General features: G+C 37.8%; 3 protein-coding genes and 1 pseudogene across 10 annotated transcripts in view; 2 read left to right on the plus strand and 2 right to left on the minus strand.

The window, feature by feature from the left end:
- LOC111140881 (Rap guanine nucleotide exchange factor 6) overlaps positions 1-91,337 on the plus strand; it is a 196,384-nt gene extending 105,047 nt beyond the window's left edge. The window contains exons 8-29 of one of the 5 annotated variants that reach the window (XM_022493125.1): positions 6,943-7,120; positions 9,118-9,254; positions 11,576-11,734; positions 12,332-12,484; positions 17,094-17,258; positions 20,306-20,413; positions 22,502-22,705; positions 25,526-25,634; positions 34,776-35,016; positions 42,227-42,384; positions 45,004-45,018; positions 49,526-49,766; positions 51,691-52,074; positions 59,483-59,694; positions 64,352-64,475; positions 66,826-66,849; positions 70,622-70,842; positions 75,221-75,412; positions 78,269-78,400; positions 83,846-84,074; positions 86,181-86,683; positions 89,736-91,337. In XM_022493125.1, coding sequence (XP_022348833.1) covers positions 6,943-7,120; positions 9,118-9,254; positions 11,576-11,734; positions 12,332-12,484; positions 17,094-17,258; positions 20,306-20,413; positions 22,502-22,705; positions 25,526-25,634; positions 34,776-35,016; positions 42,227-42,384; positions 45,004-45,018; positions 49,526-49,766; positions 51,691-52,074; positions 59,483-59,694; positions 64,352-64,475; positions 66,826-66,849; positions 70,622-70,842; positions 75,221-75,412; positions 78,269-78,400; positions 83,846-84,074; positions 86,181-86,683; positions 89,736-89,761 — 3,915 coding nt within the window. In that variant the 3' untranslated portion in view covers positions 89,762-91,337. Of the gene's footprint in view, positions 1-6,942; positions 7,121-9,117; positions 9,255-11,575; positions 11,735-12,331; positions 12,485-17,093; positions 17,259-20,305; positions 20,414-22,501; positions 22,706-25,525; positions 25,635-34,775; positions 35,017-42,226; positions 42,385-45,003; positions 45,019-49,525; positions 49,767-51,690; positions 52,075-59,482; positions 59,695-64,351; positions 64,476-66,825; positions 66,850-70,621; positions 70,843-75,220; positions 75,413-78,268; positions 78,401-81,024; positions 81,933-83,845; positions 84,075-86,180; positions 86,684-88,728; positions 89,044-89,735 lie in introns of those variants that run through there. The other 4 variants (XM_022493123.1, XM_022493124.1, XM_022493122.1 and 1 more) reach the window with 4 other exon arrangements.
- An 18,907-nt stretch (positions 91,338-110,244) lies between these two features.
- LOC111140903 (CDC42 small effector 2) lies at positions 110,245-227,044 on the minus strand. 4 transcript variants are annotated; one of them, XM_022493157.1, is made up of 6 exons: positions 226,949-227,044; positions 186,393-186,561; positions 146,451-146,790; positions 116,981-117,082; positions 113,007-113,123; positions 110,245-112,685 (listed from the first exon to the last, which is right to left on the minus strand). In XM_022493157.1, exons 3-5 carry the CDS (start codon positions 146,502-146,504, stop codon positions 113,025-113,027), a joined length of 255 nt encoding a protein of 84 aa, XP_022348865.1. In that variant the 5' UTR covers positions 146,505-146,790; positions 186,393-186,561; positions 226,949-227,044; the 3' UTR covers positions 110,245-112,685; positions 113,007-113,024. The 4 variants fall into 4 exon arrangements, with proteins under 4 accessions (XP_022348865.1, XP_022348863.1, XP_022348862.1 ...); XM_022493155.1 differs by having other exon boundaries at positions 110,245-112,609; positions 186,478-186,561; positions 226,949-227,041; XM_022493154.1 differs by having other exon boundaries at positions 110,245-112,609; positions 226,949-227,041.
- Positions 170,021-182,476, plus strand: LOC111141064 (annotated as a pseudogene).
- Positions 227,045-287,246: 60,202 nt separating the features above from the next.
- Positions 287,247-288,358, minus strand: part of LOC111141236 (LYR motif containing 7) — a 29,927-nt gene continuing 28,815 nt past the window's right edge. Inside the window, exon 5 of the mRNA XM_022493659.1 lies at positions 287,247-287,764. Coding sequence (XP_022349367.1) covers positions 287,694-287,764 — 71 coding nt within the window. The 3' untranslated portion in view covers positions 287,247-287,693. The remainder of the gene's footprint in view (positions 287,765-288,358) is intronic.

The raw sequence follows: 288,358 nt of genomic DNA on the forward strand, positions 1-288,358 counted from the left end.
TTTTAGAGAAGATTGGTCCTGGATTAATGAAGTGCAGGGTTGAGACTATAGATTTCTCATAGTGTGAATGTCTAGACGTTGCTAGGAGAAAACATGCAGCAGAGATGAGGTTATGTTAAGTTCTAGGTATCTCATCTCGTTAGTATATCCATTTCTAAACCAGATGTTACCACCTTTTTGAAGCAAGGAACAGAGCCTTAGGTGGTTGTAAGAGAAAAGACAAAAGGTTAGTGCACAAATTGAGATCAGGGTCACATGGAAAGGCCAGTGCTTTACTCTGCACCAGAAGATGGGCTATACACAGCAGGGTCCGGTGTCTTTGCAAGATCCTGGAGAAGCTTCTGAAGCACTGTACTTAATACAATATCTATAGCATGTCTGTATAACGTATAGTATGTCTTCCTACTGGTTTGTCCACCTGAGGCTGAGGCTGGAGCACATTTACTGGTAGTTGGAAGTCTTCTGCTATAGAATTATGGCCTTGTATATGGGAGCCCTGCTCCAACCTTCCGCATGTTTTCTTGCCTTACTAACACTTTGTACAGCTCATTTTACCTTTTTATTTATTTATTTGTTTGACAGAAATCACAAGCAGGCAGAGGGGCAGGCAGAGAGAGAGAGGGAAGCAGACTCCCTGCTGAACAAGGAGTCTGATGTGGTACTTGATCCCAGGACCCTGAGATTGTGACCTGAGCCGAAGGCAGAGGCTTAACCCACTGAGCCACGCAGGCGCCCCTCATTCTACCTTTAAAGAGTCCTTTTAACGTTGGATAAACTGTGGATAAGTAAGCTTGCCAGCTGTCCTACATGTTACAGGACTGCCTCCATTACAAAGTGAAGAAGGCAACATGTCATATCCCAGAAACCTGAAAGTTACTTTTGACTCTTCTCCCTTGAGCATAACTTCTAGTACCAAGTTATGTTCATTCTGTTTCCTACATCATTAGTTGTTTGTTATTATATTTTTTATGTTAACTGAGGTATAATTGACATAGAATAAAATTCATCCTCAGCAGTATAGCCTACATGAAAACAGAACATTTCCATGACCTCAGAAAGTACTGTATGCCCCCTTATAGTCAGTATCTTCTGATCCTCAGACCCTGGCAACCACTAATCTGTTTTCTACTTTTACAATTTTGCATTTTCCAGAAGGCCACATAAATGCAGTTTGGGGTTTTTGCAGGGAGGGTGGTTTGGGAGCCATATAGTTTAAACATGACATAATTAAAAAGTAATCAGTAAGATAAAAGTTGGTGTTAATTAGTTTAGGAGGACCTAATAGATAAAAGAAGCAAAAATAATGAAATCTAGAACGAAAACAGGAATTCAGAAATTTAAAGGAGATAGTTATAATACTAAAGTCAAAATGTGAAAAGGTAAGATAAAAATTTTAAGGGTGGCCAAAGAAGGTAAAAATCCTCAAACTTGGGCTTAGGTTAAGCTTAGGTGAATAGCCAATGGATAGAAACCATTTATGTGGAAACAGAAGAAACCAATATCTTAAATAAATACACATACATACATAATTACATGTATTTTATACTTGTATACGTGGAATGTAAATGTGAATTAAAGAGGACCAAATGATAGTAATGTTTTCTATTAGTAGTAAGTTTGTGGGTAGTTTTTATTATGTTACCTAAGCTTTTCTTATTTTTTTTCCTCAGTGAACATTAGTATTTCTGTATTTAACACATTTTATTTTTTTTTTAAAGATTTTATTTATTTATTTGACAGAGAGAAATCACAAGTAGTCAGAGAGGCAGGCAGAGAGAGAGGAGGAAGCAGGCTCCCCGCTGAGCAGAAAGCCCGATGTGGGGCTTGAACCCAGGACCTGGGATCATGATGTATTTAACACATTTTAAAGAGGATGTAAATAGAGTGTACTGTTAAAAATAAAAGTTGAATAAAATTGTGGGAAAAGATTAAAGTTAAAATTACTAGATTGTAAAAGAAATAAGAACAGAATAAAAACAGATTGAAAAAATATATCCCCCCAAATGCAGAATATCAAGATTTACAATTAAAACACAGATAAGGGGGTATCTGTGTGGCTTAGTAGGTTAAGCATCTGCCTTCAGCTCAAGTCATGATCTCAGGATCCTGGGATGGAGCCCTCCATTGCACTTCCTGCTCAGCGCCGAGCCTGCTTCTCCCTCCACCTCTCCCTCTGCTGTACCCCCTGCTATACTCCCTGCTTGTTCTCTCTCTCTCTCTCTCTCTCCCTCTCTCAAATAAACAAATTAAAAACTCTTAAAAAAAAAACAGATAGAGTAAATAACACCAACCAAATAGTGTGTGTCTATCCAGTCACATCCTCAGGCTGTAACAAAAGGGAAGAGGAATATCAATACTGGACCTTAGTCTTTCTCTTGACCTCCCGCCTCCTTTGGAGTACTTACTCAAGCTATGAATACACCGTTTAGTTACAGGTGGACATTGCCTGTGTATGTATACCTTGACCAGTGACAGATGAGGTAGTTTGTCTGGTCATCCAAATTTTGGCACTTCATAGATTTTAAAAGCGAACACCTAATCTGGTCATGGCTTCTAACACCATAAGCAAAGCCTTGTGAAATAATGCAAGTATTTTTAATTTGGAGGTTTGAGGGGAAGAGAGAAGAGAGTTGAACAGCAGTTCTTAACAAGAAAATTATTGACACCATTTTATATGGCCAAATGAGTGGCTGTGCTATGCATTTCCTCCTTGAGAGTTTTCATGTTTAAAAATAAAAGTCCTTGGCTCTCAAGGAAACTTAAAAAAAAAAAAAAAAGGCCAAAAAAAAAAAAATCCACTTACCACCGTCTGGATAAAATGCAAGTAATCTTTTGGTATGAATATGTTTCTAATCAGATTAGCTTAAAATTTAGCTAAATTTATACATTAAGATGTTAGATTGTTCTTGGATCATTTTATGTATCCTCAAAGAGTACTCAAATAAGGAGTGCTTCTTTCTGAGTACTTCTTCTATATATTTCAGTCCGTTTATCCAGCAAGAGCTGGAATATTATGAAGTAAAGCATTTATCTTTTCATTAACTTGTATTTTATATATTCATCCCCTGTCATCTTTTTTAGTTTCTATGTGGGAAGTAAAACATGCTAAAAAATCCCATCGCTTCTGTTACTATCTCTATGGCAGCATGAATCCTTAATTCATACCTCTACTGCCAGTCTCTCTATAACTGGGGCCGCATCTCCACTAGGTTGTTCATTTCACACCTCAGCTAGCTTTGTCATACCACGTTTCCTTCTACTTTAATATTTCTGTCAGAAGTATCTGTGTCCAGGTCAGAATTTCACTTACATTTTGGCTACTCCCATTTTAACATAGGGCTGGATCTCATGACCCTGAGATGATGAGCTGAGCTGAAAGTAAGAGTCAGTCGCTTAATGGACAGAGCTACCCAGGTGCCCTTACTCCCATTTTTTAAACTCCCACGTGAGATAAATTACAAGAATGGTGTGACCTTACTCAGACATTTTAAAAGTTTCAGTGCTTCACTGTTCCCCACTTGAACATTCTAGATTCTGGTCCATGACAAAATACATGAGTTATTCCCTGAACATGTTTGCTTTGTCCTAGCCTTGTGTTTTGGTTGTGCTCTTCTATCTGCAGTTTCACCTTGATGACATTTTCATATCATTTCTCTATGTCTTGGAACCCCACAGCAGTTTTTCTGTGGATTGTGAATAAAAAATTTGTACAGGCAGGGTTTGTTTCTTATTTATGTATTCCATGCTGAGTTAAGCACACTCTTGGCATTTAGGAGGTAATTTAGAATTTTTTTTTTTTTTTTTTTTTTTAGTTACACTTGAAAGTAGAAACCAATATTTTTCCTCAGGAAAGTGCAGAGGATCACTAATAATTAAAGCTTGATTATATCCAGGGCAAAGAAGACTTTATAAGGCTTTAATTAAACTGCATGACCTATTGCAGAGAATATGGAATGGACTGTTCTGGATAGTATTACTGTGAAGGATTAATTTTTCAGCCTTCTTGCCCCGGCCAAAGAGATAGAGAGGAAACATAAGGCCTAAGTGGTACATGTAAAAGGTTGAATGAAGTACTCAAAATAGGAACGCAAAAAAGAGAAGCACTGAAAGTTAAAGGTTAATATTAGGCTTAATATATTTGCTCTAAACTTGAAATTGTGGTTTTTGTAAGTTTGTATAACTTTTCATTCCAACCTGTAGTTCCCCTCATTCTTTATCTTGATGCAAACAGGAAAAGGATATCCTCTGGTGCTTTATTTGGGGAAGGCAGAGTCATCAGAAAAATCACCTCGGACTGTCTGCCTCACCAAATTATAGTTACACATAAACGCAGAGATACATTATCCTGCAGGAAAGGAAAAACACAAGTTTAATGAACTTGCCTTATTAACTGCTTCACCAAGATACCTTTTTTCCCCACCCCGAACTTAATTTATTATAATCTTTCTGAGGGTCTGCTGTAATCCAAGTGCTGGGATAAAGTATTAATTAAAAGACCAGGAATGATCTTCTCTGTACCATGTCTTAACAAATGTGACATATCTCTTGATTTACATTTTTTTTTGGTAACAACAGTTGATGTTATCTTATTATCTTATCTCAGACTCCCTTAAATTTTCTTTATGGCCTTACTCTTTCTTTGCTTCAATTGGGGTACTTTTTATTGCCCTTCTTCACATTTTCTCTTATTGCTTACATTTCTTTACTTAGATTTCCCATTTTCACTCTGCTTATGTTTGTATTTTCTTTTAAATCTTAGAACTTATTTATAACGTTGGGAGTTCATGTCTCCTAATTCCATTCTTTCATTCCTGGGTCTCTTTATATTGATTGATTTTTCTCCTGGTTATGTATCACATTTCCCTCTTTCATCTATCTAGTAAGTTTTTATTGTATGCTGGACATTGTGAATACTACATTAAAAAAAGAAATTCTTATACGGTTAGAGAATTAAACTCTGCCAGCAAACTGCATCCTCAGAAATATCATGCAGTGACTTGTCGTCTTGATGGTTGTTATATCTACCTTCACCTTAAAAGACCTGACTTGCCTTTGCTCAGTCAAGGAATTAGACCTTGGATTCTACATAGCTTGTTTTATTTACTTATTTTTTAATTACAAAATCCTTTTTAAATTCCTAGCATGTTTTTGGCTACTCTTTCTTCACTATTTTTAATTCTTATTTTGCCACCTTATACATCTTGTATACTTTTAACATTTTAATAGTTTAATATGTTCCCTTAAATGATATTCATCCGTTTTCTTTTTATTGTACTTTGACAAAAGTATAGTTAAAGATGATATTTATAAGGATAGACTCTAGTCTTTCCTTTGCAGATGTCCTTAAAAGATCTCTAGGGCGCCTGGGTGGCCCATTCCTTAAACATCTGCCTGAGGTCATGATCCCAACATCCTAAGTTCGAGCTCTGTGTCAGGCTCCCCGCTCAGTGGGGATCCAACTTCTCCCTCTTCCTCTGCCTGCTGCTACTCCTTCTTGTGCTCTCTCTCTGTCAAATGAAAAAATAAAACCTTAAAAAAAAGAAAAAGATTTCTAAAAGAGTTCCTTTAGTATCCTTCTCACAATCCCTACCCATGATTTCCATTCTCTCTAAAGAATTTTCCTCTTAAGTGTCTTCACTTCTCACACAGATCACAATAAACCTTGCCTGTTGTTCTCGTAACTGACTTGAATCTTGCTTATTTTTGCTGTAAGCCATCTTATTATCAGATACAATCTAAAAGGTTTGGAGACTGTTGAAATAGTCTGGGTCATGGTATGAAAACCTGAAATCATGTTGAAGACATTGGTTTAAGAACCCACATATATAAAATAGATTGTCCTTAAATTTTTGATAAAGTGGATAAAGGCTACTCTGGGGGTGAGCTTCTCTATTCTGAAAAATTAAACTATAGAGGAAGTTGCAGAGAGTATTCCTTTTTTGTTTTTAACACTAGTTTCTTGGATTAAAATCCATGTATGTAAATAAATGAGGTTTTTGAAAGTCATTTTAGCATGTGTACATTTAAATATAAACTATTCTTTTAAAAGAAATAATAACCTGCTATAGCAAGTTTGTGGTTCTAAGGATGTATTATTCAGAAGTGACTCCACTTAAACCCTAAAGTTCTGTAGCCAGAAAGCAAACGCAGTTTTGGCCTCAAGGAACCTAGTTGCTTGCAGGTGTGTGCCCCTGTCTTACTTGTCTGCGTAGTCCTCTGGCACCTTAGAGCTTACTTCAGTATGTCCCAATTATTTATTATTTCATTATTTTCTATTATTGACATTTAAATTTGTAGTTTCTGAAAAATCTGCTAGTTCCTTTACAGATATATGAGACCAATGTATTTCCAAAGTTGAGGTTGCAAGTATAAGCTTATTTTAGACATTGGCTATAATAATCTCAGCTCTTCTTTACATAGTTAGATTCAACAAAAAGGTATTGGGGTGTTATGATTATGTTTTCATTACTTCACAATTGGTCTGTTTTAGTCCTTTTCATTTTTATACTTTTGTTCTTAATTTACATGGTTGCCTACCTTACTGAACTCTAAATCTTTGTAGTGAAAGAATATCTTATTTGCAACACCCAGCACAGACTAATAGATATTCATAAAATGAATGTTGCTAAACTGCCTCCTGCACTTCATGTTTTAGGAGCTGTTACACTTCTAAAAAATAAATGTGTTATTTGGAAAACTGGTATTAATCCAGGTGTTTACATCTCTTGACCATTTTGTGAACTTACTGGCTCAGATTTATCATCTGGATTTTACCATGAGCCTGTATTTTGGGGCAGAGAGAAGCCTTTTATAAATACTGTTTTGTTTCTGATAGAACATAGTGTTGGCTGTCTTTGTAGTGTTAGGAAGGAGTAGTTTTGATTAATTCAGGCTGTGTCATACAATTTTTATTACATAATCGATCAAGATTTCTTTTTGTAGGCTACGGAAAGTGAAGTAGGAGATGTAGATTTAACACGTCTTCCAGAAGGACCTGTTGATTCTGAAGATGAAGAAGAGGAAGATGAAGAGATAGATCGAACAGATCCATTGCAGGGACGAGATCTTGTTCGAGAATGTCTTGAGAAAGAACCTGCAGACAAAACTGATGATGATATTGGTAAAAAAATATATATCTGTTCACAATAAGAATTTTATAGTTTAATTTATATATAGTTAATCTCTTGCTGCATAACAAAATACCTGAAGCTTAGTGGCTTAAAATAACATGTTTATTTTCTCATAGCTTTTGTGGGTCAAGTATTCACAAGCACCCTAGCCGAGTGGTTCTGGCTCAGTTTCTCATGAAGTTTTAGTCAGAATGTGAGCAGGAGTTAGAGTTATCTGAGGCTTCACTGGGCTGAGTTAGAGGATATGTTTCCAAGGTGGCTACTTATATGGCTTTTAGTAGAAGACCTCAGTTCCTGCTTTGTGGGCCTTTCCATAGGCTCTTTAATAATCTCACAACATGGCAGTTGGTTTCCCCCAAATCAAGTAATAAGGGAGAGTAAGGCATATGCCACATTATCTTTTATGATTTGGTCTCAGGAGTGTCACACAGAATAACCGTGATATAATGTGGGAGGGAATTGTACAGGATCATGAATAACGAGATTTGGAGCCATTTTGGAGGCTAGCTACCCCAATTTGAGGGTTTGGAAGATACAGCAGGGGAGTACAGCTATTGGTATACTGTTGACCAAATAACAGTTGTCCTTTGTAGGGAAAGTTCATCTTAAACTGACTGCACAGCTTGCATAGGGATGCACATGAAACAGTCGGGGGAAGGGGACACCTGCTTAGCCAGGCAGATCATCTGAATCAACACTGGTGATTACTGGGGTGATAGATGTCACAAGCAGATAGCCCTCATATTCTGGCTGCTCCCAGTTATAAAACAAAAGCTTGACTACAGTAAAGTAGTTTCCCTCTTCATGTCCATAAGATATTTAAGATCCAATACAACAGTGTCTGATGTCTAACTTTTTAAAAATTTTCCAGATGTTATCAAAAGTCATCTTTTTACTTGTCTAGCTTGAGGGGAAGAAAAAATAAATTTTGTGTGTGTGTGTGTGTGTATAATTTTTTGATAAAAGTTTATGAATTTTCCCTTTTTGTATTTCTTACAGAACTCATCACTTTGGGGAGGTTGAATAATACTAAAGATGCTAATGTTTTCTTTAAGAACAGGATTACTTAGTGTCATTATATATTGTTATGATTCAATTAAGATTTTATCCTAGATTTCCCTTTCATAATAGCCATATAGCTGTCATTCAAATCAGAAGATGCTACTACCAAAAATCATAATCTCTGTGAGTAAAGATGAGTATATTTGAACATTCCTTGCCATTCTAATGACATAATATAGTTCATTAACTTACATTTTAGACTCATGAATAGTATCGGGACAGAAACTGAAAGTGCATTTACTTTTTAAAGATTTTATTTATTTATTTGACAGAGATCACAAGTAGGCAGAGAGGCAGGCAGAGAGAGAGGAGGAAGCAGGTTCCCTGCTGAACAGAGAGCCCGATGCGGGGTTCGATCCCAGGACCCTGGGATCACGACCTGAGCCAAAGGCAGAGGCTTAACCCATTGAGCTGCCTAGGCACCCCTGAAAGTGCATTTTTAATGATAAAGAATTGTATACTGTGTTCTTTTCACAGTTTTTAAAAAATTGAAATATAATTATGTCCCAGTTATCTGGGTAGATAGCACCTTAGAGTTAATTCTTTTACATCTTTTAGCTTAGATCTGTTAGATGGAAAGATGTCACTAACTTAACTACCATGGAGTGATATCACAGAGTAGGAAAATTAGCCTCGTTTCAGTCTCTGGGTTTCTGATATTCTCTGGAGGTTGTGAATTCTTGGTATCTTCCAATATGCCTATTTTTGTGTGTGTGATTCTGAAATATCTATTAAATCATTGTGTGTGTGTGTGTGTGTGTTTCTTTAACCAATAGTCATCTTGTACCTTGTTTGCGCAGTGTTAGCAACATAAATTCATAGGTTGATTAGGAAATTGGGTATTCAATTCTAGATTTTATTGGATCTTTAAAGTGTAGCCTTTAATGGTGTCTATACCAAAATTTTTTTTTTTTTTTTTTGATAGAACAATTAATGGAGTTTATGCACCAGCTCCCTGCTTTTGCAAACATGACCATGTCTGTAAGGAGAGAACTCTGCACAGTGATGATTTTTGAAGTGGTCGATCAGGCTGGAGCTATTATTCTTGAAGATGGGCAAGAGGTAGGCTCGCATATTAATGTATATTATTTAGTGTGGCAGCTAATTTTTAGAATGATTTAATTTCCATAAACTTATGTAAATCTTTACTTTTTTTTACATGAATGCTGAGTTTGGGTTTGTTACAGTTTCTGAAGATGCAGGTTTTTATTTTTGTTTTTGCTTTGCTTTGTCTTAATTTTTATTTCCCAGCAGTGAACTAGTATAGAACAGATGTTCAATAAATAATGTCCATTGAACCAGAGTTGTTTCTCTCAAGTTGTAATACTTTAAAAAAAAAAAAAGATTCTTTGTATATTTATGTCATTATTTAAAATATTTGTTATTTACTTACTCTCCTTATCCATTTTTTATGTTATACATTAAAAGAAGTAAAATGTATTGATATCTATGCCTCTTGGTGGAGTCCTGTCACTTGAGACATTTATGTGGTGGCAGTTCTATATTAAGAAATGTTTGGCTGGTAACTTTGTGTGGGTGAAGGGAGGATGCAGAGGAATTACTGCTATTAGGAATTACTTCAGTTTTTCTTATCAAACTATTATTAATTAATAAAAATTAATGCTGACATATCAGCCAATGAGAATTGTCATATACTGCTAAAAGGAATATAAGTAGCACTTCTGGAAAGTCATTTAGAAATTTTTAACATGGGCCTTGAAGAATTAACAGTCTATCCTGTTTCACTCATCATGAGTGTCTTGGTTCAGTACATAATATAAAACTCAGGGACGCCTGGATGGCTCAGTTGGTTAAGCAGCTGCCTTCGGCTCAGGTCATGATCCCAGCGTCCTGGGATCGAGTCCCACATCGGGCTCCTTGCTCATCAGGGAGCCTGCTTCTCCCTCTGCCTACCATTCTTTCTGCCTGTGCTTGCTCTCTCTCCCTCTCTCTCTCTCTGACAAATAAATAAATAAAATCTTAAAAAAAAAAAAAAAAAAACTCAGTTATGCCAAAAGATGTTCATTGCAACATATTTATAATAAAAATTGGAAATGACTAAAATGTAATTCAGTAATCAATGGTTAAGTAATTATTATATGCCTGCAAAAGTAATATGTAGGCATTCAAGTTATTTTAAAATTTGATGGCATCTCTTTGAAGGCAGGGGCCTTATCTTTAGCTTTATTTACATGTTTTTCCCCATATCCTAAACATCTGGCACATAGGATATACTCAAGAAAAAAGTTTCATGAACAATTGAATTTACTATTAAGTTTTCTTAAAAGGCAAGACAGTCTACTAACTGTTTCAGCAGTTTAAAGTAATATAAACATGGAGAAACTAAACTTCTAACAACTGTATAAACAGTGGCATTTTGAAGAACTTTTCCACAAATTTTTATATTCTCTTAATTTTCCACAGTTCTGTCAGCAAAAATTTATTGTTTGCCTACTTTGTGCTGGGTACTGTTCTAGACACAGGGAGTGTAGTGGTGGAAAAACTAGACACAGTCCCTGTTCGCAAGCAATTTTATGTTATCCACAAATTGCACAGTGAGTGAATTTCATATTTGAAATAACAAAAAAAAAACAACCCACGCTTTTGGAAAAAAAAATGTTTGCTACTGATTCTCCTTCAGAACTGATAATCCAGATTTCCCTTGAATCACCTTTAAACTGTTGAGACTGTAGGCTGATAAGAAGCATACTAAAGGAGAGTAAGTGGTCTTTCCCTCATACACATTGAGTTAACTTCTAGGAGCATCATATGTTGCTATATAAGTGAAGGCAATATTTTCTTAACATTAAGAGAAATTTTCAGTACTTTGTCAACTATGCCTTAAAATTCAGGGTTTTAGTAATCTTTCTGAATTAATTACTAGCTATCTTTTTGTTTTTTCTTTTGAATGTTTACCATGTCCTAGGCACTGTTCTAAGCACTCAGTATGTATCTTAGTATGTTTAAACTCATTAAGACAAAGGTCCTATGATAGGTATTCTTGTTAAGCCCACTTAGAAATCAAGAGATTGGGGCACTGAGAGGTTAAATAACTTGCCCAGAGTCTCTCACCCAATTAGTGGCAGGGTCTGGATGCAGATTTCAGGAGCTTATAGTTTTAACCATTGCATCATTTTACTCTGATTTTCTCATTTGGTCAATTATGAAAGTCCTTCTGATGTCATTTCATGACTAAAAGAAGAAAGAATAAAATAAGCTTTATTAGTTTGCATAGACAGGCATAGGATGTTTTCTGACAGAGTATAAAGCAATATAACCAGATCTTTTTCTTTTTTAAAATACAAGTTCCATGATTATATTTCAAAGATAATGTATAACTATCTTTTTGAGAATATTCTTAAAACCTGTCTTTTTCTCTGTAGCTTGACTCATGGTATGTTATTTTAAACGGCACTGTAGAAATCACTCATCCAGATGGAAAAGTTGAAAATCTCTTTATGGGAAATAGTTTTGGAATTACTCCCACTCTGGATAAGCAATACATGCATGGAGTTGTTAGAACTAAAGTAGATGATTGTCAGGTAAGTTTATCTCTTTGCTCTTGTATTCTTGGTTGTTGATTTAAAATGGCCGAGCCTGTTTTTTCTTCCTCAAAATAAAATAGCTTGATTTGAAAATTGGGAGTTTTCAGAAGCTCACAGTTAATAAAAGGAAACTAAATTTTATGTCTGATTCAAACATTTGTGGAATTGAACAAAGTACAAATTTTTAGAAGAGATTATATGAAATGTTGGTTTGTTAAATCTCTATTGGGTAATAGCCAGCTTAGTCCTTTTTTTTTTTTTCTTTTTTTTTTACATAAAGGAAAAAAATAGGAACTTCAAAGTTCTGTTTGTTTCTAACTTACTCCTGCTTCATGTTTTCTTTGCTTAGTGTCCGTTTTGAGAGAAGTAGAAGCTCACTTCTCCTTTTAGAGCAGAATTCAAAAGGATTTAACCTCTTTTGTGTCTTTGTACGTGAATTATTTATTTCACCTTGATTTTTGTTAAGGGTTAAAGGGATTGTATAAAAAAGAACTGATGCCACTCGATTTCTTACCTTTGTGTTCGGCCTTGGTGCACAGTGATATATTTATGTACTACAGGTTCATTAACTGTCCCCATGTTATTCTCGGACAGTTTGTCTGCATAGCCCAGCAGGATTATTGGAGAATTTTAAATCATGTGGAGAAAAATACCCATAAAGTTGAGGAAGAGGGAGAAATTGTTATGGTACATGAGCACCGTGAACTAGATCGGAGTGGAACCAGGAAAGGACACATTGTAATCAAGGTGGGTGTTTTTATTTATTATTCTAGTCACTGATAGAATAAAACTTTCTTATTTATAAGGCTTTGAACCACTTTTTGTGCAGTGCAAGATAATTGTGTTAATTCTGTTAATTCTGTTAGTTCTTTTCCTTTTTTCTACATTGGTTTTTACACATTTTAATAAGCATGACATTGGCATTTAATATTAGTATGGGTAGGATATTATTTTAGAATACAATGGTTAAAGTGTTCCTTTTCAAATTTATTTTATGATCCATTGATAATGGGAGTTGATTTCATCAAACACAGCAATAAGTCAATCAGAGAAAAAAATACCATATGGTTTCACTCCTATATGAATTTAAGAAAGAAAACAAATGGACATTGGGTGGGACGGAAACCAAGAAACAGACTCTTAACTGTAGAGAACAAACTGAGGTTGCTACATGGAAGGTGGTGGGGGAGATGGGTTAAATGAGGAGATGGGTATTAAGGAGGGCACTTGTTGACAGTGCACGCTGGGTTTTGTATATAAGTGATGAATCACTGAATTGTACACCTGAAACTAATATTACACTGTATGTTAACTAACTGGAATTTAAATTAAAACTTTTGAAACTTAAAAAATAGTAGCAGTATTTAGAAACAAAACAGAAAATGAAAGGACTAATCACAAAAGTATGAAGAATGGTAGATGAAGATGCAGAATGGTTACTGGATATTTATGGCATTGAAATAGGCATTATCTTCTCTGAACCTCAGTTTTCTAATCTGAAAATGATATGTCAAGGTTTTATTAGGGCTAAATGAGGTAAATCAAAAACCTTAGCACATTGTAGAGTCTGAATACTAATCCCCATACTGTTTTCTCTAGCTCCCTCTCCCCTACCCTTTATCCACTTGCCCCCTTGTCTCCCTCCTCCCCCCTCCCCCAATACCCTGTCTCCTGGAAGATCTCTAGATTGTAAGATAGAGAAATTATAGTTGAAATAGAGGAAATAAAAACATATAACCATTTCTCTTTTCAACCTAGTCTTGGTTGCAAAGTAAGTAAATGTGTTGTTATTCATTACAAATGCATGAACTAACTTACTTAATAGTGTGAAGGACTAATGTCAGATCCATTTTCCCTCAGGAGTCAGGCTATTCTGCAACACTTTTTCTTTTCCTAAACTGATAAGAATAAGCTTTGTATGTAGAAAAGATAAACATATGGGTGGATTGCACAGACTGTTTTTTTATGGGAGCTCATGTTTTTTTGACTCTCTGTTTTTAAGTAATTACAACCTTAGAGAATAGTTGCAAGAACAGTGCTGAGCTCCCTCACTCTGAATCCCTAACTGCTTGTTGGCATTTCACTGCAGTTTCTCCACTGTCGCGGTCTTTCTCTGAATCATTTGAGAACAGTCTGCAAGTGTGATGCATCACTCCTGAATATTCCATTGCGTATTTCCTAAAAACAACACTGTCCTACAGAAACACCATGGAACCCTTCAAGTTGGGAAATAAAAATTGATACAGTACAACCATTCAGCCCACAGACCTTACTTAGATTTTCACCAACTATCTCAGCAATGGCTTTTGTCCTTTCTCATCCAGCATCTCACCAGGAACACAGTAGCATTTAGTTGTCATATGTCACTTGAGTCTGCTCTAGGAACAGTTTTTTTCTGTTCATATTCTCAGCAGTTTTAAAGAACACACCTTTTATTCTGTAGTGTCATTGGATCTTTCCAATGTTTCCTCATGAGCAGACACAACTCATGCTTTTCTGGTAGGAATTCCACAGAAATGATGTCCTGTTCTTCTCTGTGCATTGTATTAGGGAATATGTAATGTCAGCCTGTCCCTCCCACCATTGGTAAAATCTGCTGTAAACATCTGGTCATGTTGATGTCTGTCAGATTTCTTCACTATCAAGTCACCACCATACCATTTGTAATTGTTAAGTGGTTAGAGGAGAGATGTTTTGGCATAGTGTCTGTATGTTCTGCTAACTTCTGTCCTCCAGTCTTCCATTGACTCCTGCCTGAAATGGTGATTTTTTGTCCCTCCCACCTTTTTTTTTTTTTTTTTTTTTTTACATTTATTATCTTTTTCTCTAAGGATGAAAATTTCCTTTTCTCCCATTAGTTCAGCTATACTGGCATGGATTTTTGTGTTATACTCTCTATCGTCGTTCCAGTGGTCAAGTTGTCCCAAATTTGGCTAAGGAGACCTTCATAAGGCTGTCTCCTGTATCCTTTTGATATGTCCCCATTCTTTCTTGAGAGCTTGCTTATTATCTGGCAAAACATGATGTTCAGGCTCATCTTGTGCTTTTCCTGTTCCAGCTTTGGAATCAGCCATTTCTCCAGAGAGCCCTAGATCCTCCTAATGGAGAATAGCATTTAAAAACTAAGATCTGTGGGGGGGTGCTCTGGCTGGCTGAGTTGGTGGACCATGCTACTCTTGATCTTAGCTTTGTGGGTTTGAGCCTCAATTTGGTGGAGAGATTACATAAAAATAAAATCTTTTAGGGGTGCCTGGGTGGTTCATTTGGCTAAGCATCTGCTTTTGGCTCAGGTCCTGATCCTAGGATGCTGGGATCGAGCCCTAAGTCAGGCTCCCTGCTCAGTGGGTAGTCTGTTTCTCTCCCTCCTGTTGCCCCCCGCCCCCACCACTGGTGTCTCTCGTGCTCTCTTTCTCTCTTGCTCTCTCGCTCACTCAAATGAATAAAATCTTACAGCGACCACCACCACCACCACCCAAGATCTGACACTTAGTCTTTCATTCTACTTGGGTGTTATTTCTTTTAGAGCCTTTGATCAGACACTGCAAGGAAAGATGTATATGTATTTACTGTACTATATAGTATATTTATATTAAATGTATATTTATATTAAATGTATATTCACAGTAAATGCATATGCACCTATAACTTTGTATGTGATTCCATCCACTTGTAATACTCAGGAGTTCATACCAGCATTCCCAGTTCCAGTGCTATACCACAGTTTTTCCTGTCTTTTCTCTTTTCATATTTGTAACTGCCTTCTCCAGGAGTGGCTCATGTTAGGCTCTCTGTATTTACTTGCTTGCTCATTGTAACTAGTCTCTATCATGCCAGTGTCACCATTCCATTCATCTCCTTTGCCTACCAGCTCTGCTCACCCTGTCTCCCAGAATCCCACCTTGTTGGATACTAGTGAGCCCTTTGGTGACATGCTGCTGCTGCTTTTTTTTTTTTTTTTTAAGATTTTATTTATTTGAAAGAGTGAGAGAGAGAGAGAGAGAGCATGAGAAGGGGAAGGGTCAGAGGGAGAAGCAGACTCCCTGCCCAGCAGGGAGCCTGATGCAGGCCTGGATCCCAGGACTCCAGGATCACAACCTCTGAGGCAATTGCTTAACCAACTGAGCCACCCCGATACTCTGGTGACATGCTTCTGCACGACTGTGGGGCTCACCTTTAAATATAGTTTTGAATATATGGCTTAGTCTCTCCAGGTATACTGCCCTAGTGATTTAGCCAGTCAGAATAATGGCCTTTCTTTAAAATGTTGATGAGTTCTTCCCCCAGCTTAACTATACATGATTTAAGAACCAGATTTAAAGACCTCAACTCAAGATTGGCTTGTGAAAGTTAAGCCCAACTTCGTACTATTTGACTTAGATTGTTTTAGAGGGTGGAAAAAGAATAGGAATGCACCTGTGGTTGCCTCATCCCTTAAATGTTATATGAAAAACCTTACTTTGACTTCATTCTAGAGAAATGATTTATATACCTTTCTTTAAATTCTTAGATAACATTGTTAGTATTGATGTATGTTTACCATATAGTTATTCTCATCAGTGAAATTGGGTGAATTGAAATTTGATGTTATGGACAGCAGTTGCTTTTTATATTTGGTTTAGCATATGGTTTATCTCCACACTTTTGAAAAGGCTGCAAAGGTAATAAATTTTAACACTGATTCAGAAGCTTAAAGCAGAGCAGTAGATAAATGTTGTTTACATTTCTTTTTATAAATCTGGAGACAGGCAAGGAGTTAAAACTCTGAATTAATGTAAAAACTATATATAGAACTTCTGGTTCCTCTCAGAATGGTGAACTAGCATGGAGAAACCATAGAAAAAGAAACTTCTTTTCTAGGAAGTAAGAACAGCAAAACATACTGTCTTAAACTGGTGCGCTGCTCCTATAGCCTGGCGCAGAAGAGATTTGAAGATGATTAAATTTGGAGGGAAGGTTTTGTTTTGTTTTGTTTTTTAAGTTTAACTTCTTCTATCTGGTGGCTTAAGACGTCATCTCCCTGCCTCTACCAACTGTGGAAAAATGACAGAAAAAGCCCCAATAGGGGTAAATCACTGAATTTCAAAAGCCCTGCCAGGATGAAATGACAATTAAACAGATAAAACTGAGTAAATGCTTTTGGGTATTTTCATTCCTCTGCCTTTTCTCTTTTTCAACTTCTGGGTGCTGATGGACTGCAATCTGTAAAGGACTACCTTCTCCCATTGCTAAGTATTTTAACAGTGAAACTCTGCTTTGAGGAATTGTGTAATAGAGTGACTACAAAGGAAAGTAATTAGTAGAGTTTTTTGTTTCTTCAGCTATTTGTTTATCATCTTTTCTGTCCTTGGATTTTTAGGCAACACCTGAGCGTCTCATCATGCATTTAATAGAAGAACATTCTATTGTGGACCCAACTTATATAGAAGATTTCCTACTAACTTACAGGACATTTCTTCAAAGTCCTTTGGATGTTGGGATCAAACTATTGGAATGGTTTAAAATTGACAACTTACGGGATAAGGTTGGTTTTATAAATATGAAGGGCATGGAAGTGATTTTAACCTATAAATTATATTCATAAAACCTTACACTTGATAAATATTTATTTTGATAACAAAATTTACTTACCTAAAAAACATAGATCTACTTAGTTACTTTTGAGGAAAGAAGCATGTTAAAAAGTTGATACAAGCCTTTAAAGCTAAAAACTGAAATAAGCTGTGGTATAGCTATAAACTCAGAAAACATGATAGCTGCATAAGAGTATTTTTGAACTTCATCAAAATGTTTGTTTCTGAAAGAGATCAGTAAAACATTTAAAACTTAATAGTTTAGAAAGAATATTCACCAAGTAAATTATTTTTAGGGGAGCTTAAGATTGTTTGTAAGCCCCAAAATAGAAATATGTTGATTTTTGAATTAAAGACTTTATAATAATTTTGAAACAGTCTTTTTGACCTTAATATTTCTCTGTTGCGACTTATTTTAAATCTACATTTGAGTTTTGTTTTTTATTTTTGGGTGTTGTTGTTTTTTTTTACATTAAACATTGCTAATTTAAATTATCTTACCTTATTTCATGGGATATTTGTACATCGGTGGAAAGACTAGCAATACCTCAGCAAAAAACTTGAGGAAGTTATTTATTTTAAGAAAAATAAAAGTAGGATCATAATTGCTTGGTATGTCTTTCTGAGTTGTACCTTTTTTTTTATTATTAACATATAATGTATTATTTGTTTCAGGGGTACAGATCTGTGATTCATCAGTCTTATATAGTACATAGCAGTCACCAAGACACATACCCTCCCCAATATCCATCATCTGAGTTATATCTTTTTTTTTTTTTTTAAGATTTTATTTATTTATTTGACAGACAGAGATCACAAGTAGGCAGAGAAGCAGGCAGAGAGAGAGGAGGAAGCAGGCTCCCTGTTGCACAGAGAGCCCAATGCGGGGCTTGATCCCAAGACCCTGGGATCATGACCTGAGCTGAAGGCAGAGGCCTCAACCCACTGAGCCACCCAGGCGGCCCCCTGAGTTAAATCTTAAGAGAAATAAATTAGATGTACCTGGACTTGGGAATTCCATTATTAAGGAAACTAAAGTGTTTAAACCAAAGGCTTGCCTCCCCACCCCCTTTGGAGTTATATGTAGTTAACTCAGTTGCTGAGGAGATAAAGGCATGCTGAAGAATGAGCAAAACTATGAGTGAAAGACAACTAGATATTCACATGCAAAAGAATGAAATTGGACCCTTACCTTATCCCATACACAAAATTAACTCAAAATGAGTGAGAGACCCTAAATACAGGAGCTAAGACTATAAAACTCTTAAAAGAAGAGGTTAAAAATCATGACCTTATTAAACTTTTTTGTATTCATATGTATTGTTTAAATCTTTTACAATGATATGTGCTGTTTTTACTAAAATAAAACCTCTTCTTTTAAAACTTAAAAAAAAAAAAAAGACCTTGGATTTGGCAGTCGTTTCTTAGATATGTTATCCAAAGCACAAACAACAAAGGAAAAAAAATTAAAAACAGATAAACTTCATCAAAATTAAAGCCTTACATTGAAAGAAAAGGCCACATATCGAATAGGTGAAATATATTTGTAAATATATTATATCTGATAAGGGTCTAGTATCCAGAATGTATAAAGAATCCTTATAGTTCAACAGCAAAAAGACAACGTAAAAATGGGCAAAAGACTTGAATAGACTATTTTTCCAAAGAAGATACATAAATGGCTAGCAAACACATGAAAAAGATGTTCAACACCATTATTCATAGGAAAATGCAAATCAAGACCACAGTGAGATTCTACTTCACACCTACTAGGATGGCTTTTTAAAAGGAAAGGAAGTAACAACCATCACCAAAGATGTGGATGTGGAGAAAATGACATTCCCATACATTGTTGGTAGTAACATAAAATGTTACTGGTGCTCTGGAAAAAAGTTCGGCATTTCTTCAAAAAGTAAAACATAGAATTATCAGATAGCCCAGCACTTCTCCTCCTAGGTATTTATCCATAAGAACTGAAAACAGGTATACAAACAGAAACTTAGATATAGATGTTCCTAGCACTATTGACAATAGCCAAAAGGTAGAGACAACCCTTATGTCCATAAACTGATGAATGGGGAGCAAAGTGTGGTATAGCCATGTAATGAAATGTCTTTGAGCCATAAAAGGGAAAGTAGTACATGCCGCAACATGGATGAACCTTGAACACGTAATGCTAAGTGAAAGAAGCCAGACATGAAAGGTCACATTTTATGTGAAATATCCCACAGACATAATACAGAGAGACAGAAAAGCATATTAGTGGCTGCTGGGAGAAAGGGCAGAAGGTGAGATGACTCCATAATCAGAATGGGGTTTCCTTTTGGGGTGATAAAAGTGTTCTGGAACCTAGGTAGTGATGATAGTTGCACACCATTGTGAAGGTGCTAAATGCCACTGAGCTGTACACCTAAAAGTGGTTTAAATGTTGGCTTTTATGTGTATTCTACCTCAGTTTATATATAAATTAAATTACTTCCATTGCTAGGTGTATGATTCAGTTTAGCTTCCATTAACTTTTCTGTTAATCTGTGACATGAAGTAAGCAAATCACTTTACAACTTTGAAAAGTCACGGTATTTATAATACGGCAAGTTCAGGTGTGCTTATGTTAAGACTTATAGTTAAACATGTGCTCGACTATATAAACACTTTTGATATGATTGCCTACCCTTAGAAGCTCACATTTTAGGATACTTTCTGGGGTATACATCCTATGTATTTCTTACAGCTTAGCATGCAGGTTTGTGGGGTTTTTTTTTCCACTGAGGGTATACTCTTGGCCCTCTCTGCTTGCTTGTGTCCTCTAGGAAACAAAAGGTCAAACTAAACCATGCCTCTCTGTTAGGATGAACCTTTTGCATGCAGGATAGGGAGTGGGTAAAGGGATTAGCCATAAAACTCTGTTCCCCCTTGGTTTTTGGACATGCTTTTGGAATATACTCAGCAGAAGGAAAGCCTCTCATAACTGTATGCTGCCTCCTTCATGTTTCCACAGGTAACACGGATTGTGTTATTATGGGTAAATAATCATTTTAATGATTTTGAAGGTGATCCTGCTATGACTCAATTTCTGGAGGAATTTGAAAAAAATCTGGAAGATACAGTAAGACTTAAAAGAATTTATCTTCTTCAAGGTTTAGGGATTTTCCTCATTCCCAAATAAGAGCAATTCACAACTTTTATCTGTTTCTGTGTCTTGAATGTCTGCTCTGAGAACTTATAAATTTATATTTTAGATTCTGCTCATTTTCTGGCACTAACCCAAGCAAAAATCAGGCTTCCTTCTCACTCTTCTGTTTTCATATTAAGACTCATGAGAATGCTATCTCCAGTCACCCAAGCTTGTGAACTGTGGTGTTTATGTGGGCTCCCTCTTTTCCTTGAATTCCCTGATCAAGATGTCCATTCATTGCTGAAGTCACCTAGGTCACTAATTGTGGCAGTACACATATTTCCTATAGCCCCTCTCTCTCCGCCATTCCTTTGTCACTCCCCATTTAAAAATGGCCTCATTTAATCATGCCTCATCTGTTGTAATAGCTAGGTAATTTTAGTTCTAGTATTTTTTTCTAGTCCATTTTGTGTGGCCAAAGATTGTTTTTAAACTATAAATGAGACGAATATTTCTCTTTTTGTCAATGAACTAAAGTATTTCCTATCAAAGTAATTCCTCATATGTTCAGGCTCCTCACCTACATTTTAAGTCTTTTTATCTCTGCACCCTTGATTTTACCCAGCCAGATTATTTTATATTCTTTACCAGTTCTCAGGTTTAAATTCTTTTCTTCTAATGTTGCTATTTGAACTCTGTGCAACTTTAAAGGCCTATTTTATGTATCAGCTCTACATTAGACATTCTGAGTCTCCCTTCTGCATGTGATTTTACTTGTTCTAAATATACAACACCTAAGATAACCCCCTCAAGGTCCTTTTAACTTACACAGTAGCTATTTATAATTCCATTTACTCTGACAGATACAAACTTTGAACTGCAACTGGATTTATATCCTCCAAGCAACTTGAAATTTTAGGAAGTAAATTAGTAATGCAGTTCAGGAGTTAGTTTGCCTGAATTAACATTCAGACTGTACCACTTGTTAGACATGTAAACTTGGGCAAGTAGCCCAGCCTTTTCTGTAGTTGTCTTTATAAGTAGTAGCCCCTAGTTTCTGGGAATTGTTATAAGGATTATAATGAGCTAATAATAACAATCTGGGGGCCCAAGAACCATTGCTGTTACTCAGAATGTAAGTGGATTGAGTTGAAAAAGGGACAAATAGGCAGGTTTCTGTCCATTCCCTTACCTCTTAGTTCCTGTAGCTTTCTCAGCAGCCCTTCAGCTCTATGCAAACAAAATGGGAAGAATGAACAGATACAGGGAACTTGATTAAGAGGTGATAAGAAGCTTATCACCATCATTTGGGTTTTCTAGTGCCAGCTGTGTAGATATTTATGGGCTAATGGAAAATAGAAATTGCCTTACAGTCATGGGATTTCTTTTTTGGTAATCATTCAGTTATCAGGTATTTATTCAGTTCTACTTGATACTCCCAAGGTGTTAGGAGAATAGGATCAGAACAGGTGTAAGGCGGGGCCTCTGTCCGGAAGAAACTTTAGCTGCTTTTTATGAGCATGAGTTATGAGGTTTACACATACTATGCTATTTGAGAATAGTTGAGTATTAAATTGATATTAAAATCTGAAATTAGAATATTACTAAAGTTAGGAAAGATCTAAAATAATATGGGAATAATATACCCAGAAGAGGTAGGAACTTGAATGTGTCTTTCAGTATGACTGTATTTGGAAAGGTGGTTCAGGTCCTTTAAGGTTTTAAATGAAGGTTTATAAAGATTCTGGATTTATGTAACGGCCTGGAGATTAGCAAGATAGTAGTGGAGATGTATTAGGAAATTTTAGGCCACGAGAAGTAACGTTTTGTCTTCCATGAAGAGATATCATTTTGGAATCCTTTTGAGCCATTTTTAAAAATTGTATTGTGAGATCGTTTTCTTGACAGCGCTCTGGGTTGAAAGTTTGCCCTCCTTCAGCTTTATTTACCCTGTCTTCCATGTTCTTTACTCTCTATTTCAAGGTAACTCTAATTCTAATAATTTTAGGTGATTTTTAAAAGACTTTAAGGGATACAGACATAAATTTATGTACATTATACCCTTTTTTATGTTTTTAGAAAATGAATGGTCATCTCCGGTTATTAAATATTGCCTGTGCTGCAAAGGCCAAGTGGAGACAGGTGGTATTGCAGAAGGCTTCCCGAGAGTCCCCTCTGCATTTTAGCCTTAATGGAGGGAGTGAGAAGGGGTTTGGTATTTTCGTTGAAGGAGTAGAACCTAGTAGCAAAGCTGCTGATGCTGGACTGAAACGTGGTGATCAGGTAAGTAAATAACCAACCACATGAATTAAAGCCTTTTGGGAAGTATTTGTCTGCTGCTTTTTTTTCACATGTGATATTTCTACAAGTAAGCATGATCCATTTAAGGAAATTCAATTAGAAATTAAAATGAGGGGTTCCTGGCTGGCTCAGTCGGGTAAGTATCTTTCATCAGCTCAGATTGTGATCCTGGGGTCCTAGGATTGAGCCTCACGTGGGGTTCCTTGCTCAGTGGGGAGTCTGCTTCTCCCTCTGCCCTCCACTCATGCTTGCTTGTATGAGTACTCTCTTTCTCAAATAAATGAAATCTTTAAATATTAAAAAAAGTGTAAGTGGCCAAAGATTACCATAAATGATGGTTTCAGCTTAAATAGTGTTCATATAAGTAACAGAACTACATGCATAAGCAGAGGAAGCCAGGTGAGGGACCAGGAAAAAGACACTAGGAGGAAGTTAGTGAGGATTTATTTTCTCCATTAAGACTTTAGGTAGCTGTAGACCAAGCAGTGTGTTCCCAGATGTGATTCCTGACAACCTTGTTACTAAGAAATGTAATTCCTAAGCTCGCCTCAGTTCTGTTAATCATACTAGTCACATTCTACAGAGATGAGCTCTAGGAATCTGTATTTTAACACAGGTCTCTGTGCACACCAAAGAGTCATTTTTCAAATTAACGTGAATCACTTGGGAAGGTTATGTTTTCCCATTTTAAAATTCTGCTAGTTAATTTAACTCATTTAGAATATAGCTTTATTTTACTTTTAACTAAATCATACTAATGTACTTTCCTTTTAAAATAGGGGCGCCTGGGTGGCTCAGTGGGTTAAAGCCTCCGCCTTCAGCTCAGGTCGTGATCCCAGGGTCCTGGGATCGAGCCCTGCATCGGGCTCTCTGCTTAGCAGGGAGCCTGCTTCCTCGTCTCTCTCTGCCTGCCTCTCTGCCTACTGTTGCTCTCTGTCAAATAAATAAATAAAATCTTAAGAAAAAACACAATAAAATAAAATAAAATAATGAATACATTAACATTATTAAAAGTTTTACACTGCAGAACAGGGGTTCTCAACCAGGAGTGATTTCTCCCTCAGAAAACATTTGGCATGTCTGGAGGTATTGATGAGTCTCATGACCTGGGGGCTGCTACCATCATCTAGTGGGTAGAGGCCAAGGATGCTACTAAGCAACTTCCAACACGCTGCAGCAGTGCATCCCCCATAATAAGGAGTTACCCAGCCCAAATATCAAAGGGTTAAGAAGCTGATTTAGAGTTATAATGATCCCCTTCTTCCCCTGAGGGAACTTTTTAAAAATAGAGATTTCTGGGCCTAACTCCTCCACTCCAGTCATTAAGAATATCTAGTGCTAGAATTCTAGACTAGGTGTATTTATTGTTCTAGTATTTTAAACACATTTAAGCATCTCATTCTTCACAGAAAAAATAAAACAATGAAATCAAATGATTTCATTCTTGAGAGAAAATTTATCAGGTTTTACTTCTCTCGGTATCCCCGATTATTATTAAAATTACCTGAAATTTTAGGTCTAGCTATTAAGTCATTTTTAATGTTGTTTATCTTCTTTTAAGAATACTCTTGACATTTACATTAACTTTTGTGAGTTTATCACTAACAGCCATGTACAAATTTATACCTGTCTTACTGATTTCATTGATCACCTCCATTTCATATGCCCTGTGTCTCCATTGTTGTGTTTCATTTCACAGTTGTCTTCTAGTACTACCAGTACCTTTTCTAGTACTTTTCTCAAAAAGGGCCAGTAGGTACTATAGTTTTGTGTGTCCTTGCATGTCTGATGCTCTTGTTCAGTGGAGTATAATATTCGTTGGTCGTAGTTCTTTTTCCCTGAGAACTTTGATGTTACAGAAAAGTTTCACATCTTAGTATGCCCAGGAGAAGTCCAAACCAATCTTTATTTTTCTTTTCTAGCTTTCTTTGTCTCACTGCACAGTACTGCAAGTGATGCTTACAGATTCTTTGTTCTCTGTCCTTGGAATTTAGGATTTTCATTGGGATGTATTAAGTCTCTTCATTATCCTTACAGGTTACTATTTGAGACAGTTCAGTATGTAGACTCAAGACTTCTTTCAACTCTGAATTTTATTTCTGTGATTTTTTTTTCTTCTTATAATATTTTGCTTCTCAGTCTTTATTTTAATCTCGATGGGAGCGTTGCTCTATGCTCTCCCCCTTTTTTTCTCATTATGGTTATCTCTTTATCCTTTTTTGTTAGAATTAGTATTTTTTAAGAAAGCTTTCTATATGATTTTGAGGTACAGCCAAATTTGGGGAAGCCCTGCTTTGAAGGCTGAGCCATGTCATGTGGAAGGACTCATCACAGTGGTACTTTTTGCTTGACTTGTTGGTTCATTCATTGTCAGAAAATGATACTAGATGTATTTGGTGTATCACTTTTGAATGAGTTATCTCTCTTAAATGCAGTAAATTTGCATTTAGAAAATTTCAATAAAATTTGCACATATATACACTGGCACTAATTTTTATCATCTGATCTGACATGATTAAAATTTTTCCTTCATATATAAACTATACTGTGCTTTTTTTTTTTTTTTAAATGTCTTTAATCTTAGAGGGAGTGAACTTTCAAAAAAAATGTTTTTAGTAGATATTTGGGGAAACAAAATATAGAGAAAAAGAATTAAGTAGTAACCCCACTTCTCACAGAGATAACCATTATTCACATATGGGTGTATTTTGTTCAAGTTTTTTTTTTTCCCACCGTTAAACTTAAGGATGCAGAAGTAACAGTTTTTGTCTTAATTTATATTTTACAAATGCTTTTTTCAAGATAATGGAAGTAAATGGACAAAACTTTGAAAATATTACATTTGTGAAGGCCCTTGAAATTCTAAGGAATAATACTCATCTTGCACTTACTGTGAAGACCAACATTTTTGGTGAGTTTTGTTGTGAAAACTGAGGCTTTTTGTTTTTTGATTTTGTTTGTTAATAAAAAGTAAAGTATTACAATGAAAAGACTAGTAAAATATAAACATGTTCTCTCTGAGCTCTTAGAACATTTTTAGGATCCTTAGTGTTAAGATATGGTATTATGTATTCTAGAATTTCATTTTTTATTATTTGTATTATTTTGGTATCCTGGAAATAAGATTTAAAATAAGTATACAAGTACTTTCTATTAGTCATTTATGAAATATCTGCTGAGGAGGCACTATGTACTTTGCTGGGAGGCACTGAGTGAATCTTAGAATGATCTGAATGAAGCATAAAAGTCATGGTTAGGCATTTATTCCCCCTGCTAATGTGCACATCATAGTACTGCTAAAGTTTTAACTGCCTCTCTGATATAATAATATGAATGCCAGATTAGCTGTTCTGTGAAAATAAATTGAGTAAAACAATCAATGAATTCCAGATTTTGAATAATGGTATACTTTACCTTTCTATGTAATAATGCTGTGTTGGTGGTGTTTTGATCACGCTTCTGTTAGAATGAAGCAAAGAGTAAGCTTGTAGTTGTATTTTTTTTTTTTTTCTTTTAGGGAAGACTTACTGTAACTTGGTTTCTTTAGATACCAAAGGATATTCTCTGAAATTTCGAGAAGTGCAACAATAAAAACAGTATAATAATTTGAAAATTATCAAAGAAAATTTAACAGTCTTAATGAAGTAAGGAGGAAAAATTCATCTAGGTCATTTGGGTTGCAATTTGAAAACTAGGAGTTGAATTTAAAAGCTGTGCCTATGGAAGAGGAAGTGTGTTTTATTTTTTCACTTTGACTCTTCCTTATACTGCACTTAGTCATAGTGAAAAATGAAACATTTGATATTTTTCCTCTTTTCACTTGCATCCATTCTACTGAATTATGTCCTGTTAAATCTGATACATAACCATCTATTCACAATTTCCTAATACTATATAATTTAGTGTAAAATAAGTAAGCCTTCACAGTTTCTGTATTTCCTGAGCTTGTGAACTAGTAATCTAGAAACAAAACTTGTGGGTTAAATTAAAAAGATTCTGATTTTGTAAAATAAAGCAGAGCTTGCTCTGACACTGAGAGCAAATGATTCTCCATGCTTGACTTTCTTCAGCTGTATTTCATAAGATTCTTATATAGATCAAACACCTTTAACTTTTTGTGCCAGCACATAATAGTTACTAACTGATACCAAACTATTACGTATAAAGATATTGAGATAGTAAATTTGGTGGTTAATAGCAATGACCCCTGAGAGACAGAAAAAGGAGATCTGAAGGATATAAGAGGCAGGGAAGCCACAACCTTAAAACTCCTTGAGTCGTGAGAAACAATTGCCCATCAGAACTCTAGACTGGATGTGGCAAAGGGTAGGCAGTATGTGGTAGTGCAAAGGGGGCCTGTGTCCTCAACACCTCGTTCCTTATCCTAGGCAGAATATGGTCAGCGACTTTTACCCCAAACAAACACCTAAGAGTATCTTGAAGGAATATTAATAAAGCATTTGTAGAAATGGAGCATTTATGTCGTACCTGGAATAAAGCCCTAGTAACTCTGGCATTACAGTGAAGAAAATTTGCACAGTTAGGGCATCCTGTATAGAACACACAATGAGACCACCCACAAATAGGAGGGGTGGCTCGGTCAGTTAAGCATCTATCTTCAGCCCAGGTTATGATCCCAGGGTCTTGGAATCAAGCCCCATATCAGGCTCCCTGCTTATTGGGGAGTGCTCTTGTTGCTTTCCTCTGCTATTTCCTCTACTTGTATGTGTGTGTGTGTGTGTGTGTGTGTGTGTGCGTGCGCGCCCTCTTTCTCTCTCAAATAAAATCTTTAGAAGAAAGAAAGGAAGAAAGAAACAACCTATAGTTAGGAAAACTGACCAGAAGATAGATATGTTTAGATGATACCAGAGCAAACCATATTTAGTCTTTTTATGTTAATTAAAACTGATGGCCAGGCATAGGAGAACCAGGGTCATTGAGGAAGCATGGTGGAGAGCCTAATGAGTAAGCTTATAGATTCTGGAGAAAATAGTTAAAGAGAAGAAAAACATTTCCAGAGCTGTGCTCAGAGAGATTTAAAAATTCATCTCTTAAAACAAGAACAGGATATTAGCGAAAAAGGAACAGTCACTGAGAAAGAAATACCTCAGAGTGACTTAAAACATGGCAGCAAAGACAAAAACATACAGTAGAGGGGAGTAGGTAATAAAGTTGAGGAAATCTCCCAGACTATAGAACAACAATAAATAACATTGAGCATTATTTCAGGAAATGTAAAAGAAAATGTGGAAAATAAAGTATTCATGTAACAGTAATAGAGACTATACCAGAGTGAAAGAAGGATGTGACTCTTCTAATTTAAAAGTCCACCTAAAATCTGTGCAAAATGAATTAAACTTGTTTTAACATTCTGTTTCCAGTATTGACTAAGAACAGTCAGAAAAGTTAGACTAAATATAAAAAGTAGCTACAAAGAAGTATAAAAATTCAAAAAGAGAGCTAGGAACTATCTGACACAGAACAGAGAGAGAAGCAGACCACAAAGAGGTGAACTGAAGCCGTATATCTCTGGGACATTGCCAGTATAGTAAAGCACCCGAGAGACAGCTTTTTTGGGCAATAGACTCCCAGGAAAAGGCTATGGAGTTGAAATCCTGCAGTTGCTAGGAGCGTAAAGTCTGCATGTGTCAAATCTCTACCCCTCCCCACTGAAACTGTATCCCAAAAAGGTGTCTTTTTTTCCATGGACATTTTTAGTCCATAGATTGTAGCTGAGAAAAACGAACTGCTAGATAAAAATCACAGGATTCTAGTTTAGAGAGTCCACCAGGGCTCAGACCACTCTCACATAAATGTCTATATTGAGCATTGGGACCTTGAACAGCTAACTTTGAGGTGGATGTGGGCTGTTGTTAAGCAAACTCAGAAGGACCTCAAGATTTGGCTCTGGCTCTAGCCCTAGACTTCAGGTGCCTAGCAAAAGAATAAAAAAAATCCTCTTTTAAGGATTTAAGCAGTGACCTCTTATTTGTAAAATTTACAATTTTCCAAGTACAGAGTCAAAGACTGTGAGGCTCTCTTAGAAGTCAGTGTAATCTACAACCAAATCAAATACATACTATGATGTACCTATCTTATATCTGTGAAGATAAAAATCAAATTAAAGGTTACATTTGCAGGTGAGATGGGATAAACACATGCCACCCTTTATTTCCCACTAAGCTCAATAATAAAACCTGGCCAGAATCGTGATCACCCATTGAAGAACTTGGAAACTTCGAAGTCTCACTACCAGCAGTGGATTAATCTTTTTTTTTTTTTTTCTCCAGCATCCCCTGAGCTGGCAAGCTGAAACCTGGATGTGTGCAAACTAATAAAGGTTCAGGAAAAAGCTAATTTGAGGAGTGAGAAAGGGAATTCCCACTTTTTTTTTTTTCTCCTTTCTGTCAGGCCTCAGCTCCAAATAATCCAGTAGCCTTGACCGCAGCCTTCAACATAAGGCTACTTGAAACAGAATTCTGAGGGTGGAGCTGTGGCTCCAAGAAGGCAAGGCCAGCTTCATTGTTTTCCCACACTCTCACTGTCCTTCTCTTACTTGACCCCTAAAGTGCTAGAGTGGGCAGTTTATTAGTTTATATCTAGAGGACTGAAAAGGTTAAACTAAGGATAGTAGGTTAACTGAGATGGAGGAGACAACCCCATAAAGTTGTTTATGAGATCCTGGGCTCAGTGCGTGCGCATGCGTGTGTGTGTGTGTGTGTGTGTGTGTGTGTGTGTGTGTGTGTTCGTGTTCGTACTTAGCATACCAAAGACTTGGAAGTAGACCTCTTCCCAGGTCCCGGACTGACTGGTGGCACAAAGCACTCCAGAGCTTTTAAAACTGAACATGGGAACCATAGCCCACAGAAGGGTAAACAAAGATAAAGCAACATTTTCCATAACTTATAAACAGGACTCAGAGCAATTTTAAATATAAAAAGGATCTCTTAGTACAAATCTCTTTATTTTGTTTGGGCTTTGCGGAACTTTTGATTTTGTGCATTGATGTCTCATCACTTTAGAAATTTTGTGGCTATTATGACTTGAGATACTGCCTTTGCTACTTTGTCTTTTTTCCATGTGAGATCATTTCCATATGTGATAAAAGATCTCTGTCCCATGCATCACTTAGAGTCTGTTCTGTTCTTTCCATTTTTTCTCATACTTGTGCTTCAGTTTGGATATTTTCTAATGACCTGTGTTTAAGCAAAGTTTTCCTGTTTTCTTACGTATCCAGTCTGCTGTTGAACACATGCAGTGAGCTTAATTTTAGATAATTTTTTAGTTCTAGAATTCCCATTTGAATCTCTTTTATAAATTCTAGTTCTCTATTGCACCATGTTTACATCTATTTTATCTCTTCCCTATATTTTCTTATTATATTTCTTATTATTTCTTATTATAAAACTCTTGTGTCTTAATTCCAAAATTTGGGTTTTTATTCTCCACATACCACCCCTCCTTCGGTGGTTATCATTGTGTCTTATTTTGTGTGTCTTACAAATGTTTTCTTCGTATGCTATACTTAGTATATAACAAGTAGGGAAATTAATATTTTTTTCATGGAAAGGGTTTGCCATTTCCTCTGGTTAAGCATATAAGGTGAGGGCTGGGTAAGGTTGGGTTACAAAATTACTTAAAATGTATCCAGGTTTCAAACTGAGAGTGAGATTTGTCTTGTGCTTGTTGCAGGTCCCTTCTCTTAATGGAAAGTTTTGTCTCTGAGCATGGAGAGATTGTGGGAAATTGTACTCTGCTTTTGTTAGCCTTGTCCTTGTACCCTCACCCCCAATCTCTAGCTGAGGCATGGCTTTTGGTTCAGAGTGTGGTGGCTTTCTTTTTTTTTTTTTTAAAGTTCAGCCCTTCAGAGGTTTTGAGATTTGCTCTTGAACCTCCCTCCCCAAGCAGATAAATACATCATGTGTTTGTTGCACATCCATCCCTGTTGTATGACTTTGTCTCCTAAGTACCATAAAACTGTATGAAATTTCCAACCAGTCCCCAGCCTCCTGCCTTGTCTTACAAGTAGATATGTCCCATGGAGGAAGGCAGCACTACTTTGGGTCTCTTTGTATTCCAGTTTTTAGGCCAGTGCTTGAAGCTGTTAAAAATTATTTTTCCTCTAGTAGAGTCCCTCTACCTCATTGCCATTTCATGTTTAGAGGAGAAAACGGCAGGCAATCTCAATTTACCATCTTTGTGCCGTGGAATTTTAGCTCATCTGTTCCTCTTAGCTTTCACAGTTTTCTAACATCTTTGAAAATCACACCACTCAGATAATTAATTATTAGCATTTTCATTTTTTTTAAAAAGTCATACATGTGTATGTTTTAAAAATTAAAACATTAAAGAAAGTATACAGATGGACCCCACTGTGTACAGTTCTGGAACTTTGCACATGAGTTGGTACAGATTTATTTCTTGTGAGATTGTTGAATAGGAATCTATTGACGTGCTACTGTAATCTGTAATGTGTTGAGCTGATGTCATATTGATGGGTATTTTCAGTTATTGCCAGTTTTTGCTGTTTATAGTGTTGAAATAAAAATCCTTTGTACTTTTATGCTTATGTAGATATACCTGTAAGATAAATTTCTCATAGTGGAATTAATTTTGACAGTACTGCACTTGGACTTTCCAAAAGTTTATCCCGATCTGCATACACTTCTATTTAAGAATGCCTCTGCAGTGGGTTTGATCAACTTTATGGTTATTAATGCACATCATTTAATTATGAGGGAAGATGAACACTTTTTTTACATATTACCATTTCTTTTTCAAAGTCTTTTCATTTTCCATGTTTATATTGAGTTTCTTATTTTTCATTGATTTGTTTGAATGTGTTACTAAAAAAAAGGACAGTATCTTTTTAGTCTTAAAGGTTGCAGATATTTCCCCAAGTGGTCCTTTTGACTTTGCTTGTGATGTGTTGCGGGTGTGTGTGTGTGTGTGTGTGTGTGTGAATATACATACATATAGGTAGGGACTGAGAAATTTTTCATCTTTATGTAATCAAATTTATGATTCTCAGGCACCTTCATTTCTGATTCATATGTTCAACATTGTTCTTTATTGGCATTGTAATTACATTTACTCACCTATTAATTTTTATCCGGATCTTTAACTAATTTTTAAAATTCACTATTTTTCTCTTCATCTGCAAATTAAAATATTTACAGTTTTATTTATAACTGTATACACAAGTCCAGTGAGGATACAGACTTCGTACACTCTTAAGTTGCCTTATGTACACATCACAGGCAGGAATATCTACAGCCCATTTAAAAATTTCCTGTGGCTTTTCACAGAAAATTCAGACACCTCACCGTAGCATTTTTAGGCCCCTTATCTACCTTGTTCCCCAGTCATCTTATTTTTCCTTAAGTTTCCTTTTGTGACAGGAACTTGGAACTTGGGATTTCCTCTACCTAGTGTCATTCTGTTTTCCCTTCTCACCTTACTGAACTTTTCTTACACAGTGACTTAATTAGGGAGGATTTTCCCTTTCCTGTTGTCTTAATCCCTTGGCTTATGTTTTTTCTGTACCATGTATCTTAGACTTACTGTTCTACAATGGGGAATCTGCAGGCATTTGGTATAGTGCCTGACAAGTGTCCTTAGGTCAGTAAAAAAAAATTTTTTTTTTGCATGAGTACATATTGATTTTAGCTCAAAAAGGCATTTTTGCCTTTACCGCATGCTTAAAATAAAGCATAATTTTCAAAGGAAACTAAAAGGAATTTATTGCCTTTTTTTTTTTTAAGATTTTTATTTATTTGACAGAGATAACAAGTAGGCAGAGAGGCAGGCAGTGGGGGGGGGGGCGGGAAGCAGGCTCCCTGCGGAGCAGAGAGCCCGACGCGGGGCTCGATCCCAGGACCCTGGGATCATGACCCGAGCCGAAGGCAGAGGCTTTAACCCACTGAGCCACCCAGGCGCCCCAATTTATTGCTTTTTAATCAAGCAAAATATCTTGAGAAGGTGACTCCTAAAGATTCCCCATTATTTTGAAGGCAGAAAATATGCTTTTCATAAACTTCGAATATGCTTTGGTAATACATTATCCTGGTTGAAACTTTCAAGAGTGGTCCACTTCTACAACTGAATGCCAAGCTATTTTATGTTGTAATGCATCAATTTTTTAAGTCTTTGTCTTTCGGAATCTTACTTGTAACTCTTTTGATGTTGAAGGAAACTGTTCAGTCACCCCCAAAACAACAAAAAAGTTCACAGTTTTCTGTTTTCAGTGGGCACATTTATACTATTTACAGTTTTTCTTTTATAAAGGTACTAAGTAGTACTACTCAAAGCTATACCTTCTGAAGACCTGCATATTCTAGAATATGTAGCTTCATTTTGCTTTGATTCAGACCCTCCCAGACACCATGAGTTTTTAGGAAGGTTACCTTCTATGTTAGCTTTTATCTTTTCAGTTTTTTTCCCCCCTCTAGTAGTTGATCTGTCTTATTTCAGAAAGCATATTTAAAACAACAAAAAGGGGCACCTGGGTGGCTCAGTGGGTTAAAGCCTCTGCCTTCAGCTCAGGTCATGATCTCAGGGTCCTGGGATCTAGGCCCGCATCGGGCTCTCTGCTCATCAGGGAGCCTGCTTCCTCCTCTCTCTCTGCCTGCCTCTCTGCCTGCTTGTGATCTCTGTCAAATAAATAAAATCTTTAAAAAATAAAAAAATTTTAAAAAATAAAAAAATTTCTATGACGTTAGTTAATGAAACGTAGGTAATATAGGTTATCCTAACTGGAAAAGGCGACACTAATTACTAATTATACTAGTTATTAGAAGTACCTAGTATGGGGGCACCTGGGTGGCTCATTGAGTTGAGCCTCTGCTTTCAGCTCAGGTCATGATCTCAGGGTCCTAGGATTGAGCCCTGCCTCGGCCTCTCTGCTCGGCAGAGAGCCTGCTTCTCCCCCTCTCTCTGACTGCCGCTCTGCCTACTTGTGATCTCTATCAAATAAATAAATAAAATCTTTAAAAAAAGAAAAAAGAAGTACTTAGTATGTAGTTACTAAATCCATAGTCTTACACAGATTAGTCTTTTTTTCACCTGATCCCAAGGAGGTATAGCCCTTCTCACAAGGTGAAAAATCTGATCTAGGCTAAGAGATTGTGAGACAGGCAGTTCTTCCAGTGTGCTTTCACTTTCCTTAAGAATGAAATAACTCATCAGACTTCGCGTTAATAGGAAGTTACCTAAGAATGATTGGTTGTTTACTTCACACCACTGTAGTGAATGTTTCTTAGCTGAATAACAAGTGACAGAATTGTCAGAAATGTCGTCTTGAGGAAATTGTCATTTATTTTTACATTTGGTATTGTTTATTTCTCGTGAAAACAGGTCCAGCCAAACTTTTTTTTTTTTTTTAATTGGCTAAATTTTACAAAACTGAGCCTGACTGCAGTACTTGTATCTCATCTCAGGTGATATAGATTATGATAAGAAATAACATGTAAATAATAAGGTCTAAATACTTGTTTCTATAAAATCTGAGTTGATTAGCAGTTATATCGCTTATTGTTATTATATAGCAATTATTACTAAATAGGAAGCCCTGGACTTTCAAACATGCTACCTGCCCACTTCCATTCCATTCTTGCCAGTAACTTTCTTTTACCACTTTGGGAAAATATCAGAAGTATGGTTAGTTATAAAAACTGAAGAGAGGGGTGCCTCGCTGGCTCACTTGGTAGAGCATGCAACTCTTGATCTCAGGGTCATGAGTTTGAACCCCAAGCTGGACATGAAGCCTACTTTAAAAAAAATTGGAATATATTCTTAGGGGTACCTGGGTGACTCGATCTCAGGGTCATGGGTTTGAACACCAAGTTGGGTATAGAAATTACTTAAAATCTTAAAAAACTGAAGAGATAAGTGGATATGGCTGATGAAGGATGGGTATAAATTTCATAATGTCTAATGAATGAGACTGAAAGGCCAAGTAATAGAAAGTGATTGTTTATCTTTCAAATTTGTTGTTCCTATAAAATCTTGCTAATGAGAAGAAAAGAAATGACAATTTTTTTTATTTCCACAGTGTTCAAAGAGTTACTTAGTAGGACTGAACAAGAAAAATCTGGTATTCCTCATATTCCTAAAATTGCTGAAAAAAAAAGTAATCGCCATTCAATCCAGGATGTACCAGGAGATATTGAACACACATCACAGGAGAAAGGAAATAAGAAAATAAAAGCAAACACTGTTTCAGGTGGAAGAAACAAAATCAGGAAAATTTTGGATAAAACACGGTTTAGTATCTTACCTCCAAAACTGTTTAGGTAGGTAATGCTAATCTCTGTCATGGTAGGCCTTTTCTTATTGACTAAAATTTTATTGGGGGGTTTAGGGAATTTGAGGTCAGTTTTGGTTTTTATACAACCAGTGCATCATAAAATCTGTAAGTAACCCATAAATAAGAAATTCTCAGTATTTTTCCATTGCTTCTATGATGTTACCACTGCTAGATTATATGTTCTTCCAGTAGCTGTTTTGAATTTTAGGGAGGACTGCAGTTTTATCTTATGAAATCTTTTCTTGTGTATTTTTGGTCTAATTTCAGTCCTTTGATCTATAAATTTGGACATCTTGGGAATACATTTGCTGATACTGGTTTTTGTCTTCTAAGTCATCTTTCTCTTATTGCACTATTTTTTCCTTCCTGAATAATAGGAAATTACCTTCTTCTTAATCAAATCTAAATGACCTTCTTAATCAAATCTGTTTCTATTTCTAAATTGAGATGTCACCAAAACAGAATGAAACTTTGAGACTTTAAATGTAAATTGAGGTATGTAAAATACTTAGAAAATCAGTTCACTAAAGTGTCACGACTGGGAAAGAGTCTAGCATATATTATGTCTATTTATTTTACGTTATCTACTTCTTAAAGCAATCACACAAGTTCTAATCAAGCTCAATACTTAGCACATAGTGGTCACTCAATATCTGTTGAATAAGACAGTGAATGAAAAAAAGAAAGAATATTTAAGCAAAATATACTCAAAGAAAATACTTATTTGGCTCATGATAGTGCCTAGCACTATGCCCATTGATAATTTTATAGAGCTGAAAAGAGGTAGTTGCAACCTCTAAGGAATTCATACTACAAACCCTTGATTTTCCCACACACTTATCATACACTAGGCACAGTGTCCAAATAATAGAACTGTACAAAGATAGAGCAAGTTTCTTGTTCTCCAAGAGTTGATGATCTAACTAGGGAAGCAGACATTACAGAGTGAAAAATGTTTCAATACATTAAAAGGCAGGAACAAGCTTGGTAGGTTAGTTAGAGTGTATCAGTGTGTGTACATCTAGGGATAAAGCAGGAGAGTTAGGTAAGTGCTGTGTTATGAAGGACTTTGAATATTATGCTAAAGATAGGGACTTCATTGTGTCATAGGAGGAGGGAGCCATAGAAGCTCTGTTCGTCGTACTTGGTGGTTTGGGGTTGAAAGTGCAGCACAGCGTAGTAGTAACAGCAAGGACACTAATTAGGGGGCAACTTAGAAATAGGTAAATGTCAACTCTCAATTTTTTTAGAGTTCAGGATCTCAAAGATTGCCTGATCAGAAAATGCTCTTCTTTTTGAGTTCTTATTTCCAGTGAGGGAACACATTTGTTCTTCTTTTAATTGGGGGCTCACAGAGAATTGACACATCCTGAGCTCTGTTCTTAATGTCACTGATTTCTACAAAGTCTATTTATTACTCATTGTTTCTTAGTGACTGCTCTCCTTGAGGCAAGTACTTTATAAAAATGATAACTTTAATATAGCTGAAGTTCTTTTAATACTGAGCATACCGTAGTATGACAGCAGGACAGCGAACACTGTAAGAAAAATCTTATTCTCATATATGAGAATTACGGAGTTATAAGTGGGGCTAGCTCACAGTGTAAAGATGGCTTGGCAGTTTTGGATGAGCAGAAGTCTGCAGGAAGGCAATGAGTAAAAGGGGATGAATGGAGGACCAGAAACCAGAGAAGAGTTCTCAAAGGAAGTTCTCAGGAGGTAATGCCCTGGGTTCTGTTGCTGGAAACCTGGGTGGATTTGGTGTGGAATACATACATCTCCTTTAACTGGTTTTCATTTTGAACAGTGGCATTGTGACGTGTGTTCTCTAGAATGAGAGAACAATGATTGTAACTGACTTTAGCTTTTTAGTGTTAGATTCCAACCAGCTATATTAATGTGTCACACAGCTAACTCATCTCCATAGTATGTCCTTCAGGGATAGGAATTGGTTTTATGCTTGGATTCTCTTTGGAATGTAGCCAGGAGCAGTCATTTGAGTATTTTCAAGCATGATTTCTTTATATTGGTACCCCCTATAATGAAAGATCTAATAGAAATAGATAACTTAGAAGGAAATACTTTTTCATTTAGTGATGTATGGAGTTTTTTTGTGCCAGTAGGAGACTGTTGTTGGCTATGAATGCAAACATTAATACTGTACTTCAGAAGTTAATATTAAACTATCACCTCTAAACATGTTTCAGAGTAGTAAAATGCTAATAATTTCAGCCATATAAATGAAAAAAGAAAAAGCCAGTTTATTTTAGTAGAAATAATAAAGGTTTTCTGCTGGAGCCTGTTTTACAAAAAGAACTGGTTTGTCAAACTGGTTGCTTAGCATTTTTGAGAATGAATGTGTGTCCTATTTCTTGGCACTTTCAGGTAACTTTTAATAGATAAACAAAAGATCACTAAAACTTCAATGGGAAAATAAGCAGAGAACATGAATCATGTGTGCTGCATCATTAGTAATCAAGGATATTCAATTTATTTTGAAAACAGGGAACCATTTGTTTCATCACAAATTGACAAGAGAATAGTCAGGGCCAGGAATTGATAACATCAGATAAATGGCTCAGACTGCTGTTGAAATACGAAATTATGCAACTTTCCATAAAGCCTTTGGGTATTTTTTCTTGAGGGTTTCAAAAATGTTCATACCTTTTAGTCAGTAATTCCATTTCTAATAATTAGGTGAGGAGTTTTATACAGATGCTCTTAGTAGTATTGTCTGTAATTAAACAAAAAAGGAAGTACCCTAGATAGATGTCCAGCTAGAAGGGATTGGTTAAATAGATTGTGCTATATTCTGTAAAAGTAACTAGAAGGAAAAATGTTGATTGTGATTTTTTTTTCCTAGGGTGTGGTGTTATATATAATTTTCTCTACCTTGCTTGTTCACTGTATTTTTAAAATTTTCTCCTTTAAATATTTTTTAAGTGGGGAAAAAAAAAAACTTCAATGAATTTAATTCCACAATCCTGAGCATCTCCTGTGTGTCAGGCTCTTTGGAAGGGCACTTAGTCTCTGCCCATTGCAGCATTCATCTCTAAGAGTTATCAGAGAAATACTGGAAGAAAGAGTAATCTACATCTGTCACATAGGCAAAAGAATATGAAAGGAAGGAAAGAGGGAGCAAATAGTTGAGATAAGAATAGATAATTCCCTGTATCCCTAACCATTACATGATTTTAAAATGAAAGAATTATTCTGAAAAAATTTACTCATTTTCAGTAACCTCTGTGAAAGGACATAGCAATGGGTATTTATTGACTTGAGAATATTTTATGATTTAGGAAATCTGATGTTCTGTTTTTTTTTAATCACTTAGCTTTTAGGTTTTTTTCTTTTAATTACAAATTGCGTAGTAAGAGCTTCATATTATTCTTTGTAGTAGTCCCAGAAGTAGACTGTCTTGTTTGCTTATCAGAAATTATTTTTTCTGGGCGCCTGGGTGGCTCAGTGGGTTAAGCCGCTGCCTTCGGCTCAGGTCATGATCTCAGGGTCTTGGGATCGAGTCCCGCATCGGGCTCTCTGCTCAGCAGGGAGCCTGCTTCCCTTCCTCTCTCTCTGCCTGCCTCTCTGCCTACTTGTGATCTCTGTCTGTCAAATAAATAAATAAAGTCTTTAAAAAAAAAAAAAAAAGAAATTATTTTTTCTCACCATCTTTTTGTCAGCATACTTTGTTTGCTTTTAATATTGGAATTATTTTTCATTTGCATATTGATATTTACATAGCCTCTTTAGTTTCATAATATGAAACTAAAATACAGTTTTATTCTAAGTAAATTTAGTGCTGGGGAATTATTGAGGAATTTTTCAAAACTATCTTGTTTCTGTTACTGCATCATCTCAGGAGACTGTTTTGGTAAGAAATGACATAATTACTTGCAAATGGGCTTTATCAATTCAGCTTCCAAAAAAGCATGAATATTTTGCTAATCAGATACTGTTTCATTCATGTCATGGCATGAGTTGTACATAACATTAGAATAATTTTCATTTATACATGCTTACACCTTAATTACCATGAGTTTGTAACCAGCTTTACATTATTGTATCTGTACGGTGTACTGTCTTTGCTTATTAAAAAAGCAGAGGTAAGGTTAAATAATATCAGTAAGAGAGATGAGGACTTCTGGTGTTTCATGCACTTTTCTTAGTCTCCATAGTGAATTACTTCTTACTGCAACTAATAGAGCCAGTTTCCTTTAATAGAAAATTAAAACTTTTTAACATTGTGAAACTTGCTTCTACTGTAATTATTAATAGGACCAGCTAACCTTTTAACAGTTTGCTCCTTTAGATTCAGTTACTTGGACCTCTGTGTTAAAAAATAAGCAGATTTGTTTTCAAAAGTCAGTTAAATTAGAAAGCCTATTATATTTAAAAATATTTATTTTCCATATAATTTAAGTTGTTGCAAATTACTTCAAAGCTATAAGTACAGCTTCTGTGGAAGCCACCTTGCTTTTGTTCTCATACCTAAACTTAAAACATTTAGCTCCGATCTTTAGCAACACACACCAAATTATAAGGAACCAATTTAACATAAGCACTAATTTCCTTTCAGATATTATATTTCCTTAGCCTTAGTTCTGTCAGATGAGACTGCCTTCTCTCCCAGGTAAACACTTCCTATTTCTCTAATGTTTGTTATATCCATGCTGCCTTCTCTGTTTTTTAGTACAAATGCTTAAAATCCTTTCTAGGTTTGTACTGTTCTAATTTTAGTAAAAGTACTTTACTACTTCTTAAAAATTGGAATTGTATTTTCCTCTGTGCCAAAATATTCACCTACATAACCTAATTTAATCCTTAAGGCAGTCCTGGGGGAGAAGTAGTCACATTTTTAGATGAGGAAACCAAAGGTCCAGAAACAGAAAGAAATTTCCTTGAGGTCACATAGCTAATAACCCAAGTTTACATGCATAGCTGGCTCTTAAAACACTTACTTTTGCTCCTTTCCATGTCTTCATGCTTTTCCCTGACTCCTGTGCAGTCTTGCTTGTCCTAGCTCTCTCTTCCTTCTGTGGCTGTTAGCAATCCTTTAGCGATTTATTTAACTGTCCTCCGCTCTTCATCTGGCATAGTTCCCTAATCTGCCTAAGTCCTATTTTCTACTCCTAACATATTCTGGATGTATCCCCTACCACTCATTTAATCCATTCCATGGTAACAGGTAAGTGTTCTTCGATACCTCTGTTTGTGTGGCAGGTACTGGGTAGAATACTACATTGAATAAAACATAGTTGAGAATTAATGTTAACCTAAAGGATTGGTTTAACCTTTAGAAAAAAATGGTATTTTGCTCATTATTCTAATGGAAATCTTTTTCATTGCTGTCCTGTGTTTGTATAGGACTGTTTCATTAATCCTTTGTTTTGTAGGACTTTCTGGGATATGTATGTAAAGTTTAAATGACAGAATTAGGTTTCTTTTAATTTTTTCTCTTAAATGGATTAGAGCTGCCTGTGTAACACCTTTAAAGTATTTTTCTTGTTAAGTATAACTTAAGTATAACAAATGTCATTAAAAGCAGCAATTCAAAACCATAAATCTTTTCAAAGGTGCACAGGGTTATTATAAGGTCATTTGATAGTAATGTAGTTATTATCTGTAATGAATGAAATGCTGGGGTGTGGAGTCAGGGTGGCGTTGCTAGGCCTTATATTGACTTCCCAAGTGAGGAAGATACTCTCTCTCCACTTTGCTGGTCTTCAGGCCGAGAGTTCTCTGGAGCTTGAGAAGGTACAGGTGCGCTGTGGCAGGCCTTGCCCGTTCTGTGCTTCCTCAGAGGCCTAGAAAACAGGCCTAGGAGGTTGCTATACCCTCTGGAGCCCGGCAGGAATATTGGATTCTAGGTCCCAAAGCCAGGGGGCGCTAACTTCTCAACCTTTAAACTATCTTATTTTTAAGATTTTATTTATTTATTTGAGAGAGAGAGAATGAGACAGAGTACAAGAAGTGGGAGAGTCAGAAGGAGAAGCAGACTTCCTGCTGAGCTGAGAGCTGGATGTGGGTCTTGATCCTGGGACTTCAGGATCATGACCTGAAGTGAAGGCAGTTGCTTAACCAACTGAGCCACATGGGTGGCTTTAAAATACTTTATAAAGTATTTGGGGGCACCTAGGTGATTCAGTGGGTTAAATCCTCTGCCTTGGGCTCAGGTCATGATCCTGAAGTCCTGGGATCAAGCCCCAAGTCGGGCTCTCTGCTCATCAGGGAGCCTACTTCCCTTCCTCTCTCTCTGCCTGCCGCTCTGCCTACTTGTGATCTCTGTCTGTCAAATGAATAAATAAAATCTTTTAAAAAATAAAAATTAAAAAAAAATATCTTATAAAGTATTTTAAAAGAGGGATGTTTTATTTGCTTAAATATGACCATTTAATTGATATTTCTGAAACCTTTGAAGGGAATTAACTTTAAATGACTTGCTTTCTGCTGTGGTTGTGATGCTCTCATCTAGGGAATAGCCAAAAAATTAGACTTGAGATAGGAGATATCACACAAGAAATCATATGTCCTTAGAATAAATTTAAAAGACTATAAAACTCCTTTTCTTCTGTTTTGATTTCTGATCCTCTTTTTTCGTCTTTCTACTTGCCACATGTACCCAGTGTTCACTGTTCTTCTGTGTTCCATCTTCCTGTTATCTTTTCCACATTATCACTGGTTTGGGCAGTTCTTAGGTTGTTCATATGTTTAAAGACTCTCTTATTTTGTCACTTGGGCCTGGTCCCTTTGTTTTCTACAACCTGCTGGGTTTTTTGGTTTAAATTTAGACCCAACTTCGTGCTTTGCTTAGAAGATCACCAACCTATTATTTGGGAGTACAAACTTTGCTGTGGTGTGGTTATACGTTGTTAGATATATTAGTGTCCACCAAAACTGGATGATCTTAAAAGCTCCCCAAACATTCAGGTTTAATTTCTCTACCAAAACCAGTAGAAACTCAGCATGACTGTTTCTTTATAATGTAAAACTACTTAGATGTGTAAGTTAAATTTTTAGTGTAAGTAAATTTTGAGTGTCTTCATTAATACAGTTATCCCATTTTTTAATTGCTGTAATATACTTATATAATATTTTAAGTCACCACTTCGAATTGGTCTTATGCCTCAGTGTGTACAGAGAAAAGAAACGTTTACCATTAAGAATTCTTAAATACTTTATGTGCCATTATTTTGAAGTGACGGAGGCCTGAGCCAATCACAAGACGACAGCATTGTGGGAACAAGACACTGCAGGCACAGTCTGGCTATAATGCCTATTCCTGGAACACTCTCATCTAGCAGCCCTGATCTCCTGCAACCGACCACCAGCATGTTGGATTTTTCTAATCCTTCAGGTAATTTTTAGTTGTGGTTTCATATAGCCTTATTGGTGCCAAAGGGACAAACTAGGTGGTTGTGCCTTGTGTATCAAATGGTAGATTTGCTTAAATCTGTCTTCTCTTAAGGTTATGACTTACTGCAAAAATCTAAAGAGAACTTTGTGTCTTTCTGCATAAGCCAGAATGGTGTTTGTTCCAATATGAAATAGAAGTACATAGAAAAGAGATTACATTTAGGTGTCTTTTGGTAACCCTTAGAGCAGTGGGATGAAAGAAGGGATGCTGCTTCTCAGTTAGGAAGCAGGTTGTCCAGGATGTGAAAGAGAATAAGGGAATTTATTGTAGTTTTGGTGGTCTCACTTAACTTCCTCTGTGACATACTGAAATGTGTTAGTAATTTTTTGTAAACACTGATTTTTTTCCCACAGCATCTGAAGCTAAAGCTGTTTTATTGTCATGTATTGTTAATTAAATATACTATAGCATCTTTTCATTTGTGTTCATATTTGGGGTTTAAACCTCATGTGGGACATTAAGTTAATTTTTCTGCGTCTATTCATGCCCAGCGGCAGAAATTGTCACTTAACAGTATAATATAAAATTTCATTACTAAGAAGAAAAACTTTGAGAATTATTTGCATATCTGTCACTTGAAAGGATTTGACTTTCATTTCAAATGAAATGTAAAATGGTATGTAAAAGACACATACAACTAAAACTGAGATGTGTAATTTGGTCCAAGGAGAGGAGATAAAAAAGGTAGCTCTACAAAGATTGATGACATTGTGATTCGGCTTCAGTTTTCATGCTGAAGCTCCTAATAGCTTGTGTCAAAAGGGAGGAAACTCAATTACATGAATCTCAGTATTCGAAAGGAAAGAATGTAAGTGTAATAGTAAAGTTTATGTTTCATTTTAGCAACTTGAATAAAAATTGGACATAACATAAAAATACAGTTCAATGAAATTCATTCTGTACATTTTTTTTTAATTTCGATTGCCTCTTAACTGTTAGCGAGGACTAACCCCAATTATCTGTCTTTGACACATCTTTCTCTCTATATGACTACCAATATTCTTTCTAGAACAAAGATTTTAATGAGTCATTACTTTGCTTTAGGAATTTCTAGTGATTTTTGTATTAGTTGAGGTTTAGTCATAAGATAGAAACCTCTCCAGATACTTATTCAGAATTTAGTAAAAGGGATTGTTGTCAAGGTATAAAGTTAACTATTTACCTACAATGGTAAAGAAGCAAGCACTAAGGTATCACAAAGGTAGGAAGCGCAAACTGGATTTTTCCTCTGGTACGTGAAAGAAGGGCCACCATAGGGTGAAGTGTTCCTGGGGTGGTACAGGAAGAAAAAGCCCACAAGAAACATAAAGCAGCAAGTCTTTTCTTTAACCTAACACTTGTTTTTGGTGCTGGTTTTTGGCATAACCTAAAAAGTGTCCAGTTAGCAGAGAAGAATATGGTTTGCAGAGTCTCAGCCCCGGATTTGTAACGTTACGACAATAACATAATATTTGTTAATGTCCAGTTTTCACAGCATGATTTTAAACCCCTTTCTAGCCTGCTGTTCTGCCATTCTCTCCACTCTCACCACCTGTCTTTCCTGAGTGGGACATGTACCTTCATAACTGTGATTTCTTTTCCTGTGCTTTTTGCCACCTTTGGTGTTCTCTCCCTGCATATCCTGCGAACTTTTTCTTGTTCTGTGATACTGAATTCAAATGTTACCTTATGTGGGAAGGCAGTCCCTCCTTTCCTAGAAATCTTTAGCACATTTTCATTGTCTGTCTTATATTGCTTTCCAGTAGGAGCTTGGGAATTTATTTTCATGTCTGTGTGTGTGTCCTGCAGCAGTATGTTCACAAATGAAATATTTTTACACTACCAAAACACAAACTAAGCATGCATACTTTCATAAGATGGTATGTTATAAAATAAATGATGTTCCTGGCTGCCTTTTTGTCAGTGGCATATCTAGAAATGGGGGTAAGGAAATGAGGGATGGTTGTAGGGAAAGGACAGTAGTCATTTGGGGATTTGGCTGGGGCAACAAAGGGAAGAAGTTGGAATTTATGAAAATTTAGAAACTTTAGGCACCATTGCACTGAAATTCAAATTTCTGAGGAGGAAGTGCTAGTCAACTCAACTGATTGCATAGTTCACTCATTGAAAACTTTAGAGGCTCTTATGACTTCTATTCAAAGAAGGTCCATCCGCAGACTCAGTCTGCAGCCTTTGTCCGTACCAGGAATATTAAAAAAACACCTATAAGATCGGTATTTGACTTACAAATTATATTTTTAAACCCCCAAATGTACACCTTTATGAAAGCACTTTTACGGTGCTGTTGATGTTGAATAAAATACATATTACCAATTGATTCCAAAATCAGTTCCTTAAATTATATATGACAGTGACAAATTTTAGGTTAGCTGTGCATGTCATGTGTATATATTGCAGCACATGTGTGACATGAGTCAAGTCTGATGTGATCTCAGCTATGTTTATGCTGCTTGAGTAAAATTGTTAGAAAGTAGGGTCAAAGCTACAGAACTATTAAAAATTAGTTTGCTTTTGATTGCTGACTCTTCTGTGATTTTGCTTTGTTTTTGCTGCCTACAGCTGTTGGTTTTTACTGTAAGTATCTTGAAGACTGTGGTATTCCATTGCTAAACTTCTTTGTAGTATTTTATTATTTTTAAAAAGTCATGTGATACAGAATTAAGTAAGAGTCAGAACTTTTCTGTCCAATCTACAAGCCTACCAGTGTAAACTGGTGTGTATTCTTTTCAACATTTTCTTTGAATACATAATTTTTTATAGTTATAGAATCAGCGTATACATGCTGCTCTATAACTTACAAATGTTTTGGAGGAATTTTTGATCTAAATACTAGACTAGGCAAAAAAGATCTCAGAGTATGGCCAAAAGGATTATAAAACTGGAATTTTTTTTTTCAAGTCTACTTATGGAACTTCTTGCTTCTTTTTCATTAGTAGCACATACCTTTTATTTGATTTCTTTAATACTTAATACTTTTTCAGATTCAGTATTATAAGTCTGAGTTATTTTAACTAATTTTTTATTTTAAAAGAACATAAAATTTTTAAAAATCTGAGAAAGGGTAGAATATAAGTCTCCACTCCCTAGAATTAATGGTTGTTTATTCATATATCTTTCCAGAAATTTCAGTGCACATAAAATGTGTCTACCACTCTATTCACCACAAATTATATGCTATGCTTTTCTTCTACTTAGCCCATCTCACCTGCAATATACCTTGAATACTTTTCTGCCTCAGAATGTGTTGTTCTTCCACAGTTTACTAAACAGCTGGTAGCATTTTGTTTAACCAGTCCCCTTTTGGTGAGTGTTTACAGTGTTGCCTAAATCTCTGTTTATCGTTCCACGTTTTATGTTTGCACTATTGTCGAATACCGAATTTTTGTCAAAGAGTTTGTGGAAATTTTTTTTCTCCTTTACTATATATGTACCTACAAAATATCATCTATTTTTGCCTCTTATCCAGCAAAGCTTCAAATATTTACTGTCTGGCCCTTTATAGAACAAATGTGCTAATCCTTGATCTCTACCATTGTACCACTACCTTGTGTTTTCTTAGTGAAACTTCTCACCATGTGGATTGTCTTTCCGTGAACCACCACTTTGTCTAATATAAGCAAGTCCCCGAGAGCGGAGACTTTGTCCCATCTCCTGTATTTCTGTATCTTCATCACTTAAATACTGTTGACACGTAACAGGCACTCCATAAGTACTTACTTGGCAGTTAACAACTTAAAGTATGATTAAGAGGCAGTCTTTGTTTTTGTTTTTATCATAATCTTACTTAAGAAGTCCCTTCTTTATTACTGGGGTGAATACATGCATCCTTCAAGTATGTTATTTCTTTATTTTAATCAGGAGGATTATAGTTAGTATTCTAGAAATTCTGCTTTTGAGTTGAAAGTGCAGATATTGGAGATTCTCTTAAATCATTTACCTATTACCTAAGATTTTTTTAATGAAATAGGAATAATAAGATTAATAAATGCTTTAGTCCTCCAAGATTCTTTTTAAATGTCTCTTTTTTCCTTATGGGGTTTTATTTTTAGGTGCATTTTAGTTTCATGCCTAAAATTTGAAATCATCATTTTCCCTTGATTCAGTTTTATTCTAACGTCATGTCTACCATTCATCTGATCATTTAACATTTGCTATCTTACCTGTGTTAAGTATTACATTTGACACATACGCCCTTCTAACAACAAACATGGTGGCGAAGAATAGGTATGTTTTATATGTCACAATTTTAAAACAAAGTTTTACCATGACGCCGATAACAGTGCAAAGAAATGTTTACCTCCAGTGTTTTTCGAAATCATTTTCCAGATTGGTATTTATTATTACCTTGGCAAATTAATCAGCGTTTAGGTAATAGGGTGCTCTTTGAATAATCCCTTTTATGGACCTATTCTAGGGGTACCCATTCATGATGTCCAGATCCCTCTTACATGATGTGATTATGTAACAGTTTGGCCTTCTCATGGGAAACAAATGGCTTTAACAGTATGACTTTCTTTTACACTGTTTTGCAAGATATGCAAGTCTGAGTTCCTTCCCAGATGTTATTAGTATTTGAAAGTAAAAGAAGAGAAAATGAAATATGTGCAAATTCCCAATCTGTCTTTGTGAATAAATTTCTCTGGAGAAATTAATAAAAGAGATCAGAGCATCTCCCCTTTCCCTCAAGGTTAGCCAATCCTGCTGGCAAAAACCTAGTAAACTGACCCAGTACTAGAGCCCCAGATAACTGAGGCCTTTTTTGGTAAAGAGGATAAGGACAGTACAGGTAACAGTAGTTAGTCGTTTGACCTCTCTATACAGAGTTCAAGGGGATAATGAAACCCTTTTGTCCACTATCTTTCTCTTGACAAACTGGAATTTCCCTCTGCTTGAAAACATTTTCTAGCCAAGAGTAGAGAAACATCTCTGATTTGAGTGGATCATAAAACAGTCTAAACTTAAGCCTTGTAGGTTTAGAGACCTGATGTCATCAGCACCCTAAGGATTGACTCACTGCAAGGAAATAATGAACAAGAAGCTTTTGGTGACTCAAATATTTGCATACATCAAAAAAGGCCATTTGGTGCATACATCTTACGAAAGGGACTTGACTGAATATATGAAGACTTCTGCTTCCAGCTTGACAGTGGGCCTAGAACTCTTAAGACTGTGTTTTCCAGGCATTCATATATGTTTAGTTGAATCTTCCAGTCTTGGGGGTCTCTTTTTGTCCCATGAGCCTCAGAGTAGTACCTTATTCTCTGAAATTATCTTCTGCCACATCTCTTTCATTATTCTTTCCTTTAGCCAGAATTGTACTTGAGATGGCTTTGAGACAAATTTGTCATTTTTCTTCATCTCTAAAAGTTAATATATGTAGTGCTAATGAGATAATACTAGACAAACCATATATAATTACTTGAGCCACCAAAATCACCCAGTCCAATTACAGTCCTTACCAAAAAACTCACAAATAATACATTTTTCCTAATTTAAAGAACAAAATTTTTGTAACAGTGATTTATTATCAAGAAATTATTAATATTAAGAAATATTAGGGGGAAAATATACTCTGTTCAAATTAGTCCAGGGTCATCGTATTGAACATTGTTTTTAAAGTTTTAGCCGATGCAGTATAACAAAATAAAACAAGGTAGAATGAGGGAAGGAGATAATCATTACTTACTTGTGCATACCTTGAATTAGGATTTGTCTGCTAATAGCAGAAATCCCAAAGAAAAAAACTGATGTTTAACCAAATCAGTTTTCCTGTGTTAAATAAATATAAAAATAGGAAGACATGTGCCACTGTATAGTAGACTGAGTGTTGGTATCTACTATAAATAATTCAGTAAGAAAAAGCATAAAGAATATAAAAAGTATTTAAAAAGAAGGAATATTAGTTGCTCATTAAACAAGTGACTCTCACCCATAATCAAAGAAATGAAATGTAAGATAATGACATATTTTTAGAGGGAAGAAAAGCATAGTGATTTCAAAATGAAAAAAAAATTGTAATGAACAGTTGGGTAAGGATGTGATTAAAATTGCTCTCTTTATATTCTAGCATTATAAAATATTATAACTTCTCTGGGGAGCATTTTGGCAGTATATTTCAAAAACCTTAAAAATATGCCTGCCCTCCTCCTAACTCAGCAAATCCTCTCTCTCTCTTTCTCCCCCCCACCATCTCCCGTACCCTACTGGATTTTCTCTGAGGAAATAATCATATTGACTGCAAAGGTTAATCTACCAGCGAAAGGGAGTATTAGTCATCACAGTGTTGTTATAAAAGATGTGCAACCTAAATGTCTGTCATTAAAGGTTTGGATAATTTAATAAGGGGCTCCTGGGTGGCTCAGTGGATTAAAGCCTCTGCCTTCAGCTCAGGTCATGATCCTGGGGTCCCGGGATCAAGCCCTGCGTCGGGCTCTCTGTTCAGTGGGGAGCCTCCTTCCCTTCTCTCTCTGCCTGCCTCTCTGCCTACTTGTGATCTCTGTCAAATAAATAAATAAATAAATAATCTTAAAAATAATAAAATACACATTATGGAGTCCTGTGCCTCTTCTAAAAATTGTTTTGTTGGGATGCCTGGGTGGCTCAGTCAGTTAAGCGGCTGAGGCTGCCTTCGGCTCAGGTCATGATCCCAGTGTCCCGGGATTGAGCTCTTCTTCGGGCTCCTTGCTCAGCGGAGAGCCTACTTCTCCCTCTCCCTCTGCCTGCTGCTCTGCCTACTTGTGCTTTCTCTCTAGCTCTCCCAAATAAATAAAATCTATTAAAAAATTGTTTTGTTGAAGAGTATTTAATGACCTAAAAATGTTTGTAATAAATAAAAAGATTGTGGCTTCCAAATCATAATGTTTATCATTTTGTGTATGTTTTTCTGTGAACATATATTAGTATTTTGTCACCTGAAAAGGTAGATACATTCATTTACCAATAAATGCAACAGTGATTTCTGTTAACCTCCTGAAATAGATAGGTATGTATCACTATCCAGAGGTATCTTTTTGTTCTAAATTGCTTTATGAAGAGTTGAATTATCTTGAAACTAACAAGGCACACTTTTGTATTTACATAGATATTCCTGATCAAGTTATAAGAGTTTTCAAAGCAGATCAACAGAGTTGCTACATTATCATCAGTAAAGACACTACAGCTAAAGAAGTTGTTTGTCATGCTGTTCATGAATTTGGTTTGACGGGTGCGTCCGACACATATTCTCTCTGTGAAGTTTCTGTTACTCCTGAGGGTGTCATAAAACAGAGAAGACTTCCAGACCAGTTCTCCAAATTAGCTGATAGAATTCAGCTCAATGGAAGGTGAATGTGCTTATTAGTGAATGTACTTACTTCTAGAATTTTTTTTAATTGTACAATTAACTTACAGTGGTTTTAGTTTCAGGTGTACAATATGTTCGATAGTTCTGTTACTCAGTCAGCATGAAAACTGTAGTCACCATACAGTGTTATTACAATATTATTGACTATATTTGCTATGCTGTAGTTTTCATTTCCATTAGTTATTATATTACTGAAAATTTTTATACCCTTTAATCCCCTTTTTATATAGATGTGTTTTTGAAGATTGTGTGTAAAAACAGGTATATTAAGTAGAAATATCATGTCTTAGGATCATTGAAATTTCTCTAAAATTAGGATTTTTTTTCCAGCTTTGTCTCCATAATTATGTAAATGGAATCTCAGAGCGTAAGCACTCATAAGGACTACTCGAAAGTAGGAGAAGGAAGGGAAGGATAATTTGCTAAAATATTTTAGCCCTCTTGCTAAAACAGATTCTTAGAACCACTGGTGTAGTCCATTTTTTAGAGAGGAAACCAAATGATACTTATCTTTGTATGTATCTGAGTATGTATGTGTTAAGTTACAAATTTGTTTTTAGTATTACTAAAATGTACTCTGGGCAAAAGAGGGCATAATTTTTACAGTTCTTTTTCTAAGCAGTTTTCCAACTGTGACTATGGAATAACTTTTTTAAATTTTTAAAAATTTGCTTTGAATATTATTTGATCAACTAGAAGATTGTTTCTGTAGTACATTTGTTGTTAACTCTGGTGATTTTGTCTGAGAATAATGTTCTTTTTAGTGAGCCTAAATTCTGTATATAGAGTTAAGATCCTTAGAAACCTTAGGATTACTACCCCTCATGGTTACTGGTAAGAGAGAATGGATGAACTCAGCCTTGCTAGCTATACATAGTGGAGCCAGAGTGCTCAGCAGTCTGGGAAAGTCCCAGCTCTGGCTGTGTGACCAGAGTGAGTCATTTGGTTTCTCTCTGCTTGAGTTTTCTCACTAAAAAATGGGAATGATAATAGTAGAACCTACCACATAGGAATGTTAATTGAATGAATGAGTTAGCCCCCACTATAAAGGTTAGATACAATTTTATTAACTAGGATCTCAACACATTTAAAGTGTTCTTTTAGGTATGTGAATAGTATACACACAGAAGAAAACAAGATACAGTTCCTTGATAGTCAAAAATAGATGGTCACAAACTGAGGCTGGGATCAAATTGTATATTAGAAAAGAATGAACTAAAAGACACATGACCTTTTTTATCCCCAGCACCAGCCCTAAACAAGATACTTCCAACTGTGAAACTTGTCTTTAACTTTTAAGTGTTACAGAATTGTTAATGTAAAAAGAAAATGATGGTCTCTTTTATGATAGCCGATCGGTGCCATTTGCTGGAACGAAGTTTTGTATTTAAGAAGGGCGAACTCATTAGTGGAGAGGTTTTTCCTCTTTACTGGTTTTATTCTTTGCTTCTCTCGGGAATTGAGAAAGAAGAAAATGAGTGTAAGAACGACTTCTGAGTAGAAGTGTAAACAATCTTGATTCAGATGTTCATTCATGCTGTCCATGAACAAATACTGACGTAGTACCTACCCTGCATCAGCTTCCTTCATATATGCCTTGTAGAGCTTTATCCTCAAGAACACACACACAGTTGTTGATGCATCATGTGAGTAGTTTCATAAAATGGTTAGGTTCGCAGCATTGTGAACATTATTTTTACTTTCTAATAGATGTCAAATGGTGGAATAACAGGGTAACTTCTTTGTCTTCTCATTTACAATGTTAATTTTCCTGAATATTCTGATGTTTTTGACAAACATCTGATGTTTTTGACAAACCGTATAATCACATTTTGACAACAGTCCAAAAGAAAGTGCTCTTTATAAATGTGAAATCAGTTATAAAGATAGTTTTTTTCTTTTAGGTATTATTTAAAGAATAACATGGAAACAGAAACCTTATGTTCAGATGAAGATGCTCAAGAACTAGTTAAGGAAAGCCAGCTCTCCATGCTGCAGCTCAGTACCATTGAGGTGGCCACTCAGCTGTCAATGAGGGACTTCGATTTGTTTCGTAATATTGAGCCTACTGAATACATTGATGACCTTTTTAAATTAGATTCCAAAACAGGAAATACTCACTTGAAAGAGTTTGAGGACATTGTTAACCAGGAGACATTCTGGGTTGCCTCAGAGATTTTAACTGAATCCAATCAGCTGAAACGAATGAAGATTATTAAGCATTTTATTAAAATTGCTCTTCATTGTCGAGAATGTAAGAACTTCAATTCCATGTTTGCCATAATAAGGTAAGTATGTATGAATATTTGTGTATAGTTTAGACATGAAGCTGATTTTTTGCGTAGGTGTTAAGTGACTAGAAGAAAAGTCCAATTAATAGGCTTTCAAAGTATTGTTAGATTTAATGTATTTTCCATTCTGGTGATAGTGGCTTTTTCACTTTCTTTTTCTGCCATCTTTCATTTAAACATTTCTTTTGCTGAAGAGGGTTAAGTACCTTCCCATTTTTTTTCCTTCTCCCCCTTTGATGGATTATACTCTCTTGGGATATATGGCCAACAGGTGATCTTTATCATCAGATTCCTGTATTGGGCATCTTTCCCTATCTGCCTCACTGCGATTTGGCACTGAAAAATCAGTGTGGCGTCACTGCTCCAACCTGAAATTGCAATTTTGAAACAATAAAAACAACAATAAATAATGATGATAATGGTAACCATTTGGTGAGCACTGATTTATCAAACACTGCATGAGGTATCTGGTTGTATTGTTGCTGAAGCCTTAGAATTCTACTTAGAACAGTAGGCCTTAGAATTTAAAAATTCACGGTCTCTAAGCCCAGGAAGTATGGATGGTTATATGTCCTGGGAGCCTTTCTTCCCCTGACTCACTATGACTGGCTAGATTGGCTAACTGAGGTAATAATGTATCTTCTGACCCTCCCCTAGTATAGTGATAAGGGGTTCCTCTTAAAGGAAGTCAAGTTTTAAAGGTGGAGGGTAGTTACAGTTTTGCCCATTTATAAGATCCTGTGCTTATATATTGCAGCATAATTACCTCCTAATCCCAGCTATATGTGACTCCCACAGAATTTAATTATGACCTGCTCTAGTCTCACATGAGATAGAATTGGAATCTTTATAATCATAAATCTGTCATGGTGATGAGAAACTCCTTTATGAAGGTAACTAGTGGGTGTGCTTAAATTAGACACTTTAGGAGGAATTTTTGTTGGTGTGGTTTTGTTTATTTGATTTTAGGAGTATTGAACAGATATGAGCCTTAACCTTTAGAACAGCTGAAACTGTGTCTGAGTCCTGCCTCTCCAGTGTAGTAGCACTGTGTCAGTAGAAAATTGAAGACTTTTTTTTTCACCTATAAAATGCAGGAATCATGCCACTTACTTCAGATTTTTAACAGCTGAGTCTAAAACAGGAACCAAGATTCCATTGATGCATACTTGGAAGGCTAGAAACTGAAACTGTGTAGGAGGCATAAAGTTAGAATGTGAGAGTTAGAGGCTCAGTTTTGGAGTAGTCTGTGGAAAAAAGCTGATTAACACCGAGAGAGATCTCTATGTAAAAAGAGAATATAAAAAATAAATAGTAGAGGGTTTAAGAGCCATAACTAGTGACCATCCAGAGTGTAGGGGTAAAGAAGAGAGTTGAGCCAAAGAGATAGGGGACAATTTCAAGAAATAATAGAACAGCACAGTTAAGGCCACCTGGGTGGCTCAGTGGGTTAAAGCTTCTGCCTTCAGCTCAGGTCATGATCCCAGGGTCCTGGGATCGAGCCCCACATCGGGCTCTGCTCAGCGGGGAGCCTGCTTCCCTTCCTCTCTCTCTGCCTGCCTCTCTGCCTACTTGTGATCTCTCTCCCTCTGTCAAATAAAATCTTTAAAAAAAAAAAAAACAGCACAGTTATGATAGTGTCTTTACAGCCAAGGAAAGCAATTCGAAAGAAGGAAAGACAGCTCCAAGGTGGGTATTTGGTTAAAGGTTTGTTTTGTTTTAAAGACTGTTTTATTATACACATTATTCATATTCAGTAGTTCCTGTAAAATTAATTGCTTTGTTTTCCCATATTTTATATTAAAGTATATCAAAGAAACTAACTTTATAGCATAGATGACACAAGTGAATCAACCAGTTCTCCCTGGAATTAGGTAGTAATATTTTATTTATTTCCGTTATTTTTCTTAGCTAAAGGTTTGTCAATTTTGTTTATCATTTCAGAGAAACACTTCTTGATTCCATTGATCTTTTTTATTTTTCTGGCCTCTATTTGATATCTTCCTGTTCTGATCTTTATTTTTTTCCTTTTCCTAGCTTTGGGCTGAGTTTCTTCTTTTGCTAGTTCTTTGATATGAAAAGCCAGGTAATTTCCATTGCTTAATAAAGAAAATTATTGCTAAACTTCTGTCTTGGAAATAGTTTTTGCGGCATCCCATAGGTTTTGTTATGTTATGTATCCATTTTAGTTTGTTGTGAGATAGTTATTTCCCTTCTGATTTTTTTTTCCCCCGACCCATTGGTTGTTCAAGGGAGTGTTGTTCAGTTTCTCTTTATTGTAGATTTTTTCCCATTTTCATCTTGTTAATTCCTAGTTTTACACCTTATGGTCAGAAAAAAATACTTGACATTATTTCAGTCTTCCTATATTTTCCAAGACTTTTGTGGTTTATTTTATAATCTCTCCTGGAGAATGTTCCATTTACACTTGAGAAGAGTGTATATTCTGCTAATGGTGAAAAGACTGTCCTGTGTATATATATGTTAGGTCCATTTGGTCTAAAGTATGGTTCAAGTCCATTTATTGATTTCCTATCTAGGTAATTGATCCATTGCTGAAAGTGGTATAGTATAGTCCCTTACTAATGCATTGTTGTCTTTCTCCCTTCAGATCTGTTACTGTTTGCTTAATATAGTTACATGCTGAAATGTTGGGCGCACACACATTCATGATTTTTATGTTTTCTGGATGAGTTGGCCCTTTATCATTATATCATGACCTCCTTTGTCTTTTGTTACCATTTTTGGCTTGAAGTCCATTTGGTCTGATACAAATAAAGCATCCTCTGCTTTCTTCTGGTTTCTATTTGCATGGTTTATCTTTTCCATCCTTTTACTTTGAGCTTATTTGTGTCCTTTAAGCCAAAGTGAGTCTTCTATAGGCAGTATATAGTTGGGTCTTGTTTTTCTTATTCATCCACCCATTCTGTGCCTTTTGATGGGAGAATTCAGTCCATTTACATGTAGAATGTTTGCTGGTAAGGACTTTTATTACTGCTGTGTTACAGTTCTAGCTGTTTTGTAGTTCCCCTTTTTTCCTTTTTACTCTCTTGCTATGTGCTTTTGTGAATTGATGATCATCTGTGCTGAAATGCTCTGATTCCCTTTTCCTTGTCTTTTGTGAGTCTACAATAGGTATTTGCTCTGAGGTTACCATGAGACTTACATGAAACATAACTATTTCATGCTGATATCAACTTCAGTCACATGCAAAACTCTACCCTTTTACTCCCTGCTCTTATGTTTTCAGTGTCAGAATTTGCCTTTTTATATTGTGTATTCCTTAATACCTTATAGTAGCTGTTGTCATTTTGTTGTTCCTTAAGCTTTATTCTCTAAGTGGTTAAGAAATGATCATACTGCACTATTAAGCATTATCTGAATTTGGGGCACCTGGGTGGCTCAGCTGATTAAGCTCTGCCTTCAGCTCAACTCATGATCTCAGGGTCTTGGGATCGAGCCCCACATTGGGCTCCTTGCTCTGTGGGGAGCCTGTTTCTCCCTCTCTCTGCCACTCCCCACTGCTTGTGCTCTGTCAAAGAAATCAATAACATCTTTTTTTTTTTTTAAGTTATCTGAATTTAACTATGTATTTAACTTTATCACAGTGGCATATATTTGTATATCTTTTCATGTTACTGTTTAACATCATTTCATTTCAGTTCAAAGAACTCCTTTCAGTGTTTCTTATAAGGCTGGTGTAATGGTGATAAATACCCTCAGCTTTTGTTTTCCTGGGAAGGTACTTCATTTCTCAGCATAATGTTGCCAGATAGTGTCCTCGGTTGACAATTTTTTTCTTTCAGCATTTTGAATGTATTATCCCACTCTCTACTGGCCTGTAAGTTTTCTGCCGAGAAAATCGGCTGACAGTCTAATGGATGTTCCTTTGCGGGTTATCATCTTTTTTTCTTTTGCTGCCTCTTTGTCTTTAATTTTTGACAGTTTTATTACAATGAGTCTTAGAGAAAGTTGTTTTGAATTGAAGTAATGGGGTAATCAGTTAGCCTCATAAACTTGAATTTCCAGATCTCTTCTCATGTTTGGGGAGTTCTCAGCCATATTTCTTTAAATAGGCTTTCTTCCTCCTTCTGTCTCTTCCCCTGTCTGGAATTCCACTAATTCAGATGGTTGGGCCCATGGACCATGTAGGCTTGTTTCACTCTTGTTCATTCTCCCCACTCCCACCCCCAACTGGGTTACTTCAAAGTTGCTATTCTTTTTCTCACTGATTCTTCTCTTTCATCTACTCTGATTCTGATGCTCTCTGTGACATTTTATTTTATTCATTGAATTCTTCCATTCTAAAAAAATCTGATTCTTTTTTATGATTTCTATATCTTTGTTGACTTTCTCATTTTGATTATGTATTATTTTCCTGTTTTCATTGAATTACCTTTTTGAATTTTCTTGTAGCTCATTGAATTTCATTAAAATAGCTATTTTGAATTCTTTATCAGGTAAATTTGTAGCTCTCCATGTCTTTGGGTTTGGCAACTAGAGGATTATTGTGAACTTCAGTGATGTCATGGCTCCCTGATTTGTTTTTTTCTTTTGAAGTAGCATTAACCCTCTCCCAGTTTTTACTAGCAGTCTTTAGAGTGAGGGGAGGGAAAAAAACATTAGCAGTCTTCCTATAGATTCTAAGACTTTCTCAGACATTACATGGATGTATCTGCTCCGTGCTTTCTCTCTCTCTTTTTTTTTAAGATTTTATTTATTTGACACAGAGAGAATGTGTGCACACAAGCAAGGGGAGCTGCCAGCAGAGGGAGAGGGAGAAGCAAGCCTCTCTGCCTGACATGGTCCTGGAACTTGCTGGGACTCAATCCCAAGACCCTGGGATCATGACCTGAGCTGAGGGCGGACACCTAACTGACTGAGTCACCCAGGCACCCCTCCCTCTTGTGAGAGAATTCTAAAGTTTATCTTCTCTGTATCCTCCAGTATACCCTGTCATCTGCTAATAGATTCTATTCTCTTTTTTAAAGATGGTGCTCCAGTTCAAGTTTGTGGTTTCTCCTTTGCCCTTAGACTTTGGCCTATTTTCTCTGCTCCTTCTTTACCAGAGCTTGTTCTCAGGACCTTGGACAGGGAGCCAGCAGCAGAGGGAAGAAGGATGTAGGGGTATGAGTTGGGTGTATGGAGCAGGGCAGGTGCCAGTAGGTCATTTGGGGCCATCTGCAGGTGAGAGGTGAGATGTTCCCTGTGGATCCTGGTCTGACTCCTGTTGGAGTCCAGAAGCAGTCAGCAGGACCTGTGTTCCTTTAATGTCCTCCAGGAATCTTCCATACTACTCTCTAGTTCTGCTCCCTCACCCCTTGTTGTGGAGCTCCCACTTTATTGGATGTTCTGGAGCTAAGTGAAACGAAGTTAGTGTCTTTGATGGCATCCTGCACAATTAGGGAAACCAGATATGTACTTAACCAGTTCACCCCTCCCCACAGGGACACAGCTGAAAGCTAAACTAGACAGCTGGTGATTTCTCCCACAGGGGAGAGGGTGAAGCCAGCAAAATCAAACTATTCATTTTACCTACTTAAGCGCATCCAGACTCCATTTTTTTGTCGTTGTTGTTTCTGTTTTACTCCAGCCGAGTGCTAGAACTTTTCTACTGGAAACGTGGACTTCCAGTTCTGTCCACTTCCATTAACTGCTTTTGTTAATCCTCCCCTCAACATTACTTGCACCAGGTTGTAGCAGTGTCTTTTTTTTTTTCCCCTCCTCTGTAGGTTCCAGGGTGGCCTTCATTTCTGTATTGGTTTTGTGTTCCATTTCTTTTCTGAACTTTACTAGTTAACTTCTTTTTACCAATTCCTTCTACCATATTTTCCTTAAGCTCTTTATATCTCTCCATTAAGCTCTTTATTTATTTTACTAATTCATTTGAAATCATGGCTAGGTCATTGATTAGTCCCAGTTTTTATTTGATTGGTGGCAGCATTTTTCTTTGTGTTGTTTTTCCTTGTAGCAGCTCGTTATAGATTCTGTGTTTATTGTTTTCTTTTTGAATGATGTGAGTTTTCCTGTACCAAGTATTTGCAGGAGATTCATATGAGAGAGGATCTAAGGCATTATTCCAGGCTAGCAGGAATTGAGCTTGAATGTGAATTGTTTACCCTTTATTTCTTTCCACCACATGGAGATTGGTGGCTTTAGTGCTGCCGACCAATCAGAGTTTTTACCTTCTATCCGGTCTCACCGCTAAACTGCTTCTTATCGAGGTACTGTAGCTATATACTTTATCCGGCATTCCCTGTTAAGGAACATGGTCCAGCCTCCACCTAATTCTATAAGTCTATAGATTCCTTTGTGTTATTTCAAAAAGGAGGGTGGTGTTCTTGCCTTCAGGGTGAGTTACCTGCTTTGGAGAACTTTACCAGCTTTCATTGAGAACTTCACCTACAGAAGTTCTTTTCAAGCATTTGCCATTCTCCTATTTAACTTTGACTGTTTGGGGTCAACCTTTTAATGTGTTTGGGAGTTACAGATAATTCCTAGTTGAAGTGGAGATGAAATTTGTATTTCTGATACTCATTCGGTCATTTGGGATGATTTCTCAGAGGCAAAGGGAACAAATATCTTGATGTCACACCTTAAAATGAGAAGTCAACAGAACATTTTAAGTACAGTGGTGTCCCTAAAAGTCAGGTGGCTAAGTATAAAAGAGGGATTAACTGGTAAGAAAATTGAGGCATTATATATGCACGATTCATTTGGCAGCCTACCTGGGGGGTGGGGGTGGTAGTAGAGACAAAAATGGATAGGGAAGAGCTGCAGCCTAATGGATATGCATGCTTTTCAACCTGGGGCTATCTGAGTTTAAAATCCTGTAGAAAAGAAGACACTGAATATATGGAGGCCTTGGGGGAACAGGATTAGAACCGAGAGATAGGGAAGTATTTGAATCGGATGTGAGAGAACAAAATCTCTGGAAAAGAAGGCTGCCTCTGCCCTAGAACTTGCCTCAATTATTATAGCATTTGTGTTTAGCATTACTTAAATCTCTTTCAAATAGATAATGTCTCCATAAAGTTATTTCTTGGTAAAACAAACAGAAACATTGTGATATTAGAGGGTTTTTTTTTTTTATGTTAAGTGTGTCTTTTATGGAAATACTATGTTTGTCCATACATGCAAGCTGGAAAATAAAGGCTACAGGAATACAACCATAGACAAGTAATATATATAGTTCCTCTGAAAGCAGTTTTCCTTGTTGTCAGATTAGAGAGTCCCTTGTATTTTTTTCTCCCACGGTTATACTCTGTTCATTTCAACATACTAAAAATATGTCCCTACTTATTTTAGCTTTGTTAGAGAAACTTGGTGTATATGCTTTACTGCCCTGAGTCTTTCCTCACTCCTCCAAGTCCCTTATTAATGTTTTTATTCTCATCTTTGGCAGTGGCCTGAACCTGGCATCTGTAGCACGACTCAGAGGTACTTGGGAAAAATTACCAAGCAAGTATGAGAAACACCTCCAAGATCTACAAGACCTTTTTGATCCATCTAGAAACATGGCAAAATACAGAAATATTCTTAGTAGTCAAAGCATGCAGCCTCCAATTATTCCACTCTTCCCTGTTGTCAAGAAAGATATGACATTTCTCCATGAAGGTATTTAAAAGTTATTTGAAAATTAGCATGTTAAACTTCAACTAATTCCACAGAATTGTGCTTTATTATATTTCATATATTTTGCAGCCTTTTATGTCACTAAAGCTTTATGTAATTATAAATGCAGCAACTTTTATAAATCAAAATCCACATTATTGACAAAAAGAAATTTAGGTGTTTATCCTATGCATTCAAACATAAATTTCACTTACACCCAGATCAGACTGTTGGAATCATATTTGTTATTTTGCTAAGTAATACTTTTCCTTCCAACTTTTTTTTAAATTGAATTACTCAACACATGCAATACATAAAAATTCCCAAAATCATTGAGCAACTAAATGAATTATGACAGAGAGAACACCCATGTAACCAGTACCCTGGCCAAAACCAAAATGTCCCTTTCTAATTAATTACCACCCTCATTCTCTTCCCCAATAGTAATGACTGTCCTGACTCCTAATACTACGGTTTAGTTTTATCTGTTGTTGAACTTTATATAAATAGAATTACAGAACGTATTTGTTATGCTTTGGTTTTGGTTTCTGGTTTATATTGTTCAACCTTAGATTTGTGAGATTTTTCCATGTTTTTGACTATAGCTGTACTTTTCAAAATTACTGTTCCATTACCTGAATGCAGTACAGTGGGTTTTTCCATTCTTCTGATAAGCATTTGACAGTTTTCCACTGTTCACCTATTATGAATAATGCTGCCTTGAATATTCATAGCAGTCAAGGTGGCATTTATGGATCTGATACTCATATAATCAACTTTAGAAAAGAGTTGGCATTATGTACTGAAATGCAACACTGGCATTGTTATTAAGAGTCGTCATTGTTCCTCATCAATACCTGGTAAATTCAGTCTTCTTATTTTTACCCATTTCAGTAATGGTATGGTTTAATTTGCATTTTCCTAATTACTAATGAGATTGAGTACCCTTTTATATATTTATGTGGGTTTTTTTTTTTTTAAGATTTTATTTATTTATTTGACAGACAGAGATTACAAGTAGGCAGAGAGAGAGGAGGAAGCAGGCTCCCTGCTGAGCAGAGAGCCCGATGTGGGGCTCGATCCCAGGACTCTGAGATCATGACCTGAGCCAAAGGCAGAGGCTTTAACCCACTGAGCCACCCAGGCGCCCCTATGTGGGGTTTTTTTTGGTCAATTATGAGTTCAGGTTTCTTATGTATTCTTTTTATCAGGTTTTCTCTTTTGTTTATTACATTTTTAAGTATTTCTTATAAATCCTAGGTGTAATATGACCTACTTTTTGAGTCTCTTAAGATTATCTTTTGTTGAACAGCAGGTTCTTAGCCTTAAAAGCCTAACTTAGTGATCTTTTACCTTATTTTATCTGCAAACTTCCTGAGTTAATTTTTGTGTATGGTATTCGTTCTAGTACAGTAACTTACTAACTATATACTGTTTTACTCTTTTTCTCATGATACAATAGACATTATAATATTTATACTCAATTAGTTGATGTTAGGTTAATATTCATCAGTACTTTTCTATGTATTGGGCAGTACAAGGAACTTAGGTTATTTAAATTCCATTTACTAACCTCCCAGTTTATATGCAGTTGTTGTTAATGCTTTGAACTCCCACATACTATCATCTAGTAGAGTCAATATTTGTATGTTTTTGTTTTTATTTCTTTCTGCATTTCAACGCTCTGTGTGGTTGGGGTTTTTTTCTTTCTATAGAACACTATTATTTAAGTGCAAGTCTGCTGCTGATGAAATATCTTAATTTTATTTATCTAAAAATATCTTTACTTCATATTCATTTTTAAGGCATAATTTTGGTTGGCAGTTGTCGTCTTTAAACATTTCAAGAGACCATTCCATTGTATCCTGGCTTTCATTGTTGATGTTGGGACATCATTTGTCAGTCTTACTCGCTGTGCCTGTGACTATATTTTGTTCTTTTCCAATAGCTGCCTTATAATTTTCTCTTTGTCTCTTTTTTTCATCTGGTTTGGCTGTGATGTAACTAGGTGTGGCATAGTCCTGATTTATTTGTAAGATGTCTTGAAAGCTGTATTTTGATTTTTTTTTTTGAGTTCTGAAAATTCTCATTTTGTCTTCAAATTTTTTACCTTTCCTCTTCTAACCTCTAGGAATTTTGATTTCACCTCTGTTAGACCTTATGACTTCCTCTGTTGCCTCATACCCTCTTTTCTCTGTTTCTCATCTTTTTATCTAACCGTGTTTCGTTCTGGATAATCTCTTCCAGTTTATCAGTTCTTTCTTCAACTGTGTGTAATTTACTATTAAATATATCAGTGAGTTCCTACTACCAGTTTTTGTGTTATATGAGGCTTTTTTTTTTCTTTTTGGTCAGGTTTATAATTTACATTTTTTTTTTATCTTTATTATGTTCTCCATAATAGTTCTGTGTTGTTTTCTGTATCTTTGCACATATTCAGCTTGGTTATTTTAAAGTCTGTGTCTAATAACTCCCATCCTTTGTGGGTCCCTTTCTGTCATTTTTTTCTCCTGCATTTAATTCATGTTGTCTCTTTTCCTGATAGCCCTGGTTATTTTTGATCAAATGTATGTTGTTAATAAAAAATTAGAGAAATAATCTGAGATTTCGGATAATGCCCCATTCCTCCAGAGAAATTAAAGCTTGCTTTTGCCAGACAGCTAGGTGTGCTAACAATCCAAAATCACCTTAATCCATTTTCATATCTTGAGATAATTTAACACTGAACTTGTATCCTGGTCACATTTAGTTCATCCTTAATGCCAAGATAGCCCTTCAGGATCCCAACCCAAAGCATTGGAAGTTTGCCAGAACTTAAGTTGTTTCCTTCTAATCTCATAGGTTGTGATGGTACCACTTAGTTCTTTAAGCTCATCATCTGCCTTTTCTGAATCAGTAAATACCCCTAGGATCAAGCACTGTGAAATAGTAAACCTTCCCCAGATCTTCATTCCTCTTCAGAATCTTCACTGCTTTGGTAGCTTTTTGATGACTTAAATTATTTGCTTTTTCTGTTTTTGCTCAAATTTTCTAGTTATTCTCAGTACAAGGTGGTTGTGATTATCTGATCTTATTACTACCCCTTCTCTCCTTACTCTTCTTTCATAAGGAAATACTGTGATAGACTTCACATATATTTTTCTGACTTGCTACCTCAAAACATGTTTATGTGACTAGAAAAGTATTTTTGATTATTATTTTGTTACCACCTCACATGTTGAGGCACTGAACAACTCATATCTTTAATGTATAGGTTCTGTTTACTATGAGGAGATAGAACATGCTGTGTGTTTCAGACCCATTAGGTTCTTAAAGTTGTCTTTGGGACTTAGGATTTCCACAGAGGCATCTCAGGGGCCTACCACATTAGATAAATGCAGCCACACTAAGTATTGAAGACAGGCATGAAAAAGAAACACTATGATAGACAGTCACATTGCCTTTTGAACATTTTTTTTTTTCTTTTTGCCTTGTACTCTGAACTTTTAGTAAGCCATCAGATTGGCTAAGTTTGGTTTCATACCTACTCTCTTCAAAGAAAAGCAGACCATTTTGAAAGTTGTGTGAATTTTTCCTCAGAGCCCAGTTATCAGAATAGAAATAATAATTACAGAACTTTTAAGTAAGCATCATATTTGCATCAGTTGATGAAAGTAAGAATTGTAAATTAAAACTTTGGGTAAAAGAAGGTGAATGGCAAACTAGAAAGTGTTTCTTCTGTGAGCCAGCCACCTCTTAATTTTAACTAATAATTGTGATTTAAGAAAACATACCTATTCTTCCTTAATCCCCCACCAGAACCCTCCCTTTTTTTAAGAATAGTCAGAAGTCGGGACGCCTGGGTGGCTCAGTTGGTTGGACAACTGCCTTCGGCTCAGGTCATGATCCTGGAGTCCCGGGATCGAGTCCCGCATCGGACTCCCGGCTCCACGGGGAGTCTGCTTCTCTCTCTGACCTTCTCCTCGCTCATGCTCTCTCTCACTCTCTCTCAAATAAATAAATAAAATCTTAAAAAAAAAAAAAAAAAAAAGAATAGTCAGAAGTTTTCAGGGGATATCTTCCACTTGTTAAATGTTGACAACTCATTTAACAATTTCTAAAAGTATTTTAAATCAAAGAAAACTTACTGGATTAATTAAGCTCATAGGTCACTCTTTGTGACCCCTGGCTAAAGCCTAAGTTTTCAGGTGCTATACCCTGCTGTCTAAAAGAGCAGAGACAGGTCCCCGCCTGAGAGGGAGCTGAGCATCTGGAGAGTAAGACTTAAGGAGGTGCACATTTTACAGGTGTTCCTGTAACAACACTGTGAAATTGGTTTCAGAAGCTATGTAGCTTATCACCTTCCAGTATTGATAATCACTGCTGCCATAGGAATAGAATTCCTTCCAATAGCTCAGTACCTAGGAGCAGAGTTGAAAATAGAACTTTTAAGCCCACATCAGGCTTAGTACTGGGCATGGAGCCTGTTCAAGATTCTCTCTCCCTCTGCCCCTCGCCCACCTCCTTTTCTATCTCCTCCTCTAAGGAAACAAAACAAAAAATAAGAAATAAGAAAACGGAAGTGGCAATTTGAATTGTGCTCCCAAGAGAAACTTGACTTCTGCTACCTTTATATAGGTATTTTAATTTTGAGAACCAAAGAATTGCTTTTATTTCATAGGCAATGACTCCAAAGTAGATGGTTTAGTGAATTTTGAGAAGCTAAGAATGATTGCCAAAGAAATCCGCCAAGTTGTTCGAATGACTTCTGCTAACATGGACCCAGCTATGATGTTTCGGCAGAGGTAAGACATTGAAGTGTGTAAAAGTGTTAGAGTGACATCAAGTGATACAGCAATAATATTTATTAACCATCTCCCATTTGTTATATACACTGCATGACATGCTTACACAGGTCAGTCATAAGTAATCATTTGTCCTGGTACCCCTTAAAGGTAGGTGGTATAGGGTTTCCTTTTACATTGGAAAAAACCAATGTTGAGAGCAGTTAGGTTATTTGCCCAGTATTACGTAGTTTGCTGAGATTTGAACACGTGTTCTGTACTACTTTTTTGAGTAGGTGGATAATTCTGTATTGTTATTGTTATGTTAAGTAACTAATATAAGAAAATTGCTGACCTTTACTGAAGTTATCACAGAGGACAAATGCTTTTATCTGGTTTTCAGCCTAATTTGTATAGTATTATTTATTAGTCTGCACATGTCTTCTATTTTTACTGAATATTTTTAAGTTGTTTTTCTGATTAAGTCATACTTTATTCTTTTAAAACATAATTTTTTCCTCAAGCCATAGTACTACTGTTTATTTGTATGTAAGTACTTTAACAGAATTGAGAAAGTGCAGATTTAAGCATGTTCCATCATTAATAGAAATGGCAGATGTTATTTGTATTCCATATTCACTTCTAAGAATGCTTTTTTAAAATTCATTTTTAATATAATAAAGTCTTTCTCAGACTATATAAAACTTATAGAACGTTTGTTATCAAGATGTTCTCAGTAATTTTCATAATTTTCAGGGTAAATAGGTAACTGGGGTTTTAATCTAGGTGACTTACTTTTTTCTGGGCCTATGTGTATAGCTTCAGTACATAAGACTTTCAAAATGAACTATCAACAAAGGCAAGCACAGTTCTTTGGCTTAAAAAAACATGTAGTCTAGGAAGGAAACAAAAACTACTTGTTTCTTTAAAAATCAGAGGTGGAGTTAGAGTTTTGGTAACCAACATATAGTGTGTGGGGGGATGGTAGGTTTTTTGTTTTGTCTTACTTACTGTTGGGGAAGAATCTTTGTTTTTGTAAGGAGTTGATCTGATGGTTGCTCCTAGTGTAGAGATTTTCAGAGTATGGACGAAGGGTAGTGTCAGCTCTCCTCTTCCGTAGCCATCCCACTCCACCCTTAAGAATCACTGTGTGTAATGAGACATGTCGGTGCTCAACAGTTTGGAAGCAGAAAACAGTAAGAACCAGGGACCAAAGCAAACCTGGAGGGGGGTTTGTTGTTTGTTTGTTTCTTTAAGTTTTTGCTTTTGTTGCATGTTTCTGTCCAGTGGTCCCACCACTTCCCGTTGTCTTTATGTGGACCTCCGTTTATATGTTAGGAGCCTTGTTCCTGAAGACATAATGAATTTGTGCCCCTACCAGGCCAGTAAATAATGAGTACCAGCTGAGGTACAAAAAAGAGCAGAGGAAAAACCTAAGGAGAAAATTCGTAAACTTGGCTGTTTTCTGTGGAATGGCCTTGGTTAAGTAGAATATAGTGTGGGGGAAAAGGAAACATTTATAATTAGTTTGGATATTTAGAAATGGATTGAATTTTCCTGAGTCCGTTTTCTTTGTCAGCCAGTACTGAAATGTGCTCTTTGTTTAAGCAAGTAATCGTCCATTTTGTGGGGTAAATTATCTAGTGTGGACAAAGTAACATCTTTTATTCTAACAGTAATCAATTTGCTGACTGAAAAACAGAGACTTGGGGCACCTGCAGCTGGAGCTTAGTGGGTGTAGGCCTGGCACACTGAGGCCGGCAGGGAGCAAAAATAAATACAATCTTTATTTAGTCTAATTGGAGTATAAGGATATGCAGTATCTTATTCTGATGGTATATTTTTACTTAAATTTTAAGTCAATTTTGCTGGTTAACATTTCTTGTAAAGTATATTGTCAGAGAAATTTCTTCCCTTAGAAATGACATAAATTTTTATGTTCCTTATAATTCCATCCTGTCATTTGAATGAGTGGCCCAAAAATCCTTTCCAAAAAATATTCAAAAATTCTTCCTTAATTTAAGGTTTCCTTCCCTAAAAACTTTAAATTCACAGTTTAGAGTAAAACGTGTTTTTTCTTAAGTTTCTTATTAACATAAGCCTAAGATATAGATTTGATATTAGAAATACAATTAACCTAAAAAAATATTTTAAAGAATATTGCAGGTTTGTTGGCCTTCAGTATATATCATAATTCATTTTACCCCCTCTGCATTCCATTAAAGTCATTTTACTGTTAACTACCATTTTTTCTTGGTAAAATTTTTCTGTTCTAGTCTGTCTCCATAGTTTCTCTGACTCTCAACTGTTGTCTTTTTTCTGTGCTTTCCTATTCAACCCATGCTTCAATGTTTGTGGCTCTTGCTTGCAGGAAGAAGAGGTGGCGGAGTCTGGGGTAAGTGTAGAGATGAATGCAACTGAAATGAAGATTGTACGACTCTTAACATATACTGCATCCTATTCATTAATGCACGCACAGAAAATAGCATGCGTTCTATTAACCCTGTCAACCTACATTCCTGACAAATGCCTTTTGCTAACAAGGTGAAAGTAGTGATGGAACTAGCTTTTTTTTTTCCCCCTTTACTTTGCCATTGTTGATGTCCCATAAGTCCCTTATAGATTTTAATTTAGCAGGGGCAGTTAAATGATGATGATGATAGTAAATATTTGTTGTGTGCTTGCTATGTGCTATATATTATTCTGAGCACTTTAAATGAATTACTGAATTCTCCATCCACCCTGGGAGATAAATACTGTTATTCCCATATTGCAGACAGGGAAGATAGACTGGTCTAAATTCTTATAGCTCACTAATAGTGGATCGAGACCCAGGTAGTCTGATTCCAGAGTCTGTGCCATTTTCTTATTCTCAGATGCCATATTTTGGGGTGCCTGGCTGGTTCAGTCAGTAGAGTATGTGACTCTTGATCTCACAGTCATGAGTTCAAGCCCCACGTTGGATGTGAAGCCTACTGTTAACAAAAAGTTTCTTCAAATACCATATTTTATTAAGAAATATGTAATAATAAAAAAATGAATGACTTTTGTTTGTGAAGGTTTTGTTCCCATTAGTTTTCCAAGAAGAGGCAGCCCTTATCCAAACTCTGCTATAAAATTCAGTTAGTAAACAATGAGTCTTGGAACACTACATCAAAAACTAATAATGTATTGTATGGTGACTAACATAACACAATAAAAAATTTTAAAATTGTTAGTAAATAATTGAAATAGGATGATTTTAATTCATCAGATCCACTAATACTGTGAAACGTAATATAACATGATAGAAATTTATTTTAAATTTCTGCCATTTTTAATAAGAGACTCCCTTATCTTTCTTAAAACTGTAATACAGTCAGGGTGCCTAGCCAGCTCAGTCTGTAGAACGTACAACTCTTGATCTTGAAGTCGTGAGTTCAAGCCCAAGCTGGGGATAGAGTTGACCTTATTTAAAAAAAAAAAAAAAAAAAAAAAAAGAACTAATACAATCAGAAACTGCCACCTTTTGTTGTGCAGGTATGTTCAGATCTCTGCTTTTACATAGATACCTATTTAGAATCAGAATGTTTAAGACCTTATAAATCATCTATGTAGCCCTTTCATTTTTAGATGAACAAAGAGATGGTTTTGTGAATGAAGGATTTTGTTATTTTAAGACTAGAGTGAATCATGAAGTTAGATGCTTTTATTACATGATAGAGGGATTTTTTGTGAGCCACTTAACTTGAACTTGAGTCTTGTCTTATTTGTGATCTTGTTTTCTGTTGGAAGTTTGGTGAACTTGAACTTCCTTCTCCATTCTTCCTTCTCTTTGTGTTTCTCACGTGTTTCCTGTATTCCACATTTATGTCTTGGTCTTTTCTGGTTCTTCTCACCAAAAATAGAAATTGATTCCTGGCATAACTGTTACGAAGAAAAATACTTGGTCAGTACATCCTACTGGGAATTTGGGGTGTTAAATGACTTAAGTAACATATTCACTGTTCAGTTTTAGGGTTGCATTCTGTTGTGATTTTGTAGATGCTAAGTGCTTTCATTCTTATATCATGGTATTTTCTGGAAGTAGTTTAGAAGACATTTTATTGTCATTTATTACAGTGTTTTTAGTTACTAGAATTTTGTGTGTATCCTAGATTTGTACAAACCTTTTTTTTTTTTTTTTTTTCGGATACCAGTGAAGGAAAACTTATAAGATCTTTGTATTCAAATTTGCTCCTAAATGTTGGCACTTGATTTTACTGCATTTATTTGAATCTAAGATATCTTCAGTTGTTGGACACACCATTATTTGATGTACCACTAAGAAAAATCATTTCACTGCCTTCGTACCCCTGAATATTTTTTACTTTATGCTTATTTAAAAGAGCTCTTATGTAAACTTAGGTATGTATTTTTATCACATAACACCCTTTTGCATTCATTAAAGGAAAAATGTTGGGACACCTGGGTGGCTCAGTTGGTTAAGCAGCTGCCTTCGGCTCAGGTTATGATCCCAGCATCCTGGGATCAAGTCCCACATCAGGCTCCTTGCTCGGCGGGGAGCCTGCTTCTCCCTCTGCCTCCATCTGCCAGTGCTCACTCACTCTCTCTCTCTCTCTCTGACAAATAAATAAATAAAAATCTTTAAAAAGAAAAATGTGAGCAAATTAAATTGGTTTATTTGGATCTTAGACTTCTTAGAATATGAATACTTAGAATATGAATCTTCTGAGTAACTAGTTACTGGGAGGTTTTTTCCCCTGCACAGTAGTATCTTTTGTGTCATCCAGTGTATTGGTAATGCATTATTTCTTAAAACAAGCCATTAGAGAAGTAAAAGCTGTTGGTGTTAGAGTCTTGGCTTGGGTTTGCAGATAATTGCCTCCTTTTGACTGCTGCTTTGGGAATGTTGTGGAACTTGTCAGATTCACTCCCTTCTTAAAATCATTTGGAGATTGAAAGAGTAATTCATTAATGTCATTGGATTTTCTTCCCAACCATTCTTAAGTTTTGACGTTTCTGTGTGTGAAACGGGCCTGACCAGTAGCAATCAAAAGTTGGTTTCCAATGTAAGGCACATCCTATTCCAAAGATCTTAAAATACTGAAAGAAAAAAAATACTATAACACTTCAACAACTTTGTTTCACTTAGTTTACAAAGAAAACATTAGGATTCTAGTGTCTGTTTTAAATAGTATGTAAGCATTGAAGAACAAATTGTTCTATAGGTTGTGGTCTTTTAGAATATTTGGGGATAAAAATGAGGGTAATTTAATAAACCCATAGATAGCTTTAATATTTTGGAATGGGAACTTCATTTAAAATAAAAATCATTTAAGAACCTTGCATTTCTAGCCTTATTATAAATAGTATAGCATTTCCTATTTTCCATTGGTTTTAGATGTGGTTATTCTAGAATGAAGTTTGCCAAAAAGAGGAGAGTTGAGAGAGGCTTTAGCTTGTTTGAACTGTAGTTATTTCTGCCTGGCTTGCAGTTCTATCATGGAGGCATTGCAAAGAAAGGTCCCCAGTCACAGATAGTCCTAGAACCATATATTGCCTAATCAATTGGTGTGCGAGTAGAAGACTGAGTAACTTTCTCTCCTACTTCTGGTCTCTAACTATATTGAATTGAATATAAATGCTTATTTTTCCTATTGGTTGTTCTCTTTGAATTTTGGCCAAGATCTACTTACTGGTAAAATCGGCTAGCATACTCAGAGTGGGTCTGCTGTAGACAGGAATGGTAATGGCTATGGCATACCTAAAGCAGCACAAACAAGCAGAGCTGCTCTAGAATAACTCCTGGTGCAGAGATCTGATTAAGGATCCACTTGTTGTGACCCAGGCTCTTGCCATATCTTCAGAGTGTGGATGGCCTTTGGGCCAGTTTACTTGTCATAGTTTTGCCATGGGTTGCATAGGCGCAAACATAGACAAATGGAATTCATTGTGGTGGGGGGGGCGGTGTTATCTTATTCTTTTGAGTTCTACACTTTGCCGAATCTTAGAACTCAGAACATAGCCATGTGTGCCATATTACTCTGCATTAATGCTCTTCATCTTTTAACTCATTTGCATCAGCATGCAATAGCATTAACAGAACAAAATTCTTTTAATCTTCAGTCTGCCATTTGTAATTCTCATCTTTACTGTCCCTCATTGTGATGTCCATCTCCCTACAGGTCACTGAGTCAAGGCAGCACAAACTCGAACATGCTGGATGTTCAGGGAGGTGCACACAAAAAAAGGGCACGTCGCAGCTCTCTGCTTAACGCCAAGAAGCTATACGAGGATGCCCAAATGGCAAGAAAAGTAAAGCAGTATCTTTCCAGTCTGGATGTAGACACAGATGAGGAAAAGTTTCAGATGATGTCATTGCAGTGGGAACCTGCCTATGGTACCTGTAAGTACAAGTTTTCACTTAATATAAAAGAAAATAGAAATTTATTTCTCTAGAGTTAAGCTGAAGTCCCATGCAAATTGTTTCACTCAAAAAAGGTTTCTGGGGACGCCTGGGTGGCTCAGTTGGCTAAGCAGCTGCCTTCGGCTCGGGTCATGATCCCAGCGTCCTGGGATCGAGTCCCGCATCGGGCTCCTTGCTCGGCGGGGAGCCTGCTTCTCCCTCTGCCTCTGCCTGCCATTCTGTCTGCCTGTGCTCACTCTCTCTCCCTCTCTCTCTCTGACAAATAAATTAAAAAAAAAAAAAAAAAAAGGTTTCTGATATACCCCAAGCATTGAGTGATCCTCTTAACCAGATACTGAATACCATCCATTCTGAACGATTACCCTATGCAGGAAGTTGAGAGATAAAGAGTTCTTCTTTAAAATTCATTATAAAGTCTTCTTACAAAAACCTGGAACATTATAGAGGAGCCCTTCTGTTTGAGAACATTTTTACCTTCACCACTAAATGAAGAATAAAAATAAGTGAGATTTTTTACCTTTTTAAAATCTCACAGATAATGTTACTTACCAACTACAAAGTCCAAGAAGTTTAATTGAAACCCTTAGAGAGAGGCCCCTGGGTAGTTCATTCAGTTAAGCATCTGCCTTTGGCTCAGGTCATGAACCCAGGGTCCTGGGATCAAGCCTTGCATCAGGCTCCTTGCTCAGTGGGGAGCCTGCTTCTCCCTGTCCTGCGTCCCCTGCTTGTGTGTATGCATGCTCTCCCTCCTTCCCTCCCTCTCCGTCTCTCTTTCCCTCAAATAAATCTTTAAAAAAAAAAAGAAAGAAAGAAACCTTAGAGATAATAGGTGTCAGTAATTAATAAAACAAAAGTCAGGCACATTCTAATATTGATGTGATAGACAAAAGAAGAGCCTAGTCTCAATTTTTTTTTTTTAATTACGTTCAGGTTTCTCCCACTATTCCTAACTAGAGCATTTCTATGAAACCTTTTGTAAGCCAAAATGACATAAAAGGAAGAAGCAATTACCATGAAGTTATATGAAAGAAAATTTGAGTGTTCCCAACCCCCCCAAAAAAACCTCTTTTAGGCTTTTCTGATACCTTAAGACATACCTTGTTAATGGGTGCACAGAATAAATCTAGATAAAGCAAAGATGCACACAGACCCAGCTGAAAGCTATGACAGTTTGATAATCAGATGCCAAATATAGTTTCTGAGAAAACAGCTTGTTGATTCTACTCTGACTGGGTTCACATTGCATCTGTAAGCAAGAATTCTCTTCAGATTTCTTGTGGCTAGTGAAAACTGATACTGACATAAAAGCAAAATGGCGTAACGCAAACTTCTAAAAGCTGAGAATACCTGTACAACAACAGAATGTATATGTGTATGGGTCAAGGAAATGATGAGTCACAAAAGCAGACCTCAAAAATAGTAAAAAACATTGTGTTGTGACAGCCAAAAATGATGATTAAATTAAAAGTGGATGTTATTTTATGCATATACATATATATATAATTAAATATTACACCAATAAAAATTCCTATAGGATGTCTAGAACTTGATAAACTATTGACAGAATATTGTTGGGGGAGGTTCACATTTTCTGTTTCTAGTCTTCCTGATTGATAGGAGGAAATGGTAGTCATCATGGGCTGACCCTGAGATTAACAAATCGCATATAATAGAAAACAGTTTGTCAACAGAGTAGAAAAGATAAAGTGGACGTACAACTACATACTGATTTAAAAATTTCAAATATGATGGTGGATTTTAAAGTACAAAGTAAGCCATTCGGTAAATGATGTCATAAAAAGGATTTTTTGGACCCTTCTACCCATAGGAATAGAGTATGGTGGAACCTTCTGAAGGATGAAGACAAAGTTTAAGTGTCATTTATTACTTTTTGAGCAAGGTTCTTTTCATCCTAGTTCTCTGTTTGCCCAAGGATATAAGACTTAAGGATTGACAGTATGTTTTATCTCTGTGATTCTTTCTACATCAATCCTATTAAATTAAAGGAGAAAGAAATAATAAAACCTAACCATTCCTGAGAACTTTCTATATGCAGCAACCATGCTAGGCACTTCACAGACATTGCCATTTACTCCTTAGAGCTACCTGTTCGGTGTCTTGTATTGGGGTTGTTATTCCTTTGAGAAAATGCACCCAAAATCTGTTTATATAAAGATGTTGCAGAATGTATGCCGATGAAAAAGAAATCCTGCAGATACTGAAATGTTAGAGAATAGTCAAGCACACTGTTTCCTTATCAAGACAGGGGATAGTACATGGCCATTAAAAATAATAAACATATATAGACTTTGAAGGTATCTAGAAAAATTTTTACTACCTGTGACCTAGTAAGAATAGCGTCAGCCATGTGAAAATGGTACATATTAAGGAGTAGAGACCAAAAAAGTGTACAGAATCTTGAGATTCATTCACATTTTACAGTTCAAAGCCCATATCCATAATTTATTAAAGTACTCTGACCCTGCTTTGCATGATCCTCAAAATTATTTTTTCCCCAACTAATTCAGCATAGACCCTTATCATCTTACAGTGACAGAACACAGTTTAACCTTTCATCAGACAAAAACAGAAACAACACTTATGCTAACTTTTGTTTTCATTTTCTGCTTTTTTTGTTCCCTAAATCTGATTTGGGATATTCAAGAGCATAAAAATCTCTTCTGTGCCTGGCTCATTGTTAAAATGGGGACCCAGAACGATTCTACATACCTAGTCTGCATCCATTCTCTCTCTCCCGTTCTCCCTCCCTCACACCCTCACCTGCACACTTTCCTTACACCCAACTAAACTTATCTGTCTTTCCTTATAACACTAAATGGTATCCTTTACTACATATTTAATACTGACTTAAAATGAATAAACCTGTGAGACCTTCTTTAAGTTTTGTGATAGTTTAATTCATTGTGTATTCCTTTAATTTGGTTTGAGTCTTTACTTGATTTCTATTACATAAATGATTTTTAAGCATTTAAATATTTTTTATTTTTAATCACTCTTCATATGGTTTATTTTTATTTATTATTTTTTTTAAGATTTTGTTTATTTATTTGACAGAGATCACAAGTAGGCAGAGAGGCAGGCAGAGAGAAAGAGGGGGAATCAGGTTCCCTGCTGAGCAGAGAGCCCAATGCGGGGCTGGATCCCAGGACCCTGGGATCATGACCTGAGCCAAAGGCAGGGGCTTTAACTCACTGAGCCACCCAGCGCCCCTCAAATGATTTTTAAATCCCAGGCCTATACAGTAGTTGATTGCTGAGCATTTTAGAATTTGGTTCTTCCTCATAAATCAGTATGTATTTAGTTGAGTTTGGGCAGTCATCTCTATTTAAAGTGGTTTCTTGATTTTTTTCTTCTTTATACTACAGCAGGTAAAATAAGATGTCAGTTGATAATTGGTTAGTATTGACAGAAAGGGGAAGGTGTGTTTCATGGCTTTAGCCCAAAGGTGAGATAATTGCTTGGGTTCAAGCAGTTGAGGAGCCGCTGCACATTATCTTACAGAAGTCCCTTTGTTTTGACTTCTGAGATGTATCCTAATTCTTAACACTCAAAATGCTCTGTAGGCCCTCATAATAAAAGCATGGTGGATAACTATTATAGCTGTTCTGGGACTGGTTAAACATTCTAATTTGGCTTTTATCTTGATGTTAAAAACAAATACATCATGGAGTACTGAGATTGGACCTGTGTTGAAACCACCCTGAATAACTAAAGAATTAAAAGTTCTTTCCTCTGGACTACTATATTCATTTTATACAGAGGCAGGAGCGTTTTGTTATTTAACTCAGTTCTCAGTTTTTAATTCTGACATCTATTATCAAATACTCTAATCATGAATTTATAAAACAATTCTCTTGTAGTCCTGCATGTAACTATTGAAATAATTTCAGTTCAGCAAATACCATTAAGCATCTTTTTTGTATCAGTTGTGGCATACAGAGGGATATATAGTAGTGAGCACGGTAGGCAGTCCTTACTCTCATGATCATTAAGAGCCTGGTCAGGAGGACACATTAATTGATGAATCGCACAGGTAACTGAATTGTTACAAACAATCACTAGTGCTGTTAAGAAAAGATATTGGATGACTTGAGAAAATAAGGGTTCTAGTTGCTGCAGAGTATATGGTATTAGGGAGGCAAATACTGGCCTAATGCTAATCATGCAGGGCCTGATAGGCCATGATACTTCCATGAAGTTATTTTTAGGAAGATTAATCTGTTGTATTTTTTTGTTAAAAAATAGATGGTTTTAGTGCAGTCATTTATTATTGTCACTGGTAATAATCTTGCCTTAAAAAGCACATAATTACATATTTCTTACTCTGTTCTATTAGTGACCAAGAATTTAAGTGAGAAAAGATCAGCCAAATCATCAGAAATGTCTCCAGTGCCTATGAGATCGGCAGGTCAAACAGCTAAAGCCCATTTGCATCAGCCCCACCGAGTAAGCCAGGTGCTCCAAGTGCCAGCTGTTAATTTGCACCCCATCAGGAAGAAGGGACAAGCCAAAGACCCTGCCACATTAAGTGAGTATTCACAATTATTATTGCATTGATTTAATTAAAATTTATAGGGGAGTTAGACTGAAAAATAATTACAAAGGTAAATGCTCAGGAGATGATCTAGTATGGTTTGTATAATTTAATCATCACTCATGAATTTAAAAAAGTTTCAGTTTGTAGGTATGTATTGACAGCATACCTATTTTAAATGCTGCTTTGGAATTTCTGTAGTCATATCAACAGAAAACTTACAGTACTACACTGAGGTACCAAGAGTTTATTGCATTCAGAGGGGCATAAAACAGTTATCTAATGTACATGCACCCTATGAGAATGAGGTTGCTTGTTCTAAAAATGTATATTGTTTTTTTCATTAATGATCACTTTTGAAAAACCTAGTTAGGAGACAAGAAGAAATTGTAAAGTATGTAAAGAAGAGCCTGTGCTTTTTAGGCCCCGCCCCTTTCTTAGGCCATGTGGAAGGGCTATTGTCAGTTTGGCTCCTGACATTATTACCTAGCCCATGTATTATATTTAGAACATATTCAGTAGACATCTGTGAATTTGATTTTGTTTTAGATCCAAAGTTGAGTAAGAAAGGACCCCCCACCCTTGCCAGATTTTCACTCTGGTGCTATCGACACACAAACCAGTAACTTAAGTATAATGTGTTTGCTTTTATGCCAGGGGTATGTGCATATAAAAACGTACTAAAAAAAAAAATAGATGGAAAGTTTTTAGGACACACAGAGCTAAGTATAAAGTCAGAGGTGACTTTTTGGAGGTAATGCCTAAGCAGAGTCTCAAGGGTTGAGTTGGAAGGAGGTAATTAGGCAAAGATAGCAGAGAATTGCTTCAGGCAGAAGAAAACCTTGGGACCTACAAGAAGTTGCTATGGGCATTGCAGCTGCCTCTGAGGGCAGAGCTACAGGAAGAGTGTTTGTTGAGAGAGAGATGATTAAAGCTGCTACCTACAGAGTACTCCCTGAGGGCCAGGCACAACTGTTTTACTAAGTTTGTTATATTCATTTAATCTTCACTGTAACCCTGTAAGATACCTAATACTCTCATTCTATAGAGGAAGCATAGAGGGTCTCCGTAACTTAGACCTGCTACCAGTGAATAATGGAGCTGGGAGTTGGGCCCAGGCTAACGGTTAAAACATCATGCTAAACAACCTCCCAGGATGATGAGGTGTGAAGTCCAAAGCATACTTAAGTTAGAATATGGAGTCCAAAGGGGAGTTGGCAGTGGGGAGCTGTTGCAGAGATTTGAACCGGGGAAGGTTACGGTCTGTGTTATACTAGAGAAGGACTATAGTAGGGAGCGCAGTAAGACTGCAGTCAGAGAGGCGCCTGGGTGGCTCAGTGGGTTAAAGCCTCTGCCTTTGGCTCGGGTCATGGTCCTGGGGTCATGGGATCGAGCCCGACATCGGGCTTTCTGCTTAGCAGGGAGCCTGCTTCCTCCTCTCTCTCTCTGCTTCCTCTCTGCCTACTTGTAATCTCTGTCAGGTAAATAAATAAAATCTTAAAAAAAAAAAAAAAGACTGCAGAGAGTCCAAACGGAAAGCTAATGTAATAACTAACAGGATGTTGCTCAGAGCCTGAGCTAGTTGGATGGTTATGGAAATAAAGAGGTAATTAGATCCAAAATTGGTGAAGTCAGTCAACTTGCAGGCTAGGAGTACAAATGAGACAAATCCTGATCTGGCTTCTTACTTGGATGTCGTCACCCAAAAGGTAGTTATTACTTATTCCACGTAGCCCTTTTCTCTGCTTGTTGTACTATGGCTGTTATTTATATGATAAATACATTTATATTAAAATAGCATGTAAGGGTGTGTGGGTGGCTCAGTGGGTTAAAGCCTCTGCCTTCAGCTCAGGTCATGATCCCGGGGTCCTGGGATCGAGTCCTGCATTGGGCTCTCTGCTCAGCAGGGAGCCTGCTTCTCCGTCTCTCTCTGCCTGCCTCTCTGCCTACTTGTGATCTCCGTCTGTCAAATAAATAAATAAGATCTTAAAAAAAAAATTAAAATAGCATGTAATTCAGAGTAGTGTTAGTATACTGTGATTTAAAGGTCTTCAGTGTGAAAAGGCCGCTTGGTATTATGACAAAGGCCCAGCAAAGATGGGCTCACTTTACTGATTAAAAGAGTGTCAGTAGCTCTTGGACATTTCCTAAAGAAGATAAATACATAAGTGTCAATATGGTGAAACCATGGCTAAGTTTGACCCACGCTAAACTGGACCAGTTGTTGGACAAGAGTGGAGATAGAACTTTGCTGCTTGTTTCCGAGGGGGTTCCATAATACTATTTTCCATAAATTCATGATTGTTTCTATTGTCTACTTTTCTCCTGTAGTGTGAATTTAGCACTCTTGAAAAGGGCTGGACTGGCATCCCTGCACACCTGTGCCCCCACAGCACAGCTGCACCACAGGTAGTGATAGGGCCAACATCCCCACACTGCCCTGGTTGCGTGCCTCGCCCTCCCTGGAGAGGCCATCTCTAGAGGGGAGAGAAGAGTTTGAATCCGTCCCTTCTCTGTTAAGTCTTCCCACAAAACAAGTGTGTCTTTTGTGGGGGCTGGGACACTATACTCAGACCATTAACTTGGTTTCCCTGACACCACAGCACAAACAAACAACAAAGAACTGTTATTATCTGGTTGGTGCTGACTAGCTGAATTGGAACAAACAATCTAGAGATGAGAATCTCTGTATGCCATCAGCTGGTCATTTAGTCCTGTTCACCATTTAGACATTTCAGTTGCCTGCACTAGCCATTGTGTGTCATTGCTTCAGTTATGTAGTACTTTAAGCCACTACAGATATTTTAATTGTGAAGTGATGGTTATTTGCTTCTTGGGTTTTATTTTTAGATACAAATTTACCTCAGAAAGTTTTAGGAACTGAAGAAATAAGTGGTAAGAAACATCCAGAAGATACTATCTCTGTAGCATCATCTTTACATCCTAGTCCTCCTGCATCTCCTCAAGGTTCCCCTCGCAAAGGTAAGACATAACAGTGTAAGCTCATCCTTATTACACCAAACAACACTTGGTGGTACATGATTTGTTTTTCAGTCTGTAGTGATAATGGAAAGTGGAGAAACATGTAACTTCTAATACTTTTTGGACTTTCATGTTTTAAACTGAACTATTGAGATGCTTTCCAGGTAATTGTTCATCATATCACCAGGACTCTTGTATTCGCAGTATGGCTCTTTGTCAGTGGACAAGCATAGATAAGAATGAAGGCAGAAGTCACAGTTGTTTCATTCTGTGCATTCTTGATATTGTATACAAATTTCCAATTAAATGTTTCTGTGGAGTATTTTTAAAAAAGAATTTCTATAAGAAACTGGTCTTAACCAACTACAAAATTGAGGGAAAGAAACATTTAGGTTGATACATTCCTTTTTAATAATGGAGTATTATTATGTTTACTTATCAGGATTTAAAATAACCTATATACCCCTATGGATTTTATATCCTATGTAGGACCTCTTGAAGTAAAATACCTGAAATCTGTCTTGCTTATTGACCTATGTTTTCATAGTTCAGTGTGAAGCTTTTTTTTTTTTTTTTTTTTTTTTTGTCTTGACTAGCCCTGGGTAGTGTGCATGCAAATGCCATTTCATGGTAACTGCACATGTAGCATTTAAAGGGTGTGCATATTTCTTACATTGGCCCATCCACAGTTTTTGTTAGCCTGGTAAAAACAAAACAAAACAAGAAAAACTCCTTAGTTCTGGCCTCGTCTTCACAGATGTAAAAAAAAAAATTAATCTGTTTAAATAATCACAGTACAGGAGGGCACATGGGGTTGAGGAAGACAACCTTATGAATTCGAGCAGGAAGGAGAATTTTCCAGAGTTTTCCTTAGCTCCCATGTTCTAAGTTTCATCTCAGTTTTGAGGGTTCCTTTTTATTAGCTGCCACATTTTGGCAGTTATGTGGTAAGGGATGTCAGACCTGAGTTTGAATTTTGACTCTCTTCCCCACTATAGCCATGTAATTAAGCCCAACTATAAGGTTGGGTTTCCTGTCCATAAGATGGAACAAAGACCAGCTCTTTTAGAGGCCTCATACGAAGTTAAAAGAAATAATACTTAGAAAACCTGATAGATGATAAGTGTTTAGTAAATTGAGATGTGTTGTCTTTTAAAACCCTGCTGCCACCCTAGGGTAAAATAGATTCATTGCTAACCTGCCCTACCTACCCTTTGACATAGCTGAGACTAGCTAGAATTTTCATTCAGATTTTACTAAGAAAAGAGTAGTGGAATTAAATAGGAATAGAAGCAGTGCATATTAAGTGTGATTATATAACAGGTTTCTGACCTTGTGGTATATAGTTCATATATGATTTTGTGAAACATGCATATACTGTTTCATTTCTTTACTATCTGCATGGTCCTATCTGAAGTGCCCCTTACCAGATCTCACAGAGGGAGATGCTGTCACACACATGGTCCTGATAACATGGCTGCATGCTCTTAGCACTCTTTCAAGAACAATCTACACCCTCCACACTTTTTGGAGGCTTTTCAGAGGTCCCATCACAGACAATTCTTTAACCAGGAAACTAGTTGAATTAAATACAGTGTTCTTGCCTGCATGTGACTTGTGGGAAGACGAATTTCCCCATTGCTCTCATTCCCAAAAGAAAAATCCACTCTCACCACTAGAATCGAGAAGTCTTTTGCCATTTTGACTTTCATCATGTGGTCAACAATTGACCTTGACATTCATAGCTTTAGGAGACTGTCATAAACATGTTTACGATCCATAGAAACCTGAAGAAATTATTTTCTTTAAAACTGTTTTTTACTGTTCTTACATATGTTCTATCAAAACCTCTCCAGTTATTGTATTTCCTTTTATTTCCATAGACATGATTTTGCCAGTAATCTGTAATTGAACAAAAATATTATTAAACTAGGAGTACATTATTAGGTTCTTGCTAAACTTTGGAATTCCTAGTTCTTGGTTCTTGCTAAACTTTGGAATTAGTTCTTTTCCTAACATTAAATAGGAAACAAGCCTATCTTCATGTTTTTCATAAGGGGAATTTAAGCAAGAACTTTTTTTTTAGTAAGTAAGAACTTTTAAAAATATGAGACATCAGGTAGCTTTATGGAAGGCTGTGCTAATGGAAGGCAACCTTTCCACTTTGGAGATAAACAGGATCAGAAATTGTGCTTTGTAAATATTTACCCTGTATTTACTATTTTTGTGTCCTGTCTGGTTTTAACCAAGCTTTTTCTTAGTAGAATCTGCCTGAAAATTCTAGACATAGTTACTTGTGAGCAGTAATTCTGGTTAGTTCATACTCTTTGTCATATTTTTCTTTATGACAAGTTTTGCTTACTTTGAACAATATTTTATTACCAGCTTGTTCTGATTAAGGTAATTTTTCTCCTGCGTTGTGTCTTGCAATGACTTCAGTGTTTATGCTATATAGTAGACTCTCTGTGTTTTAAAAAATATGTTACTAGATTTTAGTTTTTCCAATATTGTCAAAATGTTTGAATTTTTTATAGTGAAATGTTCTATAATAGAAACCAGCCTAATTGTGATTAACTGGAAAGAATTAATTGACCATGACAGGGTTTTTGCATCTCTCCCTCCAGTTGGCAGTATCCTATCTGATCTCAGCATCCTGCTGCGCCTCTCAGGGCCTTCCTCATCCCCTCCCCGTGAGTCCAGCACCAAGATCAGTGGCCAGAACTGCCCCGGAATAGGTGGGGTTTACTTGCAAAAGAAAATCCTTCAGATTACCAGGAGCACAGCCAAAAGAACAGACAGGACCGAGAAGGCCACTGAGGAGAATAGAGACAGGACAAGTTGTGAGAACGCAGCCAAAAAAAGAATGACATCCCCGTTTAGAAGATTTAGGGAAAGAACTCTTTCAAGGGAGAGACTAGCCAACAACAAAAAAGAGGACGCAGATCACCATCAAGCTACAGAAAGCTGTGAGAAAGTGAAGGATGTTAGAAGCAACATCAAAGATGAGAAAGGGAGTGACATCTTCAATTCAAATAGCGGAGGCAACCGTAACACTTTAAACTGCTTCTATACGCGATTCAAGTCTAAAAGGAGAAAGACAATCTGACGGAGTTCCTCACTTAATTTTAGTGTTAAACTTGTTTTCATTTATTAATGTAAATGTAGCTTAAATTAAGTTATTTATCAAACAAAGTTTAGGCAGAACAATTTAGTGTAAAATACGATTTATAGGCATTTCATAGTGTTAAAGGTACTCTAGCCACAAAGTCATATTTATTTAAAGTGCCTTATTTGTACATGTTATTTTACTAATGTGAGTAAAATTTATACTCTTGTTTTCTGTAGTTGGCTTTATTTCCTGCTGATAGCAACTGGGTCTGTGAATGAAATAAGTAGAGGTACTTTTTAGAAATCAGTATTTACTTTTGCATTAGAACCCCTAGTAATGATCTTATCACCATCTTTGCTTCAGAGAATTTTATTGCTCTTATTACTGCAACTACTTTAAAAGCTAAAGGAAAAAGGCAAGAAATTTTATCTTGTCCACATACACTTTTTTTTTTTTTTAAAGATTTTATTTATTTGACAGAGATCACAAGTAGGCAGAGAGGCAGGTGGGACAGGGGGTCGGGGAGAAGGCTTCCCGCCAAGCAGAGAGCCTGATGTGGGGCTCAATTCCAGGACCCTGAGATCACGACCTGAGCCAAAGGCAGTGGCTTAACCCACTGAGCCACCCAGGCGCCCCCACATACACTTTTTATTTCATTTGTTTTTCATATAAATCTCTGATCGAGACAGGAAAAGGAGATCTGACATAGCAAGTGAAAAATCATTTGGAAACTTGTTGAAAATACAGTTACTGTGTCCTACTACAAACCTCATAAATTCGAATTGCCTGAAAGGGCCCAAGAATATGTATATTAATAACCTTTCCAGGTAATTCCTAGAATTGATTGTATATGAGAAACACTCATCTAACAGACAGAGGGATGTAATTCTAAAACAGTAAAGCAAGTGACTCCTCCAGGATAAAAGAGCAATGGTTTTTTTCTTTCGAGAAAGGATTTTTGTATTTTATTTGGATGGGGTTTTTGGGGGGTTTTTTTGTTTTAAATTTACCAAATCCATTTTCTTGGTTCTCTTGAAAATTGACCAGTCACTTCCTAAAAAGCACTGAGAAGTGACAATGTTGAGAAGATCAAAAGCCTTGTTTATCTCAACTTGTCCTGTGCCTGGTGGCCCTCTAAGCCACAGGGAAGTCACCCGTATTCTGGGTCTTCATTTTTCTCTCTGAAATAGTTACTGAAACTACTTAATATGGTTAGTGTTCAACAAGTTTTTTCTTTAATGACTTGAGTTATATGTGTATATAAAGCCTATAGTTTTTCTTAATGAGATTTGTCAGGATTGTCCTTAAAGGTCATATACCTTTTGAACCTCATTTTTCCAGTAAAAAGGAAAATAATTATTTGCTTCTTTGAGACCTACTCCTTGTTGGGATTACTATGGCATTTCCTTTTATTTCTAAATAAGTTTGTGTACTTTTCTAACAGTTACCAAAATAGACATTATGTACCTTTGACTGTCATGCTACAGATTTATTTTGAGATGCTTCTGCCTCATTCCATCTCTACCCATTTATTCCAGAGAATGGAAGAGAAAATCTCTCTTGCTGAATCTGCTGTGCAGTAAACCATAGAACAATTTAAAATAGGCAGATTCTGTTATTTTTGTAACACATTTTTATAAATGTGTCAGTTCTGCTGTTTAATGCAATATTCTGTAAACCTAGTGAAGAAAAAGGAAACCGGGTATAAGATGAAATTCATAGCTAACACAGTTGATTTAAAAATATGAAAAAAAATTGCTTTGAACTTGGGGTAAGACTCCTTAGTTGACATAAGCAGAATATCTGGGGTAAGTATATGGAGTTTGAAAAGCAAAAATGTAACTCTCTTTTTTGAGTCTTGATTCCCCTCACCCACCCTTACCTCAAGGTGGTATTCTAGACCCTCAAATCAGGCCATGAAATACTTATGTTAATCAAAGAAGGGGGCACAGGGCTAAAAAGAAGTGGAGAAACTCAAGATGTTTGCTTTTTACTACTTTGAAATATATCTAATACCTTCTTATTTTATTAAATGCTTGTAGCTATGTGAGAGCCCAGGGCAGATACACATTTGGACTAGTTTCCTCAGTAATACTGGATTTCGACTTCGTATTTCTTGAATTTGGAGTCAGGTTGGTACAGTGTAGGTAGGTAGATGAGTGGATATGTAGGGGAATGTGTGTAAGAAATTAGCATCATTACATCTACACAGATGGAAACTGAGATTGCTTACTCTGTCTTTTGTTGTTCTTGTTTTTCTTCAACTTCTCCCTGACCACATACCCCCTCCCTATTTCCTTGTTTTGTAGTTTAATCACTTGTTTTCTCTCATTTAGGTTATACACTTACACCGTCAGCTAAATCTGACAACTTGTCTGACTCCAGCCATAGTGAAATTTCTTCACGATCCAGCATCGTGAGCAATTGTTCTGTTGACTCCATGTCTACAGCTCTGCAGGATGAACGATGTTCTTCACAGCCTGTGGCGGTCCCTGAATCCACTGGGCCTTTGGAAAAGACAGAACACTCCTCAGGGATAGGAGATCATACTCAGCTTGGCCCTGGGTAAATATAGCTGCCCATGTTCATACCACAAAACCTAAACCAAGTGGAAATTGCAAGCAGTGCTCCCCAACTTGCCCTTAGATGATACCCCTGTACCTGTGGGGTGGTTGCAAGGGGTTCCATAAAATAATATGAGGGTCAAGCATGTATCTTCTATCTCGAATATGCAAATAAGTACTATTTTGAAAGATGAATGGGTACTCATTTTTAAGTGTATACTGAATTTAACTCTCTGTCATGTATGTTTCAATTAGTAAGAGCTCACAGTGAATCTGCTATGGGTAGGGGGATGTGGTTCTTGTATTGTGGCTATTAAGTTAGAGAATCCTCAGACTGACTGTGTAATGGGTGGTGGTCCCAGTGCTGTATCCATTATAGACAGGTTGGGTGGGGAGGGTACAGTCAGTCCTTGATCTGAAAGTATCATTTAGGGAGTAAGAATTACCAGCTAGCAGAAGTCCAGAAAGTTTTTTTGTTTTTTGTTTTTCTTAAACTTAGCTGTAAATTTCTGTTTAGAATCAGGCAGTATGGAAATCTTGGAGAAAATTCTGAGAAAGTTGATTGTAAACTGATTGTTAAATCTGGTATTTTTTATTATGAAAAAAATCAGAGTGAAGTGTTACCATATTTGTAAAGGTTTTAAACTATGATTTTCTAGACCAAGGGTCAGCCAGCATCTCTGTAGAAGTTGAATACTAAATAATATCAAGACTTTGTAGGTCATGAATTCTGTGTTGCGACTGCTCAGCCCTGCCATTTTTGCTCTGAAATAGCCTAGACAATGCCGTTTGTAAGTAAGTGGGGATGCTGTGTCCCGATAAAATTTTATTTACAAAAATAGGCCAAAACTAAGGATCAGATTTGGCCTTGGGCTGTAGTTTGCCCACACCTGCTCTGTACTGTGAATGAAGGGTTCACAAGCTTTTTTTGTTGGGGAGGGGGGCGCAGCTAGCAGGAGACAAGGAGGGTAAAGGGCCTGATCGTAAACATTTCAGGCTTTGCAGACTCCATTTTTCTCTCTCTCAAATTCTTTGGAATGTTTTTGTTTTGTATAAACTCCTTTTTTTTTTTTTTTTTTTTTTTTTAAAGATTTTACTTATTTGAGAGAGAGAGAGAGACAGTGAGAAGAGAGCATGAGAGAGGAGAAGGTCAAAGAGAGAGGCAGATTCCCTGTGGAGGTAGAAGCCCCTTGCAGACTCTATCCCGGGACTCCGGGATCATGACCTAAGCCGAAGGTAGCCACCCAACCAACTGAGCCACCCAGGCACCCATGTTTAAACTCTTTAAAATGTAAAATACCATGCTTTGCTCCAGACAATACATGCCCTTGCTCCAAAACATGCCATTGGCTGAATTTGGCTCCTGAGCCCTAATCTGGGGATACGTGCTGTAAATAATAGTTTACATTTTACAGTTCTTGGTTGGAGAAGTTACTCTGTACTTGGCACTGTATTAGGCTAACCTCAAAGTTAACATTGAAAAACCAAACATGGTTGAGAACATATAGTTGAGAATTCTTTATTCTGTATCCATGTAGAGAGTCTAGCATTATGTTGACCAAGAATGAAAATGTATACTTAATGTTACTCATTTCAAACCTCATTTTTCATTTTCATTTAAAATCAATTCAAGGGGCGCCTGGGTGGCTCAGTGGGTTAAGCCGCTGCCTTCGGCTCAGGTCATGATCCCAGGTCCTGGGTTCAAGCCCCACATCGGGCTTTCTGCTCAGCAGGGAGCCTGCTTCCTCCTCTCTCTCTGCCTGCCTCTCTGCCTACTTGTGATTTCTCTCTGTCAAATAAATAAATAAAATCTTAAAAAAAAAAAATAAAATAAAATCAATTCAAGAAAAATTTCTGAGGTAACTTTGCTAATAATAGTATTTGAGTTTCTCCCAAGTATGTTTCTGGGTAAGTATGAATACTAATGGGTATAGAGATTAAGTGATGATTGATTACAGTGTCTTTTTTTTTTTTCACAAGATTATTTTGGCATTGAACACTTATGATGCATGTTCGGTAGTCTTTTGTAGGCAGTAATACTTGGATTGGACAGAAGAAGTTTTTTCCAGTAAGCCAGTAAATTAATGGTGTATCCCCGATTTTTTAGGTGGGCACTGTCAAAACCATCTCTTGTCAAGAGTTTAGCTGTCTCCTCTTCTATGAGTAATGAAGAGATTTCCCATGAGCACGTCATTTTAGAAGCAGCAGATAGTGGTCGTGGAAGTTGGACTTCCTGTTCAAGCAGTTCCCATGACAACTTCCAAAGCCTTCCAAACCCAAAAGGCTGGGATTTTTTAAACGCTTATCGACATACCCATTTGGATGGCCCCATTGCTGAAGTTGAACTACCTGACTGTGAGCCCTATTCCTGCCCTAAAGGCTGCTCTAGAACTTGTGGTCGGTGTAAAAGAAACCTAGAGACTAATCAGATGAGACAGAGTTGGGCCTCCTCCAGTTCTCTGTCTGACACATATGAACCAAACTATGGAACAGTTAAACGGAGAGTGTTGGAGAGCATTGCACCTGAGTCCTCTGAAGGCTTGGACCCCAAGGATGGCACTGATCCAGTTTATAAAACTGTTACTTCAAGTACAGAAAAGGGCCTGATTGGTAAGTTCTGTATTCTTTGTCATCTGTGGCATTTAGAGATTAAGTGGCAAAAAGTGGCATTGGGATATCTTGGCCCAAAATTTTACCCCTGGAAATACTTCTTCTCACTCCAGGCTCTCTTCCTGTCTTCTATAAACAAATTATTTTCAAATGTTGACAATTTCTCAAGGGTTTTGGGGCAGGTATTCAAGTCTATTAAAATCAGAGGGCTGATATGAAGGTAATTAATTAAGCTGGCAGTTTCATTTGTGTTTTGTTTTTGAGATTTGTGGTTTCATTGAGGAAAGATTGTATTACTATGCAACCCTGACAAAGGGATTATTCTCTTTGTCACCTCATACATTGTTTGGACCACAATTGATGTAATACATGGTAGAAACTTTAAATCTGATATTATTCTTTAAGTAATAAAAGTGGGGAAAATTGTGATAAGGAAGTCGAAAATACTTTTCGGTTACCCTCCTGGCACACGTCATGGCTAGGCCAGCTCCTGTTGTGGGTTCCATTCTGACCACACCGCTTTTTTGTTGTATGTGTTCATTTAGTATTTAGCCATCAAATACATTTTTTCATTTATTCATTGAATTACGTAAATATTTAGATATAATAGCCCCTGCTTTTCTATTTATATGGAATAACTATACTTTGAATCAACTGTGGAACATATTCATGAAATTTGTTTAAATTACTAAAAATGTGAAAGATGTGCTGATGTTTATAGCACGTGTAGTACATTTTTACTTGTCAGATTGCATTATAGATTGGGGTTTTTAGCGTGTTGATTTTTTTCCAAGCATTTTCTGTTAAATTTTTCTGGGTAACTGCTATATGGATAGCTAAACATGATTGTACAAGGATATAAAATGAATCTCCTGTCCATTTAGGAAACTAGATTTTTAAAAATCTTTTATTGCATTTCTAGATAACTCTGGGCTTAAATTCTTCATTCTTGTCTTACTGGTTTTGCTGACTTCACCCCTTCCCTCTCTGCCCCATCCTCTTGGGTGGGAATGGAAATCCTTGAAGAACTTGATACTACATGCAGATTTTGCTGTTACAGTTGTAGAAATTTTATTATGAACAAACCTGATTGTCTCTAAAAGAGCAGTTAATGTTAGAATTATCAATGGTCTTTCTTAATTTATTCTGCCTACATGTAGGTAGTGTTTGTGTTTAAAAGTTACATCAGCAAGGCCATCAGAGTGGTTTGTCCCTTAGGTCCTGTGAATTGGTCTTAATAAAATGGAACTTCTTCTTTCTTTAACCTATTTCTGAAGTTTTTTGAAACTTTGCCTTTGTCCCATGGTCTGCAAACTTAGGGAAAAGGTTTTTAAGTTACATTTTTTTTAAAGTCACAGTTATTTTGAATGTGCACTGAAAATCACAGAAACTTAAGATGGATTTCCTAAAATTATGGCTTTTTTTTCTTTTTTTTTTTATTTCTCCCACTTAGTCACAAATCAGAAGTTAGCAGTAAGATCCCTGAAGGAATTAGGTCCTCTGTACCCTGGAAGTTTAAGTTGTTGATACACCAGGACTGACAGGTCGTCTCCACAGGAGTGCTGTAAAACGGTGGTTCATGTCTCAGGACAGGGTGGGCAGCCCTGAAATAGAGGGTCCAGATGTCATTTCTGCAAAAATCCTCCCTGTCAGCAGAGCATAGGTGTTCAGGTTAAACTGCTGAATGGTTCTGACTGTGTCATCCCCAGGGCTGGTGTCCCTGAAGAGCCAGGCAGCTGTCTCTGAATTTGGGGTGGGGGTGGGGGTGCTCCACTGAAGAGGAGGGCTTGTCACCACATCACTTCTTTCAACTCTCTGTCACTCTGGTTTTGTTTATAAGACCTAATGTGATCTATGTGTTTGAAAACAGGTTTAAATATTAAGTTTTAATCATTATGTTTTTAATCTGCTCTCTCTATATTCAAATATATTCATTTAGTCTATTTTTGAGTTCTGTTTTGTCACTGTAATAAGTTTCAGTATTTTTTTTCCTTTTATTTCTTAGATTTTTCATTAACATTTCCATTGCTTGTTTTTCATGCCAGTGTACTGTGTCACCTCACCCAAGAAGGAGGATAGGTATAGGGAGCCACCTCCCACTCCTCCAGGATACATGGGGATTTCTTTAGCGGACCTAAAGGAAGGACCCTACCTACACCTAAAACCTCCAGATTATAGTGTGGCAGTGCAGAGGTCAAAGATGATGCATGACAGCCTCTCTAGACTGCCACCAGCCTCTCTCGGTAGCAGCCCCGTGGCCTGTGTTCCGTCGAAGATTGTAACTCAGCCTCAGAGGCAGATTTTGCAGCCGTCCCATCCTAAGCTAGCAGATGTGACTGATGCAGATAGCGAAGCAGATGGTATGTTGACAGACTACCTTAATGGGTCTCAAATAAATTGCTGAATACGTGAATTGATCTTTACTCTGTTATTTCATATAGTCATTAATGTTTACTTCTAACTGCTGTAGCAATCTCTGTTTAAAAAAAAGAAAGAAAGAAAGAAATCCCTCAATGTGGTGGTGTATTTTTTGAATGGAGTAATCTTCATGTTTCTGTATGCCCAGTACCCTTCTTCCTGCTCAGATAGGGTCTTCTTAAATCTGACCAGAAGTGGCTCAGTCTGATACGATCATTTTGAGAGGAGGCACTTGACCTTAGTAGGGCTGCATCTCACATTAATGCATGAAAACTGGAAAGTGCCTCATTACCTGAAGTTGTGCTGTTGGTGTAGTTCCTCTTAACAGCAGAACTCTTGACTGACTGCAGCTAGGGCAGCGTCTTGCAAAATGATCTGCTTTATTAAAAATAAATGAAATTTTATCCCTTCAAGCAGTAGAGTAATAAAGTGATGAAGCAGTTAGGGCAGTGCCGTCCGTCAGCCCACAGTGCGAGCAGCACTCATGTCATTGTAATAAAATCTGGGCCTTGATGGGATATTTGAGAGGATTTCTTGGTTGAAAGTGACTAGTTCTCTAAACAGGTGGCTAGATTGTATGTTGATCGTCATTACTATGCCTCATCTACCACTTAATGGTGTCTTTTATTTTCAGAAAATGAACAGGTCTCAGCAGTGTAGCCTTTGGAGGACCCATTGGAAGTGTACCAGAAGCCGTCGAGGAAGGAGTGGGCAGAACCACCTCATGATTCCTCAGGCCATTGTTGCCAACGAACAGCTTGCTGCTGCTGCTAACCCAGAGGTCTCGTTCCCTGTACTCTGAGCGATGACCTAGCTCTGAATCATGCTTCCTTTTATTGAATCCTTGCAGATGCAGTTTCCTCAGCTACGGATGTTGTGCCTGGAAACCAGTTTTTACTTTGCCTACCAGACCTGCCTTGGGACCACAGTTACTAGAACAGATGCAAACTTGGGAGTCCTCCCTATGTATATCAGTATACATTTTTCTTAAACCAAATTATTTTTAAGATAGTAGTTTAGTATTATTTCCAAGCCATAGCTTGGGTTAACGGACAAATTTAAAATGTCTGCCATTACCAAGGATATTCTTGTGCATTTGAAAAGTAACTTATTATTTGAAGTTTTGTGGTTTTCTTCGTTTTGGGGAGCTGTCATTAGCAGATGTTTAGGTTTGAGGTCATAAAACTGGTCTGATCAAACTGAAGTCATCTTTACCGGATGATATGCTTAATCTAGACAGATGAACTTGATCTGTAACTCCAGTGCAATGTAGGGTCTCCATTTGAGTGGGATAGGAAGCCCTTTGTGGTTGAGGTGTTTGGAAGATACTGCCCTCGGCTGATTTAGAAGGCCAGCTGAAGCTGCCACAGGGTTTCTTCTCAGTCCTTTGGGACAGGGAGGCTCTGACTGGGGGGGTAGCCACCCTCATCTCCAAAGAATGAAATTTTTTCTCAAAAGAAAATGTATACCAATCCCTTCTGAAGTGAAAGTTACACTGTATCTAACTAAAAGTTTAAATCCATTAAGTAGAGAATGGGTTCAGTAGAGTTCTACAGAAATCCAAAACAAAAATTTTTGACTGCTCAAATGTGGAGTTCTTTCCAAAGGAAATGTAATCATTGGTCTGTAACCATGGAGATGAATTCAGCTGCGTATATGTTCTGCAGCCACCCCTGCACCCCATCTCAGCATGAGGCTGTGTTCAACCCTGACCAATGCTGCAGCCCCCAGCTGCCTGCAAGAAAGTTCATGAGCACACCAAGGTGATAAGTGGTTGAAAATTTTAGGGGGGACAAAGGAGCTAGAATTGTGGGAATGATTATCTTACTGTACTCAGTTTAGCCCTTGAGAGGAAAGAGATACATATTTTTAATAGCCTATTGGGCATGGCGCTCCTAAGTATTAAAATTTCAGTGACTATTTACTGGATGATCTAGACTTTCCACATTTTTACTAATTAAATACAGTGTTTTCTATATCTTGAGTTTAAATTTTATCATGTTTTTTAATGTAAATGTAAGTGAGAGCTTAATAAACTTATGTTATGACTACCAAAAAAAGAAAAAAAAAGCAAGAGAAAGGAAAAAAAGCCAAAGCCATTCGTGTGCACTACCCAGATTAACATGGAGCCAAAATGGGTTTACTTCTGAGTGGTCGTCCATATGTGAATTTATAGGATTTAGCTCGTTTGTGATTTCCTTTTTTAAGAGTTCTCATTTTTCCCTAGCTATCTCTTCCCTCTCTCATTTTCTCGCAGTCCCCTTCAGTTTTTGTTTTTTTTTTTTTTAAATAGTAGGCTCCACGGCCTGCATGGGGCTTGAACTTGTGACCCTGAGATAAATGTCACGTGCTCTACGGACTGAGCCAGCTAGGGGCACACCCTACCCCCCCATCCCCCTCATTTTTTAAATCATAATTCATTTCCCAAGTGGTCAATGGGAGTAGTCTATATTTTCCTTCAAAATGACTGTCTCTTCATTTTAGGAAAAGTAGCTTATCTGAAAAATTCCTTTGGGCACGAAAACCCCATGAATTTGAAACTTTATTAAAGCCTTAAAAATCCACCTGCAAGTATGTTAGAAAGAGGCTAATTGACTCTGTAGCTTTCTTGTTCCATTGACATGGAAAGTGGCCTGGATCAAAAATCATGGTTTGAAAGTCACACTGTCGTGATTTAACCTAAGAACACTGGTCCTCTGATCACAGAAAATGTCCCTTCATTGATTTACGTAATAGTGTTTTCATGTCCGGGGTAAAACAAAACAAAACATACTTCTGTTATAGTTCTCTTTGTGTCAAGTTTGGTTATGTATTCTTATTATTTTATATCCATTACCCCCCCCCCAAAAATGTGCTGTTTGCACATTATCTGTTTGCAGGTGTTTGAAATTAATCGGGAGCCTTACCTGTCTTCATCCTTAATGGTGTTGAGAATATCTTGCACAGAGAGTCAGAGGCTGTAATTTTGACTGCACCTTGTGGCTGCCTTTGTTTTCATCTAGCTCCACCTGTGAGTGTTGGGGTCAGCCGATCACAGTGATCAGGAACTAAAGCCAAATGCATTGTATTTTGATCTGCGTGTATCCCCTAAAAACTCATGGCGTTGTGATTTTTATATTTTAATTCTAATTTAGGATACATTTCTGCCTTCTCTTAGTTACATGACTAGAACAAGGGAAGCCTTAACCTGTATTTGCTCCAATTCTAAAGCCCCATTTTTGTTTTTGTTTTTATTTTATAAATTTTTAACTTTAATGAAGACACAAGTGCCCTCACCTCCCCTCAGCTCCGAATCTGTCAGGACTTCCTGAAGCAGTAAATCCATGGGGCAAAGTTTTGCCAATTAAGTTCCAACAGAACCATTTGTTCAGAATGAAAGATTTGGTCAATTAGTAAATCTGCTGTATAACTTCCCTAAAGATTTATTTTAAGTAGTAGATTCTTCCTCCAAATGATTACTTTGAATCTGATCTTTGGAGAGGATAATAAGGCTTATTAACTGGTTTCTCGTGAGGGTGGTTAAGTCATACTGTGGTCATTGGTATAACCTGAGCATCTCCCAGGCCGGAAGTGTGGCAGTAATCATGAGGATTTACGAGAACAAACCTAATTTTTATGAAGTGTTCTCTTCCCTATGAAAAGAGAGGAGAAAGAATTTCCTTGTATATTTAAAACAATGATAATGATTGTTATACTGATATATTTTGTTTCTAAAAAATGTGATATTAAAGTAGATGTATCCCTGTAGCATTACCTTAAAGGCTAGAACAGAGGGATGAATCTTCAAAAGTGTCACAGTACATTTTCAAATTTAAACTTGAACCCCAGTTCATCTTTAGCTTTTGTTGTGCTTTTTTAAGGCTTCTTTATTTTTGATACACAGAATGCAGTTGTACTTGATCTTTTAAAATGAAACATGAGCTCATCAGAAAAAGACAAAACTGCACAGTTCTAATAATTAAATGCAATTATACTGCACAATTCAGTGATTGTAAAGTATCCTGTAACGAGCAATGTTTGTCTCCTATTTTTTGATACCTCTTAAACTTATGTCTTTTAGAAAGACAGTGCCTCTGTATGCTTTTTGTATTTTTACTGAGTGTAAATATTTGTTATATTTTTGGTTAAGAGAATGTAAAAGTCCATTTATTATCATATCTACTAATACATTGGTGGAATCAATAAAGAATCTACATTAAACTTCTCTGCTCTTTATTTCATACATAGATAAAATAATGACACCCAGTCACTCAAGGCGGCCATTGTGGGGCTAGCATTGGTGTGAAGGCCTTATATTTTAGGTCTACAGAGAAATTGGAGTGATCCAATTATTGTTGACTTGGTGGTGTCTAGAAAATACCTATCTCTTTTTTGGGTTTTAAAAAGGGTGTTTGATGAAAAACCAAATAACAGTGGTTAATCCCCATTTGGCTTGTTTCTCTCTTAGAACAGGAAAGCCCAGGGCTAATGGGGTAAGTAAATGGGGCTCTCTGGGACTCAGGGCCTGGCATTTACACCGCTCGAAATCACCTGTGCATCACAGAAAGGGCAGAGAGGTAAAGGTGCAAAAGTGTGTCCCTTTTTATAGTGAAACAGCAGCTTTCCCAGAAGCTGCACTTGGTATTTCTGCTTTTATCTCACTAGTCAGAAGTGGGTCCCATGACCAGCGGCTGCAAGAAACTTGGGAAGTGAACTCCTTAGCTGAGCCATTGATGGCCCCAAATAAAAGTTGGATTCCTTTCAGTGAAGAAGGAAAGAATGGACATTGAATGGGCACCTGGCTTTGTCTGCCACAGCACTCCTCTTGTGAGGCAGGAAATGCAGCAGTTTGTATCGGGATCAGATCCGAGAACCACCAAAGAAGGAAGAAATTTTGCTCTAGCATTCCTTCCTGAAACTTTCCCAGTCTTCACTCTGTACCTAGGGAATATTATTCCCATGATGATAAGGCTTCTCCCTCCTCCCGCTTAACCCCCTCTCACCACACACACCAGATTGTCCCCAGTCATTCCTTCCCCTGACCATCTTTGCACAAGTGTCCCTGGTTCATTCCTTTACTTAGAAACACTACACACATTAAGTGTTGGCTACCTAAAAACTAGCCCTAATCCCTGGAATTTGTAAATGTTACTGTATTTGAGAGAAGGGTCTTTGCCAATGTAATGAAGCATTTTGAGATGAGATTACATTGGATTATCTGGATGAGCCCTATATGCCAAGACAAGAGTCTTTCTGAGGGAGAGAGGAAGGAAGATAAAACAGACCTAGTGAAGGTGATGTGGAGACAGCAGAAAGGTAAAGCCACAAGTGAAAGAATGCCAGTGGCCTCCAGGAACTGGAAGAGAGGAGATTCTTCTCCACACCTTTGGATGACACCCTGATTTGGACTTCTGGCCTGTTTTAAATAGGACACCTGCGTCCTGCTGATCTGTTAGGGTAGCCCAGGGAAACCACTACACGTACTCTATTTGATGTTCGTGACCCAGGGCCGGTAAACTGAAGGATGTGCTAGTCCGCAACATGTGGACCACCTCCTTTCACCCACAGAAGCATCTGATAAACTTGGAGACACAAATTAGCCACCCCAGAGGTATCCCCTGCGGCAGCCTAGTAAGCCTGTCGTTTTTCTGGTGATTACAGAAGGGACACTCCTAACAGTCTTGCCAAACATAATGTTTTCCATTTTTCTCATTTCAGGCATTGTGACGGATGTGTACTGGTCCCCTACTGTGGTTTTCCTTTTAATTTCACAATGGCTGATAACGTGAGTAAGAATCTTTTTGAATACTTATTGGCCATTTGGCTATCTCTTGGGTGAAGTATCTTTTTAAGTTCTTTTTTAAAATGTATGCTAGAGTATTGAAACAGTTGTTTTATAATGACCTTGTATCTAGCAATCTTAATTCGTTTATTCTAGGTTTCTTCTGGGTTTTTCTAGATACTCCTATCGTGTTGTCATAATGACTTTTATTTATCTCCAGTCATTTTGCGTTTCGTTTCTCACCACCTTGCCCTGGGCATGGTGCTAGTTAGTACCATGTTGAATAGAAGTGGTCGGGGTGAAATAATACCTTTCTTTGTTCCTCATCTAAGGGGGAAAATCTCCCTATTCACCATCGATCATAATGATTGCTATAGGGTTTTTTAAGTGTTCTTTATGAATTTAAAGATGTTTTATTTAGAATTTGATAAGCAGATGTGTGATCGAATTATCAAATGCTTTTCTTGAATCTGTTGAGATGATAGAATTATTTTTCTTGCATCCGTAAGTGTTGTTAATGATAGATTTCCTAGTGTCAGCCGCTTCCTGCCCCACTCCTCCCCACTTCACCTTCCTCTTTGCTAGAATAAACACCACTTGGTTATGATAGGTAATTTTTACATATTTCTGGATTTATTTTGCAGTATTTCACTTAGATGTTACATCTATGTCCAAGAGAAAGATGGTCTGTAATACCCCTTTCTTGTAATACCCTTGTTAGGTTTTGGTATTGATGTTAAACTGGACTCATGGAAAGAACTAGAAAGTATCCTGTTTGTTGTCAAAGTTTCTGGAAGATTGAACTCTAGCCACTTGCACCTCTCTGGACTCTCACCTGTCTCTTCAGCTCTGGAACACTGAGGAGCTCCTACCCAGTTTACCCTTCCTTGCATCATGGCCTGGAAATTTTCTTCAGGCGGTAAACTGGGGCAGTGGTAAGGTTCAGGTCTTGTTTCTTGTGCTTTCAAAGATTAATGTCCTTCAGTGCTTGATGTCCAGTGTCTTAAATGGCATTGTTTTATATGTTTTGTGTAGTTTTTTAGTCACTAGAGGCATGAGGTTAAAGTGCCAGTTAGTGCCTTTTGAGCAGAAGTGGAAGTCCACGTATAAAACTTGAAGATAACTCTCTCAGTAAGTAACAAGCAGACACACACATACCCTTCCCCCACCAAAAAAAAAAAAAAAAGTAAGGATATAAAAGACAAGAACAACAGAATTAACAAACTTATTAATCCAATGGACTCCAGAACACTTAATCATTAACTGCAAAGTATATATTATTTCTAGGTGAACATGAGCATTGATCAAAGTTGGCTCTGTTAAGCCATAAACTAACAAATTGCAAAAAGTTGAACTTGTGTAGAGAAGTTTCTCTGTACAGAATAAAACAAGAAATTAGTAACAAGGGCACCTGGGTGGCTCAGTGGGTTAAGCCGCTGCCTTCGGCTCGGGTCATGATCTCAGGGTCCTGGGATCAAGTCCCGCATCGGGTTCTCTGCTCAGCGGAGATCCTGCTTCCCTCTCTCTCTCTCTGCCTGCCTCTATATCTACTTGTGATCTCTCTCTGTCAAATAAATAAAATCTTAAAAAAAAAAAAGAAATTAGTAACAAGAACTATAAAAATTGGAGGTTAAGAAATATGTCCCCCACTAACCCAATGGAAAGTTTTTGAAAGGTTTTTTAACTGAATGGAATTGAGTATCAAAACCTTTTGGTTTGAGGTTAAAGCCATACTTACGGGGATGTTTATAGCCCTAAATACATATATTGAAAAAGTAGAAAGGCTAAAAATGAATTAAACATTCTTCTCAAGAAAACCAGAATAGTAACAGCAAATTAAATTTAAATAAATGGAAGGAAATAATGAAAAATTAGTAATAAGGAATGAAATAAATAAGATGCCCCAAAAAAGAATCAAGAAAACACCAAGTTCTTTAACAAGACTAATAAAATTGCTAATCTCTTGGAATAACCAAGAAAAAAGAAAAATAGCAAAACTATCATTAGGAGTGATAATGATTATGATTAATGTCACTGAAGACATGAGACACTTTTAGTAACTAAAATTAGATGAAATAAGTTCACAGAAAAAAAATACAACTTTGCAAAACTGGAACAAGAAGGAAAATTCAGTAGTCCTATAGCTATTAAAGGAGTGGAACCTCACTTTACAAGCCTTCCCTCAAAACTGAAGGCCTGGATGGCTTTATCAAAAAGTTGTACCAGGGGCAAGTGGGTAGCTTGGCTGGTTGGGCTACTGCCTTCGGCTCAGGACATGATCCTGGAGTCCTGGGATGGAGTCCCACATCAGGCTCCGTGCTCAGCGGGGAGTCTGTTTCTCCCTCTGACCCTCCCCCTCTCGTGCACGCGCTCTCTCTCTCTCTCAAATAAAAATCTTTGCGGGGGGGGGGGGAGTGGGGGGAGAAGTTGTATCAAATGCTTACAGAAGAAATACTGCTGATCTTAATAAAATCTCCAAAGTGGGAAGGATATTTTTAAATAAGATCCTCGTTAAGACAACTCTAAAGGAAATGGCAGGTTTATTCTAAAATACCATTTAAGAAAAGAGAAGACCACAGAATTGGAAAATACAATGTAAGTCATACACCTTTCAAAGGACTGGTATCCAGAATACATAAAGTGCTTCTATGTGCACAAAAAAAGAGCATCCAGTAGGAAAACAGGCAAGACTTAAATATTACATAAAAGAGGGGAAGTTGTCTATTAAACATGGAAAGTTGCTTGATCCCATTATGAAAAACTACATAGGTTTAGGATTGATGACGTGGAAGTGTTAGCTCTGCAGTGCTGTGGTGGCAGGTGATCATGGGCAGAAACCTCTTCCCTTTGCAAGAACAATGAGGAGCTGTGGTAAAATACATTGGAGCCACCAGATGGCGCCACACTACCACGTGTCCCTTGTGGTCTTTGTTTTTAGAAAGATTAGGGCAAGGTAATTTGGGGAGGGGTAAGATTTTATTTATTAGAGTGCTCGAGCAGGGGAGGGGGGAGGAAAGGGGCACAGGGAGAAGTATAGGGAGGGACCTATATTCACTGAGCAAGGACCCTGCCATGGAGCTTGATCCCAGAACCCCAAGATCATGACCTGAGCCAAAGGCAGATGCTTAACCCACCGAACCACCCAGGCACCTATAATTTCTTGGCCATCTTTCCAGATATCTCTGCATTCCGCAGTGAAATTTTTTGAGAGTTCCCCTTCACAGAGATTATGAAATGAAAACATTTCCAACCAGCAAATAAGGAATTTTAGACAGATTATAGTTGAATAAAGTTTGGATGCTCAATAGTAGACAGTGTGATACAGCTATTTCCGTATACATTGTTTGTGCATTTGGACCTAGGATCTGGTATATTTAATGAGTGCTGGTTTTTTCCAGGGCTGCTAAGGGAAATCTTCCAGAAAACACAAATGGTCCAGCTCCGAACAGGAATGAAAAGCAGGTAATAAACACAAGAACCAGTCTGACTTCTGCGGTCTACACTGAGCAGTTGCCTACTCCATAGGCTCCTGGCAGTTGTCCATCTCACTCGGACACCACCTGGGATTTTTGGTGTTTTTTATTTTGGTAGATAAGTAATGGTATTTTATTATGGTTTTAGTTCTCACTTCCCTGGTTATTAGTGGGGTTCAACTCCTTTTCATATTTATGTGGGTCATTTGATTTCTGCTTTTATGAAGTGCCTTTTTGAGTCTTTTCCATTTTTATCAATTTGTAGACATTTTTTATGCATTCTGGATATGACTCCTTTGTCACTTACATCTTTGGCAAATAACTTTTCCCACTCGGTGGCATGTGTGGTCGTAATGAAGAAGGGAAGTTCTTAATTTTAAACTAAAGAAATTACTCCTTTCCTTTATGGTTAGTGCTTTCTTTGTCATCTAAGAAGTGTTTTCCTCTTGCACGTTCACTAACATATTTGTGTTATTTTTCAAATACTTCAATGTTGTGCCTTCTAAATGTAGCTCTACAATATATCTAGGATAGTATTTTGTGTATAGTGTAAGGTCTAGTCTCCCACCCATTGATTGTTCCTGGACCACTTGTTGAAAAGATAAGTCCTTTGCTCCCCTGCCCTGTGGTGCCATCTCTGATGTGAGTCATAGTATGTGTGAATTTATTCCGGGGTCTGTATTCTTTATCAGCCTATCCTTCCATTCCTTAATACCACATTGTTTTAAATGCTCTAGCATTACACTAAATACTGATACCTGGTAGAGAAAGGTGGCTGACCCTCTTATTTTTCAAGAATGTATTATTTGTCCTCATATCATTTGTATTTCCAGATAAATTTAATGACTAGCTTATCAACTTACACACACAATCGCAATTTTGAATGGGATTTTCTTAAAATTATATAATTTGAAGGAAATTAACATTTCTGTAAAATTTAGTCTTCTAGTCTATGAGCCCAGTGTATTTCTTTATTTATTTAGATTTTCTATTGCTTTGGTTTCATTGTTTTGCTTTAAGAGCTTTAATATATTTCATATAAGATTTATGTTTTTAAGTGTCTGATGTGTTTGGGGGTTTCCCCCATCCCACTTTGAGAGAGAGAGAGAGAGAGAGAGAGAGACATTTGACAATTAAAAATTGTATATATTTGAGTTGTTTGTCTTAGTCCATTTGGGCTGCTGTATCAAAAATACCGTAGTCTGGGGCGCCTGGGTGGCTCAGAGGGTTAAGCCTCTGCCTTTGGCTCAGGTCATGATCTCAGGGTCTTGGGATCGAGCCCCACATCGGGCTCTCTGCTCGGCGGGGAGCCTGCTTCCTCCTCTCTCTCTGCCTGTCTCTCTGCCTACTTGTGATCTCTGTCAAATAAATAAATAAAATCTTTAAAAAAAAAAAATACCGTAGTCTGAGTGGCTTATAAAGAGCAGAATTTATTTCTCACAGTGTGAAAGCTGGGAAGTTCTAGGTCAAGGTACCAGCAGATTCACTATTCTTTGAGGGCCTGCGTCCTGGTTCATGGATGGTGCCTTCCTGCTGTGTCTTCACTGAGAAGGGCTTCTTTTATACAGGCAGTCATCCCATTCATCAGGGCTTCACACTCTTCACCTAATTACCTGCCACAGCCCTCACTTCCTAATACCCTCACATTTACGGATTCAGATTTCAACCCATGAATGGGGTGGGGCATAAACCTTCAGTGTATGGTGGCTTACGGGGTACAATATGATGATGTGATGTATGTATACACTGTGAAATGGTTACCGCAATTAAGCTAGTGAATGTATCCGTTACCTCACAGACTTAAAATTTGCGTGTGGTAAGAACAAATCACCTACCTGCCATCTAGTAATACTGACTGTAGTCAATACACAGTGTACAGAATCACTCCAGAACTTACTTATCCTGCATAAATCTTTGTACCTTTTGAACATCTTCCCACCCTTCCCCTTCAACCCCTGGCAACCACCACCTTCCACATACAAGGGAGATCACATGATAGTGGTCTTATCTGTGTGCGGCTTACTTCACTTAGCATAATGTTCTTCAGGTTTGTCCACGTTGTCAAGAAAGGCTATATTTCTATTTTCTTCTTTAAGGCTGAATAATACTGTGTGCATACCACATTTACGTATGGTATGTGGCTGCTGTATCAAAAATACATCAGCAGACTGTTGTCTTAAAATCTTGGCAATTGCAAATAATCGTGCTGTGAATGTGAAGGTGCAGACATGTCTTCAGCCAACAGCCAGCAAGGTGGAGCCAGCTGTTCCTCAGAGAATGAGTTCTACCAAAATCTCAGTGAGTTTGGAAGTGGCTGCTTCCCTCGTGAAGCCTCCAGCTTAGAGCCCAGCCCAGCTGACACTTTGAACTTCCGACTTGTGAGACCGAGTAGACGACCCAGCCAACCTGGGCCCAAACTTCTGACCCACTGAACTTGTGCTGTTTTGAGCCACTGAGTTTGTGATGATTTACAGCAACAGAGAACTAATATATTCTGTATTAGCTATATATTCCCTATGTCACCTTAAACAGGTTACCAACAATAACCTATCTCATTTTTACTGCTGCTCTGAGAGTGAAGTGAATTAATCCACATGTAATCCTCTGGCAGTGCCCAGCCACCTGGCAAACTGTAGGCTGGATTATTATGATCCCCTGCTCTCTCTCCCTGCCTTTTTCCCCTCCTCACACTTCCGTAGTTCTGTACCTTAATTGTTCCATTTCATCTTCTCTTGCGGAATTTTATTTCTTTACTCAGTAGAGTCTTAGCTGTCCCACACCTCCTTTATCTATGGTCATTTATCTGACAACTGCAACTATTCAAAATATAATCCAGATGCTCCCAAAACTAAAATCAATTCTATGTAGCAAATGCACTGAAGTTCTATTTTTGACTTGTTGGTGAGACTGAGCACTTCCTTGTTTCCTAAGTTAAAACATACTAGGAGTGGAAAACTAGAAGGAGACACACTTGTAGCAAGAAGAATGTGAGGAAGACCCCATGAGAGGGAAGGAGCCTGAACACAAAGGCACAGAAGAGCTTGCCAAGCACGGGAAAATGGGGCAGGCTGTGTTTCAGGGATTCATGGGGGTGTCACTCAGCAGACACAGTGTCAGGGTGGCTAAGACACTCCTCCTCAGTGTATGTTCATACTTGAAGTGTATATTGGGAATACATAGTATTTTTAAAGCTTTATATTTATTGAATAAAAGATACCTCATTCAGCTGCAACAAAGACAATTTAAAAATGGACAAAGTACCTAAAAGTTCTCCAAAAAAGATACATAAATGGCCAATAAGTGCATTACAAAATGCTCAACATCAATCATGAGGGAAATGCAAATCAAAATCATGACGCCCTATCACCTGACAACCATTAAGATGGCTACTATTTAAAAAAAAAAAAAGTTTTGGTGACGAGGTGAAGAAATGGGAACACTGTGCCCTGAAGGTTGCTCAAAAAAATACCATACAATCCAGCAATCTCACTTGTAGGTTACGTCCCAGGGAACTGAGAGCAGGGTCTCACAGAGGTATCTGTCCAGCCCTGCATTATTCACAGTCCGGAGGTGGGAGAGATGCAAGTGTGGAATGTACATGCAGTGGATGGATTATTCAACCTTTTGAAGGAAGGAAATTCTGACAGCCGCTATGACATGAATGAACTTTGAGAAAAGATATTGGGGTTAATGAAGCCAGTAACGAAAAGATAAATACTGTTTGATCTTGCTGTGATGTGAGGTACCTAGTAGAGTTCACAGGCGAAGGAAGAAGGGTTTCCAGCGTCTGGGCAGGAGGGAGAAATGGAGAGCTATAGTTTAATGGGGTAGAGAATTTCCATTTTGCAAGACGAAGTTCTGGAGATCAGTTGTACAATAATGTGGAATTGTACACTTAAAACTGGTGAGGATGGTTGCCTTTGAGTTTGTGTGTTTTACCACAATTTTTCCAATCCAATAAAGATGAACAGATGAAATACTTGTGGTGGGCTGCAGCTGGACAGGGCAAGGAATTAGTAGGCAGTGATGGAGGGTTTCAGCTCCTGTGAGACCAGAAGTATGTTTAGGGCAGTTGCACATAACTTAATAAACCCATCCTCAAATGATCCCATCTCCCATGTCTCATCCGTGAAAATCCCCTAGGACATGAGAGGTCAAGTCGCTAGTCAGCACTGAGACTGCAGCAAGGGTAAACATTCACAGGCAAACTTGACCTAGGGTTTTAACCGCAGCTTGTCAAGCACTTCATTTTGCTAAAACTCTAGGGCTTCATCATGCTAAGAAGCAAAGAAGCTTTAAAAGTAGTTACTCTGTCATCACCAAGTTTTGACATTTTTTTTAAAGATTTTATTTATTTATTTATTTGACAGAGAGAGAGAGATCATAAGTAAGCAGGGAGGCAGGCAGAGAGAGGAGGAAGCAGGCTCCCCACTGAGCAGAGAACCCGATGCGGGGCTCGATCCCAGGACCCTGAGATCATGACCTGAGCCGAAGGCAGAGGCTTTAACCCACTGAGCCACCCAGGCGCCCCAAGTTTTGACATTTTTTTAAAAAGATTTTATGTAATTTGTCAGAGCACACGTGTGAGCAAGCACAAGCAGGGGGAGCGGCAGAGGGAGAAGGAGACTCCCTTCTGAGCAGAAAGCCCGACTTGGGGCTCCATCCCAGGATCCCTGGATCACAACCTGAGCTGAAGGCAGCTGCTTAACGACCGAGCCACCCAGGCACCCCAATGTTTTTGTCAAAAGTTGTGTAGGTTGCGGTCTTTTTTTGTTTTTTAAAGATTCCATTCATTTGTTAGAAAGTACAAGCAGGGAGAGTGGAAGGCAGAGGGCAGGCTCCCCATGGAGCAAGGAGCCCAATTTGGGACTTGATCCCAGGACCCTGAGATCACGACCTGAGCTGAAGGCAGACGCTTAACCTTAGACTAAGCCACCCACGCATTCCCTGTAGTTTGAGGTCTTAAATATACATCTTTAATCCACTTTGATTTTGGTATATTGTGTAAAGATCTGCTATGGTCTGAGTGTGTGCACCCCCACCCCCACACAATATCTTGAAAATGCCCTTCTTGATGGTATTAGTAGGTAGAGCCTTTGGGAAGTGCCCAAGTCAGGAGGGCAGATCCCTCATAAATAGAATTAGTGCTCTTAGAGACTCCAGAGAGATCTCTTGTGTCCTTTCACCATGTGAGGATACAGCAAGAAGGCACTGGCTCTAAACTAGGAAGAGGGCCACTGTCAGAAGCAACCATGCTGGCACTATAACCTTGAGCTTCCCAGCCTCCAGAACTGTGAGAAAGAAATTTCTGTTGTTTGTAAGCTATCCAGTCTGTGGCATTTTGTTATAGTAGCCCAAACAGACTATAAGATCCAGCCTTATTCTTTTGCATGTTTATATTCAATTTTCCAGCAGCATTTTTTGAAAAGACTGGCCTAACCTGTTGAGTAGTCTTGGCATCGTTGTTGAATATCCCTGAATAACTCATGGAAGAGTTATTTTTGGAATCTCTGTTCTATTCTACTGGATTATGTGGCTGTATATGCCAGTCCCCCATGGACTTAAAAGTACCACAGTAAGTTTTGAAATCAAGTATGAGACCTCCAGTTTGTCCCTTTTCAAGACTGGCTCTTTAGGGTCTCTTGAGATTCCATATGAATATTAGGATGGGTATTCTTATTTATGAATAAATGCCATTGGGATTTTGATAGATAGCATTGAATCTGTAGATCACCTTATATAGTACTGACATCTTAACGATATTAAGTCTTACAATCCATAAACACAGATGCCTTTCCCTCTTCTGTGTCTATAATTTCTTTCACTAATAGTTTCTGTGTCTATAATTTCTTTCACTAATAGTTTTCAATGCGTAAGTCTTTGTCTTGGTTAAATTATTCCTAAGTATTTTATTTGTCTTGATACTATTATAAGCAGAATTGTTTTGTTAATTTCCTTTTGGATTGTTAGTATTAGCATATAGAAACATAACTGATTTTTTGGATGGTTAGGATTAGCATATAGAAACATAACTGATTTTTGTGTGTTGATTTTGAATTTGCAGCTTTGCGAAGTTTACCTCACATTTTTTTTCTTTTGTTTAGTGCAATCTTTAGGACTTTCTACATAACAGACCATGCTGTTTGTGATCAGAGCTTATATTACCTCTTCCTTTCTAGTATGGATGCCTTCATTTCCTTTGCTTGCCGTTAACTGCTGTGGCTAGCAATTCCAGTATTTTGTTGAATAGAAGGGTGAAAGTAGGCATTGAAGTCTTGTTCCTGATCTTAGAGCTTTCAGTCTTTCACCACCGAGTATGTTAGCTGTGGACTTTCCATCTACAGCCTTCATTTTGTTCAATGTTTTCTATTAATAGTTTCTTGAATTTTGTCAGATGCTTTTTTCTGTACTTTGATGATCCTACTGGTTTTTCCTCCATCATTCTGTAAATGTGGTATATTACACTGATTTTCTTATATTGAACCATTCTTGCATTCTAGGAATACATCTCCCCTGGCCATCCTGCATAATCCTTTACAGTGCTATTGAATTCTAGTTGGTATTTTTTGAGAATTTTGTGCATTGCTTTCTTCTTGCTGCCTTTAAGGTTCTCTTTCTTTGACTTTTGATAATTTCATTATATAGTTTACCCTTGAACAATGTGGGGCTTAGGGGTGCTGACCACAACCCCCACCCCATGTAGTCATACATAAGTCACATACAACTTCTGACTCCCTCAAAACTTAACTCCTAATAGCCTATTGTTGACCAGAAGCCTTACCAACAACAGCCAACTAAAACACATTTTGTATTATATATATTCTATACTGTATTCTTACAATAAAGTAAGCTAGAGAAAAGAAAATGCTATTAAGTCACCAGGAAGAGAAAATATATATTTGTCTATGTTCATTTAGCTCACTGAGCATACTTAAGACCCTTGTGGTAAGTCAGAGGTCTGCATTTTTTAAAGATTGATTTCTAGAGATCATTTTGTTCTTTGAATGAGCCATGTTTTGTTTTTTCTATGGCTTGTGATCTTTTGTTAAGATTTTGGCATTTGAGAAAGTAGCCACCTCTCCCACTCTTCAGAGACCAGGTTCATGCAGGGGAAGACTTTGACTCATCAGCCCAACCGAAAGGCTCATGGTCCTCTCAGATCTCTGCTGAGGAAACATCTTGCCTGGGACCACATGTGGGCCTCTGTTTCAGTTCCTCACATACCAACTGCTTTTACATGGTCTCATTTCCATTAAAACTCTCATTCCTGCCCATTCTCAGGAGACTTGAATTTTTCTATTCCTCTGTCTGTGATTTCTTGTCCACAGCCATCCATGGGTCTTCACACCACCTGGAGTTCTAACCCACTACCGCACCGGTGCCTGTAGTCAGCAGCCTTCAGCCTGCCTTCACCCGATACCATCATTTCCAGCACATTCTGAGTCAGGCAAGACAAACCAGTCCCCAGGCAAGTCAGAAAGTTACAAGCAAGTTTCATTCTTCGAGTCCCAAGGGAGAAACAGGATTGGGTTGTTTCCTCACCACTGAGGTGTACTGTACCAGCACAGGGTGGGACAGGGACACCTCAAAATTTCTGACCATTTTGAGTGTGGCCTTTTCTGTTAGGTGTTCACTTGGTGCTGCAGCTTAGCCGATCGCTAGCATTCTCACACAGCTATTTTGGTCCTCTAGTATTTGGTGTGTCGGGGGGCAAACAACAGCCTGGAGCTTCCTACTCTGCCATCCCACTAAAGATATCTCTCTAATATCTGCTTAAAATGTAACGTTATTTTGTTTTATATTATTAAGAAATTGGTAGTATAAAGAAAATGAAACCCAAATAGGATAGACTGGAAGTACTTAAAAAATAAGTCTCCATGTCCACTTCTAATATTCCATTCCTACTTTTACAGGTCTTTACATTTTGAATTCTTCTGCAGGTCACCTCCTTAATTGTAAATAATTTGGCATAGTTTAATTTCTTCACTCATCAACTTTGAATGCTACAAATGACTTTATGCAACAAAAAAGGAGACTTGCAATAGACTTCCTTTTCCCTCATTCCAGTTATGGTTTTATTTTTACATGTAAGTTTCTCTGTTTTTTAAGTAAGGTCTGCACCCCACATTGGGCTCAAACTCATGACCCCAAGATCGAGTTGCATGCTTTAGCGATGGAGCCAGCCAGGCACCCCTCTTTTGTTAGTTTTAGAATTAAATGTTTTCCTAGTTGTGAGATACAACTGACATAAAACACCGTTGTTTATAGCCATAAAGGGGTAAATACTTGACGCACTCCCAGTACGTACATGAGAGATTAGCACTCTGCGCTCTCCCTGTCTTTCCCCGCCACCATCTTCTGAATGTGGTTTCCAGTTTTCTAAACTGTACTTTGTGTTCTGTGAAAGTAGCTGTCTTTTATGGTTTGATTTTAAAAGATCTGAATCCTGTGGTGATGTACCTGTGGGCCCTCAAAGGCAATTATTTGTAACTAAACCTGTATCTCTCAAATGACAATTTTCTTAAATTTCACTCAGAACTTAATTTGCATGGCTGACGCTCTTCTAGGGGCCTGACTTTCATGTGTCATTCACTCAAAAGTCTGTCTTACCTTCAGACAAGTTTTTGGTTTATACTAGAATACCAAGAATTGTCGTTTTCGCTTCCTGACAGTACATTTTTTCTCACCATATTACTGAGATCGTCTCCGTTCCATACCATGGTCTCAGCACAGTGATGTTTAAAATGCAGCTCTTCTCCAGTATGCCCGGCTGTTTGTCCAGACCATGTCTCCATTTCTGACCTGACAGAATTTGTTTGGCTTCATGTCTGCACCCCAACACTAGAATGAAAGCTCCTAGAGGGTAAAGGAATTTGGTCTGCTCACTGCTGTAGCCCCAGTGCATAAACAGCGCGTTGGGCACATAATGTGCAAAAAAAGATCGGTGGATGCACCAATCTTGCAGCTCGTAAATGGCATCTATTTAATGATGTTTCTTGGGACCAGTTTTCCTAAAATCTTCCTGATGTCTATTCTTCTTTGGATAGATTGCTGTTTAGGTCAGCCTCAGATGTCAAAGTCCTGAGATACCTTTAAATCATAGTACTTAGTGTGTTCCGCTGGTCCTTGCGGAGCATACTTTCCCGGGTGTATTTTCAGAAAGGGGTGTGGCATAGTTTCTGACTGCTTGCCTGTTCATCTTTGTTTTACCATCTCACCTCCTTGAGAGTTTGGTCTAGATAGAATATACTCGTTCAGAATAATTTTCTCTCACCAGTATGTGTAAAGTAGTACTCCTTTATATACTAGAGCTCACTGCTGCTACTCAGAAATCTGATAATCCTCACAAGAAATAACCAGAGAAATAATTTCCCAGAGCTGGATACACATCTTCCAAACAAAAGGTTTATTGAACAAACTGTGAAGTGGGAAAGTATAAATGATAGTTTTTTTTAAAATTTCAACACACAAAGCAGGCAAAGAGCATTTCTTTTTGATATTCCCTCTCCTTCAGAGCATCTTCCTTGCTCAGCAGAGGCTGAATCACTGGAATCTTCCATTTCAAGTTCTCATCCCTCAGATGACCTTACAGGCTGGTTTTTTTTCTGAAATGTCTACCTGTCATGTTAGTGTCCTAGGGGAGGATCAGTTGTTTCTGTTTCTCAGTTGCAGTTGTACCTGACCCCGAGAGGCTCCTGGCCTGCAGCCTCGGCTCCACGATGCACACGCTCCACGCTGGAGGTGGCCACATCTCACGAGGGGCAGTTGCAGTCACTCACCTCCTATAGCTGCGTGCTATGGTCTGAATGCCTCGCCCCCCCAATAGTTCATGGTGAAATCCTAACCCCTGCAGGTGACATGTGTCATGAGCGTGTCACTTGTGAAGAGATGCCGTATGAGATTCCTAGCCCCTTCAGCACAGGAAGATCTGAGGAGTCTGCATCCTGGAGGAGCCCCCCTCACAGGACCACGCTGGCTCCCTGATCATGGACTTCCAGCCCCCAGAACTGTAAGAAGTCAACTCCTCTTGTTTATAAGCTGTCTGGTCTGGGGTATTTTGTCCAAAGAGCCCCCACAAAGCTACTATCCAAGCAGCAAAAATCAGATATAAGCAAAACCAGAAATGAAAATGTTAATTTTCATGAAAATGAAAATGTTAATGTGACAAAACAGACATTATTGATAACTTGAGAATTGGAATTTGGACTCTGAGTGCTTATGCTCAAAGCATCAATGACAATTCTTAACCTCTTGTCTGCACGGTTCTGAACAGTGAAACAGTGATGTTTCCAGACACCCAGAAACCTCAACTAAAATGTCTGTGGACAGTGCCTGAGTGTGCTGCTGCACAGAATCGGGATCTAATGTAAAGAATCAGCTCAAATATTTGAAAGGCCCAGATGGTATAAAGGAGGTATGTGTTGAGGCAGCTGAAACTAATAGATGAAGAAAAAGGTGATCAGGTGAAGCTCTGAGGAATTTTAAATAATAATCTTTCTTGCTGATCCTTGAACAGACCAAAACCAAAAATAAAAACCCTTGCTTGGGAGTCCTTTCTGGGCCCCCAGAGCAGGCTATCATGCATTCACTGATCTAAAGTTTCCACACAATTGAGTTGTAAAGGATCCAGTGGAGTGTGGGTTAGAGTTGGCCAGCGTCTTCGCTCTGCGGCTGTCACCTGGCTGTCAGACTCCCATCACCTGGCCTTCAGCAACAGGAGCACACCCTTTCCCACTGCTTGTGAGGCTCCGGATCAAACATCTGGCTCTCCTTATTCTGATACTAGCTTCCTTCCTTTGGGCATCAAAGGGCAGACAGAAATTGTTAAGATGATGAGACTGGAGGATGAAGGTTGGGGTTACACGCAGCCCAGAGGCTATAGCTACCTGGCGGAAAGCATCAAAAACAAAAAAAATGAAAAGTGAATGTGCTAAAAATATAAAGTCTGAGCAACATGAGTTGCTTACTGGTTTAAGTTTTATTAACCCCGTGAGGAATGGAGACAATAAACCTAAGGTAACCTTTCCTTTGCTTTCTTTGTAGTGTCCTCAAAGCGTATTTTAAGCAGAGGGTAAATCATTTCCTGTCAGTTTTGAAGATTTTTGCATTTCCACAAGTTTTAGCAAATTCCCAGCTATGTCTCTAAAGCACAAAAAGTAGGATAGATCTATAAAAACAGTTTATCTTATGAACCCTTGTGCATTTTATTCATGTCCTTTGAAAATGTGCTCAAAATAGAATCCTGATAAACCACTATCAGTTTCTTCAGATACTTTAATCAGGATGCCTTATTCTATTTTATCAGTTGTGGAAAGAACTTCACCTTAACCAAATTACCTCAGTCTTTGGCCATGAAATGACAAATGTTATGAAAATTTTTTGAAATGTTAATATTTTTCCCATTGATTTTTCTACTTTAGAACCAACCTTACTTGGCCCATCTCCTAATACAGCCAAACCTACGGCCCAATGCACAAGGTTCCACGCAGTGAGGAGTTTCTAACTGGATGTACTTGGTGAATATATCCATATTCTTTGTCCAAAGCCAGGGATTCTCAGCTGTGGCACTATGACATTTGGGGCTGGGAGGATGCTGTTCTCTGCACCACAGATGGTTAGCAGCCCCTCCTGCTGCCTACTCCCTCCCACCAGACAGCCCCCATGCCTCAAGCTGTGACAACCCAAACTGCCTCTAGACACTGGAAGTTTTTCCTGAGGAGCAAACTGTCAGCTACCTCCAAACTTGCTGTCATGTTGGAAATGGTCCATACCTGCCCAATATGGTAGCTACCAGCTTTTAAAAAGGGATGGTTTTGCAGGACATTAATCTTAACTGAAACTATAAGAATGCTAAAAATACCCTGTGAGTGAATTCTAGTTGGCCTGAACTAAGAAAGGAAAAACCAAACCAGGATGGAAAGAAAACATTTATTGAATCAAAATCAATACTTCCTTTTAATATCTACAAGCCAACACTGAATGAACACAATGTACAAAAAAAGTATGCTTATATTATAAAAATATGTCAATTTTATCTTCTGGGTGCTGAGCAGAAGTCATTTTAAACAAAATCAAGGCAAACTTACTTGCTCTCTATAATGAAACTGCTATAATTTAATAACAAAAGTGAAAGCTAATATATACTCACAAAATATCTTTAAAGGCGATAATGCTGCATTGGATTTCTTATTGGCACCAACTTCTGCCTACATCATGGGAAAGCACCTCTTGTAGCGAATGCAGATCACTGACAGAATCCATGGCATTGGTTAAACCTTCATTCAGTTTCCTGTGCACTGAATGTTAGCATGTATTTCAGCAAAGTACTAACAGTCAATCCTATTACTTTAGATTCAATTTTAAAATAAGACACATGGCCCAAGATTTACAATCCCACGGATGATGTGGGGAACTTGCCACCCTTCACTATCTTCAAGCCTCCCTAAAAAATCTGTGTTTAGGATTACTGTGTTAAAATTTTTTGTCATTTCTTCTTGAATTTATTGGCACCTTCCCTCGGCATATGGTCTTGCACACGGGGTGGCTACTGCAGGTTAGTTACACACTCAAGAGCATAGCCTTGGGGTCACCACGGAGATATGCTCCGGAACTCAGTGAAGTATTTGGTCCACACAGAAGATCTTGATTAGAAAAAAGAGGAGTAAAACAAATCAGGAGTTCAAGACAAAAGAAGCGGGGCTCCCTGTACGAGGAATCCTGGAGTTATAGGACATATATAAAAGTTCTACTAATTTTTAAAGTCAAAATAGACTAAAGAGCATCACTATGGACAAGGCCCAGAAAATCCAATGTCTTGTAAGACCTTGGACAAAGCACTATCCATGGCAGGACACAGACTCTGGCCGAGAAGAACGACATGGGTCCTCAGCAAATGCCAGAACGCAGTATACACACCATAAATTAAGCTGCAAACGGCCTTTTTTTATTAGTAAGCATGAATGTTTCCTTGACAGATTCTCTCTGGGACTGACACCTATGAAGCCTCCAACTGTTGAAATACAAGCACTGAGGAATCCAGCGCCTCACTGCACATGTCAGTTCTATTCAGAAGCACCACTTTCCTGGTTTGCCTTATATAAGCTATTTATCCAGTTACCTGGTTCATAAGAACCTGGGACTAAGATGCAAAGAAAATAATTACTTACCTAATTTCTTAGCTGTCTACATATTCACCTAAGTCCCATTTGCTGCATAAAATATTAATCCTACTAAATGTAGTTAGTCAGGACTGCACTGGACATAGGATTTAAACAAGAATACATACACCACGCCCTCACAGAGAAGGGAAAGTACTTACAGAAATATCCGAAATACACATCATCTATGAAGAATAAAGATTCTGGAGCCTGAGCAACACCAATCTCCTGACAAATCACCATATAGATTTCTTCACTGGCAACAATTCGGCCAAGTCACTCTATTGCTCTGGGTTAACTTCCACTGCCCCAAAACAGGTTTGAATATGGAAAGGCCACTGACACTGCAGTTAGTAGTACCGGCCAGAAGTTAATAGTGGAAACACATAGATCATCATATTACAATAAGTCAAAACAGAGTGAATACACAGTGAGCCTGGACGAGGGCCTCACCACAACACTCTGACACACAACCACACCTGTTCGCAAATCACAGGTCCTCACTCTCAGAATAAATACATCGAACATTTACAACTGAATGAACACCTTATGAATGCCAGATTTTAATTATAGAGTAAGCTACAGGTTACCTTTGTGTGTGTGAAACTGATATGACTTGGTGCCACAGCTAACCTCTGTCTAACAGCAGCAGTTACCCTCAGCCCACAGCAGCAAAGAAACACTCATTTCTGGGCTCCCAGACAAAGCAACTTCATAAAGCATGCGGTATCTATTCTGCTCAAGTTTCAAATGAATAAAAATGATCATTGTGCTTATGGATGTCATACCTTCCAAAATATACAGAAACAGTGACTAACAATAGCAGGTCCTACCTTACCAACAAACTCATAAGGCAGAGGGCTGGAGATGGAAATAGAAATGTTTAAAATGGGGGGGGGGGGATGCAAAATAGTGCTAGCATTCACAAAAAAAGATCATGCTAAGATCAGATCCATAATTGATAAAAATGAAGCCACGATCCAAAGTCCGTGAGTCCAAAGGCATGCATGCCAGCCGAAGGAAATGCAAGGTTCATCTGACAACAGCTTCTTCAGAGCAGAACAAGAACGTCTCACTGGAGAAATCACAACAGGGTGAACAAGATGCCATCACACTTCTTTTTTGTATTTGAAAAGGAATCACAACAACAAATTAAAGAGGAGTGAAAAGAGAAAACACAAATTCACAATGACCTATAAAACCAAAAGAAAAATCCAAATTATTTTTACACTTTGATGTTTAATTTGTAAAGTTTATCAAAGATTTCTCAATCATGCAGTCTAAAACATCAAGGTACTTCACTACACAGGACATTCCCCAAAGTATCAATACTCAAAATAGTCATTTCATTCATGTTTAAAGGACACTATCTGTCAAAGGCTCCTCCCCACCTGGCTGTTGGTCATGAGGAAAACAAGTGAAAACTACTACTCAAAGTGCCTACAACCAGCCCGTGAAACCCTTAGCAGGGTAAAATATTTTGGCCTTTTCCAGCATATGACGCAGATACTCACAGGAGACAGGACTCGGGGCTATCCAGCCTTCGTATCCACAAGTTGCATCTGCACACTGGCAGACATCCCACCCCCGTAGCCCCCCTTGGACTGCATCTGGTTCTGAATGGAGCTAACCTAAAATAAGACAAAAACAGAACCAAATAAAAAACTAGGGACAATGCAACTGATCCTGGTCTCAACGTTTTAGCCAAGCAGTTTTGAGAAGGATCCTTTCTATAGAAAAAATTCTGTTTTTATAGACTTAAATTTCTGATTGCCCTTAGGGAAATGGTGAGGCTACTAAAAACACATTTCAGGCTTCAACTCCCTCTCCCCACTTAGCAGTGATAAAGTAACTGTTTTGTGATTCACAATGTACTTGGTAACATTTCAAAAACAGAAGTATACAGAGCAACTCCAGTTCTTAATTTACAGACACCTCGTTCACATACATGATCACCTCAATTACTGAGAATCAAATAAAAATAAATACAAATGAAATTAGACCAAAGATAAATTTTCAAAGGTCCCATGTGATAAAACTAACATAACTGATACAGCCTTAAAGAATCCAAAGACTTGGACGGTAGTCCAGATTTATTCATCTATAGTCATTGTAACCTGGGTTAAGTATTTATCCTCTCTAAAGATCTGTGAAATAGTTAACATGATAATCTCTCCTCCCCACCAAACAGGGCTATTTTCTGATGGCCTGTAGGATACCGAACTGCTGGGTTCTTCTTTTACTTGGTGGAAGCAAAGGCAAATGAACTTATCGGCAAGCTGAGAAGTGCCCTTAGTGGACCAAAATTACTCCAATCTTAGTTCATACCAACTAGCAACAAATGGTAAGTACAGAAGAAGAGAATCAGGCTAGATTGCCAGAAAAAGGAGCAGTGAGAAGGTGCTGGAGCTACTGACTGCACAGTGCTGAGGCCGAGCAGGTGTGATCTGCTCGAAGGGTCCCTCACCTGTCCATGGTTCCCTTGGGGGACAACGGATGGGAACAACATCCATTAATTAATCTACTTATCAAATACTTACTGTGCACTTGATAGAAAATATGCTGTGTGAGGTATTTTCAACGGCAATCCTGAGTCAGTATGTTTAAGCAAAGGAAGTAAGATCTGCCTATTTTCTGAGCAAGGCAGGTTTAAATTTATTCTAGTAGAAAAGCAAAATATAAAATGTATACCTTCTTTAGAATCCAGAAGGGTTTCACTGAGAAAAATCTTAGGTGGAACATCCTACTCTAATTATGGCCTTATCTATATTCACATTACTCAAATGACCACTTCAGTTAGAAGTATTTAAAAAAAAAAAAAAAACCCTGAAATCTATAGGCCTATTTATTTTCAGTAACCTTGCTCAGTCTGAGAAGGCTACCAGTATAAACTATCTGTTCAAAGTCATTTCCTGTTCCTTTCAGGTAACCAATTTTGTGGCATGAACATGTTTCTATGCAGGTACCAAAAATTCCCCCACCTAACATGTTACCCTTTTCTAGGCATTTCAGAGCTATTTATAAAAAGTAACATTTTTGTGTTTTTTCCATAGTGCATTCATAATGTCATGCTGATTCTAGGCAAGAAAAAAACTGGTTTTCCTCCAAAAGTCAATTGTTCAATCTCAAACAATTTGGATCTTCTAATGGATTATTTTTGACTGTGTATATATTGTATTTTAACACAACAACACTCTCTTATTAAAAGAGTCATGGGCGACGTGGATGGAACTAGAGGGTATCATGCTTAGCGAAATAAGTCAATCGGAGAAAGACAACTATCATATGATCTCCCTGATATGAGGGAGAGGAGATGCAACATGGGGGGTTAAGGGGGTAGGAGAAGAGTAAATGAAACAAGATGGGATTGGGAGGGAGACAAACCATAAGTGACTCTTAATCTCACAAAACAAACTGAGGGTTGATGGGGGGGAGGGGGGTTGGGGGGGGGTTATGGACATTGGGGAGGGTATGTGCTATGGTGAGTGCTGTGAAGTATGTAAACCTGGCGATTCACAGACCTGTACCCCTGGGGATAAAAATATATGTTTATAAAAAACAAAATTTAAAAAAAAAAATTAAAAGAGTCATGGGATCTATTTCTAGTATGAAAGATAATCTTGGGAAGAATAGTGTGTTTAGAGGAAAAGAGACACTCCCCCAAGTCATCTGCCCCTTCAGGAATCCAGTGCGGCCAGGCCATTCCATTTGCACAGAGCCAAGTACCTCATCCATGCTGCTCAGTTCTTAGTTTGCCTTAAGTTAGTCTATCCTATTTCTGCAGATAAACCACATTTATGGTTTTGTCTCACTCTGTGCAATATTATTATTGCACAAAAGAAAAGAGTTCTCTCACCAAATCAGGCTCATATCTGTGACATCTCTCCACTGATGTCACCTGCAGGAACTCGGGGATTCCGTAACATTGACCCTAACACACCCGCTCAAGCAGCAGCCTGGAACCGCGTGTGCGCATCATCACACAGACAGAAAACCTCTTGGAGACACAGTGGGTTCTAAAAAGCTCAAACACTTCATAAAAACACCTAGTCCGTGAACAGAGCAGGCTGCCTGGACTCCGCAGGAAGACTAACAGCAGAGGGCTGTCTGGAACCAGCTCTCAGCTGAAGCCGCAGACCCGGATGCCCTACAGGAAGGAGACTGTCCTCAAGCTCTAGCTACGCTGCTGGCAATGAGCGTCCCCCACATCCATGAAAAGCTCCTAGTGCAGACAAAATGTCAAAGAGGAATTTTTAAAGAAATCCTGAAATGTGTATAAACAGTATTTTAAAAGTTAAATACCATGAACTAAAAATTTCATTCTGGAGTTTTTGAAAAATGTGAAATGGGGAAGAACACATTTGTTAAGAAAATAAAATTCATGTATAATAAATTTAAGCCACTCGCTCTACTTGTATGTGTAATAATAACCCTATTAACAAAAGCTATAGGTTCTCATTTGATCTTTTCATTTCATGCTGAGCCAGGAAACAAAGCTACTGAATTGTATTGTGACAGTAACCTGACACCTCTTACATTTCCACAAAAGCAGTTGAACAAAACAAAGTATTTTTCCTACAGATTTAAAACAAACAAGATGTTTCCTTTCAGGAAGCTACACGTTATCCCTTTGCTCACCTAGTAACTGATGCGACAAACTTCTTGCTGTATCCAGGATATATGATCTACCTATTTTAAAAGTCTCTGAGCTCTTATTAAGTCTTTTGTCATTTCTGTCCAGTAAACAAGTATACAATGGATAATTCTATATTTATACAAGCCTTATTGTCTTTCTGGTTCTAAACACTTTAGAGGTCATTTAAACACATCAGTTTACTTTACATTTGGGGGAAAGAGGCTCGATACTTTGTAGCTTATTACTTTAGGACAAAAAGAAGGACTCCCTGACTTGAGAGTGCTTCTCTTACAGAGCACTGTTTTGTTGGCTGAACATTAAGGAGTACACATGTTCAAGTGAGTAAATCTAAATTATGTTTTGAAATTCACTGAAATCTCTATAAAAGATAGCAAATATATACAAGTATTTACATTAATTATGAGTAAATCACAAACATTCTAATATCAATAAAAGGCTAGTCTTTTATAAGGTAAATGCAATAAATGTTTGCAAAAGGCAACTTAATTGAAGAGAGAAGAAATTAAATATTACTAAAAGGATGACATTCACATTCCTTTGCAAGGAGTCAGGAGAGCCAAAGGGCTATAACTATATATCATTGTAAACTCAACTCCTTTTCAGTATTTTTTCAGGTGAAAGGTAGAAATAAAGGCATAGTTTAGCAAGTTAGAGGAGAGATTAATTTTCCACTGCTCATTTTCTTCTTTGCTCATATTATGTATTTATTTATATTCAGTGTCTACAAATTCACTGAGTGCTGTATAATCTTAAGGAATGTATGCAGCTGTCATACAGGTGACCTAAGTCTACACCCCAACACCCATTTGCATCTTCCACCAATGCACTTACTGAATTCATTCCACTGAATAGGTCTCCCGATCCTACGTGAGCCGTGTGCACAAAATTTGTTGGCTCGCCAATCATACTTCGGTCAATCCGCCGGCGCCTTTTCTAAAATACAGGAAAGAATGTGTTGAGAAATGTCTTTATTGGCAACATGCTTATTCTGTTGGGTTTATTTACTGCGGATGAATGATTTTAATGACCACAGTACAATTTCCCCAGGACATCAGGATCCCAACATCTTGGGACTATCAGGATTACTTCAAGAGAGACATATGCGCACGCACACACACAAAATGACTGGTAAAGCAAAACAACAGGTTATCATTTAGAACTTAAAATACATTATTTCGCTTAGCTTTGGCCACTGACTTATTTGTATAATAACTATTTGGGTTTTACTGTTTCAAAAGAGGTAACTGTAAAATTATCACCAGTGACCCTTATGCTTAGCGAAGAATACAGTGTGATTTGAATAGAACATTGATTTTAACATCACTTTCTAGCTTTCATTAACAAACTGACATTATTTTGATTATTTTTACTTAGATTATACCCCCACAACCATTTCACACTGGAATGAATCAGCTGCTTTGTTTGGAGGAGATGAACAGTCTGTTCACTCTCCTCTGGTCTGAGATGGCTGGGAATGAAACCCTATCCAAACTCAGTCTACTAGGCTGGGGCTTAATGACCCCTCCTAATTTCTGCCAACCACCTCTTACAGGGTACAGAATGCTGTTGTCACAGTAACTTCTGCTACTAGCTGTAATCCTTGCCCCACCAATATGCGCATTCTCATTAGAGGAAGTTCCTTATCCTACTGTTTCACTGATCATGAGATCTTTCCAGAGACAAAGGTTATCTTAAATCAGTCCCATGTTTTCCATGACCCTTTAGATACTGTGATCTGAGAGGGGACACTGCACAGATGGCTCAGTGTCCCAACACCATTGCTGCTACTTCCCTTTGAACAATATACTCCAGAAATTACACTGTGTCTACCTCAACTGAAATGCTGGTAAATCCTAAACATTTACCAAGACAGACCCAATTAACACCACCTCAGGATTAAAATATAATCTTCTACAAAGCTACAAGAATGGGGAGCTCATATATTAATTTCAGAAGCCAGCATACATTGTTTGGCCACCCTCTAGCTTTACAGACGCCATTTAGAATTCCTTAAGAAGCCCAAGTTTTTCCTTAGAAATATTTATGTTCATGCAGAGAGTGGGCTCTCTCCAAGTTCGCTAGTTTCTCCATCAGGTGCGTCCCCTGGCAGGTGGTGTCCCTGTCTATCTGAACACAGGCATTCCTACATATTGGAAAAGTTTTTTTCTATTATGTTTTTATAACATTCCTTGTGTTCATTTGTGCAATTTGTTTCACTCTTAGGTGAACAGTAGATTGTGTGTGAGAATGTGTGTGTGTGTGTGTTTGTATAATCTTCCAATTTTCTGGTATTTTTATCTAACATTTTTATTTCTCTTTATAGTTTTGCTGTATTGAAAACTAACTTTAGTTGATCTTCTTCAGAAATCCACAAATTTTTCTTACAGACCACGACGTAAAGAGGCCATTCCATGTGTTGTAGCTGCAACTGCATGGTTGTCCTTGCAGCATGAAAGCCACTACACACAGTGCACAAACAAAGCAAGGATAGCTCCATTTCAGTGAACATTCATTCACTCTCGGGAACGGGGAGCAGATCCCAGCTCTAGAAATTATTTTTTTTAGCAGGAGCTACATCAGACTATTTTTCAATTACAGTTATTTTTTCAGAAGCTCTGCTATGAAATTACATCACTGCAGTATTTTTTCTACTGAGAATTTGTATTACAGGTTTCCATTTTCCCTCTCAAAATGCTTGACTGTATGAATTATGGTCTGTAACAGTAGGAGCAAAATATTCTCATTCATTTACTTCAAGCCCCTTTTTCAAGGGTTGATAAATTCATTCTTTTGGGGCCCTTCTCCTTAGGATTCTAGAAAAATTTCAGGTTAAGAAAGTGTCAGAAAACCAAGAGAGGATCCAGAACTTTTGTCTATGTTCTTCAATTGTTGTATTTGTCAGCACAAGGCACGGATTTCTTGCTATCTCTATCTTACTCACTGCTACTTCAGGTGCCCTAAATGTACCTTAGACTCCATGCCCCTCAGCACAGACCTGACACCCACAGCATCCTTTGACTAGGAACACCCATACCAGCAGTGTGCTGGTTCCCCTGGACTCTCAGTTTATCTGTTTCTACCCAGTCCATTCAGTGTACTTCCCCTTCACACTATTCTCTTCTAAGATAACACAGCATAAATGAGCCATAAGAAGCAAAGCTACCTTCTCTTTTCTAGGAGTAAGATAAGGAAAGAAGATGCTAATAGTTTTGTGCCTATTTTCTTCTTGGCTAGTACTGTTACCGTCCACTAAATCTGCTTTGTTAGAAAGTTGTATATCCAGGCACATAAATGTTATCTTCACCATCAAAAATATAAGAATTCCTGGGCCAGACAAATTGTTGGGGTTTCTTCCCCAGTAAGGCCCTTGACTGACAGAAGGACTTCTAGCTTCTTGGCACTCTCCACAGAGGAGGAAAGGGTGGACGCCTCCAGTTGAAGAAAAAGGACAGCAGTGAAGTTCCAGGGGCTAATGGCATCTATGGGCCTACAGACTCTTCCTCCTAAGGCCTTGTGCAACTCACTCATAGGTCAGACAGCTCCACATGGCTCAGCCGGAGGGCCCTCTCATGCAGGTTAAGGGATGGGAACATTTCAGAGAGTAAGATCTACTTTAAGAACACTAGGAGTCTTGACCATCCCTTGCCCTATGAACATAGAGGAGAAACTCCTCAGGTTCTAACTTCATAATTTCCTCTGGAATGGTGTGTTCAGGGCTTAGCAAAAGGCTACGCTTAGCCCATATCTCCACACTAAATGATTTATTCTAACAACTGAATTACTGAAGGAAGATGTTGGGAGAGAGATCATCACCAGGTACTACCCAACTCCCCAGAAATGTTTCCTCAAAGTAATGAATGGATCAGGTGGTTAATCAAAATCAAAGACTAAAACAAACATTCTGAATACTAAGGAAGGACGTTCAACAGAGACTACTCTCATACTGAAAGTGAAAGGACAGATAATTTGTAAATCTGAAAACAGTGAATACGTTTTAACTTCAACTTCACTGAATTAAGAGGCTTTCCCCTTTGATTTTGTAAGGTTTCTTTGTGCTATTAATCTAACATCAATTTATAGTACAGAAGTTGAAGGTTTCTTCCCTAATAATACGACAGGTTTTGTCGTTTTTAAGATTTATGGTGGGGGGGAGCAGTGAGAGAAAACGAACGGGGGAGGGGCAGAGGGAGAGGGAAAAGCAGAAGTTAGATGCTTAACAGACTGAGCCACCCACATGCTCCATGACAAGTTGGTTTTTATTTTTTTTTTTTAAAGATTTTATTTATTTATTTGACAGAGAGATCACAAGCAGGCAGAGAGGCAGGCAGAGAGAGAGGAGGAAGCAGGCTCCCCTAGAGAGCAGAGAGCCCGATGCAGGGCTCGATCCCAGGACTCTGAGATCATGACCTGAGCCGAAGGCAGTGGCTTAACCCACTGAGCCACCCAGGCGCCCCGACAAGTTGGTTTTTAAAGTCCAGTCCACAATATACAGCTGGCAGGAAGGCTGGAGGAGCCAAAGAAGTCATCACAGTAATGTTGGTGGAAAGAGATTATTTGGATTCAATTACAGCAGCTGAGGTGGAAAGAACTAGGTAGATTTAAGAAGTAAGGAGCAGCGTAAGTTAAGAAAGATGCACAGATTTCCCATCTGAGAAGAATGTACACAATTCACAGGGGCAGGTAACACTGGAAGAGGGCCAAGCTTTAGGAAGATGATGAAAGCGCTTAAGACGCACTGACTTTGAGTTATGTCTGAGACATCCAAGTAAAGTTATCAAGAGGGCAAGGTGGATACATGGATATAGGATTCTGACAAAAGAAATCAAGTCTCACCAGCACAATAAAGAAGGAAAGTGCACCCCACCATCAAGTGGAGAAAAATTAGCCATCAAAGGAGGCTTAAAAAAAAAAAAGCCTGAAAGGAAGGAGGAAAATCAGGTGTGTGTTCTCTTCAAGGTGTCATGGAGGGTTCAGGCAAACACAACTGAAAGCGGGTGAGAGGTCAGATAAAGACTGAAGAGAGTGCCTATGGAGGGGTAAGAGTGGAGGACTTCTGAGGAGCCGTACGAGTGTGCAAGAGGCAGGAAATGGAACATCGAACACAACTGGGCACAGTCTGGCCATCTATCTGGATAAGGACAAGAAAGAATGGGCTGAGCTGAAAAGAGGACTTAATTTTTCCCTTTAAGATGAGAAAGACTTGATCTAAAGGTTAATTTCTGGTAATATCCAGTGAAAGAGTCTGAAAGTAAAATGATCATCAACATGGTAACATTCCAGGGAGGGTACAAAGGACAGATCTAGACACAGGTTAAGATGTTCTTTGGGTTTGTATTGTAACACTATTAACCTAGATGCTAAGTATAATTACATATTTCAAAATACAAAAATGTACTATTTTTCAGTCACTACGGACACTTAAAAAATAGGACACTTCTGTGGTGTGTTGTATTAAGAATACAAGACAGAGACAAGATTTAAATCATGGGCAAACAAGGGGAATTCCAGAGTTGGGCCTCTGCAAAGAAAAACAGGAAATGGTGCACTCACTCTGATGCGTATTAACTGTTGTCAGTAGCAGAGTCATCGTTTTTCCTGGAAACACACTCTGCTCTTTATAGGGTACTCTATTAAGACTGTCAACCTTCTGAATAATTCTTGCCATCCTTGAAATACTATTATTCTACATAAGGTCAAGGATTTTAGTTGGGTTAGGGATAAGATTAGAGAAAATGTCTCTTCATATTTACTCAATGTCAATGATCCCTCAGTAAAGTGGTTTAATCTTAGAGATACATAATGAAAATTTCTTTTAAGATATCATTTTTAAGTAATCTTTATCCCCAACATGGGGCTCGAACTCATGACCCGGAAAGCAAGAGTTGCATGCTCTACCAACAGAGCCTGCCAGGTGACCCATACTGAAGTATTTGGGGATGAAATGTAATGTCCAGAATTTGCTTAACATTCTCCAACTAGGGGAAGGGGTTGACAGTATAAGAGGATGCCCTCCACTGACAAGTCTCTGAAGCTGCGTGCTCCGTACATGGATGGGGGGGGGTCTCTTCCCTCTATTTCTGTGTATATTTGGTAATTTTCCTAATGAGTTTTTCAAAATAAGTTTTTTAAGAAGATGTGAGTTCTCTCCTACTCTTACACCTTTATACAAAAACCTAACAAGTGGGACGCCTGGGTGGCTCAGTTGGTTGGACGACTGCCTTCGGCTCAGGTCATGATCCCGGAGTTCCGGGATCGAGTCCCGCATCAGGCTCCCAGCTCCATGGGGAGTCTGCTTCTCCCTCTGACCTTCTCCTCGCTCATGCTCTCTCTCACTGTCTCTCTCTCAAATAAATAAATAAAATCTTTAAAAAAAAAAAAAACCTAACAAGTACTGCTTACAAGTAAAAACTGTGTGATATGAGAATGAATCATCAACACTTCATCTCTTTTCTGATTTCCACCAGAACTGAGTTTTGTCCTCATTCTTTCTGATACAATTCTAACATCATTCCCTACTTCCTGTCTTCCTCCCAAAAGTATTAGAAGATATATTTTAAGTTTTTTGAAAACCACACTGCAGAGCTACCGTACAGTATTTGGCTAACAGCTACAACATCAATTTAGTTTGTGCCATTCATTTGCATCACTCATGCACTCCCATCGCATAAGTTTTTTCTCTGAAAAAAAAAAAAAAAATTACAACTGAAAAAAACAGCTTAAGCAGTAAGGCCCAGTGGCAAGGTGTTTGGTGTACTCAGAGCTTCCACAAGGTTTCCCTGCAGTGTTCTCAGCTCTCCCCTCCTGTCAGTTTCAGTCCCAGGCTAGTAGCCAACAGAGTTGCAGCAATCTAAGGCCTTCCATCTGTGTTTACAGACATAGAGAAAAATAGTGCTTTATAAAAAACAAGGCAAATTTCCCCTGAGGTCTCCACAAAACTTCCCCTGGCATCTGAGTCCTAAGCCCTGTCTTGAAACAACCCCTCTCACCCAGAGAATGTCTTCCCTGAGCCAAACTCTTGAACCCAACCAAACACTGCTGAAGGACAGGCAGTCTCTGAGGAGCAGCACAGACCTCATCATGGGTCCCCAAGAGCAAGGGGTCAGCCGCTTCAACTATGGCTCCTGTATCACAGAGGAGGGGAAGAACTGATGCTGGGCTTGTAATGATAACTATTATCCATCTAGGCATCTGTTACGAAACCTTAAAATTACTAGTCAAATATTTATTTCAAAAAACGGGGGGCGCCTGGGTGGCTCAGTGGGTTAAGACTCTGCCTTCGGCTCAGGTCATGACCCCAGGGTCCTGGGATGGAGCCCCGCATCGGGCTCTCTGCTCAGCAGGGAGCCTGCTTCCTCCTCTCTCTCTGTGATCTCTGTCTGTCAAATAAATAAATTTTTAAAATCTTTAAAAAAAACAAAACACAAAACAGAAAGGGCACCTGAATGGCTCAGTCTGTTAAACGTCAGACTCTTGATTTCAGCTTCAGTCATGAGACCGAGCCCCATGGCAGGCTCGGGGAGCTCAGGGGGGCGTGTGCTTGAGATTCTTTCCTTCTGTCCTTCCCCACGTGCACACACGCATACACTCTCTAAAATAAATCCTAAAAAAAACAAAAAACAAGAAAACACCCTGGAACATACCATTTGGAGAAAGAATTACTCCAACAGATCCCTCTTCTCGGGTTTCTCACTTCTCTCTCCTACTACTTCCATTTCTGTGCTATTGTTTATTTTGTGTAAACCAACATTCCTCTTCCCTCCTGCACATCTTATTAAGGCTATGCTGATGACTACTGAGCCTCTTTTCTACTTTTCTGGGCTTGAGACTGTATATTCAACTGCTTACTGACAAATCCAGAGGACGTGCAGGCTTCCTGAGTCCAACACTGAATACATAACCTTCATGAAGCCCACGCCCTTCTCCAGTCCCTGTTTGGTAAACAACATTTCTGCCGGTATTTCCAGTCAGGTTGGAGTCCCCCACTCACTGCGTCTTCTCCCTCACACATGGTCACATCCAATTAGCAAAACATCCTGTGGAGTCAGCCCACTTCCTCTCTCGGTCCCCACATTAGTGTCACAGCCTTATTTCAGGCCCCTGAGCCTCTCACCTGCCTCCCTACAGGAGCCCCTCACTAACTTGCTTCCAACCTCCTTTCCCCTCCCAAAATGCTTCACCCTAAATCTAGACATACCTTTCTCAACTACAAAACCGATCATGTTACTCATCCATTTCAAATCACTCAATGGCTTCCCAAAACTTCTGGGATAAATTCAAAACTCCAGAGCCTATGGAAATCCAGTCTTTCTTGCCAACTTCATCTTTAACTACATTCCTTCAAGCATTCTAAGCTTTCATCTGCTATTTCAGGTTTCCTACATACACTGTGCTCTTCCAGTACTCCTCCTGGAAGAATCTTTCCGACTGCCTTTAATTTCACTAACTCAGTCCTGCCTCCCTTACACCCTTGAGTCTGGGGTTATGGCCCCTCAGTATTCCGGGACCACATGTTCACCTACCAAAGTAAATTGGCATCTCACACTCGATTTAAATTGTCCCCTGCTGGGACGCCTGGGTGGCTCAGTGGGTTAAGCCGCTGCCTTCGGCTCAGGTCATGATCCCAGCATCCTGGGATCGAGTCCCACATCGGGCTCCTTGCTCAGCAGGGAGCCTGCTTCTCCCTCTGCCTCTGCCTGCCACTCTGTCTGCTTGTGCTCACTCTCGCTCTCTCTCTCTCTCTGACAAATAAATAAATAATAAAAATCTTTTAAAAATAAATAAATAAATAAATAAATTGTCCCCTGGATGGGAGATGTGTTCCTATCTAGGTTGCCACGTAAAATGTGAATCCACAAGGCCCAGTACATAATGTACAGTAATTCATCAAAAGAACTTTTTATGAATGAATAAATTTATGAAGTAATAGTAATAACAGTGTGGAGCCCAACACAGGGCTTGAACTCATGACCTGAGATCAAGATTGGAGTTGATATGAAGAGTTGGACACTCATCTGACTGAGCCACCCACATGCCTCAACAATTCATGTTTTTAAGCCATAATTTTTCGAATGCATTTCTGCAGTAATATAAACGCTCCCCCCCAAAATAAAATAAATTCACCAACTCCTTCAGATTTCTTGAATATTAACTAAATAGAGCTTCTAGAAAAAAAGTGATTACTTTATCACTTAAGTGATCACTTAACTTAAAAGTTCAAACTTCCTCTAGAACTTCTGTCTGGGCAATTTAGTGCACAAACACATGCCACTGAGGAGCAATTCAGGGCCAGGTTCCACAGGGTAATAGGACGCTTTAGGTAAGAGCACAGGTAGGTACTTCTAGAAATGGACACAGTAAATAGAAAATGAATATGCCAGGGTGCCTGGTGGGCTCAAAGAACATGTGACTTGATCTCGGGGTCTTGAGTTTTAAGCCACATGTTCAGCGTCAAGATCACAGAAAAAACAATAAACTTACAAGAAAAATTAATGTGCCTGCCATTTGGGGCAGTGAAAAAAGCTGGTACCTTTAGGCTGTAAGACAGGAATCACTTACACCAGGGAAGCCTAAGTAAATGAACAACTGAAAAAGAAAGATATGCTACTGACTTAACTTGGTGACCTAGACAAAGTATATCCCAGCCCATGTGTTTTATCAAATATACCCATGATCCCCAGCAAATATCCACAAGCCCCACACAGTATATTCAATTTGAGGGAAACACAATGATACTCAACTTATGTATGATACTGTGTGAACTAGTAAAGCAAGATAATTCAAAATTTCAATATCATGAAAGAACTTCAGCTACCAACACTGGGACTCCAGTGAGTACTTTTTAATTGATTAAGTTCTTCTTTCCAGTTTATCTCTTAACTCAAGCAAAAGACCCTGCAGAACGGAAACTACTCCCTTAAGCACTAAGGACTGCCCTGAAGAGGCAAGACCCTCCTAACAGACTGTAAGACAATGGTCAACTTGACCTTCACTGCCCACCCGGTGCATGAACTCAACAACCTCTGTCCCACATTTTCCTTACGTAAACCTGGAGGCATTTTCGGGACTCTGGACGGTCTTTGAGATATTAGTCCACTGACTTCCCAGTGCTGGGACTCATTGAAATAAATTCCTTTTACCACCACTCTTCTAGCTGTCTGTGGATTTTGTCAGCAGCAAATGGCCAGACCTGGTCTGCTTGGGACTGCTAGAGCTAGGTGCTCCTGCAGCCCTCCACTCCAGCTACAATGACAGCACCCACTCTTTTTAACGGCACATGTCTGCAAAGAGGTGCTTTCTGGAGTGCTGTGATAAGAACCCAAGTACTGTACAAAAGATAACATGGAACTAGAAGAGAGGGTAGTGGTCTTCATTCTGATTCCATGGTTTGAGGAGTTATGTAATACCTAACACCCACATCCTGTAAGCCATCCTGATTGTATCAGAAGGGAAAAAAAATTCATTTTTCTTTTGTTATATTTTTAAAGTCGACCAAAATGTTAGGACATAAGTGTTTATTACGTTGTCTGCACAAAACTAGTTGCCAAATCTGTAAAGAATTTCTCTTGGCCTAGAGGTGCCATGAAAAATGTTACGCAAGTGTTAAGGGCACCAAAAACAAACTTTGAGAGCCTCTGAAGTAGGTTTATTTTTTTGAAATATTGACAGTATGACTAGGCAACAGGCATTTCTAAAGAAAATAGTTACTTTTTTCTATGAGACTACTGACAGTGATTCCCTGGATACATGAGGTGACTTTGAGGGGCCTCCAACTGTCCGTCCAGTTCATTCAACAGAAAAAAACAGAATAACAAAAGCTATAAAAATGGATTTAACATTCTTTGTAGAAAAGGAAAAGTGGGTCTTCACTCACACAAAAAACAGAAACGACTTTCACAGTAGTAATGCACCAATGCTCTCACCCCAAACCTATTCCACTTAGCAACTGGCTATCACTCCTTAAGACCCAGCTCGAACTCAGTCTCGTAAGTTGTGGTCACTGATTAATCCATGATCTGAGCATTCAGAGAACAAGGCTCATATTTCTATGACAGCACTTAAAACACCAAAACAGTTTACTTGTAGTTTGATTTTCCTACCATAGTATACATTCTTCTAGGACCATAGCTGTGCCTGACAAAAAATAGACAATAAATGGCTGCTGTATGATAAATGGCTCATAAAGAAACAATTTCAGCTCAGTCTTCCAAAACCTACTGGTCTTATCCAGTATCCAGACCAAGTGTTTTTCAAGGACCTATTTTATATGGAACGCGTTTAAAGGGGGAGGTGGGTAATGCAAATTCTAGTGGAGTTTAATTTCTGTGCAAAAAATCCCTCATTTGACGGCTTTTTTCCCCCTCTGCCTCACAGTAATGCTGTATATAGAGTTCAACTGGCATCACTATTTTGGTTTTAGATTGGGTAGAACCTCAATAGCAGTTGTTCTCAAACCTTGTGCACATCAGAATTCCTGGAGAGTTTGTTAAAATGCAGGCTGGAGAGCTCCACTTGCAGAATTTTAAATCCAGCAGTGTTGGGGAAGGGCCAGGAATCTGCTCGTCTAACAATAGTCCAAGTGATGCTGATGGCTCCATGGTTTAGAAGCAGTGGCTCTAAAGACTTACAGCTGCATATTTTAAAATGAATAATGGCTAATACTTAAGAGCCTTACTACATGTCACGCCCATTTCTAAGCACTTTAAACACAAGAACTCAATTGCTAATACCTTCAATAGCAGAATGTGACATTTTAATATTGCCTTCAAATCTCAGGGCCTCTGGCCAACTCTCACTTAGTGTATCTTGACCTTTGCTCAAGTCTATGAATTATACTCTCACTTGTTCACCTGTTATACTCCCTGAATAAAATATTACAATCTTTGTTTTTTTAATTACTTATAAAGCCATTAGGTTGAATGGTTTTTCTCATTAAAAATAAACAACTTGGGGTGGCTGGGTGGCTCAGTGGGTTAAGCCTCTGCCTTTGGCTCAGGTCGTGATTTCAGGATCCTGGAATTGAGCCCCGCATTGGGCTCTCTGCTCAGCAGGGAGCCTGCTCCCCCCAGCCCCGCCTGCCTATCTGTCAAATAAATATAAACAAAATCAGGGGCGCCTGGGTGGCTCAGTGGGTTAACCCTCTGCCTTCAGCTCAGGTCATGATCTCAGGGTCCTGGGATCGAGCCCCCCATCGGGCTCTCTGCTCAGCGGGGGAGCCTGCTTCCTCCTCTCTCTCTGCCTGCCTCTCTGCCTACTTGTGATCTCTCTCTGTCAAATAAATAAATAAAAATCTTAAAAAAAAAAAAAAATATATATATATATATAAACAAAATCTTTAAAAATACATACATACATACATACATACATACCACCTGAAACCATAAAATTCCTAGAGAAAAACATAGGGGATAAGCTCTTGGAAACTGATCTCAGCAGTAATTTTTTGCATTTGACACCAAAAGGAAAAACAATAAAAATAAAAAATAAGTGGGACTGCATGAAACCAAAAAGCCTTTGCCCAGCAAAGGAAACTATCGACAAAATTAAATGCAACCTACAGAATGAAACAAATTATTTGCAAATTATATATATATAAGGGGCTAATACACAAAATACATAAAGAACTCATACAACAGCCAAAAAACAAACAACCTGTCTAAAAATTGTGTGGAGAATCTCAACAGATACTTCTCTAAATGAGACATATAGATGACCAAAAGGTAAATGGGAAGGTACTCAACATTAGGAATTATCAGGGAAATGCAATTCAAACCACAGTAAGGTATCACCTCATGCCTCTTAGAATGTCTACCATCAAAAAGATAAGAAATAGGGCACCTGGGTGGCTCAGTGGGTTAAAGCCTCTGCCTTCGGCTCTGGTCATGATCTCAGGGTCCTGGGATCGAGCCCCGCATCAAGCCCCGCATCGGGCTCTCTGCTTAGCAGGGAGCCTGCTTCCTCCTCTCTCTCTGCCTGCCTCTCTGCCTGCTTGTGATCTCTGTCAAATAACTAAAATCTTTAAAAAAAAAAAAAAAAAAAAGACAAGAAATAGCACATGTTTGCAGGAATGGAAAGAAAAGGAAACCCTAGCACACTGCTGGTGAGAATGTTAACTAGGGTTAGCGCCTATAGAAAACAGTTCAGAGGTTCCTAAAAAAAATTAAAACTACCATGTGATCCCCCAATTCCACTTCTGGCTATATATTTGTTGGAAACAATATGACTAGCTCCAAAAGGTATGTGCCTTCATGTTCACTGCAATATATTTATAATAGCCAAAAGGCATGGAAACAACCTAAGCATCCACTGATGATGGAGGGACAGAACACAAAGATGTATTATGCATACACATGAATATTACTCTGCCATTAAAAAGGAAGGAAATCCTACCATTCACAACAACATAGGTGAACCTGGAAGGAAGGCATGCTAAATGAAGTTAAGTTGGAAAAAAACAAATACCTTATGATCTCACTTATATAAGCAATCTTAAAAAAAAAACAAAAAAAAACAAAAAAAAAACCTCACAGAACCAGAGAACATACCAGTTTTTCAGAGGCAGTCAGGTTAGAAGGGTAGGGGAAATGGGTAAAAGTGGTCAAAAGGTACAAACTCCCAGTTACAAGATACTAAGTTCTGGAGATGTACTACAGAGAGCATGGTGGATGACCCAGTGTACAGCACAGTTAATGATCATGTATTGTGTATCTGACTGTTGCTGAAACTAGTAGGTATTAAAAATTCTCATCACAGGAAACAAACATCTGTAGCTAATATGAGGTGATGGCTATTAGCTGGACTTACCATGGTAATCATTTTGCAATACAGCAGACCCTTGATTAACAGGAGGTTTGAACTGTACAGGTCCACTTATATGTGGAGATTGTCCGATAAATATAGTATGGTACTATCAATGTATTTTCTCTTCCTAAAGATCTTCTTAATAATATTTTCTTTTTTCCTTATTATAAAGGTATAATATATAATACAGATAACATACAAAGTATACGTTAATTATTTATGTTATCAGTAAGGCTTCTGATCAACAGTAGACCATTAGCAGTTAAGTCTTAAGGGAGTCAAAAGTCATACATGGATTTTCGATTATGTGGGGGATCTGCCTCTACCTCTGCACTGTTCGAGGGTCAACTGCATATATGTACATCAAATCCTTTACACTATATTACCTTAAACAAATATAATGTTATATATCAATTATATCTCAAAACTGTAGGGGAAGAGAAGAGCCTATCCCTATCTCACAGAGGGAAATAGCTCCATTGTTCTCTCCTAAGAATTACCTCTAACCATTTTCATTCCCTACCTGTGGACCCTAACCAAGTTTTCTACAACACACTTCCAGTGTGAGTCATGGTTTTATTTGAATAATGATTTGATAAATCATAAGCATACCAGGATGATTATACAGAGGTCATAAAAACCTATTTACAGATATCGCTGATGATCTGACCTACCCAATCTACTATCTCCCATCTGTGTCCATGAGCCCTTTTACTGATGAGTCAGACCAACTTTGAAGATAGTCTGTAAATGATAGTATGTTATACTCTATTTTTTTTCTTTTTTTTTTAAAGATTTTATTTATTCATGAGAGACAGAGATTTTATTTATTTATTCATGAGAGAGAGAGAGAGAGTGAGAGGCAGAGAGGCAGAGGGAGAAGCAGGCTCCCCAATAAGCAGGGAGCCCGATGCAGGACTCGATCCCAGGACCCCAAGATCATGACCTGAGCTAAAGACAGACGCTTAACCATCTGAGCCACCCAGGTGCCCTATACTCTATTAATAGTAAGGAAAACAAAACAGAGCAAGAAAAGTTTTTTCACTAATCAGACATAAAAAAGCAGCTCTGGAAAAATAAGCACTGTTATTGTCACTTAAAATATACAAAAATATCTGATTCCTCACAAGATTTTATTACCCATTAATCCATCAACATGTATCTAATGAGTTTCAATACACTGCTCAAAATGACACAACACTTAGAAATTTAAGGGAAAGGGGGTGAAAACCATATGAATAAATTGTGTAAGATAATATAGGAGGCCTCTATCTTTTATTATCTTTCATACTAAAATTTATTAAATATGGCACAAAAGTCAAAAGAGCTTACCAGACCTTAGCTTTGCTAAAACCCTACCAAAGTTATATAACTAGCATTAGATCTTTAGTCTTCTTTTACTTCTTCACTTCAGTTATTCCGTCAATGTAAAATAGTCTCCAAGTTTATTTCAGTATTTGGTAAACAGATATAAGTTTCTGACTGTAAAGCTACCATTTACCAAAAGATCAAGAGTTGTGTTTACAATTTCATACCCTTAGCTCCTATTCTACTGATTTGGGTAACTTCTTTTTTTCATATAGTAGCTTAGGGTATTCCAGACTTACAATAATAATTTTTTATTGTTCTTAAATGATTTAAGGCAGTTTTTTAACATGTTTACCAGAAAGAATAATAGATATCCAAAGTGACCAAGTGAGATTTATTCTTGTGCATAAATAGATACAAATCTTTATAGTGGACACATGCCATTTCTTTCTGCATATTTTTTGTTCTGGAAACACCAGTCTCCTTCCTTTCCTTTCAGGAAGTCATCTCTTCCCAAACCCATCCATACGATTTTGATAGGCTGCCAATGACAACAGCCCACAACCCTGATTCCAAGGGTGTGCATACAACACAAACTGTGCCAGAATCCTTCACTGGGAAGGACTAATGCAGGCAAAAGCCCTTTGCTCCTAACAGTTGTTAAACTGAGATGATGAACCTGAAGCTGAAGGCAACCATGTTTCCTATGAAGAAAAACACCCACCTCTAGTCAGAAAGTAAGAAGTCAATGTGCCAAGAATCAAGAAAGCGACAGAGGTGGGTCAGAACAGTGCCCCAGGCCCAAGATACAGAAGTTTAAGAAGCCAGATCCAGTTTTCCCATGACTAGTAATACAGCTAATAGAACCACCTGTGGAAGTCTGGTAAGATTATAACCCAAAACCACCCCATTAATAGGTTAGGTGCAAAGTGAAGAGAAACCAAAAGTGAGATACTGCAGAGACTAAAAAAAAATCTGCCCTGGGCGCCTGGGTGGCTCAGTGGGTTAAAGCCTCTGCCTTCGGCTCAGGTCATGATCCCAGGGTCCTGGGATGGAGCCCGACATTGGGCTCTCTGCTCAGCGGGGAGCGGGCTTCCTCCTCTCTCTCTGCCTGCCTCTCTGCCTACTTGTGATCTCTCTCTGTCAAATAAATAAATAAAAATCTTTTAAAAAGAAAAAAAAATCTGCCCTTCAATAACTAGTAGCCTACTTTAAAATCCATATTCTTATATTTAGGTCAAAACTTCCAAAAATAGTAAGACTTTTCAGTATACAAGTTATACTATATCTTCTACTCTGGGGCAATAAGTGATAATTCTGTTCCTCTGGTTTCTAGATCTTGGTACACTCACTGGAATGCCAGCACTAGCCCTCAGGTCAAAATGCTTATATTAAGGAGACATTTCAATAAAAGATGAGAGCCAAACTACATATCACCCAGCTAGAGTTACAAGCAAGGGATTCTCTCAAAGTACCAAAAGGCAGGATATTTCATGCTAGAAATATTTACCAATGGTGGATTACTGAAAATGAACTCAAAATCCAATCCTAAGTAGAGACCTCTTTATTTTGCCCTTTAGAGTTTAATAGATAACTAACCTTTCCCCCTTTTCACTATAAATTTTGCAGTTGGTAACAGATGAGAGGTTTGAAGGAGACCCCCAATTTTTTTTAAAGATTTTATTTATTTTATTATTTATTATAAATAAATATTTTATTTATTTATTTCAGTTCAGGAACTGTTCCTGTATTGTTACTTTGGTAATTTATTCTTGAAGGAATTCTAAAGAGCAGGGCGTGAGGCTGCTTCTTGTCAGTATCTCCCTCTGTAGGCAACTAGGTTGTGGCTGTCGCTCAGCCAATTCCTACTCTATCAACCACTTTTTATTATCTCTCTTCCATGGTAATTACCTCTTTAACCTCTTTCTCTTTGTGAATTTTATCTGTTCATACCTTTTTGTTTTTTAAATTCCTTTAATGTGGTGTAAAGTGGGTTTCAGGAGAAAAGAAATGGGGGAAGTGTGTGTGAGGAAGTCCAACATTCTCATCTGAAGTTAGGCAACTGGATCTCTCTTCCTAGTAACTGCAAACCAAGCCAAAATACTTGCGGCAAGAGACCAACTCTTCAAACCTGAAAGATCCTGTTCATTTCAAATACAATGTACTTAGAAATAATCAATGGAGATAAAAACAAGAAAAGGCAGAAAGAAATATTTTTAAATGAGAGGAACCCACAATTTATCAACTCAACATTCATTATTATAAGAGCACTCTGTAAGCCAGGCACTACACTAAGCACTTTACATAAATTATCTTATTTGACATACTTAACCTATTATCTATTTTAATATATTCAATCCTAGGAGTTAGGATTATTACTCCTATTTTTCCTATCATTATTCCTATTTGCAAATGTTTAATCTCCTCAAAGTCAAAGAATAAGTAAGTACTGGCATTGGAATTCAAACCCTGATCTGAACAACTCTAAACCCCCCAGAAATCCAGGTATCATAAGAAAAAGGGGGGGAATTTGTTTATTCATAACTACCCTTAACTTTGGGGTTCCTAAAAATGAGATCAATTTCCCATAGCTGACTACTACTGAAAGCAAATTTCTCTTATGTTCTTATGTTCCTTACTAATTTTACCTGTTCTTAAAGTAGTCAAGAATATGGTACCTAGTAATAGCTTTTCTGTGTTAAATGAAAAGAAAGTTCTGTTTACTTAATCTATATGCAGAACTCACTCAGCTAATACTTTTTCCAGTATTTTAATGCCTTTTGAATATATGAGTACACGCAGAAGTACTTGTGTATGTTAAGATCCCAGTAAGGAAATTACCCAGGTAGACACTGCAGTAACAAAAAAAACATACAAAGAGGGACAGAAGGAAAAATGCAAAGAAGGAATGAAAATTACAGATATGTATATCATTAAGTTAATATATATGAAAGTATTTGAACTAAGAGGGTCTATAAAATGGTAGATAGTAATTAACATTTGATGGTAAGGATAGCCTTTTAAAATGTTGAAACTGGGGCGCCTGGGTGGCTCAGTGGGTTAAAGCCTCTGCCTTCAGCTCAGGTCATGATCCCAGAGTCCTGGGATCGAGCCCCACATCGGGCTCTCTGCTCAGCAGGGAGCCTGCTTTCTCCTCTCTCTCCCTCTGCCTGCCTCTCTGCCTATTGTGATCTCTGTCTGTCAATAAATTAAAAAAAAAAAAAAAATCTTTAAAAAAAAATAAATAAAAATAAAAAATAAAATAAAATAAAATGTTGAAACTGCTGACTTCATCTTAACTTATTAAAACTACTGATGTGCATTTGCATACTTTCATAATTCAATTCATATCCAATACATTATTCATTTCCATTTGGATATAAGTTGGAAACACACACTAAAAAGTAAACCAATCATAAAATGCAAAGGCTCTACCATTAACTCATTAGTCTCAACTTAGTTTACTAGTTAAGAGAGTTTCCAAATCTGCATGTCAGCACAAAAAAAGCATTTGACTAGATGTCTGTACAAAAATTACTTTTAGTTCACAAATAAAAACAGAAAAATCACAAACAACACCTTACCTTCTAAAACAGAGGAATTTAAGCAGAAAATTTGCTTTTCGATGAACTAAAAGAAAGTTCATTGTACAAAAGCAAATGGAATATTAAGTACCAGAAATGTCTTATCTAAAAAATCAGAAGAATTTTTACTATGTACAAAGGTGCTAAGGGACCTCAGTACCTTTCAGCGTACTCGGGACTTAAAGGAGATAACAGCTGAGATCTTACAATCTGCTGCTGTTGAAACTTATCTGTAATATTTTCTACCCATTACAAACAAGTTTTTGTTTAAAGATTTAAAGATTTTTGTTTATTTACTTGAGAGAAAGTGAGTGAAAGAGAGAAAGAGATTGAGAGTGCAGAGAGGCAGAGAAAGAAGCAGCCTTGCCGCTGAGCAGAAAGCCCAATGCAGGGCTCAATCCAGGACCCCAGGATCATGACCTGAGCTGAAGGCAGACAATTAACTAACTGAATGAGCCACCCAGGAGCCTACAAATAAGTTTAAAGTAGAGAAGGATAAGAAACAGAATGGTTTTTTCTATGTGTTTACATCAGTGAGAAACATATTCTTAAGAAGTGCTTCTAAAAATGTTCAATATACTATAAACATAAGTATCTATCCCAGATAATTATTACAATACCACTATAGCATGAGGTTCCAGAAAATATTTAAATTCTAATTTCTCCTTAATCACAGAGTACGTAAGATTTGTATAAACACTTCATTTTTCTACAATAGTGAATAGCTTGTTACCTGCCTGGTATACTCACTTTTAAAAAATTTTTAAAATAATAAAATTTATGATCCTTAACAGTATTATTATTTTCTTTCCTGTTTGTATAAAATACCAAGACAATGTGAGAATCAGAACCCAATCCACACTAACTCTAGACATAAAAAGACTTATTCTTCTCCATTCTTGCTGTTTTCTGGGTTTAAAAAACCCTAAGATTCAGTAAAAGAAAACAAAACTTATGCTGCTATTTTAGAAGGGCCTTTATTTTAGCCATTTTAAAAATTTACCACTTTGGGGCACCTGGGTGACTCAGTCAATTTAGCATCTCCCTTCGGCTCAGGTCATGATCTTAGATGATCAGGTCATGATCTAGGATGAAGCCCCAAGTCAGGCTTCCTGCTCTGCAGGGAGTTTGCTTCTCCCTCTCCCTAAGCTCCTCCCTCCCGCTTATGAGCACGTACGCACACTCTCTCTCAAATAAATGAAATGATACAGACTTTTACACTACTTACACAAATGACACAAGTTATAAATGAAGACATGTTTTCTAAATAAACCTAACAATATCCCAGATGTGGTCAGCTGATTTGCAAACAACAGACCTTTTAAGAAATGTTTCAGTATTCCTATAAGTAGCTAGTTAATATAAGCTCACATTACTTAACATGACCTCCTAGATGAGGAAGACTTTCTTTATGAACATAAGGATATGGATTTTCTAACTAGCATAAAGAAAAAAAAATGGATTATTTGTCATATACATACATACTTTTTAATTATTTGACCACAATGGGCTTTTTCCCCTCCTGGTTCATACAAAAAATTCTTCCTTTCTTTTCCTTTTCGTAGTATTTTTAAGATTTATCTAAATGTATCTCTTTTTTAAAAAATATTTTATTTATTTGAGATAGAGAGTGAGAGCATGTGAGTCAGAGAGAGAGCACAGTGGGGTTGGGGGGACAGATTCTCTTCTGAGCAGGGAGCCTGCTGCAGAGCTGGATCCCAGAATCCTGGGATCATGACCTGAGCCAAAAGCAGATGCTTAACCGACTGAACCATCCAGACACCCCTATCTAAATGTGTCTTTTCTGTACACTTAGAGAAGTGATCTTATCCTAGAATAAAAGTAGAATGTGCTGATGAACAAAGTTTCAAGAGCTGAATTGGGGAATTCTATTTTAAGAAATCTCTGATCTGTGTATAATCCTGAGGCTCCCAACTGAAGAGTCGAAAAAAGTCAGGTTACTTTTCACTCCTTTACATTAAAATCCAAGAAAACACACCACGGTTAAAACTTCAAAGAGATGCCATTACTTTTCTTCCAGACTGATAAAAATGTAAAAGTCTGTCAATACCATATATTCATGAGGATATGGAACAATGGGACACTCAAAATACTGGTGGAAATGTAAACTGACCACAACAAATTAAAACAACAAATTAAAATAATTTGGTCTGACATGGTAAAAATTACTGCCCTTAGACTTTAAAGCCACCGATTCCACTCCTACGTATATACCCTAAAGAAACTCAAATACGTATTCACCAGACAACACACTCACAGAAAGGCACAAGAAGGTTACTGCTAACAACTCAGATTTTCAAAAGGCCGATAGTGGATAAATATATTATGGTGTAGTCATATAAGAAAATTTGCAAGAAAAATTAAATTTAGTTACCTGGATGAACATGGACCCATCTCAGAAAGTTAATATTTGAATTAAAGAAGAAAACATAAAACTACATCCAGAAGAACCCCATTCATTTCAAGTTAGAAGAGGTAAACTAAATTACACTGTTTAGGGATACATACATAGATGGTAAAATAAAAAAACAGATGTAAGTGATTACTCTAAGACCCAAGGTAGTGTTGCCTCCAACTGTTGGAGTAGGGGTGTATTTGGAAAGCACATTAGGAAGCTTCTAGGATGTAATGCCCCATTTCTTAATTTAGGTAATATTTTCTTCCTAATATTTTTGTTTCATAATTATTATACTGTATGTTTAGATGTAAAATAAACTTTTAAATTATTAATTTTCTGGTGTAAAAGTAGTGTGGTTATGTTAAATAACAGTCATTTACAGGAATAAATACTGACATACTTATGGATAGAAGTATATAATACTTGGTAGTGGTGTTCAAAATAAAGGCAAAAGTGGATGAAGATAAAATCACTTAAGAAATGAAACTGTTGAAGCTGAAAGATGGGTACATGGAATTCATAACCTACTGTCTACATTTAATACTTATTACCTTTGCTGTTGTTCTCCCCCTTTTTAAAGATGTATTTAATTAGAGAGAGAGAGAGCACATAGCAGGGGGAGGGCCAGAGGGAGAACAGCCCCACGGGACTCAATCCCAGGACCCTGAAATCATGACCTGAACCAAAATCAAGAGTCAGAAGCTTAACCAAATGAGACACCCCTGCCCTGCACGTCCAACTGTTACCCCTTTTTAAGTAACAAAAGATGGCAGCAATCATCAATGGCTTGCTAAGAAATAGCTTGCTGACTCTGAGGAATAGAGTAAAAAACTCCAATCTAAACAAAGATCAATTTAAGAAAAGCAATAAGCAAAAAAACCTAACATTTACAAACTTATAAAAGCATTGTAACCTCTGAAAAGAAATGGCTTTCTACTATCTTCCTCCACTCATCTCCAAACTTGAACTCACATGAATTGCTATGGACACTAACTACCAGGGCGTCCTGATTGGTTAAGGGCAAAAACTTTCCACTCTATCCTCATGTCAAGAGCCTTTCTAACTTGTCTTTAAGCACATCTACACAAATTCAGCTTTCTCCTCAGGATATTAAGTACACAGGGAATACAAACCACCACACCCCAAAGCAGCTGACTCTGAGGAAACACAGTGGCCACTCCTGAGACAGGGCATAAAATAGTCTCAGGAAACAATTTTTTTTAAAATTTTATTTATTTCAGAGAGAGAGAGCATGAGAGGGGAGGTCAGAGGGAGAAGCAGACTCCCCGCCGAGCAGGGAGACCGATGCAGGACTTGATCCCGGGACTTCAGGATCATGACCTGACCTGAAGGCAGTCACCCAACCAACTGAGCCACCCAGGCGCCCCATCAGGAAACATTTTAATCAGTCCTCTGCAATACCTTTCTAAAAAGTAGGGATATTTTTCATGTCTCAACAGATAAGGATAATTGCCTTTTATTAAGTAATTCATCTATTAAGTGTTTTGAGATTCCTGTGATTATATAACATGATTTTAAATGTACTTAAATCGGAGGTATGTACATTTTTGTTTTCAGAAAAAGGAATGAAGATAACACTTTTACCATACTCGCACTGCATATGTGGCATACAGAATGTGCTTCAGAAAAAGAGGAACTTCGTTCTAAATGAACATACCACCTGAGGTCACAGAATAAAGCACCTCTGAAGAAGCACCACATTTGAGTAAGTGCTCCTCGACTTTACATAAAGCACCTGAAATCATACAGCACCCTTAGCTAGTTTCCTCTAGAGCCTTCCACAGAATTGTTAGTTCTCCTCTCAGGCTGCAGTCACGGCTTTGATGCTCGTCAGGATGTCTACGGTCTTCTTTCAATTCCTAAACATCTAGTGACACATGCCATCCTCCTCCCAATTCCTCAACCATTTCCCTTGAAGAAACCTCAAGCATGGGGCGCCTGGGTGGCTCAGTGGGTTAAGCCGCTGCCTTCGGCTCAGGTCATGATCTCAGAGTCCTGGGATTGAGCCGTGCATCGGGCTCTCTGCTCGGCAGGGAGCCTGCTTCCTCCTCTCTCTCTGCCGGCCTCTCTGCCTACTTGTGATTTCTCTGTCAAATAAATAAAATCTTTAAAAAAAAAAAAAAAGAAACCTCAAGCACTTGAGAACACTGAGCACAATGTTCTTAGTTTTGGTGTGGCCTGTCCAGCATCATCACACACAAACAAACATACAATAAAACTGTATCAGAACAACAATAAAAACAACAAAAATGGCAGAAAGAAAAGCTACGGAGGGAATAAACAACCTTACTGCAGAAGACTCTATAGGCTGATCAAGAATTGCCGACTGAGTGTGCAATAAGGGAGTAACTCACCAGCCCCGAGTGTGACAGTATAGTCAGTAAAGGCTCACTCTCAGTCTGGGCTTACAGGAACATTCAAACCACTAGAAAAAGAGTATGTTCTGGGGCGCCTGGATGGCTCAGTGGGTTAAAGCCTCTGCCTTTGGCTCAGGTCGTGATCTCAGGGTCCTGGGATCGAGCCCTCCATCGGGCTCTCTGCTCAGCGGTGAGCCTGCTTCCCCACTCTCTGCCTGCCTCTCTGCCTACTTATGATCTCTGTCAAATAAATAAATAAAATCTAAAAAAAAAAAGGAGTATGTTCTACTTGATATTTTTGCTCAAAACCATTCAATGATTTCCCATTTCATAAAGAACAGATACCATAAAGTCTTTTCATGGCCTGAAAGACCACACGTGAATAGACCCTTAGCAATTTCTGTGAACTCATCTCCAAGCACCATCCCCTGTGCTTATAGCCACTTGGCCTTCTCTGATGCTATACACACACACGCACTGCACTCTCTAGTCTGACTAGAAAATCATGTGCCTTATTCCCTTACATCCTTGCTTAAATAACACTTCACCAGAGAGGTCTTCACTGTACAACCTTAATACCCCTATTTCTCCTTCTTGATCTTCATTCCCTGCTTTCCTTTTCCAAAGAGCATTTATCATCACTTGACATCACATACACTTATTCATTCACTGTTTCTCCTTCACTAGAATGAGAGCCATGATGGCAGAAACAATGTCTGCTTTACTCATTGTTATTTCATCAATACCCAGCTCACTGCAGAAATCCTGGAGCATTCGTATATGCACGAACTTATATGACTATGTGTGTATTCTAAGTAAAGTAACACATTTCAGAGACAAACAGCATTACAAAATATCATAAAATGAAATGAAAAGTGGGGGAAGGTTGTAATTAATATTCATTGTTTTTGAGGATACCTTAGAAGTTTATTACCTTGATTGTGGTGATGGTAACACAAGTGCGTACATATGTCCAAATTCATTAGATTGTATACATGAATTATTTGCAGTTTTTGGTATACCAATTATACTTTAATAAAAGTCCACCAGTACTCCAACATGCAACAATAAGTAAAAAGGTAAAAAATCAAAAGGTATCAGAAAGGTAAATCAAAAGGTTATCAGAAAGGTAAAGAATCAAAAAGGTAAATAATCACTACAAACCTATAAAGAGCTGCCTATCTTTTCATTTTTAAAAAAATTAAATCGCAAGGCAGCAACCACCCACTTTTAAATTTCTAACTTTAGCTATAATTAGCAACAACAACTACAGCATTTATAAAATACAGTTAACTTGAAAAGTTTGGATTGCCAAGACTCAAAAAAACTGGGACTCTATTATACTTTGTACTCTGCTGTGCTAAACTGAACGAGTAGGAAGAAAAAGTATGATTCTTATGCCATGTCACAGAAAAATGCATTCTGTTTTTTTCCCATACTGGGTTGTTTCTTTTTCACACATGGAATGTGCAAGAGTAGGGGGTGGCAAAGAACGAGTAGGAGAGTTGGCATTCAACACTTCATTTCAGAAAATACTTTAGAAAACTTTAGAGATGACCAAGCAGCTTTCAAAAAAGGCACTCTTGATACTGTCTTATAGAACTGCAAGGATATGTTTTTGTAAACTATAAACATATGTAAAATTATTAGGGCATCCTTTAAATGTTTTTCTGATGCCAATAAGCTATTATTCTTGTACTGTAATAACCACATGGCCCTGTTAAGTTTTGTGTTATTTTTCTCAGCAGGCCAAAAAGAATAAAAAAATCACATGCTCATGTAACATTTACAGAGTACTTCACACAAATATGTATTAGTCAACAGTAACACAGTACTGACACGTTATATGTATGCAAAAAACTGAAGCTATAAATCCTTCAAGTAGCAGAAAATGTATTTCTAAAGTCTCATATTTGTAATTCCAAGGCCTTCTGTTCCTGGTGTTTGCACTCCTAATCTATATTTTCCTATTTTAGCTACTAGTGACTAAACCTACATCACATAATGCAACAGGACTCACTTTATTATACCCATTACAAATACTAGTCATGAAAAAAATCAATCTTTTCTTTTTGAGTTGACATTTTAATTATAACCCCATTGGAAAGTTTGACAGTAGAATGTGAGCTCTGAAAATTATTATTACATTGTCTTGAGGAATTAATAACTATAAAATGTCAGTTTTGAGTGATAACAGTAAATTATAAAGAAAAACTTATGGAACTCCTTTTTATTTCCTGATGTACCATGAGTATTCATCATAATTTACTTGATTAAAAATACCCAAACAATGGGGCGCCTGGGTGGCTCAGTTGTTAAGCAGCTGCCTTAGGCTCAGGTCGTGATCCCAGGGTCCTGGGATTGAGCCCCACGTCAGGCTCCCTGCTTGGCAGAAAGTCTGCTTCTCCTTCTCCCACTCCTTCTGCTTGTGTTCCCCTCTCACTGTGTCTCTGTCAAATAAATAAATAAACAATCTTTAAAAAAAAAAAAAAAAAAAAAAGAATACCCAAACACTAGAAAAACACAAAGTGAAAAAAATCAATCTTGAAAAAATAAAGCAATACTGGGGCGCCTGGGTGGCTCAGTCGGTTGAACATCCAACTCTTTAGTTTTGGCTCAGGTCATGATCTCAGGATTGTGAGATCCAGCCCCACACTGGGCTCCGTGCTCATGCAGAGTCTGCCTGGGGTTCTCGCTTTCCCTCTTGTCCCCCTGCTCTCCCCTATGCTCTCACACTCTCTAAAATAAATAATACATAAATAAATCTTAAAAAGAAAAAAAATTTTAAAAATCTTAAAAAAAAAAAAGCAAAACAAAATACTGGTTTCTGGTGTGGCACATAAAGAGTTTGTAAGGTTTCACTCCCATCCACACACAAGAAAAATGTTGAACTAACTAAAAACCACCAACTCTTCTCAGATCCATAGAGAACCTAGATCACAGAGAGAATCATTGCTTCCAAAACCAGACAGACAGACACAGAAAATCACAACTTATGGGAGAAGAAACTCAAGATGAGAAACTTCCAGATATCCAGGACCAGTGCAGGAAAATGTAAACTGTATCTGATGAATTAGTGGAAGAGGAATGTATATGAATTTAAGGGTTAAAAGCCACGGGGTGGGGGGAGTCTTAGGTTTACCTCCAGGAATTCCACCCTATTCTCAAGAGAAGATGAGAGAAACATCTCCTTGTGCTTCAGCCAAGAAAAAGGAAATACAAACATTTCTCAGTAAGGCAGGCCATTCTGTTCTTAACAAAGCCAACCCTTGGTACACCTGGGTGGCTCAGTCAGTTAAGCATCTGCCTTCAGCTCAGGTTATGATCCCAGGGCCCTGGAATCCAGTTCCAGATCAGGCTCCCTGCCAGGCGGGGTACCTACTTCTTCCTCTTCCACTCCCCTTGCTTATGCATGAGTGTAGGTGCTCTCTCTTGGACAAGTAAATAAAATCTTTAAAAAACAAAACAAAAGCCAACCCTCAAGACACACACTTCTACCAGAGCTAATGGGCTGGGGTTTTACCATGAACTAACCAACTCCTGGGAAGGGAATTTTCCAATCCCAGACCCCCACCCCACGCCCGCAGTTTAGCCTTCCATACAGAGAAAGAGAAATACCTAATTCCAGCCCCTTCTAAGGTTTTTGCTTCAACCAGGGAGTTCAAAACAAACACTAAAAAGCACTTCCCTGAGTAACAGCCCAGGGGCACAGACTCACTAAAAAAACCAAACCCAACCACAACAGCACATAATGCTTCCCCTTCCCCCACGCCTTATCAACACATCAATAAGGCTTCACAGTAAAAGGACAGAACTGAAAGGAGACATCTCAGACCTTTTTTAAGAAGTCTCCAAGCAAACCCAAAGAAAACAAGGCACAAAAACAAGGACACCAGTGGAAATTTTATCCTGACACCTATAGCTTCAGTAATCACAGCCCAATACTACTATAGATAAACATAAAACCTCATGCTAAAACCTCATGTTTACTTTAGTTCCTTTACTCAGTGTTACCCTATATCTGACTTTCGACAAAATTTTACAAGGCATACTGAAACAATATGGCAACAGATTTTTTAAACTCCTTAATTTAAAAACTGTTGAAAATTAAATCCTTGATAGTATCATGGATAACAAATTATACACAATAACTTAAATGTACAGGTAAACATATATTCGTAAACATATATACCCATATTATGCTTTATTTAGAATCTGTCCCATTTCCTTTCTCCCTTTCCCACACATCACTGGAAATACTCAACATTAAGCTGGAGACCTCAGTCAATGCAATAAGACACCAGGATAAGACATTCACTCATGAGGAAAAAGACTAAAAAAAAAAAACCTGTCACCATACAAAGGTATTTTGAAAATATAAACTATTCAGTAAGATGCATGGTTAAGAAAATTAGTGGATAAATATTATTCATTTCCTATATACTATTAAAATTCTCTTAGGAAATGTAATTAAAGAACAGAATTTGATTTACAACAGTAAGAAAAAACCCCAAAATACTTAGAACAAATCTAGTAAGAAATGTGTATAATTTAATGATAAAATTTTTAAGCTTTACTGAAAGAATAGAAAGGGACTATATAAAACATATATATATGCTTTGTTTTGTTTTTAAATATTTTATTTATTTATTTGACAGACAGAGATCACAAGTAGGCAGAGAGACTGGGGGAGAAAGAGGAAGGGAAGCAGGCTCCCCACTGAGCAGAGAGCCTGAAGCTTGATCCCAGGACCTGGGGATCACGACCTGAGCCAAGGCAGAGGCTTTAACCCACTGAGCCACCCAGGTGCCCCAAATATATGCCATGTTTCTTAAAGGGATGGTTCAGAATTTTGAAGACATCAAATCTCACTCATTTGCACCTACATATAACACAATTGTAAAGTAAGCACCTACAGGATTAAAAATAAGCATTACAAAATACTTCATATAGAGAGAAAAGATAGAGAAAGACCTGATAAGGAACCACAGAACAACAAGCCAGCTCACAAGACATTACCAATACTATTGAAAAAGATCCATGAAAGAGATTTCCTTTATGATACAGCAAAAATTTACTTAGTAACTACAGCAGTTAAAACAATATGGTAGTGGCACAGGTGTAAACACATGTACCAAAAAAAATAAAAGACTTCAGGAATGGACCCTTCAAATATATGAAAACACGGTTTTTAGCAAAAGTGACATTCGAAAAAACTCCTAAGAAGATTATTTAATAAACTGTCTTTAGGTAGCTGATTAGCATGAACGATTAGACCCCTGCCTCACACCACAAAGAACAATCTTCCCTATTCTATGGGCTAAAGAGCCAAATGTGAAAAACAAAATTATAAAAGTTGTAAAAGGGCAAATGGCAGAGCAAGTAGCACAAGGATTCTGCAACAAATGCATTGGCAGGATCTGTCTGATACAACTACTTTAGAACTCTGGAGTCTGTTCAAGGCTTACAGCCTCCAAGAGAAGACCTGGAAAATAAACTACATTTAATTTCAGTCAATTTCAGCTCTTACTACAGTAGCAGCTACACATCCCCACCCACTCCTAGCTGTTTCCTAGAGTGGCTTAACGCACATCTTGTGGAACCAGGATGGGCAAAAATGAACCTCTCCTTCAATTACCTGTGCTTTTCATCATGAAGGAGCAAAGAGGGGCAGCCTTTGCACTTCCCACTCTAGTTAATCACTTGCAGGGGATTTAAAAGCCAGCACCCTTTCTCCTCTCCCTCCAACCCCCAACATTTTTCACTTTTTCTCCCTTTGAGAGCCAGACATGAAAGACTAGGATGTTCAAAAAACTCTGCATACCTGAGGAAAATTAGAAAGTGACTGCATATGCCCAGGAACAGGCTCTAAAAATATTTGAGGAGATGTCAAGATTACACCTCATTTTTCCATTTATGTTCTTACAAATGTAAATGAGACAATATAAAGTCATTTATTCAGCCAGCCAGCCAGCCAGCTAACCAACTGGCATGTAAAGCTACATGCTCCAAGATAATAGATTTGCTCCTGAAAATACAAAGTAAATATGGTCAGGACCCCCAAAGAACTAAAAATGTGGTGGAAAAACTGTAGAACAGTTATTTACCGTAAAGAAGTTCTAGGCTATAATAGAAAAATAAAGTAAGGAGCCAGTGGGAATACACGAGGTAATGGCTAAGTCAGGAAAAAGCTGAAGATCTGACAGAGGTGACATTTGATCGAGGCATCTTAACAGATGAACAGAAAATTAGAGTTGGAGGGCAAGATTTGGCAACAACAATATGAGTGCGCAGGTTAGAAGGCACAAAAGCAGGACATGCACCAAAAATTCACCTAAGACCCATTACTATCTACAGAACTTTGAGCAAAGACTGTATCTATTCTAGTTGAATAAGGGTAATGTTATCTTCCTTGGATGGTAGCTGAGAGGAAAAAGAAGTGGTAGGTCCAGAATGATGTGAACAATCTGGCTGCCACATCTTTGACCCAATGACTTTCAAGGCTGACTCCACTGTTTTACTTCAAGCTGGGGTGTCAACCTCTCACTGTTCCTCTAGAAGCCGTCTATTTGGTAGAGGAGACAATCTCCTCAGTCATGTATAATGTCTAGCACAGTTCTTAACACACAGTATTTACTCAAAAGTTTTTTCTTTCTCCTTTTTTAACCAGATGTTCAGAGTTCCATGAACTACTTTCTGACACTTCTTAGATCTGCCCTGCAATTACCACCAGGGGCCTGACTCCCAGCTTGAGAACCAGTGGTACATTTAATAAGCACCCCACCCAATCTGTACACATATTACTTCATACTTACAGGCTGAGGCTGTTCTGCAATACAGCAGTTGAAACACAACCAGAATTCACTCATGCTTACAGTCCACAGTATAAATGAGCACCAATGAAGTTTTCAAATCTTGGCTCAGGAAACTTCACAAAGCAAGCTCCTTGATATGCTGAATGTCCAATGATGCCAAAAAAATAATTTTATTACTTCTCTGTGTTCTTGTTCCTGGAAGTCAAGTATCTTATACAGTCAATTTAATGAAGAAAGTCAATCTGTTTTCCTTTCTTTCCTTCTTGTTCTACAGAGATTCGCTTCTCAACCACCAGGAAGGTACAAAAATTGTCTTGACGCAGGGCGTCTAACAGGTAGTCTAAAAAGAAGGAAAAATGGAAGAAAATAAGTACTTATCCTTAGATGCTTTTTTTTAAACTCTGTGACAAAATTTAAAATATTTCCCCAAAAAGTAAGCATTGAAAAAAAACCACAAAATTTTAATAAACTGATATCCAATAATTTTCTGAATACTCTTGAGTGTCAGGTATTAGGAATATAGCAGTGAAATAAGAAATCCTTGACTTCACAGGGCATCCTATTTTATGACTATAAAATTCTGAATTATTCTAATAACTTTATTTTTTTAAATCACTAACTAGAACACCAAGATAGACATTCAAAAGTCTGAAATTCCAAGAGAATTTTCATTTTCATACATGTTTCTTCACCTGAACTTCTGTTCTCAAAGATAACCCAGAAAGTAACTGGTAGAGCAATCAACTCCTCTTAGATAATTAAGTTATTGTTTAACTCATCAATAACCATAAACAAAAGTAGCAGCCTCTCCAATGAAGTTGAAATTGAACATGAAAGATGGACAGGGTCAATTTTGGCTTCATTTTGTGAATTAAGACATTAGATTCCTGCCACCACCATCACCAGAATCAGTGTCAGTAAAAACAGTTTATATCCCACTGGTAGCCAACCAAGATGATTCATTCAGAATCATGTCAGGCAATTTTCTATGTGGAGCTGGGCAAAGAGTGAACCTATGCTTTCTTCGTGACGCCAAAGCTGTTGACTTTAAGAAAGGCCTTAGCCCAGGGACGCCTGGGTGGCTCAGTTGGTTGGACGACTGCCTTCAGCTCAGGTCATGATCCCGGAGTCCCGGGATCAAGTCCCGCATCGGGCTCCCAGCTCCATGGGGAGTCTGCTTCTCCCTCTGACCTTCTCCTCACTCATGCTCTCTCTCACTGTCTCTCTCTCAAATAAATAAAATCTTTAAAAAAAAAAAAAAAAAAAAAAAAGAAAGGCCTTAGCCCAGTAAATTCCAAACTTCATGTAGATGATTGTTCTGCGATAATAATGCTGACAAGCATAGACAAGAGAGGAGAGCAAGTCTAGAGGACATGAACCTCTACTTCCACTCATCCCTAAGACCAGTTTGACCTATGAGCCTAAGCTTCAGTTTTGTGAGGCTGTGTTTCTCTCTCTTGATCCTGAAGCTACACTGAAGTGGATTTCTATCACCTGCAGCCTAGTACAATCATCTGGTAAAGATGTCCACTAGACCCCTGGATGTACAGTTCTGAAGCCAATGAAATTCTGCTGGAATTACCAGCAGATCATAAATTAAGACATGAATCCTAAATTCTTTTCCTTTTTAAGATTTATTTATTTATTTTAGAGAGAGAGAAAACGGGGGAGAGGAAAGAGGGGCAGAGGGAGAAGGAGAGAGAACCCAAGTTCACCAACACTGAACTGACTGAGCCATCCAAGCGCTGTTGCATCCTAATTTCTAAAGAAAGCTGCATCATGAAAAGCAAAGAGGGCCTAATAGAGAACTTTAAGTAATAGAATCATTTAACTATAGGTAGAGGGAAAAAAGTCCACCAAGAATATTTGGGTATTACCACAAAGAGAGACTGGGGAGGAAAACCAGTTAATGTGGTGTCACTGGAGCCTCTTTCAAGGAGGAAGCTGTGAATAGTATTAACTGCTAAGGAAATAGCAAAGACAGAGAAATGTCCATCAGAATGGGCAGAAGAAACTAGGTGGCCCTGGCTACATCAGTTTCACTGAAGTAGTGTAGGCAGAAATCAGATTGAGTGAGTTGAGAAGAGAGTGAAGGGAAAGAAGCAGAGTCAACAAATGTAGGAAATATTTCCCAGAGAAGACATGGTAGGGTGGTAGATACAGGGAAGAAAAAAGCCATCTGGGAATGAAAAGATCAAAGATCAAAGATGCATTAACCAGATTACTCAAAGAGGTATTAACATTTTTGTCCCAAGTCATCAAACAGATACCACATATTTACAAATCTCTGAAAAAGATACCATACATTTATAAGCTATAGCAACTATAAATCAGTAAAAGACAGCTAGCTACATTACAGGATCACCGACCCTGAACACTAAGCGAAATAACATTCTTTCGTGTTCTCCAAAGCCATGACTGGAAACGTGGTAAGACATAAATGACAGTCATTTTTGTATTTGTATGGATGAAAATCTTCAATAACATAAATGCATATATGTTTAATGTCACAAATGTGGGACTCTGATTCTACAGAGCTCAGTGGACAAGTGCCCTAACATACTACAGGAAAATGACAGGTTAAGACTTAAGCCTATGTTCAAGAAGGAAGAAAATTTACATTCTTGCCATAGTTAAAATTGAGAACTTGGAAGATTTATTTTATTTTTTAAAGATTTTATTTATTTGACAGACAGAGATCACAAGCAGGCTGAGAGGCAGGCAGAGAGAGAGAGGAGAAAGCAGGCTCCCCGAAGAGCAGAGAGCGCGACGCGGGGCTTGATCCCAGCATCCTGGGATCATGACCTGAGCCAAAGGCAGAGGCTTTAACCCACTAGCCATCCAGCCGCCCCTGGAAGATTTATTTTTAAGCAGGGATGAATATTCCTCATCTCACCCAAACTTCCAAAACAAAGAAGTGGCAATGTTGTAACTGACTTTGTCCAATGAACTAGGTAAATACTGTGAAGGTTCAGAAGCTCAAGAGAACATTAGGTTTCACTTACTTCCTTCTTAGGAAGAATCTAAGAGGAAAGGGTAAAATTCACAATAACAGGAACATTATTTTAGTGTTGCATTGAAGAAGTTTAATTCCACCCTGATCAAAGACCTCAAGCATTAACAAGTCATTGTGACAACTGCAAAATAAGTCATGAAGATGAAAAAAGCACAACATAGGGAATACAGTCAATAATACGGCAATAACAATGGTGGTGAAACATTTTAACTACATTTCTCTCTTGATGAGCATTTTATAATGTATATAATTGCCCATTTACTATGCTGCAAGCCAGAAACTACTATGTCAACTACACTTCATCATAAAAAAAATTTTTTAATGAAAAAAGATGACATTGTGAAATGGAATCTTTTTTATTTTTTTTTTAAGATTTTATTTGTTTATTCGACAGAGATCACAAGTAGGCAGAGAGGCAGGCAGAGTGGCGAGAGGGGGGGCGGAGGGAGGTGCAGGGGGCGGGGCGGTGCAGGCTCCCTGCTGAGCAGAGAGTCCAATGTGGGGGCTCGATCCCACAACCCTGATATCATGACCTGAGCCAAAGGCAGAGGCTTAACCCACTGAACCACATGAAATGAAATCTCTCTTAACCAATTCTATCTATAAAAACAAACTTTTGTTTGAAACTGAAAATTCTTTACGTTCATCATTGTTGCAACACACACATGGAAAAACTTCACATCTTTTGGATTTAAAAAATCTGGTGTTTAAAAATCTATGGTTTGGGGCACCTGGGTGGCTCAGTGGGTTAAAGCCTCTGCCTTCTGCTCAGGTCATGATCCCAGGGTCCTAGGATCGAGCCCCATATCGGGCTCTCTGCTCAGCAGGGAACCTGCTTTCCCCTCTTTCTCTGCCTGCCTCTCTGCCTACTTGTGATCTCGGTCTATCAAATAAATAAATAAAACTTAAAAAAAAAAATCTATGGTTTAATTTACTCTAGTTTCTTATCTACATATAAAGGGAGGCAAATTTGTTTTTTACTTGGAAATTGTGTTTTCCAGAAAGCATCTTCAAATATTAATTTTGGATGGGGAGGTGTAGTTTCTTCTTTTTAAAAAATTTATTTATTTGAGAGAGAGAGAGAGAGAGAGGGTGAGAACAGAGGTAGAGGGAAAGTGAGAGTGAGAAGCAGACTCCCCCCTGAGAAGAGCCTATGTTGGACTCAATCTCATGACCTGAGCCAAATGAAGGCAGACGCTTGACCAACTGAGCTACCCAGGCATCAACTTCTTCTTTTTAACTAAGTGTTCTTTCTGTTTAATACTAAAATAAATAGCTTCCTAATATACAATCTGTAATACTTTATCACTTATCACCCTGCATTGTTCCAAATTCAAACCTCCTTCCCATTTAGAACAAAGCTATTCATTAACTTGTGAATTTTAAAATATACAATTTCCCACTCACATGTATCTGGGAAAATGACATTCACAAGACCTCCTCTTCTCTCATGTTCAGTTGAAGAATGATTTTTAAAAGTGAAATAATTTGGGGTGCCTGGGTGGCTCAATGGGTTAAAGCCTCTGCCTTCGGCTCAGGTCATGATCCCAGGGTCCTGGGATCGAGCCCCACATCGGGCCTCTGTCTTTGGCTCAGGGTCCTAGGATGGAGCCCCGCATCGGGCTCTCTGCTTAGCAGGGAGCCTGCTTCCCTTCCTCTCTCTCTGCCTGCTTCTCTGCCTACTTGTGATCTCTGTCAAATAAATAAATAAAATCTTTTAAGTAATAAATAAATAAATAAAAGTGCAATAATTTGTGCCTCATTTTGGGAAATAAGAGAGACAGGATATACAGCTTAAGTTATTTCCACCGAGATAATCAATCTGGTGAAATGTACTTTCAAACTAAGCAGATGTTTGCAACTCCACACCTCTGTATTTGTTAAGTAAATATATAAATCTAAAAATGTCTCAAACATGCCTTGGAATGTCATGCCAATACATTTCCATCTTCCTGCTTTTCTAAACGAACTTCCTTGTCAGAATTATTTTTCAAACGTATATAGACTTGAAACATTTATATATGAACTTGAGAGAAGTATTAAATTTATCACAATATCCCTAGTAATATATAAACTTCAATTACTTTCATTTCTTAAGCTGACAGGTGCTTAAACATCTCCACTCTGAAAACCTTATACTTTTAAAATCTTAAGACAATGAAAGGAGTGTCACCGTGCAATATCAACATCTAAACTTGGCTTAAAACACAGTTCAGCACATCCCACACATATATAAGGGGTCAGACTGCTCTATAGCACCAGAGGGTTATTTCACAAATGCATAGATTCACAAGACATACAATTTTAGAACAGCTTAAATTAAATTACCTAGCCATTTAGTGATTGGCAGAGATCCCTTGAATTAAAAGCTCAGTCTCCCCACTTTTAAAGAGACTGGCATGAATCCAAAAAAAAAAAAAAAACCAAAAAAACAAAACCCCACAACCCTGTAGTAGTACTCTCCACCATCAGCTTTCCTCTCCTCATTCTGCACTTTTATCAGTTTTCATCTCTCCAGAGTAAACATTTAGGAATAGAAATGCTGGATCTTACGCTAATTTAATTTTAACTTTGTAAGAAACTGTTCACCCATTTTCCAAATCCATTGTACCATTCTGCACTTGTGCCAGCAATCTACGAGCATTCCCATTGTTTCACAATTGTCAGTCTTTTCAATATTGGTCATTCAAGTGGTATGAAGTAGTATCTTGCTGCAGTTTTAATTTGCACTCTGATGGTAACTAATGATAGTCTTAAGCTTATTGGCAATTTATCTATCTTCTTTGGTTACATATGTTGAGATCTTTTGCTCATTTTTAATTTAGTTATCTTATTCAGTTGTGTTCTTTATATAATCTAGATAAAGTCCATTGTCCAAAATATGTACTGTGAATATCTTTTCCTGGGCTTTCTTTTTTTAAGCATCTTTCGGGGTGCCTGGGTGGCTCAGTGGTTAAGCGAGAGGTCATGATCTCGGAGTCCTGGGACCTAGCCCCAAAGCCTGCTTCGCCTTCTGCCCCTCCCCCTGCTTGTGTGCTCTCTCTCTCTCTCTCATTCTTTCTCAGATAAAGAAATGAAATCCTGGGAAAGAAAAATCTTTCAAAGTGGTGTTTTTTTGTTTTGTTTTGTTTTGAAAGATTTTACTATTTTTTTTGACAGATCCCAAGCAGGCAGAGAGGCAGGCAGAAAGAGAGGGAAAGAGGAGGCTCCCTGCTGAGCAGAGCCCGATGCGGGGCTCAATCCCACAGACGCTGGGATCATGACCTGAGCCAAAGGCAGAGGCTTTAACCCACTGAGCCACCCAGGTGCCCCTCAAAGTTTTTTTTTAATTTGATAGTCTGGTTTATCAATTTTATCTTTTATAAGTTATGCTTTTTGTGGATTGTCTAGGTTCTCTGCATTTCCATATACATTTAGATTCACTTTGTGTCAACTTCTACAAAAAAGCCTCCTTCACTTCTGATTGGGACTGCATTTATACTAACAACTACATAATGGATAGTTACATTTTAACAATATTGAGTATTCAAATTCATCAACATGACATACCCAGTAATTTGTAGTTTTCAGTGTACACGCTTTACATGTGTTTTTTCATCAGTTTTGGGTTTTTGTTTTTTTTTTTTTTTTTTTTTTCAAGATTTTATTTGAGAGAGAGCAAGAGACAGCGGGTGAGTAAGTACAAGCAGGGGGAGGAGCACAGGGAGAGTGACAAGCAGACTCCCTGCTGAGCAAGGAGCCTGATGTTGTCAGACTCAACCCCAAGCCCCAGGGATCATGACCTAGGCCGAAAGCAGATGCTTAACCAACTGAGCCACCGAGAACATTAATCACTGATATTGTGTTCATTAGGTAACATCTTCACAGTCTACTCAGGCTTTTTACCCCCTCACATCTTCCTTTTCCCCTCTTAATTAAAAACTTAAGTATTTAACACTAAACATATACATTATGTTTAGGGATATCTTTGGCTCAAATGTGCAAGAGTTTGCAATGTGAAGAGTTTGCAATATGAACACAGACGAAAGTACCGTTCATGAACACCACTCTCTCATGCCCTACACCCCACATTTCTTCTCCCTCTTGTATGAGAATGACTGCCATGTTTTCCTTCCCTCTCCTTAACAATCCTTTTCCTTTTCTGTTACTTTTCTTCTTTTCTGCTTTTCATTCTCTCTCCCTTTTTCTTTCTCCCATTTCCATTGTATTATTCCCTCTCCTTAAACACTTCTTTAGCGTCCTATATTAGAAGTAACAATTATGTAATAGACTCTCAGTGTATTAGGTGATGGACTGAAATCTTATAGCAATCTCTATTATCATTCTAAACTTTTCTCTTGAGTCCAGGGACACATTTATATACACCTGGAAAAGAACATCTCATTTAGTCTCCTACTTACCTGAAACCTGGTATTTGAAAAATAGAATTCATTGCCCTTTCCTCTATATCTGGTTTTATGTTACCTTTCTTGGTGGGTGGTACCACCACAAACTCTTTACCAAGGAACACACATTTGAGTTCTATCCTACTACTGGCAGTTCTCTGAATAAACCATACTTGTATAATACTTTCTTATGTTTAAACAAATCCTTACCGTTATTCAAAATAATACAAGCACATAGATTTTTAAAATTCAACTAATAGGGGCGCCTGGGTGGCTCAGTGGGTTAAAGCCTCTGCCTTCGGCTCAGGTCGTGGTCTCAGGGTCCTGGGATCGAGCCCCGCATCGGGCTCTCCGCTCAGCGGGCAGCCTGCTTCCTCTTCTCTCTCTGCCTGCCTCTCTGTCTACCTGTGATCTCTGTCTGTCAAATAAATAAATAAAATCTTAAAAAAAAAAAATTCAACTAATAAAAAGCCACCAAAAATGGCAAATCTCAAAGAAAGAAAGAAAGAAGAAAGACAAATCTCTAACCTATCCCTTTTCATCTGTTGGCTGTAGTCATAATTAACTTATCAACATGTTTCCCTCTGGTACTTATAAATAAGATACTTACTGCTACTTCTTAAATTGTTGATTTTTAAATAACTTAAATTTTCTGTTAAAACATATTATGACAGGTCTTTTTTTTTTTAATCACATCACCTCCTACCCTCAAACTCCTTGTCACCGTCACCATCACCACTAGATTATATTTTTTTCAGCGAATCAATATTCAGTGTTTCTGCTATTGTAACTGCCACTGCTAAAACAAGTAATATATTAGAATCAGCTATCCCTTCTTGAATCATCTTTTGTTTTCCCTGAGGTTAATAAGTCCTAAGCTTTTTTATTTGCTTAGTTTCTCTGTGTACCTGTATCAGAACTGTAAAATACTTTAATTAGAGCTATAAAAGACCTGTAATTTCCAAAAACCTAACCATACATGTAGACATATTGATTAAAAAAATTTTTTTGGGGGGCGCCTGGTGGCTCAGTGGGTTAAAGCCTCTGCCTTCGGCTCAGGTCATGATCTCAGGGTCCTGGGATCGAGCCCCACGTCAGACTCTCTGCTCCGCAGGGAGCCTGCTTCCTCCGCTCTCTGACTGCCTCTCTGCCTACTTGTGATCTCTGTCTGTCAAATAAATAAATAAAATCTTAAAAAAAAAAAAATTTTTTTTTGTTTCTTCACAAAATCTGGCCTACTGCTTTAAGTCTGACTAGCTGCTCCTTAAACAAGTTCCCTCAGTTCCTTTCCTATTTCTAGTTATTATGTATTCCTTTTTCTTCATCCTCCTCAGCTTATTTTGTAAAATCACATATTCCAATAGCTTTTTGTGTGTGAAAAGAGTTCATTTACTTATACCTTCCAAGTCCAGTAGCTTCTTAAGAAAGAGTACATAGGGGGCGCCTGGGTGGCTCAGTGGGTTAAAGCCTCTGCCTTCAGCTCAGGTCATGATCCCAGGGTCCTGGGATAGAGCCCCACATCAGGCTCTCTGCTCAGCGGGGAGCCTGCTTCCTCCTCTCTCTCTGCCTGCCTCTCTGCCTACTTGTGATCTCTGTCTGTCAAATAAATAAATAAAATCTTTTAAAAAAATAAATGAAAAAAAAAAAGAAAGAGTACATAGGAAGGAAAATTTTTAAATCCCTGCATTTGACATTTGATTGAGTACACAGTATCAGGTGAAAGATCTTTTCCTCAGGATTTTAGAGGAACTGTTTCATGATCCTCTGCCTTCTAGAGTTGCTGCTAGTAAGTCTGGTAACATTTTAATTTGCCTTCTAGGTGAAAAAATTTTCCTTCTCTGAAAGGTTTAACAATTTTCTATTTACTCAGAATTCTCAAATTTCACGTAATTTGGTTTTGTCCTTTTTCACTCAGTATGTCAAGGACTGAAAGAGTTCCTTCAAAAAGGAGAATGGTGTCCTTGACTTCAGAAAAATGTTAAGGACCTATATCATAGGGTTGCTGTGTGAATTAGACAAAACACTTACACTTGGCACATGGAAGTACAGAATGGTGATGATAATCAATGGTTATTGACATTTACTAATTTCTTTGATAACCATTGTTTCTTTTCAACCCTTTATTTTTTATATTTTTTTAAAATATTTTATTTATTTATTTGACAGAGATCACAAGTAGGCAGAGCAGCAGGCAGAGAGAGAGGGGGAAGCTGGCTCCCTGCTGAGCAGAGAGCCCGATGCGGGGCTTGATCCCAGGACCATGAGACCCATGACCTAAGCCGAAGGCAGAGGCTTAACCCACTGAGCCACCCAGGCGCCCCTCAACCCTTCCTTTAAAGACAAAATTCCATCTTCATGAAGTACATACTTCAAGAGTTTTCTTTTTCCATACATGCTGTTAATAATTATCTGCAAGTGGTAACCTTCCACTTCTCTGAAACAGTGAGGGTTTAAATTTCAATTCTAAAACAATTTACTTACAAAGGAATTGCTAAAACAGAAATCTCACATCTAATCTTTATTCTGAAACACTGTTAACACAAATTTCTCTATTGTGCCCTTATTCTTTCATGAGAGCTTAACAGCTAAGAATGAAATTCTTGGTTGACAGTGCTTTTCCTTCAGTCCTTGGCAGTTATTATTCTGACCTCCACTGTTGCTGATGAGAAGAGTTCACTGTTAATCAGACTTGTGGTCCTTTGAATATAAACTTTTGGGTTTTTTCTCCCTATGGATACTTTAAAAATTGTCTTACCATTAGACTCCAATTTCATAGACTCTCTAGCTTCAGATACATTTCTATTTATTTATGATTCTTTTACCTGTTTCTCAACTGTTATTTCATTTTCACCATTAATATTTTCTCCCAACTATTGACTTTTAATTCAATAATCAAATTTTTATCTTTTTTTCCCCCCCCAAGATTTATTTGACAAAGAGAGACACAGTGAGAAAGGGAATACAAGCAGGGGGTGTGCCAAGCAGGGAGCCTGATGTGGGGCTCGATCCAAAGACCCTGGGATCATGATTGAGCCGAAGGCAGACGCTCAATGACTCAGGCACCCCTAAAGATACATTCTTATAATAAGCTCTATTTATTCAGGGTTTCTCTCCCTGGTATAAAAGGCCTTGGTATCAGAGATTTAAACTTTTAGAAGGGAATGGTTGTCCATACCCTAGTTACTGCCTGAACTCGCTGCCAAATCTATTTTGCAAAAGCGAGGCTGAGGGAAGGTAATTAAAAGGCTTGAAGAATGAAAAGTATGTGTAATTCAGGCTTCTTACTCAGGAATGGACTCTCTTATCAATCCCCTGAGAAGGTGAAAGTCAAATGAGCACAAACTGCAGTCATTTTTCTGGGTTTAGAACTAGGTAAGGCAGAGACCAGGGTTTGATACTGTGTTCCAGATTCATCCCAGAGAGAAAAGATCACTGTGATTTATATTTGATCCTTACCTGCTTTGTGATAATTGCCTGAAAATTTTTTGCTAACTTGGTCTTTTCCCTAAATAAATGAGGTAATCTCAGCTGTCAATGATTCTTTGGCTGGGGCAAACTTTTTTTTTTTTTAAAGATTTTATTTATTTATTTATTTATCTGACAGAGAGAGATCACAAGTAGGCAGAGAGGCAGGCTGAGAGAGAGGAAGGGAAGCAGGCTTCCTGCTGAGCAGAGAGCCCGATGCGGGGCTCGATCCCAGAACCCCGGGATCATGACCTGAGCCCAAGGCAGCGGCTTAACCCACTGAGCCACCCAGGCGCCCCCTGGCTGGGACAAACTTTTACATGATTAATTTGCTAAGACAAGAGAACTCTGGTACTCCTGGGGCACCTGGGTGGCACAGTGGGTTAAGCTCATCTTCGGCTCGGGTCATGATCTCAGGGTCCTGGGATCAAGCCCCACTTCGGGCTCTCTACTCAGTGGGGAGGCGGATTCCCCCTCTCTCTGCCTGCCTCTCTGCCTGCTTGTGATCTCTCTGTCAAATAAATAAAAAAATCTTAAAAAAAAAAAAAAAAAAGAGAGAGAGAGAGAACTCTGTCACTCCTTAAAGAGCTCTCTTAGCTGTTTTAAATTCCTCCACCTCAACACCACCATAAATTAACATCAAATTGTATTAACAAAGTGATTAACATTCTACCTTGCACAAGGTAAAAGGTGACTTACGTTATTAGGTTATCAGTTTCCTCTCAAGTCAAACATCAAACAATATCAACAGAAGGTCAAGCATCAGACATAGTACATCCTATAAGTTTAAAATGGTTCAAAGATTTTCTTGTTAAAGAGACCAATAATATCTACAGAAAAAAACTTTCTAAGAATTACATATGTACATACTATCTTTTAAGTTCCAGATGGAAGATATGAGCTCAAACAAAAAAAGCTGTACACATCACGTTTTACTTAAATATTTCACATCATTAGTAAGTTAAAGATCAACAATGACAACAAGGGCAAAAAAAAGCATTGCCCCCTGCTAGAGTTACCAGAGTACAATTTATTTACAGCTCTCAAACTAATAATTATTATTTTTTCAATAGTTGCTTAGGTCTGTATGTGGTTGTCACTAAGGCTGAATAGGTTCTCATCTTCTTAGGGTAGACAGGGAGGAGAAAAGGAAACTACTGTAGAAAAATATGCTCTATATGAAGTTATACAGAGCTGGACTAGGAAGCCGGGAAAATGTGAATCAAAAAATAAACCATTAGCTTTATTACAAAGAAAAAAAATAATAAAGATATACCAAATTTAGTAAAAATAAAAGCCACAGGAATCCTTACCAAAAAAATAAATAATGTGTAATTAAACTACTGCTTCTGGTACCAAGTAGATAAAATTTATACAAAAAGCTGGTCTTTCTCACCCTTACCAAAGAGATTTTTTAATCTGCAGATCTACAGAACTGTTTCCACAGGCCTTAAAAAATTTCTAGAAAAGATCATACTGAAATCCTTTGCTAATTTTACAGAAGCCATGAGAAAAAAACAAATTAAATCAATGCCATCAACTGCAAATCAGAACATGGTATCTCGAACTGTATTCTCACGAACACAGAGAAGCAATACAATATGCTGCCTGTAGTAATGAGTTTGTATTTTCCCAAAAGAAAAATCACTGAACTCTTTAGTAAGATATATTATAGGCAGATTAAAGATTAGGTTCATTAAAACTTAATGTGTCTGGCATAGTAAAATAATAGAAAAATTTAAGTTGTCAAAGGAGAAAACCTGCTGTTATCTTTAAAAAAGCTCTTCTTATGAACATCCTCAGTGCATTTATGTAGTAAAACTTTAAAAACATGATGAAATGAAAACTCCCAAAAGTTACAGGACATTCCCCAAAATTAATGTGCTATTCTTGTTCCTTGCCCACACATGAACTTTACAGGAGTAAGATATATGTTTTACTAAAATCAAGAAAAATTAAGTTAGAATTCACATGAAATGATAAAAATGTATCTATGTGGGATTCTAGTTAGTGGTTAAAAGCTATTGTCCTTTTGGTTGCTTAGAGAAAAACTAAGGAAAAATACTTCTCTATAACCTTTTATCTTCTAGCCCCAGAATGAAATTTATTTCTAGGGGTGTGTGGGTGGCTCAGCTGGTTAAGTGTCTGCCTTCAGCTCAGGTCATAATCCCAGGGTCCTGGGATCTGGCCCCACATCAGGCTCCCTGCTTGTCGGGAAGCCTGCTTCTCCCTCTCCCACTGCTTGTGTTCCCTCTCTTGCTATGTCTCTCTCTGTCAAATAAATAATATCTTAAAAAAAAATTATTTCTATAAATGGTGTTGACACTTTACATGTAAAAATATAAAAAAAATTTTAGAATAGATTATCTTATAGTATGATAATCTCAAAGATAATAAGTTCAATTTGAGTATAAGACAAATACTTAAACACAAAGTATAAAACACCTGTAATATCATATTACTAATGAAGTCTTCCACTGCTTTATTAAAGTGCAGTGTATCAGTGAGAAAATTAAAAAGTACACTCACATTTAGCATCTTGTAAAGTATTTTACTCCAATCACGTAATCAATAACCCTCTAATACCACCTCTTAACTGGATAACAGAAACAAACTCAGAAGGTAGGATCAAGAAAGTGTAATATGAAGATCCTGAGCCCACCTTCTCTCAGGGAAACACCAAAATCCACAAAAACATATTTAACAACTATCTTCGACAATTAACTCAAGACTAGCAGAATGGATCATACACACTGATATATTTAAAAAAAAAAAAAAAAAAAAAAAGGCCACATTGAGAGGGTAGAAGAGCCAACAAGCAGTTTAGTCAGGATCCACAGCACAGGCACAGTGACCCACAGCAGGAATATCACAACTGGAGAAGCCATCCCTGATAAACGAGGGTCCAAGCCCCACATGATACTCCACAGTCCAGGGCTCCTGCACTGGAAAGACAGGCACCTACAATGTCTGGCTTTGAACACCAATGGAGCTTACATCCAAGAAAGCCAGAGGGCAGCAGGAAAACAAGACTCTGCTCTTAAAGGGCATGCTTCATCTCAATGGCTCAGAGTCCCAGCACAGAGGCAGCTGTTCCTGGGTTACATGTGAAGGAAATCCACTAATGAATTTTAGTAAAAGAGGGGTAGCAATCTGATGGCAAGTTTTCTGGGGAGCAAACTGCTTGTGGGTGTCCCTTTTCTTACCCTCCTCTACTTAGCCGGCCTGTGAGAACAATTTCTGATATTTTCCATTCACTGCAGTAGCACCACTAACCCTGATCCAACGCTGTCCTGTGTATTCGCCTCACCCAACCCACCCACACAACTTGGGAGTCCTTCCCAAACAGTACCCCTCTCACCCCCACCACAATTGGCCAGTGGCCTTGGCTGGCCCTGAGGCCCTCCTAAACACCCTGCCCTGGGGGACCAGTCCCAAATACTGAAACTCCCATAACCAACACAGCCATACCTCATAGCGAGCTGTCCAAAAGACCAGTAAACCCCAGCTGTTGCAGCATATCCTTATAGCCAGCCGCACTGTGGGCCAACTACATATATCACTGCACCTACAGCAGTCATGATTGGACCGCTCAGCCAGATAAGACATAGGACCTCCTTGTTTACCATCATGCATGCAGCAGTTAGTGGCTAGACCTCAAGAGATAGACAGACCAGGGGAAAGTCCTGCACACCAGCAAGTCCGCATCAATCATGACCCATCCACAACAAGAGGGGAAATGCAAACCACACTGAGAACATTCCTGGAGCACATGACTCAGGTGACCAGGGGAATTTGTACTACAGGGCCCCACAAAACATCTTCTACATGAAGACATTCCTTACTGACCAGGAGATAGAAATGATCTACTTAATTAACAGAAATAAGCAGAGACTAAAGCAAATAAGGAGGCAGGGGGAGTATGTTCCAAATGAAAGAACATGACAAAACCTCAGAAAACGAACAGAAAATGAAACAGAGATAAGCAATCTACCAGATAAAGAGTTGAAAGTAACTAACTAAAGTTGCTAACCAAACTCGAAAAAAGAACGAACACAGTTTAAAAACGTAAAGTCATGGAAAATACTTGGGGGAAAAAAAAATCAAAGTGGAAGAATACAATAACTAAAATGTAAAATACACTAGAGGAATCAACAGCAGACTGAATGATGCAGAAGAGCAGATCAGCAATCTGAGAGACAGTATAGTGGTTAACACCCAATGAAAACAGCAAAAAGAGGGGCACCTGGATGGTTAAGCATCTGTCTTTGGCTCAGGTCATGAGCCATATCAGGCTGCTTGCTCAGTGGGGAGTCAGCTTCTCCTTCAGCCTTTGACTCTCCCCCCACTCTGGCTCTCTCTCTCAAATAATTTTTTTTAAATCTTTAAAAAATAAACACAGCAAAAAAAGAAAAAAAAAAGGAATCTAAAAAATGAAAATACTTTAAGTCAATACTAGGACATCAAGTATACTAATGTTCACATTATAGGGGTTTCTGACCACCACCAAAAAGCAAAGAAAAAAATGGAAAAAAACACATGGAGGCTTAACAACATTCTACTACACAACCAACAGGTCAAGAAAAAAAATCAAAGAAGAAATCGAGAAGTACATGAAGACAAATGAAAATGAACACAATGATCCAAAATCTTTGGGATGCAGTGAAAACAGCTCTAACAGAGAAATTTATAGCCATATAGGTCTACCTCAAGAAACAAGAAAAATCTCAATCAAACCTTATACCTAAAGCAAATTAAAAAAAGAACAAAACCCAAGGTTAGCAGGAGGAAGGAAATTATAAAGATTAGAGCAAAAATACATGAAATTGATACTAAAAATAGGCAAAAATCAATGAAACTAAGAGCTGGTTCTTTGAAAAGATAAACAAAACTGATATATCTGTAGACAGACTCCTCAAGAAAAGCATACAGAGCTCAAATAAATAAAAATCTCAAGAAGGAGAAATGACAACCTATACCACACAAATACAAAGGATCATAAGAGTTTACTATGCGCATAAATGAACCACCAAGAGAAAAAATGGATGAATTCTTAGAAACATACAATCTGCCAAGACTGAGTCAAGGAGTGGCACCTACGTGGCTCAGTCGGTTACGTGCCTGACTCTTGATTTCACTATGGATCATAATCTTAGGGTCCTGAGATTGAGCCTTGCATCAGGCTCCACACTCAGGAGGCAGTCTGCTTGAGGATTCTCTCCCTCTCTCTCCCTCTGCCCTCTCCGCACTGGTGCTTGTGCATGAGCAAGCTGTGCTCTTTCTCTCTCTCTCTCAAATAAAGGTTTTAAAAAAATTTTTTTTAAAGTCTTCCTCAAGGACAAAATCTAAGCAGACCCATTACTATTAAGAAGACTTAATGAGTAATTAAATAACTCCCAAGAAACAGAGGTCCAGAACCAGAGAACTTCATAGCCGAATTATAGGAAACATTTAAAAAAGAGTTAATACCTATACTTCTCAAACTATTCCAAAAAACTGAAAAAGGAACACTACCCCAAAACACATTCTATAAGGCCAGAAATAACCTGATACCAAAATGAGACAAAAAACACCACAGAACAAAATTCCCGATGAGCATTGATGTAAAAATCCTCAACAGAACATCAATGAACCGAATTCTATGATACAAGGATGGTTCAATAGCCTCAACTCCAACAACATGTTAAACCACATAAACAAAAAAAGGATAAAAATCATATTATTATCACAACAGATCAGAAAAAAAAAATTTGGATAAAATTCACCACCATTTATGATAAAAACTCTCAACAAAGTGGATACAGAAGGAACATACCTGAACTTAATAAAGGCCATATATGACAAACCCACAATTAACATCATACTCAAGAGTAAAAAGCTGAAAGGTTTTCCTCTAAAATTAGAAACAAGACAAAAGGGCCCACTCTCACTACTTTTATTTAACACAGTAATGCAAACCCTAGCCATAGCAATCAGATGAGAAAAACCAATCCATCAGTGGCATCCAACTAAAAAAACTAAGTAAAACTGTCATTACTGGTACATGACATATTATATACAGAAAGCCCTAAAGATTCTACAAAAAAAAAAAAAACAAAAAACAAAAAACAAAAAACCTACTACCCTACTACGAATACTAAATAAATTCAGCAAAGTTGCAGGTTACAAAATTAATGTACACAAATCTGTTGCATTGCTATGCCCTAATAATGAACTATCAGATAGAGAAATTAAGAAAACAATCCCATTTACAATCACATCAAAAAAGAATATGCAGGAGTAAATTTAACCAAGGAGGTAAAAATACCTGCGCTCTGAAAACAGTAAGACAAAGACAAAAGAAACTGAAGAAGACATTAATGGAAAGCTATTCTGTTCTCATGGATAGCATAAATCAAAATTGTTAAAATGTCCATCTACCCAAAGAAATATATAGATTCAATGCAATCTGTATAAAATACCAATGGCATCTTTCACGGAACTAGAACAAAGAATCTTCAAATTTGTATGGAACAACAAAAGAACCCAAACAGCCAAAGCAGTGTGAAGAAAGAACAAAGCTGGATATATCATGATCCCTGACTTCAAATTATCCTACAGAGCTACAGAAATCAAAATAGTATGGTACTAACACAAAAGGACACAGAGATCAATGGAAGATAATAGAGTCCTGCAATAAACACACATAGATACAAACAATAAATTAATTTTCAACAAGGGAGGCAAGAACGTACAATGGGAAAAACAGTCTCTTGAATAAATGGTATTGAGGAAATGGACAATTACAAAGAAAACAATGAAAGTGGACCAGCTTCCCTTTTCCTTTTTAATATTTTTACTTTCTTTCTTTCTTTTTTTTACTAAGTAATCTCCATACCCAGGACTCAAACACAACCCCGAGATTGAAAGTCACACGCTACATTAACTGAGCCAGAGCCACCCCCCGGAAAGTGGACCACTTTCTTACACCATATACAAAAATAATCTCAAAATGGATTAACAACTTAAAGGTAAGACTGGAAACCATTAAATTCCTGGAAGAAAACACAGGCAGTAAGCTCTTGGACATCAGTCTGAACAATATTTTTCTGGATCATCTCACCAAGCAAGGGCAATTAAAGCAAAAATAAACAGGTCTACCTGAAACTAAAAGGCTTTGGATGGCAAATGAAACCATAACATAACAAAAGGCAACCTACTCAATAAGAGAAGATACTTGCAAAAGATCTATCCAAAAAGGGGTTAATATTATAAATACAGAAAGAAATCTCACAACTCAGTATCCAAAAAAATCTATTAGAATTCGGCAGATGATCTGAATAGGTATTTCCAAAGATATATAGAGAGCCAACAGGCAAATAAACATATGTTCAACATTACTAACCATCAGCAAACTGTAAATCAAAACCACAATGAGATCTCACCTCACACCTCTTGGAATGGCTAGTATCAAAAACACAAGAAATAAGTTCTGGCCAAGATGTGGAGGAAAGAGAACCCTCATGTGCTGTTTGGTTGGGATACAAAATGGTGCAGCCACTATGATAAAACAGCATAATGATTCCTCAAAAAATTGGAAATATAAGTACCATATAATCCATCAATTCTACGTCACAGTATTCATACCAAGAAAAGGAAAATACTAATTTGGACCAATATATGCCACTATGTTCACTGCAGCATGATTTACAATATCCAAGATATGGAAGCAATCTAAATGTCCATCAAATATGGAAGGATAAAGATAATGTACTCTATATACACACTAGAATATTAGCCATAAAAAAGCATGAAATCTTTACATTTGCAGCAACACGGATGGACCTAGAGAAAAATCCTTAGTAAAGAGTAAGTCAAACTGTAAAGGAAAATACCCTATGACTTCACTTTTATATAGAATCTAAAAAAATCAAATGAATGAATACATGTAACAAAATAGAAACCAGACTCAGATATAGACAACAATCTGGTGTTTGCTAGAGGGATGAGGAATAGAAAATACTTAAAATAAGGGGAGGAGATTAAAAGGCCAAACTATAGGTATACAATGTACAGCACAGGAAATATAGTTACTAATATTTAGCAACTCTGTATGGGACAGATGGTAGCTAAATTTATCTCTGTGATCACGTCCAAATGTATACAAAATGCTGAATCACGATGTTGTAACATAAGAAACTATTACAATATTATGTTAACTGCACTTCAATTAAAAAAAATCAGCATATATTTTTGAATGTACGATTTCACTATAAAAGTATGTACATATGTACGTATACATGCATTTATTTTGACAGATTTTTTATTCTGCATACTTTAATTTCAGAACAAAATAATTTAAAAATCCACAATATGCATCCAAACCCCTTGGCAGATATTGTTTAGCAATAACCATGTATGAAGCCTAGCAACATAGCAATTATCAACAGAGGAATTAAAAGAGATTTGAACACTTCAAAAAATGTATTGCTAACTAGGTTACATATAATATGTAGTATGCCTAAATCTATAGGGTCACCCTCTATTTCATCTGTCTACGGATGATACAATTCACTTTGGGGTTCCATTCAGTTAAGTTCCCCCACCACACCACCAAAACCCTACAGATCTGGTAGTTAAATAAAATCTAAAAGAAATTACCTCTTAGTGTATTACTTCTTATTTCTATTAAATAATAAGTATTTCTTATCTCCAGAAAGTATTACTACTTATTTCTAAGAGTTTAAAAAATAAACCCTGAACAGAAGTTGCCTGATGCAGTAGCAACCAACAGGAAAACTTAAGAGCAATTTGGTGCTGCTGGGTGGCTATTTGTACTGAGACTCAAGCTCTCCCACTCCTTAAAATTACCTGGACTGACACAAACTAAGATGTGGCTGTTAGTCATTCCCACTACATACTATTAGATTCAGCAGATAATAGTCCCCTAACCCCCCACCCCAGGGGATAATTACCTTACTAACCACAATAAAGAGACATCTGGATCAGAAAACTACTGCAAAATAAAGACGAACACTAAACAACTTACACCATCTGAAGAAGAGTGCCTGACCTGGACAACCCAGAAATGTACACGGAGTAACTATAAAACTGAAGGAAGGAAAGCTCATTAAAACTGGAGTCGGGGGAGTGGGGGGCACCTGGGTGGCTCAGTGGGTTAAAGCCTCTGCCTTCAGCTCAGGTCATGATCTCAGGGTCCTAGGATCGAGCTCCACATCGGGCTCTCTGCTCAGTGGGGAGCCTGCTTCCCCCTCTCTCTCTGCCTACTTGTGATCTCTCTGTGTCAAATAAATAAATAAAATCTTTTTTTGAAAAATGATGAGAATAAACCTTTCCAGAACTAAAAGTCGAGATTTAAAAGCTCAAATAAGATATTAAGGAAAAAACTCATTCCTAGAAAAATTAAGATGATAAACTGGTAGTATGTTTAAAAAATACCAAAAATTTTTACAGGTATTGTGTTAGTATCAGTTCTGAAAATCCAAAAGTTACTGACATTAATCCAGAAAAAAAAAAAAAAAGCAAAATCTTTATATGCACAAAAAATGTTTTATGGCAATACTTCTTATGACAGCAGGGAAAATCCCAGACAAAATTTAAATATTGGTAATAATTAAATTACCGTTTCATGACAGATTTTATACCACTGTCATAGTGTTAAGAGAGAAGACTATGTTTACAAATTTTCTCATTTGAGGGCACCTCAAGAGCCCAAAAACCACAAGAAATTTACATTAAAACTATTGTGAGCATTTATTTCTTAAATTAGTAAAACTTAAAAAAACTTATTTTTAAAAATCTGACAAACTTGGTACATTGTGTTCTCAATACTTTACCAAGAATGGGCCAGCAACAATTACTTTTTAGATATACTGCACAGAAATATTAGCTTCCCAGAGTCTGTAGGGTGTTTTTATACTAAAGGACAATATAATGCAGCTACTTTTATTGAGTAAGCAGCTTATGACAGCTTTCTGACTTATTAAATAATAAAATATAGTATGGAAAATTTCAACATCCACTATGCCAAAGAAAGGACTGGTCTTATTTCTACTAAGTGCTTTATATTTTTATCAGTTTTCATTAGCTCAGCTCCACATGAGACCACTGCCTGCCCAGATTTCTGGAATTCTGCCCCAATTCTTCTCTCCTAGTCTGTGTTGCCAGGGTTGCAGCTGCACAACCAATTCTTATTAAAATGTAAGTCTTTGAAATGCATGTCTATGGAAAGGGATATAAAGGATTTCATTATCTTTCTCAAAACCGACAGTGAGGATTAAACCCCCACCCTTCCCAAGCCATACTATCACTTAGCAGCCTTCTTTACCAACTCACACACCAAATATCATAAATCCAACTGCTCAGTTTAAATGTTTAAAGGAAAAATCATAAACTGCACAGTAGTGAAACTTAAAGTCTAGCAAAAATTATTTTCAAATGACTTCTAATACAGTGTAATTTTAGGTTATAGCTAGATACTCACACAATGATGCAATACTTTTAAATACCACTACTAAATACTTCTAAAGAATAAATACTAGCAAGATAGAATAGGCGATTCTGTGATAGTAATGCCAAAAAAATAATTTCAGAAACTTCAAGTCAGGAAAAGAAAACTGCAATTAATTTACTTAAAATGGAAAATATTTTACCAGGCATTAATTTTGTTTTGAGTTCCACATTGGGCTCCCTGCTTTGCAGGGAGTCTGCTCTTCCCTTTCCCTTTGTCCCTACCCTGACTTGTGCTCTCTCTTTCAAATAAATAATGCCCCTAAAATTTTCCTGGAGAAGTTAAAAAAAAAAACTGGAAGACGATTTATACCCCTTTTCCATTTTTCACTGGGATTTCATGTACTTTTGTTCTCTGGATAAAATCCTTCAAGACTGTTTGACCTTCCTCCTAAAAGACAACTTAAGACTGAATTCATCTTGTGAGAAGAGTTAACACAAAACTTTCACTATGAAGGTAAAACTTTTCAATTAAAAGTAAACGGGGGGGGTGGGCACCTGGGTGGCTCAGTGGGTTAAGCCTCTGCCTTCAGCTCAGGTAATGATCTCAGGGTCCTAGAATAGAGCCCCACATCAGGATCTCTGCTCAGCAGGGACCCTGCTTCCCCCTCTTTTTCTGCCTGCCTCTCTATCTACTGTGATTTCTCTCTGTGTCAAATAAATAAATAAAAGCTTTAAAATAAAAAAAATAATAATAATAATAAAAATAAAAGTAAACAAGGGCATCTGATGGCTCAGTCTATTTAGAGTCTGCCTTCAGGGGCGCCTGGGTGGCTCAGTTCGTTAAGCGACTGCCTTCGGTCATGAGCTCAGGTCATGATCCTGGAGTCCCGGGATCGAGTCCCACATTGGGCTCCCTGCTGGGCAGGGAGTCTGCTTCTCCCGCTGATCTCTCTCCTTTCATGCTCACTCTCTCTCTCTCTCTCAAATAAATAAATAAAATCTTAAAAGAAAAGAAAAAGAAAAGAGTCTGCCTTTAGCTCAGGTCATGATCCTAGGGTCCTGGGATCAAGTCCCACATTGGGCTCCCTGTTCAGCAAGTAGTCACTCTTCCCTCACCCTCTGCCCCTCTCCCAGCTTGTGCTCTCTCTCAAATACATAAATAAATAAAATCTTTTTTAAAAACTGAAATAAACAGAGGTCAAATACTATGTTACAAAGTGAAAATGACAAGTGTTTTTATTAAATCATAGTGTTTATAATGCTGGTACACAGTAGGAATTCTCGTAACACATAGAACCTTCGAATTTCAACTACTGGCAAAATTCTTTGGGAATAAATACAGTCTAGTCTGTTCCTGGGTCATTCAATTATGGTTAAATAGAAGGAAAAAACAGGGGAGGCACAGTAAAGGGTACTAGCCCTTTAAGATCTGATTATACAACACACACCTCAAGTTACAACAACAAAGCATACTGAGAAAAAGTTCTAAAAAGTGGCTACTTGTTGCATTTTAGGTAATCAAACTGAAATCATTAGGTTAAATATACTTGATAAACTTTTTTACGTATACAATAAATATATGATTATAATGCTTGTTAAAAGCATAGATTGAGATCACCTCATATCCATTATGATGGCTAGTAACCAAAATCAATCAATAAATAAATAAATGAAAGAAGAAAAAGAAAAAACAGACAATTAGTACTGGTGAGAACATGAATAAATTGGAGCTCTTCTGTGTTGTTGGTAAAACCATAAAATGGTGCAACTCCTATGGTAAACAATAGACGATTCCTGAAAAATCTGAAAAATAATACCACCAAATGATCCAGCAATCTCACTTCTGGTTATCTATTTAAAAGAACTGAAGGCAGAGTCACCAAGAATATTTACACACTTATGTTCAAGGCAATACTATTTATAATAGCCAAAAGGTGGAAGGAAGCCAAATGTTCATCAACCAATAAATATATAAGCAAAATGTGATACACACATATAATGCAATACTATTCAGTCTTAAAAAGGCAGGAAATCCTGTCACATGCTACATGAATGAACCTTAAACACATTATGCTAACTGAAATTAAGCCAGTCACAAAGAGACAAATACCATATTCCACTTATATGAGTAATTCCACTTTTATCTAAGTACTCAAATTCACAGAAACAAAGTATAATGAGAGTACCAGGGGCTGGGAAGAGGAAGTAAACAGAAGTTTTTGTTTAATGGGTTTTAGAGTTCACTTTACAAGATGACGATCTGTTCACAACAATGTGAGTATATTACTAAACTATACTTTTAAAAAATGGTTAAGACAGTAATTTTTATGTTACATGTTTTATATCACAATAAAAAAAAACTTCCTAATGTAACTGGAAGTGAGTCTCACCCTTAGAGATTCTTAGAGATTCTGATGAGTTGATAAAGATGAAAATTTGGATAAATATGTTTTGTTCCTCAGTACTATATATTAATGTGTGTGTGTGTGTGTGTGTGTGTGTGTCTTTTTGGTAAGTAATATGCCAATATATCACCATGGTATAAAACTCAAAAGATGCAAGAGTAAATCATGAATAATAAATCTTCTCACCATTATCCCTAGCCATCCAGTTTCCCTTTAGACAAAGCCACAAGTATTAGCTTCTTGTGTAATCTTTCACAGATGCTCTGCACACATAGAAGAATGCACATATATATTTTTCCCTTTTTAAAATATTTTCATGTGATTGCACACATCATTAGGCACCTTGCTTTTTCACTTAACACTTTATCTTAGAAATCAGGCAGTATCAGTAACTTTTAAAAAACTGCCTCCCTCTATTTATAAAGGCTGTATTTTATCATGAGTATAACTAGTCTCCAACAGATGTAAAGTTGAGTTATTTCTAATCTTTTACGTCTATAAACATGATGCACAGAATAATATTGTATATTCACACATGTACAGTATGATGGTTTACAGATTTAAATTTTGGCAGGCATTTTAGATTTTCACAAATATTTTCCAAATTTCCTCCTAACAGAATATACCAAACTGCATGCCCACTAACAATGCATTAGAGTATTTGTATTTCCAATCTTTGAAAAAAATTCCTAACTCCAATAAAGAAAGAAAAAATGTGTTTTCTTCCTCTGAAGGATCTATTTTTTTTTTTTTTTAATTTTGGACTACTACCTTGCTATAATACTACAATTTAAAAAAAAATAATCCTTTTCTCTGCTGATCTGAAATGCATTTTTTTAAAAGATTTTATTTATTTATTTGACAGAGATCAACAAGTAGGCAGAGAGGGAGGCAGAGAGAGGAGGAAGCAGGCTCCTTCCTGAGCAGAGAGCCCCATGCGGGGCTGGATCCCAGGACCCTGGGATCATAGCCTGAGCTGAAGGCAGAGGCTTTAATCCACTGAGACACCCAGGTGCCCCTGAATTGCACTTTTATTGTATTCTGAACTTCCCTATGAATCTGGAACAACTTCTATTCTATACTAATGACCTAGCTCATATACAGAATCGCAATGTTTCCACTATTTTATTTTTTTCATCATTATAATTTTATGGGTTTTTTTTTAAAGATTTACTTATTTTAGATAAAGAGAGAGTGAGTGAGCAAGAGGAAGAGAAGAGGAAGAGAGAATCTCAAGCAGACTCCCCACGGCACATGGAGCCCAACACTAAGCTTGATCCCATGATCAAGAGAACATGACCTCAGCCAAAACCAAGAGTCCAATAACCAACTGAGCCACCCAGGCGCCTCCATCATTATTGTTTTAGAATACATTTTTGTTTTTTAAAGACTTATGTATTTATTTATTTGACAGAGAGAGAGAGAGAGGTAGATCACAAACAGGCAGAAAGGCCGGCAGAGAGAGATGAGGAAGCAGGCTCCCTGCTGAGCAGAGAACCTGATGTGGGGCTTGATCTCAGGACCCTGAGATCATGACCTGAGCCAAAGGCAGAGGCTTAACCCACTGAGCCACCCAGGTGCCCCTAGAATAAATTTTTAATATATGAAAGAACTACTTCCTTTTCTTTCATAACTTTTCTGGGTATTTTTTGTCTTTTTAAATTTTACATTCATCTAGCCTAATTCTTTAAAACCTTTCTGATATTTTTATTGGCATCATGCTGTATTATAAATTAGAACAGTATTTTTCAGATACTGAATTCTAATAATGAGTCTCTAAGTCTCTTTGAGTCTAAGGTGATTCTACTACAGGTAATCTACTTTTTGAGAAATAAACTGTGTGTCCAACTGAAAAACTGTACTGGTTAAGGGACAAGGGGAGCCATTACACAGTGTGGCTGTATCTAGAAGGGTAACTACAGCCTCTATGTTTCATCTCAATACAGATTTGTCATTGTTCATGAAACAAAAAGAAGTTCCTTCCAGAGGCAGAAACTGTTCTCCAAATCACTTTCTGTGGCTCTAGTGTAGAGAACTATAGTTGAAATAAGTGGTTTAGAATTCTATCCTGTATAAAGAACTTTAAATGAGTGGTTTACTACACGCTTAGAACACCAGGATGAAGTGGGTCCCTGAATCTGAGGGAGAAAAAAAATTAACAGTGGGAACCAGAAGGATGTTTGTCCCAACCTCTACTCCCCACTCATTTAAAAGACCAGAATTTCGGGCGCCTGGGTGGCTCAGTGGGTTAAGCCACTGCCTTTGGCTCAGGTCATGATCCCAGGGTCCTGGGATCGAGTCCCGCATCGGGCTCTCTGCTCAGCGGGGAGCCTGCTTCCCTCTCTCTCTCTCTCTGCCTGCCTCTGTCTACTGTGATCTCTGTCAAATAAATAAAATCTTTAAAAAAAAAAAAAAAAAGACCAGAATTTCACTTGAGTACAAAGAATTGCATAAAACTAAAAAGCTATGTGTTCAAGTATATAGATGAAAGGAATGGCTCCCAAGGTCCTATTAAGTGACAGGTAGAACTTCACCCTAAGAAAAACACCCATCCTAACCATGACCAGTTCAGCCTTGGCAGGCACATCTAGGTCCTAGAGCTCTCTATCAGCCTCAAGTTTCTTTGCCCAGAAATCCATTTGAAATCTATAGTTTTTCACCCTAATAGCACACAGTCACGATTTTTAACCATATTACTTCGACCGGCCTTGACAGTAATTGTTTCCCTTTGGGTGGATAATATTCTAACTCTGGTAACATATGGAAATTGATACAGAAATGATCAAGTCAAGCAAAACCTACACTATTAATATTTTAGTGCTCTTATGTATCTGTAATAATTTATTACGATATTTTATATTCTATTTTTTAAAATATTTAAAAGATAAGAAAATCTGATATGCTAAATTTGCAAGTTTAATTTACTGGACATTTAAAAATTATTTAAGTTCTGGGGCACCTGGGTGGCTGAGTTGGTTAAGCGTCCAACTCTTGGTTTCAGCTCAGGTCACTATCTCAGGAGTCCAGGAATCCCAAGTCACACTTGGTACTCATCATGGAGTTTTTTATGTCCCTCTCCCTCTGGTCCTCCCCCTGTTCTCTCTCTTTTCTCTCTCAAATTAATAAACAAAATCTTAAAAAAAAAGAAAAAGAAAAAGATTAAAAAGTTTTAGGAAGATTTGTTTACTGGTAAATCTGCCTTGTAAACTGCTTGAAATATATAAGGGAACCAAAGAAATGTAACTCTACCTTAGAATAGTTAGGGACATAATTAGGGATGAAAGTGTTAGCCAACATTTAAAGAGTAAAATTTATTCTTCCCTCTCGGCCATTAAAACCCAATGACAAGGGGCGCCTGGATGGCTTAGTTGGTTGAGCGTCAGACTCTTGGTTTTGGCTCAGGTCATAATCTCATGTGTCATGGAGAACGAGCCCTACGTGGGTCTCTGTGCTTAGTGGGGAGCCTGCTTGAAGATTCTCTCCCTCTTCCCCTGCCCCCCACTCACATGCACTCTTGCTCTCTCTCTAAAATAAATAAATCTTAAAAAACAAACAAAAAATAATAAGACCATAGCAATCAGACAACAGAAAGAAATAAAAGGCATCCAAATTGGTAAAGAAATAAAACTTTCACTATTTGCAAATAACATGATACTATATATAGAAAACCTTAAAGGGGTGTCTGGGTGGTTCAGTCAGTTAAGCCTCCGACTCTTGATTTTGGCTCAGGTCCTGATCTCAGGGTTGTGAGATCGAGTCCCCTGTCAGGTTCCTCATTCAGTGGAGTCTGGTTGGGGTTCTCTCTAACTCTCTGCTCCTCCCCATTCATGTCCCCACGAACATGCACACTCTCTCTCTCTAAAGTGAAATCTTAAAGAAAAGAAAGAAAGCCCAAAAGACTGCACCAAAAAAAAAAAAAACTAGAACTGATAAATGAATTCAGTAAAGCCACAGGATACAAAACTAACGTACAGAAATCCACAGCATTTCTATACACTAGTAATGAAGCAGCAGAAAGAGAAATTAAGAAAACAATCCCAGGGCGCCTGGGGTAGCTCAGTGGGTTAAAGCCTCTGCCTTCAGCTCAGGTCATGATCCCGGTGTCCTGGGATTGAGCCCCGCGTCGGGCTCTCTGTTCAGCAGGGAGCCTGCTTCCCTTCCTCTCTCTCTCTGCCTGCTTCTCTGCCTACCTGTGATCTCTGTCAAAAAAATAAATAAAAATCTTTAATAAAAAAAAAAAAAGAATACAATTCCAATAACTGCATCGAGAATAAAAAAATAACTAGGAATAAACTTAATCAAAGGTGAAAGACCTATTCTCTGAAAACTACAGAACACCAAAGAAAGAAATTGAAGACAACGCAAAGAAATAAAAAGACATTCCATGCTTATGGACTGGAAGAAAAAATACTGTTAAAATGTCTATATTACCTAAAGGAACCTACACATTTAAAACAATCCCTATCAAAACAGCAACAGCATTTTTCACAGAACTAGAAGAAAAAATCCTAAAATTTATATGGAAGCAACAAAGACCCTAAATAGCCAAAGCAATCTTGAAAAATAAAACTGGATGTATCACAATTTCAGACTTCAAGTTATGTTACAAAGCTGAAGAATTCCAAACGCTATGGTACTTGTATAAAAACAGACACATAGATCAGTGGAACAGAGTAGAAAGTCCAGAAAGAAACCCATAATTATATGGTCAAATAATCTTCAATAAAGGAGGCAAGAATAAGCAATGGGAAAAAGTCTCTTCTACAAATAGTGCTAGGAAAACTGGACTGCTACAGGCAAAAAAATGAAACTGTACCCCTTTCTTATACCATACACAAAAATAAACTCAAAATGGTTTGAGAACCTAAATGGAAATCCGAAACCATAAAAATCCTACAAGACAGTACAGGCAATAATTTCTCTTGACATCAGCCATAACAGCATCGTTTTAGATACATCTTAAGGAAAAAGAAATAAAAACAAAAATACACTATTAGGACTACATCAAAATAAAAAGCTTCTGCACAGCAAAGGCAAAAATCAAAATAAAACAAAACCTGCTAAATGGGAGAAGGTGTCTGCAAATGACCTATCCAATAAAGAATCAGTATCCAGGGGCACCTGGGTGGCTCAGTGGGTTAAAGCCTCTGCCTTTGGCTCAGGTCATGATCCCAGAGTCCTGGGATCAAGCCCCGCATCGGGCTCTCTGCTCAGCGGGGAGCCTACTTCTCTCTATCTCTCTGCCTACTTGTGATCTCTATCAAATGAATAAATAAAATCTTTAAAAAAAAATCAGTATCCAAAATACATAAAGAATTTATACAACTCAACACAAAATAAATAAAATAATTCAATTTAAAAATGGGCAGAAGACATGAAGAGAGACTTCTGCAAAGACGACTTACAAATGGCCAACAGACAACATAAAAAGATGTTCAACATCATTCACCATAAGAGAAATGCAAATCAAAACTACAATGAGATTTTACCTTACACCTGTCAGAATGGCTAAAATAAAAAAGACAAGAAATAATAAGTGTAGACCAGAATGTGGAGAAAAAGGAACTTTCGTGCACTGTTAGCTGGACTGCAAACTGGTACAGCCGCTATGAAAAACAACATGGAGATTCTTCAGAAAATTAAAAATAGGAGTACCCTATGATCCAGTAATCACACTACTGGTTATTTAGTCAAAGAATAGAGCACCACTAATTCAAAGGAATATATACACTGCTATTTTACTGCAGCATTATTTACAACAGCCAAACTATGGAAGCAGCCCAAGTGTCCAACAATAGGTGAATGGATAAAGAGGTAGTGTGTGTATATATGTATACAATGGAGTATTAGCCATAAAAGAGTAGAATTTTTCCATTTTTAATGCCATGGATGAAGCTAGAGAGTATAATACTAAACAAAATAAGCCAGTCAGAGAAAAATAAATACCTTATGATCTCACTCATATGTGTAATTTAAGAAACAAAACAAATGAGCAAAGGGGAAAAAAAAGAGAGAGAGAGAGAGAGAGAAAAACAAACCAATAAACACACTATGAACTAGAGATGACAAACAGGGTTACCAGGGGGAGGTGGGGGGTGAAATAAGAGGATTAAGAGTACACTTATCTTAATGAGCACTGAGTGATGTATGGAAGTGCTGAATCACTATACAGTACACCTGAAACTAAAACAACAATGTATGTTAACTACACTGTAATTAAAATAAATAAAAATATCCAATGACAATACACATAGCACTCAACTTGTGGTCAGTTCTATGGGTCAACCATTTTTAAAGAAAACTACAGAAAAAGATGACCATGGGAATATGGTCTTGAGTGGAAAATTTCTATATCCACCCTAAGATCAACACATTTCCTTTAATTAGTAACATTTCCTCTATGTATTTTTCAGCAAACGTGTACATTAAAACCATTCACAAATATCAGATGCTAACAATAAATGAAAATAGGTTTCTTGCATGTGACTACTTTCCAAAGAAATGGCTTCCTTTATAAAAGTGTGCGTGTCTTATATCCACATAGCACAAAACATGCAGAGCATTTTCTCATGCTGGTCAGAAAAACACTCGGTAATCAAAACCACAAAAGGCCTGCCTTTATGATTTCTTCATGGAAATCATAGCCTTTATAGTGAGAACATAGAGCAACAGCTACAATAAATTCCAGCTGCTGTGGTAAGGATGATTATACTACGGTTAGCTGCTGAATGGCCCCAACACTGAGCCCCAATTCTATTTACTTAAGCAAAGCACAGCCCCTCAAATGACATTATTTCCAGATACTTAAACCCTGGATCATTAGCCAAAGTAACTAGGAATTTAACATCAGTTTCATTCCCTTAAACTGTAACACTATTATCAGACTTTTCAAAAATATTTTCTAGCTATAGATAGAGACAGATATTTTGGATCATACTGACAAAACTAAAGAGCTAATACCAAATTATTCCATTCCCTAAAAAACTCCGAAAGTACTTCACAGATAATTACAAGTTTAACAGGAGAAACTCTGAACCATTCAGGAGCAATATCCAAATGGGGGAATCCCATTCTACCTCCTTTTTCTTTATATGCACATTTCCTCACGCTCTCACATTTGGTAAATGAATTATTCCTCATGTGTGTGTGCATGTGTTTGTGTGTGTGACAGAGAGAAAGAGAGAGAGAAATACCTAAACCCATCAGAGAGCTTCTAAATACTGCACCCACAGCAAGATGCTATCAAGTCAGCAAAACTGGCAAATTTGAAATCAGCCACATGACCATGAAACCAAGAAACTACAACAATAATAAATATGTACTTTCTGGGGTTTTTCCATCTCTAAAATTGATATAATATTTTCCTATCATTAGCCAAAACACAGGCTTATAAAGATGCCTCACTAATCAGATAATTAAATCAGATAATTAAACCAGATAATAAAAAGATTAAAAACTAACTTATTCAACATATTCACTACATGTTATATACATGTAGAATATTCACTACATATTATCCCCCCACAAAAAATTTTTTAAATACATAGACAAATATAACTCAGCAAGTTATACAGCATAATAAACAGATTTTTAAATGTATAAAAATGATTATACCGAAGATTTAAAAGATGTATGTACAGACTATGAGAGATTAAAAATGAAGTGCAGTACAGGGTGCCTGAGTGGCTCAATTGGTTAAGTTTCTGCCTTCAGCTGAGGTCATGATCTCAGGGTCCTGGGATTCAGCCCCACATCAAGCTCTCAGCTCAGCGAGGAGTCTCCTTCTCCCTCTTCATCTGCCCATCCTCCCCCAACTCATGCACACGCGTGCTCTCTCTCTCTCTCATAAATTAAATCTTGAAAAAGTAAAATGAAGTGTAGTAAAAGCAGGTACAAGTAACAGCAAATTTTAGTTTATAGCAATTCTGATACAGCAACAATTAAGACTTTAAAATCCGGCTTACAAAAATGTCCAAATAGGATTTTTAATAGCTTTTTTTTTAAGATTTTATTTATTTATTTGAGATCATGACCTGAGCTGAAGGCAGATCCTTCACTGACTGAGCCACCCTGGCACTCCAGATTTTTAAAAACTATTAAGATAACAGAAGTACTTCAATCCCTTTCATACTTTATTTATAAAGAATACTAACATCTGGCTTCATGCTCAGGGGTGAAATACTATCAACATTCCAATTAATGGTTAAGCATTTAGTGAAATGTTAGGTGCATTAAATTAACCAGACAACATGCTCACTGTAATCACAATGTCCCACAAGTTCTAGCCAATGTAACTAGTAAGAGAACCAATATGATATAAAATTTGAAAAGGATAAGCAAAATTTAAAATTACGTTTAGTACAAACAGACTATATTCCCAGAAAAGCTAAGTGAATCAATTCCAGGACTATTAGAAATACTAAGTATATTTGTTAGGCTGGCTGAATAAACTTAACAAAGAATAATCATCTTACTCATGTTAATGATAAACAGATAAATTTAAGCAGTACAGCACCATGAAGAAGCAGGGCAACACAGGTTAAGCACATGCATATCAGAGCCAAACTGATGCAGAGTATAATCTCAACTCTATTACTTCATAGCTACATAAACCTCCATAAAATCACCTAACGCCTCTAAGTTTTCTCAAGTATAAAAATGAGTGCTTGTCAATGTTGTCCATGGAGGTGACACCATGGGCAAAGGGTAGAGAGGCAAGTTAGCTGCTCTAACCCACCGCTACGGTGGTGGGAGAGCTAGTTTAGGGAAAGGGGTATACATGGGGAGAGAGGGTTGGGCAGCCCCCTACACACTTTTTAATTTTTTTCCAGTGCTGCAGTGGCAACTCCTCAGTGCAGAGAGACCTCATTCCCAGAGTGACAATAGCCACTGCCTAACCTAGCAAGAGGAATACCCATTCCTGAGCAGCCCTCACTGGTGCAGGACCGGAAACCACGGAAAGAAATCTGTCTCCACTGGCCCAGGCATGAAACCAAACACCATGGCCACTACCTTTCTAGTTTTCCTGAAGGAGCAGCTCAACGGAGAAGTCATTTCCTTAGAGATCAACAGATGTGCCAAACACTGGTATAAAGTATACCAGTGTATAGGTATAAAGGAGCCTGGAGTTCTGACACTGTCCATCCCAACAACAATGTCATCAGGACAGCATCAGCACAAGGGACCTTCTATTCACCAGCACAGACATCTCTCCATGAAACATCACCAGATAACTCAAGAAGTTCAACACATATGGATTCTTATTCCAAGAGTAGATACCAGGAAACAAGGAGTTTTCACAACAGCTAGAATTTGAGTAAGACAGACAACAGACCATAGCATTCATTCATAGGTCAACTAATAACCATTTGGTGAGAAACTCAAGAGCTGAAGGACAAACACTGGTTCAGCCATCAGTAGCCAATCACGCCATGAGAAGGGTTAGTTCAGCTCCATCTAGAGCAGTCTTTCTTTTGTTATCAGGAGGCATGTCTCCTTCAAAGGGGTTACAGAAAACTTCTCTGGAGAGTAGATTTGGCTGTCAGTGAGTGACTCCCGACCACTGAACCCCAGTGCATATTCCTTTACCCCACTACTTGTTCAGCAGGCAACCTCTCCATACTCTGCATACAGACTCTCTTCCCCAATAGTTGTCCATTGGGCTGGATCGATAACCTCCCAGCAGATGTCCAATCCAAAGAGACCAACCTTTCAGTACCAAACCATCACCAAAGCAGGATCCCCACTGATCCTGATGGGAGGCACAGACTCAGGTAGCTTCCCATCCCAAGGCCAAGTGGGCTCTTTGTCCCCCAAACACTCAGGGATGACCACTGCACCACAACACCTGTGACATTCACTGTAAAGAGCAGTTCATGACACAGAACAACTTGGACAGCAGCAGTATGCCATTTATGAAGAGTATGGCTCCACACTGGCTAGACAGCCTGAAAGGCTTACAGTTCCTATTCTAGTAAGTACAACCAGCTTAGGAAAGACCCTAGTTCAGCTCTGTCTCCCAAGCTGCTCATCACTCCTATATACAAGGGGAAGACCTGTTACAGCTCAATGTTATCAGAGACCAAATCTCAGAACCGTGAACTCCAAAGATCATAGGCAGCACTGTATCACACAGGTACAGTAGGTGTTGGAAACGTGCAAAGGATGTCCAGTCAGCAGAGCACCCTTATATACCAAAGAAATAATTATGCTCTGAACACAACAGCTACCTGCGCGGAGCCCTATGGGCCAATAAGGCACTGAGCGCAGGAGTGCCATTTTAGCACGCTTCAGCATGCAACAGCACATGTGGTGCTGGCACAAGATCCCCATCAATGGACAATATTCAGAAAGACCCCAGGGAGTTTGCCTGGCATGACCCCAAGCTACCTGAAGTCATTCACATGCTGCAGCGCCCCTCCCATCAGGTGAGGCAAATGCAGCCACCTACCTGCAGCACCTGTGCTTTGGCAACAACAAAGGACAGATGGAGGTGTACAGGTAAGGAAGAATCAAGCATCTGGTAGACTTTTTGGACAAAGTTCAAAGGAAATGCTGTGGTGCCCTTGGAAACCTTGTGTCTGCCAAGTCTACAGACGAAAATAAAATAAATTGGCAATAAAAAATATTGGTTGGGGTAAGATACCTGCCTTGTTCCAACTGATGAGACAAATCTACTGATGCAGAAGTACAGGAATTTGTTACAGGAGTTCTTTGGAATTTATTTCCATGTGATGTTATAAAGACAACAATCAATCAAGGTGCTCTCTCGGCCTTAACAAACACTGTGAATGTTCCAGTTATTCTGGATGGAATAGCTCTTTTCATGATGATCACAAAATTAAATTTCAGACTTTACTTATTCTGCCTAATATGACAGGTTGCCAGCTCCACAAGGGAGGAAGTGAAGAAGCAATGCGACCTTGTGAGGTGCTAGTAAACTCACTTTTGCATGGGATCCACACATGTGTGAACACATGTGATTACAACACCAAGACTGTGGTGTCCTGCATTTGCACCCCATGGAACCTGTCCAATGGCCCTCAGGCCCAGCTGCTGGGGCTGAATTAACTGGCTGCCTTACCAGGAAAAGACTCTCCCAGCAAGGACTTTGATCCCGGATGTCAGAGGACAAAGAGAAGGACACAAGAGGATCAATGGGATGGAGTTGGTCATATCCCGAGACTGCCAAAGTCCTCCAACGGGTTTAAGATGCTACCGGACTCTTCTACCAGAAAGTTGCACACCAGCTACCTTGAAAGGCTCTACTGAACTCTCCAGAGCCTCCCTGCTGGAAACTAGTTTGCAGAGTACATCCAGGTGACCACTCACAAAGACAAAGGGGTACCCATCCTTCTAGGACTTCTGAGAGCACATAATGATAGATGCTCTATCTGAAGTAACTGCTTTGAGGGATATGGTGCTAGATGTTTGGAACAAGAAGCTCACAGCATGAGAGAACTGGCCAACCACCTTCCCAGTAGCAATGGCCCCCATGTACTGTCTGATGAGACCAAACAAACCAACTGCTGTGCTCTGCATGAGGTTACCAGCAAAAACATGGAGAACAACAAAGCCCTGGTCAACTCAGGGGAGATAGAGAAGGTAGTAAACATAACCAAGAGCAGAGGAGACAGATCATTGCTGAAAGCGGTGAAGAAAGCAGCCCAGGTCTTGAATACATTATGGCATCAAGATCTAAAAAGAATGGGTGCAATCAGAACTATTTTGTTATACCTTTATTTCATGTTAGAGTGAGACCAATTCAATTCGCATCCTTCTTTGTCTACCACTGATTAACAAAGGTCATCCATCAGCAGCATTTCCTCCTCACCAGCCCAGTTAAGAATCAGAAACCCTTGCTCTGAACACAATAGGATCCAGCCACCTATGTGGTATTATAATAGCCAAAAGAAAACCAAGCATAAAGGCCTGTACTCTGGCTCCAGCAAATTTTCACCTACTTACATGAGTTCTTATCCTTCACCAGCAAGAAAATGGAAGGCTACTGCACCAACAGCTGTATTGTAGTCAAAATGATTCCAACAGAAAGAACCCTGACATACAAAGATGTATTTGCAATCTCCTCAGATCTACAAAGATCCTTATTCTGATGAATGAATTTACTTCCCAGCTATTACTAATTATTCAACACAGGATGGACTGAAATTAACCATAAATTATATAGACTTTTATTCCACTAAACGACCTTCTTATATAGTAGAACAGCACCCTGGGTTCCCAGATTAGTGGATTGTAGCATCAAAATGCTCAGTAAAAGAATTCTATCTAATCCTGTTTTGAATGAGAAGAAAAGACTGTCTTGCTGATTTGTGGATGAAATGTGCAAGTTTGGAATATATGAATGAAGAGTATTTTTTTTTTCTTTTTTGAAGACTTATCAGTGAAGTAAGGAAACCTTTGGGAGAGAAGATTTTTCCTTTCTAAGCTCTACTTAAGTGTCAGATGTAATTACTTGTAGATTCTGTAGTCAGGTAAAGGTGCACACAATGCAATAAAGAAGTTAAAGAAATGGGTGAAATGAGATACGGGATGTATAGGTGAAATCATAAGAAAGGGGATTTTTCAAATGTGAAGAAAGTTATGTTTTGATAATCTGAACAGAAAAAGAAATGGAATGCATATCCCTCATGTTTTATGGCTATTACTAAAAAAACTGTTAAATAGTTAAGATAATGTTGAAAGTATAAAGAGTATGTCATTTAGCAGTTCAACTCATACAAGGCATTATTATTTGTATTTATTAATAACAGAAACACCTTGTCCCTTCCTTAAGTAAAAAAAAGATATTAATACAATGTGTGCACTATATTAACCTTTCTAAAATTAGAAGAATTCTGAAACCCCCTGTATATTTGGCCTCAAGATTCTGAATAAGGCAAACAAACAAATAAAAATTGAATAAAGGATTGAGAACTATACCTTTTTCTAATGGTTTATTAGAAAAAATGAATAATTTATATTAAAAATAATAATAATTTATATATATATTTTTAAAAGATTGCCAATTCCACAATTGTTTCAGCAGCTTCAAAGGTAGGAAGGGTTCAGCAGGAGTCTCCAACAAAGAGCTAGTCATAAGAGATGATGGATACTCCTTTTCTTCCACAACCCTAACCTTGTTTAGTAAGAGATTATTAATCTCTGTTAATAATCCTACTAGTATTTAGGACACCATGTCAGTCTATTCCAATTAACAATAAACTGTTTAGCAATGGCATGGACTAAGTATTTATTCACCACCTTAACTCTTCTACTTAATACTTCAATCCTTGTAATCAATCAATGAACAGTCTTATCTGCCATCTATACACCTGATAATGGACTGCATTATCAGACTTACCTGCCTAATTCACAAGTTTTATTAGGTCCTTGAGTTATCATTATATAGTTTAGAATGGGTGCTGATAAAGGATGTATCAGTTAAGATGTTTTCATATACGGGGCGCCTCGGTGGCTCAGTGGGTTGAGCCTCTGCCTTCGGCTCAGGTCATGATCTCAGGGACCTGGGATCGAGCCCCGCATCGGGCTCTCTGCTCAGCGGGGAGCCTGCTTCCCCCTCTCTCTGCCTACTTGTGATCTCTCTCTGTCAAATAAATAAATAAAAATCTTAAAGAAAAAAAAAAAGATGTTTTCATATACATGAAACATAAAATCTAAAGCACACTGGATTAAACTGGAACTTAATGGCTCACATAAAATAAATAAAGTCTAGGGGTATACTATCTTCAGGGAGGACTCGATCTAGTGGTCAGAGCATAGTTTTTCTCTGTTCTACTCCTTCAGTGTTTACTTATTTAACTGGTTTCCTTTTATGGCCAGAAGGTAGGTGCCAGGAGTTTAATGACAGTACATTTTGATTTCTGTTAAAATACAGGCCCCCCCAAAACAAACAAACAAACAAACAAAAAAACCAGTGCCTTTATCCCAGCATTCCTAGCAAATATCCTAAGATCATTCTGATTCATCTAGCTTAGATCACGTCTGCTGTGATTGCCTGGGGTCAAGGCACATGTTCCATTCTGACAAACTCTTCATAACATTTATGAAATAAAGCACATTAGAGTTGACCTTAGTGATTTCAACTTCTAGTATTACTGAATGGTATTACTGAATTAAAATTGATAGGTTAAGCATATCATACACCTTTCACTCCCTCTTAAAAAGTTATTCCCCCAAATTTTAATAACAACCCATCAAGGAAAAAAAAATTAACTCTTCCCTAAGTGAAAATCACATTTTCAAGGATTCAAAATGTATTACAAAATTACCCGCAGGCTTTATGATTTTCCTTTTTAATACAACAGAAACCAAGACTATATATTTTCTCAAAGCAAAAGAGGTTTACATTCAACTTTTTCAAGATTACAACATTAGAATTTAAATAAAGAGTGCAGAGTACATGAGTATCTTGAGTTAGGAAAAAAAGTGGTTTTGTTTCATAGAGCTATAAAAAATAAGTAAATAATCCATCCTGTAACTCAAGACTCCTCTTACAAGGTACTAGATTCACTACGAAACCTACCTCCACACACAGACACACAACTAGGTCCTAAGAACAGAGCAGAGATGTACAGCATAGAGAGCCTTTTTGTAAATGTGCATTTCAAAGCCAAATACTAATTATTTCCAAATTACTATGTTTCATACTTTTTAACATCCCTTACTTCTATAATTAGCAGAGAAAATAGAACATAAACTATTCAGTTTTTATAACAGAGAGTGAAATTTATTTCACTGAAAGCCAGAACTCAAATATATAGGAAAAGCTCTGATACTTACAATAAAATTGAAAAAAAAAAAAAAAAAAAAAAAAAAAAAAAAAAACTAACAATTTCAAAAAAAAAGAAAAAAAAAAAAAAAAAAAAAAAAAGGCAAAATACAACCACCATTTTCTTAAGAGTAGAACTAACCACTTGAATATGTGTTATACAATAATCATCTTAAAAGCCAAGCTTTATTTATAATCCCGAGGAGAAACAGTGTGGTCAAAGAAGAGGATGTGAATTAAAAGGAAATCACTGTAGGGGCGCCTGGGTGGCTTAGTCAGTTGCTTTTGGCTCATGTCATGAGCAGGGACTCTACTTGAGATTCTCTTTCTCTCTCTCTGAAATAAATAAAAATTTGGATGGATGGATGGATGGATGGATGGATGGAAGGAAAGAAGGAAAGAAGGAAAAATCTCTAATTGTTCAATTCTGTAGACTGGTCTTTCAAATACTCATTTGTTCAAACAATTCAATTGAGTAAATAAGCTCTGATGACTTTATTAAGAAGACAATACTGGTATTAGACAAAGGAGGGATATAAACACAGTCCTTAACTTCAAAAATGTTTACAATGTGCCTCAAAAGCAACATACACAAAGGAGCATCACTGGACAGCACAGAATATAATCAAGGAGAAATAAATGCATGAGACACTAAAGACAATGGGTAATCAGAAAGAGGAGAAATCAAATGAGAGGATTTCTACAGCAAGTAACAGAAAACCTACAGGGAAACTGCTTAACATTAAGGAAATGTATTATCTCAGCTAACAAGGAATGCACAGTGAAGGTGATTTTACATGTGTTATGTAGAGTCTAGTTCTACTTCTTTGCTGTTCTCCTGCCTCTGCCTTCCTTGATATCAGGGCAACACTTTTAGGCTAGTAGCAAAACGGCCACAGCAGTTCCAGATGTCACATCCAGATAAAACCACTTCTACGGAGAAGAGGGATCAATGCTTTCCTTCTTTCTCAAAATCAAGGAAACCTTTCCCAGAATCCTCTTACAGATTTCCCTTCTATTAGTGGCCAAAACTGGATCTATTCCTAAAATGATTCCAAAGGCAAGAACACCTATCATTAACCAAGATTTGAGTAGATGCTGTTAATTATCATGACCATCATTTTAGTGTTAGCTGAATATTTTAAGAAGACAGGACTTGGAAGATGGTATAATTAGGAAAAGAAATAAAAGAGAAAAATACAATGGCAAAGGAAAGGATGTGCATAACTGAATAAAAAAGTCAAACTGCAATCATACACTAAATACACTGTTAGGCACAAGGAACTTTCCTAAACTGCACTGTTGTCATTCTCTGTAATATAAAAATTAACTTACTATTCAACAGTGAGTAAATGCTAAGAATGGAGGGAGGAGTTCTCTTTTTATGATAGGATTTAGTTAATTACCAGTGGGGGCAGTCAGACTCACCACTCCTTGTCAATGGAGTCACCCATTTAGCTATCTGTGGGTTGAGAACATTCCATATTATGCATACAGACGACTGTAGACTCACTATCAATAGAAGTTGTTCCTTGAAGGTTTCTTCTCATTTGGGTTCCAGGTTTCAGTCAAACGTCCACAAACTTCACAACCAGCACTGTGTGCAAATGAAAGCATGCAATTAGGAGACAAAAAAAGCTACGGGGAACAATTCCCTCCTCCCGCATCTATAACTAACTGATCCATAAGGAAACTGAACTTAAATACTGGATTCGATAAGCACCATGTTCAAACTAAGCAACTTGCATTTCAAAAGCTGTAGTGTGATTATTACACAGTTATCACCCTTTCACATCATACATATTATTGTGTCTACAGTGTACCAGGTAAAACTCTTAGCAAAGGTTGCCCACTAGATAGAATCCAACACACATTTGTGTGGTGGACCCAAATTAAGGCTGACCTACACACAGTATATTAAAGGACAGCTGCCTACATTTATAAATCAGAAGACGACCCTACATGAAAATTAAGATTTCTGACCTCTCTTGGGGAAAAAAAAAAAAAAAAAATCAGAAGATCTAGCAATAATGGGCCCACATTCCCACATGATAACTAACAATCTGGTGGAGCTGATGAGCAGCTAATCCTTCGGATGGGTCACAGGCTTTGCAGTTGCCTGCAGATGTCATCACTCTCTTGCAACACAACTCAATTATCTGTCTGGATCCTGCTGGCATCTGACTTTGCAAATTCCCCTATATTTCTAAAATAGCTCACAGGGAACATATTTTACTGTCAAAGCCAAGCATGTTTTTCTGCCTTGACAATACAATATAGTATAGGGCTAATAACTACATTCACTTTGGAGTCAGCAGGCCCTAGGTTTGAGTTCTAATTCTGAATATAACTTAGCTGTATGACCTCAGCCATATTTTTAACCTAAGATATATTTCTTCATCTACAAGTCTCCTAATAAACATATAAGCACTTAACACAGTCAACAAACAACTGGCCTAAAATCTACCATGTCCAAGCTGAACTTACAATCCCAAATTCAGGGCTTCCTCAGTCTTCTGCATCTTGGTAAGCTGCAATGTGATTCATGCGCATAAGCCTCAAACCTCAAAGTCCTAATCATATACTTTCTTTCATTCTCCCCAAACTAGTACCACAGTACTTGATTCTCTAAAATATGTAATTTGAATGAATTTTCAGAATCCCATAAAAATAATAATTCCTCCTTCAGAATCAATTACTTTCCTGAAATTACCTACAAATTCAACTAAGTAATGGTACTCTGAAGTTTCAAGGTTGCATATCATGAGGAATACTAATATTTCATTTTAAGAAAATGAAGACGGCGGGTGCCTGGCTGGCTCAGTAGGTAGAGCACGCAACTGTTGATCTCAGAGTTGTAGGTTCAGGCCCCATGTTGGGTGCAGAGATTACTTAAAAAACTGGGGTGCCTGGGGCTCAGTCAACTAAGTGTCTGACAACTTTAGCTCAGGGCATGATCTCTGGGTGAGATCAAGTCCCACGTGGGGCTCTCTGCTCCAGGGAATGTGCTTGAGATTCTTTCCCTCGGCCCCTCCACCTGTGCATGCTCTCTCTCAAAGAAATTATCTTAAAAAAAAAAAAAAAATGAAGACAAAATACTGGGGGTAATACCTAATTCCTTGCAAGATACTGACCCATTACATTTTGTAAGCTTACATGTTTCTTCCAATCTAAACTAACAATGAACTAGGATGCTATGCTTCATCTGAAAACAAAATTAAGAAAAGAGTTAGAATTTTAAAAATCAACCGTTTCTATAGAACTATTCAAATAACAATCAGAAAATCCACTTTTGGGGGCACCTGCGTGGCTCAGTGGGTTAAGCCTCTGCCTTTGGTTCAGGTCATGATCTCAGAGTCCTGGGATCAAGCCCCGCATCAGGCTCTCTGCTCAGCGGGGAGCCTGCTTCCCTCTCTCTCTCTGCCTGCCTCTCTGCCTACTTGTGATCTCTGTCTGTTAAATAAATAAATAAAATCTTTAAAGGAAAAAAAAATCCACTTTTGGAAATATTACCACTGGAAAATATTAATTATAAATTATCAAATGATGTCTAAAGATGACAAATAAATGGAGATACACTACTATGTTCAAAGAGTCAATGATCTTAACATGTCAGTTCTCTCCAACTTGAGCAAAAGAGTCCATGTATTTCTAATCAAAATCCCAGCAGTTTTTGTAGAAACTGAGAAGCTGATTCTAAAATTCACATAGAAATGCCAATGAGCTAGATCGGCCAAAACAACTTCAAAGATCGTTAATACTGGAAGCCTTATACTACCTGACTTCAAGACTTGTTTAAAAACTGCAAATATCAAGGCACTGTGGTACTGAAGAGAAACAAATAGATTAATAAAACAAAACTGAGAGTCCAGAAATAAACTACATATATACGGTCAATTGATTTTCTGCAAAGTCAGTTCGGTGGTAAAGGGACAGCCTTTTCAACAAATGGAGGTGGAATGCCTGGATGTCCATACATTGTGCCACATATAAAAATTGATTCAAAATCCATCACAGATCTAAAGTAAAACCTAAAACTGTAAAATTACATGAAGAAAACATAGTAGAAAGTCTTTGTGGTCTTAACGTAGGCAAAAATTTCTTAGATAAAACACAAAAGCATGTTATGTAAAAGACAAAAGTGACAAACAGGACTTCATCAAAATCACTAATTTCTGCTATCTGCAAGACACTTAACAAAGTGAAAGACAACCCACATGCTGGGGAAAAAAAAAATAGATGCAAATCTATTATCTGAAAATGACTTGTATCCATAAAGAATATAAGAAAGAAATGTTCAAAACTCATTAAGAAAACCCAATTTTAAAAAGGAACAAATGATCTTAACATACTCACCAGTGATGTACCCACAGTAGATAAGCACATGGAAATATACCTTATCATCATCATTTATTAGGAAAATACAAACGTTGGCAAGGATATGGAGCAAGTGGAACTATCGTATCCTACTGATGAGAATGTGAAATGGTAAAACCACTTTAGAATATAGTTTGGCAGTTTCTTAAAAAATTAAACACATACTTAAAATAAAACCCAGCTATTTCATTCCTAGGTATTTGCCTAACAGAAATGAAAGTCTATGTCCACAGAAGACTGTTTTTAGCACCTTTATTTTTAACACTCAAAAGTGGAAACAACACAATTATCCATCGAGAGGTGGATCGATACACTAAGTATGGCAAAGCCATTCAATACATTACTACTTGTAAGAAAAATAATGAACTATTATACACTATTTAACATGGATATATCTCAAAATAATTGTGCTAGGAAGCCATACCAAGAGTACCTTTTGTAGAATCCATATACACAAAACTCTAGAATCTCTAGGGATAGAAAGCAATTCAGTTAATTGGGAATAGAGGATGGTGGACAAGAAGATCCACAATGGCTGAAAAAAGAACTTTTGGAGGTGCCAGATATTTTCATTATTTTGAGTGTAGTAGTAATTCCACAGGTATGAAAACTTCAAAATTTATTAAACTGAACACTTAAATGGTGCAGTTCATTTTAAGTTTAAAACAAATTGATTGCATATTAATAACTGGTAGCAAAACTGATTAATATGAAAGGCAAGACCCTTTCAATGTATTAACTATGAAAATCATGGCCATTATCTTTCTTTCTGGAAAATAATTCCACTGAAAAGTGTATTATGTCAATGCTAAAGATCAAAACCATAATTACCAATCACAAAGAAAGCATATACCAAAAACTGCACTCTTAGCTAACCTCATATAATTTGGCATGTGCAAAAAGAAAATTTAGTGGCATTACTACTCACTCACATGCAGTCCACAAAGTACCCCAGGCTTTCATTACATTTGGTAGGAATCAGACAAAAAAAAAATGTTCCCTGTCAACCAAAAACATTTTAATATAGGAATTTTATTAGCATTCATCTCAGTATCACTACTACAATGTATTTCACATTCTGCTTAGAATTGATGAAGAAAACATGAAATCAGATCCATTTTAATTGTTAACTGCTGGCATGGCTTGGTGCTTTTTACACCTTATTAAATGGCACCTCTACCCCCATCTACCTGTTATTTATACTGATAACAGCAAATTACATTACTTCTTCAGATGAATTTAATCACTAAAGTTTATTTTAGGTAATATCAAAACTGTGTAAGCCCATCTCTATCCAGAGATATCAATTCTCCAAGCTATCAGTCTCAGTTCCATGACACTGCTATGAAAGAAGGGCTTCATCTTTAGAGAAATGGGTTAACAGCACTACCTTATAATACTTTTAGGGCAGTCACAGAGAAATATTATGCTAGTTCTGCATCAGCACAAATGACACAACTAGAATGAATGAGCAGAGGCTCTATTTTCCACATATTAGAATATCTTTCTGAGCCACCGTTGCCTCAAAGGGGATGTCCTGCCTAGGACACCTATCATCACCAGTCAGGATATTACTGGCAGTGATTTGAAAATACCTGATAGTTGATCTAGACCAACTTTATGACTCCTTGCAACCCTCAAATGCTCTTCTGAATTTAAAAATAAAAATCCATTTTTAAGTCCCCAAATCCCCTGCAATTCAAAAGTCTTAGGTTTAAGCCGGTCAAATTATAAGAAGCTAAAGCCCTAAGTCTTACAGTAACATTTCTGATTGGTTTCCACTTTTCCTCAACGTATAATGGCTTCAATTATCAGACCCTGACCCTATTAAATTACTCTGATACTGAAAGAAAAATATGTACTATGTATGTGTTCCATCTCCTTGCTCATTTAATTTCAAATGCTAATTCTTTCTTTCTTCCCAAAGAAATATGGACCTGGCAAAAATAATAAAGATCTATGAGAAACCTAGTTCAATTTCTTCACTTATCACTGGTGCTGTTAACATTCCTAGACCCTACAAGTGTAGGACGTAGTAGGGATACAGAAACGGATAGAAGCGACGGTATATACACGAACAGCTATGAATTAGGCAAAACTTTTAAACAGGGAGAATGAATGTATTCCTAACTACCAGAGTTTGAAAACTAATGGAAAAGGCTGCATATGCCTTCATAAAAAAAAAAAAAACAGAAAAGGAGGGATGAGGTAATAAAGATGGACTACCAGTGGGAATGCAAAGTTGTACAATCACTTTGGAAACGTTGTAGAAACTTTCTTATATAGGTATACACACACTTTACCAGGCACCAAAACAAACCACTCCCAAGAGAAATGAAAACAGGTCCATACAAAGAATGCAGACTAGAGGAGGCAGTAGAGGATAGCAATTAAGAAAATGGGCCCTGGGGGCGCCTGGGTGGCTCAGTGGGTAGGCCTCTGCCTTCCGCTCCAGTCATGATCTTGGTGTCCTGGGACAGAGCCCCGCATCAGCTCTCCACTCAGCGGGGAGCCTGTCCCCCCCAGCCCCCGCCTGCCTCTCTGCCTACTTGTGATCTCTGTCAAATAAATAAATAAAATCTTAAAAAAAAAAAAAAAAAAAGAAAAGAAAAGAAAAGAAAAAGAAAACGGGCCCTGGAATCAAACTGTCAGAGTGTGAATTCTGGCTCTGCCACTTACTAAATGTGTTGAGTTTAGACAAGTTACTCACCATGCCTCAATCTCCTAAACTATAAAAAGGAAGTAATTCATAAGGCTATTGTGAGGTTTAAATTATGTTAATACATGTAAAATGCCTCAAATGTAGCCTGGCACAAAGTAAGCCTTCAGATAAATGGCAATCAGAAGGGGAATGGGATTTAATACATGATGTAACATGACAAGAGTAATTTTTCTGAGCCAAGTTAAAGGGCATTTTAAAATACAGATGCGCACCCACAGCCAGTGCCATATAATGTAGTACTTACCTCATATAATGTAGCTACTTACCTCAGAGGAGTATTTTAAGAATGTAATTAAGATGTATAAAGTGCTTGCTTAGTACAATGCTTGACACATAGTAGCTAAAAACTGACCGTATTTTACTATACTATATTGAAATAAGCACATTATAACTACAGTGACCATTTGTTATTTGCTAATGATAGCCCCAGTTTATGCAAGTTTTCACAATGTGATTACTAAGAAGTCATTCCCCTATCTCAGTATGTCCCAGTTTAGATAAAACATGTTCTCAATATGTCCTAGTTTTAGATGATAAATTATATGGTTGCCCTAATTTGTAACTGAAATACTTTCAGGATTTTCCATCTATTTAGTTCTTCTCAAATGTTCTCTTATCTCTCTTTTTTTTTTAAATTTTATTTATTTGACAGATCACAAGTAGGCAGAGAAGGAGGCAGAGAAAGAGATGGGGAAGCAGGCTCTCTGCTGAGCCCAACATAGGGCTCAATCCAAGGACCCTGGGATCATGACCTGAACTGAAGACAGAGGCTTTAACCCACTGAGCCACCCAGGTGCCCCTCTTAGCTCTTTTTAATGGCATTACCTCTTTGCTCTCTAACTCACCATCCCCATTTTGCACGCACACTGGCAGACACACACACACACACACACACACACAAACACACACACACACAGAGTCTCTGGCCCTCCTCTCCTTATCTCTTTATCCGGGTACTTGGTAACCTCCAGGCCTCTTTGTTGCCCTATACTCTGCAACAATGTCATATTTTTTCCAAGCCTAATCTTTCTCAAATTCCTATCTGTTTCTTCAGTCTGAATTCTAGAAAAAAAACCTACTGACCTAGAAATATCACCACCACCAATTAATATGTTAGCTGTCTTTAGGAATATCTACATTTTAACAGGTTAACTCCTTGAGAAACAATGCCTTACCCCAATATAGAGAACCTCTAGTAACATGAATTTCAGACACTGACAGCTGACTAAGGGAGATATTTTAAGAACCATTTTTCATTTCTCCAAAGGATTAGGTGGGTTTCTACTAAATAAATAAATTGGAGAAGCCCTGATTTCTTTTTGTTGGTTCCCAAATAATCCAATCAGAAACACCAAAGGTGTTTAGCTCAAATGTAATAAGGTCACAGTTCTTTAAGAGTTTCAGCCTGTGCCTTCCTCTTTCATTGTACAAATGCTCTTCTAAGTTATTTGAGCTCACTCTCCTGAGTTCAATTACCATATGTATACTGATGACAGCCAAACCTACTTTCCCAGCAAAGCTCTATCCAAGGTTCTCCAGCCTAGATGTCTTTCAGTTCAACCTCACATAACCAAAGGCACCTAGTACACCTCACCCCCATGTGCTACTCTGTCTCAAGCTTAACTGAACCCCACTTCTTCCCCAGCACTCCTCTATCCCAATCCCATTCATATGATTTTTTTTTTAAGGTTTTATTTATTTGACAGAGAGAGAGAGGGAGAAGCAGGCTCCCTACTGAGCAAGAAGCCCAATGTGGGGCTTGATCCCAGGACCCTGGGATTATGACCTGAGCAGAAGGAAGACATTTAACTAACTGGGCCACCCAGGTGTCCCCCCCCCCACTCAAATGATTTTCATTAAATTCTCCCATCTACCCAGTTTCACAAACCAAATCCTTGACTCCTACCTTTCCATCACTCCCAGCTATAGCCAAACAACAATGGAATTCCCTGAACTATTTTTCCAGTCTGTTTCTTTCCAACCTAAGAGCCACTGGTCAAGGTCTGAGTGCCACCATTATATCTAAAAAATACCATTATAGCTATTAACCAATCTCCAGGCACATCTCAGCCCCTCCAATTCACTGGCATTTGGGACAGAATGATCCTTCTAAAATGAATGGCTGGTGGTGTTTGTTTATTTTTTTACTTAAAACTGCCATTAATGATTCACTATTATCCTCAGGAACAGTTCAGTTAATACAGTTTCTAAGGGTCTTTATGACGTGGTCCCCAGTTTCCCTTTAACATCATTTACTTCCTCTTCCACTCAATGCCCCATAACTGTGCCATCCAACCATTTTCAATTTCGTTGTGTTCCACAAAACACCAGGTTCTCTCTGTTGTGACTACAGGCCATCACACTTGCTGTCCATCTCTTGCCTGGCATACCCTTCAGAACTTGGTATGGCCATCACTTCCTTCAGGAAGCTTTCCTCAACCCCCAAATCTGTATTAGGTGCTCCTACAGTGTATCAGGCACCTTTCCTTTAGGGCACTTATACTAAAGAAGTTATCAATCCTGCTTATACCTCCACATCATGAAAAGGAACTTAGGTCTGTAATTTCAGATTCACAAGTTCATGAATATGGCACCCTGTTTTGGGTACTGTATCTTAAGAGACATTTTTGTTAACCAGAACACATCCAGAAAAAGAAAAACAATGCTGGAGGCATCGCAATCCCAGATTTTAAGATATATTACTATGTTGTAGTAATCAAAATAGTATGATACGGACACCAACACTGACACACACAGACCAATGGAACAGAACACAGAGCCCAGAAACAAACCCACACCTATATGGTCAATTAATCTATGAGAAAGGAAGCAAGAATATACAATGGGGGAAAGATGGCCTCTTCAATAAATGGTGCTGGGAAAATGTGACAGCTATGTGTTAAAAAAATGAAAGTGAACCACCTTCTTACACTATACCCAAAGTAAACTCAAAATGGATTAAAGCAATGAATTCATAAAAATCCTAAAAGAGAACACAAGCAGTAGTTTCTCTAACATCAGCCCTAACAACATTTTTTAAGATATGTTTCCTCAGGCAATGGAAACAAAAGCAAAAATAAACTACGGGGACTTTATCAAAATAAAAAGCTTTTGCACAGCAAAGGAAACCATCAACAAAACAAAAAGACCAACTACTGAATGGGTGAAGATATTCACACACTCTAAAAAAAAAAAAAAAAAAAAAGATTGTGCCATTTGCAACAACATGGATGGACCCAGGGGATATTATGCTAAGTAAAAATAAATCAGATTGCGAAAGACAGACCCCACATGATTTCACTCATGTGGAATATATAAAAACAAATGAGTAAACAAACAAAAAGCAGAATTAGACCTATAAATACAGAGAACAAACTGATGGTTGTTGTCAGAGGGGAGGCAAGGTAACTGGGGCGGGGGTAGGTCAAGTTGGTGAAGAGGAGTGGGTGATACAGGGATATAGTCATGGTATGAGTAAGTCACAGAAATAAAAGCATAGCATTTAGAATATAGCCAACAATATTGTAATAGTATCACATGGTGACAGACAGTAGCTAAAGTTGTGGTAAGTACACCATAACTCATAAAGAAGGTGAACCACTTTGCTGTACATGTCAAACCAGTGTTAATGCTGTTCGTCAACTATACTCAAATTTTTAAAAAAATTAAAAATTAGAAAAGGAATATATCCAGAGAAGAGCTGAATGGTAAGAAGTCTGAAAAAGATGTCAGGTAAGAGTTAAGGGAACTAGAGATTAAGCTCAGCAAAAAAACAGAGATAAGACAGCCTTCAAATATGTGTAGGCCAAAGCATATAGCATGAGAAAGAGGAAGCATTACTGTGGGTTATCAAAGAGGATGGAACCAAAGCCATTATGCATAAGTTTCAGAAAGGCAATTTTTTATTTAAAAAAAGAACCATATTAAGTATAACTGCCTGCCAAAAGATACTGGACTAGATAGAGAAGTGGTGAATTCATACTCCCTAAATTTTTAAAAAAGAAGGAATACTAAAAAGATCCCTACATTTGATGGTTTTAAGGAGAGCACTTGTTCAGATGAACACTGGGTGTGATATGTAAGTCATTAGTCACTAAATTCTACTCTTGAAACCAGTATTACACTATATGTTAACTAAAATTTAAATAAAAACTTGAAACAAAAAAAATTTAAAAAGATTGTGGAACATAAAGAATAACATGGAGGACAGTAGGAAAAGGAAAGGAAAGTGAATTGGGGGAAGTGGAGAAAGGGAGACAACCATGAGAGACTGTGGACTCTGAGAAACAAACTGAGGGTTTTAGAGGGGAGGGGATTGGGGGTCTGGGTGAGCCTGGTGGTGGGTATTATGGAGTACTGGGTGTGGTACATAAACAATGAATTTTGGAACAATGAAAATTTTTTAAAAATAAATAAAAATTTAAAGAAAAGATGCCCACATTTGAGAGAACATCAGACTAAGCAATTACTGACAGACCAAATAAATTCTAACATTCTGAATTTATAAAATTTATATAAACTAGTAAATTTTATACAAAATTTATAAAAAACACATGAATTTATAAAAGTATTTTAACTATGACTTGGTGGCAGCTGAATTAAAACATATAACCATAGCCTACCCTATTAAGAATATGTCTTAAGGGGTGTCTGGGTGGCTCAGTGGATTAAAGCCTCTGCCCTCGGCTCAGGTCATGATCCCAGGGTCCTGGGATCAAGCCCTGCAGTGGTCTCTCTGCTCAGTAGGAAGCCTACTTCCACACACGCCCCCGCCCCGGCCCCCACCTGCCTGTCAAATAAATCTGTCAAATAAATAAATCTGCCAAATAAATAAATAAAATCTTAAAAAAAAAAGAACATAATGTCTTAAGATATAAGATTTAACTGTATCACAAAGAAATCAGAGGAATCACTCATTATTAAAAAAGCTGAATACATATTTTTCCTCTATTAATGAACATTTCAGAGAGGAAAAAAAGCACATTAAGTAAGACTGCAAATAAGGAGAGTTTTCTTTTTTTTATTTGATCCTGAGTGGGGGATTGGGGGAAGAAAATCTAAATGACAATTGGTCAGTTTATTCAGACAGAATGCTTATTTCTCAAAGGATAAAAAGGTATCAAAAAGGCTTAAGGAATAATCTTTAAAGAGACTTTGTAGACTACCAAATACTTGGCTTTTGATTTATACAGGAGGAAGAGAGAAAGGGGACAAAGAATTTTTAAAGTTTTCCTAATGTTTTATAGAATTCAATGGTCATGGAAGGGGGCTCAATACTCTGTCCTCTCTGCTGCCATATTTAGTTGTATCTTCAGGTCACACTGATCTGGAAAAAGCCATTTTTACATGAGTGAGAACAAACACGCAAGAAAATAGGAGGTCTTTCTGTTCATGGTATAACTTTATTAACAAGCACGAAGTCTGAATTAGTCATTCCGTTTTATCTCTAACTCTCTACTATTTACAATCACCATACTTTTACTTTACAATACTGAGAAAAAAATACTCCATTCTCATTAAAACATAACTTTTATTTAAGATTTTATTTATTTATTTGACAGACAGAGATCACAAGTAGGCAGAGGCGCAGGCAGAGAGAGAGGAAGAAGCAGGCTCCCTGCTGAGCAGAGAGCCCGATGCGGGGCTTGATTCCAGGATGCTGGGATCATGACCTGAGCCAAAAGCAGAGGCTTTAACCCACTTAGCCACCCAGGCACCCCAAAACATAACTTTTAATAAATAGACTTCACTCTTTTTTTTTTTTTTTAAAGATTTTTATTTATTTATTTGACAGAGATCACAGGCAGGCAGAGAGGCAGGCAGAGAGAGGAAGGGAAGCAGGCTCCCTGCTGAGCAGAGAGCCCGATGTGGGGCTGGATCCCAGGACCCTGGGACCATGACCTGAGCCGAAGGCAGAGGCTTTAACCCGCTGAGCCACCCAGGCGCCCCAATAGACTTCACTCTTAAGTTTGATTTGATTCAGAGATGGGATCTTTTCTCCTTATAGAGTCTTTAAAAATAAATTTAAATAAATTTAAAAATAAATTTGTGAAACATTATCTTTTCATACAACTTTACAAAACACTTTTGTATATATGGAAGGCTGTAACAGTAAAGAGACAAGCCTCTATTTGGGGTTGAATTGTATCCATTTCCCTCCACTGCCCCCCTCCCAAGAAAAGACATGTTCAAGTCCTAACCCCCACTACCTCTGAATATGACCTTATGTGGAAATAGGGCTGTTGCAGATGTAATCAGTTAAAATGAAGTCATACTGTAGTAGGGTGGGCCCCTAATCCACTATAATGGGCATCTTTATAAGAAAGCAGCCTTGGGAAGATAAAAACAGGGAAAATGCTATGTGATGAGGAAGACAGAGATTGTGAAGTTATGCAGCCGCAAGCTTGTAATGCCAAAGACTGCCTGTAAACCACCAAAAACTAGGAAGAGGCAAGGAAGGATTCCCCTACAGGTTTCTGAGGGAGCCTGGGCCTGATGATGCCTTAATTTTGGATTTCTAGGCTCCAGAATGATGAGACAGCAAATTTCAGTTGATGGTACCTCACTGTGGCAGGCCAAGGAAATGAATACCTTCCATTTGATTAGAAGAGGAAAAAAAAAAAAAGAAAAGAAACAAACATCACATGAATCTAAATGTTACCATCGTGAGTGCTACAATCCATCATCCAATGAAACCATTATTGGCATCGCTTTGCAACTATAACTGCCAACAACAAGGTCTCCAGCTCAATACAATTTTGAGTCCGTGTTTCTATTAACTATCAATTTATTCACTAGGCTAGACTGCTATCTAGGCCACTGGGTATTATAAATATGCATATTTTTTTCCATCACTTTCTAATTAGGCAAAAAGTCCTTGCATTCTTTACATGTTATTTACTCATTTTGACTAAGTAATATAAATATAAAATAAATGCAATGTGAATTTTTTTCAATGAATTCAAAGTTTTTTGGTTTGGGGTTCTTTTCAATATTTTAAATTCGGTATAGTTAACATACAATGTTTTATTAGTTTTATGTGTATAATGACTCAACAATTCTATACATAATTGACTGCTTTCCACTGTAAGTCCCCTATACCTATTTTATCTACCCCCTCACTTACCTCCCCTCTGGTAACCATCAGTTTGTTCTCCAGAGTTAATTGTCTGTTTTTTGGTTTGTCTCTTTTGTTTATTTGCTTTTCTTAAATTCAACATGAGTGAAATCATACGGTATTTGTCTTTGTCCGAGTGATTTATTTCACTTAGCATAATACTCTAGCTCCATCCACACTGCTGCAAATGGCAAGACTTCATTCTTTATGGCTGAGTAATATTCCATTGGGTATACGCACCACATCACTTTCACCATTCATCTATCCACGGACACTTGGGTGGAATTTGAACTATTACATCCTCAGTCTGTCTACCAATCACCCTGTTCTCCCAAGATAAGCACTATTAACATTTTCTTATGTATCCTTCCAATGATATTCCATACATTTATAAAATTACATATATAAAATATACAAATTTTTGTGGTAGACATAATGGTAGCATACTCCATTTATCATTCCATACCTAATTTTTATTACTTCCTATATTTGAAATGATTCTTACAGGTATGACTTTTTTTTTTTTTTTAAGATTTTTTAATTTGAGGGGCGCCTACGTGGCTCAGTGGGTTAAAGCCTCTGCCTTCGGCCTAGGTCATGATCCCAGGGTCCTGGGATCGAGCCCCGCATCAGGCTCTCTGCTCAGCGGGGAGCCTGCTTCCTCCTCTCTCTCTGCCTGCCTCTGTGCCTACTTGTGATCTCTGTCAGGTAAATAAATAAAATCTTTAAAAAAAAAAAAAAAGATTTTTTTTATTTGAGATTATTTGAGAGAGCAAGCGAGTGCACACACATGCACACCATATACATGAGTGCGGGTGAGGGGCAGAGGAAGACAGAGAAGCAGGCTTCCCACTGAGCAGGGAGCTTGATGTGGGACTGGTTCCAGGACCCTAGGATCATGACTAAGCCAAAGGCAGAAGCTTAACCAAATGAGCCACCCAGGTGCCCTGACTTATATTTTTATTTGCTATACAGTATTCCACTATATAGATGTATCATAATATATTTAACTAATCCTCTGTAGATGGATATTTAGGCTGCTGCCAATATTTGTCTTTATCATAAATGATGCTCTAACAGACGTCTTTTTATAGTCTTGTCACTGAGCCTTTCTTTTGCCATCCTATTTGTAACTGCAATCACCTGTTCCCTACTTTGACAGTCCCTACCTTGATCCCATGTTTTATTTTTCCTCATGGCACTTCAAGTTATCTGGCATTCTATATATCTCATTCATTCACTGCTTGTCTTCACCAACTAGAAAGTAAGCTCCATGAAGACAACAATTTTAGTTTGCAACGAACTACTACCTAAGTTCCTGGCACACAGCTAGTGCTAAGTATTTACTGAATAACTCAATGTTTTTATAAAATTCCACAAAAGAAAACCATACATGATAATGAAAAGGGACAACACATCTTCCCTTTAAGGCAAAATAATAGTTTCCGAACTGATCAGTAATTTGTCCTTTTTGTCCTGTATTAATTAGCTATATTATGTGAAATGAGTTTGCTACATTTAATTTAATCTAGATTTTGATATACGCTGTGAACACAGTAATGTCTCCATTTATTTCAGCCTATTTGCCCAAAGATAAGGCTAATATTGAGATCTTTCTGAATATTAAAGGACAAGTCTCTGCATCTTTTATGTAGTGGCCCTCCCACAATAACAGTAACCATTAACATGAAATTTCTTCTACCAGTTGTACATTTTTAATCACCAGAAGAGTGACTCAGTGTGGTATTATTTCTGGTAAATGCAGAGGGTGCTGAAATCTCAACTTATTTTGAGAAAGTCAATACATATTTACTTTGTCCCAACTGCCTAAGGACTTAAGATGTGGTGAACTGCGTCATTCTCTTGCACAGCACTCAGTACGCATTTCAATTAGGCCCTGGCACACCAGGGCCTCAAAGTAGCCCTTGACAAATTGCTCACTGGGAGGGATTGAAGAGGGTATATACTTTATAGAAAAGATAAAGAACAGGGGTGCCTAGGTGGTTCAGTCAGTTCAGTGTCTGCCTTTGGCTCAGGTCATGATCCTGGGGTCCTAGGTTCAAACCCCACCTTAGGCTCCCTGATCAGTGCAGAGTCTGCTTCTCCCTCTCCAGTTTCCCCTGCCTCTGCTCTCTCTGTCAAATCAATAAAAGCCTTAAAAAAGAAAAAGAAGTTCTCATTTTTATATTAAAATTTAACAAATTTAAATAATATGCTATAAAAATATCTTTATTCAACCATTCAGATTTCCAATTAACAACTATACATAGTATTACTCAGGATGAAGATCTCCATCTTAAAACAGTTTAGTAATCAATACAGATAGTCCCTGACTTGAGGATTTTTCACATTTACCATGGTGAGAAAACTACATACACTCAATAAAAACAGTACTTCATAAATTCCAAATTGTGTTATTTTCTTGGGCTAGTGATATAGAGCACAATATTTTCTTATGATGCTGGGCAGCAACGGTGAGCCACAGCTCCCAGTCAGCCATACTATCTTGAAGGTAAATGACAGATAAACTTACAACCATTCCATTTTTCATTTTCGGCATTCAATAAATTACATGAGATATTCCACACTTTATTGACCAATTGTAGGCTACTGCAAGTGTTCAGAGAACATGTAAGGTAATAAGCTAATGGATGATGTTTGGTAGGTGCATCAAATGCCTTTTAGGTTCTGGATAGTCTCAACTTATGATATAACCCCATTCTAAGTTGAGGAAGATCTATACGTTATTCCAAGAAAACACAAAAGCCAATTTCCTAACAATTTCAATTCTACCCACTCCTGTGTATGTATAACCTGTCTGTTACCAAGAGCCAAATAAGCTCTAAACTTATCAAAGGAATCATCAGGAAGGTTTATGGGTACTAGGTCATGTTTATTACAACACCACTTTGAAAGGTTTCTCTAAGCTTAAAAGAGGGAAAATATATGAAATTTGCAAGATAACTTAGATTTAAATGAGAATCTTGGAACTTTTACATGTATTTTTAAAATTGTATTTCTGAAACAGGTAAGATTCTGTATTTTTAAAAAAAAATTACGGCCCACAAACAATAAATCTGAGGTTTACTTTTTTATTCTTTTTTAAGAAGGAGGCAGAGAGAGAGAGAAAGAGTCTTAAGTAGGCTCTACGACCAGCATGGAGCCCAATGCAGGGCTTAATCTCACAACTCTCAGCTCATGACTGGAACCAAATTCAAGAGTGGGATGCTAAACCAACAGAGCCACCCAGGTTCCCCAGAGATTTACTTTTCTAATGACAAAAAGTACAGTAGTCTTCCCCTTATTCCTGGTTTTAGTTACCCATCTTCAACCACAGTCACAAGGACATGATCCTCCTATTGAAATATAATCAAGTCAAGAGTAGCCTAACATTACCTTACAATGCCTGTGTAGATCACCTCACTTCAACTCATCACAGAGGCATTTTTTTCATCTCACATCATCACAAGGAGGAGGACTATAGTACAGTGAGATGTATCAAGATAGGGGCGCCTGGAAGGCTCACTCGGAAGAGCATGTGACTCTTGATCTTGAGGAGGTGAGTTCAAACCCCAAACTGGATACAGAAGATTACTTTAAAAAAATCAATGAAAGCGGGCACCTGTGTGGCTCAGTTGGTTAAAGGATCTGACTCTTGGTTTCGGCTCAGGTCATGCTCTCAGGGTCAGGGGATCCAGCCCAGTCTCTGGCTGCATGCTCAGTGTGGAGTCTGCTTATCCCTCTCCCGCTGCTCCTCCCCCTGCTGTATTTATTTCAATAAATAAACTTTTTTTTTTTTTTAAATAAAGATTTTATTTATTTGACACAAAGAAAGAGACAGAGAGAGCCCAAGCAGCAGGAGCGGCAGGCAGGCAGAGAGAGAGAGAGAGAAGCAGGCTCTCCACAGAGCAAGGAGCCCGATGTGGAACTAGATCCCAGGACCCCCGGGTCATGACCTGAGCTGAAGGCAGACGCCTAACCACCTGAGCCACCCAGGCACCCCTCAATAAATAAAATCTTTAAAATAAATAAATTAACTTTTTAAAAAAAGCTATTCTGAGAGAAAGAACCCACATTCACATAAATTTATTCACACAAAAAATTACAGTAAACTGTTACAATTGTTCTATTATTAGATGCTGTTATTAATTTCTTACTATGCCTGATATATCAACTCTATCATTGATATTTATGTATTAAAAAATATAGTAACAGAGGTATAGTAACAGAGGGCTCACTACTATCCATGATTTCAGACATCTACTTGGGTCTTAGAAATACGTATGCCATAGATAATGGGGATTACTATATACTGGATGGCTTGTGAAGGTTTCCCCATACCTAAGTTTTTATACTGACTCATGTTTTCTTCCAGTATTTCCAAAGTTTTCTTTTGCATACTCAACTCTGGAAAATCAAGAACTTATCATGGTATAAACTGTAAGGTAGATAATAAGTTTATTTTTTTTCTAATTTCTGCACTGGCAATCATATTCATGAGGTTCTGATTACTATGATGAAAGGGCTATAGAGTACTATGAAAACCACAATGGAAAAAAAAAAAAAAACCACAATGGTTTCATCACAAAGGTCAGTTTTGCTGTTTGTCAAAACAAAGCTTTTCAAGGCAAAATTTAAAAGGAGGAAGGTAATATACTTAAAAGGGTAAATACACAACACCAATTAAAGCAGAAGATAAGCTATTCCCTTCACTCAAGGATCTTCAACCCAGTGTAAGGTCTGATACTTTCCAGGTACTACAGAGGACAGGTCTGGACAGTTGTAAGGAAATTCATTTCCAGATCTCCAACTTCCTTCTATGCTTCTTTCTGAAACTGAAAAGCCCTGGAGCACTGGGCTGTCTCAGTCAGTGGAGCTTGCAACTCTTGGTCTAGGGATTGTAGGTTTGCAAGGCCCATGTTAGGCATAGAAACTACTTTTAAAAAAGAGCTTTAAAGTGTTTTGGTTTTTTTAAAGAATTTTATTTATTTATCTGAGATAGAGATAGAGAGAGAGAGAGAGAGAGAGAGAGAGAGAGAGAGAGAACGAGTTGGGTGAAGAGCAGAGGGAGAAGCAGACTCCCCCACTGAGCAGGGAATCTGATGTGGAACTCCCCCTGGGATTTCCAGATCATGACCTGAGCTGAAGGCAGACACTTAATGGACTGAGCCACCTCGTCACCCCTACTTTAAATGTTTTCTAATAAAATTGATGTGTCAAGGCATCATTCATTCTCTTCCTCCACCTTCCCTTTCACAGTAACACTTCCATGTTGTAGGAGAAAGCCACATTTCTTAACTCATCTCAAACCTTAATATGGTACTGATTTTTAACAAGTCCCCCATGCACCAAAGGCAAAACTGGCAGACATGGAGTCTCATTTAAGCAAAGCAAGAAATATTCAAAGAAATTCACAGCAAGACTCGTTGCCTAATCAATCTATGTTAGAATCTGGTAGTGAAAATAGTTGTCCAGTGGTTGTTCAGTGCAGGTGTTATTATTTCCATTAGCACTGCAAACGTCAGGCCACTTTTGACAAGAAAAACATACACAATCTGGCTTGACAGTGAGGGCTAACAAATTTTACAGCAGTTCTTTCCAATAAAGTGAGTAAGCAGAACAAATAGGGTCAAAGTGTCTGGGCAGCATATTCTTTAAAATCAAAGACAACATACAATATTTCAGAAATTACATCTGATAATTTCATAAACTTGAAGTTTTAATGTCAGTTTTAAAATTTATGAAGTACAAAGTTTTTCAAAAAACTTTTAAAGGTACATATATAAGAAAGTTCAAAGATAACATTAACTTGTAGACATAGAATAACAGTGCTCTAGAACTAACTAGAACAGCAACAGAATACTATTAGCTCTTTAAAAATAATCAAATTAGAAAATAGCTGGGAGGAAAAAAATGGAGATCAACCCTTCAATTTCAGTGCCCAAAAAAACCCCAATTTCATGTTCCCTGCAAGCAGTCAACAGCCATCTCTAAAGCAGACTTAGGGGACACCTGGGTGACTCTGTCACTTGAGTACTCAACTCTTGTTTTCGGCTCAGCTTGAGATTTTCCCTCTGCTCCCCACCCCCCACCTTGCTCATGAAGGCACTCTCTCTAAATGAGTAAATAAAAAAATTTTTTTTAAAGATTTTATTTATTTATTTGACAGACAGAGATCACAAATAGGCAGAGGCAGGCAGAGAGAGAGGGGAAACAAGCTTCCCACCGAGCAGAGATCCTGATGTGGGGCTCAATCCGAGGACCCTGACCTGAGCCCAAGGCAGAGGCTCAACCCACTGAGCCACCTAGGTGCCCCCAGTAAATAAAATTTTTAAAAAATAAATAAATAAAGCAGAGTCAGGTTTCCAGGTGAACTTAATACTTTCTCTTGCAAACATCAGATGCCAACTGAAGCTATATAACAACATATTCTCAAATACTTAATATTGGGGCACCTGGGTGGCTCAGTGGGTTAAAAGCCTCTGACTTCCGCTCAGGTCATGATCCTAGGGTGCTGGGATTGAGCCCCACATCGGACTCTCCGCTTGGCTGGGAGCCTGCTTCCCCCCACCCCCACCCCAACTGCCTCTCTGCCTACTTGTGATCTCTGTCTGTCCAATAAATAAATAAAATCTTAAAAAAAAATACTTAATATTGAAGAACCTAAGACATAGCATTTGAAAGTTATTTATTTAAAGGCTATGTAATGATATGCTCACCATACTCAAACTACTGAACACAGAATATGGGAGGTATAAATACTCTATGAGGAAATAAAACTTTCTTTAAAACACTATCATGGCCCCTGGGTGACTCAGTTGTTAAGCATCTGACTCTTAATTTTGGCTCCGGTCATCTACCTATTTCATTTGAGAGAAAAAGCACATGCATGTGCACACAAGATGGAGGGGGCACACAGACGGAGAAGCAGACTCCCCACTGAGTGAGGAGAAGCCCTATGCAGGGCTCAATCCTAGGACCCTGAGATCACTGACCTGAACCAAAGTCTGACTCTTAACCAACTGAGCCACCCAGATAGATGCCACAATAAATTAAAAAAAAAAAAAAAAAAAAAAAAAAAAGGCTCAGTATCAAGAAATCATACATGTTTTCATTCTAAATCATAAAGGGAAAAGCTTTTACTAGCTCCCACATTCTTTTTAAAGATTACCACAGCTTCTCCTATATTGATAAAATAACAAACTGAGGTAGCATAAACGATTTTTAAAAAGACATTTACGTATTAGAGAACACCTGGGTGGCTTAGTCAGTTAAGCCTCTGCCCTCAACTCAGATCATTATGGTCCTGAGGTTGAGTCCCCACACTGGGCTCCCTGCTCCATGGAAAACCTGCTTGTCCCCCTCTGCCTGCCCCTTCCCCTGCTTCTGTGTGTGCACGCGCATACTCTCTCTCTCCCAGACAAATAAAATTCTTAAAAAAAATAAATTACATGTTAATTCAATCCTGAGAAAAACAAGCAATAAAGGAAAAACTTAAGGTTTTTTTTTTTGGTTCATTTATTTTAGAAAGAGAGAGGGTGACAGAGAGCATGAGCAGGGGGAGGGGCAGTAGGAGAGGGAGAGAGAATGATCTGAAGTGGACTCCCTGCTTAGCTCGGAGCCTGGCGTAGGGCTCAACCTCGTGACCCTGAGATCATGATCTGAGCTGAAATCAACAGTTGAACTACCCAGGCACCCAAAAAAACATAGTATTTTGCAGTTATATTCTTTGAAAATATTTCACCTCTTCACCTACTCACCTATTGAACCCAGAGGTAAACACAGTATGAAAGAACTTTCCAGAAACACCTGAGTTTTTCAAATGGAAATATTACAATAGACATGCTACTTTATAAAAGTAACAGAAGGGTAAGGGCTCACATTACAGGAAAAGAAAAATCAAGTCTCAGGTGGATTTCTTTCATCCTACCATCTTCAAAATACACTGCATATAAAGACAAAAAGCCTTATCACCGAAAAAAAAGGAAGGCTTCTGTTGAATATTAGGTTACTCAAGTAGCACTTGGCATTCATTCTTTCCTACTACTCCTTACATACACACCTTCCTGTATCTCAGGTGCAGGAAAGATAAAACAAAATAAAACCAATAAACTACACTTCCCAGACTTCAAGTTATAGTTTGTATTCAGAATGTAAATCAGTTTCTACCAGTAAGAAGTCCTCTTTTGAGATTTGGAAAGCAAAAGTGAAGGAAAAGAAAATTACAAAGTTATCCTTCCACTGCTGATTTAAGTGGTAAGCAATGACACAACAAAATCAACGTGATTAGAAGCAATTACAGTAACTTTAGTCACCAGATGCCAGCAAGAAGCAGTCACATCACATATTCAGCATTCCTTTGATGGGTCCCCAGTTTTTACCTTCCTGACCTTTCAGCTATGGCCTCATGTTCTCAAACATAATCCAGTGATGGTTCTCTGACTCCAACTCTTGCCAACTATCCAATGATTTTTTTAAGTATCAAATTCCCTGTATAATATCTACCTGAAAATCCCAGAGTTCTGTTTGTATCTTGCAAAGAACTCTCACAGATAGACTATGGTTAAGTTTAAAATGTACATGGCTGGGGTGCCTAGGTAACTCAGTCAGTCAAGCACCTGACTCTCGATTTCAGCTCAGGTCATGATCTCAACGGTTGTGAGATCCTGCCCAGGGACTGGCTCTGCAGTCGGGGAGTCAGCTTGACATTCTCTCTCTCTCCAGCTCAAGTGATATTGACTGCCATAAAAGCACATTTCAGAGTTGACAGCTGGCTTTTTTTAGTCTTTCAATTGTAGCATAAAGTATTTCTTTTAGCAGTAGTCCGAAATGACTTTATTTAAAATATAAGACAATTGTTAGGGCAACATACAAAAGTAACATTCTAACACTGAATGATCCTGGCTGAAGGAATTTATCAGTAGTACACAATGGGGAGTCTGCTTCTATCTCTCCCTCCCCCTCTGCCTCACGCCCTGCTTATGCCTCTCTTATAAATAAATTTAAAAAAATAAAATAAAACATATCCGCACAAAAAGCTGCATATGAATATTCATAGGAGTATTATTCATAATAGCTAAAACGTGGAAACAACCCAAATACCCATTAATGGATGAATGGATAAATGAAATGTGGTATATCCATACAACTGTAACATTCATCCACAAGGGAGAATCAAGTGCTGATACATGCTACAACATAGATGAATCCTGAAACATCATGTTAAGTGAAAAAGGCCACTCACAAAAACACACTGTATGGGGTGCCTGGGTGGCTCTGTGGGTTAAGCCTCTGCCTTCGGCTCAGGTCATGATCTCAGGGTCCTGGGATCGAGTCCCAAATCGGGCTCTCTGCTCAGCAGGGAGCCTGCTTCCTCCTCTCTCTCTGCCTGCCTCTCTGCCTACTTGTGATCTCTGTCAAATAAATAAAAATTTAAAAAAAATATTTAAAACAGACACACACACACACTGTATGATCCTTTATATAAAATGTCCAAAGGAAGCAAATCCAAAGAGACAGAAAACAGATTAGTGGTTGCCAGGAGCTGGCAGAAATGGAGGAATGGGGAATAACTGCTAATTTCTTTTTGGGGTGATGAAAATATTCTAAAATTAGACAGTACTGATGGTTGCACAACATTAACTTACATGCTTAAAAGGTAAAATACGTTATGTGAGTAACAACCCTAACACCAATCCCGCTGGTGCAGAACACACCAACACCAAGCAATTCTCCAACACCACCTCGGTGTCCTATAATTCAGCTTGATCCTGACATACCTAGAGACAGCACCAGATCCCAGGCAGGCCAAAGGCTCAGTCCTACAAGACTGCCGAGCCCTTCCGAGGCCAATCATAAGTCCAGAACGTCACCTGTGCTTCTAAAGTTCCCAGGACCCCTTCCTCAGGTTTGATTAATATGCCAGAGCTGGGGCACCTGGGTGGCTCAGTGAGTTAAGCCTCTGCCTTTGGCTCGGGTCATGACCCCAGGGTCGTGGGATCAAGCCCCGCATTGGGCTCTCTGCTCAGCGGGGAGCCTGCTTCCCCCTCTCTCTGCCTACCTCTCTGCCTACTTGTGATCTCTGTCTGTCAAATAAATAAATTAAATCTTTAAAAAATAAATAAATAAATAAAAATATGCCAGAGCATTTTAAACAAGTCTGAGAAACATTTCAGTCATGAGATTACCAGTTTATTATGAAAGGACGTCATTCTGAAAGGCCAAATGGAAGAGATACACAGGGAAAGGAAAGGTGTCTGTAGCTTCCTTGCTCTCTGAGCATGTCACTCTCCGGAGCGCCTCCGTGTGTTCACCACCAGGAAGTTATCCTACTCCATCCTCTGGATTTTATGGAGGCTTCAATACACAGTCATGATCGATTATATCATTGGTGTCTGGCAATTCAAATTCCAGCACCTGGCCCCTCTCCAAGTCAGAGAAGTGGGACTTAAAGTTCCAATAATCAAATCACAGAGTTGGTTCCCCTGGCAACCAGAGGCCATCTGTATGTGCTTCCCAAAAGTCACCTCAGGAACATAACAAAATACACCTTTATGGCTCTCTTAGGAAATCCAAGGGTTTTAGGAGCTCTGCACCAAGAAAAGGGAAGGGGCTCTCTGCCCTGCGGGGAGCCTGCTTTCTCCTCTCTCTCTCTCTGCCTACTTGTGACCTCTGTCAAATAAATAAATAAAATCTTTAAAGGAAAAGAAAAGGGAAGACTAAATAGGTTATATCTTATTGTAACTCACAGTATCACACCTATTATCTCAATAAAGCTGCCATAGGGTTTAAAAAAAAAAAAAAAAAAAAAAGAACCTCCTCCATCAAAAAAAGCCTGAGGATTATTTTCTTAGGATATAGCCTCAGAGACAAAAAATACCAGTCTTTGGACACCTGGGTGGCTCAGTTGGTTAAGCAACTGCCTTCAGCTCAGGTCACAATCCCAGAGTCCTGGGATCAAGTCCCGCTTTGGACTCCTGGCTCCACGGGGAGTGTGCTTCTCCCTCTGACCTTCTCGCCTCTCATGCTCTCTCTCACTGTCTCTCTCAAATAAATAAAATCTTAAAATTAAAAAAAAAAAAAAGCCAGTCTTTGATATATGTCAAAATGCTTTTGAAAAAAAAAAAAAAAAAAATGGGTTCTACAAATGTATACTCCCTCCAGCAAAAAATTTAGTACCTTTGTCACTGTACTCAGGTAAATCAGCACCGTTTCTTAAATCCTAAATCTGGTAAGAGAAACTTACTGTTATTAAAGTTGAACACTTTTTTCCACCTTATAGTCACTTTTTTTTTCTGCAAAGGGTAAGTTCTCAGCCTTTAAAATACACATCTGTGGGGAGGCTGGCTGGCTCAGTCGGAAGAGTACACAACTCGATCTCAGGGTTATAAGTTTGAACCCCATGTTGGGTGTAAAGATTACTTAAAAATAAAATAAACAGACCTCTTTATGCACACAACCGTTATACCATAAACCAAAATTAGTTACTTTCTTGCCATTTTGGCCAGCAATAATGAACTCAGCCTCACTCTGTTCTACTTCAGCTTTTAACTTTAAAACTTTTCCTGAAAGTTTTTAAAATAGTCTCAAGAGGGGCACTTGGGTGGCTCAGTCCATTAAGCATCTGCCTTTGGCTCAAGTCAAGATCCCAGAGTCGTGGGATCAAGCCCCACAACGGGTTCCCTGCTCATCGGGAAGCCTGCTTCTCCCTCTCCCACTCCCCCTGCTTGTGTTCTCTCTCTCCCTGTCCCTCTCTCTGTCAAATAAATAAATAGTCTCAAGAATCACTCCCCTAAAATAGGCAGATTAAAAGGACACTACAATTTGAGTTCACCTGGGTTACTTGAATTTCCAGTTTCCTGACTGCAATTCACTTTAAAGTAAAATATCCAGTTGACTCTGGAGACTTTTTTTTTTTTTTTTTTTTAACATTTTATTTTTTTATTTCACAGAGAGAGAGACAGAGAGAGAGGGAACACAAGCCAGGGAGCCGGAGAGGGAGAAGCAGGCCTCCCGCAAAGCACGGAGCCCCTTGAGGGGCTTAATCCCAGGACTCTGGGATCATCACCTGAGCTGACGCTTAAGGACTGAGCCATCCAGTTGCCCCTGGAGATGTTTTAAAATAATATGAAGTGGGGAGCCTGGGTGGCTCAGTGTGTTAAAGCGTCTGCCTTTGGCTCAGGTCATGGTCTCAGGGTCCTGGGGAGCTCTGCATCGGGCTCTCTGCTCAGCAGGGAGACTGCTTCCTCCCTCTCTCTCTCTGCCTGCCTCTCTGCCTACTTGTGATCTCTGTCAAATAAAATCAAATCTTAAAAAAAAATAATAATAATATGAGATAGCAAAAAAGGAAATGAAGTATTATTAACACTTTCTACAAGCCAATTACTTCAATCCTACCAAACCTTTTACCCTCATTTAATCGAGAAAGAAAATTAAAATCACCAAGACTGAGGCCTTAGCCACGCAGCGAGTATGTGACAAAGTTATGGATTAAACTTAGGTGTGCCTAATTCCAAAGTCCCTACTCTTTCTGCCACTTAACAATGCTTCCAAAGTCAATGACTCTGAAAATCAGACATTTGGAACACTTTTTCTGCCATTTATTATGTGACTAATTTCTGAGCTCTGTAGGTATCATTTTATAAAAACAAGGTCCTTACTTACAAAATAAATACAAAAATGCTAAAAATCCACTGTGAAATCAAAGTCTTAAAAAATACCTATTTCTTAAACAGCAAATGTACAAAATAATTCTAAACATTTTTCTTGAATTTATATCAATATTCACTGAATCTTCCAACATTTACAAACATGTGATCACTCGCTGAAAAGCATTTTTTCAGGAACTGCCAATCTCCCCTTCATATAAAAATGGATCATTTCTTTGTAGAAAAGGCCACATCAACTATAATGCCATTTATTTTTCTTTACCACATGAGAGATGTTTTCAGGATTACATGCACCATTTAGGAAGTAGCACTACATTAAGAGAAATGACTACTTCAGCTATTTAAAAAGAGATACAGGGGCGCCTGGGTGGCTCAGTGGGTTAAGCCGCTGCCTTCGACTCAGGTCATGATCTCAGGGTCCTTGGACTGAGCCCCGCATCGGGCTCTCTGTTCGGCAGGGAGCCTGCTTCCCTCTCACTCTCTCTGCCTGCCTCTCTGCCTACTTTTTAAAAAAATTAAAAAATAAAGAGATACAGAGTACAGGAGCTTGTGAGCAAGCAGTTTACAAAAAATAAAAAGACAAGGTTAAAAAAATAAATAAAAACAAGGTAAGAAACCAGCTTTCTACTTTACCACAGCTGATGAACATAACTGTGATAAAGAAAAAGTCATTTAAATTATACAACCCTTGGGCGCCTGGGTGGCTCAGCTGTTAAGCATCTGCCTTTGGCTCAGGTCATGATCTCAGGGTCCTGGGGCCAAGCCCTTCTTCAGGCTCCCCAGTCAGTGGGGAGTCTGCTTCTCCCTCTCCCACTCCCCGGATTATGTTCCCTCTCTCGCTGTTTCTGTCAAATAAGAAAAAAAATCTTTAAATTATTCAGTCTTTCAAGGACTCTTCATTAGCTTTAAAGAACTACTTTTAGTCCAAAACAGCTATTTGATAAGATTAGGACTGATTTACAAAGCATGGAATATACCAATATGTCTGAGGAACTCTTCCACAAGGATTTGCACATACATGAAACAAAATCAAACATTAATACAATAATTCTTTTTAATACAAGAATTCTTAAACTAAAACTTTTTTTTCCCAAGAACCTCCTCATTCTTCATTCTGATATATTAAAAAGGATAGCAATATCTAATAAAATTGTCACAAACTGGATAAAAGCCTTGAATAAAACATATTTTTCTTCTAAAATTATTTTAATATTAAGGCATCACTAGGACTTGGGGCAGACCAAAAAACAGGAACTTATCTACAGCCCCTTATTTTACCCTAGGGCTATTATTAAAATAAGTCTACTGTACACAGAATCACGTACTGTTTTCCTTTGCTGGTGTAACACAATCAAGCTATTGTGCAATGGTAAAAGAGCTCTTAAGAAAAAATTACTGCTCAAGTAATTTTTGAGTTGAGGTGACTTACCACAATTCTACTCTCCATAAACACCATTGTTTTTAATCACAACTTTACTTACAGCTTTACCCACTGTCAAACAAAATTTTCACTTTCCAAAGAGATTTTTTTCAAACTGAAGTAATAAAAGTAATGCTTTTATGATCACAGTATTTGATAAATTGTGTACTAAGATCTTATTTCGGTTTTTAAAAAAAGTTGGGGGGTCGCCTGGGTGGCTCAGTCGCTAAGCATCTGCCTTCAGCTTAGGTCATGATCCCAGGGTCCTGGGATGGAGCCCTGCACTTCCTTGCTCAGCCGGAAGCCTGCTTCTCCTCCCACTATTCCTGCTTGTGTTCCCTCTCTTGCTGTCTCTCTCTGTCAAATAAATAAATACAATCTTAAAAAAAAAAAAAAACTGTCAGTGAATCAACAAAGTTCAAATTTTAATTTCCAAAGTTCAATTTTAAAAGAAATTTTAAAATAAATTTCCTCAGGTGCCTGTAAGAAAATAATCTCTTTATAGAACTTGGGGGGGAGGGGAGATAAGGGTGAAAAATGGCAATGGAATGTCCAGGTGATCATAGAAGAGACAATAGAGAAAACCTACTAAACCTGAAAAATAGGACATCATTTCATTGATTTAGAGATACGGTTGCATAGGAAAAAAAATCAGAGTAGCAGGAAGTAAATCATCAGAGACATCAGGTAAGCACTTAGAGGATAATGGGCGAAAGAAGAAAACAAGCCAGAAAAAAAAAAAAAATGAAAAACTGAACTCAGGTATATTTATGTAAATCATTCTGAAAAGCAAATTTTAAAATAAAAGTTATCGGGACGCCTGGGTTGCTCAGTTGGTTGGGCAGCTGCCTTCGGCTCAGGTCATGGTCCCAGCGTCCTGGGATCGAGTCCCACATCAGGCTCCTTGCTCGGAGGGGAGCCTGCTTCTCCCTCTGCCTCTGCCTACCACTCTGTCTGCCTGTGCTCATGCTCGCTCTCTCTCTCTCTCTCTCTCTCTCACAAATAAATAAATAAAATCTTAAAAATAATAATAATAAAAAATAAATAAAATAAAAGTTATCTAATAATCTAGGACCAAACCAATCCACTCCGCTTTCTTCACCAGGAAAAGAACACCTTACAATGGGCGTAGCAACTCAGTAGGAAAACCAAAAATACCTTCAAAGGCATCTCAAGATCTTTTATGCCTGTGTTGTAACAACCAGTCAAAATAAGGTGTTCAGTTAAGCAATTAACATACAAACACACATATAACCAGTTTTTACACAATAAAAAAATCTACAAACCAACATCAGATGTGAAGGGAATGCAACTTTGAAAAACAAAAAAGGTACAGCACTGAGGTAAGTCGCTGAATGAACTGATTTCACAGACCACAAGGAAGAAATTATCTTTAAACCAAAATAACTAACTCTGCTACGTTAAATGATAAGGAAAAATGTTCATCAATAGTCAAGCATTTTTATCCATAAAAACAGCAATTTCATATGGTTCCATCCAGTGGTCTGCTGATAAATATTTAACAACTACCTCTCTGGAAAAAAGACCCTGACTTATAGCTTTTGTAGATCTCCATGTCATAAATCGTCCTACCATAGCCAGTTTCAGGCTGCCAACACAGTGTTACTGAACGTGGAGCTGGAGAGATGCAAAAGACCAGCTCACCAGCTCCAACACACCAATAGTTTTTCTACCCAGTACTCTCATCTAAGGATCATCAGAGCAGTTCCTAAATTTTTTCATACTTTCCTTAAATCAGGCTTTTACTTGAATAATCCCATTTCCTACTCCCCTAGGCTAGGAGACATACATTTCTGACACTTTAAGACATCAATACACTAAAATTCATTCACAAAAAAGAATAAATTTTAAAAAAGAATAAATGAGATTACTACCTTATTTTATTCATTCAACACTTTTTTACTAAACACTTATCTAGTGTCATGTATTGTTCTGAGCATTGTGACAGCAAGGAACAAGAAAAAGGAGTTCCTTGCTCTCATAAGGCTTATGATCTACTTTAGGACACACTTAAATTAAAAATATATTATTTGGGGGCGCCTGGGTGGCCCAGTAGGTTAAGCCTCTGCCTTCAGCTCAGGTCATGGTCTCAGGGTCCTGGGATGGAGCCCCACATCGGGCTCTCTACTCAGCGGGCAGCCTGCTTCCCTCTCGGTCTCTGCCTACCTCTCTGCCTGCTTGTGATCTCTCTGTCAAATAAATAAATAAAATCTTTAAAAATACATATTACATCTCTCTCTCTCTCTCTCTCTCTCTCTCTATATATATATATATAACTTTAAGGTCTGACAAATGCTATAAAAGAAAGTGTAACAGTGATGGGAGGGTGCTATTTTAAACTGAGTGGCGAGGAAATGAGGTGATACTTAAGCTGAGATCTTAAAGATAAGAGGCTACCCTTGCAAAGATCTGGGAACCATCATTTCAAACAGAGGAAACAACTAGTATAAAAACCATAACCCTAGAACAAGCAAGACCTGTTTGAGAAATTAATTTGTGGCTAAAGGCAGTGAGCAAAGGTAAGCCACTCTGAGAGGTTGTAAGGTCCATATTATATAGACAGAGTATGAGTGAGTTTGTATTTTCTGGGAGAGTACAGTTTGTATTTTATTCTGAGTAGACTGGGAAGAGTAGTGTGATAAATCTGTTAAATGAATAAATGCATGCATACTTTCACAACCCCTTAAGAGACTTGGTTGACAGCCTATTACTTATATTCACTTTTCTCAATATGATTATTTTGGTTACTTCACAATCCACCTAGAAACTTAAGAAGTTAAAGCAGGCCATAGCAGGCCTCAAACTATGAATATACCTGAAATAAATTTAGAGGTTTGACTACTTACTAGTTCAGAAATAGGGATTTTTTTCTTTTGAGAGAGAGAGAAAGAAAATGAATGCATGCAAGAGATGGGGGAGAGGGGCAGATGGGGAAGGTGGGGAAATCTTAATCAGACTCCACGCTCAACACAGAGCCCACCACCCACTGCAAAGCCCCATGCAGGGCTCTATCTCACCACCTGAGATAATGACCTCAATCAAAATCAAGAGAAGTATGCTTAACAGACTGAGCCACCCAGGTGTCCCAGAAATAAGGATCTTATTAATCCAATATGGATATTTCATATGTGAAATGGTAACATGAATTCAGATAGACCAATGTCAAATTCTAATGAAGATTACATAATTACCCTACAAAATAGAACAATTAATTCAAAACCGTAAGGAAACACTTGTTAGTATGTCATCCAAAATGATTTTACAAGATTTGTAAATAAACTTTAAAAAATGTCATGTTTCGGGGCACCTGGGTGGCTCAGTGGGTTAAAGCCTCTGCCTTTGGTTCAGGTCATGATCCCAGGGTCCTGGGATCGAGCCCGCATCAGGCTCTCTGCTCAGCAGAGAGCCTGCTTCCTCCTCCCTCTCTGCCTGCCTCTCTGCCTACTTGTGATCTCTGTCTGTCAAATAAATAAAATCTTAAAAAAAAAAAAAAAGATTTTAATAAAAAAATAAAAAATGTCATGTTTTAGTATGAAAATTTTTATATTTTAATTCCCTATTTAATATGAAAGAAAAATATACCAAATCTGACTTACAGATATCACTGCTTAGGAGTTAAAGTAAAATATAAAGCATATACAAGTTTATATTACATCTGCATATTATAAGAACAAACGATACATACCAACACATACATACCCATACCTCTATGGCCATGAAAATTAAGTCCACATTATGGCCACATGAAATTATGGCCACATGACTTGTCCATCAGACAAGTCAATCAAGACAAATTACTGCATATTACATAAAAATAGGAAAATGTTTAGACTGGTTTTTGGAGAATAATTTATGCTTAATGCATAAAAAATTATTCATTCAGGAACTTCTAAGCCACCTCTTTTAACAATTTTTTTAAATGATTTTTTAAAGATTTAACCATTTGCAAGAAGAGTGTGAACACACAAGTGCGCGCGCACACACACGCGCGGGAGTTGGGGGGTGGGGCAGAGGCATAAGGAGAGGGAGAAGCAGGCTTCCTGCTGAGCAGGGAGCCCACCAGGCACTCAATCCCAGAATCCGGGGATCATGCCCCAAGCCAAAGGCAGATACTTAACCAACTGAGCCAACCAACCACCCCCTAAAAGATTTTTTTAATCAACAGGAAATGAGACTTATAACTTAGAAAAAAAAAAAAAAGAGTTTAAAAATAAATTTTAGGGGCACCTGCCGGGCTCAGTCAGTGGAGCGTGTTATTCTTGGTCTCAGGGTCGTGGATTTGAGCCCGTTTGGTGCAGAGACTGCTTAAAAATAAAATCTCTAAAATTAATTAATTTTTAAAAGGGTTTACAAAATCTTGTCTCAGCATAATGAAAGACTGAAAGTTTGCATTATCATTAATTTCCCCCACACTCCTTTTTCCTACCTAAATATTAAATTACAATTTTAAAAATGCATTTATATGCATTCAAGTATTTTTCATTTATGAGCACAAATATGCTTATAAATACCACTCAATAAAATTGTGCACATTAATGTAGCTAGCTGGTAGCTTACCACAGAACTACAATAAAACTACTTATAGGCCCCACCTTTTCCGAGGGGGTGGTAAACATGCTGTGCAATACCGAGAGAACACAGCATACTAATAAATTTGTGTATGCTGAAAATCTCTCTCTAAAGCTATGACACCTCTGTTTGGGCTCTCTACAAAACAATTAAGAAATACTAAGAATATCCTCAGATAAAGCCAGATAACAGCAACTTATTTTTTTTTAACAAAAGGAGTTTGGCAATAGAAAACCAACCAAGTTTTGGATCCCAAACTCACTTAAACCAATATCCCTGATAAAAGAAAGGTGTAATATAGCCCAACTTCAAGAGCCCAAGTCCATGTAAATTACCAACCCTCAGAATTCTAGAAATAAGGGCGCCTGGGCAGCTCAGTCATTAACTGTCTGCCTCCAGCTCAGGTCATGAATCCCAGGATCCTGGGATGGATCCCCGCCTTGGGCTTCCTGTTCAGCAGGAAGCCTGCTTCTCCCTCTCCAGCATCCCCTGCTTGTGCGCATGCTCTCTTGCGTGCTCTCTCTCTCTCTTTCCCTGTCAAACAAATAAAATCTTTAAAAAAAAAGAAAAACACCAATTCAAGAAAGAGCCCAAAAGAAGTATGGAGCAAGCCAAAGATAGTTTAAGTGTTGTCACCCTACTTCCAAATCAGCCTTTTCTTTTTATTGCGTTTACTTTACCTCTCTGTTGCTTTCCTACCTCCTCTGTCCATAACCACATATTTTCACTTTCCATACACAAAAATTAATCTAACATACTTTTTCTCCTTGTATCTAAAAGTTTTTACTTAATTCTTCTAGGACTACATGGTTTTAAGTGAAATATTTTTAGTCAAAATACTTTTGGTTATACAAACATACATAAAAGCTCTCTTCAAAGACATGAATAACAAGATAAGCAGTCACTCATTTAGCAAATGTAAATGCCCATCATGGGCATGTCTCTGTTACAAATACTGGATATCCTGCAGTGAATAAAAGAAAGCTCTTTCCCTAAGGATACTAAAGCAAAACTGTGCTTGGCAGGTTCAAGAAAGCTCAAGAACACCCATATGCCTGGCATGGAACAGACCAAGGAGAAAGTCATAGGACATATCATCAGAGAGGTAGGAGGCACGGATGATGGAGGGCCTTGGAGGCCCTGCTGTATTCTGGCTTTTGCTCTTAGGAAAGCCACTGAAGGATTTTGATCATCAAAGTAACAGAATTAAACTTCATTTCAAAAGGATCACCCTGGATACTGTCCTGAGAACAGAAAAGAGCAGAAGCAGCAAAGAGAACAGGAAAGAGACTGCTAAAATAAGATAGGCAAGAGATGATGGTTGCTTAGAAAAGAGTGTCATGAGTGGTCTTATGATAGATTTTAAAGTAAATACAGGACATACTTTCATGATACATTATTTTGATTTAGACGTGGGGGTGAGAGAAAGTGAAATCAACAATGTCTACAAGGGGGCGCCTGGGTGGCTCAGTTGGTTAAGCGACTGCCTTTGGCTCAGGTCATCACCCTGGAATCCCAGGATCAAGTTCTGCATCAGGCTCTCAGCTCAGCAGGGAGTCCACTTCTCCCTCTGACTCTTCCCCCACTCTCGTGCACTCTCTCTCATTCTCTCTCAAATAAATAAAATCTTAAAAAAAAAAAGTGTCTACAAGGTTTCAGCCACAAAAAACTAAAAGATGGGATTGACACCTCTAAGATGAGGGAGATGGGATAAGAACAATAATTGGGGTAGGAGAGAAATAAAGATGATAAGTTCAGTTTTGACTTATGAAATATGGGATACCTAATTAGGAATGTCGACTCAAAAGTTGGGTACACATGTGGAGGTCAGGAAAGAGATCCAAGCTGAAGAGAACATTTTTAATTTAAAATATATGGTAATTCCAGCTAGAGAATAGGATGAGATTACAAAGGACTACATATAAATATAGAAGAGACTTAAACATAGAGCTCTGGGACACTGCCTTATTTTTTAAAAGTTGGGGCTACAAAAAAGAATCAGAAAAACAAACTAAAAATAAGTAATAGTGTCCCAGAAGCAAAGAAAAAAAAGGTTTCAAAGAGAAGAAAATTATCAACCATGACAAATGCTGCTGCTGCTACATCAAGAGGATTAGGACTGAGAACTGACTAGGGAATATATCACCAAGGAGGTCATTAGTAACCTCAACAAGAGTAGTTAGAGTGAAAAAGAAAAGAAGATAAAAGAAAAAAAAACAAAAAACAAAAACTGAATGTAATGGACCCAAAAGAGATACAGAGGACTGATGGCCATAAATAAGAAAAATGTGGTGTTGGGGGAGGTTTGTTTGTTTTAAAGATGGGAGATAGTTCAGCATATCTCTACACAGACAGGAATGATCAAGTAGAAATGGCAAACAGGGATGACACAGCTCACTGGCAGGCAGGAGCCTGGGATGAATACTGAGGCAATGCAATGTCCTTGACCAGAGAAGGGCAAGATGAATGGAACCCATGTTCATAGCATAAGAGAAAATGCAGTAAGTGTGGGTATAAATGCAAAAAGAGATTAAAAAGTTTTTTCTGATTGCTTTCATTTTTAATATACAGGAAGCAGAGTCATCAGCTGAAAATGCAAAGAGGTGAGAGAGTTTCAGGAGAGATGTAAAATAGTCATTTAGGGGAGTGGGAGAGTGATTCAATCAACAAATGTACTAAGATTACAGAACTGGGGCACCTAGCTGACTTAGGCAGTGGAATGTGTGACTCTTGATCTCAGGCTTCTGAGCTTGAGTGCCATGTTGGGTGTAGGGATTACTTTAAAAAATTAAATATTTAAGATTACAGAACTGTGGGAGCATGAAGAACCCTCCTGAATTTACAGGGAGATGAGGTAAGCATTGGTGTTTTTTTTCCTCAAGTCCCACTCAAATGCCATGTATAGGCTAGACTAGATGGAGAAGGGGTAGGGGGGCAGATTGCCTGATGAGTACAGTAAAGAAGTACAACAGAGAACTGAGGGTGTACAAAAGTAAAATCTGTAACAGAGGACCACGGATTCAAAGCATGGATATGGAGAAAGGAGGCTTGGGACAGTACATTAGCAACATGCTATAGGTCCCAGACACAGAAGTCCTGTTTAAGTGGGGATAATTAACAGAAAGAGCTGGAAAGGTACAATGTTGAGGTCAGAGTGGAATGCACAAAACTGCATATTATGAAATAATCTTAGTAAAGAGCAGATCCGGTTAAAAAGCTACAGAACTGGGACGCCTGGGTGGCTCAGTTGGTTGGACGACTGCCTTCGGCTCAGGTCATGATCCCGCAGTCCCAGGATTGAGTCCCGCATCGAGCTCCCAGCTCCATGGGGAGTCTGCTTCTCCCTCTGACCTTCTCCTTGCTCATGCTCTCTCTCACTGTCTCTCTCTCAAATAAATAAATAAAATCTTAAAAAAAAAAAAAAAAGAATTTAAAAAAAGCTACAGAACTACTGTGAAGACTAAGCAAAACCTCTCCTTAGGCACAGTGAGCCTGCAGATGAGAGAAACTGGAAGATGAAGGAACAGTAATGGAAGAACTGTATCACAAGAATTGTAGCTGGAAGGTTCCCAGACGTGGAATCCCCAAGAAAACCATTTCCAGCACTTCTGGAGAAAGTCCACTTTGAACCACCTGCCTGATTCAGAAGGCACCAATGCCAGAGCACAAGAGGATGAGCCACATTAAAAACATACCACCACCACCACCCCCAATTCTCTCTCCCCACCGAGGTAGACCCTGGGCAGCTGAATGAACAGCACAGTGATGCTGGTAAAATAAAAGACACCTACTAGGACTCTTACTCCAAAGCAGACTTCTAGGGCTCAAGAAGTTCTGAGCCATAAAGAGAAGTTCTGAATTGTGTAAGAGTTTTAACACTGATTATACTGAACTGTACCTTGTAATGACTAAAGTAACACTATCATTGACAAGTAAGTACACGAATTCTTATTACCTAAAACTAACTAGAAAAGCTACCTGACCTTCCTAAAAGCTCATCCAGAGGCAGGGAAATACTTACTCTACAGCGACAGTTTGAAGGTACAGGGAGAGAGTTGTTTTCTCCTTAAGTTTTATCAAGTCCAATCCACTGCACATACCAGTTCCACAAATACCCATGGGTTCTCACCATATGTAAGTGCAAAACATATACAATTCTGAATATACAAAAAATTCATTTTTGCTTTATTAAGCAAAAAGTGGAAGTATATTATTAAGCTACTTGGAATAAAATGATTTTGTTTTACTAAAAGATGCTTACAATAATCCAATCAAAGATTTAACAAATTTTAGCATGAATTTCTAAAAGCATAAGATATAAAATAAAAATTTAAGGGCACCTGGGTGGCTCAGGCATTAAGCGTCTGCCTTCCGCTCAGGTCATGATCCCAGGGTCCTGGTACCGAGGCCCGCACCGAGGCCTGCATCAGGCTCCCTGCTCGGAGGAAAGCCTGCTTCTCCCTCTCCCATTCCCCTGCTTGAGTTCCCTCTCTCGCTGTGTCTCTGTCAAATAAATAAATAAAGTCTTTAAAAAAAAATTTCAGTGCTCATCATTTAGTCATTTTCAAAGATACTTAAATTTAACATGCAGTTATCTAATGCTTTCTAGGAAAAAGAGGGAGTTTGTTTTACTGTAATCCATTTTGACTAAAATACATTTGCAGGTATTTTATGGTGTCATGATAAAGATAGCTTATTACCAAGTCTTTTGGCTTTCAGTTCAGAAACTCCCTTTGGATGGATTCCTATAACTCTTTCAGCTAAATCCTGCCCTGTTATTTGTTTGTATTATAGAAAAGTTCCAGTATTCTTAAGCTTTGAGGTAAGGCAGCAGTATGCATGAAGTTAATTATTAACAAGCTAAATTTCAAGTTTTTCCACACAGTATGGGGGAAAAAATCAGGATAAATTCCCTCACCTAACTAATAAGTAAGAATTAAGGGTAAGTACACATTTCACTCAGTTCTTCTCAAGAATGTACAGGGAATCCATAATGTTCCTCTCAAAAACATCACTAACATTTTTCAGTACAATGCTAAAATATTTCATGGGGACTGAGATTAAGAACACTGTAACAGATGAAAACCAATACACATTTCCAGTTGTGAGGAAAAAAAAAAAAAACTTAAGACATGTTAACAAAAGTATCCCAGACTCATCCAAAAGCAGATGAAAACCTAAACGCTTCCAAAAAGTGACACCTGGGATATAAAAAATGTAATAGTAACCTGTCCTAGAGAATAAATGTGACAAATTACTTACAAAGCATTTTGGAAATGTTTTTATACAAATGCTAATTGATACTTAAATTATCTATACAAAAATGAGCACAGCTGCAATGCTTTTTTTATGGGCATCATTCTTTTTTTTTTTTATGGGCATCATTCTTAATCACTTTATTAATTACATACGATAAAACACTTTGTAAAGCATTCTTAAAAAAAACGAACAAACTCCCTACTCCCATCCTGTCAAACACACACATACCCTGAGGAAGAAAGCATCATTTCAAATCTCCAACAATTATAAAATGGGATGATCCTGGAATTTATTTAGACTCAAAACATTATAAACTATTCTGAGATAGAAATAATACTATGGGAGCGCCTGGGTGGCTCAGTGGGTTAAAGCCTTTGCCTCTGGCTCAGGTCATGATCCCAGGGTCCTGGTCATCAGGCTCTCTGCTCAGCGGGGAGCCTGCTTCCTACCCTCTCTCTGCCTGCCTCTCTGCCTGCTTGTGATCCCTGTCAAATAAAAAAAAATAAAAAATATAAAAAATTAAAAAAAAAAAGAAATAATACTATGAAAATATAGTATTTTTTTATGGTACAAAAACGTAATCACGGGGTTTTTTTTTTAAGATTTTATTTATTTGACAGAGACAGAGCAAGACTGCACAAGCAGGGGGAGTGGCGGAGGGAGAAGCAGGCTCCCCGCTGAGCAGGCGCAGGGCTCAATCCTAGGATCCTGCGATTACAACCTGGGCCAAAGGCAGATGCTTAACCTACCAAACCACCCAGGTTTCCCATGGGTTCTTACTTCTTGAAAAAATTTTAGTATTTCTCTATACTGTTGACTGTCACGAGCTCTGATGATGAAGTTCTTAACCAAATACAATACACCAAGCATTTTATTCAACATATCACAGCTTGCTTACACCTTCTTCAACATCACTATTATCACCTACTACACTAGGTTTCTCATCAGCACCAGACTATCAACAGTATATTGTCAAAGTAACTCTTCCTACAATAAATGTACATTAAAAAAAAATAATAAAACAAAACCCTCTACCACTAAAATGAGATTACTTTCCACATTACTCCCAGGCACAACCACAAAAAACAAACAGCCAACCTAAAAACCTGAAAGTTCTATCTGAAAGTACAAATTATCTTCAATAATGTATAAGGTGTTAACAAGTCAATCTACCTAAACTGAAATGCAATCTATGAAAAAATTTATTAATCTACATTATTTTGTAATGCTCAAAAAAATGACACTGGAACACATCAATTTGGCCTTTGGATAGGCCAAATAAAAAAAGCACTTTAAAAAAAAATTCTATGGGGCACCTGGGTGGCTCAGTTGGTTAAGCTCAGGTCATGATCCTGGAGTCCTGGGATCAAGTCCCACATCCGGCTCCCAGTTCCACAGGGAGTCTGCTTCTCCCTCCGACCTTCTCCTCGCTCATGCTCTCTCTCGCTGTCTCTCTCTCTCAAATAAATAAATAAAAATAAAATATATTTTTTTAAAAATCCTATGTAGGGGCGCCTGGGTGGCTCAGTGGGTTAAAGCCTCTGCCTTCTGCTCAGGTCATGGTCCCAGTGTCCTGGGATAGAGCCCCGCTTAGGGCTCTCTGCTCAGCAGGGAGCCTGCTTCCTCCTCTCTCTCTCTGCCTGCCTCTCTGCCTACTTGTGATCTCTGTCAAATAAATAAAATCTTTAAAAAAATAAAAAATAAAAAATAAAAACAAGGTGTTTTTATATAAAAAAAAATCCTATGTATTTAAGACAAACACACACAATGCAACCTTATGTTCAGAATAAATACTACAAACAGCATTCTCCTTTTAGTAAGCAGTTCCATCACAGTCGCAATACTAGGGGGAAAGTCCAAATATGGAACCACAAATTATTACTAGTAGTCCTTCCCTTTTCACCATGATTAAGTCAATACTGTATTTATCTGTAAATAGCGACTAAAAGGTCAAAATAAAACTTCCAAATAGGTGCTTTATTTAAAACATTTCTTGTAGAAAAGTAATCCACTGTTTCTCCTTGGAGAATTTAAAAAATAGAAAATACTGTATAGCAAAGATTATTTACAGAAAACCACCAGAAGTACATTACTCTTCTATAAACACACTGTACCAAAATCATCCACTATGGAAGGAGGGGAAAAATTAGTTTGTTAAACCTTTTCCTCCCTTCATTTTAAAATGTAGACTGATTTTGTTAAACTGACAATAAGAAAATGCAAACCAATAATCTCAGCCCTATGAAGTTACTTATTAACCTTTAAATAGCCTGTTAGGGATCCATACTTCCTGCACTCCACTTGCCAGCTTTCCTGTAAGTAGGCAGTAGGGGTATAAAACAGTCCTTACTGGCAACATCGATAAAGAGGAAAGAACTTCATGCTCAGGTTAAAGCGATAATTGTGGGTTTTGTTTGCTTCTAGAAACTCAGCAACCAACACAGGTGCCAGTACATAATGGGTGCTTAATGAACACCGGCTGAAAAAACGGTAGGGTTTAATTAGTGTAACATTAGTTTTCTTTTCCCCCTAACTTTAGAGAGCCTCTGGCTCAAAAAGCAACTGAAGACCATGCCACCATGCCCTGCCAAAAGCACATAAACTTATCTATTCATAATGAAATAGACTTTGGGTGTCTCAAAAGAACAAAGTACAATCCAAACACCTCTTCTTTAATTTCTGTTCTTTCGAAAGAAAATCAGAAATAACCCTTGTCTTTTAATACTTATTTTTTAAATAACAGAAAATGTCTACCGACTTTTCCTCCAAATGAAAAATTTCACATTTCAACTACATTTCCTACACTTGTAACATTGATAATAACTGATCAACACTACTACATGTATGGTGGGTAAAAATAAAAAAACAGCATATAAACAGAAACTGCATGTTGTTTCCCAACGGTTTTTTTTCCCTTGAGTCAAGAGGGTTTGTGCCTAAATTTTTAATAGCTGTGAAATCAGTTTTCATGTTTCAAGATTTGTTCATTCATTCAAATATTTTACTGAGCACCTACTATAAGCCAGACTCTTTAAACAAAATGTCAGTTCTGTAAACTGAACATCAGCACCAAATTCCCCTACAAAAGTTTATCATTTGAAATAACAGCAACTATAGAGAAATTCCAATGTTGTTTCAAGTACACATGAAATCGGCCCACCGGGGCTTTTCGGCGATGAATGAGGCATCAGACAGCCGCTACCTACCACACCCGTTACCAAAAATCACAACTGAAGCGGCAAAGGAAAGACAACCTGTACGAGTAACACGAGCTCCTTCCTCCGTGTAGGTGGTCAGGCAGGGCTTTCTCTCCGGGGCCCAAAGAGAAGCGAGGCGAGACCCGCGAGCGGAACGCGCCGCACGCCTCAGGAAAGAGCCCCGGCTCCTCAGGCAGGGGTTCCCACCCCACCCCCAAACTCACACCTGAAGGACCCCGGCCCTCTCCGCCTGCCCTCCGCCCCTCCCCTCCCCTCCGGACTCCCAGACCTGCAAAGTTGGGGGGAGGGGGGCTTTTCATTTCCATTTTACATCAGGCTGGCGGTTGGCTCCCTCAGCCGCCCGCCTGTCGTCAATTTTGAACTGAGCATGTAACCTTTTCTCAGAAGGAATGGAAGAAAAACCAAAGGCAGGGTCCGCAGGAAGACCTCGCCCAGACCTGAAAATGGAGCCGCAGGCTCAGCCCACAGCCCGCAGCGCGCGGGGGGCAGGGCCGGGCCGCGCTCCCCACCGAGCCCTTGGCGGCGGGGGTTCGAGGCTGCGGGCCCCCGCCCAGGAGGCCGCGAGGGCGAGGTGTGGGGGCCGGTGCACGACCCGGGCCGGCGGGGCACTCACCGTCGCCTTTGTCTGGACGGACGGCTCCAGCCGCAGCCGCTCTCGGTGCCGGCTCCGCGGCTCCTGCCACCCCCACGCCCGCAGCTGCGCTCCCCAGCGCGCTTGCCGCTTCCTGGCCCCTCCCTCCCCGCCCAGGCTCGCGCGCGGGCGGAGCGAGAGGCGGCGCGCGCCCGGAGAGCCGCGCGAGGACTGCGCCGCCGCGCCGGCCCCAGCCCCTGCCCCGCCTGGGCGTCGGACTGAGCCAGCGACCCCGCAACGCGCAGCTCGGTGTAGCTGCGCGGGCTAGGAAGCCTCTTCCTAAGCGCGAGGAGGGCCGAGAGCTGGGGCTGGAGCCCGCGCGGGAAAGGACGCGTCGGAAGATGGCGACCAAGGCTGGGTGGGAGCGCACGACAGCCCCTCCTCGCCCTCCGCCCGGCGGCTGGCAGCGGCGGCTCGAGCCCCCACCCCGAACCGCGCGGAGGGGCGGTGCCTGCGCTCCTAGCGGGACCGCGGACGCTCCCAGGCTGCCCAGGTTAGGCGCAGAGTCCTGGCACCACTTGTCAGTTGGAATTGTTGGAAAGATGCCCTGAAATCCTCGGACCACCGCTTTTTACTAATGTAAACGTCAGAATCGTTGAATCTGTCCTAACTGGCTTTTACGGCCTAGAAGTTCCACCTGACATTTGAAAAGTGTGAAATTACTTGTCTCCTGGAATCTGAGTCTTCTTTAGCTGTGTTTTGTATAACCCAGAAATCAGTAACACCTAAGAGTGTCCGTCCAGCCGTCAGCCTTCCACCAAACCCCTACATTAAGTTTTCAGGCCTACAACACTTGGAATATGATGTAGTAATATATACGTCTTCTTCATCTGGGTTGATTATATTAGTGCAATATTAGTTTTCTTTCTCCCCTAAGTTTCTAATTGTCCCTTGCTCAAAAAGCAGTTCAAGACCTAGCCACGGTCCTCCTAGCTAGTTGCTCATAACAAATACTTTGTGGAGACCTTGGCTCCCTTTCTTCACTGATTTTCACCTCCACAGTGTCAGGCAAGACTGTTGTACTCTCAGAGTAAATCAGAATCAGGCCAATCAGTGCATTACTTCCGTCTTCTCTGACTTGGATCATACTTCAGGGGCCTACTTCAGTTGCTAGCTAAATGGTCTCTCTGCCCACCATTAACTCTATTGTCTGAGCAACAAACAGAATACTATCTTACAAGAAAAGTCAGCTCCAGTCTCATCTGGCCAAAATACAATTCTTGAAGGATACCTTTCAGTGGCTCCCTATTTCATTGTCTGTAAAAACTAAGGTCTTTACTGTGACCTACGAAGCCCCTGATTGTGCCTCTTCCCTTCACCTTTCTCACTCCAGCTCCACCCTTTGTTACTTGAATAGTCCAGACAAATACTTAGGGCATTTGAAGTGTTCTTCCTTCTGCTGGGAACATTCTTCCTCAATGTCTGCTCTTTTAACTCTTTGCTCAAATCTCACCCCAACAGTGATGCTTAGCCTGACCACACTATTTAAAATTGCAACCGCACCAACCCAAACTCTCATTCCTTAACTGGCTTTTTTGTTTCCATGACACTTTAAACCTTGCAACAGGGCGCCTGGGTGGCTCAGTTGGTTGAGCGACTGCCTTCAGCTCAGGTCATGATCCTGGAGTCCCAGGATCGAGTCCCGCATCAGGCCCCCAGCTCCACGGGGAGTCTGCTTCTCCCTCTGACCTTCTCCTCGATCATGCTCTCTCTCACTGTCTCTCTCTCTCTCAAATAAATAAATAAAATGTTAAAAATAAATAAATAAAAAAATAAACCTTGCAACAGTCTTTATAATTTATTTATTTCGTATGTGTATCTCTTAAGGCCTGTCTTACCCAATACAAAATGGAATTTTGTCTGTTTTGTTCAGCTGATGTACCCTGGCACCTAGAATAAATGAAATGTTTAAGTCCCCTGAGATAATAAAAAATGCAAAGAAAAAAATATTGTTTTGTTATTTTAAACTTGCTCTTGGTCCCAATTTCTATCAGTTAACCATAGATCTTTATCTACATTATAAGTATTTTAATTTTCTAGTTAGCCTGAGTACATTGAAAACTTGACATTCAGTGCAGTTTTTCCTGACCCGTGATATTCTGGTATCCTACTTCAAAAAATAGGAATAACATAATAAACTAGAGGAAGCTTTCTGACCTGAAATTCAAAGGCATATTAATTCTAAAAACTTCCTCGGACAAAATCAACAACAACAAAAAAGAAAACAAAACAAAACAAAAAAAAAAAAACAGGAAATTCCTACAACTCTGTGTGAATCTATAATTACCTCAAAATTAAAAGAAATTTGGGGTGCTAAAAAAAAAAAAAAAAAACCAAAATTCCTTAACTTAATATGTCCTGTATGTTTCTAATCCTTCCTTTGAATTGCAAATGTAGTTATTTTGTGTGAATGCCTTAAGAGTAACTTTTCTTATCACTTGTTTATGAGTTAACATTCATTATGTAAACATTTGTTTTCAGGCTTCCCATATGTTTATAAAACATCATATGCAACTGAATACCCTGATAATAATCTAATTTTAGTTGCTACAGCTATTCACACACCTCTCTTGTCAGTAGGAAAAAAAATTAAGAATACAATTCTTGAAGGATACCTTTTGTATGAAAGTCTGTGTATATATTTATTTGCTCAGTATCATATTTATAGTATAGTCTCTTTATACATTTAATTTAACCTTTATGATTTAAAACAGGTTAAAACTACAGATTATCCTCACAATTTAGATTATTTTTTATAAAATTAGACTATTTTTTGCTTAAGAACCACTGATAATGTGTTTTATCAACATTAAAACATGGTTTATAATTACGATAGTAACAAATAATAATTTTTCTGGAGTTAATATAATGTTGTTTCAATAATGACTATCATTAAAATTGTTACCAAATAGAATCTTGTCAAAAGGACAAGGTAGAAAATACACACTGTTTATAATTTATTCACATAATGTGCACTGAAAATACTGCTAAAAGTACACCCAACTGTTGTAGTACAAAGGTTTTTTGTATTACAAACTGCTTTGCACACTTACTAGTTTGAAAACAAGAAAATGATCTCAACAAAACTAAAGGTATATTTGTCTCATAACAAATGGAGATGTTAACACCAAGAACAATGATAAGAATGTGTTTGTCTATCACTACTCATGACCTCACATTGTGGCCACATTGACCTTATTCTGCAATCTTTACTTAAACACATTCTCCTGTAAACATGCAAAAGCATATGAATTTTTTTCTAGAAGTATGGTATTAATCTTTTAAAATTACTTTAAAAATTTAGTACCAGTTATTTCTTACACATAGGAGAGATGGTGTATGGCATCAGAGTCTGAGGTTCAAACTCTGCTACATAATTAGCTGGGTGACCCTGAACAAGATTCTTAATCTTTCTAAATGTGTCTTTTCTTCTAGCTTAATGGGATCATAGCAACACTTACCTCCAAGAATTGTGAGAAATCCAAACTCAACCAAAATTCTTAGCCTTGGGCCTTGCACATGTTAAGTGCTGGTAAATGCTAGCTACCATCATTACACAAGCATACAATTAAGCTCAATGCCCTATATTTTTATACTGAGAAAATGGCTCATAATAGGACCCAAATGGGATGGTTTGAGTTCTACAGCAAGATAGTATAATATGCAATTAAATGAACATTTTTAAAGAGACACTAACATTTCTTCTACCACCATGAGTGGTAGGCACAGTTCTAGATAAGAAGGAAGCTAAGAGAAATAAGGCCTAGACCTAGAATAGCTTTACAGTTGAATGACAAGAGACATATAGTTAGCAAATAACTATTTTCAAAGTAGTATAAGCATACTTCCTGGTTTGTCAGGGACACCTCTTATCCTGGCTTAATAGTTTTTTGTGCGTACTTTCATTCTCAGTATGTCCAGGTTTAGACAATAAATTATGTGGTCACCCCTAACTAGAAGTATGTATGGCATGCTCAGAATACAGAGAAGGAACCATCAGTTCTATGTAAAGCTATAGAGACTTACACTGCTCCTTAAAAGAAACATTTAGATTGGCCAAGTGGACAAATGAAGGAGCCGAAGAAGAACCAAAAAAAAAAAAAAAGGCAAACAGAAGATCTTATTTTTATTATTCTGAATCAAAACCATAAAATGTTTATATACTTGTTAACAAACTTAGTAAATTCCCTTGACCAATGTTAAATGAATTACTTGGGTGATTTTTTTACTTTTTCCTAAAAATGTAACAGCAAAACCTTAAGACACAAACAATATAACACAGATTCATTTATTTGTATGATAAATATCTATTGAGCATCTATTAAGTATACATATGTCTGTCTTGGATGTGATAGAAGATACAAAAAAATTTTTTGTGACACAATTTTAAATAGAACAAAATCTCGTGGCAAACACCAAATACCTTAGCTAGTAGTCAACGTGATAAGGAGACACAGAGCACATGAAGTGTGATTTGGGGAGATTGAGAAAAATTGGGAGACATCTGGAACTGATTGAGAAAGGAGAAAATGACCAGTTCAGAGGAGTATCATGATCCATGGCCCTTTCCGTGATGGAGGTAGTCAAAGGTAGAAAAACCTAAGTCAAACTTCACTCCACACTTTTACCCAGAGCTGCCCCTTGCTGTTCATCAAACCACAAATATTTATTGAATGCCTGCTGTTTGCCAGGTAGCATACCAAGTGCTGTGGGAAAACTTAGTATAAAGCATGGTCTTTGTCCTTATTGAAATGTCACACAGCAGCATTTGAATAATTAGACATAGTAGCCTTATGAATGCCATGGAGGGGATCACTGAGGTCTGTATTGTCAGCAAAGGTCTCTTAGAGGGAAAGGAATTTGAGGTGGGTCTCTGGAAAAAAGGGAGTAGATCAGTGTTTTCTGTTTATTGCATACTTCTGGTGGTATGGGAGATGATTTTAGGTAATAAACTTAAAAGAAGCATGGATAGAGGGGGCAAGGATAGGGACAGGTAGTTTGGGGACCTGCAGCTTCAACACATAGCCTCAAATGTACAGCTGACCCCTGAACAATGCAGGGTTAGGGAGGGGCCTAGCCCTTCCATGTTTAACTTTTAACTCCTTGCAAAATTAGCTAATAGCCTACTGTTGACAAGTAGTCTTACCTATAACATAACATAACATAACATAACATAACATAACATAATGATAGTCAACTAACACATATTTTTTTTTTGAGAGAGAGTGTGTGAGCTGGGAAGGGAGGGACAGACAGAGAGGGAGAGACAGAATCCTAAGGACTCTCCATGCCCAACATGGAGTCCGATGTGGGGCTCCACCTCACAACCCTAAGATCATGATCTGAGCTGAAATCAAAAGTCAGAAGCTTAACCAATTGAGCCACCCGGGTGCCCCATATGACAGTTTTTATGTGATATGTATTTGTATTCTTACCATAAAGTAAGCTAGAGGGAAAAAAAATGTTATTAAGAAAACCCTAAGGAAGAAAAAAAGTTCCTTAAAAAAATACATTTATAGTGCTATGCTATATTTATCAAAAACAATATGTCTGTAAGTTGACCCACACAGTTCAAACTCATGATGTTCAAGGGTTAAATGTAATCGCAATTATAGCCCCTCAGCTCGAAACAAAAACCAAAAACCAAAAAATGAAACAAAACAAAACAAAAATAAAAACAACAACAACAACAAAAAGCGTTAGGAACTGTAATAAAAATGCCCCTGGGGACAACTAGAGAAGAAAGGAGCCTTTTGAGAGGCATTCTGCTATGTCAGGTTAGAGACTACCAGTGACTAACAATTTTTTTCTTTTTTCCTTTTTTTTCTTACAGTTAACAGCTATATATGACACATAACTCAGATTTTCCACATGTGATAGTGAGAAAAATTTCGTTGACACATTTGTTAACAATTAAAAGGAGTCAGCTAAAAGAAACCTCTCAAGTAAACAATAGTAGCAATAAAAAGAAAGGGGATGTGGCACTTAAGAGAGCACAAAGTTTAGCAAAGACAACTTCAGCAACTAGCACTTAATTAAAGGCGAGTTCCCAGGGACAGCAAAAGCCACAATGGATTTTGAGCTGAATATTGGCAGATTGGCATACGAGAGTGGGGAAAGAGTCCAAAAGGCAGGTAACCAAGAGGGTCTGAGGTCTGTACTGTGCTGGGAAGGGGGTGCTACTCCCTGCACCTTGAGGAAAGTCCTTAGCTCAGAGACCAGGAGAACGGGCCCCAGTGACCTCTTAGGAAACCATTCAGAAGGCACCAGTAGGACTCACACCTCTGCGGTTTATTAGGGCTTTAGCAAGAGGAGAGGTGGAAGCTCCAACATACCTCAAAATGTCTGGACATTGCTGCCCTTAAACCAGATAGGACAGAAATGTTATAGTTCCACCTAACGCCCTTAACCTTTGTGTTGCTTTCACAAGGAAAGTTTATGATGAGTAAGATTTGAGGGTATAACTGGAAGAAAGGGAAAGGAGCACACCAGGATCTTTCATGTCCCATCCTCCATTCCTTCCCTGGCAGGCGTTACTACCTGATAGTAAGACAGCTCTTGCTTTTCTCCCTGTGACTAGCAAAGCTAAGTAGCGGGGAGAATTTTGATAGTCGTCTCTGTGTCATTACCACTGTGGTGGTGTACATGCTTTATATAATCCCCAGGACTATAGTAGGCAGATTGATGAAAATGTACCACCCACTACCCCAATATGCAGTACTGTCATTCCTGGAACCTGTGACTTGGATGAGATAGTCCCATGATTATGTTTGTTTTGTTTCATAGTTGACCTTAAAAGAAGATTATCAGGGTGAACCCCATCTCACTACAAGAACATTTCAAGTAGAGCGTTTTCTACCACTAGTGACAGAAGGAGAAATCAAGGAAACTCAAAACATGAAAAAGACTTGATGAGCCATTGCTGGCTGGAAGACGGGGTATGGGGCACATGTCAAGGAATACACTCCATCTCCAGAAAGAAGGAATGGCCCCTGGTAGACAGCCATAAGGAAACAGGACCTAAGTCCTATTACCCACAAGGAGCATGAATACTGCCAACAACAATAATGTACTTGGAAGCAGATTTATGCCCACCCCCCGACCAAAGTCTCCAGACGAGAGCTCAGAATTGCAGGCACCTTGATTCCAGCCACGTGATAACCATGAACAAGAATTCAGCAATGACATGTGGGACTTCTGACCTACAGATAATATGAGCTAATAAACGGGTGTTGTTTAAAGCCACTAATCATAATTTGTTACACAGCATTAGAAAACAAAACCACTGTCACAGAATTAACCCTCTTCTAGACAGTTTGTGAGGTGGTCCTCCAGCCTCAAGAGTGTATCTGAATTTCCACTCTATTGTCTATTCATAAAACCAATGGATCAATACTCAGGCATTAGTAAACAATTCTCAGTCATTTATGACTACATGGAGGAGGAGAACCATAGGAAAAGACTGGAATTCCTGATATTTAGTATATGAGGGGCTTAAATGTTATTTTCATTTGGGTGAAAAAGGAAATAGGACCTTATTTTGAAGTAACAGGCTTCAAAGACCTGGTAAGTCCTGGTAAGGTCTGGTAAGACCTCACAACTGTGGGTGTTATTAGAATTTCTGTTAGCATATGGTGCCAGTCTCTGAAAAGGAAAGGCAGATGAGAGTGTTCTCTAGTAGAAAGAGAACGATCTCCAAAGTCAGGTTAGATTTGAGTAAGTTGTATTGACAGTAGCTGTTTGATCAAGGGCTTAAGGAAATTTTCTTAAACTCTTTGAGCTCCAGTCTACCTGTCTTAGAATAGTAATAACACCTATCTAATAAGATTTGGGGAGAATTAAACAAAATAGCTCATGTAAAATATCAGGGCCTGCAGCACAATAGACTATCAATTAATTTGTCTCCTCTACTGGGGTGGAAAATTTTTCACAACTTCCTTGCAATGTTTTTAAAGTAAAGGTAACTAAACTATAGCATATACCAGAGTAATGCTATCTTAGAGAAATATAATGCACGTTGCACATGTAATTTTAAACTTCCTAGTAGCCACATGAAAAAAAGTAAAAATAAGCATTTAAAATTAATTTTAATAATATGCTATTATGTACATAAAATACATAAAAATACTGTCATTTCAATGTGCAACCAACATAAAACTATATTAATGATGTATCTTACTTCTGAAACTAAGCCTTCAAGTTGTTATATTTTTTATACTTACAGCACAACCCAATTCAATATAGCTACCTTTCAAATGCTCAATAACAACACATAGCTAGTGACTACAGTACTGGGCACCTGAATACCAGATCTCTAAATAAATATTTCAAAATATTCTCCTTTATTCTTTGTTAATTCTAAAATAAACATGAAGAGGTGCTAAATAGGTAATTGTAGATATATGAGAACATACATGCATATACATCACACACTGGCACATACCAAACCCAAATGGCTTTTCTTTTTTCTTTTTTTAACCACCAAGTCTTAGTTATAGTGAGCTATACTTCAATCAGAGGATTAAGGTATAACTGGTACATGGCTTTCTAATTTCAAATTCCAAAAGTACTACAAATCAGAACTACATAGCCAACATAAAATAAGACCAGGCAATCATGATAGTTAGGTTAAAACAAAATCCTGTCTTGCACAAAAGAATACAGGTTGCTTTTTATAGTAACTTTAGTCAAGGATTTTATATATATATATATATATATATATATATATATATATATTGCTTTTCCTTTGAAGACACTGGACTAGACTTTTGGATTCTACATAAGCTTGTTTTTTCTACCATTTCTTTCAATATCTCCATTATTGAGAATGAGGACTGAAGTGTATTGGAAATGGTGGAAAATAGGAGTCATACACAGCAGCCACTTAAAGACACAGAAAAAATCTGCAATACTTCTACTGGAATTCAGACAGTAATTTTGCTGCTAGGGTGGATACACTCAGAAGAAACAAAAAACAAACAAGAAAACCCAGACCTAGTCAAACACATGTAACACATGTAATAATACAAGGTGGAACACTGAAAGAGATTGATACCAAAAAACATACCATGAGTATGTGTAGGAACAGAATCTAATCACTGGGGATGAGGGAAAGGTTTCACTGATAAGTAACCTACCTGAGAGGTTTTAAAAAATGGTCTTTGGAGCACTGGGTGGCTCACTTGGTTAAGTGTCTGCCTTTGGCTCAGGTCATGATCCCACGGTCCTGGGGTCAAGTTCTACATCAGGCTGCATGCTCAGCAGGGAGCCTGCTTCTCCCTTTCCCTCTGCCCACTGCTCCCCCTGCTTGTGCACGTGCTCTCTCTGTCTCTCTTTCTCTCTCTGTATGTCAAATAAGTAAATAAAATCTTTCAAAAAAAAATTTTAAAGATGTCAGTCTTTAAAGAACGGTTAGTAGGACTTGATGTAATTCAACAGATACATGCTGTCTCCGACTGTGCAGCAGGTCCAATACTAAGCAGTGGAGATTGAGTGATGGAAGTCTGCACTTAAGCTATTGGGATGGGGATGGAGAATAGTGGAAGACAAGGGAAAACCAGCAGCACAGCACAGCTGTGGATTCTAATAGCTCTTTGTACTTCACACCATGTCTGACTGCACCCTACTTCTGAAGTCTTCCCAAGTTCTACCTCTTGTACTCACAAATGACTTCTTGCTTATTCTCTGTTTCTGACACTCCATACACAATATAACTCTTGGTTTTACCTTGTTCTCAAGCCAGGCTGGCTGTGAGATCAAGGGGCTCGATGCATAACTTCATGTCTGACCCAGGCCCTGCAACCACAGGGACACCCGGCCCACGCCTGCTCTGTCTCTAGCTCTAACCAGGAAGTCAATGAATCAAGAAGCTGCTACCACAACTTCCGGCTCCAGCATTACTCTGGTGTGAAGAGGAAGTTGGGCACAGTTGAGTTAGTTTTATCATAGAGATAGCTCTAGTAGAGGACATTTGGCCCCACCTGGAGGGATCCAGAAAGGATTCTGAAAAAAGCAGATGCTTGAGAGGAATTATCCAAAAATGAAAGAAAGCATCAGTTTTTTTGTTTTGTTTTGTTTTTGTTTCTTGTTTTTTTGTTTTGTTTTGTTTTGTTTTGGCACAGAAGAAAAGAATGTATGAAAACAGGGAGAGATGGGAGTGTGATGCCTTTAGAAATCTAAGGAATTGAATGCAGGGTCTGAGAAGGGTGCCTGTGGGCATGCGGAGGAAATGATGCTGGATTTGCAGAAAGACAGTGTGTCATCCTAAGGAGTAGTGCTTTATATAGGATATGATAATAATTAGGGCAGAAAGACAAAACACATGAATGGTATTGCTTTAAGGATAAAATTTATGTGTATGGCCATATCATTAAAGTATCACATATAACCTTTGAACTTCAAAATATTCCTGCTTCAATTCAAGGATGATAAGCTCCATATAGCATTTGTGCATAAAGGATAGTATGTGACAACTTGAAATGGAAATAATTTACAGTACCTATAAAGTTATTTTATGCACATCTGTGTGCTTCTAATAAATCATTGGTATTATGGAGGTTGACTTCTTCCTGGTTTATTTCCATTACTATGAACAGTTTTGTATTAACTAGAGTTATCCCTTTGTGAACAGTAATTGCTCACATGTGAGATTCAATGGGCACTGTCAATTACAAGAGTTACTCTGCTAGTCATGTATTGTCTTCAAGACAATTTCTTTAAATTTTTCTCTTTTCTCACAATGAAGAATTACATATTCTGCTCTACTAAAAAGTGGGTTAAATACAAAGAGAAAAATTATAAAAATCTCTTAAAAGAGGCTGATGCCTTAAAAGAGAAAGGAAATTAACTTTTTTGGGGGGGAATATTAACATTTTGACTATTTGACAGCTTTATGGGAATTTCTTAAAGGGAAAAAAGATGGGCGGTGGCTGGGTGGCTCAGTTGTTAAGCATCTGCCTTTGGCTCAGGTCATGATCCCAGGGTCCTGGGATCAAGCCCCACATTAGGCTCCCCGCTCGGTGGGAAGCCAGCTTCTTACTCTCCCACTCCCTCTGCTTCTGTTCCCTCTCTCGTTGTGTCTCTCTCTGCCAAATAAATAAGTAAAATCTTTAAAAAAAAAAAAAAAAAAGGTGGGGGGAAAGATTAAAGATTTTTTAAAAGAAATAACTATTTTAGTAAAAAGAATGATCTCTACAGTGATTTCTTGGTATAGAAAAATAAAAAGAACTAAAGGAGCTTATTATAGCTTTTTGCTTCAAGTAAGACCTGCCCAACATGTTCTTTTGCCCACCAAGAAATAATTTCAGTTCTCCTTTCATAATCCATTAACTAATAAATTGTTAATAAGAGAAATATATATAAAGTATTAAAATGAGTCATCTATTTGTTAAGAATTTTGACCCTGGGGTCATGACCTAAGGCAGACTCTTAACCTACTGAGCCAGCCAGGTGCCCCTGATAGGTATTTTTTATTTTTATTTTTATTTATTTTTATTTATTTATTTTTAAAGATTTTATTTATTTATTTGACAGACAGAGATCACATGTAGGCAGAGAGGCAGGCAGAGAGAGAGAGAAAGAGAGGAGGAAGCAGGCTCTCCACTGAGCAGAGAGCCGGATGTGGGGCTCGATCCCAGGACCCTGAGATCATGACCTGAGCCGAAGGCAGAGGCTTTAACCCACTGAGCCACCCAGGTGCCCCCCTGATAGGTATTTTTTAAACAAAGTTTTGAACTTTTCTCTACAGAGGTCTTGGATATTTTCTGTTAGATTTATTCCTACAGGCTTGATATTCTTTTTTTTTTCTTAAGATTTATTTGAGAGAGAGAGAGAGAGCACACACACATACATGTACATGTGAGATGGGGGAGGAGCAGAGGGAGAGAATGTCCAGCAGACTTCCCACTGAGTGGGGAACCCTACTAGGGCTCAATCTCAAAACCTAGGGGATCATGACCTGAGCCAAACCTCAGAGTCAGAGCTTAACTGAATAAGGTACCCAGGTGTACCTGATATTCTTTATTACCACAAATAGTTGTGTTTTTTTTTTCATGTTTTCTAGGAGTTTGGTGCTAGTATATAGGAATGAGACTAATTTTTGTCTTACATCTGACATCTTATTAATTTGTGTATTATTTTGGGTTTTCCATGTAAATTGAATCACCTGCAAATATTTTTTTAATAGAACACTTTATTTATTTATTTAAAGGTTTTATTTATTTGACAGAGAGAGAGTAGGCAGAGAGGCAGGCAGAGAGAGAGGAGGAAGCAGGCTCCTGGCTGAGCAGAGAGCCTGCTGCGGGGCTTGGTCCCAGGACTCTGAGATCATGACCTGAGCTGAAGACAGAGGCTTTAACCCACTGAGCCACCCAGGCACCCCATCACCTGCAAATATTGACCATTTTACTTCCTTCTTGCCAAACCTTATGTTTTTACACTGGTTAGGATGTCTAATGTACAATTTAATAGAAAAGATTATCTTTCTCTTATTCCTAATTTTAAAGGAAATACTTCTATTTTCTCACTTAGAATAATGTTTGCTTTAGGTTATCTATAGATACTATTACTCACATAAAGGAAGATGAGAAAGTAGATCCAACATATATGTAATTGGTTTTCTCAAAGGTATGAATCCCCCTGAAAAAGGACCATCTTAAGTATTTAAGGACACGAATCAAGAAAACTTTTTCTCCAGATAAAGGGTAACTTATCTTTTACTTTACTATGAACCAACCAACATGAGATATATCCTAGCAAAAAAGTTACTAAGCATCAAAGATAAAGAAAGAAAACTCTGGTGTGCCAGGTAAAAGATTAAGTCACAATGACTGTGTTTTAGATTTCTTCATACACCTGTTTAGAAATCAGTAAAATAATGTTCTCAAAGAACTCAAAGTCCTCAAGGAAAGAAAGTGTGACTCAAGAATTTTATGCCTAGTAAATTACTCCTCAGGTATAAAAGCAATAGAAGTACAATTTTGAATATGGAGGAATTCAGGGAGTTCTTCTTCAACAAACTACTTGAGGATTTACTTTCAGTCAACTGAGAGATAAATGGAGAAACTATGGCAAAAGGACAAAGTATGCAATATTAAATTCATTTAGCTGTGAAAATAGAACAAAATTGGGGTGACTGGGTGGCTCAGTGGGTTAAGCCTCTACCTTTGGCTCGGGTCATGGTCTCAGGGTCCTGGGATTGAGCCCTGCATTGGGCTCTCTGCTCAGTGGGGAACCTGCTTCCCCCTCTCTCTGCCTACTACTCTGCCTACTTGTGATCTCACTCTCTCTGTCAAACAAATAAATAAAACCTTTTAAAAAAATAGAACAAAATAAAGGTGTGTGAAGAAAAATATATAAATGTCACAAACTCTAATGCTAAAGTAATGTTATCTTTAACAAAAGTTGGCACAGGAAGAAAAAGAAGGAGAGGCTCAAGTAATACCTATAAGAAAATTCATCTGACATTGAGATTTTTAAAAATCCTTCCAGGAGATTCTACTATGCTGAAGAATTTAGGAACAACTGCATGATGGAAATAATGACAGTCACTTTCCTGTTTAAGCCTTGGCTCAGCACAGAAAACAGTTAAGTTCTACCATCTCAGGACTGTTGAACAGGAGATAGCAGTGGTAACAATCTGTATGTTAAATTATGTAGGAGAAAACTAAGTATTTTTTTTTTCTTCTTGGTATGACACATTGTTTTAACATATAGTCCCACCAAGAACAGGCTGTTCTTGACTATGAATCTAGCCAATTGTAATGGAAGTCATTAACAAAGTTTAAATTGAATAAATCCAACAAGGATACTCTGTACCAAGGACATCCGTATCATCCGTATCAATCATGGAGACTGAAAAAAGGACAATAAGCACAGCACAGACCCAAAATAAATACATTAGAAAACAAACAAACAAAAACCAGAAATAACCACCTGTAAGCTCTGGCACCCAGCAAGTTCAAGAATATCTGGGGTCTCCTCCTTGGGAGGAGAGGAGCAGGGGACTAACAGAACCTCGTCCTTTCTTTCCTGTACCCTTAATTTTCTTATTCCATTGTGTGTTTACTCACCAGCCTATTTGCTTGTCTGGGGTTTTGCTCCACAGAAGCAGCAAAATCTATTCCAGGTATTTGTATCAACCCATCCGGCTGGCTGCAATTCTGAGCCATTCATAGTTAATATCTTTGCTTTCTTCTACATCTTTTCTGTATACCATAGGAACAGCTCCCATCATCCCTTATTATGGTTCCCCTGTAATTCTGAATCACCAGCTTCAGCCATAAAAAAATACACTTTCACATGTACACTTGTTTTCTGGTAGAAAAACCACCCAGAGTCTCCTTTCTGCAGCAAATCTATCCTCTCAGAGTGACTTGCCTACTTTCACATTTTGAGGACTAGTGGATCTTGCTGCTGTGACCTAACCCCTTGGGACTTAAGAGTAGCTTCCTCAGCAGCCCCTCTTGCTCCTAGGATCATAGAAATCTGTGGCTACTCCACTTACTCTGTGGCTAGCAGACACCCTGGCCTTCTGCCCCCTTGGGACTTAAGACACCAGGCCCAGTCCAATTTCCATTTTTGAAAATGTTCTGGGGCATCAGCGTGCCCAGTCCATTAAGCATCTGACTCTTGGTTTCAGCTCAGGCCATGATCTCAGGGTCCTGAGATCCAGCCCATGGCAGGCTCTGAGCTCAGTGGGGAGTCTGCATGAGATTCTTTCCCCTCTGCCCCTTGCCTCATTCCCCCCCCTAATAAATAAATAAATGTTTAAAAAAGAGAGAGAGAATGTTCTTTGTGCATTTGCAATGAATGTTTTCTGCGGTTGTGAGGGCAGTGTTTTCTATATTATGCTGTCAAGCTTCCAAATTATATTGCTTAAATTTGCTTTCCATTTCCTGTTTTTTATATCTTATTTATTCTATCAATATCAAAAGAGGTGGTTTAATATCACCAATTGTAATTCTGATTTAGTCTAATGTCAATTTAGCTTATATAAATTTGAAAATTTATTTAACTTTTTTAAAGATTTTATTTATTTATTTGACAGACAGAGATCACAAGTAGGCAGAGAGGCAGGCAGGGGTGGGGGGGGGGAAGCAGACTCCCTGCTGAGCAAAGAGCCCGATGCGGGGCTTGATCCCAGGACCCTGGAATCATAACCCAAGCCGAAGGCAGAGGCTTTAACCCACTGAGTCACCCAGGCACCCCTAAATTTGGAAATTTATATCTTCCTAGTGAATTGGATCTAGATCTTTTATTATTATTATTATTATTATCTTTATTTTAAGACTTTATTTTTAAGTAATCTCTATACCCAACATGAGGCCTGAACTCACAGCCTTGAGATCAAGAGTCACACACCTCAACAACTGAGCTAGCCAGACGCTCCTGGGCCTTTTATTATTATTAAGTATTTCTCTCTCTCTAATAGTAACTTTTTGTTTTAAATTCCGATACTGTTAAAGCTACATCAGCATTCTTTTGGTTAGTATTTGTATGGTTTAACTTTTGCCCTTCTTTTGCTTTCAACTTCAAGATCTCCACTCAAAACAAATGAGAGTTTACTGAATTTTAATTTGACAGCCCTTTCAGTCAGCACATTGAAACTAAAAGTCCATTGTTTTCTGGCTTCCATTGTTGTTGTTGGGATCTAACTGTAGCTCTTTTAAAGGTATGGGCCGCAGATATGAGCCTGGGCAGCAGAACTCCGGCTCAGACAATCCAGAGCAACTGTTCTAGATCAAAGTCCTCTTTCTCATGGAGTGAGATTATGAGCCTCATGGGCTAACCTAGAAAACCTGACTTATAAGGAACTTTACCTTTTTTGGACATCAGAACCTCTTCATTTTCACCAGGAATTTTTGCTTCAGAAATGAAGAAGTACTGAGATCAAGATTGGTTACCTAATTCATGTGCCCTGTACAAAATGAAAATGTGAAGCTACTTATTTAAAAATAGTAAGAATAAAATAAGCCCACAGTTATATGGTCCATTAATCTTCAACAAAGGAGGCAAATATATGCAGTGAGAAAAAGCTCTTCAACAAGTGGCATTGGGAAAGCTGGACAGCTAAGTGTAAAAGAATGAAACTGGACTATTTTCTTACACTATACACAAAAATAAACTCAAAATAGATTAAGGACCTGAATGTGAGACCTGAAACCATAAAAATCTTAGGAGAGCACAGATGGCAATTTCTCTGACATTGGTCAAAGCAATATTTTTCTAGGTATATCTCCCAAGGCAAGGGAAACAAAAGCAAGAGCAAACTATTGGCATTTCATCAAAAGGAAAAGCTTCCACACAGCAAAGGAAACAATCAACAAAACTAAAAGGCAACCTAAGGAATGGGAGAAGATATTTGCAAATGACATATCTAATAAACAGTATCCGAGATATATAAAGAACTTATATAACTCAACACCAAAAAATAAATAATCCAATTAAAAATGGACAGGAGACATGAACGACATTTCTCCAAAGAAGACATATAGATGGCCAACAGACACATGAAAAGATGTTCAATATCACTTATCAGGGAAATGCAAATAAAAACTCCAATGAGATCACCTCACACACGTCAGAATGGCTAAAATCACAAAGACAAGAAACAACAGGTGTAGGCAAAGATGTGGAGAAAAAGGAACCCCTGCATACTGTTCGTGGGAATGCAAACTAGTACAGCTACTGTGGAAACAGTATGAGGTTCCTCAAAAAAGTAAAAACAGAACTACTCTATGAACCAGTAATTGCACTACTGGGTATTAACCCCAAGAATATAAAAACAACTGATTTGAAAAGATACATGTACCTCTGTGTTTACTGCAGCATTATCTACAATAGACATATTACAGAAATGGACCAAGTGTCCATCAACAGATGAATGGATAAAGAAGATGTGATACACACACACACACACACACACACACACACACACACACACACTAGAATATTATTCAGCCATAAAAAAGAATAAAATCTTGCCATTTGCAACAACATGGATGGAGTCAGAGTATAATTTTAAGTGAAAGAAGTCAGCCAGAGAAAAGCAAGTACCATATGATCTCACTCACATGTGGAATTTAAGGAAAAAAGTAAATGAGGAAAGGTAAAAAAAATTAAAAAAAAGAGGGAGACACAAACAAAAAACACACTCTTAACTCTAGAGAACAAACTGATGGTTGCCAGAGGGAAGGTGAGTGGAAGGATGGGTGAAATAGTTGATGGGGATTAAGAGTATATTTATCGGGGCGCCTGGGTGGCTCAGTGGGTTAAGCTGCTGCCTTCGGCTCAGGTCATGATCTCAGGGTCATGGGATCGAGCCCCACATGGGGCTCTCTGCTCAGCGGGGAGCCTGCTTCCCTCTCTCTCTCTGCCTGCCTCTCTGTCTACTTGTGATCTCTCTCTGTCAAATAAATAAATAAAATCTTTAAAAAAAAATAAAAGAGTATATTTATCATCAGGGCACCTGGGTGGCTCGGTGGGTTAAGCCTCTGCCTTCGGCTCAGGTCATGATTGGAGCCTGATTTCCCCTCTCTCTCTGCCTGCCTCTCTGTCTACTTGTAATCTCTCTCTGTCAAATATATAAAATCTTTAAAAAAAAAAAAAAAGAGAGAGAGAGAGTATATTTATCATGATGAGCACTGAGTAATATACAGAATTGTTGAATCTCTATATTGTATGTTAACTATATTGAAATTAAAATTTAAAATAAGTAAAGTAAGTAAGTTAGACATCAAGACAGCAACAGCAGAATATTAAACCAAGTTCAGCATCCTTCTGAACCTGAGAGCCTGTGTGACTGCAGAGTTTGCACACCCATGAAACTAGCCTGTGTGAGACAGATTCCACTTGCTGATCTCATCTATTACTCTTTTGCACAAACAGAGCCATTTGTTCCATTAGGACTTCAATGAAACTCAAAGGAAAAGAAAGCTGATCACAAGAAACTAATTCTAAAACTTTAGATATTGATAACCTTCTTACAAATATACACAGACTTTTTCTAGAAATGTTATATAAATGAATTCTTACAATTCTCAGCTATTGATTTCAGAGGATAACTTAACCCTAATTATACTAAGCGAGCAGAAGTGTGAGAGAGTGAAAAGACTTGTTTACCACAACCATGACCACTTAGAAGAAGGTAGTACTGAGGCAGAAGGAATAAAGAGTCCAGAATTCACTTCTGTTTTCTGAGCATTTACCCATAGCTAACACTATCCTTTAGGTTTTACTGTGAAAACAATAATTTAGATGAAGTAAATACATTCTAGCAAGGAAAGAGTAGTTGTGGAATCTGTGGAATGTAGGGTATCAAAGCAAATTAAAATTTAGATATCTAATAAGATACCATGCTTTCATCAGGTTGGGCAAATGAAAAGCAATAATACTATTCATTCATCCAGGAAATGTTTATTGAGTGCCTACTATATGTCAAGCAGAGAGATGAAAAAATAAGATTGTAGGGGCACCTGGGTGGCTCAGTTAATTAAGTGTCTGCCTCTGAGGTCACAATCCCAGGGTCCTGGGATAGAGTTCTGTATCGGGCTCCTTGCTCAGCGGGGAGTCTATTTCTCCCTCTGCCCATCCCCCTTGTATACAAACACTCTCTCTCAAATAAATAAATACAATCTTAAAAAAATAAGATTGTGGGGTGTCTGGGTGGCTAAGTGGGTTAAGCCTCTGCCTTCAGCTCAGGTCATGATCTCAGGGTCCTGGGATTGAGCCCCGCATCAGGCTCTCTGCTCGGCAGGGAGCCTGCTTCCCCCCTCTCTCTGCCTGCCTCTCTACCTACTTGTGATCTCTCTCTCTGTCAAATAAATAAATAAAATCTTTTAAATTAAAAAAAATAAGATTGTGTATGTACACATTGAGGATGAATGTTAAAGAGAAAAGAGTGGGTAAAAGAAATATGGAACAGAGAGATTGAAATTTTAAATTGGTGGTGGTCAAGATAGATTTCACTGAGAAGGTGACTTTTGAGGAAATGCTTGAAGAAGATGCAGGTATTATGAGAGTTTGGAGTATGTTCATGGATATGAAGAGATTGAAGATAAAGAAGTAAATGATGGATGATGGTCTGAGAGATAGATCAAGGGACATAGGCAAAAGGATTAAACCTGCAAAGGGTAAAGACAATTCATTTCCTGAAATCAGAGAAAATGACTTAAAATGAATTCTGAGGAAAGTGCAATGTAAATTGTTGATGTTCATACCAAGTTAAGGTAATTTCAGCAATCTTAAATCCTGTGTGGCATATGACAAAAACTAAAGAAACAGTGATGACATAAGGAGAGAAAAGAAAGTGCATAGGATAAAAAGGCAAGAATTTATAATTTGACAGTTGAAGTATAGAATAGGGAAAAACAAGTTCATTTAGAATAATACATGAGAAGACAGTAGTTAGTGAATTATTAATATCACAGCTTATAGAGGAAGTATCATGAAAAATAAGGCAATAATTTTATAATCTTGAGAAAAACAAAAGATATAAAGGAAATTCAGGGATAGAAATTATCTAGCATGCACCAGAAATTTATTTATTGTCAACAAACACTGGTTTCGATTTCATCTTCCCTGGCAATGAAAACAAAAATAAATTACATTATGGCATATATTACTCAGTTTCTGACATAAGAATGCATACAGGGGGGACCTGTGGCTCAGTCAGTAGCAACTCTTGACATCAGGATTGTGAGTTCAAGCCCGTTTTAGTATAGAGCTGACTTAAACCAACAAACAAAAAATAAATAATATTTTAAAAAGTGCACAAAATCACTGATATGGGCATATATTTTTCCAGAACTAAATTTAGGATAAATTTTCCCCAAGCCCTTTGATGTTTAAGGAGACTTGGATTAACAGCCATTTTTATCATGATTTTATTAAAACTAGAGAATTATTATTCAAAATTTTATAAAACAGAAGGTGTAACCTCAGATTGCAGGCAAACAAGGGTGTAAATCATTTTTGTCCTGTAATGACCTTATAATACAGGGATTTTAAAAAAAAAAGTTTACTCCCTTTTTTATTTTTTAACATTTATTAATTAATTTATTTAAGTAATCTCTACACCCAACATGGGGCTTGAACTCAGGACCCCAAGATCAAGAGTTGCATGCTGTACCGACTGAGACAGCCAGGCACCCAACAATGCAGGGATGATTACTCTCTCTATATTTTTAAAGAGATTTTTATTTATTTATTTGACAGAGAGAGACACAGCGAGAGAGGGAACACAAGCAGGGGAGTGGCAGAGGGAGAAGCAGGCTGCCCGCCAAGCAGGGACCCAGATATGAGGCTCAGTCCCAGGACCCTAGGATCATGACCTGAGCCAAAGGCAGAGGCTTTAACCCACTGAGCCACCCAGGCATCCAGAATCTTGCTTAAGTTCTGAATAAGATTTGCCTGGAGTTCATGGGAGAAAGCTAAGCGTTATGCTTGGTTGCACCTCATTATATAAATGTACTTTCTTGATACCTCTTACAAAGTCCTAAAATAAGTGGTTAGTAGATACAATCAGATGTACAGGGGCACCTGGATGGCTCTGTCAGTTATGCATCTGCCTTCATTTCAGATTGAAGGAAGAGTAAGAAGAACAGAGTCAGAGACAGGAAAAGATAGAAGGACACATAAATGAAAGAGAAAGTAAAAGGATAATCCTTTTGCTGGTGTTGGGTAAGGCTTTGTGAAGGTCTGAAGACAAAGAAAAAAACCTGAGAAGGAAAAAGGAAGACAACAGCAAGAGAGAAGACTAATGAGACTAATGAAGCATCATTTCCAGAGAAGGTGGGCAGGGCGGGTTCAAGAAACAGCATGACTCAAGACTCACGAGGCTATTTAAAGAATGCTGAGGGGCGCCAGGGTGGCTCAGTTGGTTAAGCATCTGTCATGATCATGATCAGATCATGATCCCAGGGCTCTAGGGTCCAGTCCCACATCAAGCTCCCTGCTCATGGGGGAGTCTGCTTCTCCCTCTCTCTCTGCCCCTCCCCACTCCTGCTCGTGCTTGCTCTCTTGTGCTCTAATAAATAGAGCCAAAAAAAAAAAAAAAAGAAAGAAAAGAAATTAGATGTACAGTTTGAGGGCTAACCAGACAAAAATAAACATATGAAGAAAGGTAAGAAGTAGAGAAACTTAATACTGTTCTGTTTATGAAAGAACAGAATGGAAAAGTAGTTTATACTCTGAGCTAAGCAGAACATAATATAAATCCATATATGAATTTCGAGATTCAGAAAAATGTGGCATAAAACATAGAGAAGAGTTTAAAATTTGTAACTGAGCCTATAAGAAAAGAAAAATTCATAGGCGCCAGAAATGAAAGATAATTCATTTCTGCAGTGGGGGATGTATTAACTGATACTAAGGCAGATTACTGGATACAAATGTTGACCCTAAGAGCTGGAAACTGGGGTGTAATAATTAGAGCTTTGGTCCTTTCAAAGCAGAGATATAGAAGTTATACTTCCTCTAAAAAGAAATGACCTGTGGAGGGGTTTCCCTTCTGGGTAGACAAACTCTGTCAAATCAGAGAAATATCAAGGAAGTTTGCTCTGAACAGGACTCTGGAATAGAAATCCCCACTCCCCCACTGAGAAACAAAACGTAAAGTTAAGCCTCTCTCAGATGTGGAATCTGAATTTATTCTACCCCTACGGTGAGGTAACTCTTGGCCTAGACATTAATATTAAAACTGGTGCTGGACCCCATTGAAAAACACCTAAGGTGCCAGGCAGTAGCAAATCCAAAATTGCTCTATAGAGATGCTTCCTCAGCAGTGGTCACATGAATTTTGTACTCAAGGTTCACAATAAAAAGGACAAACCCGCTCAAGATATTAAAAAAAAAAATCACAAAACATCTGACTTTATGTCCACAAAAACCCAATAAACAGGAGGATGAGGAAACTCAACAACTTAGTTACAGAAAAACATTTCTGCAAAATAATTATTTTTCAAATTATTAAAAAGATAAAATTTTAAAAATTTAAATTATTGTTATTAATAGTAATAATGAATTTTTAAAAGAAAAAAGATTAAAGAAAGACAGGAAGCAAAATTACAGGGTGATACATATGAAAGACAGTGCACAATTTTGATTTAAAAAATATATAATTTCCAGGGGGCACCTGGCTGGATCAGTAGGTAGAGCGTGCGACTCTTAATCTCCAAGTTGTGAGTTTAAGCCCCATATTGAGTGTGGATATTACTTAAACAAAACAAAAAAAACCTTAAATATATATATATATACATATGTATACACATAATACACACACACATATATATGATTTCTAGAAATGAAAAACAGTGATTTGAATTGAAAAATTCAATGAACTTATTGAAGTACAGATTATACACAACTAAAAAAAAAACAAAAACAGTAAAGTGGATGATGGAGCAGAGAAAATTATTCAGACCATATCATGAAATGATAGTAAGATGGAAAATAGGGGCACCAGGGTGGCTTAGTGGGTTAAGCCTGTGCCTTCAGCTCGAGTCATGATTCCAGGGTCCTGGGATGGAGCCCCTCATAAGGCTCTCTACTGGCAGAAAGCTTGCTTCTCCCTCTCCCTCTGCCTCTGCCCACCACTCTGCCTACTTGTGCTATCTCTCTGTCAAATAAATTAAAAAAAAAAATCTTAAAAGATGGAAAATAAGAATGAGTGAAGGAATGAGGAAATGAAGGATGAATGAAGGATAGGGGCACCTGGCTGGCTCAGTCAGTAGTGTGTGTGACTCACGATCTCAGGGCTGTGAATTTGAACCCCGCGTTGCGTGTAAAGATTACTCAAAAAATAAAATATTTTTTTACAAATTTATTTATTTATTTATTTGAGAGAGAGAGAGAGAATGAGAGAGAGACCATGAGAGGAGAGAGGTGAACAGGAGAAGCAGACTCCCTGCTGGGCAGGGAGCCAGAGGTGGGACTCAATTCCAGGACTCCAGGATCATGACCAAGGCAAAGGCAGTCCCCTAACTAACTGAGCCACCCAGATGCCCCAAAATAAAATTAAATTTAAAAAAGAGAGACATGAAAGGTAGAATGAAATGCCCAATGTAGTCTGAAAGGATTTTTATTTATTTTTTTAAGATTGTATTTATTTATTTGACAGAGGAGACACAGCAAGAGAGGGCATACAAGAGAGGGAATACAAGTGGGGGAGTGGGAGAGGGAAAAGCAGGCTTCCTGCTGAGCAGGGAGCCTGATGTGGGGCTCGATCCCAGGACCCCGGGATCACGACTTGAGCCGAAGGCAAACACTTAATGACTGATCCACTCAGGAGCCCCCTGAGTGGATTTTTAAAATTAATTAATTTTTTTAGAAGGTGGAGGGGGAGAGGGAGAGCGAGAATCTTTTTTTTTTAATTAACATATAATGTATTATTTGTTTCAGGCATACAGGTCTGTGAATCATCTGTCTTCTTCTTCTTCTTTTTTTTTTTAAAGATTGTATTTATTTATTTGACAGAGATCACAAATAGGCAAAGAGGCAGGCAGAGAGAGAGAGAGAGGAGAAAGCAGCCTCCCTGCCAAGCAGAGAGCCCGACTCAAGGCCCAATCCCAAAACCCTGAGATCATGACCCGAGCCAAAGGCAGAGGCTTTAACCCACTGAGCCACCCAGGCGCCCCCATGAATCATCAGTCTTATACAATTTATGGCACTCACCATAGCACATACCCTCCCCAATGTCCATCACCCAGCCACCCTATCCCTCTCACCCCCCTCCCCTCCAGCAACCCAAGAGAGGGAGAATCTTAAGCAGCCTCCACGCCCAGCCAAAGGTAGGGCTCAATCTCACAACCCTGAGATCATGACCCTGAGATAGGGACCTGAGCCGAAATCAAGAGTTGGACACAACCAAGCCAACCAGGTGCCCCTGAAAGATTTTTAGAGTGAATAGAGAGAATATAGGAGAGGCTATATATGAAAATGTAATGGCTAAGAATTTTCCAGAAATGATGATTTAATAAATTCCCAAATCAGAGGAGAGAGGACAAAGACTGGAGAATAATGAATAAAAATAAATCCACATCCAGACACAGTGCAGTGATACCACAAAATGCATAGATTAAAAGGAAATTGTCATGGCAACCTCGAGAAAAGATGCATACTTCAAAATACTTCAGAAAGAAAAATCTGAAAGACACAGGGAAAAACAATTTCATTGCTAACAGTTATAGCAATAGCAACTACAGAAAACAGAAAGCAAAGAATAGTACTTCCAAAGTGCTGAAGGAAAAGAACTGTCAGAACAGAATTCTGTATCCAGTGAAACTATCATTCACAAGCAAAAGAGAAATAAAGACATTTCAGACAAAGCGATTAAGGCAGGCTGCCTCTCAAACCTTCAGGAAAAGAACCTTCTGAATGAAAACAAAGCTGAACTAAGGCAGAGTGAGATCCAAGAAACAATGGTGATCACATGACTAGAAGATATTAACCTAATAAAATAACAGCGAAAATGACTAATTTGGTGTTTAAAATAGGTGATTTCCCTCTCTGTCCTCCAAATATAGGTTACCGATTTTTGAGAACTAGATAGGCTTATTATAACATTTACATGGAAAAATGAGTCCGAAAACTTGGGAAGAATTATGATATAGGAGACTAATGAATGGGAAATCTCTGTATAAGACATCCAAACATTTTTAAAAAAATCAAGATTATAATTAGAATAATGTGGTCTGGCATCTGAATACACAGACAATCAGTAGAACAGGATAGAAAACATGAAAATTGTTTTAACATGTATTAGAATTCCAACTTAACAATGGTTTAACTTATAATTTTTTGACTTGATGATGGTACAGGCATATTACAGATTCAGCAGAAAATTGCACTTTGAATTTTCCATTTTGATCTTTTCCCGGGATAGTGATGTGCAGTCTGGTACTTTCCAGTGATGCTGGAGCAGTGGAGCAGTGGCCAGTCAGCCAGGCAATCATGAGAAAAAACAACCGATACACTTAAAGCATTCCATTTTTCACTTTCAGTACAGTATTCAATAAATTATGAAGCATTTGGCATTTTATTATAAAACCAGCTTTATGCTACATGATTTTGCCCAACTGTTGAGGTTAATGTAAGTGTTCTAAGCACATTTAAGGTAGGCTAGGCTAAGGTATGATGCTTAGTATTTTAGGCAGATTACATGCATTTTCAGTTTATAGAATTTTCAACTTATGATGGGGTTATTTGGAAATATTTATATTGCGAAATAATCCCATCATCAGTCAAGGAAGATCTGTACATGACAAAGGTAGCACTTCAAGTCTCTTGGGAAATATGAATTAGGCAAATAGTGTGTTAATAACTGGTAGATTTCAGGGGAAAAAATAAATTTAATCCCTACTTAACTAAAACCTCACACCAAAATGAAATCTAAGTGGATAAAAAACTTAAATGTAAAAAAATTAAAATTGTAGGGCACCTGGGTGGTTCAGTTGGTTTAAGCAACTGCCTTCAGCTCAGGTCATGATCCTGGAGTCCCAGGATCAAGTCCCACATCAGGCCCTCTGCTCATCAGGGAGCTGGCTTCTCCCTCTGCCCCTTGCCCCTTTCATGCTCTCTCTCTCTCTCTCTCTCTCTCTCAAATAAATAAAAAATCTAAAAAAAAAAAATTAAAATTATAAAAATACTATAAGAAAATACAAAAGAATATTTATGAAAAATCTTGAAGTAGGAAAGACTTTTCTAAGTGTGATCCATCCCAGAAACTGTAAAAGAAAATATTGATAAACTTATTACATACAAAACCAAAAATTCCTGCACAGCAAAACAGAAACCAAACCAAACCAGAACAACCCAAAAAAACTCCCCCCAAATCCCATAAAAACATTAAAAGATAAATGTCAATCTGGGAAAAGAGTCTTAAAATTCATATCATAAACAAAAAAAGAAAAACCAACAATTGTCTTGAGAAGTGGGCATAGGATGTGAACTCACAATTCACAGACAAGGAAATACCAATGGTTCTTAACATATGAAAATATATAAAAAGACTTTTGACTTGAGTCACAGTAAAAGAAATGCAACTTAAGACTCCAGTAAGATGTTGGGGCACCTGGGTGGCTCAGTGGGTTAAAGCCTCTGCTTTCGGCTCAGGTCATGATCCCAGGGTCCTGGGATCGAGCCCCGCATCCGGCTCTCTGCTCAGCGGGGAGCCTGCTTTCTCCTCTCTCTCTGCCTCTCTGCCTACTTGTGATCTCTGTCTGTCAAGTGGATGAATAAAATCTTTAAAAAAAAAAAAAAAAGACTCCAGTAAGATGGATTCTTTACCTACCTGCTTTGTAAGCAACACAAATCTCTAACACACTATTAACAAGGGTATGGAGACAACTTTTTAAACTATATATATTACTGGTAAAAACATATTTTGATGGAACCTGAAGGTGATTATGTATAGGTAAATGCTGTTTTTTAAGTAAACCTCACAATTTCATTTACATAACAGAAGTGAATTTCTTATAAATGAAATAGTCCAGTGTAAGGTTTCCTAGTAGTGGGAGCAGGTGATGGGAAGGGAAGGTGTAGGGATAGAGGTCTGATCCCTGAACTAACTTATTCAGGGACCTAGGTTGATGGTAATTCAGTCCTCTCCAACAGGTAGTTTTCAAAGTTGCCCTGAGTAACAGGATCCAGTCAACATAGGTGGAAAGAACTTGAGAGAACTGTACATGGTAAATATCTTAGCTTGAGATGCTTTAACAAAATACTGTAGACGGTGCCTTAAACAAAAGAAAAAAAATTTTTTTTTTTCCCTCAGAGTTCCAGAAGCTGGATGTCTGAGATCAGGGTGCCAGGATGATCATGTTCTAGTGAGAGTCCTCTTCCAGGTTGCAGATGGCTAAATTCTTGTGTGGCAGAAAGAGAGCAAGCTAACTCTTCTGCCTCTTCTTTTATGGGCATTAATCCCATTCACGAGGGCTCCACTTTCAATGACCTAATCATCTCCCAAAGGCTCCACCTCCAAATACCACTGCACTGAGATTAGGGTTTCAACATGTGAATTTTGTGTATTTACAAACATTCAGTTTTTGTGTTTTTTTTTCTAAATTTTCAGTCCTTTAATTGGAATGTACCAAATATCCTTCCAAACTGCAATTTAAATGGTGTATGTAAGTGTTATAATCTCTTTGAATAAACTTTTTAAAAACTGAAGTAACAGTTGCCTATATATAACATTATATCAGTTTCAGGTATATGATACAACGAGATATTTGTATACACTGTATACACTGTATACCGACCCTCACTATACAAAATTACAAATTTTCTTTGCTTGTGATGAGAACTTTTAAGACTTATTCTCTTACCTACTTTCATATATGCCATGTAATATCATTGACTATAGTCACCATGGTGTATATTATATCCCTATGTCTTATTTATTGTATAACTGGAAATTTGTGCCTCTTGACCCTTTTTACCCATTTTGCCCACCCCCAATGGCCTCCCTGTTGGCAACCAAACCACCAATCTATTATTTTTACCTATGAGTTTCATTTTATTTTTTCGTTTTTTAGATTCCATATATAAGTGACATCATATAGTCAGTATATGTGTTTCTCTGTATAAATTATTTCATTTAGCATAACACCCTCCAGGTACATCCATGTTGTCACAAATGGCAGGCTTTAATTTTTTTTTTTATAGCTGAATAGCATATCTATGTACATACATATATACTCAGATCTTCTTTATCCATTCATCCATTTATCCATCTATTTCCATATCCTTATAAATAATGCCACTACAAACATGGGGTACATATTTTTTCAAATTAGTGTTATCATTTTCTTCAGACAAATACCCAGAAGTGGAATTGCTGGATCATATGATAGTTCTATTTTTAAGTTTTTGAGGAACCTCCATACTGCTTTCCATAGCAGCTGCACCAATTTGCATTCCTACCAACTGCACAAGGGTTCCCTTTTCTCCACATCCTTTTCCAAACATGCTCACCAACACTTTTACAACAGGAAGTTTTAATGGGGCAGCTATAGGAAAGCAGTGAAATTCATTTGGAGAATAATATGCTGCAGTTAAAACATACATGCCCTGTGATGCATGCCCTTTGAGGAATTTATACTACAGATATACATATACCTATATCCAAAATGAGGTTTATACAAATATGTTCACTCCAATATTGTTTTTAGTAGCAAAAACATTAAACAACCCAAATATCCATAGTAGGTATTTTGTTAAATACATTATCGTATGTGGATGCAATGGCTATTATAAAAAGAATTATAAAGCCACTATATTATTATCTTTTTATATGTATAATATAAAATATGTTTATATATTATAAATACATAAATTATTACTGGTAACAAGAAAGCTCTATATATGTACTGATATGAAATAATCTTGAAGAAATATTTTTGGATGAAAAAACAACATGTAGAACAGTATGGGTTATATACCAACATTTACATGAGAAAAGAAAATCTTTAGTACACACCTTATATACTTGTATATGCATCCTTCTGCCTCTGGATGGATATACAAGAAACTGGTACTAACGGTTGCCTCTGCAGTGGGGGCCTTGAAAGCAAGGCACAAAGATGGAAAAAATCTTTCATTGTACAGCTTTTTGTAGCTTTGAAAAAAAATTGTTTTTTACTAAGTACAGCTTAGTCAAAACATAAAATATTAAAAAAACAAACCAAAAGAGAAGAATAATATGGAAGATGCTGGAAATTAGGCAGGAACACAGTGATGAGAAATAGAAAGAGGATAGACATAGTTTGAAACTTGAGATATTTTATTATTTATTTATTTATTTATTTTTAGAAAAATTTTTAAAAAGATTTATTTATTTGGCAGAGAGTCAGCGAGGGGAGAGAACACAAACAGGGGGAGGTCACACAAGCAGGGAGAGTGGGAGAGGGAGAAGCAGGCTTCCTAATACAATATACAGGGAGCCCAAAGCAGGGCTTGATGTGGGTCTAGATCCCAGGACCCTGAGATCATGACCTGAGCTGAAGGCAGATGCTTAATGACTGAGCCACCCAGGCGCCCCAAACTTGAGATATTTTAAAGACCTCTATGTAGGATAAAAATTCAAGTAACTACTAACAGAATAGATAAAAAGATGTAAAATTCTGAAATAAAGTAGGGGTAAAGAAAAGTTAATTACTTTAGCAGAAGGCAAAAAGGAAGAAACAAATGAAAAACACAAAAGGGAATATGTAGGAATAATTCAAATATGTCAGAAATTGTAATGAATAGGAGCTGATTAAACTTACAAGTAAAAGAAAACTTCAAATAGGCCCTTCTAGATTGTCCAGTCTGCCAACCAGCAGAGATGTGAGGAAAGCCATGTTAGACCATTCTGTCCCCAAACTGGCTCACACCAGAAGAGACTATCCCATCAACCCACAGAATCATATTAATCATAAATGTTATACCACTATGTTTTATAGTAAAAGCTATTCGAGAGAGTTGGGATTTTAAAAAATAATAATAAAGTATCTCAACAACCTTATGCTATTAAATTTAAAAACCTTAATATAATTTTCCAGAAAAAGATTAATTTCAAAAACAGATTCGAAAAGAAAGAAAATATGAACATAAACCATGAATCGAAATACACCCTAATTTAAAGCACTAGGTTTAGAGTTTATATGAGACTTAAAGAAAACAAAAAACTTCAAATAACAGTTAATTTCCAGAGAATACAAAAGGAGGAAAAAGGCACCACTGGTATAACTTTGATACAATATTACACAAGAACAGAATGGAGAAATGAAAACGAAAGGTCAGTCTTGTGATAAACACAGATGAAAAGCCCCAAATATGTTAGCAAATACACTATGTTATTTATGTCAATTATATCACAATAAAAGTGGAAAAAATGTTAGCAAATAAAATCTGGCAGATACGCTTTCATATACAGAAAACACATATGTATATACGTATATTTACAAATACATCATGATCAAGCAGGTTTTAGAGCAGAAATGCAAAGCACATTCAACAATGAAAAAATCTTTTTTTTTTTTTAAGATTTTATTTATTTATTTGACAGAGACAGATATCACAAGTAGGCGGAGAGGCAGGCAGAGAGAGAGGAGGAGGAAGCAGGCTCCCTGCTGAGCAGAGAGCCCGATGGGGGGCTCTGTCCCAGGAACCTGGGATCATGACCTGAGCCGAAGGCAGAGGCTTTAACCCACTGAGCCACCCAGGCGCCCCAACAATGAAAAAAATCTTTAATCTAATTGCCTTATTGTATTCCTTAAAAGATTTAAAAAGAAAGGCCATTTTCATCTCATTAGGTACAAGCAAATATGGAAAACACTTAGATGACTATGAAATGAAAAAATTTCCTCCTTCACTGTGCAGCTTTTTGATTTTTAGCTCTCAGCTTGATTTCTGCCTTTGCTTTTTCTCTTCTATCACATGGGGCTGGAAGACTGACAATTATATTTCTCCTGCTCCCTTGCTGTGGTTCAGATAAGTTTTGCCAAGGGGAGACAATGGTGATGATTTGAAAGGTGGCAGAGGGAAAGAAGCCATTTGTTTCCTTCTGCTCCTGGCCTAGCAGCAGGAGCAGCTTCATCAGCTGTGCCCCAGCTGCCCAGAAGTACAGTATGCCTGGGCTCTGAGAGCCATTTTCAAAAGACCTTTTTGCTCCTTGGTCTTTTCATCAATTTTGTAAGTAGTTCTCTGTGTTAACTACCCTCTGACATTCCTAAAATGGTTTGTTTTTCAAACTGGTTAATAACTCATAAAGACTGCAATGAACATCATTAATTGTGGTGAAACATTAAAAGACTTTCCTGTGGAGTCAAGAATAAGACAAAGATGCCTGCCTTTACTGCTTTCCAAGGAATATTGTACTAGAAGCCTTAGTCCGAGCAACAGGATAATTAAAAGGAAATGAATTATAAGGAATTAAAAGAAAGCAAGAGAACTGTCAATACAAAAAATAGGATGTTTGGCAACACTTCTTGGTGTTATATTAAACCAAAATCAATTGCACGCTTATAAATGCTATCTAAAGGATTTTTCAGTGGGCTCTGTGTCTTTGCATAAGGGAAACTGATCTTAAAGGATCAGGGCACTGTCCTTATGACCTCATTCAATCTCAATTACTTCCTTTGAGTGCCCTTTCCAAATACAGTCCCACTGCAGGGGTTAAGGCCTCAATGTGAATTGGTGGGGTGGGGGTAGGGGGGACTCCACATTCAGTCCATAACGAAATGCATGCCTTGAAAAAAGGTGAGAATCAAGGCTGCTTGTGTTTGTACTCCAGAAAAACTGAGGTATTCTTAATTGCTTTTAGAGTTAAATGTCTTTTATTATAGAGAATAGAGCCTTTGAGTAACTCAGATAAAGGGCGTAAGTCTCACAGAAACCAGAGACCAAAGCTAAAATTCCAGTGGATTTCATGGGAACTAGAAAGCCACCAGGGACCAAGGCTGCTCTCTGTTTATAGTCTATGGGGCAGGTTCTTTATATGGTGCTGTAGATTGGGTAGACAATGAAAGACATGTCTCATACAGTTACTAAGCATGAAGTTAGCAGTGCACCTCTAACAAATATTCTATTCATTCATGTAGTTACTATATATACATCCATACATTCACTTTATACTTAGCAAGAAAACTTGCCAATGGAGATTGAAATATAAAAGTCCAAAATAAGATTAAATTGTATAAATTAATGCTTAATTTAGTTTTATAAAACAACTGTACCCAACCTGACATTGAGTCATGAGTTACCAGAGAAGTTATATTTCATGCCTATAATGTTCTACTTCTTTATAAGACCACATCTTGTAAAGGGATCTTCTTTATTATCATTATTTTTAAAAAATTTACTTCCAGTGCAGTTAATATACAGTGCTGTATTTGTCTCGGGTGTACAATATAGGGATTCAACCATTCCATATATTACTCAGTGCTCATCAAGATAAGTGTACTCTTAACCCCCATCACCTATCTCACCCATCCCCTACCCACCTCCCCTCTGGTAATTGTTTGTTCTCTATAGTCAAGACTCTGTTTCTTTAGTTTGTTTCTTTTTCTCCTCCCCTTTTGTTCACTTATTTTGTTTCTCAAATTCCACATATGAGTGAAATCATATGATATTTGTCTTTCCCCGACTGGCTTATTTCGCTTAGCAGAGGGGACACCACAGCTCTATTCTAAACTGCCACTCTGTGCTCCAACCAAGCCAATGTTCACCCAGGAGCCACTGTTTTACACTCCAGGCCCATCATGCCTGTCACCTGGATTCCTATTCCCATTCTCTCAGGCTGCTGCTTATGCTGCTGCTGCTGCCCTCTATGCCCTTATTGGCATGAGCTGGGGCTGCCCCAGATGCCGTCACTCTACCTGGATACTACTTCTCAGTGCTGTGCCGCTCTGCCTTGCTCCACTGTTGGACCTTGTGCTTTAGCTCCTGCTTCTACCACGGTTATCCTGTGTGGTCAGGCAGCACACTCACTGTGACCGCAGCTCTGCCCCAAGCTGGTAGTGCTCCTCTTTGTTTCTAAAACGGGTAGGCAAACAGTTTCCTCTTCCCTGTTCTCTGTCCTCCTACAGAATCCTGTATCAGGATTGCTTGGGGTCTAAGGTGTTAGGAAGTTTCAGGAGCCTTTAGTATTATCCACACGCTTCCCTGCCCTTACACATCCTCCACTCTGGTGATTAGGATGCTGATAGAGCTTATGGGGAGGTCGCCTCTGAGGTGCTGTCCCCAGAAATCCTCTTAAAATTGCAGGCCTTATTACTTAGTTTAGTTTATCATGCAAGGCTTCCTTCCTTGAGATTGTGCCATACTTCTTCCGGGAGCTGCATAATCCACTTTTCTTTTATCCAGTTTTGCACTCAGTTTGGATTCCTATCATGAACACAGTTCAAATACTTGTCCTAGAAGATGCATTAACTTGTGGCTTAATCAGTGAACACGAACAGATCCAGTGGTAGCTGTGGGCCTCACCCCACACTAAAATACAGAGAACAGTCATTCATTCCACTGCAGGATTTAAAGATTCTCATTTGGTTTTATCAGAGAGAAATAACTTTTCTGTAACATCAACTATTCATCAAATATATATATATACACATATATGTATATAGTACAGATGCTTCTAGGACAGTGGAATAAAACAAGGATTTTTACCCTCAAGCAGTTAACTTTTTAGTGAGAATAGAGATAATAAATAACAAACATAATAAGTAAATCATCTATTAGCAGGTGATGATTACAGAGAAAAAGGGAAGAGTAGAAGAGGATAATCAGAAATGCCATGGTATACGTGTTCCACCTGTGTGAGCGTGTGCATGCATGCACGGTACGGGCACAGCTGTAGTAGGAAACCAGATGGTTTGAGCAAGGTTCATTGAGAAAGGTCCCTCACTGAGGGAGGACATGGAGGAAGGGAGGGATTTAGCTAAGGAAAAGAATATTCAGGCAGAGGGCACAACCAGGAAGGTTGTGGAGGAAGAGTGTGCCTGGGGTAATGGAGCAACAGCAAAGAGGCCAGTGAGTAAAGGGGAGAGTAGAAAGTGACAAAGTCAGGCAGATAATGGGATGGATGCTAGATTAAGTAGGACCCTCAGCCTATTATAAGAGTTTTGCTTTTGCTCCAAGTAAAATGGGAAGTTACTGGAGTATTTTGAGCAAATGATAGTTTGTCTTACTTTTTTAAAGCTCATTCTGGGGACACCTGGGTGGCTCAGTCGGTTAAGCGTCTGCCTCTGGGTCAGGTCAAGATCCTGGGAGTTCTGGGATGGAGACCTACATCAGGCTCCCTGCTCAGCGAGAAGCCTGCTTCTCCCTCTTTCTCTGCCTGCCACTCCCTCTGTGTGTGCCTCCCACCTCGACAAATAAATACAATCTTTTTTTTTTTTTTTTAAGTAAACTTTAAAAGAGAAGGCTTTTAAAGCCCATTCTGCCTACTAACATGGGGTTTAGGTTAGAGGAAGAGAGAGTTCTGTGTTAGTTCAGGTGAGAGAAGATGGTGGCTTAATCAGGGTAGTAACCAAGGAGGTGGTGAGTAGTTTGATTCTGGTAATATCTGATGTGAAAGTCAAATAGGAATTCCTGACAGTCAAAGAGCTAACACTAAGATTTTTGACCTCAGCAGGTGGAAGGCCAGAGTTGTCCAGGATGCTAAGATGCCAGGCTGGAGAAGGCTGCAGCTGGGCCAGGTTTGAAGTGTATGATCTGGAGCTCTGTTTGAGACCTATCAAGTTTGAGATTCCGATTAGATATTCAAACTGGAGATTCTGAATAGGCAGTTGGATATGTAAGTCAGGAATCCAAGAAAAAGATCTAAGCCGAAGAATACCTTTGGGAGTTGTCAGATTAGAGGTGACATTTATAGCCCAGAGAACAGATGAGATCATTAAGGGAGTGAATGTGGACACAGAAGAAGTGGGGGCCCAGGACTGATCCTGAGGCCCTCAACACTAAGAGGTTAGAGAGAGGAGAGACCAGGGGAGCCAGAGGCTGAGAAGAAACAGCTAGGGAAGTAGGGGGAAAACCAAGAGTGTGGGATCGTGGAAGTCCAGTGAAGAAAGTACATCAAGGAGGAGGGAGCAATCAGTGTCATAAACGCTGCTGGTAGGGTAAGATGAAGACTGAGAACTGATGATTGGAATGATCCAATGAGGTCTCTGGATGGCCTTACCACAAACAGATTTGGTGGTGTAGGCAAAAGCCTCACTGAAGTATATTCAAGAGTGTGGGAAGGGAAACATTGGAGAAAGAGTTTACAGTTGGCCATTAAGAAATTGAAGTGTAGGGGCACCTGGGTGGCTCAGTGGGTTAAAGCCTCTGCCTTCGGCTCAGGTCATGATCCCAGGGTCCTGGGATCAAGCCCTGCATAGGGTTCTCTGCTGGGCAGGGAGCCTGCTTCCTCCTTTCTCTCTTCCTGCCTCTCTGCCTACTTGTGATCTCTGTCTGTCAAATAAATAAATAAAATCTTTAAAAAAAAAAAGGAAATTAAAGTGTAAAAATGGGCAGTATATGGAGGGGAACGTAGGTCAAAAGAAGCCTTCTGCTCATTTTATTGAGGGTGATAGAAACAATGGCATGTTTGTAGGCTGATGGAAATGTTTTCATGGAGAGGGAAGGATTGCTAACCTGAGCCAAGGAGCAGGAACAACTGCAGCAATATCCACTACTGGGTGAGAGGGGTTAAGATCTAGTGCATATGTTGAAGGACTTCCTTTAAACAGAACACGATGAGTTCATCTACAGTAACAAGCTATTTAGGGGAGTCTTTGTTTTATGTAGAAAAGTGCATGTTTTTATACGATTAATAGTATCAATCATAAGAAAGCAGAATGTTTGTCAGATTAATGGAAAGTCACCTTTCCAAGTTGGTAGTTGTGTCCCCAGACATCCTCCTGCCAGTACGCATCCTGCAGACACATGTCCAATCCCAAAGTGGAGTCCTTGCTCCAGACATATTTGGGGAAAGTCAAAGAAGGCCAAGGACCATCTTTCTGATGGTCACTGGCATTCAATTCTCAGTTGAAGATGCTCCAGATTAGATTAAAACATCAGGAAGAAAGAAAAAAAATCACATTTTACAGTCAATTGCGTTCCATTTAGTGCTAGAAAGGAAGAAGAAAGAAACAACTTTCTATTTTAAGTAAATGGATAGGGTGACAATGAGTCAAGTAAATTAGCTAAGAAATAGTGCTAGGAAGGAGAGAAAATAATATGCTATTTTAAAAACAATGGATGGGGTGACAATGATTTAATTACCTTAGTAAGAAATGAGTCAGCAGTTATGGTACCTTTTAGAGGGGAGAGGTCTGGACACTTGAGTCTTGGACAAATCTGGAAGCTTGGCAGAAAGCAGAGTAAGAAGAAAAGATGTGATAAATGGCAAAAAATTATATTGTCATCTGTATCTGTCTTTCTGAGGGAATCACTGGGAATGGCATGGAAAAGTTCAGGGTGCTATGTCCCACATTCATGTCCTCCTGTGTCCATGCCAGCCCACATATCACTCTGCTAAAGAAGCCTTCTGAGATAAAACCAATGGACAAGAAGCAGACAGTGTGTCATCTCAGGCTAAAATAGAATTGGAAGGGATTCATCTGCAATAGATACACAGTAGAAACGCAAAGGCAAGTTCAGTAACGTGTGGTTCTTCATCTTCATTCATTTTGTTTTAGGTTTCATTTAGCAATAGCTCTGGTTTCTTTTGATTCAGTGTCATTCTCAAATAATGCAAATAATAAGTGACATATTAAGAATTTACAATGTGCTAGGCACTGTTCTAAGTAGTTAAAATTTATTAATTAGTCTCAAGAAGGGACTATTATTTTCCCTTTACAGATGAGGAAACTGAGACACATAATCTCATATGACCCTGGGCTCATAATCTCAGGGTCCTAGGATAGAGCCCTGTGTCAGGCTTCATGTTTAGTTGGCTTGAGATTCTCTCTCTCCCTCTGCCCATCCCCACCACTCACACGTGCTCTCTCTCTCTTCCTAAAAAATGGATAGATACATCTTTTAAAAAAAGAATAATAAAAAAAAATAAGGGGTGCCTGGGTGGCTCAGTTGGTTAAGCGTTCGACTCTTGGTTTCGGCTTGGGTAGTGATCTTGGGGTCCTGAGATCAAGCCCTGCCCTATCAGGCTCCCTACTGGCATGAATCAGCTTGTCCCTCTCCCTCTCTTCCTCCCCACCTCCCACTCTTTCTCTCATAAATAAATTAAATCTTTTAAAAAAGAGAATTTAAAAAAAGAAAACTGAGCAGAACTTTCTGGTCTTCACAGAGGTATTAAGGTAGAAAAACTTAGCTACTCTTTCTTTTGAATTCAAACAATTTCTGGGAGCATTCATCCATGTGAACATTATGTAATGATGAATCAGAGTTGTCTGAAAGGTTTGGGGAGAGACATATTATTCCTATTGCTAATTGCTTTATCACTAAAATTATAACTTTACACAATGTTTATTGTGAATGTTCTTCAGGTAGAGTTGTTATTTAAATGATTTCTGACTTTATGTATACATATGAATTGATAACTTGCCATGTTCTTTTCAATACCAATATTTAACAACTAATAAAACATTAAATTTACACAATTCACCTATGGAAAAGAGCTGACAAGAAGTATGAAAAAAGAAGGCTGCAAATAGAGAAAAAAACTGTGAAAGAAAAATTTATTTGTATAAGTTAGCAGAACCATTTTTCTCTTTACTTAAGAAATTGTAAAGGAGGAAAAATAAAACAAAGAAACCTCAAGATATTCTTGTTAGGCATAAACCTTCTCCATCCTGTAATAAAAGCAGTCCATGAGAGCTCTATTCCATCCTCTGGAAAACCAGAGTGGATATTCTTGGGTTGCTTGCTTTATCTCCCCCCCTACCCCGCCTACTGCCCACCTTCTTTTTTTTCTCAATGATAGTGTGCTCACACAAGAGAATACTATTACATTTTAAACTCTGAGGGTGGAGTCAAATTTCTTCTATGGTATTTTGGCTACTATCTATCTAGTGCCATGCTTTGCTTAGTGGAGGGTGTTAATAAATATTGATTTAGAGCTGGGTGTGATGGTTAATTTTATGTGTCACCTTCACTGGGCTAAAGGATGTTGGTAAAACATTATTTCTGGAAAACTAGTAAATCTCAGCTTGTAAAACATTATTTCTGGATATATCTGTAAGGAGGTCTCTGGAAGATTAGGATTTAAGCAAAAAACTGAGTAAAGATCTCCCTTACCAATGTGGTTAGGCATCATCTAATCCACTGAGGGCCTGAAGAGAACAAAACAGTTGAGGAAGAGCAAATTTCATTCTTTCTTTTTGAGTTGAGACATCTACCTTCACCTGTTCTCAGACATTGGCACTCCTGGTCCTTGGGCTTTCAGACTCAGATCAGGACAGACACCACTGGGCTCCCCAACCCCCACCCATCTTCCCAGGTCTTTGGATTGGGCTGAATTATACCTGTGGCCTTCCTGATTCTCCAGTTTGGAGATAGAAGATGGTGGCTGGCCTCCATGACAGTGTGAAACAATTCCTATCATAAATATAAGTATTTACATATATTGGTTCTGTTTCTCTGGAAAACCCTAACTAATAGGTGGGGTGATAGAATGAATGAACAGACATTCAGTCTCAGGTGAGGTACTCTTGGAAATATTTTGGCCTTGGAGACACACAAACAAGTGTATTGCTTGGGAGATTAGAGTCAAATATACACAGGCACTGATAATGTAGAACTGTGCCCTAGTAATTAGGCCATAGCACATGCTTCACAAAAATATCACTTGACAAATGGCTCATCCTGAGCAAAATTCCAGTAATAGTTCTGCCCTGATTTGCTTTGTGATCTTAAATAATTTATTACCTTCTGTCATCCTACGTCATTTTCTACATCTATAATGGGATATTCTATCAAGGTGCCACAAAAGCACATTAGTTAAATGTGCTGTCGCAAATGGAATTGGGTGTTATGTGCTGCCTGCTTGGAAATATTTTCTGAGAAACAAGTCAAAAGTGTTTTTAAAATAGGGTTATTCCTAAAACAAATGACATAATTAAATGCAGGTGTACGAGCAGAACATTATGTGCTGACAGTTTACACTTAAGAAAATTCAATACTTCTATTTCCTGTATCAACCATTACTCAGCCATACAGATATAAAATATAGAGGAATTAGAGTGATCATAAGCAGATATAATCAAAACCTTATTCCAATAGATACCTACATTACAGTTACTGTGGCAACCCACAACTTTTTTCTCCTGCATTGTGTATCAAAGCCACATGATGTTTCAGCAAATGATGATTAAGCAGCCCAGGTTCCAAGTACAAAAGTTAATGACCGATCTTAATGAACTGTATTTTTAGTCTTACTTGTTCAGTATTGTGGAGGGAAGTAATAAAGTTCTACAGTTCCTGGAAAAAATGGCCAGCGTATTATTTTTAGTGTAAATAGTCAGAATCGAGGTATATTCACAATAAGCAACAAATGTGGGCTTATATATCAGCTGCTATGAGGGAGCTTCCTAGTGCCAGATGTTATTAAATGGTAACTGATAATTTTTGAATCTTAAAATATAAGAGTTGTGAACTTCACTTACTGGTTTAATTTACACAATTATAAGTAACAAAAGCGTTTTTTGTTTTTCAAATATGTGTTGTGTTCAAGTCACTATGCTAAGATCACAGACAGGCACTAACAATCTAATGTAAACTGTACTTTTTTTTTTAACTTTCTTTCTTCTTCTTCTTCTTTTTTTTTTTTTAAGATTTTATGTATTTATGACAGAGAGGGATAGTGAGAGAGGGAACACAAGCATGGGGGAGCTGGAGAGGGAGAAGCAGGTTTCCCGCTGAGCAGGGAGCCCGATATGGGGCTCAATCCCAAGACGTCGGGATCATGACCTGAGCCGAAGGCAGACACTTAACAACTGAGACACCCAGCGCCCCCTGAACTTTCTTTTCAAATCAAAAGCTTCACTGTTAGCATAATATACGTAGTGACCAATGTGTAATTCCCACTTCAATCAAAATACAGAGCATCAGTAATACCCTAATAGTCTGTTTCCAGTTTGGGCTATTAGTGACCATTTTGTGTATCTTTGGTAAACATAGGTCTGTAACTCAGAAGGCAAATGCTGGGTCACAGGATATGCAAATGTCCAGACTTAGTAAATACAGCCAAACAGGATTCCAAAGTTGGACCAATTTGCATTCCTATCAGCAACATACGCTCCACATCCTTGTCAACTCTTGTTGTAAATCTCTGTCATTTACATTGCAGTCATTCTGGCAGGCATGTAGTGATACTGCCTTCCACTTATATTTTCCATTTCCATGATAAGTAATATAGTCAAATACCAAATATAGTTCATTGACTAATAAAATCCCATTTTAGAGATGTTTACTCAAGTCTTAGGCCCATTTTTCTAATGTTAGTCTTTTGTATACTGATTTGGAAAAATTCTTCACATATTTTTGGATATTTCAGGTACATGTATTGCAAATATCTTCTTCCACTCTGTAGTCTGCCTATTCATGTTCTTAATGTGTCTTTGGCAAAGAGGTTCTTAAGTTTAGTGTAGCCCAAATGATCATTTTTTTCCCTTAAGATTAATTATTTTTTGTCCAAGAAATTTTTGCCTACCCCCAAATCATAAAGATATTCTCCAATTTTTCCTCTAAAAGCTTTGTTTTCTCTTTCATATTTAAATCTACACAATATTCAGAATGGATTTCTTAGTGTGGTGTGAGATATGGCCCAATATCTTTTTTTCACATTAATATTCTATTCACCCACTACCATTTACCGAAAAGGACATATTTTCTAAATCATGCTTCTGAGACAAGCCTGTATGAAAAGGCACATTCAGAAAACATAGGTCTTTAAAAGCAGAACTGTATATAATCATATGACTAATTTGGAATGCTGTAGACTGCCAATACAGATGTAAGAAAATTAATTTATCCTTAGACTAGAGTTGGCAAACTTTTTATGTAAAGAAGGAGATAGTAGGGGTACCTGGCTGGCTCAGTCAGTTCAGCATCAACTCTTGATCTCGGGGTCATGAGCTCTAGCCCGTTGAGTGTAGAGCTCACCTAAAAAAAAAAAGAATGAGATAGTAAATATTTTAGGCTTTGTGCTTCATATAATTTCTGTCCTAACTACTCTGTGTTCGACAGTGTGCTACTATAGCAAAAGGAATAGGTATAGACAACACGTAAATAAATGGGCATGGTAGTATTCCAATAAATTTACTTACAAAACCAGGTACAGGGCGGATTTGGCCTGACGGCCATGGTTTGCCAACTCCTGCAAAATTTTACAAAAATTTCATCAAAAATTTACAAAGTAATTATGTATTTCTCTATTTCTTGTATCAGTGAAAACCATATATAGGAATAGGCATTTGGCAGACAGATGGTCTGATCCTGCTTAGGAATTGTTCGTAAGAGTTGATATTGATTCATCCAGTCTAAGCTACCTTAGCTGTTTCATGAGTATTTAAGGTAAGACTGAGTTAATCAATATCAATTTCTCCAGTAAATAATCCCTAGGCAATCATTTGGTGAGAATTTTCAGAATGGTTTGGAAGGAAGGATTATGTGGTATAAAGTTCGCTGAGAGGAGAGGGAATGGAATTCTTGAGGACCTGACTGGATCATCTTCCCAAGTCAGGTCACTTCACTGGCAGCTTGATATCTCTGTGGGGACCTGAAAATCAGGGAGGTTTGCACCTACTATTGGAAACACTGCTGTGATCCCTGTTTTAGTGCAAATGAACTGTGTCACTTACCTAAATTAGACAGTAGTATCCTCACCCTGTGTCTATAGTCTGTTTCTGTCAACTCACTTCTGAAACTCCTACACTCCTGGTTATAGAAATTAAACTTCATTGTAAGTGAATATCAAAATTGGTGTAAGCCACACGCCAATCACAAATCAAGAAAAAAACATCTTTAGTCCAAGTGGTTTAAACATTTACATTTTTCCCTTGTGAAAATGGTCTTTTTGTACTTCCTGATAATTTATTACCAGATTAATTAACATTGTCAGTTTTGTATGGGTCTAAATAGAAAAGTAAAGCTGTCAATGCATTTTGCTGAGGGATTTAAGCTTCAACCTCCCTTGTTTGTCAAATTTCCATTCACAATTTGTGTATTTTAATTAACCATTATTTTTAAATGATAGTTTAAAGCATCATATAAGAATCAATGAAAAGTGAATCAAATTTTACTTAGCTATCTACTTAATAAAATCACAGGATTTTAGACATAACAGCAGTGGACAAGTTAGCTGCCACAGAGCATTATCTTTAAAGTTTTCTGGAAACTTCTCTCCTCACTAGGTTCCTCACCTAGATGCAGTTGTTTCAATCAGAGGTTCTTTCCTTCATACGTATATGACAAACAAGCACTGTTCTCAGACAATCTGGAACTGAGACCAAGGGATTTTAGCCTGGGTGTGGCTGCTGTCTTGAATATAGGAAATGAAAACTCAAGAGTGGCTGTTTGTGTTATTTTCCTCACGTGAACTAGAAATCAGAGTGAGCCCCACTGCGTTACTAGGGAAGACCGGATCAAGTGCAGAGGTTGGGGTGAAGGGTGTCCCTGGATAGCCTATAGCACTCCAGGCTGTTACTGAAGCTCAGCTTCAGCACAGCTTCTGTGAGATGGACATTTATTCTTTACACCAATCCCCTCCTCTTTCTCTCTCTCAAACTAGGTAAAGAGGGTTTCCGTTAGTCACAACTGAAATATTTCTAATACATCATCTAGGCTACACTTTTCATGGTATAGGAAAAGAAACACAAGTCCAGGGATGATAAAGGATTTTCTTAAAGACCTCATTTTCAGTGACAGAACTGTAACCAGAACCCAGTCTCCTCCCTTTTTGCCAAGTTTTTTTGTCCAGGTGAAGCTATATAGACATTTATTGGATGAATGAATCAGTGACTCTATGAATGAATTCGCCTTGAATCTCAGCTTGTAATTAGTTTTTTCTAATGGGTTTGCTCTCTTCTTTTGGTCTGAATATGTGACAAACTCTCTCTGGGGTACTTAATTCCCAGAAAGGAAAACGCTCGGCTTTAGAATTGTGCTTTTCCTGCTCAAACAGTTTGAACTAATTATGGAAAGGCCTTATTTGGTATAGCAGATTCTGTGCATTGCTCAGAGGTCCCCTTCAGAAGGAGGCATTCATATCCCTAGCTCCTGGAAGTGTTGGCTGCTGAAGGTTCACAACTATTGCCTTTTCTAGTTGTACCACTAAAGGGAATTACCTCAGTAAGACTATGCCTCTTCCCTGGGGTCTGCCTGTCCTCCATGATTGCTGATGCCAGGAAACAACAATCCGGTCCCCTTGTCTCAGCTCAGCACGATTCTGAAGGCCATTTCATTTCCAGGCTTCCTTTGCAGCTATGTGGCAGTTCAAAAACTCCCTCTGCCTAACCTTCCTTACTCCCTCATAGGGGTTATTCCTGAGCACACTCCTTAATTTAAATCTCCTGCATGCACAAAGTCTATTTCTCTGGAAATCTTATCCAAGACAGTAGAACTTTCACTCTGTTACCAGAATAAAAGATAAGAGGAGCAAAAAAGCTACAAAAAGCAGTATCAGAAAGCTTAAGATTCCCCAAAGTTCTCCTGTCTCACAAACAAAACTCCATTTTTTTCATTCTAATTGATATTTTAAAATAGCGTTTGTTGTGTTTTTTTATAAATTTTTTAATATAGGGACGCTTGGGTGGCTCAGTTGGTTGGATGACTGCCTTCGACTCAGGTCATGATCCCGGAGTCCCGGGACTGAGTCCCACGTCAGGCTCCCAGCTCCATGGGGAGTCTGCTTCTCCCTCTGACCTTCTCCTCGCTCATGCTCTCTCTCACTGTCTCTCTCTCAAACAAATAAATAAAAATCTTAAAAAAAAAAAGAAAAAAATTTTAATATAATTTTTATTTTTTAAAAAAACTTTTTTAAAAAGATTTTATTTATTTGACAGAGATCACAAGCAGGCAAAGAGGCAGGCAGAGAGAGAGGAAGGGAAGCAGGCTCCCGGCAGAGCAGAGAGCCCTATGTGGGCTCGATCCCAGGACCCTGAGATCATGACCTGAGCAGAAGGCAGAGGAATTAACCCACTGAGCCACCCAGGTGCCCCTAATTTTTAATTTTTTTTATTAACATATAATGTATTTTTAGCCCCAGGGATACAGGTCTGTGAATCACCAGGTTTACACACTTCACAACACTCACCTTCCGCAATGTCCATAACCCCACCACCCTCTCCCTACCCCCCCTCCCCACCCCCAGCAACCCTGTTTGTTTGGTGAGATTAAGAGTCTCTTATGGTTTGTCTCCCTCCTGATCCCATCTTGTTTCATTTATTCTTTTCCTACCCTCCAAGCCCCCCATGTTGCCTCTCAACTTCCTCATATCAGGGAGATCATATGATAATTGTCTTTCTCTGATTGACTTATTTCGCTAAGCATAATACCCTCTAGTTCCATCCACGTTGTCGCAAATGGCAAGATTTCATTTTTTTGATGGCTGCATAGTATTTTGTTGTATATATATACCACCTCTTCTTTATCCATTCATCTGTTGATGGACATCTAGGTTCTTTCCATAGTTTGGCTATTGTGGACATTGCTGTTATAAACATTCAGGTGCACATGCCCCTTCAGATCACTACATTTGTATCTTTAGGGTAAAGACCCAGTAGTGCAATTGCTGGGTCATAGGTTAGCTCTATTTTCAACTTTTTGAGGAACCTCCATGCTGTTTTCCAGAGTGGCTGCACCAACTTCCATTCCCACCAACAGCGTAGGAGGGTTTCCCTTTCTCCGCATCGTCGCCAGCATCTGTCCTTTCCTGACTTGTTAATTTTAGCCATTCTGACTGGTGTGAGGTGGTATCTCATTGTGATTTTGATTGGTATTTCCCTGATGCCGAGTGATGTGGAGCACTTTTTCATGTGTCTGTTGGCAATCTGGATGTCTTTGCAGAAATGTCTGTTCATGTTCTCTGCCCATTTCTTGATTGGATTATTTGTTCTTTGGGTGTTGAGTTTGATAAGTTCTTTATAGATTTTGGATACTAGCCCTTTATCTGATATGTTGTTTGCAAATATCTTCTCCTATTCTGTCAGTTGTCTTTTGGTTTTGTTAACTGTTTCCTTTGCTGTGCAAAAGCTTTAGATCTTGATGAAATCCCAATAGTTCATTTTTGCCCTTGCTTCCCTTGCCTGTGGCGATGTTCCTAGGAAGAAGTTGCTGCAGCTGAGGTCGAAGAGGTTGCTGCCTGTGTTCTCCTCAAGGATTTTGATGGATTCCTTTCTCACATTGAGGTCCTTCATCCATTTTGAGTCTATTTTCATGTGTGGTGTAAGGAAATGGTCCAGTTTCATTTTTCTGCATGTGGCTGTCCAATTTTCCCAACACCATTTGTTGAAGAGGCTGTCTTTTTTCCATTGGGCATTCTTTCCTGCTTTGTCGAAGATTAGTTGACCATAGAGTTGAGGGTCTATTTCTGGGCTCTCTATTCTGTTCCATTGATCTATATGTCTGCTTTTGTGCCAGTACCGTACTGTCTTGATGATGACAGCTTTGTTATAGAGCTTGAAGTCTGGAATTGTGATGCCACCAACTTTGGCTTTCTTTTTCAATATTCCTCTGGCTATTTGAGGTCTTTTCTGGTTCCATATAAATTTTAGGATTATTTGTTCCATTTCTTTGAAAAAAAAGTGGATGGGATTTTGATAAGGATTGCATTAAACATGTAGATTGCTTTAGGTAGCATAGATATTTTCACAATATTTGTTCTTCCAATCCATGAGCATGGAACATTTTTCCATTTCGTTGTGTCTTCCTCAATTTCTTTCATGAGTACTTTATAGTTTTCTGAGTATAGATTCTTTGCCTCTTTGGTTAGGTTTATTGCTAGGTATCTTATGGTTTTGGGTGTAATTGTAAATAGGATTGATTCCTTAATTTCTCTTTCTTCTGTCCTGTTGTTGGTGTAAAGAAATGCAACTGATTTCTGTGCATTAATTTTATAACCTGACACTTTATTGAACTCCTGTACAAGTTCTAGCAGATTTGGAGTGGAGTCTTTTGGGTTTTCCACATGTAGTATCATATCATCTGCAAAGAGTGATAGTTTGACTTCTTCTTTGCTGATTTGGATGCCTTTAATTTCTTTTTGTTGTTTGATTGCTAAGGCTAGGACTTCTAGTACCATGTTGAATAGCAGTGGTGATAATGGACATCCTTGCTGTGTTCCTGACCTTAGTGGAAAAGCTCTCAGTTTTTCTCCACTGAGAATGATATTCACGGTGGGTTTTTCATAGATGGCTTTGATGATACTGATACTTTGATGATACTTTTATTAATGTATTGTATCACATTGATTGATTTGTGGATGTTGAACCAACCTTGCAGCCCTAGAATAAAATCCACTTGGTCGTGGCGAATAATCCTTTTAATGTACTGTTGGATCCTATTGGCTAGTATTTTGGTGAGAATTTTCGCATCTATGTTCATCAAGGATGTTGGTTTGTAATTCTCTTTTTTGATGGGATCTTTGTCTGGTTTTGGGATCAAAACCAGAGTTTTGATCTGGTTTTGTGAGTTATTTTATAACTGTTTACTTCTTTAGGAGATCAAAATTACATCATCTTGTATATTTATTGTATTTTATCAACTACTTTCTAATAAATTACCTTTATATTCTTAAAATTTTGTTTAATCCCTCTATAGCAGTAATTATACTACAACTGCCTCTGTCTTTGCTGGTTTTCTCTTCTAGATTGTCTTGTCTTTGAATCTCTACCACCTACCTTTCAGACTGCCCCTGAGCAATTCAGTTAATGTTGGTTGGATTAATGGATTGTATTCAGTTGAAATTTGGAAAGATTATAGCAGGGAAAAAACCTCCTAAACTGAAGGCCTGAATCACATTTCATTAAATAAGATTTCTTTTTAAAATTAAAAAAAATTTTATTATATATTTAAAGATTTTGTTCATTTATTTGACAGAGTGAAGAGCATGGGGGGGGCAGTGGTAGAGAGAGAGGGGGAAGAGGACTCCCCACTGAGCAGGGACCTGGGACACAGGGCTTGATCCAAGGACCCTGGGCCGACTGAGCCACCCAGGCACCCCTGAATAAGATTTCTTATACTCAGAAGCCTTGAGATATTAACAATGAATTGTCAGAAAGACATTTTAGAAACTTGTTTGTTTCTAAAAGAAACAGTATCTGGAATTCTGAATTTGGCAACATGTGAACTAAGCTAATGTAGAACCATTCCCTCAACAAAATGCTGAATGAGATTCAATTTTTAATTTCCTCCAACTTTTATTTTGAAAAATTTCAAAGCTAAAGAAAACTTCAAAATCTGCAAACAAACAAACAAACAAAAAACCCTTGCTTTTTTCTTTCTCTCCTTGAGTGTCTTTATGAACTCATGGGAATTTTATTTTTTAATATTATTAGTCCATGAGAGTCTATTTATTATTTTTGATCCATACAATGTCCCAAATTTGACCAAAGAGTTCTTTCAATCTGGCCTCTGTGTCCTTTTAACATTACATTAGTCTAAGTATTTCTTTGCATTCTGGCTCATATACATGGCTGAGGTCACGAGAAAAGAAAGAAAATTCATATTTGCTAGAAAGATAACTGAAAACCAAGCAGACTGTAATTGTAAACTGACACTGGGGTAACCCAGGAGGCTCTAAGGGGACCTGGATCTGGACCTTAATAGCTAAGGGCTTAGATTTTAGTTCCCGCATATCAACAGGTGATGAGCCACTGGAGTTGAGTGTAGCATGGAATAGAAATGAGATCTCTATACAAAGCAGGTCCCCTTCAAAGAGCTGCAAGTGCCATGAAATGGGACTGAAAAACTTTTTATAAGGCCAGAGAGAGATAAAAGATCCAGGGACTCTGAGTGGAGGAAAAAAAAACACTGGTAACAGAAGAAAATCTCTACACCAATCAGTGATTCAGTATCAATTTTTAAATTACCTGAGTGGTATGGACGTCTCCAAGGTACTCTTGGCATGCCTGGCAAAGGCATGCATAAACTGTTTTTGGACGGACACTCCCATGATCTGCAATTCCACATTAGATCTTCAGAAAAATAACAACTGCCATTCAAGATATACACATATCAAAAAATTAAAAGACACATGAGTAAAGACTGTCACGAACAAGGGAGTATTGAAAATCTAGACAGTTGATAAAATAGAATATTCTGAGAGAGACTATAAAATTAGTATTTTGTTTTAGAGACAGAGTACATGTGAGTAGGATGGGGGGAGGGGCAGGCTCTGCACCCGGCATATAACCCAACATGGGACTAGATTTCATAACTTGAATCGAAATCAAGAGTCAGACGCTTAGATGACTGAGGCACCCAGGCACCCCTAAAATTAGTATCTTTAAATTATGAAGCATATAAAGTATGATTAGAGATCAAATCACTCTGCAAAAGGAACAGTGTATTTGATTTTAAAAAATGACTAGAAATGAAAAATAAAGTCAATGAAATTACAAGAGAAATGCATGGTGTGAATAAAATGACCAGACACAAACGAAGAAAGTAGTAATGAATTAGACCAGATACTAAACCAGTAAAATTGAGCAAAGTATCAGAATGAAGCACAATGAAAGATGCCTAAGAGAAGCTCTACTAGGAAAAAACTGTAGAGAATGTTTGTGAGATACTGAAAATATGGTGGATGAGAAATTTCCAAAATTGAAGCATAGTGTGACTCCTCAGAAAAATGAAATAAACCAGGGCGTCTGGGTGGCTCAGTGGGATAAGCCTCTGCCTTTCCCAGGGTTCTGGGATCGAGCCCCACATCAGGCTCTCTTCTCAGCAGGGAGCCTGCTTCCCCCAATCTCTCTGCCTACTTGTGATCTCTCTCTGTCTCTCTGTCAAATAAATAAATAAATAAGTCTTTAAAAAAAAAAAGAAAAATGAAATACACCAAGTTTGAGTAGGATAAACAAAAATAAAATCGCTGCCTAGAATACTGAGGAAAACACAAAAATCTTAAAAGCAATCATAAAGAAAGGGCAAATAAGGTAAAAGGGACTGGAATTAAACTGCTGATAAACATCTCAGCAGTAAACCAAGATTAAAAGATAATGCAACAGTATCTATGAAGTGTTAAGGGCAAAAAAAGCCAACATAGAATTCTGTACCTAACTAAACTATTATTCAAGAGAAAGGGTGAAAATAAGTATTTACAGACACATATAATTATTGAAAGAAATATTAAGAATGTATAGAATGGTCAACTGCTACTATTTTTCAGTTTTTTTGACCAATACTACACTTAAAAAGAAAATCACTATAGCTTTGTGATATTTTTAACAGCTTCATTATAGTTGAAATACAAGTTAACTATACATATTTAAAATGTACACATGCATTTTGTACATTTTTTGGTATGTGCATACACATATGAAACCATTACCACAACCAAGGTAATGAGCATATAAATGACGCTCCAAAATTTCCTCACGCACCTTTTTAATCCCACCCTCCCTCCCTCTCTATGCCTTCATCCCCTGGTAACTACTTATCTGCTTTCTATCACTATGAGTTAGTTTGCAGTTTCTAGACTTTTTTTTTTTTTTAAAGATTTTATTTATCCATTTTACAGAGAGAGACCAAGCAGGCAGAGAGGCAGGCAGAGAGAGAGAGAGGAGGAAGCAGGCTCCCTGCCAAGCAGAGAGCCTGATGCGGGACTCGATCCCAGGACCCTGAGATCATGACCTGAGCCGAAGGCAGAGGCTTAACCCACTGAGTCACCCAGGCGCCCCTCTAGACTTTTATATAAACAGAATCATAAAATATGTACTTGTTTTTAATCTGTGTTTTTCTCACTGGAAATAAAGTATTTTGAGATTCATCCATGTTGTTGCATATAGCAATAGTTCATTTCTTTTTATTCCAGAGAAGTATTCCTTTGTATGGATACAATAAACAAAATTATTTATTCATTCATCTGCTGATGGACATCTGGGTTGTTTACAGTTTTGGGCCATTACAAATGAAGTTGTTAGGGCACCTGGGTGGCTCAGTCGTTGGGAGTCTGCCTTCGGCTCAGGTCGTGATCCCAGGGTCCTGGAATTGAGTCCCATGTCCAGCTCCCCACTCGAGGGAAGCCTGCTTCTCCCTCTCCTGCTCCCCGTTTGTGTTCCCTCTCTCGCTGTTTCTCTCTGTGTCAAATAAATAATTTATTAAAAAATAAAATCTTTTTAAAAAAGTCTTTTCTATTGAGATATAACTGACATATGACATATTAGTTTCAGGTGTATACTGTAATGATTCAGTATTTGTATGTATTGTGAAATAATCACAATAACAACAATAAGTAAAATAAGTCTAGCTAAAATTCATCACCACAACAGCTGCAGTTATCTTTTCTTGTGATGAGAACTTTTAAGATTTACTCTTTCAAATATACAATATTATTAAATATAGTTACCATGCTGTACCTTATATTCCCATGATTTACTGTTTTTACAACTGGAAGCTTGTACATTTTGACCACCTTTGATCACCCTTTCTGCTCATTCCTCACCCCTTGTCTCTGGAAGCTACCAATCTGTTCTCTGTATCTATGAGTTCAGCCTTTTTGGTTTCAGAGTATACAAATGAGATAAAAAATATTTGTCTTTCTCTGTCTGACTTATTTCCCTTAGCATAATGTCCTCAAAGTCCATCCATGTGGTTGCAAATGTCAAGATTTTATTCTTTTTTTAGGTGAATAATTTTCATATATATATATATATATTATATACACATACCACATTTTCTTTATCCATTCTTCCATCAATGGACACTTAGGTTACTTCCATGTCTTACTACTGTAAATATGCTGCAGTGAACATGCGGGTGCATATATCTTTTCCAGTTAGTGTTTTCTTTAGATAAGAAGTGGAAGTGCTGGATCATATGATAGTTTTATTTTGAATTTTTTGAGAAACTTCCATACTGTTTTCCATCATGCCTGCACCAGTTTACATTCTACCAACAAGATACAAGATAACCCTAACTCTAACCCTTTCTGTCCACATTCACACCAAAACTTCTCTCATCTTTTTGATCAATCATTCTACATCATTCTCAGATCATTCTAACATCAACCACAGATATGAGGTGATACCTGGGGTTTTGATTTGTATTTCACTGATGAACAGTGATGTTGAGCATCTTTTCATGTAGTTGTTGTCCATTTGTAGGTCCTCTTTGGAAAAATGACTATTCAGATCTTCTGCCCACTTTAAATTGGATTGTTTTTTGCTATGGAGTTGGTAAGTTCTTTACATATTTTGGATATTAGCCCCTTATCAGATATGACCTGCAGATATTTTCTCCAATTCCATAGGTTGCCTTTTCATCTGATTGATGGTTTCCTTTGCTGTGAAATATAAATAAGTCTTTGCATGGATAAATGCTTTCATTTCTCTTAGATAAATACTAAGGAGTGGAAAGTTTGGATTACATGGGGAGTATATGTTTAAATTCTTAGCAGTTTTTCAAATTTTTTCTGTCTTTTTGCATTGCATTCAGCAGCATGTGGGAATTTCAGTTCCTCTAGATCCTTGCCAACCCTTGGCATGGTCACTCATTCTAATTTTAGCTACCAGAAAAGGTATATAGCAGTATATAGCATTATTCAATTGTGATTTTAATTTCCAAAGACTAATAATGTTGAACATCTTTTCATGTGCCTATTTTCCACTTGTATATTTTTTTGATAATTCGATAACTTGGTAATTTTTTCAAATATTGATCTGTTTTAAAGTTTAGGTTGTCCCCTTATTTTAAAAGTTCTTTATATATTTGAGATACAAGTTTTTTTTTTTTTTTTTAAGATTTTATTTATGTGACAAAGAGCAAAAGAGGGAACACAAGCAGGGGGTAGCTGGAGAGGGAGAAGGAGGCAGCCTCTCTGCTGAGCCTGGAGCCTAAGGACCTTGGGCTAGATCCTAGGATGCTGGGACCATGACCTGAGGTGGAGGCAGACGCCTAATGACCAAGACACCCAGGTGCGCCTGGACACAAGTTCTTTATCAGTTTATTATTTGTGAATATTTTCTCCCAATCTGTGGCTTGTCTTTTTATTCTCTTAACAGTTACCTTTTACAGAGTAAAGGTTTTTAATTTTGATAAAGTCCAGTTTATTAAATTTTTTTGTTAATGTATGGTACATTTTGTGTCATATCTAAGAAATCCATGCCTAACCCAGAATCACAAAGATTCTCTCCTGTTATCTCAAGAAGTTTTACAGTTTTAGGTTTTACATTTAAGTTTATGATTGATTTTGAATTAATTTCATATATATATAGTTTGAGGTATGGATCAAATTTCCATTTTTTGCATATGGATATCTAATTTTACTTTTGTCATAGCTGATTTAGCTATTTGTGGACCTTTATTATTTCTCATAAATTTCTGAGTAAATTTTAGTAGTTCCTCAAAAAAAACCCTACTGCAATTTTAACTGTGATTACAGCGAATTTAAAGGTCAATTTGGGTAGAATCAACATGAGCTTAATTCTCCCCAATTATATCACTGAAATTCTCTTGCCATAGTCATCAATACCACCTCCATGTGTCTTAAATCTTACTGGAATTTTAATTGTGATTACCCTGCAACACTCCCTCTCCAATGAAACACTTTTTTCACTTGGCTTCCAGGACTCTACCCAGGGGTCAACAAACCTTTTCTATAAGGGGAGCAGATAGTAATTTGAGAGTATGAAAGCAGCTATAGAAAATATATAAATGAACATATGTGGCAGTATTCCTATAAAATTTTATTTACAAAAAAATGCAGTGGGTCAGATTTAGTCTTTGTGAGCCACAGTCTGTCAGCCTCTGTTCTACATTCTTTTTGTTTTCATTTCACCTTACTGGAAACTTCTCTGTCTCTTGTGCTTATTATTCCTTATTTCCTTAACCTCTCAACACTGGAGTAATCCAGAACTCAACTTTCCTTCTCTAGGTATAATCAATTTCTTGGTGATTTCATCCAATATTATAAATATAAGTAGTTTATTTATGTTAATGGCTGCCAAATATGTATGTCCAGCCCAGACAACTTCCTGAACTCCAGCTATTACATTTGTTGTCTTATTAATATCTCCGCTTGGATATCTAATAGGCATTTCAATCAATACATGTCCAAAACTAAACTCTTGATCTTTGTTCACAAACCTAGTCTGTTTTCACCATAATAGTTGATGGCAACAATATATTTCCAGTTGCTCAGGTCAAAACCCTTGGGAATCATCCCGAACTCCTTTTTTTCTGTCTTACCTTACATGTACTCCATCAGGAAAACCATGACCTCTGTCAAAATATACCCAGAATCTGGCCACTTCTTAATCACCATCATTGCTGCCACTCTGGTCTAAGGCATTATCACCACTTACCTGGATTTATGCAACAGATTTCTAGTTGATATTGATGCATTGAACCTTGCTCCATAGTCTCTTCTCAGCGTAAGCGCCAAAGTGATCTCTTTATTTTTTTTATTTTTTAAAAGGTTTTATTTATTTGACACAGAAAGAGAGATCACAAGTAGGCAGAGAGGCAGGCAGAGATAGAAGGGAAAGCAGGCTCCCTGCTGAGCAGAGAGCCCCATGCAGGGCTTGATCCCAGAACCCTGAGATCATGACCTGAGCCGAAAGCAGAGGCTTAACCCACTGAGCCACCCAGGCACCCCCAAAGTGATCTCTTTAAAACTTAAAATCAGATCCTATCACTTCTCTTTTCAAAACCATCTAAAGGCTCTGCATTTTATTAAAAGTGAAAACCACAGTCCTTGTAATAGCCCACATAAAGTGGCATCCAGTCCTCACCTCCTTTTACCACCAGATCATTTCTATGATTTCATCTCCTACTACTCACCCCATTAACCACTTTGCTCCTGTCACTGGGCATGAACCAGTCTTAGGAACACTGCACAAGTAGTCTGCTGTTTGGTAAGCTCTCCCCTTAGATAGAAGGATACTGCACATCCTAATCTTTACTCAACTATCTCTTTCTTTGTGAGAACTTCCCTGATCATATTTACAATTGCAATACCCTACTGTTCCAGGCTTCCCTATCTCCCTTTCCTGCCTTTCTTTCTGATTTACTTGTTAATTTTGTTTGTCCATCTATCACCTCCAGAAGTAAGTTCCCCCTGGGCAGTGAATTATTGAGCTGCCCAACAGGAAATAGATGGTACACTTAAAATAACAGCAGTTTGAGAATGATTTACTTGTAAAGTGACTATAAAACTATGTGTAGGGGAACCCATATGGTTAGTGCCAGAGGAGCTGTTGCAACCCCAGGCCTGAAGAGGAAAGGGAAGCTCTTACCCAAACCGGAAGGAGTGAACTGTACAGAACTCACCTTAAAAGATGCTGTGAGGGACAGTGTAAGGTAACCTTTCAGATAGTCAGAAAGATAAATACCTGCCTTCACTCTCCTCCCTCCTGATCTCCTGCCGGCATCCCCCATTAGAGAACCAGCCAAAAGTCAGAGGGTACAGAAGCCACTAGAGCTGGTTGGTACAGGTCGGTTCTCCCAGAGAAGGTTGCAAGCAGAATCAAAAAAGGCTAAGAGTGGATCTAAAATGACAAACAAGACAAGGCAGGCGTTTTTGTTACTAGGGTTCATGTCTGTATCAAACTCAATAGGTTTACAATAAAAGAGTGTCTAGGTCTCTCTGTTCAAAGAAGAGGGAACAATTGATTATGCCAACTGTTGAGAGAATGAATAAAATGAGGACTAAAAATTGACCTTTGGACTTACAAGTGGAGGTCACCAGTAAGTGGGACAATATGGGTTTGATTAGAATGGCAGAGATTAAGTCTTGACTGGGATTTCCGTAAGATAGAGTTGGGACAGAAGTGGCGACAGTAAGCACAGAAACCTCTTAGTAAAAAGTGCAAAAAAAACGGTGTTGAAGCTCAAAGGTGGTGGTGGGCTCAATAAAGCTTTTTTTTTTTTTTTTTGAAATATTTTATTTTTTTTATTAAAGATTTTATTTATTTATTTGACAGACAGAGATTACAAGTAGACAGAGAGGCAGGCAGAGAGAGAGGGGGGGAAGCAGACTCCCTGCTGATCAGAGAGCACGATGTGGGGCTCAATCCCAGGACTCTGGGATCATGACCTGAGCTGAAGCAGAGCTTTAACCCACTGAGCCACCCAGGTGCCCCTGGGAAATATTTTAGAACGTTGAATGCTGTTGAAAACAATCCAGTGGAGGGGGGGGTGGATAAAAGATTTGGTGGAGAGAGAGAATTGTAGGAACAAAGTTCTTAAATGATTCCAATATACAGTAACTTGGGATATGATCAAAGTTGTTTTGCATGTGATCAAGAAAAGGATGGGCTATCCAATAAATGATGCTGAGGCAAACTTTTGCCATAAAAAAGGATAAAATTAAACTCCTCCCTCATAAACAAAAATAAATTCTAGATGGCATAAAGGACCAAAAGTAAAAAGCAAAATTTAAATGTTCAAAGGAAAATGTATCAGAAGACCTCTGACTATAGAGTAGAAAATAATACTTAAAAAGGTACAAAAACAAAAGAAAAGATATTTAAGAATTTACTCACTGTAAAAAATATTTAAACATGCAGGAGTTACCATAAGAGAAATCCCCAATTTATTTACAAAATAAATTCCCACACTACAGGTTTAAATAAATAGTGTTAAAAGACCAGTCACATTATGGAACAAGACATTTACATAACAGGTAACAGACAAAGGATTAGTACCCAATATATAAAAAAAGGGATCAGTAAGCAAATGCCAGATAATCCAAGAGAAAAAAGTGAACAAAGGATATGAACACACATTCATAAAGGAAAACTGTAATGACCAATAAACACAAGATGATCTACTTCACCTGTAATCCAGAAATGCAAATTAAAACATGATACCATTTCATATCCATCAATTTGAAAAAAATGGGAGAAGTCATATATAATAACAACAGTGAGGATAAGGAAAAATGGGACCTCTCAAACAGTATTGACTAGAATATAAACTGGTACAACTACTTTAAAGAACAATTAAAAATTCCTGGAAGGAATGAATATGCACATACCTTATGACTTAGTGGTTCTGCCTCCTCCTATAAATTCAGATAAACTTTGGGTACAAGAATCCATGTGCTGGAGCTGTTGGTAAATTTGTTTGGAATATCAAAAAACAAGACAATACTATCATTCAAGAGACATGGATAAGCTAGTTCATTCTTACAATGGTATAAGACATAAAGACCCAGATATTTATACAACAAAATAGATCCCATATAAAAAAATTAAAAAAATAGATCTTTAAAACCTAAGTATGATGAAAATAAGTTACAGAACACATGGAGCATAACACCATTTATTTTCATTTTAAAACTTTAAAACAAAACTATGTATTGTTTTGAATACACACACATTTGTAAAAGTACAAAAACAAGTATGGGAATGATATCCATCAGTTGTAAAACAGTAATTATACCTGAAAAGACACAGGAGGAAGAAACAGAAGTGGGACTTTGGCTTTATAAGATTTTGTGACTTGTAAGGAAGGACATCTTTAAACAAATACGGCAAAATGTAACCTCTGTCAAATGTGGGAATGAGGGTCATAAGTGTCTGATACACTAGATGCTAATATTTTTACTATTTCATAATTGTTTTTTTTTTAAAGATTTTATTTATTTATTTGACAGACAGAGATGGCAAGTAGGCAGAGAGGCAGGCAGAGAGAGGAGGAAGCAGGCTCCATGCTGAGCAGAGAACCCGATGATGCGGGGCTCCATCCCAGGATCCTGGGATCATGACCTGAGCCAAAGGCAGAGGCTTTAACCCACTGAGTCACCCAGGTGCCCCTCATAATTAAGTTTTAAATAAATCACTAGTAGCTTAGGTGTCATCTTTTAAAAATTATACATTAATCTACTCACTGTAAAAAATATTTAAACATGCAGGAGTTACCATAAGAAAAATCCCCAATTTACCAGTCTTTCACCAAGTCTCATTTTCCTGCCTAATTACAACTGACCCTTGAACAACATGGGGGTTAGGGGCACTAAACTCCCATGCAGTTAAAAATTGACATATAGGGGTGCCTGGGTGGCTCAGTGGGTTAAGCCGCTGCCTTCGGCTCAGGTCATGATCTCAGGGTCCTGGGATCGAGTCCCGCCTCGGGCTCTCTGCTCAGCAGGGAGCCTGCTTCCCTCTCTCTCTCTCTGCCTGCCTCTCTGCCTACTTGTGAACTCTGTCAAATAAATAAATAAAATCTTTAAAAAAAAAAATTGACATATAACTTTCAATTGCTCAAAAACCTAACTACGAATAAGCTACATGCTGGCCTTACTGACAACATAGTTGATTAACACGTATTTTGTATGTTATGTGTATTATATATGGTATTCTTATAATAAAGTAAGCTAGACAAGAGAAAATATTAGGAAACTCGTAAGGACAAGAAAATACATTTGCAGTACTGTACTCTACCAAGAAAAAGGTCCACGTATAAGTGGACCCATGCAGTTTAAGCCCTTGTTGTTCAAAGGTCAACTGTACTAACATAAGCATGTGTATTTTTTTAAAGTATGTAGATTTCTATTAATTTGTGTGTGTGTGTGTGTATACGTATACATATACATATATACATATATACGTATATATATATACATGTATTCTTGTGTGTGCTATGGAGATCAAAGACTGAATAATATGTTAATTTAATTATTTTTAAAAGGGGGAGCAGCAGGCAGAGTGAGAGGGAGAAGCAGGATCCCAGCTGAGTAAGGAGCTCCACGACGTGGGGATCCATCCCAGGACTGTAGGATCATGACATGAGCCGAAGGCCGATGCTTCACTGCCACCCAGGCATCCTAATATGTTTATTTTAAATTTTAACGTCAATTTTCCTTTCAAAACGGTCCTATCACTTTTATCCCTTCCAGAAATATTTAGATTATCCACTTCCTCATACCCATGTTACCCTTACAAATAATGGATATGATCAGTTTAACTTTTACAAATTTGATGACCAAAAAAGTTTCATTTTAATTTACATTTCTCTGATCACTAGAGGGGCTTAATATTTCTTCTTTTGTGAAGAAATGGACCATTTTTCACGTTTATTTTTCACACAATTATGATTAATTAAATCATAGGAGCACTTACATATTTAAACTATTTTAATCACTATGTTGAAAGCAAATAATTTCTCTAAACCTTTTTAATAGGAGCTTTCACAGAGTACGGAAGTTACATATTCTTGTGTGCCTGGGTGGTCAGTGGGTTGGGCCTCTGCTTTCAGTTTAGGTCATGATCTCAGGATCCTCGGATTGAGTCCCGCATCAGGCTCTCTGCTCAGCGGGGAGCCTGCGTCCCCCCCCCCCCCCCGCTCTCTGCCTACTTGTGATTTCTCTCTCTGGTGTCAAATAAATAAATAAAATCTTAAAAAAAAAAAAAGAAGTTACATATTCTTATGTTGACGTATCTTTAATCTTTTGGGATTTTGATAGATAACATTTAAACTGTTCATGTCAATAATTTTCAATTGTCCCATCTAAAAACGTAGTATGTCTTTCATTAAGTTATACTTTTTTTTTAAAGTCTATTACTATTTTATAGTTTTCTCTGCTAATATAAACAGGATCCTTTTTCTTATATATGTATATGTATAATACATATATGTATAAAATATATGTATTTTGAAGAAAATCTCATAGCCACTGGGTTTCATAAAATATGCATGTGAATTATTAATCTCTATTGCTCCTAATGATAAGTTTATAAGAAAAAAGAAATCTGTTCAGATATTTAAATTAATGTGAATGAAGAATGGAACACAGGAATTAAGATTAAAGAAAGAAAGCAAGGGAGCGCTCAGTAGTTTAAGCATCTACCTTTAGCTCAGGTATGATTCTAGGGTCCTGGGATGGAGTCCTGCACTGGGCTCCCTGCTCTGCGGGGGAACTGCTTCTCCCTCTCCCCTTGCTCCTAACCCCTGCTCATGCTTTCTCTCTCTCTGTTAAATAAATAAGTAAATCTTAAGAAAAAAAGCTAGAAACTGTTAAAATTTTCAGTATTACTGAAATAATTAAAATATATTAAGTTAACCTAGGTCAGCCAACTTTCCTCCAAATAGATAATATAGATACTTAATAAAACAATAGTAGGTCAGGGAATTTAGCAGTGATTATATTGTGACAACTTTCAGCATTCTTTTATAAGAACCAATTTCAAATATGAAGCAACAATTAGGTATCATTTCCACAAAAATAAGAACTATACATGGGAGATGAAAAATTAACGTAGCAAGTCTTTTGACATGTATAAACCATTTTTTTTTTAAGATTTTATTTATTTATTTGACAGAGAGAGATCACAAGTAGGCAGAGAGGCAGGCAGAGAGAGAGGGAAGCAGGCTCCTCGCAGAGCAGAGAGCCCGATGCGGGGCTCGATCCCAGGACCCTGAGATCATGACCTGAGCCGAAGGCAGAGGCTTTAACCCACTGAGCCACCCAGGCGCCCCTGTATAAACCATTTTACAGACAATTAAACACTCTTCTTACAACTATTAGAAGACATTAAGGATAGTTAAAGGCTTAATATTAAGTGTAGTATGTCTGAGGAATTTAGAAAATCTTTGATCTCCCCAAATTAAATTATTTTATTATTTTTAAATTTAAATTAAATTATTTTAAAATATGACATTTTATATCCAGTATGGATATACCCATGTTTTGCCAACAAAGCTTGCATTAAGAATCCTATAAAAATTAAAAATTTTGTATCATCATTGAATGGGAGAATTGGTCAGCAAATGGGAGAGAACACACTGTTCACTAAGAGAATGATAAAAATACACAGTTAAAAGAGAAACAAGAAGAATATTAAATATAATTTTTTAGTTCCCACCGTTAGATGGTAGAATGACACAATGTTTTGTGATACTGCCCATTATGTCAGGGATGGATGGGATATGTGGAAAAAGAACAGCCATTTAGTTTTATTGATTACAATGGAAAGAATGTAGCCACATATTACATTTTCACAATAAAGTCTAGCTGTGGCCCAAGTATACTATTTCTACTAAGGCTGTATTACATAGTTTGATTAAGGGTCACTATTTCCTAAAAAAATTAGGATTCTTCATTCCACAATGATCCTAGGTGATTTTGATATTTTATTTATCTATCTTCAGAAGACTAATTTTTTCTTAAAGATTTTATTTATTTGACACAGATAGAGAGAGATCATAAGTAGGCAGAGAGGCAGGCAAAGGGGGACGGGGAAGCGGGCTCTCCCCTGAGCAGAGAACCCGATGTGGGGCTCAATCCCAGGACCCTGGGACCATGACCTGAGACCGAAGGCAGAGGCTTAACCCACTGAGCCACCCAGGTGACCCTCTTCAGAAGACTTATTAGAAAAATATCTTTACAGGAACAGAGAGAGTCTCTATCTCTGAAAGGAAACTGAGTAATCATTTGTTAGCTACAGAAATTTCACTGCTTTAGGAGACAAAGGCCACATTCTATCGCATTGTGATTTTTCTGACCAATTTAATGTTTATAGAACTAAACACAGATTTAATAATTTTATCTTTCTTTCTTCTTTTTTTTTTTTTTTTTTAATTTTACTTATTTGAGAGTGAGAGAGAAAGAGAGAGTGCAGGGGCAGAGGGAGAAGGGAAAGTAGACCCACTGCTGACCAGGGAGCCCAAAATGGAGCTCAATCTCAGGACCCTGAGATCATGACTCAAGCTGAAGGTAGAAACCCAACCAAATGAACAATCCAGACACCCCTAATCTAACAATTTTAATATAATAGTTTCATTTTACATGGGAGGAAAATCCACCAACTTGTCAAATCACTGCATTCTTAGTTATGTTAAAACCAAAATACTCATCAAGGTCATAGAGAAATGAATAGGACATATCTCCTAAGCATTTATTTTAGTTTATAAAGTTTGATTTTCAAAGCAAACGACATGTCTTATTTAAAGCTGTCTAAAAATATTTAACTATGTTCTGCAGTTTTCAGCAATGTTCTTTTAGTGTGAAATTTAATTATGAAATGGTACTTTAATTCATTCACTTTCAATAGGCTGGTTCTGAAATACTTGCATTTCCAAAACTTTCATTGCCACAGTTATATATTTAGGATTAAAAACTAAAAGACTTGATTTTATCCTAGAAAACTCATTGCTTCTGAGTTGGTGCATCACAATATGGCACATTTTCTATAAGGAGCTCTCTCCTAGGGACCAATCCTGAAAGAAAAACAAAAAGAATAATTGATATCATTAAAATTAAAATAAAATGAACATAATACTTGTTCCCCCCTAAAATTTCTAACAGTAAAATACTGAATTTTAAGGTAAATCTTCCAGAAATATTTCATTTCAGTTAACTTCAAAGGTGAATTCCTTGATTTTAAATGGAAACTGTTAACAGGATTCTCATTTCAGATTATATTAAAACATTTATGATCAACTTAACCCTTAATCATTTATTTATTAAATATAACTAATTACATCTACAGAATTTGACTAATGTACATTATCACCTATCTGATGACAGATTGCTGATAATTAAAACAATCAACTTGAAAATTTGTTAAACTGCCTACTATATAAAAAGCAAGGCCATTTTCCTTACTTAAAGACTCTAAATAAATTTTACAGAATAGTGGTTCTCATGTGGGGGTGTTTTGGGTTGTCACACCAAATGAAGAATGCTACTGGCATTTAGCAAGCAGGAGCCAGGAATGTATGGGAAATCTGGTGCAGTAAAAAACTATGCTGTTCAAAATGTCAACAGTGCCCCACTGAGAAACCCAGTCAAACAACAACAACAACAAATAA

Source organism: Enhydra lutris, unplaced genomic scaffold (assembly GCF_002288905.1).
Source record: "Enhydra lutris kenyoni isolate GAN:26980312 unplaced genomic scaffold, ASM228890v2 scaffoldscaffold5, whole genome shotgun sequence".
Classification (NCBI taxonomy): Eukaryota; Metazoa; Chordata; class Mammalia; order Carnivora; family Mustelidae; genus Enhydra; species Enhydra lutris.

Bases quoted from the DNA above. Each gene is read 5' to 3' on its own strand.
- LOC111140903 (XM_022493157.1), bottom strand. From the start codon at position 146,504: ATGAGTGAATTCTGGTTGTGTTTCAACTGCTGTATTGCAGAACAGCCT. The intron at 117,083-146,450 runs GTAAGTATGAAG...CCTGTATTTTAG, and splicing joins TTGCAGAACAGCCTCAGCCT to AAAAGGCGCCGGCGGATTGA. The intron at 113,124-116,980 runs GTAAGTGCATTG...GTCTTATTTTAG, and splicing joins TATTCAGTGGAATGAATTCA to GTTAGCTCCATTCAGAACCA.